The following is a 288,358-nucleotide window of genomic DNA, read 5'->3' as shown; positions in this document are numbered from 1 at the left end:
AAAAGACTGTCATCAGTACTAGTATCCTGTAATTGAAATAATCTCTTCCTACTCCTCTTTCCCTTCTGTCTTTGCCAGGCTTAGACCCTGGTCTCTAAATTTTCTCTCTCTCTTTTGAATCTCTCCTAAATGATCTACCCTCTAAAGTAGTGACTCTGGTGACTTTTTGTTTGGCTTGTGATTATTCTTCTTCCCTAGTCTGCCCTCTCTCTTACAGTCCCTTCCCTCCTTGTTTCCTTTTTGAGTTTAATATAGTTCTACACCAAATTTTATGTATGTATGAATTTGTTTGTTCACCCCTCCTGGGTGTGACTGAGATGAGTGAGGATCATGAGATGCCTGCTCTCCTACCACTTCCTTCATGTTTTCATGCTCTTTTCATTCACCCCAATTATGGTAAATACTAAGTTCCTCCACCTTCTTCCTCAATTATTAATAATTATAATAGCTAACACTTATATAGTGCTTTAAGGTTTGCAAAACATTTTATACATATTATCCCATTTGATACAACGATCCTGTGAGTTATTCTTCTCATTTTACAAATGAGGAAACTATGCCTGAGAAAAGTTAAGTGACTTAACCCTGGTTGTACAGCTATAATAAGTGAGGTAGGATTTAAATTCATGTCCTCTTGACTGCAAACTCAGTACTTTGCCTTATTATTTCCTAATGTATTCCTTCTTCTTCCTATTAAAATCAAGGAAACAAAACAAAAAAAAATTGACCTATGTTTGTATGTTTCTTAATTCAGTTTGGATCCCTGAAGACAGGATTCTGAAGGGTCATTAAACTCCTTTTCCTCTTAGAATATAAGTACTTTATGATCCTGAGCCCCTTTCATTTGCTCAAATGCTCAACACTTCTAGATTTCTCTCTTTTTAAAAAAATTCTTACCTTCTACCTTAGTAAACTCTAAGACAGAAGGGCAAGGGCTAGGTAAACAAGGTTAAGTGACTTGTCCAGGGTCACACAGCTAGGAAGTGTCTGAGGCCAGACTTGAACCCAAGTTCTCCCAACTCCAGGCAAAGCTCTCTATCCACTGAGCTACCTAGCTGCCCCTTTCTAGTATTCTCTTGACTCCCTTTTGTTTGTATTGAAAAGTTTCTAATCAATTCTACTTATCTAGATTATATTCTATTAAACAGTGTATTCTACTCCTAGTCTAGTCTATTCTAATCTATTCAAGGTACATTTTTTCTTCTGTAGATTAATACACAGTTTTTCTGGGTAAGTTATTTTTAATCATAAAACATTTTTTCCTTTCAGATTATATATTCCAAAATTTCTTTCCTCCCTATAATTTCAACATAGTCTTATGTAATCTCAATTGTGACTCCTTGGTATCTGAATTCTTTCTTTCTGACTACTTAAAGCAATTTTTTTCCTAAACCTGAAAACTTTCAAATTTGGGTATAATATTCTTGAGCGTCTTCATTTTGGGGTTTCTTTCCAGTGGTGATCATTCTTTTCTTTCTTATTTTGTTCTCTAGTCCCAGCAGATCTGGGCAATTTAAAAAAATGATTTGTGATTTTCAAGGAATCTAATGACTCAGATTATCTCTCTTCATCTGTTTTATAGGTCATTTGTTTTTGATACTAGACATATTAAGTTTTCTTCTTTTTTTAATCTTTGGATTTTGTTCTAATATTTCTTGCTGTCTCCTGAGTCACTGAGTTCTGATTGTTCCATTCTTTTTTCAGAGAGCTCATTACTTGGGTAAAGTTTTCTACCTTCTCTTAAGATATTTATTCTCTCTCCAATTTTTACTGTAAATTCCTCTGATAAAGTTCTCATTTCTCAAATATAAAAGGAATTGAGCCAGATTTGGAAAAATTAAAGGCAATCTCCAATTGATAAATAGTAAAGGGTTATGAACAGGCAGTTTTCAAAGAAAGAAATCAAAGTTATTGATAGTTATATGAAAGGATACTCTAAATCACTAATAATTAAAGAAATGAACATTTAAATAATTCTGAGGTACCGCTCATCAGATTGGCTAAGATGACAGAAAAAGAAAATGGCAAAGTCTGGAGGGCATGTGAGAAAATAAATTCACTAACACATTATTGGTGAAGCTGTGAATGAGTCAAACAATTCTGGATAAAAATTTGAAACCATGTCCAAAAGGCTTTAAAACTATACATACTCTGAATTAACAATTACTAACACTGGATCTATGCCCCAAGGAGGTCAAAGAAAGTGAAAAAGGACCCGTACATACAAAAATGTTCATAGAAGCTCTTTTTGTGGTGGCAAAGAATTGAAAATTGAGGAGATGCCACAGCAAGATAGAGGAAGCATTGGTATGTATATTGAAGTCTAATATATCCAAGAAGGAGTTGGGATAGAAAGACTAAGCTAGGTAGTGAACTCATTGAGGAAGAAGAGAAAATGGTTTGGGTGATAAATAACAGAATACCACTCTAGCTGATGCTGATCTCTCAACTGTTGTCACTTACTCACTATCCAAAATGTTCTAGGAGGGTTTGACCAAAGGGTCAGCTACCAATGGCTCTTAATCTGGCTGTAAATCATATTCTAGACCTCTCATTTCTTAGCCAGAGCCTAAATTTAGCTCCCTAAATTCACCTCATCCATGTTTGGTGCAACATGAAACATTTTAAATATCACAAAAGATTTAGCCCTACAACTAAGTTCATGGCAATGTGCTTGAGGCACATTCAAGAAACTGTAAAATGACTAGAAATGCCATGAGTCAATATCTGTTTTTCAATGTATTAACATGGAATGATACAATAAATACAGATAATAAAAATGGTATCTAACTCTTTAAAAGAAAAGGCAGGGGACAGCTAGGTGACACAATGGACTGAGAGCCAGGGTCCAAACCAGAAGGTCCTGGGTTCAAATCTGGCCTCAGATACTTCCTAGCTATGTGACCCTGGGCAAGTCACTCAACCCCATTTACCTAACCCTTAATGCTCTCCTGTCTTAAAATTTAGTAAGGTAAGGGCTTTTTAAAAGGAGAGGACCAAACAACTGCTTCTTGGTAAATACTTTGTAAAAAATATATAACAAATGTTTTATAAAAAAAAGAGTCAAATGCAAATAAATACATAAGAGCTAGAAGTATTTTTATTTGATTTTTTGTTTTTTATATTTAAAATACATTTATATTTTATTCATATATATTTTTAAATACTTAAAATAAAATATAAATTTATTTATTAAAGCATTATAGAGTGCTTTAAAATTTACAAAGAGCTTTACAAATATTATCTCACTTTATTCTCACAATAATCTGGGAGGTGAGTGCCATTATTTTCACCTCCATTTTACAAAAGAGAACACTAAGGCAGTTAGATTGACTTGCATGGGATCGATCAGTAAGTATATGACTATGATATGAATTTAGGTCTCCCTGACTCTATCCACTCCACCACCTAGTGGTCAGCATACCGCATGGCATCCATAACATGCTGACCATGAAAAAAATCCACCTATTCTTCAATCATCCCCTTCCTTATTTTCAGGGAACAGGATAATAATGGTTTACAGGTAAATCAGGCAGAATTCGACTCGAATCTAGATCTCCAGCCTTCAAGTAGTTGTTTTTTTGTCTTTTGTTTTATGCTGCCATTTCCATTCTTTTCATACTAAATAGTGTTTATTTAATGCCTTTGGGTTCAAAAGACATGAACACGCCGAATCCCAACAACCCTGCGAGGTAGGCAGTAAAAGTATTGCTATCCTCATTTTATATCTAAGTTTGCTTCCCGGTTTTGTTTTTTCTTGCTTTCTAGATCCGTGGAGAAGGGGAGAGAATCCAGAACTTCATGAAAATAAATAAGCTTGAATTTTAAATTTCAAAATATATCCTCATTTTCAAATGATGAATCAGTCTCAGAGAGGGGAGGTGAGTTGCCCAAGGACATAAGCTAGTAGGTAGCAAAACCAGTACCAGCACTTGGGCCTTTGACTCGATTTCCAGGAATCCATTTACTAAAAGTGGTGGAGTCAGAGCTCCAGCTAAGCTCTTTAGACCCTGAGGCCCTTCTGTATCGGTTAAGATGGAAGGTAAGGGTTTTTTTAAAAAGAAAACTTTTAGAAGCAGGATTCAAACACAGGTCCTAGTCCGGCATGCTATCTTTATAGCACACCATTTTACCTTCATGAAACCTCTTATCATTATTATGTTCTGTCCTCCAGCAGAATGTCAGAATCTTGAAAATTATCATTTGGATTTTAAACCCAGTACAAAGCATATTGCTTCATATATAGTATGTGCTTAATCTTTGTTGGCCTGAGGGCTATTTCGAAAAATGTTAATCAATTCTCTCTCCAACACAATCAAGTAAAACTCAGAGGGGGAAAGTGAAATCCTTCCACTCTCACTTTCAGATTGGCAGAAAGCCCTTAATACTCAGACTATTCGCAAAATAGTTGCTAGATCCACTGTACTGTAGGCAAAATCAAGCGCCTGCCTAGAGATGGAAATCAGCAGGATAACTTGGGCCTCGACCTGCTCCGATGGAGCTTTCCTGTCTTCTCCAAGCACTGCACTCACTGCCTGAGAGTTAAGTGTGGAGCCACTCTGCCTGCCTTGGCCTTACTCACCTGAATCTCTCAGGTAAAGAAGTTGTAGAGAAAGGAAAACCAGTAATAACACAGCAAGGTTTATATAGTTCAAGTCCTTAAAAAATGTTAAGCTTTCATATTCTTAATTTTGGCTGCCTAGGAACGTGTCCCACAAATTGCAACTGTTCCTCTGCCTCCTACATTTTACCTAATGTATTGTTTTCAAGGAACCAACAAACAACCCCATTAAATGAGTCTATTTCTAGATTCCAAATTAGCAGGGCCAATTCTGTCCAGTACATTAGACAGCTAATTGTTTCCTTTGTCTTAGATCACAGGTCCCAGGAGAAAATTAGCTTGCTGCCACACAAAAGATTTCCACCATTTATTTCCACAACCCATATGTTACATAATATACATCTCCCACTGGGAGCTAGCACTTTCTGAGTCACACGGCATCAGGAGGATATTGGGCACAGCACATATCAATCCGGCTGGTCAGCCAACAGGACCACACGCCTGGACTAGTCCCGCCATCGATGCCCACACTGAGCATTGCAGCACTTATAGAAAGTAGTCATAGGTTCGTCGGCAGATCGAGTCTGAAGCTGCATGAAGTAAGCTCGTGGATGTTCACACTTGGGACAAGGTTCTGCAGAGGAAAGAAAAATGAGCCATCAACCTTAACTTAAATTTCTATTACTCTTTCTATTATAAAAAAATGCTATTGACCCATTGTTAAACAAGGGTCTTTGAGGTATTTTTTCTGTTATCACTCTGCAATCCGGAGCAAAAAATCTACAGGGGGCTTAGCTCAGCTGCTGACACTGCCTTGGTGTGTTTCTGCTCCATTCTATGCCCAAACAAGAAACTAACTGGCTCTCAGTGAAAGGCTCCACATACCATGGGGTAAAGGTGGGCAGCCTCTGAGGTTAGAGACTTTGCTAGAGGTCCAAATCCCACCCAAGGACCATCTTTCTTCCTCAGCCTTATATAAATAAAAGCACCAAAGAAAATCAAGGGAATAAAACTGGCTTTTCCCCCACCATTTGCTGAAAAGAAACCTAGAAAAAGGGCTGTGTGAAAAGCCAAATGAAAGCCCCATAGAACTCAGACACAACTGAAGAACAAAGAAAGCAAACACCTCAATTCCAGAGCACTGCTCCAAGTTCCTACTTGGGCTGCCATGGAGATGATATCCTAGAGGGCCCATGGCTTCATTACAAAGGAAGGATTGGGGAGAAGCTACATACAGTGTCCCAAAAGACTTAATGTAGCTTAAAGCATCGAACAGCACATTCCAATTCTCCTAAAAGTGCTGCATGACAGGTATTTTTATAAGTAGTGTGATTCACAATTCATTTGTTTTGAGAATTTTTTCAATATTCCTTTAAGAAGAGAGGTCTCCAGAAATATCTGTGCTTTCAAACTTTAGGTAGGCATTAAAATTTTGTAAACAAATTCTAGCAATGTTTTTTGCTTTTTTTTTAATCTAAAGAGTTGTTTTTTTTTTAAAGAAAAATATTAACAAATGAGATTGTGCTTGACCTCCCCAGTCTGATATACAGTGAGGTTATCATTCTCTCTCTTCTTCCTCTTCTATCTCCCTTCTGACCTGATTTCTTTCTCTTATGTGATAGTTAATACACTAGAGACATTGCTTCTGGCAGAAAAGATGGAGGAGTAAGGAACACTCTGAGCTCACCCAAACTCACCTCCAAACAACCATAAAAGAAAAAAAAATGCCTCAAGAAGAATTTTGGAGTAACAGAATCAACAGGATTTCAGCCAGAGAAAATACAAAGGGACACAGCAGGAAGGACCTGTCTTCCTGGGGTTAAGAGATGAGAGCAGTGGAATCAGCAGCAGGAAGAGTGGCCAGTGCAAGCACATGCCAAGGAACTTGAGGACTGACCACAATGCAAGCATATCCAGGAGAACCCTCAGCAGAAGGAACAATCCCAGTGCTCAAGACACCAAGGGAAACTAGCAGTTAAGGAGCAAAATCCAGCTAAATTTGGTACTTGGCACCCAGGGGAATAGTACTCCCTCTCTACCCTAGAAGTAGAGCTGAGTCTCGACATATAGGCAAGATCATGAAAAAAAGTCCCACAAAAAGAGTAAAAGAAAGAAAAAGCCTGAGCCTGAAAAGCTATTTCAGCAATAGGGAAGACGAAAATGTAAGCTCAGAAGAGGAGAGCATGCCAAAACAAATGTGTGAATCCTTGAAGGCAAATGTGAAAGGATATCAGGTCCCAAATGAACTCCTGGGCTGATGGGGATATTATTGGAGTGTAGACACTAAATGATAACTCTAGTACAACTATCAATAATATGGAATTAGGTCTTGAGCAATAATACATGTAAAACCCAGTGGAATTATGTGTGGGCTAAGGGGGGGGGGGATTAGAGGGCCTTGGGGGAGAGGGAAAGAACATGAAATATGTAATTAGGGGAAAATATTCAAAATAAAAACTTAAAAAATAAAAAAATAAAAATAAAAATTAAGGTTGTTGATAATGGACTTCTCTACTAGCAGCAATGCAAGGATCCAGAGCAATACTGAGGGACTTATGAGAAAGAAAACTAGCCACATTCAGAGAAAGAACTGTGGGAGGAGAAACACAGAAGAAAAACAACTGCTTGAACACATGGGCTGATGGGGATATTATTGGGGATGTAGACACTAAATGATAACTCTAGTCCAACTATCAATAATATGGAATTAGGTCTTAATCAATGATACATGTAAAACCCAGTGGAATTGTGCATCAGCTAAGGAGGGTTAGTGGGGTTTGGGGGAGAAGGAAAGAACATGAAACATGTAACTATGGGAAAATATTCAAAATAAAAATTTTTTTAAAAAAGGAAAAAAATTAAGGTTGTTGGATAGAGCCTGTGTCCTTGTGGCATAAAAATCCAAATGTTATAAAAAAAAATAAACATCTTTATTAAACAACTTGGGTTATTTCACCATCAGATCAGATTTGAATGTTTATGGGTTGAGAAATTGTTAAGCATTCCTGTTGGTCTTGATTGCTCGTTAACAGTTAAAAGATGACTACAAAGTTTCTAGAGCCTTATGGGTTCTCAATAAAAGAGGGAGATTTCTAGTTAGTCTTATGTATATACACTATGTGAAAGTCAAAGTTTTGATCAGCTTCCTTCTGTTGTCTTATTGAATAAAATAAAATAGATGAGACTTTAGAATTAAAATAAAAATAGAGGAAGCCATTAGGTGACTCAGTGGATTGAGTCAGGTCTAGAGACAGGAAGTCCCAGATTCAAATCTGGCCTCAGACACTTCCAGCTATGTGACCCTGCGCAAGTCACTTAAGCCCCATTGCCTAGCCCTTACTACTCTTCTGCTTTTAGTTAATACACAGTATTGATTCTAAGTCGGAATAGAAGGGTTTAAGCAAAAAAACTACTTAATTTTAAAATATTACAAGTAAAAATTCAAGTGAACTCAGGCACAACTAAGAACTACCTGGGAGTCCACCTGCCAAGAAAACCCCAGGAACTATAAGAACACAACTACAAAACACTTTTCACAGATAGTTAACATATTATACAAGATTACTTGTGGGAGAAGGTGGAAGAGAATTTAGATTGCAAATTATCAGAAAACAAATGTTAAAAATTGTTTCTATGTAAAATTGGGGGAAAATATGATAAAATATTACTGAGAAAAAAGTGATAAAGTTAATATATAAGTAAAGACTATTTTTCATTTGTTAAATTAAAGTAAATTCTATATTCCCTTGCTTGAGTGTCTAATGGAAAATTAGATGGTACAATGGATAGTGTCAGGCCTGGAGTCAGGAAAATTCATTTTCTTGAGTTCGAATCCAGGCTTAGAACCTGGGCAAGTCACTTAAACCTATTTCCTCATCTATAAAATGAGCTAGAGAAGAAAATGGCAAAATACTCCAATATCTTTGCCAAGAAAAGCCAAATGGGGCCACAGTCAGATAGAACTAAAACAAATAAACAACAATGTTAAATCTTCATTTTAAAAGTGGATAAGAGGCACATTTTCTTTGAGAAGAATGATATTAAAAAAAAAAAGAAATGCTGTGAGTAATGTGCTTTGTAAACTCTAAAAGTATTATAGAAATAGCTCTTACAAAAAAATTTAAGCATTACATTAAAAGTCTTTCACCCTTGTTATACAGGGAACTATTTTGAGTATATGATGTGAAGGGAAGTGGTCAGCAGTCTCATGTCACTGGTACAACTGCTTTTCATACCCTTGGCAAGGCCTAGAGAAATGGGGCCCTGATTCTTACCTGCAGTAGAGTCAACATTCTCCCAGGCAGCAGCTCCCCCAAGCACATCATCCACTTCCTTCAGTTTTGGATACTTCCGATTCGTTACCTAGCAAACCGCAACACCACATCAAAACCCCAGAAGACAGAATGACATCCATCTCTCCCACCCAGGCTCCAACAAGATCATTTAACTCTACACACGGTTCAAAAAACTATTAACAAGAGGGGGCAGCTGGGTAGCTCAGTGGATTGAGAGCCAGGCCTAGAGACGGGAGGTCCTAGGTTCAAATCCGGCCTCAGACACTTCCCAGCTGTGTGACCCTGGGCAAGTCACTTGACCCCCATTGCCCACCCTTACCACTCTTCCACCTATGAGCTAATACACAGAAGTTAAGGGTTTAAAACAAACAAAAAAAAAAAATTTAAAAAAAAAAAACTATTAACAAGAGGGTATCTGGGTGGCTCATTGGATTGAGAGCCAGGCCTAGAGACAGGAGGTCCTGGATTCAAGTCTGGCCTCAGACACTTCCTAGCTGTGTGATTCTGGGCAAGTCACTTAACCCCCATTGCTCAGTCTTTACCACTCTTCTGCCTTGGAACCAATACACGGTATTGATTCTAAGATGGAAGATAAGGGTTTAAAAAAAAAAACTATTGACAAGAGTCAATGAGCAAATAAATGGAAATTTATCAACCAAAGCAGATATTTGAGGAGAGACTACAGAATGGGAGAAAAGTTGTTTAGATGTCAATAAGGGTACTCCAAGGAAATTAGTCTAGGAAGATTAAAGATAATCAAAACCAAGTAACAAATGACATATAACAGAAAAAAGACCAAAATGAAAGTCAGATCACCAGGGTCTAAATCAAGGTCCCAAATTAGATATGTAATCTTGAGCAAGTCATTTTCTTTTACACATCTGTAAAATTATGATAAAATTATGAGATAGGACTAGGTAACCTATAAGGTCCCTCTTGGCTCTAATAGTCTATGAGATAAATGAATAACAACAATGGTGAAAAGACAACTGTGAACAACTTAAGAACACTGATCAACACCTTGATCAACCATAATTCCAAAGGACTTGTGTTAAAACAGGTTACCCACCTCCAGATAGAGAGGTGATCAGCTGAGTTGGGCATGTATTTTTTGGACATGGCTAACACAGAAATCTGTTTTGCTTGACTATACATGTCTGTAACAGGGTTCACCTCCTCCTTGCTCTCTCAATGGGGAAGGAAGGGGGACACAGGAAGAAGAAAATGCTAAGCTGAAAATAAATTGAATTTTTTTTTAAAGCATGGATGGTATTGAGAAATGGAGTGTCTTGTGCACTGAACACCAAAAAAGGCCAAAAGCACTGGATCAAAAAGTATATAGTGGAGGAAGGAAAGAAATAATGTAAAGATAGAATCCATGGGTCTTGGCAACAAACTGAACATGGAGGTTGAGAGTCAGATAAGGATGACCTGGATTATAACTTGAAGGATGATGGTATCTTCAGCAGTAAAAGAGAAATTAGGAATAAGGGAGTACTGGGAAATGGATGGGGCAGATAACTGATTCATAATGAGACATGTTGAGGATAAAATGTTTATAAGATATTCAGTTTGAAATGTACAGAAGGCAGTTGAAGATACAAAACTGAAAATTAGTAAGGTTAGGGAATCATCTGCATAGAGATGATAACTGAATCCATGGAAGCTAACAAGATCACTAAGGGGAAATAGTATAATAAAGAAGAGTAAAGGGCCTGTACAGAGCCTTAAGAAAGCCCATGATTAGCAAGCACTGCCTACATAAAGATGCAAAAAATGAGACTGGGGAGTAATCAAACAGTAGAAAAACCACAAGAGGGCAGTGTCACAAAAATCTTGTAAGAAAAAGAGTACCAGGAAGAAAAGAGTGATTAAAAAATATCAAAGACCACAGAAGTCAGAAAGGATGAGAATTGAGAAAAGGCCATTAGATTTGGCAAATAAAAGATAACTAGTAACTTTGGAGACAGCAACTTTGATTGAAAGATGAGATCAGAAGTAAAACTCTAGAGAGTTAAAAGAGGGTCAGGAGAAGTATTGGCATATATTGTAGATAGTCTTCTCCAAGAGTTTAGCCATAAAAGAGGAAAGATATAAAACAATAGTTAGCAGGGATGGAAGGATCAAGGAAGCGTTTTTGAGGAAGGGGGAGGCATAGGCATATTTGTAGGCAGGAGAAAAGCAGCCATCTAAGATGGAGAAATTGAAGATTAGTATAAGAGTCAGGATGATAGAGGAGAACAATCTTGGAAAAGATGAGACTGACTTGGTGAGAAGGCCACCTCTTCTCATGAGACAGGAATGAAGTAGTGGCAAAAAAAACAGTCTAGGCCTCAATTTTTTTTCAATGAAAGATGAAGCAAGGTTCTCAGCTAAGCAGGTGGAAGAAGAGGGAGCAATGGTTGTTTTGAGGAGGGATGAAAAAGTTAAGAAAAGCTACCGTGGACTTGAAAGAAAGAATTGTGGGACTAGAAACACAGAAGAAAAGGTATGATTTATCACTTGTTTATATGGGTATAGAATTTGGGGTTTTGGTTTTTAAAAGATTACTCTCTTACAAAAATGAATAATATGGAAATAGGTATTGAATGATAATACATGTATAAACCGGTGGAATTGCTTGTTGGCTCTGGGAGAAAGGGAAGGAAACGGGGAGGAAAAGAATATGAATCTTGTAACCATGGAAAAATACTTTAAAATAAATTAATTAATTTTTTTAAAAAGCTACTGTGGAGAATGAATCAACTAAGGAGGTGTAAAAGGACTGACTGACTTCAGTGAGGACTCAATTAAGATTAGGAAACATAAATTTGTAATAGACCTAGTCAGCACAGTTTTGTAATTTTATCCAGCTTTGTTCAGTAGCATATGAAGAGAAGCAATGGTAATTTGGGTGATAGGGATAATCTAGGGCTTGACAGGTCAATGAGAGAAAAGGATAAATCAGAGTCAAACTGGTTCACTGGTCAAAATTCAGAAGGCAAGAGTGATAGGTGGGAAAGAATTGCAAAGTGGAGGGCTTGGAAATCAAGGTAAGTTTGAAAAACAGAATATGAGGGGTTATAAAATGGACAAACCTATAATCTATGAGTTTCTCTTCTCATTACCTTACCCATTTAACAGATTTTTTACCTTTAACAACAATGCAAGAAAAATTTAAAAACAGTATCCCCTTAAAGTCAATTATAAGTTTCACTCTGTAACACAAGTGATTTTCAGACTAAGGAGAGAATTTTCCGACATTAAAAATATGTATATTTTAATAAAGTCATTAAAAGGTGTTTTATTCCGGCACTTAGCACAATGCTTGGTACACAGTAGCCATCGTAATAAATTTTTATTGATTGGTCACCCTAACTTGCATAGCTTTACTTCCAGCTCTACTTAGGACAGTCTATTTTCTTTGTACGACCTCACAGCTCCCACTTGATATCTCACACACTACTCTTTATACCTCCCACTTGGTCCCTCCAAGTTTCCTTCTCCCCTCTCAACCATCTCTTCTACTCCACAGATGATTTTCCTCTTTCATTTAGGCTCAAAGGGCCATAGACTCAGAACTGAAAGGGGCCTTAGAGGCCATCTAATCCAATTCCCTCCTTTTACAGAAAGAAACATTTAGATTCAGAGAAATTGAGTGATTTTTCCAGTCATACAACTAGTTGAGGTCTTTCGGGGTCCCAAGTCCAACGTTCTATATCCTCTAGACCACGCTTTTCACATATTTCACCTATAAACGTAAGCGTGCATCCACACGCACCACCGCACCTTTTCGTGTACTTTCATAACAGAAACACATACACACCCCTTTCCTTTCCTCCCCAACAGATCAGCCCATACCTTCCGGGTGATGTTGTGTACGTAAGGGCACGTGTTGCAAGCGAAGCGGTGGCAGCGCTGTCCCTCCTCCACGATCAGCCCGTTCCCGCAGCCAGGACAGAAGAGGAGCATCTTTACAGCGGCCCATCAACTTCCGCAGCAGGCGACAATTCCACCTCACTAAATCGCGACAGCCCAATCCTCTGCTCCCACCAATGGCTGTTCCCCAACCGCACCCTGAAGCTCCGCCCCTCACTCCCACCAATGGAAATTCCTCATCGTCTCTGTCGGCAAATCCCTCCACTAGTTAGCCCGGCCTCTCTCCTCTCATTTATGGCTATCTCCTATGAAGCCCCGCCTCTCTCTTCCCCGTCTGCTTCTCGTCTCTAGTCAGCCTCGCCATCGAAGCCACGCCCCTCTCTTTTGACCAATAGCCGTTTCCCAGCGGCCCCTGCAGCATCCCGCTTTTCTATTTCCCAGAGGCCGTTTTGAGAAGGCTTACTCAGAAGTTTCCTGCTGAAGGCATGGAGGCGGACGACTGGGATAATGGGGAGAAGCTGCAGGTCGTTAAGGAAGAGGTGGAAGCAGAGAGCAGCGGCGGCGGTGGAGAAGAAGAAGATGACGAAGAGGAGGCGCTGCCTCACGCCGAGGTGGTAGACGTATTTCAAGAGGGACTCGCCATGATCGTTCAGGATCCTCTGCTCTGTGACCTGCCTATCCAAGTACGGGAAGGAAAGGGTCGCTGGGACCCAGGCCCAAACCCTCGCAGCTTTCTTCCCTGACCTAGTATAGTAATATGTGAAAACTACCAGATGCGAATTAAAATGTCTGTTAACGTTTACTAAGTGCCTGCTACCTGCCAGGCGTTGTGCTAAGCCATCAAGATAAAAAACTGAAGCTTACAGTCTAATCCGGGGAAGTTGGGAGAGGAGGGAGGTTCCGTATGATAAAGCCAAAAGACTCTAAAAATGAGTACAGCCAAGTAGAAAATTAGAATCTGATCCTTTTAGCTTGTGAAGTCTGTGTAGTTGAGGAAATATGAGGGGCGGTTAGGGGGGGAATGGGCATTTGCACTGTGTGGATCAGACAAGGCAGTAGCTACCAGTGGCTTCTACTCAACTCATTTCCATTTTGGCAGAATAGCACAGTGGAGTCAAAAACCTGTGTTACTCGGGCAGCTAGGTAGGTTTGGTGTATTGAGAGCCAAGTCTAGAGATTGGAGGTCCTGGCCTCAGACACTTCCCAGGCAAGGCATGACCCCATTGCCTAGCCATTACTGCCCTTCAGCTTTGGAAACCAGTATAAGTATTATTATAAGATAGAAGGTAAAAGGCTTTTCAAAACAAAACTTGTTACCGTCTTGGTCCTAGACCTTAAAACAAGTTCTGTAAAATATAATCCTCTTAACCTTTCTGAACTTATTTCCTCTGAAATGAAGATAATGAACCTGTCTACCTATCCGGCTTGCTGGGAAGAAGGCCCTTTGTAAACCTTAAAGAGAAAGGGCATCACTTTCCAGATGGTCTTACAAAGCCTTTTCTAGGTCTAAGTCTAATGATCCTTTTTCTCTAAGTAATTAGTATTGTGTTCCAGGTCACGTTGGAGGAGATAAATTCTCAGATAGCCCTGGAATATGGCCAAGCAATGACTGTCAGAGTGTGCAAAGTGGATGGAGAAGTGATGCGTAAGAACTTTTTAGTCATCCTTTTTCCTCTTTTTGACTACCCTGGAGATAGTTATCATTCATATTTGGCTATTGTAACCATTTGTGAGACTTGCTATTGAGGTGGTAAAACATAGTCAGAATGTACTGACCCTGGAGAGAGGAAGGAACTTGCCCCAAAGTCTCTCCTAAAATGCTGAAGTGTTTTAAATCGGGTCCAAGTCCTAAGATTTCTGCCTACCAGTCTCTCTGAATTACAATTCCTTTCCTTCCTGAAGAGCCCCACCCTATCATAGGCAGTTGGGTTAAAGCTAAGTTGGGTGGACAGAGCTAATTGCCCATTAGGAACTTCTATACACTTTGTACCTATATTTCAGCTGTTGTCGTGGTGCAAAATGCTACAACCCTGGACTTGAAGAAGGCTATTCAAAGATACGTGCAGCTCAAACAGGAGAGAGAGGGGGGCATACAGCATATCAGCTGGTGAGTTGTTAAAGATTTATCATCTCTTTTCCTACCCTTAGCTTGAATAGAAGTAGAGGTTTTGGCAAGGAAGTAGATATCAGATCAACCTCAGAAAGCATAATTAGAAAGCCCAACTATAAAAGCTACATTGTAAGATGATGTGCTCTCCATCTCTAGGAGAATCCAAGCTCAATGACTCATCCACCTGGGAGCCCAAAAGATAAGATACTTGCATTGGGGAGGACATTGGACTGTCTGACCTCTTACCAGTCCTACTAGGCTTTGAGAATTAATTTTTGAACAGCAAACTAGGATTTGGGATTTATAATCCTGGTCGTGCCACTAAATCACAGTGTAAGGTTGGGAAGATTGCTTTCTCTCTCTAGTTTCTCCATGTGTAAAATGAGGATTGAACTCAAAGGTCCTATTTTACTTCCTGGATCTGGAGAAGGGATTCCACCAGGTGGGAGTTTGACCTGGACAATCTCTAAGATTACTTTCACCTGAAATTCTTGATCTCTAGAAGTACTTAAGGAGAGAGTGCTTTGGGTATATTAATAAAGATAGGCTCCTAAAGAATCCTTTTGAAACTAGATTCACTAGCTCTAGAATCTCTAGGAAAGGGCTGATGCTTATTCATTTATTCAGGATCTCTTTCCCCTTTGACAGATTTTGATGTTTAGTTGTTTTTTAGTTGTTTCTGATTTTTCATGACCCCTTTTGGGGTTTTCTTGGCAAAGACACTGGAATGGTTTGCTATTTCTTTAGCTCATTTTACAGATGAGGAACGGAAGCAAACAGGGTTAAGTAATAGGGTCCTAAAGCTATGAAGTGTCTGAGGTCAGATTTGAAATCTAGAAGATGGATTTTCCTGACTGCACACTCAGCACTTTAATCACTGTGCCACTTTTCTAATAATAGGAATACTTAAATAGCCTTACTCCTCAGAAGGAAACTATAGTCTGCCGAGAACCCTTGGGATCTAGCTTTGATAACAGGCATTGTGTTTACCTTTGCATTGAATTCTAATGTTTAATTTCACTATCTCTTTTAAATTCTTGGTGAGATCTTCAGGTCATATATATGGAGAACATACCATCTCACTTTTGCTGGGGAGAAGCTAACTGAAGATGGGAAGAAGCTCCGAGAGTAAGTAGCCCATTTCATTTATGCTGCAGGAAATTCTAGAGATCCTGTACCTGTAGACCAGCATTGCCTAAATGATTGCAGACATTCAAGATGCTCATTTAATTCTTAAAGGACTGACAACATGTTCTTCCCACTCAACACTCCCAGAATAGTATTCTGAACATAGGTATGAGGGGACATGTACAACAACACAGGGATCTCCATGTGCTTGATAAATTTTGAATTGATGAATGGCTTCGTTTTTTAGAAAGTTAAGCTGTCAGCAGCTTTCCTAAAAGGTTAGCTTGACCATGGTTTTGATATCAAATAGGAAGAGAAGAAGAGAGCAGGCAGACAAAGGTAAAAATGTACCAAGGTTTAAAGGCCGCCTTGTTGTTCTGTTGTCTGACTCTTTGTGACTTCATGGACCATACATACCTTCTATGAGATTTTCTTGGCAAGGATACTGGATTGGTTTGCCATTTGACTATTAGAAGGAAAACACACATTAGAAATGTGATCCTTGTTAGTCCAAAGTTAGCCTTTAACCAGTCATGCAAATAACTCCGGACCAAAAGGAGTTGGGCTGAAGGAAGGTGATAACATCATCTGAAGTTAAAGAGATGGACTTTGATACTTTGTATCATCTTTCTACCTCATGTTAGTGAGTTAAATGTAGAAAGAGCTCAAAAATATTTTTAGAAGGGAAGAAGTAGGTTTTTGAATCCAATACATCCAAGTTATTTTACCCCAGGGTTCAAGATCTCTCACTGAGCAATAAGGTTAGGGTTTTTATTGCTCATCTGAGTATCAGCTCCCTAGCCTCAGTCTACCATCCTGTCTTTGTCCTTTGTGTCAGAGCAAGGCCCTAGACAAAACCCCAAGCCAGCATAAAGGAATCACGGTGGTGTCTGATTCCAGAGTAGTAACCAGTATTCTCTTTCAGGTACGGCATCCGAAACAGAGATGAGGTCTCCTTTATCAAGAAGCTGAGGAACAAATGAGGTAATGCTTAAAAAAAGACTTTGTAAATAGGAGCAGGTGGGTCTTTGTATCCTAAGGATCAGGATAGGTTTGAACTTACAGCATTTACTTCAGTTCCTTTAGGTTCATGCCAATGTTAAACTCTTTCCTAACCCTGCCACAATGATCTGCCTCTCTGTATACTAGCTCAAGGGCCCAGAATTAGTTTCCTTCTTGACTAATGTCCCCTAATTTGGGGCTTATGAGTTTGTAGTCATTCCAATAGCTAATTGGGCCAGGAGATTAGGACTGGGCAGTGGTCTTGGTCTGTGTGACAGTCACCCTTTTTGTACTATTTCCAGTCTTCTGAAGAAAGAAGGATGCGGGAGGCTGCCAGAATAGATCATCTTCTCATTCCGGTGATTTGTGGCATGGGTAGAGGGTGGCAAAAAAGCATTCAACTTAGAAATTTTGAGGCCTTTTTTTTCTTTTAGTTAGTAGAGAAGTTGAGGATTCATTTAGCCTAACTTCTTCATTTTACAGGTGAGGAAACTAGGCAGAAGAGAGATTGAGACTTGGCCTGGGGTCAGACAGCTAGTTAATAAAAGAGCTGGGGTCTCTAGTCCCTTGCTTTTTCTGCCACAGCATAAGACCTGGGTGTTGGCTTAGCATTTATCACCCACACATATGTTAAAATCCTAACATTGGGTGTCCCATTTTTGTTTTCCACACTAAGCCTTGTGACTGTTTAACTATCTGAATGCTTGGATTCTTCATTTGTCAGATTGAGTTAATTAACTTTATAAAACAACCCAAAGTCATTGTAAAGAACATGCTTTGTAAATTATACGGTACTATAGAAATATAGGTATAATCATGAAGTCGATGGCATTGATTGCTATTCACAAGGCCTGTTTAGCATCACATTGTTCCTTGGCCACAGATTTTGCTTCTAACTGTGGCCAGCTTCTACATGTGTGCTGTTTGTTATCAAAGATGAGAAGAGGAAAAAGCATGGCTCACCCAGTGCATGTCATCTCCACTGCTGGAGATGGCAGCTGGTCAATGACATAGCATATAAGTGGCATTGTTAGCACTCAGGAAGCCTATAAACTTCCTTTGGAGCTTTTCTTCAAAGGACCTTAAAAACCTCCAAGTAAACCCAGGCTGATTAACATCGAATATTCATACATACACTCTCACACTTTTACTTCCCACACTAGTCAGTTTGGGTCTTTGAGGGCAGGTTCTCAAATGACTGTTCTTCAGCTACCCCCTTCCTCTAGTAATGACTATTGTTTTCAAACTTTTAGAAGATAGAAGGCCTATTAAGGCCTATGCCCAGCTCTCTTCCTAATCCAATCCAGTTTAAGGGAAGTGGGTCCTTATGTAATACTGTCACATTCCTATGATTTTACCAATTCAGAATTGCCTGATTGAAAGGTTCCTTGTTTTATAGGGATCAGCAGTCCAAATCCAGGAGTGAGATCTTTTCATCCAGCCCTAAGCATGACTGGAAAGGGAAGGGATAACAACAATGGGCTAGCTCTCAAGGAGCAGAAGACTTGAAACTTGGTGCTTTGGGTATGACCCACCTACTGGGCCTAGCACCCTCTGAATGTTTTCATTATATTTGCCACCTTTATCCCCTCTGTGTATTTTTTTTTCTTTTCAAACCCTTATCTTCTGTCTTAGTATCAACTGGATAAGACAATAGTAGCAAGGGCTAGGCAATCAAGTAACTTGCCTACAGTTAGGAAGTGTCTGAGATTAAATATGAATTCAGCTCCTCCCAACTCCAGGCCTGGCACTTGTTACCCAGTTGCCCCTCTTCTATACTTGTTACATTCAAATTCTATGGATCCTTATTTTGAGTAAAAGGAAGGGAAGTGGGGCTACGGTTTCTATAAAACATATTTCTACTGATGAAAGGCACTTGAGTCCTTTTGTTCTCTTGTATTCAGAAGCATTTTTTCTCATGCTAGTGACTAGGGCCCCTTTTTTCCTGACCTGACAAAGCTTCCCCTTGCCCACTCCCATCATGTTCCTACCTTCCTTTAAAATTCTTCAACTCCCTTGTGAATTGATCCAACCATTCTGGATGACAATTTGGAACTATGCCCAAAGGGTGCTAAAAGACTGCCTGCCCTTTGATCCAGCCATACCATTGCTGGGTTTATACCCCAAAGAGATCATAGGGAAAAAGATTTGTACAAAAATATAGTCGCGTTCTTTGTGGTGGCAAAAATTGGAAAATGAGGGGATGCCCTTCAAATGGGAATGGCTGAACAAATTGTGGTATCTGTTGGTAATGGAATACTATTGTGCTCAAAGAAATAATGAACTGGAGGAATTCCATGGGAACTGGAATGACCTCCAGTAATTGATGCAGAGTGAAAGGAGCAGAACCAGGAGAACATTGTACACAGAGACTGATACACTGTGGTACAATTGAACATAACAGACTTCTCTACTAGCAGCAATGCAATGATCCAGGACAATTCTTAGGGACTTATGAGAAAGAACACTATCCACATTCAGAGGAAGAACTCTGGGAGTAGAACAACTGCCTGATCATATGGTTTGATGGGGATATGATTGGGGATGTTGACTCTAAATGATCACCCTAGTGCATATATCAACAATATGGAAATAGGTCTTGATCAATGACATTTGTAAAACCCAGTGGAGTTGCACATTAGCTACAGGAGTGGGCAGGGGAAGGGGAGGGAAAGAACATGAATCTTGTAACCATGTAAAAATATTCTGAATTAAATAAAATTTTCCAAATTAAAAAAAAAATTCTTCCAACTCTTAAAAATAATCATTTTGCCCTCTCCCCTACCCTAGTTTTATTGACTTCTTGCAAAGTTCTTCTGAACTTCTGAAAAAGTTCATTTTTGTGGCTCCATACTATCATAATGTCCCTGGTACCTATGGCTACTATTTTCTGATTGCCTTTGAAGGAGTTCCCCCTTACCCCACTGAGGTTGACAGCCTAGAAAGGAGAAAGAGACAAGTACAAGCTGAGTTAATGGCAGCTAAAACGCTCCCGTTCCATTTATTGGCCACATGTGGTGGTCGTCGGCTGGGCTAGTTAAAAAGGTAGTTATGGACACTAGTGTAATAAAAACCTGGAGGCATAAAAGGGGTTCAACAAAACTGAACAAGGCACAATCATTCTGTTTTCAGGAAACATGTGAGTCACGGTGAGATGAGGCAGGGCCAGGCTGGACTGCTGAGTGCAGTCTGGGAGGTAGGCAAGATTAGCCAGTGGGATGAGACCGAGTCTGTCCCCACCTGGGGGAAAGGGAGACACAGCTCCCAGCTCCAGTCCAGCACCATTGTCCTCCCAAGTTTCACCTCCCATGGCCCTGGATCAGTGGAGCTGAGCATCCAATTCATATTTCTCGCAAAACTTGTCTGTGAAGGGGATGCATGTGAGGAACTCGCACCACTCACAGCGGATTGGGTAGAAGTAAAAGAGGATCACTAGGCCAGAGAGGAGCCCCAGGAAGATGATCTGGAAGATGATGATCTGGCACCTCTTTCGATACAGGTCAAACTTGCCGAAGCTGATGTAGGGCAAGAAGGCAAAGGAAAGGAAGAAGCCACTGATGAAGCCAGAGATGTGGGCAAAATTGTCGATCCATGGCAGGAGGCCAAAGGTGAAGAGGAATAGCACCACAGCCAGAAGCTTGAAGAAGGCTCGCCAAGGCCGAGCCAGGATCTGCCAACTCTGGAACAGCTCCACAAACAGGCAGGCAAGGATGCCAAACTGGGAGCCAGCAGGGCCAACCTGCAAGAAGGAAAATGAAGAAGAGAAGGGGGAGCTGCTGGGGTAGGCCACTAGGGGAAGAAATGGGGCCAAGACCAAAAATGAAAAGATGGGGTAAGGGAGAGGGACTAGAACAGATTGGGCTCAGAGGTGTTTGCTAAAGCCTTGCCTCTTTCTAGAGTACCTTTAGACCCGAACTCTCCCAGTCTGCTCACTTTCCCATCACCTCCTACAAGAAGTCTTTCCTCTGTGGATTGTTTCCTATTTGTCCTAGATAGTTTGTTTATACATAGTAGCTTACATATTGTATCCCCAATTAGACCATGAGTTCTGCTTTAGCTCAATGCTAAGCATATTGCCTGGAACACAGTAAACCCTTTATTTACTGACTGACTAACCACAATTTTCAAAGGATCCAAGGATCTAACATGGTTCAAGTGGCTTGATTGGAAGGTTCTAAATTCTCTTGAATAAACCTGAAATGTTCCACTTTAAAAGATTAATTTGGAATGCAATTTGTAAAATCATTCTAACAAGAACAGACCTTTTCTAGTCAGCCTTTTGTATCTCTTACAATCTTGAATAAGCTTATAAATCCAATCTTATGGAAAAGGAGTGAGTTAGTGGTGGGGCCAGGACTGGAACCCCATAAATCCTGTCTTTTAAGTTTTGTGAATAAGTTTATTGAAATGATTTTTGTCTTTATATTAGTCTTTTATGGATATTATTCCCACCTGCCCTCTTCTCTCATATACACATACACACCACTTAATCCATGAGACTTTCCCTTGTATCTAAGAAAAGCATTTAAGTAAATAATGAAGTGTTCCCATCTAATAGCAAGTACCATTTCATTCCCATAGTCCCCAACTAGCCAAAAGCAAATCTCTTTCCTGGGGCCAAGATTTCCATCATACATTTAAGAGTTTACAAGTTCCATGAGGGTAGTGATTTCGTTAAGTGCTTTTCTGGAATTCTCCCCTACTGTGTCTGGTCCCATACTAGGGACAAAGTGGTTCGACATTTCTCATTTGCAAAAATTCTTTTTAGGTACATTTTCAGAAATGTGTCTGCTGTAGAAAATGAGGGTCAACCACATAATGCTGCCTCTAACCTTCAAAGGAGTCTTCAAGTACCTAGAATGTGCTCACTTAAGCTCTGCAGGATATGAAGAAAAGGAGATAGGCCCAGTACTTGACTACTTTACAGTCATGTTAGGAAAATAAGATTCAAAAACAATACAAGAAAAAGTTGGTTTCAAGGACCACAGCGAAAGAACTCTTAGGGTCTTCAGAGGATTCTTAGAACAGAACTGTGGTCTATCGGGACGCAAAAGAAATCCCACTGATCTAGTATACTCCCCTCCCTCTAAAGATGAGAAAATGACAACCAGAAAGGCAAAGCATTACTCAGTAAGCCAAGCTGAAAGAAGGTCTGTGAAATCAGATAGATCCTAACAACACCCAGACTGACTGACATGTATGTGCCTCTTGGGAACGCCTTAGAGCCTTACCTCAGCCCGGTAGGGCAAGAAGATAGCACTGGCCAGGTTGCCTGTGATGCCACTCAGAAGGTAGATGATGGAGATACGGTGCCACCCAGCTAGCTTCTCCAGGTCCCTAAGAATCGTCATTTGGAAGCAGACAGATACCAGGCAGTGCAAGATCCTGTTAAGGAAAGGGGAGCAGAATACTTAGAACTATATACATTCATTTTCCCTTACAAACCCTAGAGTTCACCCCATCTAGATCGTTATGGTCCATATGTTGTCCTCTCCATTAGAAGGCATTTTTCTATTTGTAAATGGGGCACTTTGCACACAATAGTCATTTAATTATTAATGCTTTTTCCCCCCATCAGCCTCGGGTAAACCTGGAATTGCCATGATTTCATTATTGTATCAGATGCAGTCTTTCACGGAAAAAGGATCTTAACTTTCCCCACCTCCATGCCTAACCCCAGTTCCTGCCAAAATTGGACAGTGAGGATGAGGAAACCCAGGAGGCAACAGGTCCAGCAGCCTGGTCATCACATTCAACCTTTTACCCCAGAAAAGCCCCTAGGTCCCACCCCAGGAGGGTAGTCACTTACCCAGCATGTAGGAAAAGAGAGAGCCAGAGGCGATAGAACTGGTCAGGAACCTCAGGGTTTAGGAAGGGCAGAAGGCCACAGACGTCATCCATGCAGTGCACCTGCATAGACAGTGGCCCATCAGTATCCCCAGGGAAAAGGCTTGGAATCCTTTTGCCAATACTGTCCCCCCACCCACCCAAACACACACTGTTCAGACACTTGGCCTTTTTATTATTATTCCTAAAGGAACTTGAATGAAAAGATTCTCCCTGTCTCCACCCCCATACCTGGGAGCACAAGGTGGCCTCCTCGTGGAAATAGCCCCTCATGAAGTCACAGTATTCTCGAGAAGTGATTTCACACCTTAGAGGGAGGAAAATTCAGACAGGGTAGCAGCTGGCTTCGGGTCACCCCAAAGGTCCTCTTTAATCTGGTCTCCTCCTCCCCGGCTTGTTACTGTCTCAGGTCATCAAAACTTATCATCAGTGTGGCAATCCAGTTAAGTCTCCGTTATCTAGCCAGTGGATGGATTCAGGCCTTTCCCATATGTCCCAGCACCCTGGGCACCAGTCCCTGAGAGGCCTGGTTGGGGAGGCAGGGGCTAGTCCTCTCTCACCTTCCTTTGGTACCAATGCAGCAAGGCCTCCCGGTGATGGCACAGTCCATGTGGGGGTGGTTGGTGTGGTTCCCAGCACTGTTTTTGGTGCAGATCTGGGTTATAAACGGGTTAGGAGAGAAAGGAAAGTCATTCCCTCCCCATATGGATGAGGAAGGGCAGGACTGGTCCAGTAAGGCATCCTGTGGTTTGCTCCCCCTTCCTACAGCCCACAGTGCCCAGGGCACTGAGTATCACCAAAAGAAGCCCAAGCTCTCAGCCCAGAGGCCTAGGTTCTCATTCTATTTCCATACTTACTGCTCCTTACACCCATCTCTTTTCCCCCTCTGAGTCTCAGTATCCTCAGTAAAATGGAGACCATAAACCTTGACCCAGGCTTTGGTAATGGTATGGCTTTAGGAGAGCTTGTTAGATGACTATAAGGGCGCATGTTAAGTTAAGCATGGGAGCTGGAGTCCTGGAAAAAATGGATCTGAAGTCAGAAGCCTTGGGTTTAAAATCCCAGCCTTGCTATTTATTGCCTTGGTAGCCTTAGGCAAGTGCTCTTTGGACTTTTCTATAGATGTAAACTGAGAGGGTTGGATGAAGGCTTCTCTAAGATCCTCTCCCTCTTATGATCTTCCACAATGTGTTTTCTAACTCTGGTATTCCTAAGGTGAGCTCTCTCTCCCAGTTTTTGCCAGGCACAAACAGTGAAGCTGGGCTGAGAAGGATAGGAATATATAAATTACAAGGATTGATGTTCTTCTATGTGATGTCTTTATAAAGTAGGGTTTAAGCCACTCCCACCGCCCTGTGGGGATGGAGAACTGCCTGTAGGCCCCTGGGCACCTGCCTGGCTTCTTCTTCAACTAGCCAGCCCCGAATCCACAGATTCAGGCAGAATAAGTACACTTGGCCTAGGTCTGATTGTCCCTGAGAGCGCCAGTATCACAGGATCCCAGGGTTAGGGGATAGTTGGGTCTCCAGAGTTGAAGGTGCCTATTACTTCCCTCCCACCCATGAAGGTATCCCACTTACCGGCCACTTAGTGATGTCATCTGGCCATTCATGTGGGTCCTCAGAGGATGGCTCATCACATACCCTGTAATGCCGTAGCTGGTCAGACCCTCTGCCATTGGGCCCTCATCTTCCCAGGCCTCCCCATGCCAACCCAAATATTTGCAGCCCCAAGTTGGAACAATTTAAAGTCCCCCAAATCTGAGCATTTCTGATCCTATTACATGCTCATCCCCTTCCCGTTCCACCCTTCAACAGGGTTAGGCCATTCGAATCAAAGATCTCAAATCTAGCATGCTATGGGTCTCTAGCCCAGGGCAAGGGATTGGGAATGGCAGAGCCTTTTTGGGAAGGCCCCACCATGGCGACCTACCTGGGGTCCTGGTGGCAGACAGACCCAAACTGCCTCTTGTTCCCAGCCAGGTTTGCAGTGCTGGGGTGAACAGGCCACTTCACCCACACGGCCAATGTGGACTGGAGAGAAAGAGAGTGGGTAGAGTCAGCCTCACAAGAAAGTTCTGGGTAAAGGGCAGGGAATAGGGAGTTAAAAAAGAAAAGGGCTGGCCTAATCCCTGGGGAAATGTGTTTTCTAAAGTAAGACTTTCATAAGAAATAACAAATACAAAGACTTCAAAGAAATGAGAAGACATAAGAAATGATGCAAAGTAAAAAGAGCTAATCCATCATGCAGACTACTATACAGATAAGGACGACACCAAGTTCATGTTAAACACACCAGAATAGTCAAAAAAGAATCATAAAAACGAGAAGGGTGATGTGGATACTACTAAGCTAGCAAGTTCTGATGGAAAGGAGGACTTGGAATCAAGAGACCTGGGTTCAAATCCCATCTCAGACACTTACTAGTTGTATGATCATGGGCAAGTCACAACCTCTCAGAGCCTCAGTTTCCCCATCTGTAAAGTGGGGATAATAATACTTGCACTACCTACCCCACAGGGCTGGGGTGAAGACAGCAATTGGCAAAGTTCTATGGAAACACAGGTTATCATCAGCACACACTTTGGGGGCTGGGGTTAAATCACTAACAAGCTCACAGACATGGATGATGAAGGGAAACAAACACCATGACTTTAGTGCAAGTGTGGTGCAAAGCTTCTGGGATCTCCCACCTACCTCTTCCATCTGTCTCCCCCACCCCCCCACACACACACACACATTCAGGGTTAGGGACAATGTTGGGGCACAGAGCAGGTGTGGAGGCAGAAACACATTAAAATGTCATCATCTTCTCCAGGATGACGAGTCAGAGGGGAACTCAGAACTGAAGCGGGGTGATCATGGAGGGCTAGGCTTGTCTCATCACAGCTAGGCAGGACAGGACAAATGAGGAAAGTGGGGCTCGGGAGTTCAGTGACTTGCCAGGACTATTGACTCCAGATCCAATGTTCTCTCTCCTCCAATGGAGCTTCTCCTAGAGCATCCCACCCAGAAGTCCCTGGAAACTGGGGGTAAGGCTGGGGCTTGAGTGAGAGCTGAGCTTATCTCAATGACACGCGAACGCCAAACCAGGCTCCACAACTGCACCCCCAGAGAGGGAAGCAAGAGACTTGGCTCAAGTAGGTAAGAGCCTTCCTAAGACCCTTCCCTTCTGGTTCCCTCATCTGTACGATGAAGCAGGGGATGAAATGATCTCTGAGGTCCCCGGTGTTCCCGGAGTCACTAGGATCAGGGAAAAAGAGGGGGCGCCCAGGGAAGGAGGCAGGTACTCACGGAGCACTCCTCCTCAGAAGTCTGCACACAGCCTGATCGGTCATTTCGTACACAGCAGGCCGAGTGCTTCTCTCGCTCGCGAGTGGCCTGGATGAAATTGTGCACCTGCTGGTCCTGCCGCATGCATGGAGAGAACTTGGCCCCGAGGTGGATGAGCGCCTCCTGTGTGAGTGAGTCACAGTTTAGAGTGGGGAGAGTCACCATCAGGTGTGGACAGACACCCCTTTCCTAGCCCCAAGCCCTCTCTGGATCACAGAATTCGTAGACAGAAGGGATCTTGGGGGATCATAAAATCCCTCATTTGATGTGAGAAGAAATGGAGGCCCAGGGAAAGGCTTATTCAGGTCACCTAAAGGGTAGAAGCAGCAGAGATGGGGGCCTCCAACCCTCATCCTCTGATTCCCCATCAAGTGCCCCTTCCACACTATACCACAAAAACTTACTGAACTTGGGCCGATCCAGAAGTTCTCCTGCTGCACATACTTAACATTCTCATAAACTCCTCTGTTCCGCAAGACCTGTTGGGAAAGCGCAGGCGTTGAAGGGAATGGGACCGAATTGAGATTGGGCGGAGAAGCCCAGGCCACGGGCAGCAGGGAGCACCATGGAGGCAGGGAGGGGGCAGGCCCCAGAGAGACCATTTCCAGAGCCATGGTTCAGAGCTCGGAGGGAGCCTAGGGAGCCCCTGGCCTTAGCCCCCCATCCTTTTACAGAGAAGGGAGCCCAAGGCCAGGGAACAAAACACCAGGGGCACACGGACGCTGCAAGGCAGAGAGCGAGATTGGAGCCAGGCTCCTCCTGTGTGCTATACTCTAGCTGCCGCTGCCTCGGCCAGTGCGGGTGGGAGTGGGAGGAGAGGATTTCAGGGCCATCGAATCTTCACTCTGGGACATTCTCCACTCCATGCCTGATCCAGCACAGCCACAGGCTTTTGCCCAGGGAATAAAGGCAGGGATGAAGTTGGGGGAAGAGAGGATTCTCCAGGTATTTGGGCACAACGGCCAAATGCTCTGCTAGAGACCTGAGGCCCCAGGAGGGAAGGGACTGGGTCCAAGGGGAGGTCCAAAGACCAGCCAGGGTACTGACCAGAAACAAGTGAGGTTATCCCAACTCCCACCTTGCCCTGAGCGGGCTTAAGTGACCCACGGTAGAAGCCGGAGCCGCTGGGGAAAGGAAGCGCATGGGGGGAGCTCTGGGCTGAGGCCCACGGCTACGGCTACGCCACCCCGGCTCCCTGGGGTCCTCACCGAGTCCACCGTCTCGTGCTGAGAGAAGCCGACGGGGGCAATGCCGTAGATGCACACGGCCAGGATGGTGATGAGCGAGTGCACGAAGGTCAGCCAGTAGGTAAAGAAGGGCCTGGAGACGGAACGAGGGGCTCAGGACTGTGCCGGGCCACCCTGAGGAGGCGGTGCTGGGCACCATACACAGAGGGGCCTTCCCTTCTCAAGCAGACCTGCTCCCCAACCCTAGGGACATAGAAACTAAAATGGGGGTACGGGTCAGAGGGCAAAGTTCAAGCCTCGACTGATTCAATGGCCGATTTCCCAAGCAACATTTCCACAACTGCAAAATGAAGTTGCTCATAGCATTTAGAGCTGGAAAGGACTCATCTAGAACATCCCCTTCATGTAACAGTTAAGAGAGGGAAAGTGCTTTGCCCAAGTCCTGCAGGGCCAGAATTCACACCCGCATCCTGACTCCAAACCCAAAGCCCTGTTAGACCGCAATGTCTACGCAATGATCTCTTTAGAATCCCATCCAGCTCTCAAGCCGAGGGGTCCATGCATGAGCCCCACAGGAAGGCTTTGTAAAATCTGGTATAATGGATAGGGTGATGGACCTGGAATCAGGTGTGGGATTCAAATCCTGCCTCTGTCACTAGCTGTGTGATCATGGACAAGTCACTTTCCCTCTGTGGGTCTGTTTCCTCATCTGTAAAATGGGGATAAGTAATGCCTAAAAAACACCCACTTCAACAGGTTAGTATGAATGTCACGTAAGATACTGGATAGAAAGCACTTTTCAAACCTCAAGGCCCTCCATAAGGATTGCTATTGCTATTTAGGAAGCCTCAGTACCAGACCGATCTTTCCCATAAATCTGGGTGTTCATATCATGAATTTGCTTCGAGCACTCAGCCTCCCAATCACCCTAACCTTTCAACCCTCGGTGCCCACTCCCTTCCTGGTCACTTCGACCCCAGCATCCAAACCCCGTTCCCCTGCCACTCCCCACCTGTGGTCATCCATGTCCTCAATCTGCCGCTTAACGTAGCTGTCTATGCGCTTCCGATAGGTGCGATTGGTGAGCCGACCCACCATGCCCAGTCCGTAGGGCCTCTTCTCCTTGGCAAAGAGCTTCCTGACTGGCACAGCGATGCGCTGACCTCGCCGTGGCCCCGCCACACTCACCACCTCCTGCCGCAGCCGCACCTTGGGCTGGGAAGCCACGGCGGCCCCCTCCTTCTGCTTCCGCCACCCCCGCTCCAGAGGTCTGCAAAGACACGGCCAGGCTCAGCCAGGGCCCAGCCCCGCTGCCCAGAGGCTCGGCACCTTCTAGGGCCCACCTCCAAGAGCAGATGCAGACTGGGACGTGCAAATGACAGGCAATCGCCAAAGAAGTTCCCCAGAAAGCTCGTCTGGGGATAAAACTGATTCAAGGGGAAATCTCAATCAATAAACATTTATCAAGTGCCTACGCTGTGCAAGGCAAACTTACAGATCACAGAACCTAAAAGGAATGAACAGACTCCCCTGGTCTCTAAAGCTGGGAGGCCCTCAGGTCCTTTCTCTACCCTCTGACTCCGTCCAAAGGGGTTATTCTGCCTCTCCTGGAAGACTTCCAGAGCTATAAAATTCCCTGCCACCACCCCTGCCCTTCAAAAAGCCCGTTTTTGGACAGCTCTTTTGAATTCCTTTTACCAAGCCTAAACATGCCCTATGAATGACTTGATAAGCTACTTCTTCATTTGTGTCATAAGGACAGGAGGACAATGAGGTCCAGAGATGGGAGATGGTTTGCTCAAGGCCACACAGGGAAGGGCAGAGCTAGGGTTTAAACGGGGATGTTCCTGACTCCCCCTCCAGGATCCTTTGTACTCTCCCCTGCTGGGCTCTCTATCTAAGGAGAAGTGGCTCCAGGGCATCAGAGAGCCTGGGGGGGAGCCCAGCCTTTTGTCTAAGATTCCCCCTCACCCCAAACTCAGGGGCCCCTGCCACCAGGAGCCCCCTCTGCACCCCAGGGGAGAGGCTCACAGCATCAAGTGGCTCCTTTCCAGCTCGCTCCTGTCCAGAGCGCCCCCCGTGAGGTCCGCCTGCTCCGGAGGCTTCTCTTCCCACTCTTTGAGGGCGGCTTCTGAAGGGGATTCAAACACCTCGTCTGGATAGGTGGACAGCTCCTCGTGGAGGACTCCTTCCTGAGCAAATGGGGTGGTGGGGAGGGTGTTCATGGCAGGAGCAGAGGGAGGGCCAGGGGGAAGAAGACACGAGGAACAAAGCTCGGAGGTGCCGGATTAGGGCCCCCGGGATGAACGGGAGATGAAGTGGGAGAAACAAATGGCAGAGGCCGGGAGAGAGGCCAAGAGACGGCCACGTGGGAGATTCTGGGAAAGATGGGCAGGTGGGCAGAGGGACGCCATGCTCAGGGCCCCAGCCTTCAGGGCAAAGGTGGCTCTTCCCTTACCCGAGCAAAGAAGGACGTGTCCAGCTCCTCGGGGAAGTCCACAGTGTCTTCCTCCAGGAAGCTGGCGGGTGTGAAGCTTCGTCGTTGGGCCCTGCGCAGAGTGCTCTCCCTCACAGAGCGGCCCTGCAGGGAGAAGAGCAACTGTGGGCCAGGCCAGGCCTCGTGTCTTCTTGAGAACCCCCACAGCCCCCCTCGTAGGCACAGGCATTCATGCACCCCACACACACAGGCACATGCACGCCCTGTAGCCAAGGACCGGCAGACCAGGCACTCCCCACGAGGGTCCCAGCCCGCTCACCTTCACGAGGGCCGCCGCTGCCCGGAAGCTCATCTTGGCCACAGATTCCCTCTTCCGCCTCCTGGGAAGGCGATTGAAGCCAGAGCGGGAGCTGGTGAAGGAGCAGAGGGAGGTGGCCCCGGGCGTGATGGGCGTGTGGGGGATGCTGTAGCCGTCCGTGTCATCTGCCACGCGGAACGCCCGGCCTCGGGCCAGAGGGTCGATGATCTGCAACCGGAGACAGGGCCTGGTCAGATGTGGGAGAGGACAGTGGAGGGAGGTGCGGAGAACCAGCCCAGAGCATTGGGGCCGCCCAGACATACACCTCGGCCTGGCCCCTGGGCACACACAGGAGGCTAAGCTGGTCTCCGCACTGCCTCCGAGTCCTTGCTGGAGGCCACAGGCCTTCGAGCACCCCAAAGGGCCAGTGGTGGTGAGGGATGAGCTGAGACGATGGCCTGTGGGAGAAGAAGGCCATTTTGTCCAATCTCCTGACCAAAATTAGCCCCCCTTCCAAAACCACTGGCAAGGAGTCTTCCAAGCTCTGCTAAAGGACCTACAATGAAAGGAAAAACAGATACGTGGCCCCCAAAACACTACTTCCAGATAACTCTAACCATAAGGAAGCTATTTTGTTAGACTGAGCCAAAAATCTCTCTCCTTCAAATTCCACCCAAACTGGCCTCTAATGGAGTGTCTCCAGCAGTGAGCTCCCTATCTAACTGAGGCGGCTCTGTTAAACTAATCTTTTTTTTTTAAACCCTTACCTTCCATCTTGGAATCAATACTGTGTATTGGTCCTAAGGCAGAAGAGTGGTAAGGGCTAGGCAATGGGGGTTAAGTGACTTGCCCAGGGTCACACAGCTGGGATGTGTCTGAGACCAGACTGGAACCCAGGACCTCCCATCTCTGGGCTTGGCTCTCCATCCACTGAGTCACCCAGCTGGCCCCTAAAAGACTATTTTTTTAAAAACCCTAACCTTAAATCAGAAGGTCAAGGCAAATAGTTAAGTGACTCATCCAGGGTCACACAGCAAGGAAGCATCCAAGGCCAGATCTGAAGCCCAGATCTCCCATCTCCAGGCCTGAGCCACCCAGCTGCCCCACTGTTAGACTACGATGATGATAATCATTCTTGGGCTACACACACGTCAGTATTCTGTTCATAGATTATGCTCTCTAGTTTAACAGACACACGCACGTCCAAGCTCACCCACCACGGCAAGTTCTGAGCGAGGAGGATGCCTCAGTCCACTCTCTTCCTCTCCCCCATTCCCAGGCCCAGCCAGGCTCTGCCCACAGAGGCAAGTCTGTCTTTCTACTGTGGTGACAGACTGACAGACTGACCTTGTGGGCCAGATGCCGGCGGAGACCTCCTGAGCCATTCTGGGATGGATCGGTGAATGGAGCTCGACGGGACCCCAGTCCCCAGCTCCTGCTCCGTGTGTGTGCCCGCATGGACCTGTCTATAAGGATGCTTACACAAGTGATACTACGTACATACACGAAAACGGGGAAGATTGGCATCACTACGTCCTCATGGCAACGGCCACTGGGATCGCCACCATCCCCTGCGGGGAGGCTGCGGAACAACAGCATGCCATCACCTCAACTCCTTTTCAGACAGAAAGAATTCTGAATTGTCCACCTCAGATTTCCCTGCTCTCTGCAGCCTCTTCTCTGAGGCTCAGGAGGCAGGCGTGAGTAAGGATCAGGCAGGAAGAGAAGGTGGCTTTTTAAATGCATGGGTGTGGGGCAGCGAGGTGGACAGAACACTAGGCCTGGAGCCAAGAGGACACAAGCCTGGGATACTTCCTAGCTGCAGGACCCTGGGTGAGTCACTTGACTCCAACCTTTAAGGCCCAGCCTTTACGGCTCCACACTTCGTATCAATTCTAAGACAGAAGGTAAGGGTTAAAAAAAAAAAGTATGGGTTTCAAGAGAGCTAGGTAGCACCGTCGGTACAGCACCAGGCCTCGTTAGCATCAAGGACCCACGTTCGAACCTGGCCTCAGACATTTCCTAGGCAATGTGGCCCTGAGTAAGTCACCTGACCCCAGTGTCCCAGCCCTTATCACGATTCTGTCTTAGAATCGATACTAGTACAGAAAGTAGGAATCTTTTAAAAATATTAAATGTATGGGTTTCAAAAAGTAAGACTCCTCCTAGGAGAGGGCCCAATATGGCGTAAGTGGAAGGGAACTGTTGGTTGATGTAGCATTTCTCTGATAAAAAATCTTTTAACTATACTACCTTAATAATATCCTCATTAATATTAAAATGAAAGTGGGTCAATAGTAAATAGCAGAGTCAGGATCGGGATGACCCCAGATCCAGCTCTCTCCACGCCTCCCCAAATGATTACTATTTCCATCTCATAGACAAGGAGACTCGGACTGAGGCTCGGGGCCCGGCTCCTTTCGTTTGCCTGGGAAGCCAGGGCAGCCCCCAGAGGAGAGCATCCCTTCCAGGATGCCGCCCGCCTGGGCCCTGCGAGGCTCCCCCCGCTCACCTTCTGCATGCCCAGCTGGCAGGGCCCCACGTAGAGCGGGGGAGGCGTCTCGGTGCTGGTGAGAGAGATGTTGTCCTGGCTCGGGAGGTCCATCTCTCGGATCACTTGGGGCTTCAGCTTCCCGTAGCGCTGGCTGCAGTGACGGATGCTCTTGCGTTGCCATTTCTGGTTGGCGTCGCTGTCCTTGCTCACCCCGAACCAGTCAGCTGTGCCCCTGTGAGACGGGCGAGAGGGGTTATCAAAGGGAAGAGAGGCCCCACGCCCCATCCAGAAAATGGGGGCCTTCAACTCTGGGGTCACGTCCTGATGTGGGGGGCTTCCTCTTGGACACGGTCCGCTCTTCTCTCTTCTCCTCCCTACCCCCTGGTCCTACCCTGTATGTTCCCCACAGGCCCCCCTCCCTCGGCGCCTTGGTGACTCCCGCATACATGAGCCATATCTCACACCTTCCTCCCCCAGGGCTCCACAATGTTTTCCCCAGGTTTCTTAGCCCAACCCCAACCTCTGCCCTTCTTCTTCCTATTTTCTTGATTGCAGCTTTCTCTGTATCTAGTAAGATATATAGTATATGTATATGTATATAGTAAGAATCAACTGGGGTTCTTTCTCCCAGCCTTGCTTGGCTTGGGATGGTCCAAAGTGTGCCCTGTCTGACTGTCCATTTCCTGCCCCATCCCCCACTCCCCACCCCACTGCCTAGTCCCACGACGTAGCCCACACTCCTCCTCTGCTGCCTGGGATTTGGGAAGGAAGCATGAACTTCCCAGGCTTTTACCTTTCTCTCCAATCGTTCCTGGTCAGGGGAGAGGAAAGACAGGGGGCTAGAGAGCCTTGGGGTGCACCCCCGCTCCCTGCATGACTCAGGACAAGCTTCCCCCACTTCCCCACCATCACTTGGGGCAAAAGGCTACAAATCCTTGGCATTTTCCTAACAGGTTTTAGAAGTCTCTGCCTTTAATTTGATGATCTTCACCACAATCCTGGGGTAGGGTGGTGAAGGATGATTATACCCATTGGACACAGGAGAGCTTACGGGGTTTGCCTAGGTTCCACAAAGAATTACAGAAAGAGCCAGGATCGGAACTGGGCCCTGACATCCAGGGCAGGGAGAGCCCTTTCTACTCCGCAAAAGGCACAGAAGATGCCCGTTCTGTGGGAGCCCGGCCCCAGGCAGAGCTCAGATGGCAGAGCGGTCGGGCTCCAACGGAGGCACCGAGGCTAGCTGGAAAGCCTTTGGAAAGAGGGCCATGGCAAGGAAAGAACAGGGCAGGGGGAGGGCGATTCAGTGCACTCAGACATTCACTGAGCAATTCGCAGATGGTATGAAAGCGGCATGCAAAGTAGTGGTCATCCCTGGCGGAGGGAAAGGCCGCTCGCACTCCCCAGGGCTCCCGGCACGTGTCCGGCGGGTCACACGGGATCCTATGCACTGCAGTCTCCACAGCACACACATACAGATACGCACACACGTGCAAGGGGCCAGGACGGCCCAGAGTGAGTGCAGAGATCACACGCACACACATGCGCCCGCTTGCCCTCCCTCCAGATACCTGAACAGGGAGCGAGAGAGCGACTGGCGCTTTCGCAGGGGCCGGCGGGAGGCCTGGTGGCCCAGGATGGGCAGGGTGTGGATTCGTTCAAAGTGAACTTGTCGGCTGCTGCGTGGGAGGGGTGGGAAGGAGGGAGGAGGAGAAAGGTGAGGAAGGACCCCGCAAAAGGTAGAGAGAAACAGAAGAAGGCAGGGAGGAGTGGGAGAGAGAAAGCATTAAGAGAGAGGAGGGAGAGAGGGAAAGAGAAGGAAACAGAGAGGGAGAAGAAGAACAGCATGAACTGGAGAAGAGGCTTGAGAAATCCAGATAGCCAGGGCTTGGTGGAAAAGAAAGAGCAGGAGAGCTGGGGAGGGAAGAGCAGTAGAGACAGAAGTCCCAGAAAGCTGGGGAAGGGCAGAAGAGAGAAGCAGAGAAGTGGCACATAGGAACAGCTAGCAAAAGAGAGAGAAGGAAAGGAAGGCAGGGAATAGAAACTGGGGGGAATATGAAGACTCAGAGGGAGGAAGGGAGCAGACAGCCCTAAAGATATGGCACAGAGTCCAAGTGATGTCCCTAGATGGAGGAGGAATATGGCTGGCATTGAGCCTCCCTGAACAGCCTCCTGGGAATGTGGGGCTCTGAGATCTGGAGCCAACAAGGACACTTCACAAGGCTGATTGGCCATCAAATGATAAAACCTTGAGATCTGGGTGGATGCATGAACAGAACAAGATGGTAGACAAGGAATTGCTGCCAAGTGGGAATGGTGGGGTCAGAAAGACTGGCTTCATTTCACTATCTTTTAGGGCAATTCTAAACTTTTTTGTATACAAATAGTCCTTTGGAGAATCTGAGGGACTCCTTCTAAGAATAATATTTTTAAAGGCACAAATTAAAACATATAGGATTACAAAGGAAACAAATTATATTGAACGTTATCAAAATAGTAAATAAAAATTGAAGCCTAAGAACCCTGGCTCCAAGCACTTAGTCACTAAAAAAAGCAGGCTCCAGGCTGCCTGTCCCTTGCCCTTCTCCTGAGAGCCTGACATACCCTGACAATCCCTCCTGGTGTGCAAGGAACAGATACAGAAAGATCCTCCAGGCTCCAGGCCCCTTGCTTCCCTCAGTACCCATTCACCTTCCTCACTCTCCCAAGAAGCAGGGGAGGCCAGGGGCTCTCACTGACTTGTTTGTCTCTCTAGGGGACGGCTCCTCTGCCCTGGGTCTTCTAGCAGATCCCCTCTTCCTGCTACTCTGTCCTGTCCCCATCTATCCCACCCAGGCTTTCTGAATCCAAATGGAGTGCACAGGGCCCATGACCAGGGCCCAGCTGGGATTCCGAGGACATGTGAAGCTGTTAGCAAGTTTCCCATTCCTGGAAGAGCAGCTGGAGGACACCCAAGAGTTAAGTTCCCTTCTCTTGGGGGTGACCAGAGGATCTCCAACTCAGATGGTGTCCAGTTCAGTAGAAGGACTAGCATCAGAACCCAGAACCCATTCTCCATCTCCAAATCCAGTTCTTTCCAAAGTGCCATGCAGCCTCTCTAGGCAGGAAGGCCAAAGGGCTGTGTGTTTGGGGATCCCGGTTGCAGTTCTCAGGGGCCCTGGGGACAAGAGACCATTACCTGCGGATGGTCTGGGTAATAGACATCTGTCTCTGCAAGGCTGGACGCCGGGTTGGTTCATGGGGAGATGGCACTCGGGCACTCTCGGCCGGCATGCTGACACTCCGAAGAAAGGCTTGGCGTTTCAGAGGCTTGGAAGGAAAGAGGATGAAGGAGGTTACTGCTGGCCCACCACCCATCCTGCCATTCCCAGGACATTTCTAAGCCTCCCCGTGATTCCTGGGAGGCTCCGGGGAGCCAAGGAGAGAGATGAGCCCTCCCTTGAGATACCCCCAGCAAGGCTGCGTGGTCCCTGTTGGTACCTAGGACTTGGAGGGCCTCAGTTGGGTGGGTAAGCGGGTCCCTATTTATTAGGGTTAGAGCAGATTCCTTCTCGGCCCTGTACCAGGGGTCTTACCGGCACAAAGATGGGCTCCTCAGTGGCTGGGGCTGGGGCCGGGGCTGGGGCCGGGGCCGGGGCCAGGCCTGGGCCTGGGACTGGGGTCGAAGCTGGGATGTCCAGTTTTAGCCATGGTGGCTTCTTTCGTTGTAAGCTGCTAGAGCTGTCCCTCCGAGCCTCAGTCATTGTCCCAGCTCAGGCGGCAGGCGGGCCTAGGCACGGAGATAGGGAATGGAGACAGAAACCTGGTTCAAGGGCTGGACAGAAGGAAGGCGAGTCTGATGTGAGCACTGGGGCAAACCCGGCTCCCGTGGATGCTTCTACTGGCTGGGATTCCCAACAGCACCAGGCATGCTTGGGAAGCCTTAGGAAGCATTTTCCCAGATATTACCACAATACACAACTATATGAAGGAAAACAGAGGCATAAAAGGAACCAATCTTATCCATCCCGGCTCAATTATCCAACAGAATGTCCTGGCATTCCCACTGTGGGGCCACTTCAACTTAGCTCTATATTTCCTAGATGCCGCCAGAGGGAGCCACATCCCTAAGAATTTTGCAGGAGTCAGGCCTCTAGGAAACGATCTCTCCAGGGCTACAATTCCCAAAGGTGGCTTGAGGCTACGGCCAGAGCACCAGCCCCTGGGAGGATGCCCTCAGACCCTCTGAAACCTAACGGCTTTGGCCCTGAAGTGAGCCATCCCAGAAAGTGGGACCATCACAACATCGAAGGAGTCTTGGAATATAGAACATAGACTCTTAAACCTGGAAGACCTTGGAATGCAGAACGTTACGTTAGAGCACAGAACGTCAAAGCTAAAGGGGTCCTGAAGCAAAGAGCACAGAATGGGAGAGCTGGAAGAGATCTTTGAGAACATCTACTCCCAATCCTTTTGTTTATATATGGAGAAACTGAGGAAGAGATAGGGGCAGTCATCTACCAAAGGCAGTGAAAGAAGCAGGGCCAGAACCCAAGGCACCTGGATTCTCCTACATACAACTTGGAAAAGCACAGGATTGGCACAGTGTTTGATTGTCCAACTTCTGGTGCCATTAAAGAGGATATATCTGTCTGCCCTGTGGCATGAGACCTGGCCCCACTCACCTCTTAGAAAGAAGGCTCTCAAGCTGAACCTCCCAGCCAAGCTTCTCATTCATCAGCATTCCCTACCCTGCCTCATGCCCAGACGCCAACACAGACTCCTAAGCCCAGGGCAAGGGCCCCTCCATGTCTATTAGCTCTGGAAATTCAGCTGGGGCAGAAAGGCTTAGCAGCTTTGGAAGGAGAAGGGTCAGAAGCATGAAGGGCTCAGCCATGGGACAAAGAGCCCTTTGACAATCAATGGAAGGAGGGTACTAAGCAGGGAGAGAGACAGGCTGGAAAGATGAATGTGGGGGATGCTCAGCTCATCCAGGGTCCCTGACCCCATTGGGGATGAAGCCAAGAAACAACAGGATCTTAAAGCTGGAAGTCACCACAAAGACCATCTACCCCCATCCCTCCTTATCCTTACAGAAGAGAAAGCCGAGACCCAAAGAGGGTAAAGTATCTCTTATCCATAGTCACCCTGTCAGAATGTTGGAGGGCCAGGACCAGAACCCAAGTAAAGTTTCAGCACATCTCTCAGTGTGAGTACAGAAGAACTGACCCTGGCCTGGGTCTAGAGAGTGTCTCAGGTTTTTTGGGAGTCTGATCCTTGCCCTCAAAAAAGCCAAGAATAATTTTGGAATTACCAGACAGATGCTAGTAGCCCATTTTATAAAGGCCTGGAAAATACAGGCTGACATCATTGCCTTGGTTTTCCCATCCAAACCCTAAAGCACAATGGGCTCTCAGAGCAGGAAGCAAGGCAACTTCAGAATAAAGCATCGCTCTCCAGGCTGACTGAGCTCCCAGCAGTATCCAAGAGGGCCACCGTCCAGGACTATAAAGAGGTTCCATAAAGGTTTAGATAAACAAATCCCTAGATGACAAATCCCAAGCAGATTAGAAGGATCCATATTCCTCGAAACCTACGCATATTCCATCATTCTCTGAGAACTGTACTAACTACTCCCCTTCTGCCGCTGAGGTGACTGTGAGTTCCATTTCCACCTGACACTGACTACACACATGTGACCATAGGCAAAGCACTTAACCTAAGTCTCAGTTTCCTTTGCTATAAAATGAAGATAATATGCAGAGGATCCCATACTTTTTTGGCCTACCGCCCCCTTTCCAGAAAAAATATTACTAAGTGCCCCTGGAAATTATTTTTTTTTTAATTTTAATAGCAATTAATAGGAAAGATAAATGTACCTGTGGCCATCACCACTCCCCTGGATCACTGCAGCACCCACCAGAGGGCGGTGGCGCCCACTTTGGGAATCACTGATCTATAGTGTCTAAAACAGTTATGAGGATCAGAGAAGATCCTATATGTAAAGTGTTTTGCAAATATTAAAGAAGTATATAAATGCCCATTCTTATTACCATTATTTTATTCCCGACCAATCACCTCCTCCAAATTAATCTTGGCTCTTGAATATCTACAAAATGGACAGGGTGGATCTCCCAACTCTGATGTGCTCTGTAGGAAAGGCCCTTCAAGCTGTCATGCTAAGATCTCACAGGAGATTCCTCAATCTATATTTCTTACAACTTTGAAAGGCATACGAACGTTCTTTAATTCAATGACCCAATCACAGATCCAGAACACTTGAGATGAAAGATGTCACCTCACAGAGAGGTGACAGACTCAGGGTTTAGACTGAGACATATTTTTAGGCATGACCAATGTGGGAAATTGTTTTACTTGGCTATGCATATTTGTTCAAAAAGTGGTTTTTTTTCTTTTTTGATAGTGGGGGAAGATGAAGTGGAAAGGAAAGAAGGTATATTTTAATTAACTAAAAAAATTAAATTTAAAAGAGTCATAATTATTCACTAAAAAAAGAAACTATTTCCATATTATTCATATTTGTAATAGAGTAATCTTTTAAAACCAAAACCACCAATCATATATCCACAGAACCACGAATTATTCACTGATCTTGAGCACACCCCAAACTTCTCAGATAAGTCTGTATTCTCCCCTAAACCATATCTCAATGTTCTCCTGTTAGAACAAGGGGGAATCAGGGGACCCAGATCACAGAAATGTAACCTAAACAAGAGTTCAGCTACAAGAATGACTGAGTTAAGGTCCATCCTCTCTACCTCTCTTCTCTTGGAGCTGCATCCCCAGGTCACCAAAAAGCCAAGAGGCAGGAGGCCAAAAAAGATACTGACAATGGCAGCCCTGGGGTACAGAATTGAGGACATTTTGGGGGACTGTAAATCAGGCAAGGATTCCCTTTCATTAACACCTCATAGTGGTCCATATGGTTTCCTTTTAAGGGGAGGAAGGCAGGAAGAAAGGGGGGGAGGCAGGAAGGAAGGAAGGAAGGAAGGAAATGAGGAAGGCAAGAAAGAAGGAAGACAGGAAGGCAAGAAGGGAGGAAGGGAGGAAGGAAGGAAGGAAGGAAGGCAGGGAGGAAAGAAGGAAGGAAGGGAGGGGGGCAGAAAAGGAGGGAGAAAGGAAGAGAGGCAGGAAGGCAGGGAGGAAGGAAGAGGGGGAAGGAAGGGAAGAAAAGAAAATTGGGAAAGAAAGCAAGAAAGGAAAGGGCGAAACTAGGGAGGAGAAAGGAAAAGTGATAGAGAAAGAGAAGAATATCAGAAAGGTCATAGACACTAAAAAATCATAGGTAGGTAGGAACCTTACCGCTCAAGTGTCCAATTGTTTTCCAGATGGGAAAACCAAGGGGTGCCCCAACCTCAGCACTTCCTACCTGGCCCCATGGAAACCTGCTAACAGGGAAGCAATTGAGAGTGGATCCAACTCCACTGGACATCCCTAAGAGTCTTCATCCCCTGTGTTCTGCAAGGCTGTTAGACCTTCCCTGGAAATCAAAACAGTCCATTATCCTGAAGAAATCCATCTGATATCAGTGCTTCTGACTCTGGTGTTGGGTTTTACTCCCAATTCTCACTAAAGAGCTGTATTTCCTCGGGCAAGTAACTTACTCTCTCAGAGTCTGTTTCCTCCTAGAAGAAAAATGAGTTTAGGCTAGATCTCAAAAGCTCTCATCCAATTCTACCTTTCTTCCACCTATTCCTTCTCTGCCCTGGTTATGATCCCAAATCCAAAATGGCTATTTTACTTTTAGATTCTCTGCCCTCTTCCCCAAAAGACTCTTAAGACTTCTCTGGTTCATAGGGCTCTGCCATCGAATGAGACTGTGACCAGGAAACTACAAGTGAGGAGGCCTGGGTTCAGGTCCTGACTGGCTCTATGGCCTTGGGTAATTACTTCTCATCTTGGAATCTCAGAATGCATGCAAGATGAAGGCAATGGCCTAACAATGTGAGAATTTATTTCCTGGGCTGAAAGGGGAAAGTGGGGGAGGGACTGGCATTCCCCTCCTTCCATTCCCCCAGATCTCTAGCAAGCCAAGAATGAGGCTGGCCCTTAGTGAGTAACCTGGGTGTGGGAGGTCACTCAGGGAGAGCAGCTCAGATGACCAAACGTCCCATCCCTCCCTGCCTGTCCGTCTGCCTCGAGGTTTGCCCAGGACTGCAGCTCTGCAGAAAGGAATAGGGAAAGATCTCTGTTACAACTCATTTGTGTCTGGCCTCTCCACTCAACCCCTAGAGCAAAAAGGAGTCCAAGGTCTGTCCCCTTAGCTGGTCCTTGTCCTCAGCCCCCTCCTCCTTTTTTCCTGTGAATTCTGGGAACCAGGGAACATCTACTCCTCTACCCCAGCCCAGCATATTTCCAGAGCAGAGCAGAGCAGAGCTCATATTTGGGGGAAAGGGAGACGCCTCTCAGGAAGAGACATCAAGATTCTCCACACCCACAAGGCCAACTGCACCAGGGGCCTCGGGAATCCAGGCAAACCCTACCCTGCACATACATGGCTGCCCCCAACCAACTTCTTTTTGCAATAGCCAAGTTAGAGATAGGGGCAGGAACAGGGGAAAGAGGCAGGAAGGAGAGGAAGAAAGGAAAGAATAAGGAAAGAGGGGAAAAGGAAGGGGGTTGGAGAGGAGACGAGAGGGAAGGGGGAAAGAGAAGAAGAGGGAGAGAGATGGGGAAGAGGAAAGGGAAAGAAACATGAAAAAGAGGAAGAGAAGGAGATGGAGAAGGAGGGTTGGTGAAGTAGAGGGAGAGGGGAAGAAAAAGAAAAAGAAAGCAAGGAGAGAGAAGGATCAGAAGAGGAGAAAGAGAGGGAGAAGGGGAAGGGTAGGAAGAGAAGGAGAAGGAGGGGGGAGAAGGGGTGAGGGAGAAAGCAAGGGAGAGGGGAGAAGAGCAGAAAGAAGAGGGACTGACATGCAATCTCACTGGTACAGGGAACTAACTCCTAGGCTGGTGTCTCTCTGCAACTTCAAGGTGGTCTTAGGTGCCAAAATAGTGAGAAGAGTTTGTCCAAGATCAGTCACACAGTTAGTACATGTCAGAAGCAGGAGGTCTTCCCTTCTCTAAGGAGCTTTTTATCCACTTCTAGCTCAGCAGCATTGTTCCTTCCGTCCCTCTCTTGAGTAATTCTTCTCATGACAAATGCATTCATGAAACAGTTTGTGGAGTTGAAGGGTCAGCCTGGGACTAGGTTTCCACACTGGTCTAGTCCCCATCTTGGGTTTCTCTAGCCCTACATCAGTCCCTTACAAGTACAAATTAAACTGAAGTGTTTTGGGGTTTTTTTGTTTTGTTTTGTTTTAAGAAAAGCTTTGATACAAAATTAGCACAACTAGGATATGAAGGGAAGTGGTCAATTAGGGAAAAATCTTTACATCAAAAATCTCTGTAAGGCAGCTGGGTGGCTTGGTGTATTGAGAGTCAGGCCTAGAGATGGGAGGTTCTAAGTTCAAATCAGACCTCAGACATCTCAGCTATGAGATCCTGGGCAAGTCACTTAACCCCAGTTGACTAGCCCTTATCACTCCTGCCTTGGAATCAATACTTAGTATTGATTCTGAGACAGAAGATAAGGGTTGTTTGGGGTTTGTTTTTTTTAAGGTATATAAGGAACTAATAAAACCAAAACTATTCCCTAATAGTTTTCAAAGGTCAACGGATATGAACAATTTTTTTGAAAAATTGTGATCTATTACTAACAACCACATAAAAGACTCCTCTAAATCGATAACAAAAGAAATGCTAATCAAAACATTTCTGAAGTCTCTGCTCAAATCCAACAAACAGGCAAAAAGGGCAATAGTCAGTGGTGGAGGAGTTGTGGAAATATAAGCATGCAGCTACAGCTATAAATTGCTCCAACCATTCTGGAAAGCATCTTGGAATTTTGCTAAGAAGGTGACTCAATCATGAACTGATCCAACCATTCTGGAGGGCAATTTGGAACTATGCCCAAAGGGTCATAAAATCATGCATACCCTTTGATCCTTTAATACCGCTACTGGGTCTTTATCCCAAAGAGATCATAAAAATGGGGAAAGGACCTATTTGTACAAAAATACTGAGAGCAGCTCTTTTTGTGGTGGCAAAGAATCAGAAATTAAGGGGATGTCCATCAATTGGGGAATGGCTGAACAAATCGTGGTACGTTTGGTGATTGAATACTATTGTGCTATTAGAAATCATAAGCAAGATGATGTCAGAAAAAAAGCTGGAAAGATCTACACGAACTGATGCAGAGCAAAATACACAGAACTGAGAGAACATTGTACACAGTAACAGCAATATTGTATGACGATCATCAACTGTGAAGGACTTGCCTTGCTCTCAGCAATGCAATGATCTGGGACAATTCTGAAAGACTTATGACGGGGAACTGTTGGAGTCAGATGCAGATCAAAGCACACTATCTTTCACTTCAGTTAATTTACAGTTTTATTTTGGGGTTTTGATTTTAAGAGTGCTCTTACAACAATGACCAAATTGGAAGTGTGTTTTGCATGATATTACATGTATGACCCAGACCAAATTGCTTATCGTTTCCAAGAGGGAGGAGAGAAGAGAGGAAGAGAAATGGTTTGGATCTTACAATTTTGGAAAATGTATGTTGAAAATCATTATTACATGTAATTAGGAAAATAAAATATCTTTGAATTTAAAAAACAAGTGACTCAAATATCATTATCATTTTGACCTAGAGATTCCCCTGCTAAACATACAGCAGGAGATTAATAATAAAAAGAAAAATCCCATGTACACCAAAATGATCACAGCAGCATCTTCTGCAGTAACAGAGATAAAGTGCAAAGACAGACCCAGAAGAACAATAAACAACAATGTAATGGAAAAAAAAAAAAAGAGGGGGCAGCTGGGTAGCTCAGTGGATTGAGAGCCAGGCCTAGAGACGGGAGGTCCTAGGTTCAAATCCAGCCTCAGACACTTCCCAGCTGTGTGACCCTGGGCAAGTCACTTGACCCCCATTGCCTACCCTTACCACTCTTCCACCTATAAGTCAATGCACAGAAGTTAAAGGTTTAAAAAATAAAATTAAAATAAAAAACCAATTATCCAAAATTCCAAAAATTAAATAAAATTTTAAAAAAATAAAATTTATAAAAAAAAACAAGAACAAAAATCTGAATTCAGTGGACATTTATGCCAATCTTGGCCCCTCGAAAAAGAGATGAGAATGAACCTCCGTTGTAGGAGTGAAGGGCTATGAGTGCAAAACACCACATATCATGTCATATTGGATTGATGTGATGATTAGTTATACTTTCTTTTTCATACTTTTTTTGAAAGGGTAGTTGGTGAGAGGGAAAGAAAGGAAAATTATGTTGGGGCATGAGACGTTAACAAAAAAATGTTTAACAAAAAAAATTATCTAATTTAACTCTTATTTTTATAAATGAGGAAAAGCTTATAATATAAGATGAAATAAATTGGCCAAACTCGAACAGCTAGTCAGGTATCTCACTTAAGGTGAACACAGGTCACCCTGGCTCCCTCCCAGTATGGCAATCTTATATCGTTTATATCAGATTCTATTCCTATTTATCAACCTATCCAACAGTGGGAGACTCAGGATAAGAACTCTATCCAAGCCCTCAGGCCTTTGCTTGTAACAACCAACCAACCAACAACAACAAAAAACCTGTTAGACAAAGGCAGTCAGCACAAAGTCTTGGTCTGACAATGCCACGTAAAATTCTCCTTCTGTAGGCCCCCACTTCTTTGCTTCAGCCGCAGGGGTCCAGAGTACAAATGTGAGGGGAATTAGGGACTTAATTCCTGGCACCCTGGTTTGTGGATCCCTGGACTCCCAGAAAAGAACTAGAGTTAAAGCCCCCAGTTTGGTACCCAGGAGTGTGGAGGCACCTGGGGACCCTGGATTATTCTTATAGTTATCCAGGCTTTATTTAACAGTTTTTCTTTCGTCACAAGGGATGTATCATTGTGTGGTTGTGGGGGGAGGAGCGGCAATCCTGACATGACTCCTGATGTAAAAATAAAAGGCATCTCTCGGACTTTTTTTAGGATGCTTCCGGTCTGCCCAGGGTGTACCCAGGATGTTTAGCCGTTAGGGAGGCAGGAAGAAAATAATAATAGCTCAAAATTCCATAGTGCTTTCCTCAAAGTATTAACTCTCTCTTACAGATGAGTTGACTGAAACAAGGAGAGATTCAGGGACAGGCAAATAAATAGCAGGACTCGGACTGAGCAAAGGTCTCCTGGACCGAGGGTCACCCAGGGTCCAAATCCACCGCCCTTTCCTTTACCCCAATGACAGTTTGTCCTTTTGCATACACTGTAGACTTGAATGTGTTCCACATATCCCATCGGCTGTCAAACTGCCATTTCTCTGTCTCCCATATCCTTCTCCGGAGTCTCTCCAGGAATATTACCATAACCTCCCCTCCCTCCAAACCCTTCTGCATCCAGCTGCCTAAGGGATTCCTCAAGTTCTCTGCCACTTCTCATATCCTCTGGGAGCCACTGTGCTCAGCGATCAAGGCCTTGCCCAGCTCAGTGTTAGCCTATTCTCCTGCCATCATTTCAGAGTACTCTTCTTCCTTGCACTCCAAGCCCAGCCACATGGTCCTATCTTCGGTCTTGGGGTCTTTTCACCCGCTCTCCCTGATGGTCTCTAGACCCAGGCTAATTCCCATTGCCTTCCCATTGTTACCCATGAAGTCTGCCTGGATTGGGAAAGCCCCTCTATCCCTACACCCAAGGAGGCAGGCAAGAAAATGAAAGAAGTGCCACCTCCCAACCCCCTTCTTGGCCCAGACTCTTCCTTTCATAAAAAAGAAATCCCCAGGGTTTCCCCTCACTGAGGGAGGATCCAGAGAAAGCACTGATTTTTGAGTCTTCGGTAGGCCACTTACTGATAGAAAAGTCATTTAACCTCTCTGGCCTCAGTTTCCCCATCCATAAAATGGGAAAAATACTATTACCGATGCAGCTAAAAATTTCCTATAAACCGTGAAACAGTATGCCCTTAAGTAATTAACAAAACTGATTTTATTTTTGCTATATTTTCAGCATTGGTCTCCTTTCTTTTCCTACTACATATTATCACTTTTGTGGATTCTTAGAGGGTAGTGGATATTAGAGAACCGGTGTCGGGTTGGCGTCAGGAAAACCTGAGTTCAAAACCTGCTGCAGGCATTTAATGGATCTGTGGCACAGGATAAACCTCTCTGAGCCTCACTTTTCTCATCTGTTAAGTGGGGATGATAATAGCTCCTACCTCCCAATATTATTAGGAAAATCCAGCGAGAGAATGTATATAGAGCATCAAGTCAGGTAGTAGTAGTAGTAACAGCAGTGGCAGCAGCAGTAGTAGTGGTAGTCAAGTCCCTTATTACCAACCACTTGTAATAATGTAATGCCTCCTAACAGATCTTTCCACTCTTTACTTTGCATATTTCTAATCATGTCATACCTCTGATCAAAAATCTTCCCTCTGTCAATGATACATGTAAAATCCAGTGGAGTTCCTTGTTGGCTATTGAGGGGAGGGAGGAAGAGAGGAAGGAAAGAATACAAATCATGTAACCATGGAAAAATATTCTAAATTGAATAAATGAATGAATTTTTAGAATAAATCTTTCCCCTATTCAAACAACTACAGTGGTCCCCCATGACCAAATGGGACTTTTAAAACCCTTTATAACACGGTTCCCCCCTCCCTCTCCAGTCTTCTTTCACCCCATTCCCATGTCCTCCATGCTGTTATCCAGTGACAATGGTCCTTTGCTGTTCCTCCCAAGCCATTTCCCTGGCTGCCCCCTCCTCCAGGCCTGGAATTCTCTCCCTCCTTTCCTTCAAATCCCAGCTAAAAATCCCGCATTCTAAGTCCTTTCCAGTCATCCTTAATCTTCCTGCCTTCCCTCTGAGATTATCTCCAGTTTATCCTTGTCTTTATCTCATTTGCACCCATTTGTTTGCATGTTGTCTCCTCATCAGAGCAAGGAATGTTTGGTGCCTTTCTTAGTATCCCCCCAGCTTAGATGAGGGCTGGATACATAGTAAGTGCTTAATAAATGCTAACATCTAAAACCATCCTATCTTTCCAGTCTTTTCTAACAGCAATCCTCATCCTCTCACCAACCCTGTGTTCTGGCCCAGCCGGATGGTTCTCCACACACAGCCTGCCTTTTCCCACCACTGAATCCTAGATCCTCCCTCCATCCCACCTACTGAATTCCTATTCATCCTAGCCATTCTTCTTCTTAATACAAGTGCCCTCCAGGGAGCCTTCCCTGATCTCCTCTGTGGGTTAAGGACCTTCCCCAAATCAGAACTTCACCTACCACTTTATTTGCACCTCATTTCACATCGCTGTAACAGTCATCTTTGTCTTTCCATAGCCCCTCCTCTTGTACCCTGGGATCTCCACAGGCAGTCTGTGATCCCCCAAAAGACACTTCCCCACTCCCCCCTCTGGCCCCTGACCTGCTTAAATTTTCCTCAGCCTTCAGGGCTCTCTGACCAAAATGCCTTCTCTAACCCTCCCAGTGGAGCCAGATTTCCCCATCCTCTAAATTCCTTAGAGCACCTGCAGAACAAGCTCCTTCCACTCCAAGCCTCCTCCTCTTCTTCCTCCTCCTCCACCCAATCACTCCTCCCCTCCCACCACCCTCTCCATAGACATGGATGCAGAAGCATCTCTGGGTCTCTCTCCTCTGCCTATCTGTCTTCTCCCTCTGTCTTCTCTGTCTCCTCTCTCTGACTGCCTAGGTCTCTCTGTCTTTCACACATATATCTTGATGCAGGGCAGGCAGGGCATGCACACTCCTGAGCCTGACATCAACCCTGAGTGGGAGCTGCAGCCGCCAGAGGCAGGACCCAAGCCTCACCCACCTCCCACCCTCAGGAACAAAACCAGGGACTGGCTACAGCGTCTTCATCTCCTTTTACTCACAGATCAGTCTCTCTGGGCTTGGATTGCTCCCTCTCTACCCTCCCTTGGCTCTTTTTGGATCCTCTGGAGATAGGAAGGGAGGCTTTTCAGTTTCTTCTCTCCCTCCAGAAAAATCTTTCCTCCATGTGCCCAGGACCTCCCATCTTCTCTTCTCCAGGAAAAAATGCCAATTCCTCAGGCCTTGAATTGTGACTCTTCTCTGAACCCTTCCCAAGAAGCAAGACTCTCTTCCATGGAAATCAGTCCCAACCAGCCCTCTTATCTCTCCCACATCGTCTCCACAGGAGGATGCTCTCAGTCAGAAGTAGGGGGCTGGATAAGAACAATAACAATTACAACTAGCACAGCTTTGATATCTCTTACCTATAAAACTGTGCATACCCTTTGTCCCAGCCCTACCACTAGTAGATCTGTCTCCCAAAGAGGTCAAAGAAAGGGGAAGAGATCTAATTGTACAAAAATATTTATAGCTGCTCCTTTTTGTGGTGGCAAAGAATTGGAAACTGAGGCAATAGCCATCCATCAGGGAATGTCTGAATAAGCTGTATATGATTGTAATGGAATACTCTTGTGCCATAAGAAATGATGAATAGAAAGGTTTCAGAAAAGCCTGGAAGGATTTATATGGAACCGATGCAAAGTAAAGTGAGCAGAACCAGGAGAACATTGTACATAATAACAGCAATATTGTAATGATCATCAACTGGGAAAGACTTAACAGACAGACAGAAATCTTTAACTTAATTAAAGATAATAAAACTATTATCAGCAATGCAAGAATCCAAGACAGCTCCAAAGGACTCATAATGAAAAATGCTATCCACCACCGGAGAAGGAACGAACAAAATACAGATGAAAGCATGCCAGTTCGGTTCTTACTTGATTTCCTTCGTGTGTTTTTCCTTGTATATGCAATATGTCTTCTTCCACAACATGATAAATATGGCAATATGTATTGCATGATAACACACCTATAATCTATATCAGACTGTTTGCCATCTCCAGGAGGAAGGAGGAGAATGAGGAAGGGAGAAATTTGGATTGCAAACTGTCAGAAATAAATGTTTAAAACTGTTTTTACATGTAATTGGTGGAAAATAAAATAAAATATAACTGCGAGGTTAGGGAGAGACTTACACAGCACTTATTATGTGCCAGGTACTGTGCCAAGTGCTTCACAAATATTATCTCATTTGACTCTCATAAGCCTGGGAGGTAGGTGCTACTATTATTCCCATGGATATGACCTGGGTACAACTAAAGTTATTAGGTCTTTTTCCCCAAACTTAGCAAGAACAAAGGAACAGGGGTGGGGGTGAGGGGGAGTGCTCTGTACCTAAAGCACCGAACTCATTTTAGAATTATCCTCCAACTCACTAAATCAAATCAACAAATATTTATTAAATCACGTGGAAGGCCCTATCCTAAACCCTGGCTGCCATCCAAGTTTTAGGGTCATCTTGGACTGTGAACTCAGGCAACACAGTGGATCCCTTCTGCCCTTCCTTCTTCCAAGAGTCTGATTTGGTACCTGCAGAAGACCTGGGTTAAATCCTAATTCCATCCATTTACTAGCAGTGTGGCCCTTTGGTATATGCCACATAATCAGAGGCTACAATGTAAAGAATCACAGAATCTGAGAGTTGGAAGGAACTTCCATTGCTATCTACCCTATAAAATATTGCTACCTACCCTGCTACTGAAAAATAATTCAGCCTCTGCTTGACCAACTCCAAAAAGAAGAGACCAACCCTCTGCCAAGCAGTCACTCATTTTTGGACTGCTACGATTGTCATTATATTTTTCTTGACATTGAGTCTAAATTGGTCTCTCTGGGCTAACTTGGGTCCTGGCTTACAGGATCACAGATTTAGAGGTGAAAAGGAGCTTAGAGGCCATGGATGAGCAAAATGATTCAGAGAAAAGTCAAAATAATTTTGGGGAAGGATTTGAACTTGAATCTTCTTCCAAGTTCAGCACTCTATCCACTCTGCCAACTAGCTGCCTCCTAACTATGTTTTCCTTTGTTGGGCGGTGGGGTGGAAGGTGGGTCCTGAGGGGCTCTTACTTGTAGCACCAAGAGGGAATAGCACCCGGGTGGGAGTTTGACTGGGATACTTCATCTGCAGCAAGTGTTCTAAAGTGAGTTCAGAGGGGGCAGCTGGGTAGCTCAGTGGATTGAGAGTCAGGCCTAGAGAGAGGGTTTGGACATTTCATCTGGGGGGTCTAAAATTGTTGTTGTTCAGACTCTTGGTGACCCCATTTGGGGCTTTCTTGGCAAAGGTATTGCGGTGGTCTGCCATTTCCTTCTCTGATCCATTTGACAGATGAAGAAATTGAGGACAATATGGTCAAGTGACTTACTCAGAGTGACACACTATTAAGTGTCTGAGGCCAGCTCTGAACTTGGGAAAATGAATCTTCCTAATTTCAGGCCTGGTACTCTACCCACTGTACCACCTAGCTGCCCAAGATATTATCTAACATGACCATGTCACTGATTGGAGTTCCTCTTCTTTGCAAGTGGTCTAGCTCCTGGGTGAGTTATCAACTTGGTGACCTGAGGGGCACCTGGGTGGCTCAGTGAACAGAGCCAGGCCTGGACATGGGAGGTCCTGGGTTCAAATAGGGCTTTAGACACTTCCTCACTGTGTGATCCTGGGCAAGTCGCTTAGCCCCAATTTCCTAGTCTTCGCCACTCTCCTGCCTTAAAACTGATATCAATTCTAAGACTAAAGGTAAGAGTTGAAAAAAAAAAACTGGGGACCTGGAATGCCAGTCTGATGCCACCTCTTCCAACTCCATCCCTCCAGCCACAGCTTATGGGTCCCTAGGATGATGGCAGCAGGAGTATTTAGGGCCACAGATGAAGGCAAGTTTTCTAGATCATCTAGTTCAACAATTGAGCTGTCTTCCCTTTGCTGAAGTGAAAAGAATGTCCGTTTTAGATATTCGGTAGACTTTGACGTCAAGTCCCAAATCTGACAATTATAAGCCAAGGAACTTCAGGTGGGTCGTCCGGCGCCCCCTTTACCTGAGCTACCTCAGGGGTAAAAAGAGGCCATTCCTTACACAATCTACCTCCCAGTTTGTAGTTAGGAGGGATTCCCCAAGGCTTCTTCCTTGGGGGACAAAACATTCATTCCTCCAAAGGGGGAGAATGTGAGGGGGAACAGGAGCCAGGTTAGGCAGGAAGTAGGTCAGTTTCTGGAATTCTGCAGCTGATATCAATAACTTCCCTTTTTTCCATAGATGAGAAGTAAAACTGACCCATATAATAATAAGTCAGGGGGGCAGCTGGATGGCCCAATGGATAGAGAGCCAGGCCTGGGAGATGAGAGGTCCTGGGTTCTAATCTAGCCTCAAACACTTTCTACCTATGTGACCCTGAACAAGTCAATTAACCCCCATTGCCTGGCCCTTACCATTCTTCTGCCTTAGAACCAATACAAGGTATTGATCCTAATATGGAAGGTAAAGGGGTTTTTTTTTGTTTTTTTATTTTTTGTTTTTTTAATTTTTTAAACCCTTAACTTCTGTGTATTGGCTCCTTGGTGGAAGATTGGTAAGGGTGGGCAATGGGGGTCAAGTGACTTGCCCAGGGTCACACAGCTGGGAAGTGTCTGAGGCCAGATTTGAACCTAGGACCTCCCGTCTCTAGGCCTGACTCTCAATCCACTGAGCTACCCAGCTGCCCCAGGTAAAGGTTTTTTAAATAAATGATGAATTGTACACATAAAGTAAAACATTGTGGAACAATCCAATGTAATGGACTTTGCTACTAGTAGCAATGCGACAAGCCAGGACACTCCTGAAGGACTTATGGGAAAGAATGCTATCCACATTAAGAAAAAAAAACTATGGGAGTAGAAATGCAAAAGAAGAACATACCAAAATCACTTATCACATGTATATATGAGTATGTGATTTGGAGTTTAGGTCTTAAAAAATCATTTTATAGAAAAAATGAATAATAAGGAAATAGGTATCAAGTGACAACATTTGTACAATCCAGTGGAATTGCTTGTTGCCTCTGGAAGGGAGGAGGGAAGAGGAAAGGGAAAGAAAGTGAATCATGGAAATATGGAAAAAATATTCTAAAAAATAAATGAATAAAAATTTTTTTAATTAAATAAATGATGAGTCTCAGAGAGATTTCAAGGATCTCAGGAGGTAACAGAGGTTTGGAAACTGAATAGTATTTCACAAAGACATATAATCTTTAATCTAATATTAATAATAACATTTATATAATGCTTACTATGTGCCAAGAATTATGCTAGTGCTTTACAATTATTATCTCATTTGATCCTTACAATAACCTGGGAGGTAGGTGCTATTATTCTACAGATGAGGAAATGGAGGCAAACAGAGGTTGAGTGGCTTTACTGGGATCACAAAACTAGAAGTGTCTAAGGCCAGATTTGATCTCAGATCTTCCAGACCAGAGGCCTGGAGTTTCATCCACTTGCTATTCAACCAGCCCCATGAATATGGGCACCACTGTGAATATTTAACCCTATGAATAGACTAGCTTAAAATAAAGTCCACTCCCCCCTCTGACCTTTCAGTTCAGGGGGCACCCAGGCAGTATCATGGACTCCACAGATGGCCAGAATTGGCTCCTAAATAGATGTGAAGAAAACAATTCCTATGCATAGCATGGATCTGACAAACTGTCCTTCTTGCTCTTAGCCACACATGGTACTCATCTCTCCTCTCCATGTCTTTGCACTAGCTTTTCCTAATACCTGGAATGTTCTCCTTCCTTACCTCCCTGTCAGAGAATTCCCTACATCCTTCAAGACTCAAGTACCCCCTTCTACATGAAATCTTTCCTGATTCCCCCTAAACTGTAAGAGTCCCCCGCCTCCTTCAAAACTACCCAGTCTTTATTTTACATTCTCTATACCCTTAAATGTGTAGATGTAGTCTCTACCAATATAACATAAACTGTGCGAAAATAAGGTGTATCCCCAGTGCCCTAGCACAGTGCCAGAAACATAGCTAATTTGACCAGTCGATAAAAAGGGACTTTGTAGGTTGGCCTAACTAAATCTGTCTCCTCCCATTTTACAGATGGAAAACTGAGACTCCCAAATAGAAACGACCTTCCCAATGTCATAGGGAAGGGCCACCCAAATGTCTATTCCTAACCCTGCTGAAGCACCACAGCTTTGACTTCTTCCCCTTCCAGAACCAACTATGCTACCCATGGAGCTCTGATCCAAGGGAGGTAGCGCTCCCTAGTTTCCTCTTCTGATAAATTAAATTAGTTTTCCTTTTCTATGCAAGGGGAGAGATTCTTCAGATTCTACTCAATCAAGGGGCCCTGGGACCCAGCAGCAACAGCATGGAATTTTAGGTTCCTTGGGGCAAGGCCTGTGAGGTGGTATCCCAAAGGACGCTAGGAGACCCACCCCTGCCCTAGGGCTGGGGCTTTGAGGAAAAGGCACCACAGCATCCCCAACACCAAAAGGGGCAATCCCAGGACATAAAACTTCAGAAGGAAAAGAGAATCTCAGATCCAGTCCCCCTCCTCCTTGGGCAGAGGAAAAGAGGCATGTGGGGGTTGTGGAGGAAGGAACTCCAAAAAGGTTTGCTCCTGGAGAAACTCTTTCCTCACTGCCTGATGAGAGTGAACCAGTCCAGAATGTGCCAGTTCCCCCTGGCCCTGCCAGCCCTGTGCCCAAGCCCAGAATTCCTCCTGGCCAGGACTGCCTCCTCCCAGAGACATGCCAAGACTTGTTCTCGGGTCACCTGAACAGGGATTCCCCATCAGGGCAGCAGGCTTCCAAGCCTGCCCAGATCAGGGCACTCGGAGGTCAGTCTCTCTCATTCCAAGGTAAATGGGGAAAAGATTGGGGAGCCCAGACTCAAGCCTCTGCACCCATGTTCACTGGCCATCAGACAAGTGAGCCCCAGTGATATTCCTGCCTCTTTCTGCATCAGCAGGAGAGATGGGATCCAGGAAGAGTTCTAGGAGGATGTTACCACCACTCTGAGCCAGAATATAGACCGGAGGGATGGATGGAGAGAAGGTCCGAGGGCAGCCTCAGTAGCGTGATCCCCACCCATTCCCTATCAGGGCCCCAAACCCCTTTATTCCCTCCAATCCACTCCAGGATCAGCCATAAGAACAATCATCACAACTGTACCCCCTCCTCCTCCTCAGACACCAAAGAGGCTGGATAACAAGCATCCCTCAGCACTGCTGCCCTCACAGAGAGATTTCAAGGATCTTGGGGTGGGGGGGGAGTGGCAGCAGCCAAAGGGCTTTGGAAACAACAGCATTTTACAAATGTTGGGTGGACGTTAACAATAGTAGTCATGACAGTGATGAAAGAAGCCTCGGTGCTTCAAAGACAGGGGATGTCCCTTCTCTTTTCCCCCTTGCTCTCTGAAAACCTGAGCTCTCTTGGGAAGTGGCCTGAGGAATGGGGGCTTTGGGGAAGGAGTATTGGGGATCAGAGAGAAGGGAGGGCTGGGGTGGCAACAGAGCTATTCTTCAACAGCCAGTTTCCCAACCACTGATGAAAAGGAAGAGTCAGAGAACCCTGCCTGAGTCTATGAGGAAACTATACATCGACAAACATTTATTAAGCACCTCTTGCAGGCCAGGAACGGTGGCAAAAGCTGGGAATATAAAAAGAGGCAAAAGACAGTCCTGGCCCTCAAGGAGCTCACAGTCTAACTAAAATAAAACCTCACTCCAGCTTCTTCATTCCTTCTCCTTTATGGTTCAAATGAAGGATGCTTCTTCCTGGCACCCTTTCCAGCTTACTCACCAGCTAGCCAATAGCAGCATCCCCCACCTCACCCCTTCCCCATCATCCCACCCACTTTTTTTTCCCTTTAAACCCTTACTTTTTGCCTTAGAATCAGTTCCAAAGCAGAAGAGCATTAAGGGTTAGGCAACTGGGTTTAAGGGACTTGTCCAGGATCACACAACTAGGAAGTGTCTGAGACCAGATTCGAATCCAGTACCTCCTGTCTCTGGGCCTGGTTCTCTATCCACTATGCCACCTAGTTGCCTCCTTCCTACCCATTATTTCCCTACTCAGTGTGCTTTGTTGATTTTAGAAGGAAAGACCCAGTTAAATGCAACATACTATATTCTAAGGTCTCTTGCAACTGTTATCTGTGTTCAGAAGTCCCCTCTGAAGACTTGGATGGTCTGAGTCCATTGGTTCTTTCTCTTCTTCGCTCTCCACGACCACATCACACAGAGCTGGTCTGATTCAAGAGAGCCCTTACTAAACCCTGGCATCCAAGGGTGCCCAGCAGGCCTCTACCATTTAATCAGAATGAAGACTACGCCAAAATCACTTCTCTGGGGGAATGCAGCTGGTTCTGGGGAGCACAGACTGAGTCTACTCGCCTAGGAGGCCAAAAGGACTTCCTTCCGAGAAGTGGAATGTCCTCTTGATCAAGGTCAATCAGGTAAAAGTCCCAAATAAATAAATAAGATAAAAGCCCCCAAGAGAAAAGGGAACATGCTAAACGAGACAACTGGAGTAACCGATGAACATATATGTTGGTATTTTTGATGATATAGCTATATAATATATACCATAATGTTATAACTATTTCTTTCTGAGGAATCCAGGGGTTTCACCAGACTGTCAAAAGGGGTGTTCATCTTCCATGACACCCAAAAGGCTAAGAATTTCTGACTTAGATTTACCTGAGGTTTGCTTCCACTAAAGTGGTGCCCTGGTAAGAGGTTCCGACTGCCCTGGTCTACCTCAATATCTACCATATAGCCCCTCACATCTGTGGCCCATCCAGAACCCATCTGTTCCTTGTATGGCAATTGTATGGTTTCATTCCTTGAACCAGGCCAAAGCAGAGACCTTGGATGATGATGAAGGGCAAACTTTCTCACATTAATATGTCCCCTAAATCCCCTTGAAGCCTCCTACTGAATAAACCCCTGAGCTCCCTGGGCCCACCTCTAAGGAATCCATACAAGGAGAGTTATGCAGGGACTCTGACCATATACTCCCTACCCAAGCATATGGGCATACAGTATCCCATTAATGAGATCAGACAATAACTTATCCCAAGAGCAGACAATTAACTCAGAATCACAGAATTTAAGAGTTGGAAGAGACTTCAATGGCTATTCAGTCCAACTCACTACAGATAAAAGTATCTCCAATAAAGGGTAGGTTCCCTGCCCACACCAAAAAATTTCCCTTCCTTCATGGATGGTTCAAAAGCCTCCTCCTCCAAGAAGCATTCCCTGACTGGGTCAAAAGAGACCCTTGGATTTCTGGTCAGGGCCCAGATTGGCCAGTGTTCCTTTCCTCCAGTGGATTATACATATGATCTAGCAGGACACAATTGTTCTGTTGGGAGCTGCTGCTGCTGTGTTTGAGACAAAACACATAAATAATAAATAACAGCATTCTCTCCTTCAGGCATAAGATTACAGTTGCCAATGCCAGTCCTTAGAGACAAAAGACACCCAGAAATTCAAGACAGTGTACAGAAGAACCCTTCTGTTATCAGAGAAAGGTACTAGGGGATAAAATACAACACTGAGGACAGCAGCCTGGGGAGTCAGGAAACTTGGGCTCTGCTTCCAGGAAGGCTGTTCACTCCCTGGGTGACACTGACCAAGTCCCTTCTTTGGATCTGTTTCTCTAAATTTCCTTCCACCCTCGCATCAGATGTTCTGAGGTGCCTTTTAGCTCTGGCAAAAGACTGTCTGAGGGCTGGTCCAGCGCTGACATATCTTCTAAGGAAACTATCACCTCTGACATTCTATGAATTAAGGGACCAACAGGATATTTTCGAGGAGCCCTTCCAACTCTGACATTTTGTGTTTTCAGTTCCCTTTCTCCTCGAGGGCTCAGTGTTCTAAGATGTTCTGCTTAAAGGACCTAAATGAACAGTATAAGAGGAAAACAGGGAAACCCTGGTGAACAGATCTACAAATTTATCTAATCTAATCTAATCTAAAGCTGGGTCCTTACTGCTCTCTTACTGAACACCGCAGCTTTTCCAGACATTCTGTTCTCCTCTTAAGCATCCCACACCATCCCATCCTAAACTCTGCTAAAGACCTCCCTTCATACACTACTGGAAAAAAAAAAAAAAAAAAAACGGTACAGCCATCATCTCACAGTCTTCTGACATCAGCCCCCACGATCCCCTCCAGTCGCTGATGATAGATAAGTGGTTCTTCACCTTCCCAAGGCCAACTTTATATCCTCATTCCCTCCCCACCTTCTCCAGCTGATTGCCCCAACCTTTGTTCCCAGCTCTCTTAATCTTTAATCTCTTTCTGACTACTGGTTCCTTCCCTTCTAGGCCCTAGTCTTTCCCATCCTTAAAAAATCCTCACTAGATCCTACTGATGATAAAAAAAATTTATAGAGTTATAAAATTTACATTTATATGTTATATAAAATACATATTAATATTATAGTGAGTTTCAAGCACAAGTTTGCCAGAAACATTTTATTTAATTGAACATTCATCTAAAATCCAAAATTTCTATCTTGGAGAGAGAAATGTCTAAATTGTCATAGTCCCTTGCATTGTTCCTTGGTCTTGGATGTGTCACTCCCTTCAATATGCCTTAAGGTAATATTTATAGGAATGTTAATCAACAAAAAGATCAAGTTAAAATACAGTCTGAGGTTAACATATCAGAAGAGATGACTATCAATAGTCTCCGTCCCATACCTTCTAGATCACTCCCTGACACAATTTCCATCTCCCAGCCTTTGCATTGGCTTTCCCATATATCTGGAATACTCTCCCTCTTAACCTTCACCTAGCAGAATTCCTTATGACTCATTTAAATGCTGCTACCTTCTGTAGGAGGCTTTTCCCAGTATTCCCCACCCCCATTCCTAATCATGCATAAGAACCAACCCTGAACCCTATCTATCTGATAAATAGGTCACCTCTCCTTTTAGAATGCAAGCTCCTTGAGGCTGGGGATTGATTTTGCTTCTTTCTTCCTCAATACTTAGCACAATGCCCAGACACAGAGTAGGAGCTTAATAAATCCTGGACACAAATTTAGTCTCAGACATTTCCTAGATTGTGTGACCCTGGGCAAGTCAATTGACCCCCATTGCCTAGCCTTAACCACTCTTCTGCCTTGGAAGATAGTATTAATTGTAAGATGGATGGTAAGGGTCTTAAAAATAAATAAATAAATAAATACTTAGTGACTTGCAAATCTTTATATAAGATATATCTCCCCCACCAAAAGATAGGCATTCCTAGAGAGCAGAGACCCTTTGTTTTTACTTTTGTACCTTCAAGGCCTAGCACAGTATCTTATATATAGAACATAATAAATAATGTGTTAAATTGTGTTGCAGTCTACAGAGAGAAATCATGATATAGTGGAAAAAAACACTCATTTGGCGTTAGAAGACTTGGACTTGAATTCTAGTCCCAATATTTACTAATTGTATGACCAAACACAAGTCGTTTAATCTTTCTGAATATCAGTTTCCTCATTTATAAAAATAAAATCAAAGGATCACAGATTTAGAAATGGAAAAGACCTTGGAGGATAATAATGAAAAAGAGAGAAAGAATATTTATAAAACTTCTATCATTTCTAACACAATATATACATATACATATATTTATATATTTCATAGTTATGAAAAAATCACTTAGATAAAACTTAAAATACTACAGAATTATAATCGATTGTTATTCCAAAATTTAAAAGATTATAAATTCCTTGAGGACAAGGACTGTCATTTGTATTTCCAGCTGCCTGGTACAAACTAGACAAATAATAACTTGTTTGGGAATGGATGGATGGCCAATACCCCTTACTGGCTAAGAGGATAAGATGCTGGCCTAAGCAAAGTCACCTGGAGGCTTTTAAAAAAGGTTCCCCATCTTGTCAGCCAAGAAATTGCCCTATGGTGAAACAAAAAAAGCCAATTACTAATGATCTATCGGGCAAGGCAGCAGCAAGAAGAATAGGGAGAACAGTTGGATAATGGAAATCTATGGAGAAACCAAAACATTCATTTGACTGAATCAATGGCTTTGATCTTTTCCCAGGAGTCAAAAAAGATGAACATAAGTAAGCCTGCTATCTAACCCCACTCTCCCAGTATATGTAGATGGAGAGAAGAACAAATTCCAAAACCTAAAAGAAAAAAAGTAGGCCCTCTGAGGGGCTAAATAATCTACACCCTGGTTCATGAATTAAGACTCATGGAGTCAATAGAAAGCCAGGCCTGGAGATGGAAGTCCTGGGTTCAAATTTGGCCTCAGACACTTAAGTGCTGTATAACCATGGGCAAGTCACTTAACCCCCACTGCTGGGCCTTTGCCACTCTTCAAGGCAAGACACAAAGTAAGGTTTAAAAAAATAAAATAAAAGATGAGGAAACAGAGACTGACTTAAGTTGATGCATCAAGGTTCAATGGCTGTTCCAATGTTACATATACTTAATCTGAACTTGAGAGAGATAAGTCCTGGCAGTCTTACAGGACTCAAAAAGTGATGCACAGATAGCCTGGATGGTCTTAACATCCACTTAGAGACCCAGAGTGCCACCAGAGAAATATCATGGAACTCCATCCACCAAGCTGCCTAAGGAAGTGCCAACAACATTCCCAGGACAGAAATGGGGCAGGTCAAAGCTTCCCTACCAATTAGCAATGGGGGGCTGCTGTGAGTGACCAGTGTGCTTCCAATTTAGGAAAGATAGGGAGATCTAGTCTGAAAACAAATAAACAAACATAGAAGCTCCTAGAGAAAACTCAGCAAGGGGGTAGGGAGAAGGAGGAGAATGCCTGATAGTGACTACAGGGACAGAAGGCTTTCCAAATTTATTATATTGATTGCCATATTAATCTAAATAGAGGCCATCTCCTGCTCACCATGAGGATGATCGATTTGAAGCAAAAAAAAAAAATACAATATAATAAGTAAATGACAAAAATAACACTGGCCTTACTCAGGCCTTACTCAGATTTTTTATAGGCTCAGTTCATGAGGAAAGTATGCCATATATAAAGGACAATGCAATAGAAGGGAGGAGGGGGCTAAGTGGCTCAGTGGATAGAGTCCTGGACCAGAAGTCGCAAAGAACTGAGTTCAAATCAGATCTCAGACTTAAGTGCTATGTGTCTCCGGGCAAGTCACTTAACCTCAGTTTGCCTTCCCTGGAGAAAGAAATGGCAAACCACTCCAGTATATATGCCAAGAAACCCCCCTGGACAGAATGATCCACAGGGTCATGACTGAACAACAATAATGATTCAGAGGAGTTGCTTTACACAGACGTGAAGCTGAAAGTTGGCCCAATAACCCCCAACAAAGTAAGTAGCCGCAGGCAAAGGCCCTCCTTGCTCTCATGGGCCTCTCCTTCCTCATCTGTGGAATGGGGAGGGTTGCAAGCTGTAACTTGAAAACCAGAGAGACATGTACACACACCCCTCATACACACACACAAAATAAAACCAGACACACAAACAAAAAGCCACCACACAGGTATCCACATCTGGCCTCCACCAGAAAACAATATGGCATTCTAGACTCTAGGACAGCTTTGGACTCACAGGGTTCTGGCCCAGTCCCTGCAGAGTCAGTCACCAGGCAAGCAAGCAAGTGTCCCTGAATACATCTGGGAGGTAGACAGAGAGCAGGGACTGCAGCCAGGGAAGGCTGGAGGGATAGGAGAAGCAGAAGGGCTAGGGGGAGGTTCAGTCCTGAGAAATACAACAAGGGACACCCCTTCTCATCTGAATCCCAGGGCCAGAGCCATGGCTTTGCCCTTGATCATAGAACTGGGGAGCAGAAAGATCAGGCCCTGGGAAAAGACCTGGCCCTAGAAAGGAAATGGCAAGGGAAGGGGAGTCAAAGAGAATTCACCTCTGCTCGGCCCCCAGGAGCTCCCAGGCTGCTGTAAGGCTGTCGTCCCAGGCTCCAGCTGGGCCCCAAACCTGAAAAGCCAGTTTCATCCTTGAATCCTCTCCCTGCTCCAAGACAGTCTGAGCAAGGAAGGCTGAAGGGAGGGAAGGGAGGAGGGGGTTCCCAGCACATGGGTGTGGTGCAGCTTTCCCTCCCCCTCCTGATTTTCCCCTTCCCCAATATATGAGCCAGGTAGATCTCAGGCACTCCTCTCCAAAATTAGCCTCCCCTCTGAAGCTTATACAGAAAAAAAGAAACTGCACCTGTCCAGGACAAACCATTCTTGGAGCCAAAGACATCTAACTTTAGTAAAAAATTGGGGGCGTTTACACCCTCCCCTCGTAAAACCCTACAGAAAGATTCAAGGTTCCAGGGATTCCATCCACAGGCCCTGAAGGATCAGAGCATCAAGGCATCAGACACAAATTTCCTGTATTTGACCTGTATTTGTCTCCTTTACATTTCCATAATCAGCTAAAACCATTCTTCCAGAACTCTCTCCCTCCCCCACCCCACACACACACCAGCGCTGAAAGAACCTCCTACTTTACTGCCCCTCCAAATCCCTGTCCTTGATTCCCATGCCCTAGTCTCAATCCCCTTCCTAGGAGGAAGCTCTTGAACTTCTCTGGACAATGACCACATGCCTCTGGTACAACAGGGGATGTGCTCAGTCACAGAACTTAGAGATCTGACTCCCCTGTGACTAAATCACAAGTTACCCAAGTAAGTCAGGGCAACCCTCTTTGGGTCTCCCTTCCTTCAGCTGTAAGATAATGGGGGTAACCCAGTTGGCTTTGAGGATCCTTCCAGCTCTGAATTTGTCCAGGGATTCTTACTCTGGACTCTGGTCTTTTTGATAATTGTCTTCCTTAGCAATCCTATGCATTTTATACATGGAAATACATCATGCTGAGAAAGGGTCCATAGGCTTCACTAAAGTGCCAAGGCAGTTCATGACACAAAAAAATGTTTAAGAACTCCTGGTCTAATCCAATCCCATCATTTTACAGGGTAGGAAACTGAGGTCCAAAAAGGTAAAGACCCTTGAACACAATCATACATTTATAAATGACAGAGGCAGCAGTTGAACCCAGGACCTCTGAATTTCCAATGAGCCACAATGCCTCTGGCCCCCCACCACCACCTCTCCCACCCTAAAGTCCCCTTCTGAGTTCTGATGTTTCCTTGATTCTTATTCTACTCCTACTCTTCCCCCAAGAGAGGGTAAGGGAAAAGGACCCCTAAGAGTTTGGCCGAGAACTGAGGACATCCCAGGCCACAAGGGGGTGCCCATGGCAGGGGAGAAAGCCTTCCAGAGGCACTGGTATGAATCAGGTATGGGGCAATGTGGATCGAATGTCAGGCCCTAAGTGTGTGTGTTTACATGTTTATATTTACTCTAAAAATGATTAGCTGCATACAGGGGTATTGTGGGTAGGAAGAAGGAAGATAGCCAGTATGAACTGAGAGAAGATTACCACGTGTAGGGGTAGGAGCATGTCACTGTCCCCAAACTAGTTATTCCTGTGAGAGGGGGGAGGGGATGGAGAAGGAGGGTCAGTTCCTAATCCCAGCTTCCTTCTGAGTCACTGCGCAATTTTCCCTCTCCCGGACAGTTTCAATGAGTAGAATAAGCTCTGCTGTGTGTAGGGATGAGAAGAGAGGTATTAGAGATGGGTAAAAAGGCCAAGGAAGGAATCCTCAGCTCCAACTCTAACTACTTTTGTTTTTGGAAAGGGACCAGGTGAGAATTTATTAAGAAGTAATTATTGGGAAGAAGTTGAATTTATTTCATTCCATTTACTTATTCATTTAATATAATTAATTTATTGGTAAGTAATTATTGGTAGGAAGTTGAATTTATTTCATTCCATTTATTTATTGGTAAGTAATTATTGGGAAGAAGTTGAATTTATTTCATTCCATTTACTTATTCATTTAGTATAATTAATTTCTTGGTTAAGTAATGTATTAGGGCGTGAAGGAAAGTAGTACAGATTCTAGGCTTGTAGTCAGTTGGCCCTCCTCCTATATTCTAAGTCCCTTTTTACTGTCCTGCTCTAGGTAACTAACAGAAAAGGGACAAGGATGGAAAAGGGAAGGAGGTCCACTAGCTTATCTCTTTCCAGCCAGAAGCAAATAGGCACACAGAGAAGCAAGCCTTCCAGATTTCTCCCTACTGTCCACCCAGGGGCTCCTGGCTGGTCATTCAGCTGTTCCGGGGGATGGCTGGAGCTGGAGTCTCCATGTCCGGCCTGTTAGTGACTCCAGCCCACTGTCTGGCTGAGGGCCAGCTCAGGGGGATGTGCTAATCCTGCCTGGGGCTATTTTTACAAAACTCCCGTCCCCAGGAGGAATTCAGAGGAGGAAGAAACTTGCTTTTCTGGACCCCTGGCTCCAGTTTCTTCAGCTGCCCCTTCCCCAATGACCAGCCACTGAAACTTGCTTCTCAGGACCCCTGGCTCCAGTTTCCCAAGCTGCTCCCTCTCCAATGACCGGAGCCATTCCAAGCTTCTTGGCATCAGCCATCACACAAGGCCACACATTCTCTGCTGCAGCCACCCCTCCCTACCTCACCAGCCCGGCACCAATCTGCATCCCTAGGACAAGCCCTGCTCACTCCCACAACACTCCTCCCCACCCCCAACAGGGCCCAGGGCCAGGGTCCCAAGGGCTAGTGGCTAGGGGTACCTTAAACTTGGACTCATCTACTAAAGTGGTTCTCCCTTCTCTATTGGCTCCTAAAGATTCAGATGGAAACTAAAGTCGGACTCGCAAGTCCACTGCTTTTCCGTGTGCTTGTCAGTGTCTGAGTTTGTCTCCGCCCGTGTGTGTGTCAGTGTGTGTTAGTTTAAACAAAAGGTCTACTTGGTGATTAGCCTGGGAGGGGCAGAAGGCGGCTAGCCTGGACCCCTCTCCCCACCGTCCCTCTTATCCCGACTTTCCCAGTCGCAGCGGACCTGCGAGGATTTTCCAGTAGATGAGTGCCCAGTAGGGTTTTCCGGCATAAGTCTCCCCACCCCCTGTCCGGCCCATAGAGAGCCCTCTCAAGACACCCCAAACCCCTTATCTATCGAGAGGGTCTGATTATTGCGCTTGTTCTTCCACTCCAAGGCTATTCACTCCAGAACAGTCTGAAAGTGTCACTCCCAACGCCACCCACCCACCCAGCTGGACGCACGTGCTACCTAAAGTGGGGGCTAGAGGAGGACAGGGGCAGAGGTGAGGGGTGCTGCAGGTGATAGGAGCCTGAGCGACCCAAGGAGCCCGCCTCTCCCATCATCCTCCAGAAGCCAGAGGGTGCGCTGCTCCCCAAGGGACCTCCGAGGAGCCGATCGGTAGGGAGCCAAACAGCTCCCAGATGGGTCCCGCTCTGTTCCGAGGATGGATCAGCAGCAGCCCCGCGTCCTGCAGACTGCGGACTACAGACCCACCCGGGAAGAAGGCGGGAGCGGGGAGGAGTCGGAAAGAGAAGGCTAACTCCAGGAAAACCGGCTGGTTCTGATCCGGCCGAGCCCAGTGACAGCAACAGGGCTCTCAGCCCGCCCCATGCCAGGCTCCGGTCCGGAGCTCCCAGGGCCGGGCTGGCCCGTGGCTCCCCGCACCAGTGCGTCCCTCCCTCCCTCTCCTCGCTGGATCCCTCGTCCACTCACCAGCCCGCAGCCACCGCGGCTGCCACCGCCTCCAGCAGTCCGATCCCGGGGGCGGGCAGAGCCAAGTGGACAGTGCGCAAGGGGACCGTCTGGACTCTGAGTAATAGCCCGGGCCCCACACTCGGGCCGGCGGGCAGGGCTGAGAGGGGCAGGGCAGACGGCCAGAGCCGGCGCGGGGCTGCGGCCGGGGAAGGTGTGTCCCGCTCCAAGTTTGCCAGAGTCCCGGCGCCTGCCTGCTTCCCTCTCCGCCTCTCCTCGCCACTTCTCCAATTCTCCACTTCCCCGCCTCTCCTCCCGTCTGCTCTCCTCTCCGCCCGCCCGCCCGGCCGAGAATGCCATGGAGCGAGGGGCACGTAAATGAGAGGAGGGATCATGGGACAGAGGGAGGGAGCAAGACGGGAGGGGGCCCGAGCGGGGGCCGGGGGCAGGGCTGCGCGCCTGCCCGCCCGCTAGGAGAGCGCGCTGCGCGCGGCCATATGGGCTCAGTCATTCACGGCGCGCTCTGAGTCAGGGCTCTGGAATGCACGCGGGGCGAGCTCATCTGCCACACGGAGCCGAGCGGAAGCTGTTCCCTCCCACCGGCTGCAACCCAGACCAGTTCCAGGCCGGCTTCCCTGCTCCCCGACCCCGGGCCTTCACCTCGACCTCAGGCCGCTGCCTCTCACCCCAACCCCGCAAAGTTGGACCCCAGTACTCTACCTCTCAACTCTGCGGGGAAAACCCCAAGACCGTGTCCCACTCCTGGAGGGAGGTGACCCCCCCCACTCCAATATAAAGGTCTCACAGCTGGAGGCGGGATTTCAAAGCAGTCCAGTCCAACCCCTCCCCCCCTCCCCCCACCCCGGCCAAACTGGCGGGCCTGCCCTTGGGCCGCCACCACACCCCAGCCACAACTCTGCTCCTTGGGTCTTGACCTCATCCTTTTCCCCCAGCTGCCCCAGGGGGTGGGCCTCTCTGGGAAGTCACGGACTTTGCTTAGGTACCAAAGAACCTGGCAACGAAATGAAGGAATTGAAGTCAGGAAGCTCAGGCTCCACACCCTGCCTCTGAACCCGCACTTACCAACAACATTATTCCAGGCAGATCACTTAACCTCAGCTTTCCCATCTGAAAAATGGGGATAAGAACTCATAGTAATTTACTCAAATGAGATAATGTTAAGTAAAATATTTAAATTGTCGATTTTCAAACACTAAGATGCTCATTGTGGTTAGATGTAGGAGGTTGGGGGTAGGGAGGGTGGGCAATTTAGCCAAGTTCAGTCATTTCAGGTCTAGTCTACTTACTGACAGGCTCAGGACCAGCTTTAATTACATCCTAGACTATTTAGCTTGACTCAAAAAGTTTCCCCATCCCCCAGGGCCCAGACTATCTCCTGACCCAAACTCCAGATTGATCCCTAATCTTGACTTCAAACTGAACCCCTAGTGGAAGCCCCAGACTTACTCCTAACTAACCTTGGCTACCCTCCTCTAGGATCCATCCTTACCCAGAGATGAGGGTGATGGCAGCTTGTCAAAGAAAATGTCTATTTGGTAGCCGTGCATTTATGTAGCATGTTAAGATTTACAAAACATTTTCCTTTTACTGATCTCTCCCTCTAAGGCCTTCCCCTCCTCTGATCTGCCCCACAGAGGGGTCCCAAGTTTGGAATTTTGGAAACTTGCAATCTTTACCAAAGCTTCAGGTTCTGAAAAATTGATTCAGTCAACTTAACCACCCAAAGGCACAGCCTTTGAACTGGTCCAGCCTTGAGAAATGACTGGTTGGATTCAATGAAGTTAAAATTCCTTACTGGGACAGGAACTCTAGGCTCAGATAGTGGTGTGGCAAAGGCTGAGAGATTTACAGAAGAGCAAGGCCATTCTGGCCAGCTCTAGTCCCTGTTTGCCAGCCCTTGGCAGACCACTTCTGGGTGACTTCCATCCATCCTTCCAGGATGAAACGGACAGGCATAAATCTGCAGAGGGGAAGGCTTCCTTGATCTCTTTTAACCAGAGTCACATGAGTGACCTTGGAAGAGGCCACCCCTTTTCTCAACTCCCCTCAAGTCTGTTGCTCTCTTCCCACTCCCTTGGGCCATCCATTGTTCCCTGCCAGTGCCAGGAGCAGCCTGTCCCAGACATAGGTCTCAGACAGATAACAAGACCAGAAGGCAGACCTCACTTTATACAGAGATTTGATCTGAACAATTACATAGAAAATAGAATCATATTTTATATGCACCAGAGGGATAACGCACAGGATAATGGAAAGAGCCCTGAATTTGAAGTCCATTGATCAAGTCTTAGCTCTAAACACTGTATTTATTCACTGAGATCTTGGGTAAGTTGTCCCTAGAAGCTGTTATTTCCTACTATGTAAAACCTTCTGGACCATCTTTGGGAGTGAGCTATTAAAAGGGAAGAGTTTAGTTAAGCTAGACTGAATATAAATATGAGCCATTAATATAGAAAAGAACCAATCTGGAATCCTTCCTTTAAGTCAGTGATTCTCAAAGTGGGCGCTACCGCCTCCTGGTGGGTGCTGCAGCAATCCAGAGAGGTGGTGATGGCCACAGGTGCATTTATCTTTCCTATTAATTGCTATTAAAATTTTTAAAAAATTAATTTCCAGGGGGCTAAGTAATATTTTTTCTGGAAAGGGGGCAGTATGCCAAAAAAGTTTGGGAACCACTGCTTTAAGTGAACTAACCTCCTAACTTATCCTTTTATATATCCATAGGTTTCTTCTATAGCAGGGGTCGGCAACCTTTTTGGCCGTGAGAGCCATTAACGCCACATTTTTTTAAAATGTAATTTCGTGAGAGCCGTACAGTGCTCACAGTGCGCGCTACTGTAACAGTGACTGAAAAAAAATTGACTTTATGGCTCCTGCAGAAAGAGCCATATCTGGCCCTCAAAAGAGCCAGATATGGCTCAAGAGCCATACGTTGCCGATCCCTGTTCTATAGGGATGGCTCAAAGTGAAGTACATGTCCTAGCTAGACCTAAGCATCTGAGCCTGGGATAGTCCTGGCTACCATTCACATGAAACTGTGGTACCCCTCCAAAAGCCAGAAAGACTGCCTCTCCAAGGCCACAGAGACAGTATATCTACTCATAAGGGAGAATATCTCCACATGCCACAGAGAAATCTCTAGGCACTTCAAAGACATTTTCACAAACCAGGGACTATCTCTAGATTCCACAGAGATAGTGTTTCTATGCAATATATAAATATTATGTAAATCAAAGCAATGAGCCCCAGAATTCAGGCTCTAGATCTCTCATTGATTTCTTTTTAGACCCTTACCTTCTGTTTTAGAAGCAATACTGTGTATTGCTTCTAAGGCAGAAGAAAGGTAAAGACCAGGCAATTGGGGTTAAATGACTTGCCCAGGGTCACACAGATAAGGAGCATCTGAAGCCAGATTTGAAACCAGGACCTTCCACCTCCAGCCCTGGTCCTCTATCCACTGAGCCACCCAGCTGCCCTGGCAGATGGACTCCCTCACTGACTTCTTAATACAGTTATTTAGAAGTAGACTAAAGTTCCAAATCACCCCCAGCAAACTCCTTAGGAATGCTGGGTTGACATAGAGACAGACATATGGACAGTCATCTGGTCCTCCTGCCAGGACAAGTGCTGGTCCTCACTGAAGCTGGCAGCTTAATTAACCCCGTCTATAAGACTGCAGAAGGTTAGCCCTTTATTACTTCCCCATGACTCTGGCTTCCTGGAAGACCCCTGGCCTTGTTAGCTGGGGTGTTAGAGCCCCCACAAGAACTTCATTCACTTCTTCTTCATCTCTTGGCTCTACCTTAATGACCATGGGGGAAAGTGATTTGAGCAAGACAGGGTGTGGGGCCTGGGAAGTCATCAAGCCTCTCAGGAGAAAATTAGCTCATCTCTACCCCACCCAGCCTAATTCACATTAAAGTGCCATTCAATGGTGGTGACCACAGAAGCTCTGAACCCACTGAGACAGGAGTGGTAGAGGGTAGGATTTTGTTGGGTTTCGTTTCCTGGAAGAAGAGGGGAGTCCTTATTATCAAAGTTCTCCCTCTTTCCTAGAATCACAGAACCTAAAGTTAGCAGAGATGTTGAAACAGAAAAATGTCAGCCAGCACTAGAAGGAAACAGTGGAATAATGATAGGCAAAACTAATAGAGAATATTGTGGTTTATAGAATGTTTTACATACACTTTATGGCAAAAGGTACTAGATTTGGAGTCCGGGTTTGAATCTGATCTTATCCATGACCACTTTTTTTATCTAAGGAAGTAAGTGCCTTATCCTCTCTGGGATTCAGTTTCCTTATCTATAAAATGAAGTTAGAGGAAATAACTAAGGCCCCCTTTCTAGTTCTATGCCTTATGATCTCATTTGATCCTCTTAACAACTCTGGGAGAAGCTAGTGCAAGGGTTATTATCTCCATCTTAAGAATGAAGAATAGAAATGATAAAACCTCTCAGAATACAGAATGCTCTAAGGCAGTGATGTCAAACTCTGGCAAGAGTGAAACCTGCATCAGATTAAAATGTAATTGGGGAATGTTTAACAAAATAAATAAAAATATAATACAATATGGGTAATGTGGTTTTTCGAGTCAGTATGCAGCCTGCAGGAGTCTGTTTCCTGAGACTAGCACCCCTGCTGGAAGGTGAGCTGAGCAAGTCAGAGATGGAAGGAACATGGAACATGTTATAAGAACATGGCCTCTTAGAACACAGGCCACAGGAATGATTTGCCTAAGTTCACGTAACAGCTGGTAACCAAAGCTGGTAACCAGAGCCCAGGTCTCTTGACTCTCAGTTCAGTCCTCTTAATCCAGTCTGTACCACAATGTCTCTGTATCCTCTCAGCCTCATGGCATTAGATTCCAAACCTAGGCTCTTTTTCTTCAAAGTTTTATTGATATCTTTTCTTAAAATTCTTATATTCTATCTTAGAATCAATACTAAGTATCAGTTTCAAGGTAGACAAGCAGCAAAAGCTAGCGTTAAGATTAAAATTTTCTTGAGAGACTGATTTTGGGATAAAAACACACGTTTATTGATTATATCAGGTTTGTTGGTTAGGCCAGCAACATAACTGATGATAAAGCGATATATAAGTCTCTATGGCTCTCTCATGACCAGGGAACACCTGAGCTGGGTCAGACAGCTTAATGAATAGATTTTTAGAAGCTCATTGTTCAGCCTCTCCCTTGAACATCCCAAGACATCTTTAATTGGTGATAACTAATTAAGAGGTGCTCCATTAGCCTATTCACCCCTCCCCATTCCCATAGGTGGGCAGGTCTCACCCACAGGAAAAGAACCCCTCTCCCCTTCATTTATTAACCAAATTATGTAATATATATACATATGTATATATATATTTTTTAAAACCCTTACCTTCTGTCTTGGAATCAATACTGTGAATGGGTTCCAAGGCAGAAGAGTGGTAAGGGCTAGGCAATGGGGGTCAAATGGCTTGCCCAGGGTCACACAGCTAGGAAGTGTCTGAGGTCAGATTTGAACCCAGGACCTCCCGTCTCTAGGCCTGACTCTCAAATCACTGAGCTACCCAGCTGCCCCCCAAATTATATTTTTAAAGGAAAATATTACTTGGGATTCCCAAGGATGGATAAAATGTAAAAAGCAGCTGACTAGATGGTATCCCTGATCCAAACACAGGAATACATAGTAATTCTCCCTAATGTATAGGAATTAATACACTATGTGAAAAATAAATTCTCACACTGGGCAATTGGGGTTAAGTTACTTGCCTGGGATCACATAGCTAGGAAATGTCTGTGATCAAATTTTAACCCAGGACCTCCCATCTCTAGGTCTGGTTCTCTATACACTGAGCCACCTAACAGCCCCTGATCCCTATTGTTTTTTAGGTCACAGCCATTACTGAATAGACCCCTAACCCTCTCTTCTATAGGAACATTCTCCTGTAGCAAAGAAAGAACAATTCAGTAAAACCAGTCTGCAGAATCCCCCTTCCAGTCACCTACTTCTCCCACAATCAAGCAAAAAGCATTCATTAAGCCCCTATTCCATGCCAGACACTGTGGTTGGCGCTGGAGATAGACAAAAAAGAAACAACCTTTCTGGTCACTTACGTTCTTTAGGGAAGACCAAAGGAAGAAGCATTTCCTCAGCTCCTCTCCCGGGTTAGCCTTGATTATTCATCAGTATCTTTTTTTTTTTTTTAACTCTTGTCTTCTATGTTAGAATTGATACTAAGTATTGATTCCAAGACAGAAAAGCGATAAGGACTAGGGAGTTGGGGTTAAATGACTTGCCCAACGTCACATAGCTAGGAAGTATCTGAGGCCACATTTGAATCCATGACCTCCCATCTCCAGGCCTGATTCTATTCACTGAGCCACTTAGCTGCCCCTCAAATATCTTCCTTAGACTTATTCCCCACCCCCCTCCCCAGGCCAAGGCTACATGTTCTCTCTCCAACTTAAAATATAAGCAAAGTGGTGTGGCTCAATGGCATTAAATTCCTGGGAGAAATCCAGGCCTCAGTTTCCTTCACTAAAATGAAGGAGATGGACTAAATGAGCTCAAAGATTTCTTGATAGCTATATGGTTCTACAAACCTGGAAGACAGCATTATACTTCCTCCCTCTAGAACAGGGGCCGGCAACCTTTTTGGCCGTGAGAGCCATAAATGCCACATTTTTTAAAATGTAATTTCATGAGAGCCGTACAGTGCTCACAGTGCGCTCCTGTAACAGCACCTGAAAAAAAATTGACTTTATAGCTCCTGCCTCAAAAGAGGCAGATATGGCTCCAGAGCCATACGTTGCCGACCCCTGCTCTAGCACCTGTTCCAGAGCCTGCTAAGAATACTCTCTGCTGGTTCCTCTCCTAAGCTAACTCTAATCCCTCTTATAGCCATTCAAACACTTTTATTCTATTTTTTTTTTTAGGCTATTACCTCCTATCTTAGAATCCATACTGTGTATTGGTTCTAATGCTGAAAAGTGGTAAGGACTAGGCAATAGGGGTTAAATGACTTGCTCAGGGTCACACAGCTAGGAAGTGTCTGAGGACCTCCCATTTCTAGGCCTGACTCTCAATGACTTCATTCTTAATAAAAGAAAAGCCAATTCACTCTGTCAGAAAGGCCTTCTGGTCCCATTCCTTTAATTTTCCCTTAGCCATTCAACTTTTTCTTTTTAAACTGAGAGGCAAAAGCAAGATATGGTAGATAGCTTTGAAATCAGAAAGACCCAGGGTCAAGTGCTGCCTCTGACTGGTCCTGACTGTGTGACCCTGGGCAAGTCACACTATAAGCAGCTTACTAAGCCTATAATTTGCAGAAAACTGATGACCTGCATTAGTAAAAAAGTTTCTTCATTAGAGACTTCCTTAAACCAAGGAAATCAGAGGCTCAGTCCCTATCCTTATTCAGTTTTCATTACTTTACTCTTATATTTTTATATAAATGTACCAATACAAATATATCACCAATAGGCATGAAAAATTAAGTGGGAATTTGGGGGGAGTTTTGCAGAAGCCACAGATGCCTCTATAAGGCCAGCAGATGACACAGAAACTCAGAAATGCATAAATATAGTATTGTATAATATTGACATATTTTATCTTTTAACACCATGAATGCACACAATTTCTTTTTAAAAGTTAAAATAAATAAAAAGTTAAAGTTTGCAAAAAGAATGCAAAAGTCAACAGATAATGCACAAAGGCTAGAAAGGTAGAGATATCTTTAAAAGTTTAGTAACTCATAAATACATATAAAGTACAGTAAACATCTCATAAGAGAAAAAGAAAACATTTAGACTTCTTGGATACAAAGGGAGAGTACAAAAACGTTTATGAGGATTTTCCAGATCATCTGTGCTCCTAACCCTCTGGATGTGGAAGGGATCCCCATACACAGGGATGCTTTTGCCTCAGTACAAAATAAATGGTGTCCCTGCCGCCTCCTCATTTCCTTCCATGGTCTTCCTTTTCCAGTTGAAACATGGATACAGATGGGCTGCTAGAATCCTTTGGGAAGGAGGACCCAGAACCACTGGAGAAGACAGACAGACGGAAGCTGTGGCCAGATCCAGGACAGAAGACCAATGATTCTTCTCAAAGCTCTTGTAAATCCCAGTTTAGAGAAGCTCTCTTCTAGCCCAGCCCACTCTGGGCCTCCCTAAAGGCACTGGAGGCATCTGCTTTAGAGAACACCCACACAAGTCATTCCCTACTCCTCTCCCCCATTGCCTTTGCCCTTGCCCTTTCCTAGAGGGACAAAATGAATTGTCCCTGCCCGGAGGCTGGTGATTTGTTCTCCCCAGAGGGGAATTTCCCAGACTTCCTTTCTCTTGACTAGGCCTAGTGAGTACTCCAGGAGTCAGCAGCACTGACCCACCCCTAGAAAGTCCCTTCCAGCTGGAAGAACTACCCTTTATCTAACTCTTGGGCTCCAGTTCTCTGAGGCAGGGGAGACAGGAAAAGGGGAAAGGAAGGTGAAGAAGGGGGTAAAAGCTGGAACAAATCTTAGTTTCATTTTGTGCTCTCTCCCAGTCTCTCTCTCTCTCTCTCTCTCATCTCTCTCTCTCTCTCTCTCATCTCTCTCTCTCTCTCATCTCTGTCTCTTTCTCATCTCCGTTTCTCTCTTGGCTGCCTCTCTTATCTCTCTGTCTCTCTCTACCTCTCTCTCTGTTTCTCTCTAGTCTGTTTCTGCCTGTTTCTGTCCCCCCTCTCTTGTCTGTCTGTCTCTCCCTCCTCTCTATCTCTCTCTTGTCTCTGTCTGTTTCTTGTCTCTCTTTCTGTCTCTGTCATTCTTGTCTGTCTGTGTCTCTCTTTTGTCTCTGTTTCTGTCTATGTCTCTCTCATCTGTCTCTCTCTTATCTCTCCCTCCCACTCTCTGTCTCTATGTGTGTCTCTCTTGTCTGTTTCTGTCTGTCTCCCTCTCTGTCTCTCTTTTGTCTGTCTCTGTCTCTCTCTCCTCTCTGTTTCTCTCTCTGTCTCTCTTGTCTGTCTCTGTCTCTCTCTCCTCTCTTTCTCTCTCTCTCTCTGTCTTTCTCTTCTCTATCTGTTTCTGTCTCCCTCTCCCTCTCTCATCTGTTTCTGTCTCTCTCCCTCTCCCTTTCTCTGTCTCTCTCAACTGTCTGCTTCTGCCTCTGTTTCTGTTCCTCTCTCTGTGTGTCTGTCTCTGTCTCTGTCTCTTGTCTCTGTTTCTGTCTCTCTCTCCCTCAGTTGGTCTCTCTGTCTCTCCACCCCCTCTTCTATTTGTAGGTCTGTATTTGGGGGTGGGGGTAGAGGGAGGTAGAGAGAAAGATGAAGGGAGGGAAGAGACTGCCTCTTTCAGGGAGGAGTGGAGTGGAGAGACTATGGCTAAAGGAGCCCCCAGTTTAATGAGTCAAGCTCTTCTGCTCCCTGTCCCTCCCCCCTCCCGCCAAGGTTCCCCACCCTGGTTGAGCTCTTGCTACCACTTCCCTTGTGGGAAGGCAGCAGGATTTGAATGTTTTAGAGGATTGGGTGGGTCTCCTCCCCATCCTGCCCCATTCTATACCCCTGGAAAAAAAAATCTCCCCATAGCTTCATAGCTTGACCATGATGCTTGAAATTCCATCATGGGCAATTCATTCTTCTGGATTAAGACTCCTTATTCTCCCTATCACACAAACTTCAGTCCTTCCCTCCCCAATTCATTTCCCCCAGAATCCTTCAGGAAAAGTAGGAGAGAGACTGGGAGTGTGATTTCAGGATCCTTCAATCTTTCCATGAGAGATGGGGGGGTGGGGGGGGGGAAGAAGAGGGCTCTGAAAACATAGTAAATACTGGGAGGGGGTAACCCATAAAGTTCTTATCAGCCATTAACACCTCGAGGAAGGGAGTTTCTCAGGCTCTAGCTATCTAGAACCCCTGGGGATGGGAGGGAAGGGTGTGACAAAGCTGAGTTCCTAGAGGGGTTTAAACCCGAAGAAGAGTCCTGGAAACAAAGGTATTACTTTGTTCTCTGCCCTACATCTGGACTCAAGCATGTCCGGCAGGAGGTAGGACACCTACCTTTTCCCTGAGGTAGTGAATCGGCCAGTTCCATTTTCCCTGTTGTCTGCAAAGAGCAGTAGAGGGAGATGGGAATATAGAGGTCCTGAGCCAGAATGCAACTCATTCATTTCCTTCCACCCACTCTCCCCTGGACCTGTGGGAGATGGAGGGAGAGGAGATGAGGTCTCTTCCCTCCAACAGAAATCCACCCACTGTCTCCAGTCAGTTTTCCCCTTTATCCTTAGACCAAAAAGTAAAAAGATTCCAAGAAGTTACACCTCTGAGTATCTTTCCCTTGCCTCTCCCAACAACTTCCATGTTCATCTCCAAAAAAATCATGTGTGCCCCTTTCCAAGACAGGTAAACTGAAACCAGAGAGGAACTGATCAACCTAATCATAGGGACTAGCCTGTGCTAGGGTTGAGGGGAACAAATGAACCCCACCTTCCATCTGACAGCACCCAGAGGAAAGAGAAAGAGAGAACAGGGAGAAAGAATCTGAAACCAGATACATTAGTTATATGACCCTGGATAAGTCATCTTACCCCTTGAGTGCTCAGTTTCCTTCTTTGCAAGATAGAGTTAAGACTCTATGATCTCTCAAGTCTCTCTGAGCCCTGACATTCATGCTCTTTGTCCTAAGATACCCTCTAGTCCTAATGTTCTATGAGTCTATGAATTAGAGAACAATACCAGACAACTTTATATATAATTAAGAACTGTACTGAATAAAATATAGGGTTCAGAAATAAGTCCTTTGGGCTAGTGGAGAAGGGAGCAGTGTGGCTTGTAGTATCCTATGATCAAAGAATATTAAAGCTGAAAGGAACCTTAGAGATAATTTAGCATAATAAAAGCAGAGGAGAAAATTGAGGGCCAAGAAAGGGAAGTGATTTGCCCAAGGTAAGCCAAGGAGTTAGAGGTAGAGCTGGGGCTTTGTGTTTCTCTTCTATATCCTACTAAATCTTAGAAAAGGCTCCTTGAAGAATTATTGGACTTAAACAATCAGAGATAGTAGAGGCAGAAGAGGAAAGCAGTTCAAGTAGGGTGGAAGACAGCATAAACAAAGACAGAGAGGTGAGGATGAATTTGGTATGTCTATGAGACTCCAGCTTGGTGGGAGTGGAAGGCTGGGGCATGGGAAAAAGGAGAGATAATGTCCCCAGATGCCCTCCAGGTCCCTGCCAGAGGGCTCCTTCTCCCATCTCATACCATTGCCAGCTTGGTCATTCTGAGCTCCCAGGGGAGACACCCATGTTTGATGCCTCAAATTCTTGGTCCCCTGCCAATGTCCTCATCATCCAGTCAGAGCTAAAACAGGGCTCTGGACCAGCCTGGAGGGGTGGCACTCAGACGGACTGGCAGCTGGTGGGCTGGCATTGCTGTCCCCCGGGTAGTCTGGATGGGGTTGGGCAGAGGCATCTGTCGGACAGGCTGACACTCATGGCCAGCCTGCTAAGGATTCATATCTCTCACAGCTATACAGATACATAGTAAAGCTAGTACTTGAACTCAGGCCTTTGACTCTAGAGCCAGTGTTTTTTCCATTGTGCCATCCTATCTCTGACACTCCCCCAGCTCCTGCCCCTCTCACATATCTCTCTGATGCTTTGTCAGACTCTTTCCTGTTTCCCAGACCCCCTCCTCACCCTCTAGTCTCAACTGAATAAAGTTCCACCTATGGGCCCCAGCCCCCACGTAGTACAATGGAAAGAGCCCTGGCTCAGAATTAGAAGACCTAGATTCAAGTCCTGGTTCTGCCATTAACTTCCATACCTTCAACTCAGTGAAGGGCTGCCTAAATTCCCTTCCAACTCTGACAGCATATGTTCTAAAGTCCCTTCCAACGCTACCAATTCTGGGCTCTAAGGCCGCATCCAGGTTACAGATTCTGTATTCTGTGGGCCTAGGATTCTCTTTTCTGGGCAGGCTCTAGGAGCCTGGGACAGCTCCTTCCCTAACTCCAAAGGTCCCTGGGGAAGGGAGCCAGACATCTCCTTTGGAAACAAAGTGAATTCTGGTTCTTTCTTCCTTTCCTCTAAGACTGTCCAGATGGTATTGAGCCTTCAGCTCCATCTAAGTCCCCTCAGCAAATGACACATGCAAGCATGGATGAACTTTGCGAGCCTGAACTGCACACATGTGCCCTCACACATAGACGCATGTGCTCGCTGTATTCCTTTTGCCAATCCCACAACTTCAGCTTTCTGGTTCTACTTTCTCACTCCCTTTCCCTTACCAGAAACCCTCAGGAGACCTGAAGCCAGAGCCTCCACTCTGTTCTCTGAGCCTTCCTACAACCATACAGCTAGCTCCCAGGAATAGAAGGGCCCTGAGAGCAAGGGACAGATTTCCTTAGTCAGAGGTGAGGTTTTTATCTACCTGCCTCTCAATGAGACCAAGTGATTTAATCCAATAAACATTTATTAGGCACCTTACTTTGGATACCATTTTATGTTTGGCATGAGGGAGTCAAAGACAAAAAATTGGCAATTCCAACCCTCAAAAAAACTTACAACCTCTTGTGGGGACTATGACTATGCTCTCCCCCTTCCAGATCTCCCAACTTCTATGGAGGGCACCACCTCCTCCCAGTCACCTGGGAACCCTTCTTGATTCTTCCTTCTCCCTTAAACCCCATCTCCAATTGGTGTTTTCTAGGCTCGCTCATTTTACTTCTGTGATATCTATCAAATCCTTCCCCCCACTTTTTTTTTAACCCTTACCTTCTGTCTTAGAACCAATACTGCTATCAGTTCTAAGGCAGACGAGCAGTAAGGCCTAAGGAATGAGGTTAAGAGATTTTCAAGGGGTCACAAGCTAGGACTTCCCCTTCTTTTCCCTCTTGTAGTTATTACCCTAGTTCAGGCTCCTGTGACCTCTCATTTGGACTACTTTAAGATCACAGGGTAATAAAGTCCTCCTCTTTCTCCTACTGAGCATTCAGATATTTCCTTCCTTTTTTTTCCAGTGGATGATGTAGGAGCCCTGGGCCAGTTATAGGACTTAGTGCTGAGAGCTCCCTGACTATAGCTGAGTTGAAAGAGCTAATGACCCCCACACAAGGTGCAATGATTTCCAGGAAAAGGCTATTTCCAGCAGTGGGCTTTCTTAGAGTGCTCCAGTTGATAAGATATAATCTCAGCAAAGGATAGAGAAGAATGACCTTCTCTACTCTAATAATATTGGCACTGACCACTGGTGCCTTTGTGGAACAGATTACCTGGACTTTTACCAATGCCCTGGGTACATTTACTTCTCGTGTGTTTTTCCTCTTTACCAACGACCTGGTGACTATTAAACGGTCTGGAGAAAGTCCAGCAATGGTATCTTCCTTTAGCAAGTGATATTTCCTATAGTGGCAGCAGTTGATGGAGATAATTCAGCCACCACTAAAAAAGAGGCTCAAGGTTAAGTGTTTGATAGTTAAAAGATGAAATGGGAACTACTAAATGTAGCAGGATTTGTCAAACTATGTTATACTTTGATGAAGCAAGACAAACTTTTTTTTTTAAACCCTTACCTTCCACCTTAGAATCAATACTATGTATTGGTGCCAAGGCAAAAGAGTGGTAAGGGCTAGGCAATGGAGGTTAAGTGACTTGCCCAGGGTCACACAGCTAGGAAGTGTCTGAGGCCAGATTTGAACCTCGGACCTGACTCTATTCCACTGAGCTACCCAGCTGCCCCCCCTCTTAATCTCTTCTTCTTCTTCTTTTTTTTTTCCAAACATTAATTTCTTCTTAATGCTTCCTAGAGATATCTTCCAGTCTCATCACTGGACTAAAATAGCTCTCTCCAAAGTTATTGATGATCTTTGCATCTCCAAATCTAATGGTCTTTTTTCATTCCTTGTTTCTCTTGACCTCTCTGCATCCTTTCACATTGTTAGTCACCTTCTTTTGCTTCTCTCTTCTCTCTTCTCTCTGTTTTTGTGACACTTTTGCTTCTCTTTCTATCTATCTTGTATACTCCTTGGTCTCTTTTGCTGGATCTTCATCCAGGTCATGCTAACCTTAACTGTCCCACCAGGCTCTCTCCCATTCCTTCTTCTCTTCTCCCTCTATCCTGTTTCATTTGGTATTCTATTTCACTTGGTGATCTCAACAGTTCTGAGATGGATTATCTCTATGCAGATGATTTTCAGATATACTATGCAGCCCTGGCCTCTGGTCTCACATCTAAAACTGCCCATTGAACACCTCGAACTAGATGTCCCATAGACATCTTTTAAAAAATTAGCCAAAAAAACTTTACCTTCTGTCTTAGAATTAGTGTTAAGTATCAATTCTGAAAGAGAAGAGCTGTAAGGGCTAGGCAATCGAGATTAAGTGACTCGACCAGGGACACACATCGAGGAAGTGTCTGAGGCCAGATTTGATCCCAAGTCTTCCTGACTCCAGGCCTGGTGCCCTATCCACTGGGCTACCTAGCTGCCCCTCCCATAGACATCTTAAACTCAATTTGTCTAAAACTGAATTCATTATCCTTTCCCCTAAGCCCTCCCCTCTTCTGATCTTTCCTCCAACTCACCAAGGCTTATGACCTCGCTCTCATTCTTTCCTCCCCCATCCAATCAGTTGACAAGTCTTCTTATGTCCACTTTTGTAACATCTCTAGTATATGCCCTTTCTCTCCTCTGATGCCACCCTCACCCTGATGCCTTCCTTCATCACTTAAATATACTTTTGGCTAATCTCCCTGGCTCAGATCTCTCCATACTCCACTCTCCATTTAGCTGTCCAATTGATTTTCCTAAAGCATAGGTCTGCCCATGTCCTACCATCCCACCCTTATATTTAACAAATTCAGGTGGGTCCCTATTACTTCTGGGATACTCTTTGGAAATTTCAATCTCCTTAAACAAGTCTTTAAAATGTCCATAGAATTTTCCCTCTCTCCCAGGAAGCCCTTAATTAATCTGGCCCATTCTGAGCTTTCCAGTCTTCTTACCTCTTATTCCCTTCAAGGCAGTGACACAGGCCTCCTTGCTGCTCCTAGCACAAGACACTCTATCTCCTAACTGTGCATCTTCCCTCTGCCTGGAATGCTCAGACTGTTCATCTCTGCCTCCAGATTTCCCTGGTTTCCTTCAAGTCCCAGCCAAAATCCCACCTTTTATAAGAAACTTTTCCCTATTCTCCTTGCTGCTAGTGCTTTCCATCTCAGATGATCTACAGTCTGTCCTGTATAGATCTTGTTTGTACATAGTTTTTTGCAAATTGTCTTCCCTTTTAGAACATGAGCTCCTCAAGAGCAGGGACTGGTTTTTGTTTTTCTTAGTATCCCCAGACTTTATCCCAGTGACTGACATACAGAAATCACTTAATAAATGCTTAATGACTTGATGAGCTCTAAGTTCTGGCCAAAATGTACTCCTACATGATCCCAGACTCAAAATGTCATCTTCTACCTCCCTCCCTTCAGTCATACTAGGCACCCACTTTCTTCCCCCCTAATCCATGACTGGAATGAGTTCCCTCCTTATCACTGTGTCCTCTGAGAAGCCTCCTAGTCTTCCTTTCTTCATGTGTCAGCTCCCATACTACTTCCTTCCGGAAGCCCTCTTTGCTGCCTCCATTTGGTAGTGCTTTCTTATTCCTCTTCAAATTATGTTTGTTTGTTTGTTTGTTTTTTTTAAACCCTTGTACTTCCGTATATTGTCTCATAGGTGGAAGATTGGTAAGAGTGGGCAATGGGGGTCAAGTGACTTGCCCAGGGTCACACAGCTGGGAAGTGGCTGAGGCCGGGTTTGAACCTAGGACCTCCTGTCTCTAGGCCTGACTCTCACTCCACTGAGCTACCCAGCTGCCCCTGTTTGTTTGTTTTTTTAATAAACCCTTACCTTTTGTCTTAGGACTGATAAATATAGGATCCAAGGCAGAAGAGCAGTAAGGGCTAAGCAATTTGGGTTAAATGACTTGTCCAGGGTCACACAGGTAGGAAGTATCTGAGGTCAAATTTCAACCCAGGACCTCCTGCCTCCAGGGCTGGCTCTCTATCCACTGGGACACCTGGCTCCTCAAATTATCTTATATTTATCTGTATAAAAACCTTATCTCCCAGTAAAATGTAAGCTCCTTGAGACTAGGGATTGTTTTAGTTTTGTCTTCACATGCCCATTATCTACCTTATCCTCTTCATCTATGGAGAATTGGTAAGGCCATTCCTTCTATAGATTCGGATGGATAATTCCTCTATAATTTGTCTTAAAATGTGACACAGTGTTAAACCTGGTTACTGCATTGGTTGGTTTTGTAACCACTTTCTTTGTTACAAGGAAGGGTTCTTCTGTTTTTCTCTTCCCACAGTTCTTCCTCTGAGTGTGGCTAGTTTTCTTTCTCATAAGTCCCTCAGCCTTGCTCTGATCCTTACATTGCTGCTAGTAGAGAAGGGAGGAAAAACACAGAAGAAAAACAACTGTTTGAATGCATGGGCTGATGGGGATATTATTGGGGGTGTAGATGCTAAATGATAACTCTAGTCCAACTATCAATAATATGGAATTAGGTCTTGATCAATGATATATGTAAAGCCCAGTGGAATCGTGCCGACGCACAAGGGGGGTTAGGGGGAGAGGGAAAGAACATGAAATATGTAACTAGGGGAAAATATTCAAAAGAAAAAAAAAGAAATTAATCACTCAAGTAAAAAAAAACAACAAGGAAGGGTTCAAGGGAGTGAAAAAAGGATGTTTGAGGGGAAACGATTTTGGCGTGTTTTTTTTTAAAGCAATAACAAAACAAAACAAAACCCCACAGTCTTAGAGTGATTGGAGGCCCTAAAAGGCTAGCTAATTTGCTTATGGCCACAAAGCTAATCATGATTTAGAAGTACCAAGGTCTTCCTGACTCCAGGAACAGCCTTCAATCCATTACTCCAGGCTGGTTTTTTTCTGCCTTGCTCCTAGTAGGGGCTTCATAAATGTCTGTTGATTTCAGTTGATCTGAAAAGTGTAGCCCATGACCCAGCTCTCCTCTTCTCCCTACCACAAAGACCAGGGTAAATCCTAAAGTCTTCCCCAAGAGAGTCATTCTCTCACAGAAGCTTCCCGTCACCAATTCTTCCCATAGAAACATTTTAGGTTTTTTTCCCTCTACTTTGATTTGTCCTAAACAGGGAAAAAGCCAAAAAATCAGAGGACCAAGAGTGGCATCACTTTCCACAATAAATCAGAAGGATGGCACCTAGACAAGAATCCATCCTCCTGAGCCATACAGGCCAACCATTTTTTTTTTAAACCCTTACCTTCCACCTTAGAATCACTACCATGTATTGGATCCAAGGCAGAGGAGCAGTAAGGGCTAGGCAATGGGGGCTAAGTGACTTGTCCAGGGTCATACAGCTAGGAAGTATCTGAGGTCAGATTTGAACCCAGAACCTGCTGGCTCTCAATTTACTGAACCACCCAGCTGCTCCCTGCCAGCCAACCATTTTGAAAGAAGTCCCAGATACTGGAAACAAAAATGGAGTTATCTCTTTAGGTGTTCTTTTAACAAGGTGCCAATACACATGTCCATAGTCTATAGAGGGAAAGATGCTAGCTCAAAGCAATTGAGGGAAAGCTCCCTGGGTCAAATCCCTTTATAGATACCAATAAGTAAGCTAGAAGATAGAATGGGATAGAATCAAACTGAAATCTGAAGTGCTTTGGAGAAATTTAAGGAGAAAGAAAACAATTGATTCCCAACAAGAATTCAATTCTTATTCATTCAGTGATTTCCATGTGAATATTAGCTTTAGAAGAGGTAAAACCTTCTCATCTGACAAATGAGAAAATTGAAGCCAGAGGAGGGGAAATGACTTGTTCAAGGTCACATAGTCAACACATGACACAGTGGAGCCTCAAAGTCCTATCTTCTAACTATAAGGAACAGGATCCCTTTTACATCATGGAAGACAATGGAAAAGTTGAGTCAATAAGCTTTTATTAAATACTGAATTACTTCATTAAATTATTAAATTTTTTAAATGTATACCATGCATTGTGCTAAAAAAAATAGTAAAGAAGGGGAAAAAACACCTGAACCCTCTAAAAAGCAAGGAATTCTGTCTGGTTGGGCTACTAATATCAGTCAGAAGAAACCATCAAATATCAAAACAGGTGATACAAACTATACTTGATCAGAGAAAGAAGAGATAAACTGCTAACTCCCCTTTCTAACTCACAATTGTCCAATGAAATAAAAAAGACAACTATTATTTCCATTTTCCAGCTGAGGAAACTAAGGCTCCAGTACATTACAAGTCATATATCCAATAACTGTCAGAGCCAGTACTCAAACCTAGGCATCCAGATGCCAAGTCCTGGGCACTTTCTAGGTTCCCACACCAGCTCTCATTTATACCCCACAGCCTTTGGTTGGTTATTAGTGGCTATAGTCAAGGAAAGCTTCCTGGAAGAGGTGGGCCTTGAGCTGGAAATTCCTAAAGGAGATTTTAACCTCAGGGCAAGTAGAGGTCACTGGCCCAGGCCACTGGGATGGGCCCAGGACCATCCCAAATTCTAGACATAACTGTGGCTATTTGAGGAGGCCAGGGGTTGAAGCCCTGAGCTCATGCTGCTATTTGAGGATGCTATTTGCTCCCAGTGGCTCCAGACCCCACGGGATGCAGAGTTGTTTCTCTAATAGCACCTAGAGAGATTGTGGTTCCAGAACCTGGGATATCTCTCTTCCCCAGAACCCTGGAGTGTTGGAAACTATAGGGGTAAGGGAAAAGTGAAGAGATCAGAGAGATAAGAAGAAAAGAAGGATGGAGAGAGTGGAGGAAAGTAGGGAAGAGTAGGGAAAACAGTAAGATAAGGAGAGGGAATGAATAAAGAGGATGGAAGGATGGACTCTGGACACCCTGGATTTAGAATCTGCCACTTACTAAGTGCATGACTTTGATCAAGCTATTGCTCCATTTCTCCGTTTCCTCATCTGAAATGAGAGGGTTGGGCTAGATGATCTCCATATCTTCTGGATCTGATATTCTAAGAGGTGGAAAAGAGAGGGGAAGAAGGGAAGGAGAGAAGGAGGAAAGTTGAAAGAATGAGGATGGAGAACCAATTAATTTTTTAAAAACCCTTACCTTTTGTCTTAGAATCAATGCTAAGTGTTGGTTCCAAGTCAGAAGATTGATAAGAACTAGGCAATCAGGGTTAAGTGATTTGCCCAAAGTCACATAGCTAGGAAGTATCTGAAGTCAGATTTGAACCCCGAAATTCCCATCTTTAGTCCTGCTTCTTTATCCACTGAGCCACCTAGCTGCCTCCATTAATTTTTTAGTTGACTCGTTAGGGTTCTAGATGAACCATGATATCACCTAAAAAATGCATAGTTTTATCGCCTCTTTACCTATATTTAGACTCAATTACTTTTTCTAATCTCCTTACTAATAGAGATTTGCAGTTTCATTTACAATCTTCCTTTGCTATTCTAGTTTGCACATAGAAATACTCATTTTATTGATGTTAGTTAAGCTTAATAATTATTTTATATTATTCATTTTTGTAACAGAGTAATCTTTTAAAACCAAAATCCCAAACCATATACCCATATAAACAAGTGGTAAATCGTATGTTTCCTTCTGCATTTCTACTCCCACCGTTCTTTCTCTGGATCAATAATTATTTTAAAAAGGGAGGGTACAGGAGAGGGGAGAGGGGGAAGATGAAGAGAGGATGGAGGAGTGGTTGGGGAGGGTGACGAAAAGGAGGACACAGTGCCACATCTTCTTCAGTACTTGGTACATTATTGGTGCTCACTACATAACCTATCAGCAGAGGCAATACAGAAAACAAGCCAGAGACCTGGGGGAAATAGCAAGCAAGCCACAAACTTTGTGGAAGGTACTTAAAATAAATGCTGTGGCTGGGCAGCTAGGTGGCTCAGTGGATAGAGAGCCAGTCCTGGAGAGGGTCCTTCCCCCCCTGCTTATTATGCCTTCTCTGGTAGAGAGCACAATCAGGGAGAGGGCAAGTAGAGCTGGGTAGTCTTTTTGGAGAAACAGGTTGACAGTGCAGATAGTGTGCACCCTAACTTTGGAATAGGGAAGATCTGAGTTAAAATCCCACCTCTGACATTCACTGACTGTGTGCCTGAGGGTAAATTACTTCCCCTAACCTTTCTCAACTTTAGTTTCTTCATCTGCAAAATGGGGATTCTAATGGCTGGGAAGGCCTTGGGGGGGGGGGGTAGAAACCTCTTGGGGAGGAAAATGAGGTTCAGAGAGATGATGTTAGAAGCTCCAGGTCACATAGCACAGCAGGACTCCAAAACAAAGGACCCCATGGTAAGCTTGCTGCCTCTCCTCTCTCATTCTGGGAAAGTGCTCCTTTTATTCACTCCCAGGAAAGCTAAAGTCTGCTCCCTGAAATGCACCCTTCCCCCTCCACAATCCTGCTTCCAAGTCCACAGGATTGGGCATGGCCACCACTGGACAACTGAGCTGGGTGCCTGGAGCATCCAGCCCCAGGTCTGCTTTGATTCCTCTAGTCCCACTGCCCCACCTGCTACATGCATCCTGACAAAGAGCAGGGCTATGTGAGCAGGGTCGCAGGTCAGGATGCTGAGACATGGCCCACCTTGCAACCCAAGTGAAAGGAAGGCCAGTAACTAAGGATCTTGGGCCAGGGAAGGTGAAGGGCAGAAGCAGGAGATCTTGGGAAGGTCTGGGCGGGAAGGGGAGAGAGATGGGTGGAGAACAAGGAGAAGAGTAAGTCTCTGAGAGGAGAAAAGGCAAGGAGGGGTTGTTCTGGGTTGGGGGGATAGTTTGCATAGAGGAGGGAAGGGAAGTGGGTCAGAATTAGAGGAAGAGGTGCTCTGGCTAGGATAGGGGCTGATGATTAAGGCTGGAAGAGAAGAAACAAACTGAACTGGGGAGAGATGTCTAGGGAAGATGTGAGCAGGGCCTGATCAGGGGAGGGAGTAAAAGAGGCTTGGTAAGGACTGGGGCTGGTCAGATTTAGAAGTCAGCATGGGAGTCTAGTGGAAGAAAGAGGAGACGTGCAAGGAAGGATCTTAAAGGTATCTGGGGCCTGTTAAGAGTCTAGGCAGGGATTCTTCACCTTTTGGGGGTTCTGGTCTTCTTTGGTAGTCTGGTGAAGCTTAGAGACCTCTCCTCAGAAGGTTGTTTTTAAAATAGATAAAATAAAATAGGATTACAAAAGAAGCCAATCACACTGAAATATAATTAACAAAATATTTTTTTTAAAAACAAGTTCACAAACACCAGGTAAAGAACCCCAGATAGAAAAAGTTAGGGGAGACTGGTCAGAGTTGAAGAAGGAAAGCAAAGGAGTCTGGGGTAAGAGAGAATCACTGGTGAGAGGGAAAAGGGTCCTGGGGGAAACACTGGGCAGGGCATAAGTCACTCTGGGCAGTTTGCACCAAAAACAGCTTTTCTGTTTGCCAATGTGTAGGAAGGAAGAGGCTGTGAATGCCTCTTTGTGATGACTCTGGCACCAACAGAGGCCCTGTGAGGGCAATGAGAATGTGCCCATTGAGAGGGGAGCTGCCCGCTGGCCAGGGGGCTACAGTCCTTTCCTGTGGGCCCTTCATTCCCCCTGGAGACAGGGACCCAATCTCAACAGCCCCTTTCTTCTTACCACTACTCCTCCCTCTGGGGCCCAAGCACCCAAAGGGAACAGTCCATACTGCTGAGGGGCCATCCCACGACTTTCCTGAACTCTCTAAGACCGGGGAGGTGGGCAGGAGAGGAGAGGTGGGTCTATGGCTTTTTAACAGGTTCCTGGGACCCAGACCAGATTGTTAGCTTTTTGAAGGCAGGGAACTTACCCTCTCTTCTCTTCTGTTGCCTGCATCTTAGTTTAGACCCCAAGCAGTGAGTTATGAACACAATAGGTCCTTAGTAAAGGCCAAATGAAATAATAATAATTCACATTTTTATAGCATTTTGTTAAATGCTTTCCACATAGCAATCATGCAAAGTAAATAGTACAAATATTATTATGAGAGGCAGTGTAATAAATGGAGAGCTGAATTTAGAGATGGGAGAAAGCTAGATTAGAATCCCCTTCTAAGGCCTAGTAGCTCATCACTGGCTAGGCAAACCCCTTAGCTTTCTAAGCTTCCAATACAAAACCAAATGAACATCCACCTGCTATTTACACTACCTGCCAAAAAAGGGCTGCTGTGAGGAAAGTGCTCTGAAAGATTCAAATGTGAAAAATGTGAGTTCATGTTAGACCCATTTTACAAAGGAGAAAACAAAGGCTCAAAGAAGTGACCTGCAAGGACATCACCTAATAATGGAAATACCCAGAATAATAAAAATCACTCACATTTCTACACAAAGCAATTTTCTTGCTAGCACTAGAAAATGGGATTGAAGGCCCCAAAACTAGAAAACAGCAGAGCTAAGGCTTCCACCCATGTGTTTTCAACACCAAGCTAGGATAATTGCTGGAAGATTCTTTGCTCTCAGACTCCAAATTCCAACACCACCTTTCCAAAGCCCAAAGTTCCTTGGCCAAAACCTTGGGCTCTTATCCCTTCCTTTTCTTTTTTTCCTAGTTATCTTGTTCTCTTGATCATTTCTTGTCCTACTTAAATAGGGAGCTGGGAGGACCCCCAGAGAAAAGAGGGCCCACGGTTTCATTGGCTGCTCCTCTTCCTCATCTTGTAGCTTCAACATCAGTCAGAGACTAGGGCCATATTGCTGTGAACTCATTGACTGGTGAGGTTTTTCTGTCTGCTTTAGAGAGGCCTTTCTTCTCTTCTCCTGGGATATATTTCAGCCATGTCCCTCTCCCTCCCTTTCCCAATCACTAAATCTCTACAGTGGTCTCAAGACTTCCAGATCCAGCTCAGCATCTCGAAGGAGTTTCATGGTAAATATTTTCTCTTGGGTTCCTTGAGATGCTCAGGCCTCATTCTCAATGAGAACTAGAACCTAGTTACATCCTCCAGAACCTATCCCTGGTTCTTCCACTATTCCCTCTCCTTGAAGGTCCAATTCCTCCATCACAAACCAGGAGCTAGGATATACTGAAGGCATGGCAATATGACCTCGTGGGGCAATGAGATGGAACAGTGGCTAGAGCACTAGGCCTGGAGACAGGAGGTCCTGGGTTCAAATCTAGCCTCAGATACAATCTAGCTGTGTGACTCTGGGTAAATCATTTGACCCTAATTGTGTAGATTGTATCATTTTTCTTTCTTAAAATTGATACTTAGTGTTTATTCTAAGACCAAATGTAAGGGTTAAAAAAAATAATTTCAGTCAGGCCTCTCAATTATTGTTTGTTTGAGCTTACAGAATTTTAAAGTTAGAAAGGACTTTAGGGGGGGCAGCTGGGTAGTTCAGTGGATTGAGAGCTAGGCCTAGAGTTAGGAGGTCCTAGGTTCAAATCTGACCTCAGACACTTCCCAGCTGTGTGACCCTGGGCAAGTCACTTAACCCCTATTGCCTAGCCCTTACCACTCTTCTGCCTTGGAACCAATACACATTATTGATTCCAAGACAGAAGGTAAGGGTTTTTTTTTTTAAAGGAATTTAGGACATAGAACATAGAATGATTGTCTTAGATTATCTAATCCAATCCTCTTCTTTTACAGAGGAGAAACTGAGATCCAATAACTAATCATCACAAGGTTATTTACTGCCAGAATTGAACCAAGAAATCATGATTCCTTGAGTTTGCAGTGATCCTGATCCTGACTTTGACTCTCACTTTTGAACTGAATTCTACCTTGATGCTTCCCCTAGCCCTCCATCTAGACCTGACTGGTCCTGATGCAGATCCTGACACTGGCTTTTATCTTAATCTTAAATCTTAGTTTAACTTTGACCCTGACTCTGGTCTTGATGATGGTTCTGTCCCTGACCTTTGTTTTCATTTTAACTTTTACTTTGACCCTGACCCTTTTGCCTTGAATCCATTCCTGAACTGACTTCAGTCTTGACCTTGATGCTGACTTTGACCCTGAATCTGAAGCTGATTCTAATTTTAACTTTTTGACTCTTCTCCTAATTCTGGAGGTCTAAAGAGCTCCATCTTCTTGGGTTTTCCCAAGACCAACTATCTCTGATATATTGTCATATTCCCCCTTGCTGTTTCTTATTTCCTCTGGGCTCTGCCTCCAGCATCCTTCCCCTCAGCTGTCCTGAGCTGAAGAAGCAGGCAATGTTTGATCATTCCCCAGTCCTTTGTCCTCAGGGAATTTCTTCTTAAATTTCCAATCCAGAAACCTTTTCTCCACCAACATCTACCTCCTCCTCTTTCTCATTTACCAGAATATTTCCTCCCTGCCCTTCTCTGTTGTCCACTCTCATTCTCTTCTTCACCTTCCTCTCTCCTCCTTAGTTCCTTTGGGCTCTGGCTGACCCTCTTCTCCCCTGAGTCTTCTTGGCAGAGGGCTCCCTCCTCAGTTTTCAGACTGGACACCAGAAAAGGGCCTGAACTAGTTTCCTCCCTCTCCCAGGAGAACAGTGGGAATATCTAATATATCCAGCCAAGGCTCAGGCTCCAAACCACAGACCAGGAAACGGGATGGTGGAGGATTGGTGGGGAGGATAGGGGAGAGAGAGAAGCACAAGCCAGATGTTGTGCAAGTCTCTGTAAATCACCCCTGGCAGAAAACATCTGGAGAAGTAGGTCAGTCTAAAGCCATACACAGAAGCATTTGGGCCAGTTTCCTGACATTAGAATCACCAACCCAACCCCCGCTCTCCCTCCATACAGACATACCCCCAAAACACATATGCATACACTTCTACTTTACAAATTAAGGGCAGAGCAGCTGGATTACCTCACTGGACATCCTCACAGCATCCATGTGATGTAGCCCAAAAAGGTCAGAAGATCTGGATCAGGATGTGTGACCTTAGGCAAGTCACTTAAATCCTAAGGCTGTTCTTTCTTAGTATGACGGGGAGAACAATATGGTACTACCTACTTCACAGGGTCACTAAGGAAAATGTTTTGTCAGTCTTAAAGTATATTAGAAAAGTGAGCTGCTATCATCATTATTATTGCTTTTTTGGATATTACTTCATAATGCTAATTTGGGGGGAAGGAGTGGGAGCAGAATTTCATCTCTTCTTTCTTTCTAAACCTGGCCCAATTCTCTGGGTCCTTCACCCTGGGGAAAGCAGGATATGGATGCTCTAGCTTTGTATATGCAAATAATAAATCCAGCTATTTGGGCAATTGTTGATTCTTCTGGTTCCTTCTCTTCTAGGTCCTACATTCTTTCCTCTTGGTTTCTTTTCTCCTTACCAAAATCACTACTTTGGCTGGGAAAAAGACCCATCATTGCCCTATCCCTCCTGCCCGAGGGTCATAGAATGGTGATCTGAAGGAACTTGGACAAAACCCTTGAGATATAGTGAAATCTGAAAGGAAAGACTTGAGGTAGGCAGGAAGCAGTCCTACTGCTGCCCGTTTAGGGCAGAGAGAGGGAGCAGTTGTATCGTGAGACCCTAGACACTGACTTTGGGGATACTGGACTTGCTCTGGGTATGGGAGATGGGGGTGTTAAGAAGTAGCATCTCATCACAATTGAGACGGAAAGAAATAGCCTTGGATGTTGAGTAACCCCAGACTGGGAGTGCCTGTCCCTGTGGTGATTACAACTTTAGGGCAAATTGAACCACATCCCATACCTTCCAAATCTCTAGAAAAAGGAACTGGGGGGATGGTTTAGCCTGGAGAAGAGAAGACTTAGAGGTAACATATGAAAGAAGGATTAGACATGTTCTGCTTTGTTACAAAAAGGTGGAAATGGGATCACTGAATAGTTTGGGATCGACATAAGGAAAAATGTCCTAACAATCAGAGCTGGCAAACAATGAAATGGGATTCATTAGGAAGTAGTGAGTTCCTTATCAGAGGAGGTACTTAAGCACAGGTTGGATGAGCGATTAGATAGAGGAAATTTACAATTAAAGTGGGAATTGAATTAGATGATCTCTGAAGTGCCTTCTAACTCTGAAACTGTATGGTTAAGGGCAATGCCCAGACCACCTATCAGACTCCCCAAACCTTTAACAGTCCCGAGAGCATCCTCATTCTCCAGCTAAAAGAAGCATGGTCTGAGTGAGAGAGGAATTCACAGAGGGATGGGCATAAAGCCACAAGATTTGGCAGTCTCAGCCCATTCGGGATCTAGGGTGGGGTAGGGAGATGGAGAGCTCCCTAGAAGAAAGGACAACTAGACTTCATTCAGTCATTTCCTAGAACCCCTGGGGAAAATCAAGAATTTGGATATAAGACTATGGCTCTCCTCCTCACCCACACTGGTCCTATAAACCCCCTAGTCCTTACCCTGGGCTCCCTGCCAGAGCCTGATCTTAAAGGGGTCAAAGGTCTTGCTTTTCACATTATTTTAGCTTCCTGTGGTAGTGACAAACAATTTCTTCTCAGGAAGCTTTTTATAGTTGGTTTCTAATAAGCAGCCCTAATTTTACAGGAACTTTAAACATTTACAATTGCATAGAAAATCTCAAAAAAAAAATTTGCCAGTCTAAACTACTTAGTATCATATTCATGTTTTCTGTGACTGTGCCAACCTATCTCTCCAGTCCTATCTCTCCCTATTCTCCTCCAAAGTCTCTGCTCCAGACAGCAGGGCTCCTTGTCAATCCTCCTACATAGCCCATGCCTTCCTGTTTCTGTAACTTTGTACCTAATTTCCCTTAACAGCATGGTATTAGGAAAAGAGCTGTGGAGATAGAGAACCTGGGTTTGAATTCCAGCTATACCACATACACAACCTGAATGACTACAAGCAAATTCATCATGTTAGATGACACAGTTAAGATCTAGAAAAATACTGGGACACATGGAATAAAATCATATTTAGTAGCTACAGCTACATGTCAAAAAATTATACACAGAAAAAAGAGAACATATAAACCGAGATATTTTGGCTTTTCATGATAGTAAAGAATTGAAAACTAAGTAGATACCCACTGATTGAGGCTGGTTAAACAAAATATGGCACATGAATATAATATGCTGTAAGAAATGATGAATATAATGAATACAGAGAAACCCTGAAGGATCCACATCTCCTCAGACATTTCCTACCTACTAGGATTTCATTAGATTTCATTGGCTTCTCCATCATGCCCCTAGTAAACTTATCACTGGGAAATTTCATTGCAAGATCCAATCAGCCTTGTTACTCACACCTCAGCAATATCTTCTGCCCTTCTGAATGGGGAATGGAGCCACAAACTCCTCCTTTAAGAAGGGAGAGGACAGATATATCTTCATTGCCCACTAGTTGCATGGATTTTGGAAAAGATTTGACTTCTCTATCCCTCTCCAGCTCTGAGTACCTTGTTTCTACTCTCCCTTACAGCTTTCTTTTGTGTGTCCCCCGCCTCTCCCCGCCTCTCCCCCCTCCCCCCCCCCCCCGTTAGATTGTAAGCTTCTGGAGAGCAGGAACTGACTTTATGACAAAGTTGGAGAGACTGTGGGAAGAAGGGACTTTAATTCATTGTTAGTGTAGCTGAAAATTGGTCCAGTCATTCTGGAAAACAATTGAAAACTATGCCCATAAAATCATTAAATGGGATACATACCCTTTGATCCAGAGACACCACTAACTTCTAGGTTTTTATCTCATAGAGATCAAAGAAAAAGAGGGAAAAGATCTATAGGTACAAAAATATTTTTGCAGGTTTGGGGGTGGGGCTTTCATCATTAATTTGGCGAATTATTGTATTATAAGAAATAATGAAGAGAGGCTTTCAGAGAAACCCTGGAAAATTTATATGAACTGATCCACAATGAAGTGAGCAGAAAGAGATTAATTCTTATAATATAATCTAAAGACAAATGCTGAAATACTTAAGAATTTTAATCAATGCAATGACCACCCATGACTCCAGAATACTGCTCATGAAGCAGGATTTCCATCCCCTGAAAAGAGGTCAAAATGCATTATGAAGCAATGGCCTATGTGGGAATTTGTTTTGCTTAACTATACGTATTTATTATGAGTTTTGTTTTTCTTGTTCTTTTCAATGAGGTAGAGGAGCAGGTGGGACAAAGGAAAGGGTAAGGATAGGATTTTCTCCCCAAAATGAAAAGAGAACAGAAGGAAGGCCAGAAGGAATTACAGACAAGGACAATTTTGAAAGTCACATGTTGAATTTATTAGATGCTTAAAAAATAAAAGCAAACTCTTCATAATAGAAATTTGTAGTTTCATGTAAAAGCTCTTCATGTTGACAGTGTATATAGAAATGTTCATTTTATTTTATATTTATCAAATTCAGAATAAAATTTTTTTTTATGTTTTAAAGATTACATTGAGTAAGAATACTCTCCACTTGGGATCAAAAAATCAATTTCCTAATTACAAGCCTGAGGAATCAGCTAAAAAAGCTAAGGAGATGATAGGCCATACAAAGGACTTAGAGTGTCTATAAAAGGAGAAGTAGGGCCATGGGAGCCCCCACAACATATGGAGTATTATGTTTGGTTCCTAGAGTCACATTTTAGAAAGGGCATTGACAAGAGAAAGATATTCCAGAGAAAGATCACTAGGGACAATACTATGTCCCACTGATCAGTTGAAAGAAATGGGAATGTTTAGCCTGTAAAAGAAAATGCTTAGAGGAGGCATGATGTCTATCTTCAAGTATTTAAAGAGATCCTTTGTGAAAGAGGAATTAGGTTTGTTCTGCTTGGCCTCTAGGCAGAAATAGGAGCAATGAATGGGTGGAAGTAGCAGAAAGGCAGATTTAGACTTAGAACATGGAAAAAATTTCTAACAATTAGTTATTAAGAAATAGAATATTCCTTCCCTTCTCACTATTGCACTCAATTAGTCTAAAAAAGGAAAAAATAGAATAGACTTCCTTTGGAGATAACTGGTTCTCTTTTATATAATAGGATAATCAGGGGAGCTCCCCTGATTTTCTAAACTGGGATACTTCCTATGAAATTGGGCCTGCACCCTGTCCCCCTTTGGTAGGCTTCATGCTCAGGACATGAGCTTACATGTCCAGAGGCTTCTGGTTGGTCTCCATCATCCCCATCACTTGAGGCTGTATCAAAAATGAATGGCGAAAATTGGGAACTCTAATACACTGCTGGTAGAGTTGTGAATTGGTCCAACCATTCTGGAATGCAATTTGGAAGTATGTGCAAAGGGTTTTAAATGAATGTCTGCCCTTTGTCCCAGCCATACCACAGCTGGGTTTATATCCCAAAGAGATCATAGGGAAAAAGACTTGTACAAAAATATTTATAGCCGCACTCTTCGTAGTGGCAAAAAATTGGAAAATGAGGGGGTGTCCATTGGTTGGGTAATGGCTGAACAAATTATGGTATATGTTGGCGATAGAATATTATTGTGCTGAAGGGAATAAAGAAATGGAGGACTTCCATGTGAACTGTAAGTAACTATAAGACCTCCAGGAATTGATGCAGAGTGAAAGGAGCAGAACCAGGAGAACATCGTACACAGAGACTGATACATTATGGCACAATCAAACGTAATGGACTTTTCTACCAGTAGCAATGCAATGACCCAGGACAATCCAGAGGAACTTGTGAGAAAGAATGCTATCCACATCCAGAGAAAGAACTGTGGAACCAGAAATGTATTAGAAAAATACATGATTGATTACATGCGATAGGGATCTGATGTAAAGGATCACTCTACTGCAAATATGAATAACATAGAAATATGTTTTGAACAATACATGTATAACCCAGTGGAACTGCTTGTTGGCTTTGGGAGAGGGGAGGAGAGAATGGGGAAGGGGGTTTATGAATCATATAACCATGGAAAAATATTCTAAACAAAATTTAAAAATTAAAAAAAACTATTATTGGCGATTGAGCAAGAAGTTATCCACTCAATTAAGTTCTAAAGGTGAAACAAATTCCACTCTGGACCTCTGTCTTGTCTTTTGAGGCAGCTTGTTTGTTGAGACATGGCCAATTCTAGCCCTCTCTTAGACTTCTAATGATGAGGAGAGGGAATCTCCTTTGCCTTCTCTGACCCTCCTCATCTCCTCAGCAGCTCTGGTGGCTACACACAAATTGGGAAATGGATATTTATAGTCTTGGTGGTTACCTCATAAGTTCAAGAGCCTAGGAGGAGTTCCAGGGTGCTGATGGCAGCAGGAGGTGGGTATCGTCTGCAACTAAACTCTTCTCAGTAAAACTATTAGTCAGGGGGACGTGCTCTGCTCATCTGGCTGACCAGAAGATTCAGACTTTGAGTTGCTGTTCAGGCAGTGCAGACAGGGAAAAGTGAAATCTGTTCAGCAATCCTGCAAGTCTTTTGGGAGTCTTTATCTCTCAAGAGACTGAAAAAGAGGTGATAGGTAATATGATTTCTCTACCTGCTTATGGGTTCCTGTGAATCTTTGTACCTTTAAGTCTCCCAGAAGTCATTCCTATATACTAGGAGAAAATATATTAAGAATGATGGTGGAGAGGCAGCTGGGTAGCTGGGTAGCTCAGTGGATTGAGAGCCAATCCAGCCTCAGCCACTTCCCAGCTGTGTGACCCTGGGCAAGTCACTTGACCCCCATTGCCTACCCTTACTACTCTTCTGCCTTGGAACCAATATACAGTATTGATTCCAAGATGGAAGGTAAGGGTTTAAAAAAAAAAAAAAGAATGATGGGCTTCATCTTTTAAGTATTGGTCAGTGTGTTCCCATAGGTCATTTGTGGGAGGAAATTAATAGCCATCCTAAATATGATATCTTATTGTCCAGTGAGTAACTTTTTAAAGAGGGACCTAAATCTCTTTTGGTGGCACCTTAAATGTGACCTTTATCTAAGCTTTATTTAAGAGATTTTCCTTAGTTATACTCTGTGGAGGGGGTATGAGTCAAAGACTGAAAAACGATGTGCCTGAACCACTCCCTTTGGGCCAGGCTTCCCTAGGACTGATTTCAAGCTCCAAAGGAGTTCAGAAGTCAGGGTTTTTGTGGGAGCAGGTGGGCTAAAAGGTACTTTTACTAGAAGCCTACAAATAAGAGCTATAATATCACTTACTGGAGATATTGTACAATGAATGCTTGATCAGGAACTAGTTAGTTTGGTTGGACTAATCCTTTTTTTTCCTTTAAGAATATTGAGCTCCATCCTTCATATGAATCCTTTCCTGACCACTCCTTGGTTGGATGTTGATTGTTATCCTTAGTATTTGAAGAGGGCCAAAATGACTTGGATAATATCTTTTGACAAAACATAAATTGGATTTAACTGAGGCAGAGTTGTACAAAGTCATTGACCTCATTCTCTTCCAGAATCATCAAAGTCTAGTGACAAGACAAAAGTCAAGATGACTGGTGTGGCCCAGGGTGCAATGGTTGACCTTGGCTTCTTCAATGTCTGATCAAGTTCAGAGTATTCCATAGCACTTTCTTCTACTGCCTTCCTGGCCACTGGAACAAACTGTTCTCCTCTACCCTTTCCCCTGGGGAAGTCTTCACATGTCTGGGATAGACTCTCCCCTAATTCACCAATGGGTTTGAGGCTTGTTGGTTACCCTCAACCTGTTTTAGCCTATTTGCCAAGGTGGGTTTATCAGGGTGTAACCACTGGACATGCTACAGCTTCTTGGAGTCACAGATGAGATCTGGGTGGCAGACAGACACCAAAGAAGGAAAGCACCCATGAAAAAGACTCAGCAAGTCCTCACACCAGAGGTACAAGTCTTCCTTAAACACCCTGTACCACTCTTTATTTTTTTTACATGTCAATACTATTTTTAATTTTTTTTGACATTTCGCAATCCATGTTTTTCCCCTCCCATCTGTCCTCTCTCCCCAAAAAGGCAGGTAATGAGATATAAATTATACATATATTATCACACAATACATATTTCCATGTTATTCATGTTGTGAAATAAAACATATTGCATACATTAGAGAAAAATTAATTGAGGAAATAAAGTGAAGAAGAGAATGTTTTGATCTGCATTCAGACTCCAAGTCTGTTCCTGCTTTTATGGTGGATAGCCTTTTTCGTCATAAGTACACTGAAGTTGTCCTAGATCCTTACCTTGTTGATAATAGTTAAGTCATTTACAGTTCTGATCATCACAGATTATTGTTACTACTCTGTACGACATTTTCCTGGTTGTGTGTACTTCATTTTGCATCACTTTATATGTTTTTCCAAGGTTTTTTTTTATGATAATCTTGCTTTTCATTTCTTATGGCACAATAGTATTCCATTACAAGCATATTCTACAACTTGTTCAGTCATTCCCCAATTGATGGACATCCCTTCAATTTCCAGTTTTTTGCCACCACAGAAAGAGTTGCTATAAATATTTTTGTACAGGTAAGTTTTTTCCCCCTATCTTTAATCTTTTTGTGATACAGGCCTAGTTAGGGTATTGCTGGGTCAAAGAGTATATACAGTTTTATGGCCCTTTGGACATGCATACCACTCCTTATTGCTAGTACCTTTTTTCCCAAACTACTGTTCTTTGGATTTAACTATTTTGTATTTATTTTGATTCATTCTGCACAAGCTTATATATGTATTTGTCTTCCTCATTAGAATGTAAGCTCCTTGATAGTGGAGATTAAAACATTCTTTGTAGTTATATCCCTAATATTTTGCACATGTTTGGGACTTTAAAATATTGATTGATTGATTGGGAAATATCTAGTTCTAAGTCATAATTATCTAGCCTATTCTAGAGAACTATTTTTCTTCCTTTTTTTTTAACCCATACCTTCTGTCTTGGAATCAATACTGTGAATTGGTTCCAAGGCAGAAGAGTGGTATTGGGGGTCAAGAGACACAGCTGGGGAGTGTCTAAGGCCAGATTTGAACCTAGGACCTCCTGACTCTAGACCTGGCTCTCAATCTACTGAGCTACCCTGAGAACTATTTTTCTGAGCTACCCAGATGCCCCCCTATTTTTCCATTTTTTAAATTTAATTTTCCCCTAATTACATGTAAACAATATTTTAAAAAGAATTTTGAGTTTTAAATTATCTCCTTCTCTTTTCTACCATCTTGGCTCTGCCCCTATTTTTCTTTTCTTTAACCAATACTATTTAATTTTAATAACTACTGCTAGTTTGGATAAGGTAGAAGAAGATATAATAGGACAGACTATATGATATTTAATTATGTGACAAGCAACATGAAATAGTGATAATGGATAGAGAACTGGCCTCAGAGTAGGTTGTCCTGGGTTCAAATTCCTTCTCTGACATATAGTGACTCTGTGACCCTAGACAAGTCATTTAACCTCTCTGTGCCCTAGGCAACTCTCTATAAATTGCAAAATATTGGCAGATTTTCATTAATTGAGGGAGTTTTCTCTCTAGGAACTGCTTACATTGATGAAATCAAAGTACAGACACCACACACACACACACACACACACACACACACACACACACACACACACTAAAGCCTAGGGGGGAAATTCTCTGGTCTTCATTTCCCACTACTCTTGGACCCAGAGGACATTGCTCATTAGGAGAAATTCCCAGAACTTTATTTCCCATAAGATTGCATGTCCGGAGTAAAGAAGAGATTCTGATTGGTGTCAGATTCTTCTGAGAGGTGGGAGGTTTCAAAAGTTGAGAGACTAGCTAGTTTCCACAAATGCAAGAAAATAGAAGGAATAAGAGGAAGAAGTCTAAGGTAGAAGAAAATTAATTAATGAGAGAACAGGCTTTAAGAAGGTAAAATAGAAGAGGAAGGCAAAGCAAAATAAGAACTGGGGAGGGATAGGGTTGGGGTAAAAAGGAATTAGGATTGAAGAATAGTAGCAGAGGAAGGGAATTTTTTGTCTAGGGAGCTATGATTCCATACCAGAGGGTACAAGAAGACAATATGTGAGTTTGCTAGGTATAAGAGATGTAGAATCATTATGGCTCCTACCTGAAAAGGGTGCTATCATGGCATCCCAAGGATCTTACTAAAACTCAAGTTCAGTAATTCGATGTCAATTATTTTACCTCTTCCCAAGATGGTGGATGAGGTGATGCACAGTTGGAAGGTTGGACCTGCTATTGGAGCTTCTACTCATAAAGTATTTCAAGGGACTGCTAGATAAACATTTTACATTTTACCTTGTCTCTGTACTTTCTAAACTTGTGATGGTGAACTTATGGCACGAGTGCCAAAGGTGGCATGCAGAGACCTCTCTGTGGGCATGTGCGGGTCCCTGGCTTGGTTGGCTGAGAGCCTGGTCCCACCCCCCAAACACAAGGGGAGGGTATGGGACACTGGAGCCTCCCTGTGGACTTCAGCCCCTCTCCTAGCCCCACCCCTGGAACACAGGGGTAGGAGAGGGGGCATTGTACTCAATCAGGGGGCAGGGCATGCAATGGGTGTGGGCACAGGCATGCAGTCTGGGGAGATATGGCTTAGGGTCCCTAAAAAGTTCCAAAAGGTTCACCAGCACTGGTCTAAACTATTTTCTCAAGGTACAAGTCTTTTGGCAAGTAAGAAGAAGGCTTAAACTTTTCTTTCTCTCATTGGTATCCTCTCTGATGCAGAAACTCCTGACAGTCAACCCTTTAGAATTAGGAAATTTATTTTGTTTGTCATTATTTCCTCCCTAGTATTATCTTCTCCCTTAAACCTCATTCAATACTTGATTATCTACCTATTGAGTTTAGTGCATTTCTCCACTAAACTACATGCGATACTTTTGTCCATTTCACATTAGAGAAGGGTTCATCCGATGCCTCCTTCCTCCATGTTGTTGTTCTTCTCCCACACCCTAATGATCAGAAATAGCAAGTCCCACTCTCTCCTTCCTCCTTTCTATTCTAGGGTATTCCTCCTTTGGTCCTTCCTTCTCCTCCTCTTCTCTAAAGCCTCAGAGCAGAACCACTCCATCTCTCAGACTGTTTTTTTTATTTAGCTCCCAGCATCCCCCTTTGAAGATCATCTTGTTTTTTCTATTTTTTCTATCAGAATGTTAGCACTGCATCATGGATACAGCACCTTCCAAAAGGCCTGAACTAGGGTTGGTGCCAGTTAGGAAAGACAGGGAGCTAAACTGAAAAGATCTGGATTAGACGTGTCAGGAAGGGAAGAAGCAAAGATAGCTGTAAAACTGGGTCACTGGCTGGCTGGTTATGCTTTCAGCAGCAACAGGAAAGTTTGGAAGAGTTAGGGGTTTCTAGGGAAAGATAATGCAATGAGCTCTATTGCCATCAGTCATAACCCACCCATGCTTACTCCTCCTGAGGGCTTAACAGGATCCCTCCACCCAGAGCTTGCCCTCAATCGAATCTGCTACAACCACCAGGTGATCTAGGGAGAGAGTTTCCCAAAAAGGCACACAGCTGCCTGTAGGGAACAGGTGGGTGTTTATCATGGAGAGGCCCAACAAACACTCAGAAAGAGGGAAGTCTTTAGCTTGCACAGTGTGAGGGATGGGGGCAGATTTTTATTTTTGCTTTAATATGTCAATGGGTTGAGTGTGCGCAAAAGTGGCTGAATACCACCTCTCTCCCTTGCCCCAACTTCTCTTGGTAAGAAGTAGTTAGAAGGTGCATTGAATAGAGTCTGGCCTTGGAATCAGGAAGACCTGAATTCAAATTTGACCTCAATCATTCACTAGTTGTATGTAGGTAGTAGGCATTTAATAATTGCTTATTCCACCTCACCAGTTTCCTATATGTTAAAATATAATCAATATGTTATATCCCTGTTAGTGATGGTCTAAAAACTGTGATTTTAAAAAAAATCAAACCTTTCCTTCTGTCTTAGCATCAATACTGTGTATTGGTTCTAAGGCAGAAGAGCAGAAAGGGCTGGGCAATGGGAGTTAAGTGACTTGCCCAGGGTCACACCACTAGGAAGCATCTGAGGCCAGATTTGAACCTATGATTTCCTGTCTCTGGGCCTGACTCCCAATCCACTGAGCCACTCAGTTTCCCTGATGTGTGATTCTTAATACAGTACTCCCTGCCACCTTTCTACCATTCTGTCATCATCACTGCAGAAACAGAAAGGACAGTTTTCTCAACCCAGGACCATCATGCCACAAGAGGAAGACAGACTTTGTGGAGGATAGTATCATATCATATGAGAATTTTAGCTCCCCTTTTTCCCTTGGAAATTTAAGATATATATACACACACACACACACACACACACACACACACACACACAGAGACACACACACATATATAGATTAACAAATCAACACACACAAGCATTTCAATATACAAAAAAGAGCAAGAAAAAAAATCACATTTTAGCCTTAATATGCATACACAGAAACTCACTGATACCTATCCCAACCAGCCCATTTACAATGAAAAATCACTGTGCTTGGTTCTGATGAAAATATAAAGATAAATAAAAATAGGCCCCTTTCTTCATTCAGTTTATAATCTAATAGTCGAACAGAAATACTATAAGGACCTCATTTTCAGGACAGATTTCACAGATTCCCCCAGAGGAGAATATCTACATTATTAATACTTGTCGATGCAAAAAATATATCTTGATGAAAAAATACAATGAATTTAGCAAATGAATCTGGATTTTAATTGTCATTCCCAGCATCTATCTAGGTTAAAAAAAATAGCATGGAAGTAGACTAAAATCCCTTTGCTCCCCCTCTAAGTCTGAAACCTTAGTTTTATTCTCAAGTCTCAGATCTACTTTGAAAGAGAAAATCTTATCGGCCTATTACTAATTCTCACTTCTGAAACCATGTCCTGTTAGATCCACCTAAGACAGACAGCCTCCTTCTGGGAGAGATTAATGACCCATCTTTTACCCGAAGAGATTAGGGTTAGATCAGAAGGAAGAGGTCTCCGTAATCAATTTAGTCAGCTCACTAGGAAGAGGGAAGAGTCCTCGGGGAAACCCGTCATGGAGGGATGGGGTGATTTTAGGAAAAGACTCCAAAGTTCAGTTATTATTGTTCTGGATTGAAGAAGTAAAATGTTAACTTTTAGCATTTAATCCTGAGTTCTGTTAATAGTTTATCCCACTGTGAAGTCGAGAAATCCTTGTTCATGAATCCTATAAATAAGGAGTTCAAAATGACTCAGGTTGGGGATAAGTCTGGGGGCAGGAAGGGACAGTCTGAACATCTCTGTAGAATATTGATAGGTCACTTAAAATGGTTTCTCTCGGACTTTTACCCTCAATGCAAAGTATATTAATCATTTTCCTTGACAATTGTAATACATTTATAGTTCGTGGGAAAGATGATGAGTGGGTTCTGCTTGCAGGCTGTGTGCGTCTATCCCTATGCACACATGTGTGCCTATAGTGTGTGTGTGTGTGTGTGTGTGTGTGTGTGTAGACACACAGTGGTTATGTCCTGCAGGCAAACCCCCGCCCCCAGCCCCTCACTTGGCCTGGTGGGCACCAGCCATTCTTAATTAAACCGTTTAATTACAAGAATAAAGCAGGGTGATAGGGCTACACTGAGGGCCCCTGAGCCCCAGCCAGAGAAAGGAGGAAGTTTAGGTCCATGAGGCGCATGTCCCAGGAGGGGAGGAGGGAGATTCTCTCAGTAACCAGCTGGGCCAGCAGACACAGACGGGGGAAAAGGGAAAGGAGGAGCATTTATAGACGCCTACTACATGCCAGCCACTTCCCGAGCCCTTTCACAAATAAGCCTTCGCTTGGGCCTCTCCACCCCAGGGGGGAAAGGAAGGGAACAAACATTTAGACAGTGCCTTGGGTATGCGGGCCACTGTGCTAAGGGCTTGTAAAATAATCAGCTTATTTGACCCTCATCATGACCCGAGAAGGTAGGTGCTGTTATTATCCCAATTTTAAGTTGACCTAAGCCAGGAAGACCAAAAACAGAGAAAGAAAATTACAGACCAATTTCCTTAATGAACATGGATGCAAAAATCCTCTTTTACAGTTGAGGAAACTGCGGCAAACAGAAGTTAAGAGACTTGCTCAGGGTCACACAGGTAGGAAAGTGACTGGACAAGATTTGAATTCGGGTCTTCTTGACTCCAGGCCCAGTGTGCTATCCACTGCTCCAACCTGTCTCTTGAGAGGAAAGTAGTTCTAGCAGGAAAAGGAGAACCATACCCAAAGTGGATGCGCCATCGCTTCCCCGTTTCTCTTCCTCTCTTTATTCACCTTTTTGCCCCAATCTCAAATCTTAGGTCATGATTACAAGTCGTCCCCAATTCAGACTGCTGGCACTAAACGGCAAGTGTCCCAGTCCTGGCAGCGCCGGTGGAAACGCCATATTCCCACAAACACATTCCCTGTACGGATTTATGGATTTGGGAGTCTCTTGGAAGATGGGTCTGACCCGCGGGGCCTGGGAACGCACAGTGTGGGAGACGGAAGGGCACTGTGCTGCGATTTAGCTGAACCCCCTCCCGCGCTGTGCCGAGGAGGACACCTTCCTCATCCGAGACCTATCCTGGGCCCCAGCCTAGACCCAAGCCCCCAGCCACTTTCTCAGGGCTCTCTGCTTCTTCCTGGAGCCTCCATTTTTCCACCCGTGGAAAGAGGAGCTTGCAGAGCTGACCTGGTACAAACCACCCCACCCTGCCCCGAAAACTGGGCCCCACAGGAAGGCGCAATGAGGGGAATTGTTCCCAGCAGAATGGGGCTGCTGGAGGAGAGGAAGGAGAAGGAAACCCAGAACAGCAGAGGAGAGTATTTACAGCTTCCAGCACAGTTATATTTAGTGTGGGTGAATTTCTGACGCATTGTTTGGCTCTGGTTCTGCCCCTCTGCACCCCCCTTCCCCCATGCCCCCAGCCCGGGCCACTCTGTTGACACAGGAAGTCAAATAATCGTAGTCTAATGTTTTCTCCTGCCAGGTGTTCTCTTGCTGCTCCCCCTCCCTCCCTGCCCCCTAGGCCCCGAGTTCTCTACAGCCTCTCTGGCCTGTTGGCCTTGGGCCTCAAGGCTGGGGCCTGTTGGGTTAGCAGGAAGGTACACAAAAGTCCTAAGGTTCATAGGCTCATTGAACTGATAGCTGGAAAGAACCTTAAAGAATACCTTGTTTTACCTTGTTATTTAACCTAGAGGATTCCACCACCCAGAGTTTTTCTCCCCCAGGCCCCACTTCTTTTCTTCATGAAGAAAATATGGAATTTACACAGAGAGAGGGGTTTCTCCAGGAGGCTCAAGGGAACAGACTTCACACAAAACTGTTGCCCTGGAAGTGAGGGTATGGGAGACTAGGAAGAAAATGCTGAGCAACAGAGGAAAGCTTCAACTAAGGAGAAGATCCAAAATTTGGGGGTCACTAGATCAGGAATCATAGATTTAGAACCAGAAAGGGCCTTAGAGATCTGATCCTCTTGTTTTAAAGGTGAGAAAAATGAGGTCCCAAGAGGTAAATGACTTTCCTAAGATGACGCAGGTAAGTAGGCAGGTGGTGGCAGAACCAGTGTCCAGAACTGGGTGCTTCCCTTCTAACCACACTAAATGTGGGGTGGCAAACAATGAGTTAAAATCCAAATTTGACTCTACTTGACAGAGAATGCCATTTCCTGCCCTTGGTAGCAAGGACTGCATGTAGGCTGAGATTAGACTCTCTTGTCCTATCCTCTCCCACCATTAATTAAATTATTCAGCAGGAGGTCCAGCCACTTCCCTAACCAACAGTTGGGCCAAATGGGCATCCATGCCTGGCCTGAGATACCCCAGGCTATGCAGGCTGTTTCATCTTGCTGAGAAGTCGGGGTTTGGGTGCCTGGTCATTACAGAATTTCCACTGAGGGGAAGAAGGGGTGGGAGGAAGAAGCTGAGAGGAAGAGGATGCACAGAGCTTCCATAGTCATCCAGGTCCCATGTGCATTTTATTTACAAATACCCACAGGAACTCTGAAGTATTATCATAAAACTATGAAATCATAAAGCTGGATGAAGCCTTAGATATCAAAGATGATCCAATTGTTTTTTTATAATACTCTTGTTTATTTATTTATTGTTTAATAACACATTTCCACATAAGTTTTCTGAAGTTATACAATCCATATTGTCTCCTTCCCTTCTTTCCAATCCCTTCCAGAGTTGTCAAGCAATTCAATCTGGGTTTTACATGTATTAAGGTGATCACATTTTTAAAGGATGTCAGAATCACAACAGAACTAGAGGTTGTAACAGTTGTAATAAGAAAGAAAAATTACATGTATGAAGTGCTTTAAGTTCTACAAAGCACTTTAGATACACTGACTTGTTCAAACTTCAGGATCCCATAACTGCAGTAATTAGTAAACTCATTTTACAGATGAGTAAGCTGAGGCTGAGAGAAGTCAAATGACTTTTCCTATGGTCACATACATACTAAGTGTTGATCACATATTGACAAGAATATTTGATTCCAGGTGCCTCATTTTACCTATTATAATAACAACATTAGATAGCATTTATAGAGTGCCAGAATGGTTTGAAAAGTGCTTTACAAATATGATCTCATCCTCACAACTCTGGGAGGTAGGTGCTATTATTATCTCCATTTTACAGATAAGGAAACTGAGGCAGATAGTGGGTAAGTGATTTACCCAGGGCCACTGAGATTAGATTTCAACCCAGGTCTTCTTGACTTTAGGCCCAGTTCTCTGTCCCTTGGACCACCTAGTTATTTCATTATGACACTGCCTTATAAGAAGAAAAAGAAAATTCTATTAAAAGAAATAATTGGGGGCAGCTGGATAGCTTAGTGGATTGAGAGCCAAGCCTAGAGTGGGAGGTCCTGGGTTCAAATCTAGCCTCAGACACTTACTAGCTGTGTGGCCCTGGGCAAGTCACTTAACCCCCATTGCCTAGCCCTTACCACTCTTCTGCCTTGGAGCCAATACACAGTATTGATTCTAAAATGGAAGGTAAGGGTTTAAAAAATAATAATAAATAAATAAAATTCCTCCCCACCCCCCCCCCCCATTACAAACATGCCTTCATAGTAGCTACCTTTCATGTAACTATTAGTGTCTCTCTTTCCCCCATCCAGACCACGGCCCTTCCAGAGAGTCACTGAGTTCTAGTCTAAATAAGGCACTGACCAGCACACACGTTGCTTTCTGGAGGCCATCAAACAAATGCTCCATTAACCATGTGTCCTGGCGGGGCTTCTTTTTCTGGCATGACAGACTGGATGAATCTTAGAACATTATGACATAAAGGCAACAACTCATTTCTATAGTTTTTTTCTGTATTTCTGTATTTAGATTTTCTAATTTTTCTATTTCCTCACATCCATCCACTTTTCAGACTAGATCACTGAAGCTTGCAGAAGGTCAGAGTTAGAAGGGACCTTAGAGATCAACTAGTCCCAATCCCTCCTTTTTTCAGATGGGAAAACTGAGGCTTGGAGAGGGGAAACAACTGCTGGGTCATACAGCCTGCTACTAATGGAGCCAGGAGTTGACCTCCATTTTTCCTGAGTCCCATGTCTGCATCTCTTACTATAGGGCAATGTCACGATGCTTCTCCATGCTGCCTTGAGCTACCCCAGGGTCTTCGGTTGACTGTGTCCTGCCCCTGTTCAATTACCCGCAGCCACAACCCAAGGTCTGTCCTCCCACACTTTGCCCTGGGAATAGAAGGGGGAATGGCTAGCGGGGAGGAAGGTGGGAGTGGGAGGAAATGAGGTATAGTGGAGAGAATGAAGGAGGAAGAGAAGAAGCCTCTGGCTCTGACCAGGTCCCCTGAGTCTCTGTTTATAATCTTATTCTCTCTTTGGTTGCTCTATTATTAGTTTTTAACTCCCCTTTGACCAAAGACCCTTCTAAGTCTATCATCAGCCTTCATTCTTTGGTTCTATATCTCATGCTTAATCTCAACACTTACACTTGCCCCTGGCTAAACTAACTGATTATATATGTATGTATATCCCTATATGTATGTATATATACACATATAAATACATATTTTATTGACATATTTTATTTTTATACTACCCACATCTCTCAATATGCTTTCTTTTTTTAAGGGAAAAAAATCAGTTGAGTCAATCAGCCAACATACTCAAATACATCTGATGATATGTGCACCATTGCACACCCCCAGTTCCCAGCCCCCTCTACAAATCGAGGAGGGAAGTAAGTTTTCTCAATTCTTTTCCAGGGCTAAGTTGGATCACTACAGCAGCACCCCAATGTGTGGCCCCCTCCCCAGCATACACACTTGACTTTTTAAAGAGCAAAAATCACATCCTGTGAAGAATCTGGCCCTAAAAGCCCCTACCCAATCTTCTATTGTTCCCTTCTCCTCTTCCTCCTTCTCTCCCTCTCTTCCACAACTTGGTTCCCCAAACCTACTTAGAAAAGAATAAGAAGAAATTGTTCCTATTTTTATGATGCTTCAGAGACTCTTTTTGTGCTTTACCCAACTGATGTCCCCACCTATGGCGAGTGCCCTCTCTGGCCCCAGCTTGTCCAGCTTTCCTTCTTCAGCTTCATCGAATGCATATTAATTAGTTCTCTATCTTACTAGGGAAGGCCCCGTCCCTGGCAAAGACTTTCTTCTGACCAGGGATGGGATCAAGGTTCACAAAGGATTCTTTTAGCACTCAAAGCTGTCCTTCCTTCCCCCTGGTTGACTAGTAGCCCAGCCCCTTACACATTAAAAGGTACTTTTCCTACAATGCCCCGCGAGGTAGGCTGGCAGATATCTCTCCCTTTCTTTTCAGAGAACACTGGAGCTCAGGGAGGTCACGTGATTTGCTCGTGGTCAAACAATAAGTACCAGGTTGGGGTTCAAAACTAAACAGCCAGGGTGGAGCGCTGTATCAGCTAAAAACAAGAGACTGCTCTTGTTTGGTTTGTGTGCTCTCTCTCTCTGGACCCTCCAGAGGGTATCAAGTGACTTCCATAAGGGTATGGAGAGATGCGCGGTGCTCTTTCCCCATGGCCCATAGAGCAAGCAGGATCAATAGGTCCCTGCCTGCCCTTTGTGATTTGTGTTTTCTCTCCTGAAGATAATCTCCTGATCGATTATCAGTTTCAAAATGGACATGCCCAGTCTTCTGAACTCTTGAGGCCCCAAAAGTCCTTGGGTCCATCAGGTGAAACTGACTGGAGACCCAGGCAAAGGGAAGTTTCTTCTCTGGAGATGCCCCCTGGCTAGAGGATGTAAACCTACCAGAAGACATCTATCTTGAGGGGAACAGTGAAGAGTCGAGGTGAAATGGAGTATGCCTATTTGATAGTCACGCTACCTGATGAGGTTTAAAAATCAACACACTGGGAGAGACCATTAGTTGTAAGTTAAGTTACAGGATCCCGTCTTTAAGTCTTTCTCTTTCTTTTTTTTTAACCCTTACCTTCCATCTTGGAGTCAATACTATATATTGGCTCCAAGGCAGAAGAGTGGTAAGGGCTAGGCAATGGGGGTCAATTGACTTGCCCAGGGTCACACAGCTGACTTTAAGTCTTTCTTGACAATGCCTGCTTGTGTTTTAGGTTGGCATGAACAGGTGGCATTTCTGTTGTGTGTAGGAAATAGATACCTGTCCTATACCTGATTCACATTGAATATTGACTACCTTTCTAGTCTCTGCTTTGGGGAGACCCCAGAAATAAACCCAAATTTAAGCTATAAGTAATTTTTCCCCTGGGTTAAGGGCTTAGCAAGCCAAAGTATGTGAGAAAAGGGAGCATAACTCTTGTCATTATGGGTCAGGCTCCCTCAGGACAGAGTCAGATCCAGATCACTTGCATAGGTTCAGAGGACAAGGGCCCTTTAGGAAAAAAGGGAGTTTGCACAGTGTCACAGCCCCTGGGGCCTAGCAGTGATTTCTCAATGTCATAACAGATTGGAACCAGGTTTATAAAGGGCCTTAAAATCCTGGCTGAGGAGTTTGTATTTTATCCTTGAAGTAGCTAGGCAGCCAAACAGGGAAAGTTTTCCAGAAGGAGAGTGACATGACCAGAACTGTGACTTGGAAAGATTACTTTGGCAGCTGGGTAAAAAATGGATTGGGGAGGGGAAAGACTGGGAGCAGGAAAACCAATTAAGAGACTATAACAATGATCCTGGTAATAAGGGCCTAAATTATGTTGATGTGAATCTGGAGAAGGGGATGGGCATGTGAAAGATGTGGACACAAGACAATGAGAATCTGCAACTAAACGAAGGGTAAGGCGAGAAGAAGAGTCGAGGATAATTCTGAGGCTAGGAACATGGGGGACTGCAAGGACAGGTAACAGAAACAAGGAAACTTGAAAGTCATTCATTATATGGATGAAGAACTTGAAGCTCTAAGGTTTAGGGGGAAAATGATAAATTCTGTCTTAAATATGTCAAATTTAAGATACCAATAAAATTTCTAGGTGGAGATATATCAGAAATTATATTATAAGATAGAACCCAGGAGAGATTATTTAGTGCAACACTCTTTACAGAGGCAGGAAAATGATTTGCCCAAGGTTGCTAAATATTTCAAGGCCACACAGACACACAAACACATATATGTGTGAATATATGTGTATATGTGTATTTGTACATATGCATGTACACACATATATACACATTTTATAAACATACATGAATGATATATATGCATATATTTATATATGTTTATTTTATACACATATATAAACACATTTATATATGCACATATTGTTACATATACACACATATTTTTATATACACACACATTCAACTACCTAGGCAGGGGAATGAGGCTGAATTTGAAGTCAGAAGTCTAGTCTGACCTTTGCCAGTAATAAACTTGAAGACCTTCTGATTTGCACAGTTGAACAATAGAGTCAGCCTCAGAAACACGATGACTTGGGTTCAAGTCTCACCTCTGACACATGCTGGCTCTGTGAGCAGAGTCAGCTAAGTCACCTAACATTTTGGTGCTCTAGGCAACTCTCTAAGATTATAACTTGCAGAGAAGGTGCTAACCTGCCTGTCTAGGGACGGGGTATCTCCTTACTGGAAGTTCCCTTTACTAGTGATACCGCAGGTCTATTTCTGTCCTTAGCCTTCATTAGACTCTAATCCCTTCGAGAGGAGACTGTCTTGCCTCTTTTTGTATCCCCACTGCTGAACACAGGGCCTAGGGCTTGATTAGGACTTGTTATGGGACTCTAACCTTAGAGGAGCCTCCACATCAGTGACAAGGATGATACCTATACTCCCACCCTCCCAGGGTAATTCTGCACAAAAAGCTTTGCAAATGATGAAGCATTATAAAAATGTGAGCTATTACTACAGGAAAGGGAATGAGCCTTCCTTCGTGAGGAGAACATTTAGGGTTAAAAGTGTATGTACTTGGCCCCCAGGGGCCAAATCTTCTCCAGCTCTGTGCTTGTGTCAAATGAATACTACAGTTCTCTGGGAATAAAGCTACTAACTCCCAATGACTTTGCCTCAGCGGTCACTCTAGCTTAGAGAATCCCACACAGTACCACATCCTGTATGGTGGCAGCCGGAAGGCTGGGTTCTGTGGATGCCAGGAACTGGCCACTCTTATGTGCCCTGCCCACAGGGCAAGAAGGAGGAAGGCTGAGATGACCACTGGATGAGGTTGTGCATGACTGTGTCTGTCTGTAATTAGGTGCAGTCTGTCAGAGCAGTAAGATCCATAGAACTTTCCACTACTTGTAGTCCAGGGAGACAGAGTCAAAAGAATGATTCATTTAGAGCCTGAGGACCTGATCTCAAACCCCAATCCTGTCTTATTCCTTTTGTGACCTTGGGCAAATCACATAACTTTTCTTGTTCTTAGTTTCCTTAGCTCTAACCTGAGGAATTTGGCTTAGATGATCTTTAATGTCCCTTCCAGCTCTAATACTTTTATCTACATTATTAAAAGATTTTTTTTTAAATCAGAATCATTTTTTAGTTGTTGTTTTTTAAATCTGCAGAGGGATGGATGAGATGACTCTTAAGTTATTTTATATTCTGAATTATCTACAGAATGGTTCTTCTTAAACCTACAAAATCCCACAATCAAAAAATATCAGAGTTGGGAGTAAAATGTTCAGAGAGAAACGATACTATGAATTAATGGGAAAGCCTGGATTTTAAGCCAGGTCTTAGGGCTTCTGGTCCTTTTTCTTCTCTTTTCATATTGTCCCTATTGGTGAAGAGGGCATGGAAGAGATTTGTTCTTTTTGAGAACCCCAATTCTAGTGCTACTTATATCAGCTCTGCTGAGGCAGGGAAGGAGAAGGGTGTTTCCCCAGAGAAGCTGTGGATGGGGATGATTCTTGGATATGTCTCATAGCAAGTGGTTAAACAAAGGGGATCCTGGGAGGCAGGGTATCAAAGGGGAAAGAACACTGGATTTGGAGTTAAGTTTTTGGTTCAAGTTGTCACTGAGCTATGTGAGAGCCATGTGACCTCAGGTAGATAATCTCCTTATCTGTAAAATGAGGGGGTTTGAACAGACAATCCAAGTCCCCTCCAGTTCTAAATCCATGATTTAAATTCGAATCCCCTCACTCCAAATCTATCCACTCTCTCTCTAAATCTTTTTCACTCTTTCCCCAATAATCTGCCTGTGAACCATGGCTACCTCTTCCATAAAATAAGAGGGTTGGGCCAGATGAAGTCCAGGTCCTGATCATCTAGTCCAGTCCCCTCATCTCACCTGTAAGAAAAGTAAAGGCTAGATACCTAGTGCCAAAGTCACATAGCTGGTGGATAACAGAGCCAGGGCTTCAGATTCCAAAATTCAGGCTTCCTTCCAATATGCTATGGAGGAATCTTCTAGCTGTAACTCTTATGGTCTGGCTGGAGAGGAAGGGGAGAAGCTTAACCAAGGAAAGCTGTGGAAAGCCAATGGGATCATTCCTGGTCAGAGTTCCCTGCTGAAACCCTGGAGGAAGGCAAAGAAAAGAAGAATCCTCTCTAGGAGAGCCCTAGTCTTGATGTGAGGAGAGAAGGAGGGCACCAACTCACAGGAACTGGGTTCCTGGGCAGGAATAGGGAGGAGAGCAGCAAGTTGGCTGGAATTTTCTGCTCCAGACCATTCCTTCCTTCCTCTGACCATCTTCAGATGTCCCTCATCCAGGAGCCTACTTTCCTGTGGGGGCAGGTTCCTCCCACTCTGGAAGGAGATTTTTCTCCAGAGTTAAATACATTTACTTCCTGAGATCTAAGTGGGGGAAGAAAGGGGGAGGGGGCCTGCTTCTAAAGTAATTTCTCCTCTCTCAACTTCCTCTCTGCGGCTTGCTTTGATCCCTAGCAACAAGGGAAGACTCTCATTGCCAAAATTCTCCTGCCTCCTCCCCTCTTTAACATCTGGAGCTTGCAGGGGGTGGGGATTTCCTCTCATCCTACTCTGTCTGCTCCTCAGTCATGCCCCTGTGTAGAGTGTGGTAGCCTGAACACTGCCTTGGAATCACTCTCCAAATGTGAGTTTCTTAATCTATGAAATGGGCATATTAATAATAACACTTGTACCAACATCTTCACGAAGTAGGGAAAGTCCTCTACCTATAAAGCATAATAGAAATGTGAGTTGTTATTCTTCTCCTGACCATCACCAATAATAATAACAAGCATAACTCACATTTCTATAGCATTTTAAAGCTTTCAAAATGTTTTCTTCACAAGCATCCTGTGAAGTAGGCACTGAAAAGTATTAAGCTCATTTTATACATGAGGAAACTGAGGTCTAGAGAATTCAGGGTCCCTATTATGTTTTTACTATGTACAGGAATTGTACTAGCCAAAGACAAAAAGAAATAATCCTCACCCTCAAGGAGCTCACATTCTATCGGAGAAGAAAACACACATGTATAGATATAACAACAAAATGTAATTGAGTGGGGACCAGGAAAGATCTCATATAGGAGATGCCATTTGAGCTCAACTTTGATTGTAGCTCAGGCTTTAGAGAGTGGAAAGTAAAGAGGGTAGACATTCTGGGCACTGGGTGCAGTTTGTGGAGAGGCAGAGATAAGAGATGTTTTGTGGGACCTACAGCAAGTAGGCTAGTTTGGCTGGTCTGATAGAGTAGGTGAAGGGGAGCAACGTTTAATAAACCTGGGAAGATAGACTGCATTGTGAAAAGTCTTACATGGCCAAAACGAGTTGACTTGGGACAACAGGAAACAAATGGTGTTTTCTGAGCAGTCAAGGACCAAGGTCAGAGCTGTTTTAGCAATATCACTTTAACAACCATGTAGAAGATGGACTGGAAAGGGGAGGGACCTGAAATGGGGACTAACTGGAAGGTTCCTACAATAATCTAGACAAGTGGTGATGAGAGCTGGATTGAGTTGGTGTACAATTGACCAAACTTGGCAACTGACAGTATATGAAGAAGGGGATATAGTCAAACATGACTTTAAATAATATTGTGCACCTGGGTGACTGAAAGGAAAATGATGCCCCTGACAGGAACAGAAAGAGAAATTGGGAAAAGGGAAGGGTTTTGAGGGAAAGATTTTAGACAGGTAACTTTGAGATATCTATGGGAGATTCAGTTGGAAATATCTACCAGGTAGTTAGTGATGTGAGACTGGAGTTCAGGAAGACAGATTAGTAATTGTCAGAGGCAGCATTCGGATCTAGACTTTTCTCTACTCCAAGTCCAGTGCTTTTGTTACTATGCCACTCTGCTTTACTTCACAATTTTTACAACACTTTACACTCAAAAATAGCCTACAAACATCTCACTTGATACTCCCTATGGGGCAGATGGAACAAATATTATCCTCATTTTATATATGCAGAAACTAGGACCTAGAGAAGTCAAGGGACTTGCCTAAGGTTATATAACTAAAAATGGTGGAATTAGAATTCAAAAACTTGGTCTCATTCCAAATTCCAAGAAAACTTTTCTTTCCAAAGTCACAACATTTCAGAATAGCAGAGCTGTGAGGGACCTTGCAAATTCATCTAATTCTTTTGTTGTACAGATGAGAAAACGCAAGTCTAGAGGGGCTAACTGGCTTGCTCAAGGTCACAAAAGGAGTTCCTGGCAGAATCTTTATCAAGCACCCAATGCAACCTAATTCAATAAGTATTTATGAGTAGCTGATATGTACCCAGCATTCTCTGTTAATTGCATGTTGCAAGGTATCAAATAGCAAGTGCTACAATAAGAGTTATCTGTGTATAGATTGGATCCTTCCCTTTGGAGGCTTTGAAAAGAGAGGCCAGTGATGGGGACATGCAGACATGGGAGTGGAATCATCAAAGCAAAAACTGTAGAATCATATAATCCTAGATCTGGAAAAGACCCCAGAGGTTAATTAATCAGATCAGTTAAATAATCTACAAAATGACAAATATTTATTAAGTACCCATGCTTAGGTGCTGAGTAATTAAAAGTTTCCATAAGACAAGGGGCCTACCCTCATGGAGTTTACAGTCTAGCTAGGAGATAAGACACAAACATCTATAAAGCACAAAAGAAACCAGAGATGATGGAATCTACAACAATACAATATTTTGGTTTAACAGAACAGTGTGAAACAACAGGAGTGTCTTCTATAACCTCCCTGACAGGAAGTCATCTTAACTTGAACTTCTCCAGTGACAAGGAACTCACTGTAACCCATTTCACTTTGAGATGGTTCAGTATTGGCAAATTTTTCCTTTTGCTCAGCAAAAATCTTGAGGCTGAGGTGGGAAACTTACTCATCTAAAGTCATAGATACTAAGTGGCAGAGCAGAGAAATTATGAGATCATAGAATTTAGAGCTTAAGAGGAACCTAAATCCCTTTAACATCTATTCTAAAGCTATTTTCACTACACCATTTCTGTCAAAGGGTAATTCAATTCAATTCAGTTCAAAAAGCATTTATCAAGGCATACTAAGTACCAGACACTGTGCTAGGCCCTCTACCCTAAGATCTTCTTTGACTCACTGAGCAAGAGAATTGTCTTTTGGGAACTTTAGTGGTAACCTGTGCTTTTAGTTGGATTATTTTGATTTTTCTGAGGAGGTGGGCAACTCATTATTTACAAGGCCTCCCCCTGCTTTGTGTGGATGAAAGTTTATTTAGTTTGTAGAGCATCCCAAATCTTCCATTCAGTCAAGAAGTTTTCTGATTAGCTGAGAGAGAATCGATTGCTATGAAAGGGACCTATAAGCTCAACTCTAAATATGCAAGTGGGAGAATCTCAAACTGCAGAGTAAAGGATGCTAGGGCCATTTGAGGGTGGGATACTATAATAAGATTTGCCACCTAGAGAGGCTCATGGAACATTCTAGGCCTAGAAAGCTTTAGTTAAGGACTAAGTATAAAATTCTATTCAATTTGGGCTTTGGTAGTTTTCTTTTAGAAAAAAAAAGGTTTTATTGACATTTGGTTTTTTGGTCACTCTTTCTGAATGTATATGTGTTTCCATTCCCCTTTCCAGTGAGCCTTCCCTTGTAACAAAGAATAAAAAAAGGGAACACATTTAAATAAAACCAATCAAAATATCAGCCAAGTCTGACAGTATATCAATTTTCTTTTCTTTCTCTTTTTCCTTCAAACTTTTATCTTCTGTCTTAAAATTGATACTGAAAATTGGTTCTGAGGCAGAAGAGTGGCAACGGCTAAGCAACAAGGGACAAGTGACTTGCCCAGGAACCAAGGTCTTCCCACCTCCAGAATAATTTTCTTTTATATTTTATTCTATTCATATTATTATTTTATTAATATTTTAATGACCTTTCTCTAGTTTATGTCAATATAGTTTCTTTTTCTTTATGAATAGAACCAGAAAAATTAATTCCTGGGGGCAGCTGGGTAGCTCAGTGGAGTGAGAGTCAGGCCTAGAGATAGGAGGTCCTAGGTTCAAACCCGGCCTCAGCCACTTCCCAGCTGTGTGACCCTGGGCAAGTCACTTGACCCCCATTGCCCACCCTTACCAATCTTCCACCTATGAGACAATACACCGAAGTACAAGGGTTAAAAAAAAAAGAAAAGAAAAGAAAAATTAATTCCTGTGATCTGAGGTGTGTAGGGAATGGACTAGAGTGTAAAAGAAGAATGGTGGTAGCTTTAGGACTGGGTAACCAGATTCCAAGGCAAGTAGAAGTAGAAGGGTGGGAGGGGGGAAAAAATAGAGATTTTCAGAGAGCAGGCATCTGAACTTTGAGACCCAAATAGTTTAAAGGGCCAAGAGGGTCAAGAAGCCCAACATTAAGAATTCAGTAATCAGGGAAGTTTAGAAAATAAAGAAAGGCAAAAACTCTGGCCAAACATAAAAGTCCTTTGGATTGGTTCCACCAGGAGCAAGTGGTGCCCTGGAGAGCTGACTTCAAGTGAGTAAGACTTAAGGCTCTCAGAACAGGATCATTCACAGGCTTTGAAGAGGCAAGATTAGAAGTATGACTGAGAAACAGTCACTTTAGCTGGAGAGACCCTTCCATTCCTTGGGATGGTAGTGATGGAGTTATTGATACTCTTTGAGTACTAGCTTACTTACTGATCTTCACAAGGTGGACTCCACCTTCTAACTCTGAGTATTTTCATTACTAGCTGACTTCCAAAGTCTCAGCTAAAGGCCTTTTCCAAATCTTCTTTAATGCTAGTGCCTTCCCTCTGCTGGTTTATCAACTTATGCTTTAGATATCTTGTATGCTCATTGTTTTTTGCATTATCTCTTCCATTAGCTTGTGAACTCCTTGAGATCAGGGAATGCTTTCTGCCTTTTCTACTACCCCCAGTACTTAGGACAGTGCCTGGCATATAGTAGGTGATAAATAAATGATTGACAGATAGGTAGCAAAAACAACAAAAACTCCCTCAAAACCTCATGATAATGAGTCTTCCCTTTGTGGACTATCCTGGGTCTATTTCATCACACAGAGGAAGAAGCTAGAGAGCAAGGGGAGATGTCTAAAAAGGTAGTTAAGGCAGGCTCTGATCATTGAGGACAATGAAGGTCAGTTGGAGAGAGTTATGATATAATGGAAAAAGTGATAAATTGGAGGTTTTTCCTCACTTAGATTGGTAAAGAGAGCAAAAGATGAAAATGGTAAATGCTGAAGGGATTGTGGGAAGACAGTATACTAATGCATTGTTGCTGGGGCTGTAAAATGATCCAACTGTTCCAGAAATCAATTTGGAATTACATCATAAAGGTCATTTTGTAGTATAACATCTCCTTTCATCCAGAGATAGTACTACTAGACATATATTCCAAGAAAGTCAAAGACAGAGGAGAAATGACCCAAATTCACCCAAATTTCATAGCAACACTTTTCATAGTAACAAAAAGAAAAAAAGAAAAGAAAAACTGTGAAATAAAATGTGAGCCCATATAGTGGGGAATGGCTAAAGAAATTGTGGCCTGTGAATTTAGTGAAATATTATGTGCCTTAAAAAACAATGAATAAAAATAATTTAGAGAAATTTGGGAAGGCTGGTATGAATTAATGAGGGTGAAATAAGCAGAACAACAGCAACAAAAACTCCAACCATCTTACTGGCCACAAAAATGTAAAGGAGACTAACACTCAAAGATATCAGAATTCTAACAAATAAAATGACCAGTCTTGACTCTAGAGGACTTATGTTGAAATACATTTCCCTCCCCTCAGCAGAGGTGGTAGAAATTGGTGCAGAATGAGGCATATATTGTCAGATGTAGCTAACACATTAGTTTGGCTTAATTTTGGTTTTTTGATACAACTCTAGGGTATAAGTGTGTTATATATAGAAGGGTTTTATTAACAGGGAGGGGTTGTTATTGGAAAATAATAGTGGTATGGGAAAAAAAGAATCCAAAAACCATGTAAACATATAGACAAGTTTTAGAATTTTTATTGATATATTTTGTTATTAATTGCTTTCATTTCCAAATATATTCCTTCCCATTCCCCTACCCACTGTGCTATCCTTTCAATAATGAATATTTTTTAAAAAGAGAGAAAAAAGCAGTTCAACATAACCAACCAATACTTTCACAAATTCTAACAGTATATGCAATATTCTCCTCTCATATTCTCAACTCTGCAAAGAAGTGAATAGGTATATTTTCTCAGTTCTTCTTCAAGGTCAGGTTTTTGGTCATTATAATTTCAGTTTTCATGTTTCTATGTTTCTTTTCCACTTGCATTGTTACAGTCATTATGTAGATATACATACACACACTTATATATGTGTGTATATATATTTTTTAACAGTTCTTATTTCACTCTGCATCAGTTCATACAAATCTTCCAATGCTTCTGTGAAATCTTCATATTTATTGTATGTTTAAATACCATAATTGTTCAGTTATTCTTCAATTGATGGACATTTTCTTTTCTTTCTTTTTTTTTTTTTTAGCTCTTTGCTTCCAGAAAATATGTTACTATAAAAATTCTGGGGTCTGTTACCTTCTTTTCTCTCTTGTGACCTCCTTGTAGTATATGCCTAGAAGTGAGATCTCCAGGAAGAGATCTCTTAGTCATTTTTTAAAAAGCATAATTCCAAAATGCTTTCCAGAATCAGTGTCTCTAGCTTTCCATAACCTCTATTTCACTGGTCATTTCCCTTTTTTGTCATTTCCAATTAGCTATGTATGAGGTAAAATCTCAGAGTTATTTTGATTTTTTTCTCTTATTAGTGATTTGGAATCATTTTTTATACTTTGTGATTATTTTGAGAACTATTTTTTTTATATCTTTTGATCACCTGTCCATTAGATAGTGGCTCTTATTACATATTTCCATTAATTTTCTATTTATCTTAGATATTAGACTCTTAAAGACATATGTGGCAAAGATGTTTCCCCAGTTTATAACTCTTCTTTATCCTATCTGCATTGATTTTGTTTGTGTAAAAAACTTTCAAATTCATTTAACTGAAATTATCTGTTTTATCTACTGTGATTACCTTTTTCCATTATTTGGTTAAGAACTCTTCTCTTCTTAATAGTAAAATATTAGAAGTCAACCATATTAGATATATTTTACAACTAAGTCTAGGGGATAAATTCTTATAGGGATAGGGAGTCTACGTATATGGTACATTTCACACAATGTCTGATTTGACTGATTTGTTGGTTACTTTCACTGAAAGGCTTTTTCCTCCCTTCTTTTTTATTCTTTATTATAAAGAATGGCTCTTTAGGAGGAGGAAGGGCTATATTATGTAATAAAGTTGATATAAAAACCAAAGATATTAATAAAAAAATTTTAAAGAGCTCTTCCTTTAGTCACAGGTATAAAAGGTAGCTGATATTTTCTTCTAATATGTTTATGTCTTGACCTTTTGTATTCAGAATGTACATCCATTTTGAGAATATTGCGATGATATGTAGTTTATAGTATATGTAGGACTAAATCTTCCAAATTTTCCAGAAATTGTCAAATAATTGTCTTCCCAAATAATTTATATTCTTAGGTTTATCTAACATTGGATTAAGTTAAATTCTTCTTATTTTTTTTAATATTTCCCCTTAGTTACATATTTCATGTTCTTTCCCTCTCCCCCAAGCTCCCCAAAGCACAATTCCACTGGGTTTTACATGTTTTTTCAATAGTTTTTTTAATCTCTTTCCAATTGTTTAGATCCAGTTTTATTTGTGTGAAAAGTGTTTTGTAGTTATGTTCATATAATTCCTAAATTTGTCTTGGCAAGTAGATTCCCAGATATTTTATATTGTCTAGAATGATTTTAAATGGAGTTTCTCTTTCTAAATCTTGCTGCTGAATTTTAAGTTGTTTGGGTTTTTTTAGACCTTTACCTTCTGTCTTAGAATTGATACTAAGTATTGGTTCCAAGACAGAAAAGAGATAAGACTTGGGCAATTAGTGTGAAGTGACCCAAGGTCACATAGGTTGGAAGTGTCTGAGGTCACATTTGAACCCTGGATCTTCCAACTCCAGCCCTGGCTTTCTATCCACTGAGCCACCTAGTTGTCCCCAAATAGATTTAATGATTATTACATTTGAGTCTAATTTGAGATGTGTAAATATTACCTCTCTCATCATCCTTACTTTTTTTTATTATTTCCTTGAGATTCTAGACATTTTGTTCTTTCGAATAAACTTTGTTATTATTTATGTTATTATAAAGTATTTCATTAGTAATTTATTATAGTACTAAATATGCAAATAATGGTTATAAAGCTAATATATTGGTTCAGTCCAGATGGTCATTTATATATGTAGGTCAAATATATACATATACAATACATATATAGGCCAAATATATATGTATATTTGTTGTTCAGTTGTTTCAGTCATGTCCAATTCTGTGACCCCATTTGGGGTTTTCTTGGCAAAAACACTGGAGTGCTTTGCCATTTTCTTCTTCAGCTCATTTGACAGATGAGGAAACAGAGGTAAATAGAATTAAGTGACTTGCTCAGGGTCAAATAGCAAGCCAGTGAGATCATATTTGAATTCAGGAACATGAGTCTTTCTGACTCTAGGCCAAGCACTCTATCTGCCTAGTTATCCCCATATATGTATATACATATGTTAAATGAGCATTAGACCTAAAGATTTGGGTTCAAATCCCACAACACTTGCTAGCCATAATATATTATAGGCAAATCACTTAATCTCTCTGGACCTCATTTTCTCACTTTTTAATGTAGTATATAATAATGTACTACCACAGTTTTGTGAGTTGTTACCTAATGTGATATATTATTCATCAATACAGATCAAAAGGTTTAGGGAATATAGCACAGAACCAGGGATTTTGAATATAGAGTAAGTGGCTAATTGGTCATGTGAGATGTTTTGGAAAACTTAGGGAAGTGAGGAAATCCCAAACCCAAAATTCTCAGAGTTTTCCAGAGCATTCCCAGCAGCCTTGGTATTACTGATATATTACAATTTCCAGCATAATATTGGAGAATTCTTTAATTCCTTCCCTCAACAACATTCAGTTAATAAATCCTTACTGAATTTGAGAACCACTGTTAAAAACCATTCTCTGAAATCTCTGCTTTTGGGGCAGTGGATAGTGTCAGACTTAGATTGGGGAGGACCTGGGATCAAATCTGACCTGATACGTCCTAGCTGTGTAACCCTGGGCAAGTCATTTAAACCAGTTTGCCAACTTAGGAAAACTTATGTAGAAATTTGTTATTACATGTAATTGGTAAAAAATAAAATAAAAGGAGGCAGCTGGGTGGCTGATGGGAGGTCCTGGGTTCAAATTTGACTTCACACACTTCCCAGCTGTGTAACGCTGGTCAAGTCACTTAAACCCCATTCCATAGTCCTTACCTCTCTTCTGCCTTAGAACCAACACACAGTCTTGATTCTAAGACGGAAGGTAGTTTTAAAATAAATAAACCAATAAATCCTCAAAGAATATCTGCTCTATGAAAGAAACAATGTTTAGTACAGTTAAAAGCCTCTTTTAGGAGATTTCTTCCACAAGAATGCATCTCTGGTTTTATAGCTTCTCTTTATTCTAGCTGCATTGATTTTGTTTGTATAAAATTTTTTTTCAATTTCATTTAACTGAAATTATCTATTTTATATGTTGTGATTACTTTTATCCCTTATTTGGCTAAGAACTCTTCTCTTCTTAATAGTAAAATATGAGACAGAAAACAGATTAGATATATTTTACAACTAAGCCTAGGGGAGAAGTTCTTACAGAGATAGGGAATCTGTGCATGTAGAACATTTCATACTCTGTCTGACTTGATTGATTTGTTGGTTAGTTTCACTGAAAGGATTTTCTTTCCCTTCTTTTTTTATTTTTTATTATAAAGGATTGCTCAGTGGGAGGAGAAAAGGCTATAAAATACATCTATATGGATAATTTGATGTCACTTTGGAGACTTTTTTTTATATCTAATATTTTCCATCTTTTGCAAAAGTAAGACGAACTTATAACCTTCACATAGGTCACAAGAATCATAGGATGTCAGAGGCTTTAAAAAAAGATCTTAGGGATCCTTTAGGTCAGAATCTCCATTTCAGAGAGGAAAAATATGAAGACCTAGAATGTTAAGTGATTTGCGCAGGGCGACACAATGAGTGACAGTTCAAATACTTTATATAGGATTCTCCTGTAATATGGATGCTGATGACACAATATGTTGGGCTTTTTGACCATTCAATTCAATTCAACTCAATTCAACAAATGTAAATTAACCACTGGCTATGTATGTATAACAAAGTTATAAGTCAGATACTCACTGTCCTAGGTCCTGGGTGAGGGGAAAGTTAAAAAATCAATCAATCCCTGCCCTCAAGGAACTTCCATTTATTCCGTTGCTGGTATCTAACCCAACTGGAAGACAGGAAAGCAAGTGTTTGTATGGGTGCATGCGCGCGCATCATTTGTCCTCCTTCCTCCAAAAGGGCTTATTCTTTTGAAAATACCCAGACATTAGAAGTAATGAGTCTGCCCTCCTGAAGCTTATGATCTAAGACAAAGTGGTTTCTAAGTCCAGGATCAGTCACACACCAGTTCTGATACCTTGGATACTTTACTTCTCAGGGTTTCCATTTATAAACCCGGAGTGACCATCCCTGCACTGCCTTACCTCAGCGGGTTAAGGGAAAAGAATCCAGGAGTCTTCCAAGATCCTCCCCAAGCTGGAAGTGAGAGCTCCCCCAGACCCGCCTCTAGTCTTCCAAGGGGCGTGGCTTTGGGGAACGTCACTCCCACCCCAGAGGAAACCCGGATTCGATGCCGCGCAGCGATTGGTGGGACGTTGGGAGGCGGGGCTACGAGTCTCGCGCTCGGGTTCAGGTCCAGATCCGGATCCGGCTCCTGCTCTGGCTCCGGCTCTAGCTCCGCGTTCCCTAGAGGGGGACACCTCCTTCTCCTAATCCTTCTCCTCCTTCTCCTTCTTCCGGGGTAAGAGGCCCAGCCCCTAGAGACGAGACGACCTCCGCTAAGATTCTCCCTCGGCACTCCCCACATGTGGTCTTCTCCCTCCCATTCATGTGCTCCTTCTCTTTCCACCGCCACCCCCTCCCCCTTCCTTTTCATCCCTCCACCCCGTTTCCCTCTCCCCCACTTCACGCCATGCTCTTCCCTCCCCTGCATCCTAGGGCCTCCCAAAAGTCCGCGGCCTCTGCTTTCCCGCCCTTCCCCTACTTTCCCTTCTCTAATGGCTTCCGCTTTCCCCTCCACCCCAAGCAACTCCTTCCCCGTAGACCCACCCTCGCTTAGCAAACGCTGCCCAGGTTCTCGGCAATATTTCTTTTCATCTTTTCCAGCCAGCTTACTGGCTAGTTCCTCTCTTATCTTTCTTCGCACTGACCCCCTCTACCCAAAGTTTCTTCCCAGGAATTAGATCCCTTCCTTCAACTTTTTTTTTTCTATATTATTTCACTTTTTCTCCCCCTCCCCCACGTAGGTTTCTATAGAGAAATCCCCCCTCTCCCCATGCCTTCCCCACCAGGCTTTTCTTCTAGTCTAATGACTCATGATTATCCCTTCAATGGATTCCCCTCAAAGGAATTCTCTTACTTATCTAGATAGCATCTTGCTGTTTACAAAGAGACTTGGAGTCAAAAATCCACGTGATTTCTAAGCCCAGCTCTTCTATGAGACTCAATTTCTGCCTTTAGGTCAAGGGTTCTTGAACTTCTTGTGTGTCTTGGACCTCATTGGCAGTGTAGTGAAGTCTGTAGAGCCCTTTTCAGAATTATGTTTTTTAATGTATAAAATCAAATACCAAAATTACAAAGAAAACTAGGTTGACAAAGTTATAAATATTTTTTAAAAAACATTTTTAAAAAGTTCATGGACTCCCAAGTTAAAAACCACTGCTCTAAAAATGGAGGCAGTAATTCTTGAATCTTTTCCACAGTGGTTGTGTGTTAATAAAATGTTTTGTCATCTTAAAAGTTGTATAGAAAGGTGAATTATTGTTGCATTGTGTCAGATAAGGACAGAAGCCTAGAGAGCCACACATAGTTATAACAAATGCCTCTGACCCCACCATTAGCCTGATGATCTCTATCCTAAGTTCTCCAAGTGTCCATTTTTCCTACAGGTGCTGGCCAACAGTTGAATGCCTGCACTGTCTTCTCCAGCACTACCATGTGCCCTTGGCTTGCCTAGATCTCGGTCCTCTTCTTCCATCTTCCCATCCCTGCGTATTTAGCAAGTTTTCAAGATGGCTCAGGTGAGTGGGGTTAGAAAAAGCCTTGACCTAAATGCCTAAACCTTGTTAGAAGTCAAAAACTGAAACTTAGATTCCAGATCGAGACATAACCCTACGTGACTTTGGATAGAGAATTATATATTTGGACCTTGAAGACATTTTAGGGATGATTTAGTCCAAAATATCCTTCAAATGAAGAAAAATAGGCCCAAACGGATTTTTGACTTGCCCAGGTTTATATCATTATTAAGTAATAGTCTGGATTAGAACCCAAATCTCCTGACTAAATTCTCTGCTTCTGTAGCTGTGGGGTTCATTGGTACTATTTGTTTTCTCTTGTTTCTATTTTTCCTATGTAGATAATACAGCTGTTTCACATCAACTTTAGAATCACATTTAGAGTATGAAAAAACTTTGGAATATAGTTTAATAGTTAAAACAACTCATTTTGTAGAGAAAGAAACATGTCCAAAGAAGTGGTTTACTAGTCAGTAGGAAAGTATTCTGACTTTCACCCATACTGCAAAGGTAGCACAAAACATTGGTGGAATGTGCCTGGTAAACAACTAACTAGGCAAAAGTTTGTATAGTCAGTGCAACAAAGTATAGATTTAGCATGACCAGAGATGATCATTAATCTTTTCTTTTTCCCTTAAATTCCCTCTCCCACCCATAGGAAAGCCCAAGAATTGGACCTTTGGCATTCATTAAGAGAGACATGGCCTGATCCCAGAGCTGAGGCCTGCCAAATGATCATCTGCTCAAGGCATTTCCTTCTTCTAGGCCTCAGTTTTCTCCTCTGTAAAATGAGGGGATTAGACTAACTGATCTTTGAGATGAACTTCATTTCTAGTATATTATCAGTCTCTGACCCTAGGCTAGTAGTCATTAATTTATTCATTAATTCTTTGGTTCAACCTAAGAATGAATACTACAGGCATCTATTAAGGACCAAGTTGTTCAAACAGATAGATATTCTATAAATTTAAATAACATAAATGTAGACTCAGTTGAGGGGGAGATTATACCTTATTGGACTGAATAATAAAATTTTATTATAGTGTCGCATGTATAGCCTTTTTTATTTTTATCAAGCACTTCACAACAGCCTTGTGAGATAGATAGTATATACATTACCAGAATGGGTAGAATATAACAATATCTTTCAAAGGAAAAATAGCCAGATATACTGTTAAAAATAATGCCAATTTTGGCTTTACTTGAGTTTTATAGAAGCCAGACATTAGGATCAAAGTGCTACCTCTATTTAAAATGGCATTGTTGGGAAAAAGGAGGACCAGGAAGGAACTGTAACCTGTGTAGCCCAGAACTCAAGTCTGCATAGCCTTTGGGTTAATAAACTTGATTATAGGTGAACTTGACCATAGGTAAGGTAGGCATTTCAATTATTTTTATCCCCATTTTACTTACTGGGAAACTGAGAACCACTTTAGGCCCAGGTGACACTAATTAGGAGTTATCTAGATATGAACCTAGTAGTCTTGTACTTTTTATACTACTATATTATTTCCTGCTTATGTTTGAAGTGGCAGATGATGAATGGAATATAATCTCTGAAAGGTACTGCTTCCATTAATTAAATTATGGGCTAAGAACAGCCACATTATATCCTTTTATTAGTCTATCACTTGATCAACTCCTTTAGAGAAATTTGCATGTTCATAGCTGTTGGCCTGGCCTATATTTGGAAGGATGGCTCTGGAGATTATTTGGTGGGCTAGTTCACTCAGCACATCTACCTTTAGCTTGCATAGCTTTCTATGGGAGAGCACTAAACTTCACTGGTGCCACTGGGACATGTGAAATCTAGTCTGTCCAAAGGTTATTAATACTAATTTGGCATCTTTTTTTAACTTTCTATTTTCTGAACATGACTATAATGGGAAATGAGAAATAGGTTGGTGATGTTGAGGGTGTGGGAGAGACTTTGAATAGTCAATTTGTTGTACTGGAAAGCATGTTGGCTTGCAAGTCCAAAGCTCTGAATTCTAGTCTTGGTTCTTTCTCTTGTTAGATTTTGACCTCAAGCAAATCATTTAATCTCTGAGTCTCAATTTGTTTGTAAAAATGAAAAGTTTTAACTTAATGAACTTTAAGATAGAGACTACCTTTAATATTTGATTCTGTGTTCTAACATTTTTTTCCTTCTAAGTCTTCTTAACAGCTCTTACATTCTATGAATGTAAACTCTGAAAGTATATTATTTGATTTGTCTTTGTACCTTTCTATCTCCATTACGGAGCACAGTGCTTTGTTTATAGTTTATAGTTGAAACTTTATGCTTGAACTGAGTTGAGTTGAATTAAATTTTGTATTGGAATGATCTGTATTGGAATGATTCCAGGATCCCTTCCTGCTTTTAAGTGCGAATTAAAATTCTTACACTCAGACATGAACATTCAGCTTACCTCTCTGAGCCTCATTTTCTTTTTTGTAAAAAGGGAATAATAATGTCTGCACTGTCTCTTGGGGTGGTTGTGAAATGAGTGCTTTGCAAACCTGAAATAAATTGAGTTGTTGTTATTGTTATAATCTGGCATATCCCTTTCAGTGTTGGTATTTTAGTGTTTTATGACTATTTACCTTTGAGGATTCTTGGAGACCTAGAGATTCTTGGAGGTTGAGTTTTTTTTTTTAAACCCTCACCTTCCATCTTATAATCAATACTGTGTTTTGGTTCCAAGGCAGAAGAGAGGTAAGGGCTGAGCAATGAGGGTTAAATAACTTGCCCAGGGTTACATAACTAGGAAGTATCTGAGGCTAGATTTGAACCCAGGACCTCCCATCTCTAGGCCTGACTCAATCTGCTGAGTCACCTAGCCCCAGGGGTTAAGTCTTAATCCATCTGCCATAAAATATAGCTTAGTGCTCTGAAACTTTATTTCTATAGATCATGAATAAATGCTTTTGAAAGGGTTAAATTAACTTACTTTCCATTTTCTTGTCATTCTAGGCAAGTGACTTAGAATGTTTGTGTCATTAGTGTGCTACCTGTTATCGGATTTACCAGAGCATCTTCAGTGGTATGTTCCAGCTTAGCTCTCTCAGCAATGTTATTAGGAGGAATCTTATTATCCCTGGGAGTGCCCTAGTGATCAAAGAGCCCAACAAAGTGACAGCCTCTTAATGCATGCTCATTTGCGTATCATAAGTAGTTAGAATATAACTCACTCTAGAGCAATGTATGGTTTGATGTTCACAATAATCTGTCATTGGCATTGTAGTTATTTTCTTATTTTTCCAATAAGGAAAATAAGTGAAATTACTTACATTAACTGACTTGGTATTGCACTTTATGGTCTGCAAAGTGCTTTATATATATTAACTGATTTGGTCCTTCTCCAAGGATCTAGTACCTGGTATTGATGAGCCTAGAATTTTGACTAGGAGTCATAAAGACCTGGATTCAAATTCTGCCTCAGCCTTTTAGTTTATAAGCTGCATGACTAAGTCATTCATTCAACCTCTCAAACTCAGGTTCCTCATTTGTTCAGTGGAAGTTGTAAGAGCATCTATTTCATAGGTTGTGATATTCAAGTGAGATAATTATGTTAAAAAACACCACCACATGTGTACAAAAGACCAAATGACTAAATTCAGTGTTCTTTCTGAGTGCTGAGTTGGATTCAGGAAGATCTGGAATCAAATTTTGCCTCAGTTGCCTAGCTGTGTGACTCTTAAGCCATTCAACCCCTCTTAACCTCAGTTACCTTATTTATTAAATAGAGGTAGTAAGAGCACCTATCTCACATCATTGTAAGGATCAAGTGAGATAATATTTGTAAAAGACTTGTGAATCTTTAAGTGCTTTCTAACACCAGCTATTATTGTTATAGAGTGTAAAAGCTAAGAGACTTTAAAAGGGATATGCCAGAGCTAGAAAGGAACTTTAAGATCACATAACGTCTACCCAAGCCCGCAGCAATTTTTCCATTTTTTTTCCCAGTCCCATTAATGTGAAAATGCCCAGATACTAACCTTATGGCTCTCCATTTTAAGGTGTGTCAAGTTAGGATGACCTAACCTGAAAAATCTACTGTTTAGATTGTAGATCACTTTAGATTGTGAATCTTGGTAACTGTGCTGAGCTTTAATTGTAGGACTTGTATTCCTCATCATACATGCAACTTAAGCATTTGGGAGGTTTGCAAAGGAGTGGGAAGAAGGGACAGAAATGAATATATTTTTTTTTAATGTTGCAGATGGGGATTTCCATCTTTTCCATCTCCCTGCTTCCCCTTGTCTACCTAAATTTAAAGTAGTATAATAGGAGTTAGGCCTCTTGAAACTCCTACACTTTCTGAACCACTGGGTCCTGATTGCTCCTGTGCCTGGAGGTCTTCTGGACCTCACTGGAAACTTTACTGGGAAGCAGAAATGGCAGTGACATCATCTGTGGATTTTAAAACCTATGTGGACCAAGCATGTAGAGCTGCTGAAGAATTTGCCAATATCTACTATGACACCATTGATAAAAGAAGAAGAGTGCTTACTAGACTATACTTAGACAGCGCCACTTTGATTTGGAATGGAAATGCTGTTTCTGGACAAGATGCCTTGAATGAATTTTTTGAGATGTTGCCTTCCAGCGAGTTCCACATCAATGTGTTAGATTGCCAACCTGTTCATGAGCAAGCTACTCAGAGCCAAACAACCATCCTCGTGGTGGCCTGTGGGACTGTGAAGTTCGATGGAAATAAACAGCGCTATTTCCATCAGAACTTCCTGTTGACAGCACAGGTTACACCCAACAACACGGTATGGAAGATTGCAAGCGATTGCTTCCGCTTCCAGGATTGATCTACTTAGTCTTGGCAAAAAATAGACTCTTCTTTGGTCCAAATGTTTGAAATTTGTTCATTTTTCTTTCATTGTCCAGTTCATTGTAGAAATATGAAAATTTGCCAAAATTGATATATCTTTAAGAATATAGATCCCTAGCAGTTGTCTTTGAGAGCAATGGTTGTTTTTTTTTTTTTTTTTTTTTTTTGGTATGTAACATACATTTTAAATACTCTGACAATGAGTTCTGAGCTTGCTAATTTGTGAAAAGATGACTACGTCAAGAGGATTGATGTAATCCTGATTGATCTCTTTGTCCCCATAATGAACCATGAGCATCTTGTTAGCTCAACATAACACACTGGGAAATGATCTCTATAGTATATATAGTTAATTTAGAAATACCTGCCTCATTTCAGTAGACACTGAAAGGAATCTCAACTTGTGGACTGTCAAAATCAGAACAATAAAAACTGCTTATTTTTGCTTGTTGGCTTTTCATTCCTACTCTGATGTTCTGGAAATGTCTGTGTGGAAAAATGTTCACAATGGAGTTTTTTTAAGAAGGAAGAATATTAGTTTTTATTTATACATGGGTTTAAGGTTTAAAAGTACTAGTAAATACATCAATTATATCATTTAATCCACTCAACAACTCTTTGAAATAAATAGTGTAAAGTATTATTCACATTTTACAGAGGAGAAAATTTTACCAGAATCACACAGCTGACAAGAACCAGAGCTCTATTATTACACCATGATGCCTTTAGAGGCAACTAGGTGGTATGGTGGATAGAGCACTTGGCCTGAGTTCTAGTCTTATCCTTAAATGTATGAGTATGTAAGTCAGGTTCCTCAGCCATAAAATATGGATCAAAATAGTGCCTCTCCAGAGTTATTTCACATTTTTAAATGTTTTATTTAAAATTTAAATTATTTCATTATATACATTTAAATAAATGAATTTGAATGCCAAAAAAAAAAAGCATTTTGGACACCTTAATAGACCACTGTATTTGGAGCCACAAACTCTGGGTTTTTGACCTAGCTATGCTATTTATTAATGTGACTAAGTGACCAGGGACAAATCAGATTTCTTCTTTGAGCTCAGTTTCCTTATCTGTGAAACAATTGTAATACTTCTGCCCCTGGCAATGTTATAAGGAAAATGGCAAATTATGATGGAAATGTGAAGTTTTATGATAGCAGGAAGGTTTATTGAATCTCTCAATATAGTCTTGATGACAAAAAGAAAAGGAAATGTACTTATTCATTAAATTTTTATTGCTATCCTTTGTTTTTATATAACCTTTCTTTCCCAACCTATCCTTCCTCCTTCCCAAGCCAGAAAGCCATTCCCTATGATAAATTAAAAAGTGGAGGGAAAATCAGTATAGCAAAACTAGCACATCAGCCAAGTCTAATAGTAAATGCAGTGTCCCACTCCCATAGTTCCGAACATCTGCAAAGAAGGAAGGGAAATACATTGTCATATCTCTTATAATTACAGTATCAGTTCTTTGCATTCCATTTACATTGTTGTCATTGTAGTCATTAAAAAGTCTATGTTAAAATTTTCATTGCTATTTCTGTCTTCACCTTCATTTCCAGTTATATCTCCCCTTCCCTGTGCAACAAGCCATCCCTTGTAACAAAGGAAAAAGAAGAGAGAGAAGTAAAAAGCCGTTTAATGGAACCAACCAGTACATCAACCAAGTGTAATGCTATATTCGTTATTTCAAATCCATAATCCTCAATCTGAGAACAAAGTCCCCAGTCTAAGAATATACATATATATATATATATATATATATATATTTTTTTTTTTTTTTTTAAGAAGGCTTTGCAAAAGGGAATGCGCCTAGTTAGAACTTGTATTCCAAGTTATACTTATTCTTATCTACCTAATTTTCCAATCCTGCCTTGCCCATGAAACCATCCCTGTTAGGGCTCACATGTGGCATTTTTAGGTTTGTCAAACTCTTGTTTATAGCAGCCCTGTGAGGTAGGTAGCATAAGTTACTGTCCCCATTTTACAAATGAGGAAACATTTGAGACTTGTCTATTGTCACTTTGCTACAAAGTGTCAGAGCTGGCATTCAAACTCGGATTTCTCATTCCAAGTCTAAGCCACTCCACTAGAACATATTATCACTATTAATTAAAGTAGAAATTTATCTTCTTGATTCTTAGTGCCTTTGAACTGTGTATTTTGGACACTTTAAGGATCTTTGATTCCTTTAGGATGGATATTTCCTAATGTGATAAATCCTCTATGTGTTCAGTTGTCTTCATAAATTGAAGCAGTGTAAATAAAACTCATCATCCAGTGGCCAATCTTCTTAGCTTCAAAAAATATTAGGCACCTAGGTGCAAGATACTTTGCTAGTTACTAGTGATACAAAGACAAAATACCGACCCCATCCTCAAGGAGCTTTACTTTCTACTTGGGAAAGAGAACAGTCATTTATTATGCTTGCTATGTGCCAGGCACTGTGCTAAACACTTTACAAATGTTATTTCATTTGGGGGAAATAAGTATATACACATAAATGTATATGTATGCATGTACATGTGTGTATTATGCGTGCATACACACAGAGAAGATACCTTGAAAGAGTGCTGAGAATTAAGAAGGCCAAGAAAGTTGTTCTTTAGGGCTCTGAGGGGAGGACATCCCGTCTGTACCTTGAAGGAAGTCAAGAATTCTAAGGCAGAGGTGAGGAGAGAGTGCATTCCAAGCATGACATAGAGCTAGGAAATGGAATGAAAAGTTTGTGGAGAAGCTAGTAGCTCTCTGGAATTTAGAAGACATGATGGAGAATAATAGGAAATGAGTGCCAAGTAAAAGGCTTTAAGTGCTACTAGGTTGAGGACTTTGTGTGTACTCTGGAGACAATCAAGAACCACTGAAGATTTTTGAATAGGAGATTAACATGAAATAAGACCTGGACCTTAGGCAGATTATTTTGATAGTTCCATGGATGATAGATTGAAAAGCAAAAAGCTGGGAAACAGATCATTAGGCTAAAACAGGTAAGGGGCGAATGCTATGTGAGAGAAGACAAGGGGTTAGATAGAGAGATGTAGAGATAAAATTGATCAGATTTGGAGGATTTGAGGGAAGGGAAATGTCAGGAATAACTTAAGCATTCTGAACTTCAGTGACTGATGATGGTGCTCTCAAGGGAAATATGAAAGTTTGGAGGCAGTGATGGATATAGCCTAGGGGATCATAGATCTAGTTGTTAAGAAATCATTTGTGACCTTAGAATAATTTCAGAAGAGTGATTTTTTTTGGAAGTTAGATTGTACAGTACAAGCTGAAAAGAGAAGAGTTTGGCATTGAAAGGGACAAGAAACCCAGGTCACAAGACAACAGAACAGATCTAGGCATTAACTGAGCCTGGTATTAGAGAACTGACAGCAAAACATCCTTGCCACCTCCTCAGGGACAGTTGGCTGCAGCTATGGAAAGAGGTATATACATTGTCAGAAATGACCCGTATGTTCAAAAAAGACGGTCATAGATCTAGAGCTTGAGAGGACTTGAAGAGACACAATATGATCCAATCCCTCATTTTACCTGTGAAAAGGAACCTGAGACCCAGAAAAGGGAAGTCACTCTCCCAAAGCAGTCAGGGCCAAGGATACAAAACCAAGGCCTTAACTTCAAACTAGCACTTTTTGTACTATCACATAGCTTCTACCCTGGATTGATTTTTTATTTGACTTTATATAACATAGATTTTTTTTTAAAGTAATTTTTTTCCTAACTGCCAACTATTCTGCCTTGGAACCAATGTGTAGTATTGATTCTAAGACAGAAGGTAAGGTTTAAAAAAAATTAAAATCAAATTTAATCCTATTTCTGACACTTGCTGTGTGACACTAGGGAAGCCATTTAGTCTTGATAAGTCTCCATATTTATTTGTAAAACAAGGATAATATTACCTGCCTTCTTGAATTATTATAAAGATCAAATGTGATAACATATATAAAATTCAAAGCACATAATGAAATGACTTAAAAAATTTTGCAGAGGAGAAATGTGAGGCACTAAGAGTAAAAACTGATCACTCAGGGTCACATAATAAGTTAGTGACTGTGATATTACTAGATACTGGGTCTTCTGACTTTGAATCCAGTGTCTTAACCTTTTCCTCTACCCAACCACCCCCACATACTCTGTCTGATCATGCTTTTCTTTCTGCTACCCCTGGCATGAGAACCAGATTCAGTAATCTACATAGCTCTAGCCCTTCTATAAATACCTCAAGAAAACAAATTACAAAGCCAGGCATTTTCTTGGTGTCCACAGAATTAGAACAAAAAAATTGGATATTTTGAAGTATTATTTCTATCAAGTCTGTAGCTATTTTCATGTAAAATATAAAGATTACATGGTGAATTGGAAATAGTAGTGAATTTGGAATCTACAAACTTGAATTCTCCTGCTTTTTCTAGCCTCCTGACCATGGATGTCACTTACCTTTTCTGTTAAATAAAAAGGATGGAGTTGAAAAATCCAGGTTCTTTTTTAGCTCTTAAGAATCAATGGTCAGACACCAATACAACTATCAATAATATGGAAATAGATCTTGATAGATGACACATGTTAAAACCAGTGGAAATGGGGGGACGTTTGGAGGGGTGAAGGGGAAAGTAAGAACATGAATCATGTAACCATGGAAAATTTTTTCTAAAAATTAAAAAAAAAAGAAATATATATAGAAAAAAAAGAATCAATGGTCAGGGGCAGCTAGATGACTCAGTGTATTGAGAACCAGGTGGCTTAGAGATGGGAGGTCCTGTGTTTAAATCTGGCCTTAGATATGGCCTAGCCATGTAACCTTGGGCAAGTTGCTTAACCCCCATTTCCTAGATCTTGCCACTCTTCTGCCTTGGAACCAGTACATAGATCTGATTCTAAGATGGAAGGTAAGGGTTTAAAAAAAAAAAAAAAAGAATCAATGACTTATGATTTGTTTAAAGAAAGAAAAGAATATATATGTGGCTTCTAAGTTCAGGGGACCTTCTCCCCTGGACAGTTAAGATTAGGAAACTGATAAATCTGAGGAATGCCATGAACATTGTTGACCTGGTTTTCATCTAGGCATTTGCCAGTCTTTCCGGATATCGTTGTAGATAAGATGGAGAGATAGAGATGATAGTATGGTTAAGTTTGGAACTGGTTGACCCAAAGAGATGGTTAATGCATATTAGCTTGGGGCATGTCTCTTGGGGAGTGCCTTTCATTAACCATGTTCTGTTAAATATTTTTTTTATTAGTGACTTGTGTAGACAGCATGTTTTTGGAATTTGTTGATGAATGACAAAGTTTGGAGTAGTTATTCGATGGATGTTGGAATAGGGATACAGAGAAGTATCTTGACAGGCTAGGAAGAGGGACTAAACAAGACTCAATTTAATATGGACAAAAGTAAAAATTTTTTAAAAATCCATTACATAGTTACAGAATGAGGGAGTTATGACTAGACAACAGTTTATTTGTAAGAGACCTGGTGGTTTTTATGGATTTATGGACTCAGTAGTATGATGTGGTAGCTAAGAGAGCCAATGTGATTTTTTTTTAAACCCTTATCTTCTGTCTCTCTGTCTTAGAAATGATATTAAGTATTGGTTCCCAGGCAAGAGAATGGGTAAGGTGTAGGAAACCAGGATTAAGTGATTTGCTCAGGAAGTTTCTGAGGTCAGATTTGAACTCCTGGACCTCCAGGCCTGGCTTTCTGTCTACTAAGCCACCTAGCTGCCTTGAGCCAATGTGATCTTAGAATGCATCGAATCATAGAATTTAGAACGAGAAAGGTGAAAATGCTGTTTTGTCAGACTGCATCTAGAGTTCTGTGGCTAGTTCTGGAAGCCACATTTTAGGAGAGATTTAGAAAAACTCAAGTGTGTCCATAAACGTAGGTGATTAGGATGGCCACCTAAACCTAAAACTGTCTTTGCTCCCAACTTTCCTGTTTCTTTTGATGGCAGCAAATAATCTTCCTCACCACCTTGGCTTAAAACCTCAAAATCTTCTTTGCCTTTTTTTCTTCTCTCTACCATGCTCCCACTCAAGTAATTGCCAAGTTCTACTGATTCTACCTCTTTAGTTTTCATATCTGTCCCCTTATTCCTACTCACATAGTCCCCACTCTAGTTCAGGCCCTGAGTACTCTTCCTGATCTACTGTAGAAGCTGTTGTCCATGCCTCCTCATCTCTCTATACCATCATTCACACAGTTACTAAGATCATTTTCTTTGTGCACAGTTCTCTCCAGTTTGGAATGCTCTAGAGGGAATTTGACATATTTTCCCCAATTCTAGATTATAAACTTTATATATAAACTTTGTATTTTCCCCTCTTCTACTCTCACCTAGCACATTATTCTGCACAGAGTAGGCACTTAAAAAATGTTTGTTAATGTTTTTGTTTGTTGAATGAATTTGAGGTTTACCTGTGTATCAAACATAGGACCCTTGAGGTCTCTTCCAATTCTGAGATTTGTAAACATGGACTCTGGCCTTTTCTCCCTTGATTTTACCATTTCTTTCTCTTTCTTGATGAGGGTATCATCTCTGTGCTGATGACTCATTGGTTTATATATCCAGCCCTAGTTTTCTCCTGAGCTTGTTTCATTTGACAAATTGCCTCCTGGACATTTTGAACTAGTCTCATATGCATCTGAAGCCCCACAAATATGTGCAAAACTGAACTTATTAAAGTCCTCCCTCTCCCAATTCCCCTGGCTCTTGTAAATTTCCATTTTTTACTCCGATTTTACTTTTAATAAGAGAAGAGTTCCTAACCGAATAAGGAAAAAAGGTATTCACAACAGATAAAATAGACTTTATTGCATATTACTCCCTCAAACCCCCTTTGGGTCAGCCAAACTGGTCTTCCTTCTCATTTTTGGCACTCCATCTTCCTTTGTCCTGCCTTAGCACTGATTGCCATGCATGGTCTGTAATGGAATATACAGCTTCTTCACCTCTCTTCCAGACTTCCTTGTTTCCTTCAACTCACCTAGCTTCAGAGCCACCTCCTGTATGAGTCTTGTCCTGATTTCCCTTGTTGTGACTGTCTTCCCCCCAAATCACTCTCTTCTGATTTTGGAGCTCTTTGAAGGCACTATTTGAGTTTTTGTCTCTGTAATCCCCCAGTGCCCCACATAGTGTATAGAGATAGTTACTAAATGCATGTGATTTGACTGATTCATTCTCTTCCTAGAATTATAGTTATATCACTACAGGGAACCTTAGAGGTTATCAAGGCTGACCTTATTCCTTTTTCACAGAGAAGGAAATTTATCCAATGAAATGAAATGATTTGCCTATAGTCACACTGGTATTAGGCGGCAGAAACTGGGAGGCAGTCTAATTCTAAAGCTAAGAGTCTTCTATAACCCCATGTGAGAAAGACTTTGCTATTTGGTGATGTGGGTAGTAGTACTTCATCTTCATCAAACTTAAAGAAAGTCACTTTTCTGATATTTTTGCCATTTACCTTCCAAAATTTCTGTGACATAAGTCAGTATTAAAAACCAGGTTGGGTAAGTGGATAGAGCACAGGAGTCTGGAAGACCAGAGTTAAAATTTTGTCTCAGACATTTACTTAAGCTGTGACCTTGGACTTAATCTCTGTTTGCCTTTTTCCCCCTTAACTGTAAAACAGAGATAAAATAGAGATAATAGCACCTACATTCCAGAGGTGAAGATCAAATGAGATAATATTTGTAATGTACTTAATACATTGCCTGGCACATAGTAGGTTTTATATAAATGCCGTTATTATTTTTTTCTCCCAAAACCCTTACCTTCTGTCTTAAAGAGTAGTAAGGGCTAGGCAATTGAGTCGTAGGCAGTTGCCTAGAGTCACAAAGCTAGGAAGTGTCTGAAGCCAAATTTGAACTCCGGTCCTTCTGATTCCAGGCCTGGCTCTATTCACTGAACCAACTAGGTGCTCCTAAATGCTATAATTATTACCAAGAAAACAGGCTACTAGAAAGGAAATAATCACGTCTAACATTTATCCAGGTGTCTACATTTTATAATTTTACTCAATAACATCTGCATGATAGCATCCAAAGGTGACCCTGTATTCCTTAAGACTGTGCCAATGAGATATGTATTAGTTTGGACAAATACCAAGCTGGAAGGACTTCAGGGATGGGCTTGGTGATTGAGTCTGTGATCTGAAAACCAATATACCTAAGTTTGGAGAAGTTCCTTAATTCTTAAGTTGATTATTCGCAGGGGACTACAGTAATTTGTTAAACCTTTTGCTCTTACTACCACTAAGACACTGTTGGTATTGGAATTTGTATCTAAATGCACATAGTTAAAATCACATATGCTTGAAACACTGAAGCATACATTGTATTGCATTGCCTATTTATTCTGATAGAATAGATCACAACCTTCTTTACAGTTACATTCCAGCCATGCTTAACTAAGCAGATTGAGGAGGAAGGTATGCCTTGGTCTTTGTTTCTTTGAGTGATTCACAGCTTATCAATCATCAGTAATTCTTCCCTCTTGCAATACAGTTGAGAAGATAACACTTTTTTTCCTTTAGTTACCTTCAAATTGATGTCTCCCTGACAGGATTTTGGGGATATCTTAAATCTCTCTCATCCACAACCCATTTATAAGCTCTCTCTGGGCTCCTTTGGGTTAAAGCTTCCTTTTATAGTTGGCTATCTCTTCTATTTTATGTTGATTCCTATTTAACTTAAATTTCAGAGGTTCACGTTTATTTTTTACCTTGCTCCCAAATGCTAGCAGCTCCCTGCTTGGGGCACACAGTTCCCTTACGCACTGACTATGGGAAGCCATTTATTATAAAAGTTCTCATTTTTATACTGCTTTACAATTACCACAGAGATTGCCTCACAAAAACTAAGTTGAAATGAGGAAATAATTATTAAGTGCCATGTATCCAAGGTAAGATGCTACATTTTGTTGATAAAAAGATACAGATGAATCAGTCTCCGGGACTCAGACTTTTCATGCTACTGGGAGATAGATGTATGTACAAATTAATATGTTGCAAGGAAAAGTTTTAATAATCAGGGTAGGAAGGAGTCATATCAGAAACGCCTCATCTGAGTCTCAAAGGAAGAAAAGATACTGAGAAGCAGAATTCCAACTCAGCAAACATTTATTAAACCTGTCTGTATGCAAGACACTGTGCAAGGTTTTTAGGTATGGACCTGTGATTTCTTCAGTATGGGAATCTCCAAGTAGGGGAACTTCCCACTGATCACTAATAGTAATGAAAATAGCTCAGCAACTTTTTTGCTGGATTCAAAATTGATTTCAGATACTTCCTACCTCTGTGACCCTGGGCAAGTCACTTAATCCCAATTGCCTAGCTCTTACCACTTTTCTGCCTTGGAATCAAGAGTTAGTATCGATTCTAAGAAAGAAGGTATGTTTGTTTTTTTTTTTTTAATTTAAGTCTAAGTAACTTTTTGGGACACTTAGGTGTTAGCCTTCTGTTACACACAACACCATGATGACTTTCTGTCCACCAAGCCTCATTTGTAGTTTTGGGAGCTGATAGTCTTGACAAAGACAAAATCAAGATGATCCCTTCCTTTAAGGAGCTTAAATTTTGGTGTAGGAATGCTATAAGACAGCAGATTAAAAGTATATATAAAATAATGTCAAGAGGGAAAGCACTTATGAATGAGGGCAGAGGGGAAAGCTCCTGAGCAGAAGGCAGAGGTAGAAAATGGAGAGTTGAGTTCGGACTAGACATAGTTTGATAACTAGAGTTGTGAAGGGGAATGACAGTAAAGTCAAGTCAGTAAGCATTTCTTAAACATCTGCTCTATGCAGTCACTAGCAAAACAAAAAAAGACAAAAAGCAGCCCCTGCTCTACAAGCTCAGTCTGATGGGGAGAAAACACACAGACAGCTGGGTACAGATGAGATAATCTCAGAGTAAAGGCACTAAGATTAAGGAGGATTGGGAAGAGCCTTTTGCAGAAGACAAGGCTTTAGTTGACACATCACATGAAGCAAGCCAGTGAAACCAGGAGACAGAGATGAAGAGGGAAAGAGTTCCATTCATGACGATGGGGGGTGGGGAGGGAATAGCCATTGAAAATGTCCAGTCAGGAGCCGGAGTGCCTTGTTCAAGGAACAGCAAAGAGGCCAGTGTCATTGGATCTGGATACATATGAGAATCCTGGAAAGGTACGGAGTGGTATAAAAGGTTATAAAGGGGTTTAAAAGTCAATAGATTTTATATTTGATTCTGCCAGCATTTGGGAGTAAGGTAGAAGACAAATGTGAGAGGTAGATAGGTGGCTCAGTGGTCAGGCCTAGAGATGAGAAGTCCCAGGTTCAAATCGGGTCTCAGACACTTCCTAACTGTGTGACCTTGGGCAAATCACTTCACCCCACTTGTTTAACCCTTAGCTCTCTTTTGGTTTGGAACTGACACTTAATATTGATTCTAAGACATAAGGTATAGGTTTAATTTTTTTTTATTTAAAAAGGAGATAAATGTGAACCTCAGATTTATATTTGATTTATATTTTATATTTGATTAGTAGAAGTAATAAGGAACCACTGGAGATTTCATAGTCAGACCTGTGCTTAAGATCAGTTTGACAGCTGAATAAATCAATGGGAAGAGAAGAGACAGGGAGGCCAACCAGAAGGCTATTGCAATAGTTAGGTGTGAGGTGATGGGGCCTGACTGAGTATGGTAGCAACCTCAGAAAAGAGAAAGGGTATATGTGAGAGATGCTACCTAGGGTAGAAATAATAGGAATTGGCAACAAATTAGATATGAGAATGAGAGTGAGGAGTTGAGGATGACACCTAGGTTACAAGACTGGGTGGCTGGGAGGGTGGTGGTACCCTTGAAAATAATAGAGAGTTTAGGAAGAGGAGAGGGCTTGAAGGGGGGGTAGAGATAAAAAAAATTCCGTTTTGGAGATGTTGAATTTAAGTTTGAGATAGCCAATAAGCAGTTGGAAATGAGAGACTGGAGTTTGAGAGAAAAGTTAACCCTGGGCAAATAGATCTGAAAATTGTCTTCATAGAAATTATAATTAAATTCATGGAAGCTGATGAGATCACCAAGTTATAAATAGTCTAGAGAGGGAAGAGAAGAGGGCTCAGGATAGAGCCAAATATTCCATGGAGAATACCCATGATAAATCCTTCACTCTATTTCTTTCATGAGTTTTTTATTATATATGTGATATGTGTCTTCAGTCATGACACAGGGAATATGCAAATATTAAACACTGCTATAATCTATATCAAACTATTTACCACCTCAGGGAGGGGAGGGGAAAAGGAAGAAAGGAAGGGAGGAAGAAAAAGAATCTGAATAACAAAATGTCAGAAAACAATTGTCAAAATTTGTTTCTATATGAAAAAATTATTAACACTCAAAAAAAAAGAATACTCATGGTTACTGGGTGAGACCTGGATGAAAGTCTAGCAAAAGAACCCAAGAAGGAATGGTCAGATTGGGAAGAGAACTAAGAAAAAAACAGTGTTACAAAAACCTAGAGAAAAGAGAGTATCAAAATGAAGAGGGTGATTGACACTGTCAACTCCTACAGAGAGGTAAAAAAAGAATGAACTGAAAAGGCAAGTGGAAACCAGATTATGAAGGGCCTTTGATGCCAGTCTAAGGAGTCTGTATTTTATCTTAGATTTCTTTGAATAGGGAAGCAACATGATCAGTTCTGTGTCTTAGCCTATTTTATTTTTTGTTTTTGTTTTTGTTTTGTTTGTTTTTTAAACCCTTACCTTCCAATTTGGAGTCAATATTATGTATTGGCTCCAAGGCAGAAGAGTGGTAAGGGTAGGCAATGGGGGTCAAGTGACTTGCCCAGGGTCACACAGCTGGGAAGTGTCTGAGGCCAGATTTGAACCTAGAACCTCCCATCTCTAGGCCTGGCTCTCAATCCACTACCCAGCTGCCCCCGTCTTAGCTTATTTTAGCAGCTATGTAGAGGATAGATTCCAAAGGGAAGAGATTGGAAGTAGGGAAACCAGTTCAAAGGCTATTGTAGTAGTACAAATGAGAGAGAATGATTTGAATTAGGGTAATGGCTTTGTGAGTAGAGAAAAAGAGAAAAAAAGGATGTGAGAGATGTTGTAAAGGTAAAATTTGAAGGAGGCTTGGCTTTAGGGAGAAGATAGTGAATATGGATTTTTGGACAGGTTTCTTTTGACACATCTTGAGACAACCAGAAATTAGAAAATGATGCATGGCTAGCATTCAGGAGAAATATCTGGGTTGTGTACTTAACTTTATGGGAATGGATACGATTTCCAAGAGAGAATGTAGAGATGTGAAGAGGACCCAAGATAAAGTCCTATACTACACTCATGCTAAGGGGAGAGGGGATGGATGGTAATCAAGCAAAGGAGGTTAGAAAGCAGAGATCAGTCAGGTAAGAAGAAAATCATGAGAGAGCAGTATCATAGAAGCCAAGGGAGAAGATCCTGGAGGAAGGGATAATCAATAGTAACAAAAGCTATAGAGGAAAGATCAAGAAGTGGGGGACTTAAAAAAGACCTTAGGAGTTAGCATTTAGGGTGATTGGTTTAGACTAGAGTAATTTCAGTTAAATGGTGAGATTAGCAGCAAGACCATAAAGGATTTAGAAGTGAACTCTTGGTAAGAATATAGAGGCCATGAGTGTAGATGATGCTTTCTGGGAGCATCGGAGATTGTCTACACAAGTACGGGGTGTTCAGAAAAGATTAGTACCTCTAGTGTGAGGGCCTACTGATCCCTTTTCAGGGCTGTTTTCCCCCTTCGTGTCTACCTCTCATCCAGCTCTCACCTGTGGCTCCAAAAAGCTGTAGCATGCACAGGGGCCATACTCTTAAACCATCTCAGTAGGCAGGCTAAATGAGATTAAGGGTGACTGAGAGACTTCAAACCTAATCAGTGAATGGGAGGGAGGGTGGTCCACTCCAGACACATGAAGATTTCCCCTGTCAGAAGGGGTGGATGAGAACAGTTTATTCCAGTGGCCCATGAAAGCAGCTAAAGGAGGTGCTAAGGAGTATTTAGAGTTTAATTAGATATTGAAGAAGCCAAGGTCAATCCATTGCCTCCCATACCATCACTAGTCATCCTGACTTTTGTGTTGTTGCTGGTCTTTGATGACACTGGAAGAGATAGTGAGGCTGATGACTTTGTGAAACTGCCTCACTTAAATCCAGTGATGTATAAGTCAAGACATCGCCAGTGTTATCATTTTGGACCTCTTCAAATATGAAGGACAACAGCCAACCAACCAATCAGCCTATCATCTCTTCATTGCATGACCTTGGGCAAGTTTCTGAAACTCCATTTTGTTTGTAATAATAATGACTCATATAATACTCTACAACTTTTACAACAACCCTGAGATACACATTGTAAATTATCTTCCCAGAGAAGTTTAGTGACTGCTTGTGATCACAAGAAGCAGGTTTGATTCCTAATATAGTGCTTACCCCATTAGGTCATACTGCCTCATCTGACTCCCCTCATTCACCTTTTATGGTTGAGGAAATTGAGGCCCAAATACTTCATGTCAAGTACTTTTTTAAGTCCAGCTATGATGATTATGACTGTGATTATAATTCCTGTTTTATGGCTGGGGTGACAGATGATGGATCTGCTCATAATTACAAGGCTAGAAAGTAGCAGAGTTGGGATTTGAACTCAGATCCTCTGACTTCCATGGCAGTTTTCTTTCTGCTCTGCTATTTTTATGTCTTTAGGTGCCAAATATCCTTAGCCCTAGATGTTCCAGTTAGTGTTTCATAAATGGTTGTTGGATTGAATCAGAGAAGTTTAATCTTCCTAGAAAAGTGCTATTGAAATATGGAATGATAACAGTGATCATTTGACAGAGAGAATATGCTCCAAATGACATCATGGGGTTGGGATGCTTAGAACTCTAGGACTGTGGCACATCATCGAATGTTCATTCTGAACTTCTGTGGTCTTTTATGTTTAAAATGTAATGTTTTCACTTGATTTAAAATACTGGTTTCTATCAAAGCAAGCACTCCTGTAGCTCAAATGGCTTGAGAGTAGGTGTTTTTCCATTCCTTGAACATTCATCAGCCTTCTCTTCTCCTTTAATCTTCCCTTTTGATCGCAGCTCCGAGAATAAGTTTTGGTCCCAAAATAACTAAGATTGTCTGGTCAGATGTTTTAGGACATGTGGCAGCCAGATGGACTGTAGTGAAGTTTATTCTTTCAGAAAAGTAATGGCTTTTGCCATGGAAAACTCCATAGCATTTAACTCTTGCTCTTCTGTGGTGGTCCTCGGGCCCCTACCTCCTGCTGCTTTGAAAAACAATGCCAACTGATAGAACACTTTGTACTTTTCCCATAGCCACCCCTGTTTTCCAAAGGAGGCAATTGGTAAAGAGCACTCAGCTTTAAGTGAATTAGGTGTCTTTGGATAAATGATTTCCCTTCTCTGGACATCTGTTCAGATCTATAAAATGAGTGAGTTATACTAAACAGTTTCTTCTTTGCCTACATTCCAGTGTTGCCAGGAAACACAGAGAAGTGGAGGGACTAGAACTCATGTCTCTTAAGCTAGGGGCCTTTCCACTACACTAGAATGCCCCTCATTACTTATGGCAATTAAAAAAAAAAGATTTTATGTCATATGTTTGTTATATTATCATAGTTGTTGCCTTTATCCCTCCTTTTCTTCTTCCCAGAAAACCAGTTAAAAAAAAGTATTTTTAAGAAAAGAAAAGAGGAAAAAATCACCACAACCAAGAAATATATTGAAAACATTTGAAAAAAAATCTGTAATTTGTAACATTTGTGGCCCTCCCCTCTCCCTGAAAGAGTAGGTTGTAAGTATCCTCTCATATAGGTTTCTCTGAATTTATCATATTAATTATTTTTTACAATACAATAGTATTCTGTTACATTCATGTGTTGCAGTTTGTTTATTCATTCCCCAATTAGTGGGTACCCATTGTATCCCTCCTTTTTTTGTTACCACCATATATATTGTTCCCAATGTTTCAATACATATGGGACTTTTGTTTCTATCTTTGACCCTTTTAGGGTATATGCTTGGAAGTGGTATTGCTGGGTCAAAGGACATGGATAATTTAATGACTTACTTGGTTCCAAATAGTTTTCTACAACAGTTGGACCAGTTCTCAGTGACACAAATGGCATATGATTGTGCCTGTATCCTCACAACTTTTCTAATATTAACTATTTCTGTCTTTTATCATCTATGTGAAGTTAAGATTTTTCATGATTTATAATCATTTTATGTCACTGAGGATGTTATCTTTAAAGAGATAGATTTTGCAGGGTGAGAAGTTTAGCCCTATCCATTTTCAGCTCATTTTCATCTACTTTGTATGTCCAAAATATCTATATTGTTATACTCATTTAATGGAGCGTCTTTGCATTTGCGTGTCTTAGTCTAAGTAATATGTGTTTCTAGTTTGTTTTTCTAGTATTTAGTAGACTGATCTCATTCACATTTCTGAGACTTCCTCCGATAAGTGTGTTTAAAGTTTAGAGGCTTAATTCAATTAGCACAGATAAATGAATGAATGAAAAAAATATTTGTTTAGTGCTTATTATGTGCAAAGCAACATATAGATATAGATGGAAAAGCAAGATTGTCTTTGCTGTCAAGGATCTGACACTTTTATGAGGCAACTAGGTGGTATAGTGGATGGAGCACTGGACGTGGAGTCAGGAAGATCTGAGTTCAAATATGGCTAGTTGTGTGACTAGGAAAGTTTGTCTCTGTTTCCTCATCTGAAGGATGAAATATGTTATAGGAAAAATATGTTATAAAGGTAGAAGTAGCCAGACTTGATAGCAGATCAGATATGCAGGATGATTGCTTGAGAGAAATTGAGTGTAACTTTGGGAACCTGGGTGACCAGAAGGGTGGTGGTACCCTGACAATATTAGGGAAGCGTGGAAGTGAGAAAGTTTTGGAGGAAGTACTCTGGTTAGAAATGTTGAGGGGGGCAGCTGGGTAGCTCAGTGGATTGAGAGTCAGGCCTAAAGACAGGAGGTCCTAGGTTCAAATGTGGCCTCAGACACTTCCCAGCTGTGTGACCCTGGGCAAGTCACTTGACCCCCATTGCCTACCCTTACCATTCTTCTGCCTTGGAGTCAATGCACAGTATTGACTCCAGTACGGACGGTAAGGGTTTAAAAAAAAAAAAAAAGAAAAGTTGAGCTTGAAATGACTATAGGATATTAATTTTAAAATATCCAGAAGGCATCTCCATTGTAACTTTAGAAAGATTAGCTATAGTAGTAAGACAAAACAAAAAAAATTAGTGAATAAGCTAAGGAAAGAAGAAACAAAATTCTTGCTTTTTGCAGATATGATGGACAATTTAAAAAGTTTTAGAGAATCTCCTAAAACAGTGATTGAAATGATGACTTCAGCAAATTAGCAATATAAAAAAATAGGTATCTAGAAACACATTTTTCTTTATTTTTACCAACAAAACTCAACAGGAAGTGACAGAGAGATGAATTCCATTCTTAGTAACCACAGAATGTTAGACTCAAAAGAATGAAATATGACTATAATTATAAAAATACTCTTTATAAAAAAAAGACAGACCTAAATATTGGAGAGATGCTACTTGGTCATGGTTGAGCTGTGCCAACATAATGGAAATGATACTACTATCTAAATTAATTTACTTATTCAGTCCCATACTACCAAATAATTGTTTAAAACCCCAGTTCATCTGGAGAAACAAAAGGTTGAGTATCAGAGAAATTATGAAAAAGGTGGGGCAGGATTGGGGGATCTATGCCAGATCTGAGCTATACTACAATATCTAGGGCTCGGTGTCTGATAAAGCAAAATATATATATATATAAATGACTTAGGAAAGAGTTCCCTATTTGATTAAAAACTACTAGGAAATTAGAAAGTAGTCTGGCAATAATTAGTTGTAGACCAAAACCTTACACATATTTTAAAATACATTCTAATGGATATATATATACATATATATAACCTTAATATGAAAGAATATACTGTTAAAAAACCAGAAGAGAAGCAGATCATATACCTCAAACAGCTATGGGTAGGTCATGTATTAAAGGATTTGGCATCTAAGATATATAAGCAACAAACACATATGTTATAGATACTCATATAAATGTGTTATATAATACATATACATAAGCATGTATTTGGTATGTATATCCAAAAGCCATTCCATATTAAGGAATTGAGGCAACTAAGTGATATACTGGATAGAGTAGTGGGCTTGAAGCCAGGAAGACCTGAATTCAAATCCAGCCTCAGACACTTGCTAGCTGTGTAATACCAGATAAAACCTTCACCTCTGTATGCCTCACTTTCTTTAATTTAATTTAATGTTTTTTAAACCCTTACCTTCTGTCTTAGAACCAATACTGTATATTGGTTCTAAGGCAGAAGAGTGGTAAGGGCTAGGCAATGGGAGTTAAGTGACTTGCCCAGGGTCACACAGCTAGGAAGTGTCTGAGGCCAGAACTCCCGTTGCTCTCAATCCACTGAGCCACCCAGCTGCCCCCACTTTCTTTAATTTTAAAATAGGAATAATAGTAGCATCTACCTCTTAGGGTTGTTGAGAGGATCAAATGAGATAATATGTGTAAAGCACTTAGCACACAGTAGGCACTTAATAAATGTTTATTTCTTCTTTTCCATTAGATAAGTGGTCAAAGGATATGAACAGATAAAGAATTTCAAATGATTAATAATTACATGAAAAAATCACATAAAATATGCTCCAAATCACTAAGTAATAAGAAAAATGTAAATCAAAGCAACCCTCAGGCTTTACCATATAGCCTGCAAATCGACAAAGATGATAGCATATGAGAATAGTGCATGTTGGAGGAATTGTGGGCAGATAGGCACACTGGTGTTGTTGGTGGAGCAATTAATTAGAAGGTTCACACCCTTTGACCCAAAGATCCCATTACTTATGCCCCAAAGAAGCCACTGATAAGAAGAAAGTCCTCATAAACAATAAAATATTTATGATAGCACTTTCTCTGATAGCAAAGAATTGGAAACAGTAGATGTCCATTAGTTGGAGAATGACTAAATAATTGTGATACATAAAAGTAATGGAATACTGTTGTGTGTTAAGAAATGATGAATGTGGGGACAGCTGGGTAGCTCAGTGGATTGAGAACCAGGCCTAGAGACAGGAGGTCCTAGGTTCAAATCTGGCCTCAGACACTTCCCAGCTGTGTGACCCAGGGCAAGTCACTTGACCCCCATTGCCTACCCTTACCACTTTTCTGCTTTGGAACTAATACACAGTATTGACTCCAAGATGGAAGGTAAGAGTTTAAAAAAAATTTTTTTTAAATGATGAATGTGATAAATATGGAAAAATGTGGAAGCATCTACATAAACTTATTGCATAGTATATTAAACCGAGCCAAATATACATGTGTACATATATATGTAAATACATATGTACAAACAGTAATCAAAGCAACATAAATGGAAAAAAACACAAAAAGTAAATCAAAAGTGAATGTTGCAAAATTATAAAGAATAATCTAGCTGGGGGCAGCTAGATGATCCAGTGGTTAGACATCTAGACCTGGAGATGGGAGGTACTGGATTCAAATTTGACCTCAGATACTTCCTAGCTGTGTGAACCTGGACAAGTCACCTACTCCATTGCCTAGCCCTTATCATTCTTCTGCCTTGAAACCAATTCATAGTATTTATTCTAAGACAAAAGATAAGGATTTTTTAAAATAAGTAAACAAAAATAAAAATGATGAAATTGGATATAATCTCTGATGTCCATTTCAGTTCTTTTCTGTAAAAGCAAGGGTGTCTGGTAGTGCCTTGCATCAGCAGCACATATGCTAAAGTTAGAATGTAACAGAGGTTAACATAGTACCTATGCAAGGATGAAATGCAAATTCACGAAGAATTCTTTATTATATTTTTTTATGAAAATAGGAGACAGAGAGAAAAGAGTACATGTGAGTATACTTGCATGTGACATAGTATTGGACTAGGTCAGATTTAGAAATCAGTCCAGCTTTCTTGTAAACCATCCAAGCTTCCCAGTTAACCCCTGTTCATAGTTCTCGGGAGGTCCTGTGTTTCTTCATATAGCTTCAGACACATTCACTGATAGAGTCACTGGATTCCAGTTTGTGTTTGTATTGTGTGATAATTATTGGCAGTACTAAAAATGTAGGATTCTTGCTCTGTGGGAGAAGCTGGGTAGATTTAGATTAACTTAATTTCTTTGAACTTGCTTCTTTCACTCCTTAAAATTGCTTTTTCCTCATAAGACGTAAGCCAGGGCTCTGTCCGTCTCCTGTCCATATAGCTAAAAAAGGTCATGCGAGCAATTTCTTGAAATAAGAGCTTGGAACATTTATATAGTATCAGTATGAAGAGTGTGAAAACATTGATGGATGCTTGTTGATTTTTCCACCCTTAAAGCAAAGTGATGATAACTCTTTGGAAAGTTTGTCTTTTTTTCCAAACTAACCCATGTCCTTTTGGCCTCCCATTTCAGAATGGTTTACAAGAAACAAAAGTTAAAAGCTCCATGTATTTTTTTTTTCAATGGGGCTTTTTAGGCCACAAAAGGACCAGAACCCATTTTAGAGTCTTCATTTATTGAATACTTGTGTACCTGAGAAAAATCACTAAATCTCTTTAGAAGATCTTGATTTCCACCCTTTTAATTGAAAGGCTTAATTAAGCTAGCTTGACTTCTAAGTCCCTTCTGATTCTGACATTCTGCTAAATCTTAACATATTATCTTCTGAAATCTCTTCTACCTCTGACATTCCTTGTTCTGTAAGTTTTTCCTAGTTCTAACATTCTGTATTCCAAGGGCTAATCCTTTCTAGTCTAAGAATCTTGTGATTTTTAATAGCCATTTCCCTTCCCTGAGGTGTATTATGGTTTAATTCATTTGTTTTCTTGTTTATCTTTTAGAGATTGTTCATTTGACATTTAGGCTGCTCTTACTAAAGCCTCCCAGAGTGAGAAGAGACAAGCTTTCAATGTTTAAAGAGTTTTATTTTTGTTTTCTTTTTCAATCCAGCTTTCTAGAACAATACTGGGGAAAAAACGAAGATTATCAGAGTCAAAGGCCAGCCAAAGTCAGCCCAAATTGGATTCCTCAGGGAATCACCCACTCACCACACCCAGGAATCCTGCTCCAGAATACAGTATCTATTTCACTGGCCAGAAAAGCCGCAGTTCCCGGTTGGGATGTGAGTTTTTTGACCAGCCTGCAATCACCCTGGCCCGGGCATTTCTTGGACAGGTAATTTACCTGTAGCTCTTTGACTTTAGGACAAACCTAGAACTTGTTGAATTAAGCTTTCAGTAATGTTTATTCAAATTCCACTTTGTGCAGTATGCTGGTTTCTGAAGGAGATACCAGGTTTGGATAAGACATTGTCTGACCTCTCATGGATCTTATAATTTAGAAAGGGGATTATACATGTGTACACAGATAAATATAACAAAGTAAAACATGATATATGCATAAAGGGAGTATAAACTTCTATCTTATCAGTCAAAGAAGAGATTACTTCCAACTGAGAGAATCAGGGAAGACTTCATGAAGAAGGTGACCTTAGATCAGAGCCTTGTAGTATGGATAAAGTGTAGGCCAGCAGAGGGGTGGGGGAGTGAGGGGAGTATTTCTTTTTCTCTTCTTTTTTAAAATTTAAAACGCTTACCTTCTGTATTGGAATCAATATAGTATATTGGTTTGAAGGTAGAAGAGCTAGTAAGGGCTATGGGGGTTAAGTGACTTGCCCAGGGTCATATAGCTAGGAAGTTGTCTGAGGTCAGATTTGAACCTAGGCCCTCCCAATTTTAGGGCTAGCTCTCAAACTACTGAGCCACCTAGCTGCTCCCAGGTAGAGTATTTCTGATAAGCAAAAGTTCAGTGGTGAGAAAATATGCACTTGGGGATTGAACAGACCAGTTTGTCTAGAACATAAATTTTACAAATGGGGATTCCTATGATATAAGGTTTGTGTCCTGTTATGGAGGCCTTTAGAATCAAAGTATCATAAATGTAGAGTTAGAAAGGACTTCAGAGACCATTTAATTAAATCTTTTTATTTTATAAATGTAGAGACTGAAGCACAGGGAGACCAAGTGAATTGGATGGGAGTGCCTAGGTATTCAGCTATATAAATTTGCAGATGTTCAGCATCTAGAAGCAAAAAGGAATTGGGTCTAGAGATTTAAATTGTTCTCTTACCTTCCTCTGACTTTACTCTTTGATACCAATCAAAATATAAAGCCATTGAACTATAGAGTGCTAGTGGTAAAAAGAACTATAGAACTTATCCAGTTGAAACCCTTTAGTTTTACTGATGAAGCAATGAAAGCCAAAGGAGAGAAAGGGACTTGACCACAGTCTACTTGGCTCAGTTGAGACTGATGTCAAGTAGAGCTTTCCTATGGATAGATGAGCAGAAATAGGAGTATGCTGGGTCCTGGTTCTGAAATTTACTAGCAACGTAATCTTTGGCAAATCATTTCCTCTCTCCTGAGTTTCAGTTTCAGTTTCCTTCTTTGTAAAATGAGGGGGCTAGATGGGGAGATTTGAACTTGTTTGTATATAATGGGGAAGGAGTCAGTAGAGAAGAAGAAAAAAAGATAATGAATAATGAGGCAAAGTCTGAGAGCAAGGGTAGCACAAATTGAGAGTTTAGCATTGTCATGGTGGAGATTATCCTCTGAGATTGGAGCAATGGTTGAGGGACTACTTGATATCCTTTGAGTTGGAGCAATGAGGAAGAGCTGCCTGGGAGAAGACCATCTTATTTTCTGAGATTGGAGCAATTGGGAAAGACCATTTTATCAGCTGAGATTGGAGCAATAGTAGAGGATCGCCTTATCTTCCGAGTTTGGAGCAGTGGGAGAGAGCTGCCTTTTCTTCTGAGATTGTCGAAGTAGATGGAGTCAGGGGAGTAGATGAAGACATAATCGTTTTTTGAGGTTGGGAAGATGGGGAGATGAAGGGACTAAAGACTGCTGGGTAGGATTTTCAATCTATTTAATAAAATAGAAGGTAATGCCATCTGTGTAAGAGAATGAAGTTGGGGTGGAGTCGAGAAAGAAACCCTGGTACAGCCTTTGTAGAGAGAGTGTGATAGGGAGTTAATTAGAAATAAGTAAAAGGTTTGTAGCAATATAGTGAGGGCCAATTTGAGGTTATGTAGAAGGTATTTGTAGTGGACTTAGTAGCATAACTTCCTCTAGCAGTGGCTTGGGAGAGTTTGAGAATCATAATGAGGGAAAAGAACCAACTGAGGTCAGGGAGAAACAATGGGAAAGTTAGTTCCGGTTCTGTGATCCTGTGACAGAAGATTCTGGGCAGAAAGAGGAATTTGTGTTTGATATTCTGTGGCACTTGGTCTAAGATGTGTTAGAAGGTCTGAGGCCCACTACAGCGGGTAGAGGTCATGGGAATTGACCCAGTTAATTAAGTAAGAGCCCAGGGTGGTGGTAGGGTCATCATTATTAAAGAATGAGGTCAGGGGTTAGGGTGGAGAGGAAGATCATGAGCCAAGTCATTTTGAAGAAGAACCTGGAGATGGTAACTGGATTTAGACAAGGTGGTATGATTGATTGGTATGAACTTCAGAGGCAAAGGTGTTGTTGAGTGATGGTGGCAAAAGGAAGGTCTGAAACTGGCAGAATACAAAAGCTTAGAAGTATAAACAAAGGAAAGAAAGATAATTTCCAAATGGGGTAGAGGGCAGGATAAAGTTGATATTCATAGAGGAGATGGCATTAGAGCTGGACCTTAAAGGAGGGCAGAATTTTAACAAATGGATAGGAGAGGGAGGGTCTTTTGGGCAGAAGTAACCATATCAGCAAAGTTGCTGCAGAAACAAGAAATTGAGGGATGTCTCTGGAAGATGATGAATAATTAATTCATCATGATTAGTTCTGTCCTTATTGGAGGCCATCTCAGGTAGCCTCTGCGGAGGGCTGATATAAGATTCCAAAGGTGATTTGGGGGGTCTATGGCTCTCCTTACTGTGTACCTCTCAAAGTATGGGACCAAGAACACTTAATATTGTAGAACTTGTGCATGATTTGGGGCCTGTAATATATAGAGATGGTCAGTGCCTTGGGTAGATAGAGAACTGAGTCTGGAGTTAGAAAGACCTCTCCATTCAAATCTGGTCTAAGACACTTATTAACTATGTTATTCTGGAGAAGTCACTTAACATATATTTGCCTCAATTTCCTCAACTGTAAAGTAGGGATGCTAATAATAGCACCCACCTCCCAGGGTTGTTGTGAAGAGCAAATGAGATATTTGGTAAGTGTCTGGTACATAATAGGGCTTAATAAAAGTTTTCAGTTTCTCTTTTCTTCTCCTTTTTTTCTTTCCCCCTTTTGCTTTTCCTTTCCTTTTCTGTTGCTTAAGGAATGGTCAGGGATGCTGCAGGTTCAATATTTTCAGCATTTAGTACTATTGTGACATGGCAGCCAAAAACCCTAATGCAACCTTTGGCTGCCTTAAGCCACAGATAGAGTCCAGAAGAGTGAGGTGATAATCTCATTACACTCACCTTGCCTATAGTGGTCAGAGTACCTAGGGAGTATTATATGCAGTTTTAGAAGATCAATAGGAGAACTGGTTGAAGGAACTAGAAATAAGAATAGAAAGTTTGGGAGCTGTGAGAGCCTTAGTATATTTGAAAGGGACTTGTTCTGCTTGGTCCCAGAGTGCAGAAAAAGAAGCAGCGGATAGAATTTGTACAGAGAACATTTCAACTGGGTGCAAAGAAAAACTTTCCTAATTAGTCCAACTGTCCTAATGAGGAATGGGCCGCTTTGGGAGGTTGGTAACATCCAGTTGGCAAATGGATGACCACTTGTTGGGGATGTTGTAGAGAATATTCCTGTAAGGTATGGTTTGCACTAGATGGTTCCCAGGGCCCTTCCAACTCTGAGATTCCATGATTCTATTTTCTTTTCACTTATCTATACAAGTTTCTTCCTGCCAGATAGTACCAGGAAGTCTGCCGCCATTCTCTCTCTTTAACAAAGAATGAAATGTGACCCAGTATCTTTGTTTGAACAGCCCCTTTCTTGGTTGTAAGGTGGACACTTTTCCCCTTTTGTGAATATTAATTGGGGTCTTAGAATATTGATTACACACGCTCATTAAGCACTTCCTATGTGATTACTGTGATTACTGCAGGAGACATAAAGTGAAAAACAATGAATAAGTTTTAATTTTGCTGGTAAAAATGTAATTTGCATACTAATAAATATGATACAAAATAGAAGGTAGAGTGCATGGTAGAAAGAGAGAAATCTCCAGGCATGGGGAACAGCCAGTATAAAGGTATAATGATAGGAGATCTCATGTGTAAGGAACAAGGACTGTGTTGGCATCTACATCTACAGTAGATAGATTGTAGGACTTGAAATCAAGAAGACTGAGTTTTAATCCTTCCAGAGACACTGACTAGCTGTGTGGCCCTACGGAAGTCACTTAACATCTCTGTCTCAGTTTTCTTATCTGTAAAATGGGGGCAATAATAGCACCTACTTCACAAGGTGGGCGTCTAGATGTTGCAGTGGTAGAGTGTAGGTCTGGAGCCAGGAAGACTCATCTTCTGAATTCTAATCTGGCCTCAGACCTTTAGTAGTTGTGTGTCCCTGGGTAAATCATTTAACCTTGTTTGCCTCATCTGTAAAAATAAGCTGGAGATCCATTATCTGTCAAGAAAACCCCAAATGGAACTATAAAGAGTCAGACATGACCTAAACAAATGAACAACAACAAACAATAACTTCATTGGGTTGTTGTAAGGATTGAGTGAATTAACATGTGTAAAGTGCTTTGTAAGCCTTAAAGTATTATATAAATACTAGTCATTGTTATTTTTACTATTATTAATAAGATGGAATATAGGACCCAAGTTATTAAGGACTGTAAACACTAAACAGAGGACCTTCTGCTTGTTCCTAGAGGCAATGGGGAGCCATTAGAATTTACTGAGTGGGGGATTGACAGGTTAGACCTGCACCTTAGGAAGATCCTTTATGCTAGGTCTTGAAAGAAGAGAAGAATTTCAGTAGGAAAAAGCATGGAGTGTTATAAGGGAATTAATCTAGTAGATTATAAAGTTGTTGTAATAAGGGAATAGGCTAGAGGTAATAGGGAAATTAAGGCAAGGTAAGGTTGTAATAGAGGATAAGGCAAGGTAAGGGACTAAAGGTAGTGTGGATGGGATAAGGCTCTGTGGATAGGGGTTTGTGGATTCCTAAGGCAGTAAAGTGGATAAGGAAGGTACAATGGTGAAGGTGGTAAATTGAGGTGGTAGGAGAAGTAAGGGAATGACTGAGTTTAGGGAATATAAACACGGAGGTATAAAGAGTTGCAAGGGAGAGGATGAGATATTTTGGGCAAGCAGTTACAGCCTGGGAGACACAGTCTGGGAAACAGGTTTGAGACAGAGACACTAAAGGGAAACAGATTGAGCCTTTCAAGTAGGAAGGGCACTTCTACAGACAAAGGTTAGGGCCAGCCATGAATGGCTTGAAACTGACTAGAGGGCTTTCTAGTCAGTTTCTCAGGTTCACAAAGGAAAAGCTCAGAGGAAGTATTGAGATTATACTTCCTCCAAAATGAAAGCCTCCAATTCCCTTCAGGACCCAGAGACAATATTATTCCTTTCTCCCCTTCTCCTTCTCTTATCAATCAACTAATGAATTAGCCAAAGGTTTGATTAAGTGACAAACAGGGTTTATTGAGTTTTAGGGTTGATTGGAAGGGATGGAGGTATACAAGGTAACTCTTAACAGCCGCCTAGAGAAAGCTTCAGGTGGGGGAGGGAGACAGGAATGTGAGACTGAGAAAGGACCTGCCTAACTCAGCCTCAAGAGGTTTTTTTGTAGCCTGTAGGGTTAGGAAAGTTGGATACAATGATTCAAGAGATAATTTGTAACAAGGGTAAGCCCTATTTGACTATGGGGAAACTAAATCTACCGAGTTTGAAAGCTAACACCCAGATCCACCCTCCTTTCAAAACCCCAAGAAATTTAGGAAGGGAAAATGATGATTGGGAATAGTGGAGGTTAGGGAGATCCAAAGGAAATAGTTAAGCTAACAAATTTTAAGAGAAAACTGCAGAATATAGGCCAGGTTTCAGTCCAAAGATAGAGCTCATTTGACCCTCCTACTCTCATCGAGTCTCTAGGGTCAACTGTCTAACCTCAGGATTCTAAACCCTTTTCAACTGTCAGAAACTCTGCAGTAAGGCTTTGCAGGGCTAATATGCACCCTTTTGCACTACAGGAGGAAGTACAGGATGAAGACAGGGTCACTAATCAGGAATGTAAAATTTGTAGAGTAATTTGAAGTCAAGTGTGGGTTAGAGTCAGACTGGAGAGGACCTTCAGTACCAGGTGAGAGTTTTGTCTTTTATCCTAAAGGAAACAGGGAACCTTTGAAGTTTTGAGCAGTAGACTCAGCCTGGGTCATTAAGAAAATTTTGGTGGTTGGATCTAGGATGAATTGAAGAGAGGAGAGACTAGAAGCAAGGAAAGGAGTTAGCCTTCCCATTCTGACCCCTGAGGACCCAGGATGCCTGCCTGGATTTTAGTAACGTCTCTGCCACTAACTTACTAGACTACACTGGACAAAGTGGTTTGGAAGAACTGAAGTTCAGTGATTTTCTTTTCTTTCTCTCTTTTCTCCCTCTTTCTTTTTGATGGGTATCTCTTTGGGGGACACACATTCATAAAGCAGAATTGTTCTTGAAGTACCCAAATTAAGTCACAGGTACCTTAGGGCTTGTGAAACCTAAATAATTAACAGCTTTGAAGAATAGCTTTCCAGGAAAATGAGGAGGTTGGAGATGGTGTCAGCAAACAGCTGTTGAAGGACTTTTAGCTAGTCCCATTGCCTGCAGGTCTCTTCTCCACATTTGAGGAAAAACATTTGGGTGAAGTTGTAGCCCCAAAGTAAGTACCAGGATGGTACAGATGACCCCAGAGATCTCCCCAGGTTCCTTTCCTGGCTACTTAACTGAAGGAAGTGGGGGATGTGAATTCTGGCAGAGCCGCACATTTCAGTCCCCTCACACAGAGCATGTCCAGGAAGCAAGGATTGATGGGAACCCTGGAGTAGAGGGGGCCTGTGGAGAGGGTGCTACACAGCCTCAGAAAAGACTCCATGCTCTGGAATACAGTAATAACAGCTCTTATTTAGGTAATATCTCAGTCTTGCATTCAATCTTAACAACAACTTTATGTGGTTAGTGATATCATTTTACAGCTGAGGAAACTGAGATTGACCTTATGTATTTGGTGATATCCTCATTTTATAGAAGGTGTAACTTATTAAAGGTCCCATAGTTGGCAAGATATGGAATGAGAGGAGCTCAAGACAACTTTTGCTTTTTTGATTAACTTTATGCTGTGTTCCCTCTCAGCTTTGGTTATGATTAGTTACTATATTGTACAGGAGGGACTGCTTTCAATGATCCCTCATTTTCCTCCTACAGTTGGTTTTTGTCTTGTGAACATGAGCCCCCTTCCTCACCTTTTGCACTTTTCTTCTCACCCAGCCCTGATATTTTGACCAGGGGGTACCTTGGGGAATAGCCTTTCTGAATATCTGATGTGACAACCCCTAGATTGTCTCAGCTACCCCCAAGAGGTAGGAAGAGGGCTTGGCGCCTTAATGTTGAGGCTTAGGATGGGTTTTGGAGCCAGTTTAGTAACAACAGAGGGAGCTAAAGGTGACAGCACCATGTGGCACTTTTGGAATAGAGCTAAATTTTGGGGATTTTGAGTCCAAAGCAACTGAAATTGGTTTCCGAAGCTTTGGGAAACTTCCAGTTAGCATAATTTTGAGAGTAATGTGTTTGGGACAATGCATTAATGACAGAAACAGAGAGAATGTGTGTGTGCCTCTAATAGGAGTTTTCATGCCAATTTGAGGGTCCTGAGGTGGGTTGATTTGGAGGGGGAACAAAGCTGTTGTTGAGTCAAGTGTTCTAAGTGTTTCTGAGAAGTGCCAAAGGTCAGAGGTCTTCAGTAGAAACCGCAGTGGCAATAGAAATCTGGCCAATGTTTTCACCTAACGAACATGGCACTATATAAAGGACAAATCCTTTGGACCAGACAGTCTCATAAGAGCCATGTTGGTGGAGTGTCTAGGTGGCACAGTGGCTAGAGCACCAGGCCTGGAGTCTGGAGGATCTGGATTAAAATCTCGCCTTAGACACTTCCAAGCTGTGTGACCCTGGGCAGGTCCTTAACCCCTGTTTGCCTTGCCTTTGCCACTCTGTCTTAGAGTTGTTAATAGGACAGAAAGGAAGGATTAAAAAAAAAAAAAAGAATCAGGTGGACTAGAGAATAATTTTTAGCTAGGGATCAGCATGATGTAATGGGAAAAGGTCTGGATTTAGAGACAGAGGAGCTGAGTAAAAGCTCTTGGTCATTATCCTGATCAATGTCACTGAATAAATGTTGGCTAAATGAATGGAGGTGTGAATGAACATTATCATTTTGGCTCAGCATAAGGAAACACTCCTGGCAGGTTCTCCCTCATGCCAGGTCTGAAGACAAAATGTGGGTGAACAACTGTAAGGAATATTATAAGGAAGTTCATGATTTGAGCTTGGGAATGTTTATCCTGGAGATCTGTAAAATGGGGATAATATGCTTTCTCTGTCTCCTTCTCAGGTTGCTTTGAGGAGGATACTTTGGGAACTTTGAAGCCTGGTATGAACTTGTGCACTAGGTTGTGACTGGGCCCTCGGCCGCTAGTGTTGAACTTGACAAAGAGGCGCTGCCTGTTTTCCTCCTGCAATCACCTCATGAGCCTGTCAGGGGAAGACCTCCCAGAGCTCTCAGATACACTTCCTGCAATTTCACTTTAGGGGATTTTCTTTCTCTTCCGGCAGTTTCAGTTTTGTTAGTAAAAAGACCCTCTCTTGCTGTTTTCAGTAGAGGTTGTTGGTGTTGGATCCTGGCTGAGGGAGGGAGGAAGGGGGCACAGCCAGGCCGGGCTCTTGGGCAGACAGGCTGAGCTGGCCAGGGAGGACGGCCCACATGACTGAGAAGAGGCCAGGACGGAGAGCAGTGGGCACCTCGCAGACATTCAGATTTGGTGGCTTTTCCTGCCAAGCTGCTCATGAGGAGAGGGGGCGGGAGGAGCTTCCTCAGGACAGAATTCTGGAAACGGGAAATTGGTGAGAAGAGCTGGTTGCTGCTCTTCTTACTCCTGCTCTCGTTATTGCTAAACCAGGCTTCTGGCAGCATCCTCCTGACCAACCTCTCTCCTCCCTTTTTGGGCTCTCCCTTCCAGTCGGTTCTGCACATGCTTCCAGATACACCTCCCCTCCCAGTAAGAACAACAGCTCACATTTCTCTAGTCTAGTGCATTGCAGTATGCCCCATGCTCTTCTCCCAGCAGCCGTGGGAAACAAGTGCACTTACTGAGTGGGCCACATTTACCATATTGGTCAATAGTATGCCACAGGAGGTTGAACCAAAAAACCTCTAAGTTCCCTTAGAAACTTCTGGTTCTGTGTCTCTTAGTTTCCCTGAGGCTCAATTTTCTCATCTCTAAAATGGGAATCATAATAATCATCATATTACTTATTACACAGGATTATTATGAGAAATTGTTGTTTGGTCATTTCACTCATGTCTGGCTCTTTGTGACTCCATGTCAAAGACTTTGGAGTGGTTTGCCATTTTTCTTCTTCAGCTCATTTGACAAATGAGGAAACTGAGGCAGACAGGGTTAAGTGACTTGCCCAAGGTCATATAGCTAGTGTCTAAGGCCAGACTTGAATTTGGGAAGATGTCTTTCTGGCTCTGGGCCTATTCTCTAACCATTTTACCACCTAGCTGCTTCATGAAGTGTTTCATAGACCTTAAAGCTCCATATGAAGAAGCGATCCTTTTATTCCTTGTGAATTGATTCTCTATTCCAGTGGCATCAAATGCAAATAGCAACAGAGCCACTAAGCCCTACAGAAGGATCCCTGCAAGCAGCATATTGACTTAGAAAACCATATATTAATATTATCAATGCTATATTGTATTTTTACTTAATTTGTTGAATATTTCCCAATTACATTTTAACATTACTGGAGGCCAGTGGTCAGTATTGGCATCTTTGCTCAGTACATATAAGTCCTTTTCTTTTTTCTTTGATCTCTTTGGCGTGTAGACCTAGTAGCAATAGTTCTGGATCAGAGGTTAAACACAGTTTGTTTTCATGTATTTATATTTATACACAGTTTGATAGCTTTTTTACTGTAGTTCCAAATTGCTTTCCAGAATGATTGGATCAGTTCACAGCTCTACCAGCAGTACATTAGTATGTTTATTTTCCCACATCCAGAATTTGTTATTGTCCTTTTCTGTCTTCTTAACCAATCTGACAAGAGTGAGGTAGTACCTCAGAGCTGTTTTAATTCACATTTCTCTAGTTATTAGTAATTTAAAGCATTTTTATATGAATATTGATAATTTTGCTTTCTTCCTCTGAAAACTTCTGCAATGATCCCTCCTTTTCCTCCTCTGATTGGTTTTTGCCTTTGTGAACATGAGCCCCCTTCCTCATCTTTTGTGTTCTTTTCCTTCTCACCTTGCCCTGGTGTTTTGACCAGGGTTTACTTTGGGGAATAGCTTGTCTAAATATCTGATCTGGCAACCTCTAGATTGTCCTCTTTACCTCTGAGAGGTAGGAAGAGGGATTAGTGCCTTTATGTTGAGGCTTAGGATAGATTTTTGGGGCCATTTTAGTAACAATAGAGGGAGCTAAAGGAAATCACCCTCAGTGACAGCACCATGTGGTGCTTATGGACTAGAGCTAAATTTGAGGGCTTTTGAGTCCAACGCAACTGAAATTGGTGTCTGAAGCTTTTGGAAACCTCCAGTTAGCATAATTTTGAGAGTAATGTGTTGGGTAGAATGCATTAACTGGAGAGAGAGAGAGAGAGAGAGAGAGAGAGAGAGAGAATGAGAATGAATGAGAGTGTGTGTGTGTGTGTGTGTGTGTGTGTGTGTGTGTGTGTGTGTGTGCAGTGCATGTGCCCATGCCATGCAAAGAAGTAAGGGGAAGATGTCTTTTTGGGGCCAATCTTGGTCACTGACTTTGCAACATCCAATTCTGATTATTTTGTTGTCCTTTTTTTTTTTACGTTGTTGTATTCATTTGTCGAAGTGGAATCTAAGAGACCCCAAACTTGTGGCCTGGTGGGATCTGATGAAGCCCAAGTTTTAGGAATAGCTTTTAAGTTGGAGACCCCCAAAGCTTGTGCTTGTTCCCTGTTCCCTGTTCCCATGAGAATCTACCCAGAAGGGAATCTCAGGCTAGCAGTTGCAGACTGAATAATGGACCCTAGGGTAAAAGCTAAGTGATTCTTTTGCCTTAGAAGCTTCTCCCATTGTACCACGTATCTAACTTAGAACCTTCAGCTTATAAGACTGACACTTAGCATTTACCCTAGAGTCCATTATTCAGTTTGCAACTGCTAGCCTGAGATTCCCTTCTGGGTAGATTCTCATGGGAACAGGGAACAGGGAACAAGCACAAGCTTTGGGGGTCTCCAACTTACAAGCTATTCCTAAAACTTGGGCTTCATCAGATCCCACCAGGCCACAATTTGGGGGTCTCTTAGATTCCACGTCGACAATTATATATTTTCAAATGGCACCTGGTGCATCATAGGCACTTAATAAATGCTTTTTGGTTCAGTGATCTAATTTTGTCATAATGACTGCGCCTCCACAGAGGTACTTAGTCCCTATTTGTCAACGAAGGCCTGTTCTCTGCCCTTGGACCCTCAGATAGAGTGGGAAGAGCCTTGGAGTTTGAGCCTGGCTCAGTCATTAACTAGCTAGCAGTGGCCTTGGGCAGTCTGACTTACTCCTGGCTCTTCTTTGGCCTTCATTTTCCCCCCTTTGCCCAAGGGGGGTGTTCTCTTCTGACTAGATTGCCATCACTACTGAGGGAAAGCTGTAGAGTTTCTATGGGGAGTCCTTGGAAACCGTTGATTCCTCTTGCTCATGGTGAGATTCACAGTGTTTCTCACAAATGGTCAGTGTTTGGTTCTAAGTGGATTTTGCATCCAGTTCTAAGGCCTCTCAGGCTGGTTCTGAAAGCCCCCTCACTGACTTTGATTGTGCTGGTCTCAGACAGCAATGAACAGTCTTTCTGTGGCCAGAAACTTCTCAGGCTTTTCTGAATGATAATCCCAATTCATTGAATGCATTTTGTATTCCAGCAGCCCTGGCCTTCCTTGCCAGTACATTTCTGATGCTAATGATATTATAATGGTTCTCCCCTAGGTGCTTCCTCTGTCAGACTGGGCCCCTTTCCATGGCTCTCCGCCAGAATGGTCTTTAACTCCTATAAGCTGCCCATTGCTTTCCTGCCTTGTGGAGAGCTGAATGACTGCCCAAGTGGTCTGTGGTTCAAAGTTCTCTGGGCTCCATTATCCCTCCCCATCCCCCACTATTGCTTCTTAGTGGAAAGAGAGCCCAATTGTGTTTGAGGGTCACTTTGATCAGCCTGGGAGTGTGTTTTGTTGACTAAGCTATTTTTGGTCTCCCTGTTTTGAATAATGACCATTTTCCACCTGCAGGAAGGGTGTTTTATTTACAAATGAACAATCATTCCCAATCTCTGGGGAGAGCAGTCCCTCTACATCTGTCAGGTTCTATCTAGAGGGAAGCAATTTGGCCAGTTTGGGTTCCAAGAGATGATTTTCTGTGAGTTGGAAACAAAGCCAATCTTCCTGCTTGGAACTTAAGCTGTGGTTTTCAGAAAGCCAGGGATGCTTTGCCTATGTAGAGGGGACTTTGGAGGCAGCTGCAAACTTTTATTTGTGACTTCCAGTACATGTGTCCCATTCTGAATGAGCAGGAGAGCTTGCAAGACTTGGGCATTTCCTTTAGAAACTCGGGGCAAAAACCCCTGGGTGATTGGTACAGAATGCGCTGTCAGATTCTCCATTCTTCCCTGACTACCACCCTCCCCACCCACCCCCAGCATTGGTTTTCTATACTTTGACTTCCTTTGAGAAGTTCACTTGGATAATAATCTACATGGAAAAATCTCATGCTGAAGCCAATCTGGAGGTAAGTAAGCAGAGCCCAGCAATTTTATCTGTTGTTTCAAAAAAGGAATATGTTGGTTTTAAAAAAGGAACCAGTCAATAAATATTTATTAAGTACCCACTGTATGCCAGACACTGGGGAATATTTATCTATTCTTTTTTAAAATTGCTGCCTTTCATTTTTTTTTACCTCATAGTTTCCCAGAATCAGTTTTACCCTTCCCTGTACAACTCCAGCCTTCTTGTCATGGAAAGAAATAGTTAAGCAAAACTAATATAGCCACTGAATGTCATAGTATATGTATATGTAACATCTAATTCTCAGAAGTGCCCTGTCTCTAATGAGAAGAGCATCCATCTGTCCTCTGGAACCAAAATTGGTCATTGCTCATAACCCGAGTTTAGCTTCCTTTAAGCATCGTTTTCATTTTTATTACTGTCATCATTTTACAAAGGTTTTTTTTCCCTGATTCTGCTTTCTTTACTATGCCTCAGTTCCTTTAAGCTTTGCCATGTGTCTCTGAATCCTTCATAGCTATCATTTCTTCAGTACAATAATATTCTGCTTTTCTCATCAGCCCCTGTTCCTTTCTAATCAGAAACCAGACCCCAGAACAGAGGTGTCACATACATGGTGGCTGGTGGGCATGGCACAGTACTCCTTATTACTGCCAGAAGTGGATTAAAATGTAATTGGGAAACATTTAACAAAATAAGCAAGAATGCAGTAAAGCATAAACATTGCATTTTCAAACTAAGCCTGGATGCATCGGCAGGGATTCTTATGTATAGATTAGTGTTCCCTGTTTCTGCTTGAGTTTGACACCACCGCCCTGGAGGACTTAACTCTTTCATTTACTGATTTCCTGCCGTAGGATCCTGCTATCTTGATTGACCCATGCTTTGTTATCCACTCTATCTTGTCTGGGTCCCTATCAACCCACATGTCACCCGCCATCTTCCCCAAGCTGTCCAATTCTGGAATCATAATCAACTCAGCTCTGTCTCTGTTCCTGGAAATGTGTCATTCTGTATCTCTAAAGCTCCATTCACTATTCCTGTAACTTTCCAGACCAAAATATCCCTCCCTGGTCACACAAACCCCCACCTCCCACTCTTCTCTCTCTCTATTAGAATGGAAGTTTCTTGAGAGGAGGGAGTGTGTTCTCATGTTTATGTTTTTGTATCCTCTGCTGTGCTTGGCACATAATAACACTTGAATGCTTTTTCATTCATTCATTCATTTATTCATTTATTCATATGCCAGTTTGTTTAGCTAGGTCTTAATGGTAGTCCACTTTCTGTTTTTTGGTTTTTTGGCAACTCAGAATGTGCTGTCTGTTACTTATTCTTTCTGATGCGTGTATTAACAACCAACTGTGTACAGAGGCACTGGGAGAAATCAAAAGTTTTTGTAGGATGTAGCCCACACGTGGAACTTCCAGTCTCACAGGGGGATAAGTCACCAATGCAGATAACTATAATACGCAACATTATATGAAAATGTATTTAGGAAGAAGGTTATTATTAATATTAACTTCATGTAGGTAATGACATTTGAGTTAGACTTTAAAGAATGGGTTAGAATTCTTGGTAACTTAGGGGATTGAGGACATTTACAGGATAGAGAATATTATAAGTAAAGGCTTGGAGTTGAAGAGGTACAGGTTATGTCTGAAGGACAGTGCAGTCATAGGATCATGGGAAGAAACCTTAGTGGTTAACTAATGCAACCCCACAGGGCAGCTAGATAGCACCATGGATAGAGTGCCAGGCCTATAGGCAGGAAGACTCATCCTTTTTCATTCAAATCTGACCTCAGACACTTCCTAGCTGTGTGACCTTTGGCAAGTCACTTAACCCTGTTTACCTACCAATTATGATGGCTTTATACATCACAAATAAGACCAAGAATAAAAATGCTCTTTTACCATGTTTTTGGGCCTACCCACTCTAGTTGTCTTAAGGGTTTTGGTGTGGAAAATAAATATACATCAGATCATGCCTCAGTCATATGGGTGATGAAAACCCAAGCCTAAGAGTCAAGAGTCCTGAGCCTAGTCCATAATAGGTCTTAGTAAATGCTGTCTGATTGATTGATTGATTGATTGACCCAGTTCTAAGTCTGTCATTGATGGTAACATTGGATAATTCACTGGGGCTTCTTTTCTCCACTTACCAAGTGGGACCACCCTGTTTCCATTTGAAAAGGACATGAACCCTGTAGTCCTAGCTACTTAGGAGGCTGAGGCTGGGGGATCGCTTGAGCCCAGGAGTTCTGGGCTTCTGAGTGCTATGCTGATCGGGTGTCTGCACTAACTTTGGCTTCAATAAGGTGACCCCTGGGAACGGGGGACCACCAGGTTGCCCCAGCCCAGGTCAGAAAAGGACATGAAAAGGTTTTCATGCTTTGAATTTGTGTTGTTTAAATAAGTTCTGGGGTTCCATTTAGAGGTATTTTGGGGCTCATTTGAGCCTTAAGATATGTAGATATATGACAAACTTCCTGTGGATGTTTTGGGAACTTTGGAAACTACATTTCCCATGATTCCTCTTGTAAAAATGGAGGCAGACAGGAAGTGTGATGATGTAAGAGAAGGATATAAGACTCTTGGCCTCATTGGAGGCAGGCTCTCTTTGCTACCTGAGCTTGTTCTCTGGGGGATGTAGAAAAGATTAGGTAAGGTACTGAATGTAATGGCTGAGGCGGCAATTTGAAATTTTTACAGGTGCTTGGTCGATTTTATTCTACCAACATGGCCTTAATTAAAATATTAGTCATCCTCATAATATCAGCCTTTATCATTTTTAAAAATAACAAATTCTTTGTAGAAAGAGCCCTCAGGCCCTTAGTAAGAGCATTGATGATGATGATGATATTGCATTTTACAGTTGACAAAAGCACTTTCCTCACATCAGTCTTGTGAGCCTGGGAATACAAGTATCACATTAGGTCCATCTTACTGAGAAGAAAAAAGAGGCTTCTAAAGGTGAGGTAATGTTAGGGTCCTGCTAAGAAATGGTAATTAATGTTGGAGCTCGGAGATGGAAGAACCCTCGGAGGCCAATTAAATCAATACTACTTCAACAAGACCCCTTCTGTAGCACAGTGGAACCCAGCACTCATCCAGCCTCCTCTTGGACATGTCTGAGGCAGGCAGTGGGCCTGGGCCACCTTTGAATAGCCTCTCTTCAACCCAGGCAAAATGAATTTGCTTCCTTTGCGTTATGAGACTTTTCTTCTTCAGGCTAAATATCTTAGTTCCTTCAGCTGAGCCCCAGGTGACATGATATTGAGGTTCTTCTCCGTCCCCAGTACTCTTGAGCTTATTGATTTCCTTCTAAAATATGGTCATTGATTGATAACTGTGTCAGATGGAGTCTGACCAGTGTGACATACCTCCTTCTCTCATTACGAGAGAGATTGTTACCCATCCGCGATCACATAGCTAGTAAAGTGCCAAAGGTGGGATTGAAATCCTTATTCCAAGTTCATTGTTCTTTGCTCTCTCCACTGAACTATACTGCCCCTAATGAGGAGTCTTGCTTAGGTCTATACCATATTGCTTCTCTTTGATGAAGATCACATTCAGTTTCTTGGATATCATTTTGCATTCTTGACTCCTGTTGAACTTTTAGGCCCTAAGCCTTCTGACTTTGAGACCCTCATCTCATTGCCCACAGCCAGCTAAGAAGAGCTCTAGTCCCTTAGCTCAATTCTTACATGTGTTTTAGAAACTAAAGCTGGCTCTGGAATGGAATGAAGTCACACCTCTGCTCCTAGACTGTCAGAACCAGAATTTTCCTTGTTCTTTCTGCCTCCTTCAAAGTACATCCTCTTCATCAAGCCAAGCAATGGCATAGTGTCAAAGGACCTCGAGCTTGGAGTCAGAGGCCCTGGGTTTAAATTCTGGCTGTGCTGCTTCTTACTTGTCTGACCTCCTGACCTTCTCTCTGGGAGTCTGTTTTGTTTTTTGCAAAATTAGGTGGATGGACAAGATTATTGTTAAGTCCCTTCTAGGCCGAAATCTCATGATCCTGAAACCATAGTCAGAAATGGCAATTGACCTCAAATGACCATCTTTTCAGCCATCCAGGGATCCCACGACTGTTATTTTCTTACTAGAGGTTGTGATCACAAATGACTTTTGGACTGCAGCTGTGACCTGTCAGGGCTCTGGTAACTCCATTAGGAGACTAGGATGACCCTGGCTCTGGCTTCAGAATGCAGTCATCTGAGCACAGTTAAGTGCAGTCCCTTTGTATAGTCATCCCAAACCACTTGGGTTGGTTTTATAATGGAAAGGTTAGAATGAGTCTAATTAAGGAAATAGGAAGGCTTGGGCCACATGTTAGTATAAAGAAACTAAATGGTGAGGCAAACGCTATCTGGAAAAGAGTTTAGTTAGCTACTTGGAAAGTTCCTTTTATTTGAGGGCCATGTTGAATTGTTCTCCCTGGTGTACCTCCCACATTTGGAGTGCTTAGCACATCCCTGTTCCACGCTGACTGCCCAGCCTCTCTTCAGGGCTCTGCTGACATTACCTCAGATAGCTTTTCTTTTTTCCTCTGGGCTGATCGTTGGGGTCAGCAATGCCCTGGGACTTTTTTCCCTTGTATGAGGAGTCGAACAGATAAGAGCTTCATCCTGGTCATGCCTTTCTCTGCAATTTTGTGTTGGGCTTTGGTTGGGAACCAATTAAGAAATGTTCAAAGGTGCAGAAATGAGACGGAGCTGATGATGAGTGTGGATGCTCCTCACCCTCTGACTCATTCAGTCTGGGGGAGGAAGCAAAGAGTCAGGAAGGACATGTATGGGATTTTTGAGGGATTAGTTACTATGGAAGAGGTCTGAACTTAGCAGGTTTAGAACTCGGGTCTCCTAATTCTTAAGTCTAAGGCCTTCAGTGTTCCTCCATGATGCCCCAGATGGTGGTGTGCCAGAAGCAATGGGAGAATACCTGGTGGGAGGAGGGCAGCCCATGCTTAATGGTACAGGGCCTGGCCTGTTATTTTTAGTAATAACTTAATAATTTGATCCTTTCCTCTCCTGTCCTTCCCAAGTTGGGCTCATTCATCTAAGAACTCTGCAATTCACTTTTCAGGTATTGGTCCGGAGACTACCTGATGGCACTGAAGTTCGAGGCCGAGTGGTTGAAACAGAGGCATACTTGGGAGCTGACGATGAGGCAGCACACTCAAGGGGGGGCAGACAGACACCTCGAAACAAAGGCATGTTCATGAAGCCAGGGACACTGTATGTGTACATCATCTATGGAATGTACTTCTGCATGAATGTCTCTAGCCAAGGTGAGTAAGGCCAGACATTGTGATGGAGCCCAGGCCCAGGTCCTCCATAGTGTCATCCAGGTGGCTGCATGAGGCAGGGAAGACTCTTTGAGTTTCCAAAGGAGACAAACTTCTATGAAACCAGCTTCTCTTCTAAGCCAGCACTTCAAAATTCTTTCCTTTAGCCTTTAATTCTGCTAGCAAAGTAGCATGATTCTTTTTGTTTATTTTTTATTTAAAAAATTTTATTGTCATGCAAAATACACTTCCATATTGGTCATTTATTGTAAGAACACATGTTATCTCCATTTTACATTTTATGCTTTTCCTTCCCTATTAGAGGGATTACTAAAGGATTATTAAAAAGGAAGGGAAAAAAGTTCAGCAAAACTTAACAACATATTGAAAAAGTCTCGTGTTATATCCAGTGTTCTACCTTGCTGGTTCTCCACCTCTGCAGAGATTCATGGGGAAGTGTGTTCTTATCTGAAAGGCAGCAAGCAAACTGGATTTGGGGGGCCATGGCCACAGTCCAAGCTCTTGTTCTTTACTACCTGTATGATATTGGGATGATCCTTTTCTCATCTAGAATAAAATGAAGGGGCCTGGATCTAATGGTCTCAAAGGCCCTTTCCAAGTATAAATCCCAGGACCTTAGGATCCTTTGACTGCTCCTTCCTTTTTTCACTATATGACATTTCCCTTTCCCACCTGCTGTCTTCTAAGAAAAGACATAGAGAAATAAAGAAGAAATAGATTTTTTTTTTAAACCCTTGTACTTTCGGTGTATTGTCTCATAGGTGGAAGAGTGGTAAGGGTGGGCAATGGGGGTCAAGTGACCTGCCCAGGGTCACACAGCTGGGAAGTGGCTGAGGCCGGGTTTGAACCTAGGACCTCCTGTCTCTAGGCCTGACTCTGACTCCACTGAGCTACCCAGCTGCCCCTAAGAAATAGATTTTTAAAAATTCAAGCTAAGGAGGAAGAAGAGAGTCCTACAGTTGGATGGGCACAGATGGGACTTCCATCACTGAGATTGCTTTTCAGAGCTTCTTGGACCTTCCCACAGGCACCTGGAGCACTGTGGCTGTCAGAATCATTGAGGCTATTGAGGCTTCGATCCAAGGGCTAGGCCTCTGGGGAAGGCCATTGCCATGATAGGCCTTGGGAGGGTTAGCACCCAAGAACTCCTTGAGGTATGTGTCTTAGCTTTATAAATACTAATTGATTAATCAGCTAGTAAATAACCAAGAGGGAAAGGGGAAGCCCAGTTGCTCTGAACAGTATGGTGAGGTGCTTACCTAAGAAATCTTGGAACAGTAACTAACAGTTATTTTAATATGACCATTTTAATTCTTCCCCTTTACTCCCTACCCCAAGAAGTGGATTGTCCTGTTTCCTCTGCAAGACAGTTCTGTCTCAGGCTTTCTTGAAGGGGCTGGCATTCTCTCTGCATTGGGAATAATTCAGCCTCAGCTCCTTTGCTTTTCTCCTCGATCTTGTTACTTGAACAAGAGGAAGGGAGTTTTACTCCAGAATTTTAAGGACAAAATTCAGATAGTTTGGAAAGCCAGAAGGAGTATGCCAGATTAAGAATGCCAGTAATAATAGCAGCTTCAGATCAAGGAGTTTTCCCTTGGTCCATTGGTGTGCCTAGACTTGTATGATTTACTACAGAAGAGATGGAAAAAGAGCCCTTGCTATCTAGCAGCATACTTTCTTGGTGGAGAATATGATGGAGCAATGAGCATAGGCTCTGCCCTAGGGCTTGGAGATACAAATTCCATCAAGCAAGATAGTCTCTGCCCTCAAGGAGCTTACATTCTAATAGGGAAGGATACCATATTTAGGGAAGGGATTGCCAGGGAGCGGGAAGGGTGAGTAGTATTATAAGGAAAATGACATTTTATTTCTAGGAATAATAAAGTTGATTTAATTACTATTCTCAGAGCTAGAGCTTGGCAAGGTGTGTGTTTTGGAATGGCATGGAAATGCCTGAGACATGGCTGAATGCTCACCAGTCAGAGCCCAGAATCACAAGGACCAGGAGGAAAAGGAGGAGTCAGAAAAGGAAGGTGCTAGAGATGCAAGGAAACTGCTGGAAAGTGGCAAAAAAAATGAAATAAGCATTTATTAAACACTGTTCCAGATACTGGACTAAATGCAGGGTATACAAAATAGAAAAGGAATATAATTCTTGCCCTCAGGAAAGGTAGCATATTTAAGGGAGTGGTGGGCAGGGAGGGGTGATTTGGTCTAACTAGTCTTTGGGATGTTGACTGGAGCCATTGATCGACTGGTTGCATACATATATCTAGCAATACCTAATTACTAGCTGGAGAGGAGGGAAGGATGAATGTAGGCTACAGTGGTTGAAGAAAGTTTCTTCTGGGAAGAGGTAGGCCTTGGAAATAATTATATTAGTTCTGAGGCACTGGGCCTCTTCCCACACAGACCTTTCCCAAAATTAGAGCCTTGTCCACCTTGGGAGAGTGACCAAGGCCTAGTATGCCCCTCCTGGAGGAGCAGGCCAAGACTAGCACGCAATGCTCCTGGTCTTTCTCCCTGACAATATCATTCCAAGGAGACAGAGCATTCACTTCATTTGCCACCCAAACTATCATATCTATGTTTAGCAAACTCCTACCACCTGTTACTTTCCTGTCCTATTAATTTCCACCTGCCTAGGAGTAAACTATCCCCATTCTCCAGCTCTCATCTCATCATCCCATCCTCACCTACCTTGCTCCACCCAAATCTCACTCCAACTCTGCCCTTTACCTTCCTTTTTTTGTTTCCATTGTTATTTTCTGTTTCTTGCATGGCCAGAGTTATCCTAACTATTCCTCCTCCTCTCTCTTTCATTCCCAGAGAGCCATCTGATATGACAAAATGGATAAAGAGGGAAAAAAGGTAGCACAAGTGATCACTACATAGAAAAATTCTGAAAACACATGGAATGTTGTGACACCTGTAGACCTGCCACCTCCATCTTCTCATATCTCTTCATTCGAGCCTTACTTGATCTTTATAATTTTATTACTTTTAGTTTTGATTTTCTGGTGTGTCATTGTTCTTTCTATTTACATTGTTATAATTGCTGTATATATTGTGTTCTTGGCTCTGCTCACTTCACTCTACCTCAGTTCATATAGATCTTACCTTGTTTTTCTGTATTCACTACACACATCATTTCTTACAGTTTAGTGATATTCCAGTACATTCACATGCCACCATTTGTTCATCCTTTCCCCAATTGCTATCAGCCCCTATTTTTATTGTGCCCTCTGGAATTCCTGCTTCATTAGGAACAAACTTCCTTTCCTTCTGGATCTCTTCCCTTACTACTCCTTCCATATACTTGCCTTCACTGAAACTGGGCTTCTCTGAGATAACACTGAATCCTTGGCTGTCATATCTGGCACTGGTTGTGTCTTCTACCATCCTCCAACCCTGAGATGTGCTGGTCCTGCAGTAGAAATCAGAGCACCCCTTGCTCCCTGCTGCCACTTTGGGGCCCATTCTTTGCCATCATCATTCAGCAATTTTTCTCCTTTGAAGTTCATTCTGTTAAACTTTCACCCTATGTAACCCATGAAATAATCCCTACTCTGAAGAAACTTACATTCTAAGGGGAAGAAAACTTGAACATATATAAGCATATTCAGAATAAACTGAGAATAATTACAAGTTAGTTAAATATAAGGTAGCTAGAGAGGAAAGACATTAGCAATTGAGAGGATCAGGAAAGACTTTGTTTGGAATTTGGTGCTTGGGCTGAATCTTGAAGGAAGTAAGGGATTCTCCCAGGTGGAGGTGAGGAGGGAATGCATTTCCAAATATGGAGGACTAGGACAAAAGCATGGAGACAGTTCATGGATGGCTACTTGTGAAGTACAAAGAGAAGGTCAAGGCTGACCAATAGGGTGCAGGCTAAAGGAGCACCATATAATAAAGTTGGAGAGGGAGGGTGGGACCATACTATAAGTTTACATTTGATCATAGAAGCAGTGGAAGCCACTGGAATTCATTCAGAGCTGAGCTTTAGGAAAAAGCTGTGTGGAGGATGGATTCATGTGGTGAGAGACTTCAGGAAGGGAGACCAATTAGGAAGCCATTGCCATGGTCCCAGCTAGATGAGAGAATTGAAGGGATTAGAACAGCAAATGGGTCCCAGTGGGAATGGAGGCAATTAAAGGAACCACACTGACACCGTTTTGTGACTGTTTTGGAGTTAGCTCAGTTGCTTTTCTGTTCAGGTATGGGTCTACTCCAAATTTTGTCTTGTGAGAAAACTTTATTAAGGTGTGAGAATTGGGAGAAAACCATATTACATTGTTTGAACCTAGCCTTGCAACACTGGGAAACTGAACTACCTGTACCCCTGTTTAGACACCCTTCACTAAGGACCTAGCTTATGTTGACCAGAAATGCAGTTAGATTCTTTTTATTTTTTTTTTAAACCCTTATTTTCCATCTTGGAGTCAATACTGTGTATTGGCTCCAAGGCAGAAGAGTGGTAAGGGTAGGCAATGAGGGTCAAGTGACTTGCCCAGGGTCACACAACTGGGAAGTGTCTGAGGCCAGACTTGAACCCAGGACCTCCCATCTCTAGGCCTGGCTCTTAATCCACTGAGCCACCCAGCTGCCCCTGCAGTTAGATTCTAAGATTGATGCAAGGAGTTTTCTCACAATTATACATCTTAAGCAACCCATATGCCATATCTGAAAATCTGATTAATCAGTTATTGTGTCCATGCTCTTTGATCGTTTTCAGCTATTTTAAGGGAGTAGATTACCTCTTTTTCTGAATTCAGAGAACTGCACTCGTTCACTCTCCCCCTCCCAGCTTGGAAAGTCTAAGTCTTTCTTCCAATTAGAAATCAAATTACCTAATGTTGTATTATTTCCTTTTAATTAATTGACCTTATTTGATTAATTGGATTTAATGTATAAAAGTCTGTTTCCCCCTGTATTCAGGGTCCAGGCCTAAGCTGAGGAGATCTGGTCCCAGTTTGCTGAACAATTGGCCTACATTGCTTAGATCCAAATGCTCAGCAGCCTGAACATTGGTTTCTTCAGTCGTTTCATCTTTCGTTCACCACAGAGAGGTGATGAGGAACTGAACTAAGGTGGTGAATATTTGAGTGAGGAAAAAGGAGAGATATAAGAAAAAGAGATATGAGGTGATTAAAAAATGACAGTGCAGCTGGGTAGCTCAGTGGAGTGAGAGTCAGGCCTAGAGACAGGAGGTCCTAGGTTCAAATATGACCTCAGACACTTCCCAGCTGTGTGACCCTGGGCAAGTCACTTGACCCCCATTGCCCACCCTTACCAATCTTCCAACTATGAGACAATACACCGAAGTACAAGGGTTTAAAAAAAAAATGACAGTATTTGGCAAAGGATAATATATGTAGGTTAAAGGATAGTGAAGGGTTAGGATGACATTGGGATTATAAACCTGGGAAACTGCAAGAATGTACTTTTGATAGAAATTGGGAAGTTTGGTAGAACAATTTGGTTAGAGGATAGGATGAGTTCTATTTTGTACATGTCTCATGTACGTGTAACAGAGATGTCTCTGGGATAAACATTGGAGATATCTAATAGGCAACTGGTGATTTGAGACTGAAGCTCAGGAGAGAGACTGGGACTAGATAGATATATAGATCTTCATAGAGCTGATAAACCCATTAGGGCTAATGAGGAATATTTAGAAAGAAGGGGGCCTAGACATAGCCTTAGATTATACAGTTATAGAGTAGGATATGGATAATGAGTTATCAAAGGAGACTGAGAAGTGGTAAGAAGAGAACCATAAAAGAACAGTGTCATTAAAAACTCAGAGGGGAGAGTATCCAAGAAAAGAGGGTAGTCAACAGGGTGGGAGGCTTCAGCAAAGTTAAGAAGAATGAGGGGGCAGCTGGATAGCTCAGTGGATTGAGAGCCAGGCCTAGAGATGGGAGGTCCTGGGTTCAAATCTGGCCTCAGACATGTCCCAGCTGTGTGACCCTGGGCAAGTCACTTAACCCCCATTGCCTAACCCTTACTACTCTTCTGCCTTGAAACCAATACACAGTATTGACTCCAAGACAGAAGGTAAGGGTTTAAAAAAAAAAAAAGAAGAAGGTCTGAAAAAAAAACCCTATAGATTTGTTGATTATAACTTTGGAGAGTGCTATTTCAGTCCAGTGAGGAGATCAGAAGTCAGATTGTAGAGTTCAAGGAGAGAAGAAGAAATGGGGGCAAAGTGTGTAAATGGCTTTTTGGAATTTGGCTGAGAATGGGAAGAGATATATAGGTTTACAGCTTGAGGGGACAGTAGGGGATTCATGAGGATATTATTAGGGATTGGGGAGACTTGGATGTGTTTGTAGGCAGCAGAAAAGGAAATCAGTAGATAGGAGGAGATTGATGATTAGAAAGGGAAAGAGCATGATTGTTGGAGGAGATGGGAAAGGAATGTGATCAAGAGCAATATAGAGGAGCTGGGCTTAACAAGGAGAAGGGCCATTTCATTATAAGAGACTGGATAAAAGGAGAGATTAAAAGATAATGTCAGAGGGATGTGAGATGAGAAGAAAGAGGGAAGAAGTGAATGGCCTCAATTTTCTTGGTAAAGAAACTCAACTGGGAAAAAAACTCAACTGGGAAAATTGGGGAGGGGGAAGTATTGGAGGGTTGAGAAGAGAAGGTTTGGAATAACTTTAGTGGAAGTGAGAAAGGAAATTAGTAAGGAATAAAAGAATCACCTTATTGCAGTAAAGCCCAGGTGCATTAGATAAAAAATCTGGAGTGTAAACCAAGTCAGTAAGGTTCTGTGATTTCTCCAGCTATTTCCAGCAGTGAATGATTTGGTTCATAGTGGGAGTAGAGTTGGAACTTTGCATGGGATGAGCAGAACAGTATATACAGCTGATAGCATTGATTGACATTGGCAAGAGAGCAAAGTAAAGGTAGAGCAAGAGCAGTGGCCTGAGGAGTGGAGTGACTGGAGGTTCTGAAGAGGATAAAGAAGAGTTTTAGGAGGTATGAGGCCTAAAGAGAAAGGGAATGAAAGGAGGTTATGGCCAGATTGAGGAATGTCAGTTTTTAATGAAAGGAATGGAAGGCCATGCAGGCTGGCCTTAGAGGAATACCTGCTGGCAATTTTTGGAAGTTGACAGTGAAAAGGAGAAAGATGTGATGGCATCTGTAGTGAACCATCAGGCCCCAGAAATAAATGTGCATGCAGAATCAATAATATCTGTGTCCAGGGTCATTTTGTGTCGTGATATCTCAGAAGAGAAGAGCAGGCTAGTCATCAAGGGCACAAGTGGTACAAATAACCATAGCAAAGAGGAGGGTGATTTTATCCTCAGAAAAAGAGAGGGTAAAAAAGTATTCTGAAAAGAAAAGTTCATAAAGTCATCGATTTTAGAGCTGGAAGGGTGATAGTCTCATTGGTTCCCTACCTTTTTGGAGGATGAGAATTGTTTTTAAATGGGGAAATTTTTTTTTATTTTGTTAATATATCCCCACTTGTTAGATGTTACACTAGCATCAGGGGAAATTGATGACAAGAAGTTTCTCTGAATTCAATAATAATTTTGTTTTATTTAATCATAAGACCATCTCATTTGTTTGAGAAACAGTAATGTATATGTGTGTGTGTGTGTGTGTGTGTGTGTGTGTGTGTGTGTGTGTGTCTGAGAACCAGCCTTTTGCTTATTTATTATACTGTCGTGCTGTATATTTTATTGTAGTTAAATCTAGATGAAAACGAGTATTTCATGGATTCCAAGATCCTTTTGTTAACTCTGCATGATTTATCTTTCCATCCTTCCACTCCCACTGGGGTCCTTATCCCAAATGGGAACCATTGATGTAGAACATTTTCTTTAATTTACAGATGAAGAAACAGGCTCAGAGAGATTAGATGATTTGTAGAGACACGTAGGTAGTGAGTGGCCCAAACAGGACTCTGGGCCAGATCCTCTGACTGCAGGTACAGTGTTCTTTCTGTTTCTTTTCACCTCACCACATTGCCTCAGAGGGAAATCATATCAAGTAATTTCATCTCCTAACAAATAGCAGCTGTTCTTTTGAGTCCTTGGTAAAAAATAAGGAGGTGATAATCTGCAGCAGGAAAGAACACTAGACATCGGGTCAGACAGCCTGGGTGGAAACCCCAATTTTGTCACTTTCTGCTTTTTTTGATATGTAAGTCAGTTTACTCCTCAGTTTCCTCCTCCAGAAAAATGGAGCCAGTAATTTCTGCCCCCTTCTCTCCACTCCCCCGCCCCCCAGGATTATAATGAGGATCAAATGAGATAATGAATGGAAAGTATAAATGTGTTTTGGTTCTCCCTTAAGGGAATGAGCGTGAAGAAGTAAAGAGAATTGGAATCTGGAGACTGGAAAAGTTTATACATGAGATTCTGCTAGCCCCTAATTTTGTCTTCTGTTTGGGAAAGAAAACACCCAGTTTTCTCTTTGGGGATCAGAATAAAAGAGCACAATCTTTGAGAGGAAAGAAAGTTGTCTTGTCAGCATTTTGGCTCCCCCAGCACCTGTGTGTTGGGCGATGTTCACAAACTCTCTGTGTGGTCTGGGCGCTTCAAACCCTCAAACCCGCAGGAATGAGACAGCCAAAGATGTGCTGGCCCCACAGCCCTTCAGAGAGCACAATGGGTTTCTTAAAGGCGCTTTCAGTTACACTGACTCTTCCCAAAGCTATTTCCCGGAGATGGCTGAGGGCCTTTTGTCAGACACATGTTATAAACTTTCTCCTCACGCATGGGCCCTGCCCAGGGACAGGCCTGGGTTCTTATTCAGGCCCCAGTTTTTTACTTCTTCCCCTTCAGAGCCCCTTTACTTTTTTTCACTTTAATAGTTCCTAATTATTGATTCAGATTTTGGGGATCCTTTTCTCTGCCCCTGGTTTCTAGCTTTCACCCTCTAGTTTTCTCAGTTCACCATTTCTCTCTTCTTATTCTTCTCCTTCAGAGTCTCTGAAGTCCCTCCTCCCTTCTCTTGGTCCCCTCTTTCCTAGCCCGGGTGGGTAGAGACTCTCAGTCACCCCTGCCAAAGACTCATATTTCAAGGCCTCCCCAGACAGCCCACCTACACAGTTTTTTTCTTCTGTTCTGGAGCTAATCTTTAGCTCTGGACACTATTTCAGCCCAAATTAATATACTATAACTATGATAATGCCTATTCTTTCATATCTTTATAATATTTTGCAATTTATGCAAGTGTACATTATGATTTCTGGTACCTGACCATTTATATGGCACTTTGAAATACATTTTTATTTGAGCCTTAAAACAACTTTATAATATGGGCAAGGCAGGGATTATTATTCTCCTTTTATAGAGAAGGAAACCAAGTTCCAGAGAAATGGAAAGTTATTTATCCCAAAGCTAGTGAGTCATGCAGCCAGGACTCCTCAAGAGCTCTTTCTTAATTATTTTAAAAATGAACTCTTATCCTCTATCTTAGAAACAATAACAACTATCAAGTATTGGTTCCAAGGAGAAGCTCCATAAGGGCTAGGCAGTTGGGTTTAATGACTTGCCCAGGGTCACACAGTCAGGAAGTATCTGAGATCAGATTTGAACCTAAGTCTTGCTGGCCTGGAACTCTATCCACTAAGCCACTTCGCTTCCATAAGAAGTCTTTCCAGGGGGCAGCTGGGTAGCTCAGCAGATTGAGAGCCAGGCCTAGAAACAGAAGTCCTGGGTTCAAATCTGGCCTCAGACACTTCCCAGCTGTGTGACCCTGGGCAAGTCACTTGACCCCCATTGCCTATCCTTACCACTCTTCTGCCTTGGAGCCAATACTGTGTAGCCAATACTGGCTCCAAGACAGAAGGTAAGAGTTTAATTAAAAAAAAAAAAAAAGAGTTCTTTCCATTAGGCGGTTCTGCTTCCTTCCCATCAGAAGGGAGTGACTGTCAGGGAGTTTTTAAGTGCCTATGTTCTAGGCACTGGGCTAAGCACTGATCAGAAAACTTTATGCCAATCTAAAAACAACTGTACAAACAATATTTAGGAACAGAGGGAAGGCCTTTGGATTAAGGGGAATCAGAAAAGGCTTCTCACAGAAGATGGGATTTTAGCCAGGACTCGAAGGCATCCAGAAAGCCAGGAGGTAGAACTGAGGAAGGAAAGAGTTCTAGGCACTGGGCTCAGCCGGTGAAACCGCTGCAGTTGGAGTCATCTTGTATAAAGCCCAGAGAGGAGCCCCTGCCACTGGGTCAGAGTCTGTGGTAGGAGGGAAGGTGTAAGAGGGCCGGGTCATGAAAGGCTTTGAATGCCAAACAGAGCATTTTGTATTTGATCCTGGAGGTCTTTGGAGTCAATGCAGTGAATTGAATTTTGATTGTTTAGTCGTTTTCAGCTGTGTCCAGCTCTTCCTGACCCGATTTGGGGGTTTCTTGGCAAAAAAGGAGCATTTGGGGTAGATGAGGAAACAGAGGCCAACAGGATTAAGTGACTGGCCCAGAGTCACAGCTAGGCAGTGGCAGAGGCCAGATTTGAACTCAGGAAGGTGAGTCTCCCTGATTCCAGACCTGGTGCTCTGGGCACTATGGTGCCACCTGCCTGGGGAGGGGAGTGTCAGAGCTGAGTGGAGCCGGTCCTGTGTGCCCCCTCTTTGGAGTGGCTGCTCTGGTTCCTGGGTGTCTGCCCTCCCTGTTGGAGCCCTGGCTTTCCCATTGAGCCGAGGCCCACATCGTAAGTGTCTTCTTACGATGGCCACATCGTAAGTGTCTTCTTACCAGGGGGGTCCTGGGTTCAAATCTGGCCTCAGACACTTCCCAGCTGTGTGACCCTGGGCAAGTCACTTAACCCCCATTGCCTACCCTTACCACTCTTCTGCCTTGGAACCAATCCACAGTATTGATTCTAAGATGGAAGGTAAGGGTTAAAAAATCACGGGATGGGAGTTGTGTCATCTGAGAATGGCCTCGGAGGGTGCACGCTGACACGCTCAGCCCATGCCGGCTGCTTCTCCCTTTCTAGCTCCTCTGGAGTCAGGGCCCCGCTCACTCTCCGCTCTGCTGGCTTCTGTACAAGCTGTGCGACTGGGCAAATCCTGGCACTTCTCTGACCCTCCATTTCCTCACCTGTAGAACGAGGATAACAATATTTGCGTGATGTCCCTCCTATGAAAAAAGGGTTTTGTAAACTACAAAACGCCACCAGAATAGGAGTGGCTGTTACTGTGGAAGGTTTTTAACTGCCCCGTGACTTGGGAGCAGCGAGGTGGGCAGCAGAGTGGATAGAGCTCCAGCCTGGAGTTGGAGGGTCCTGGGTTCAGACACATGCTCGCTGTGTGACCCTGGGTGAGTCACATAACCCCTGTTGCCTAGCTCTCACCACTCTTAGAAGGGACACGAAGACAGAAGGTAAGTTTTCAAAAAGACAGAAGGCTTGAAGTAAGTGCCGGGTGGCCTTAGCAAAGAGATCTCCCTTGGCTTCATGAGGCCTCCAGTTCCCCATCTGTCCAGCGCGTAGGTCCACCCCTGCTTCCAGGGTATTTGCTGAGGGTCGGGCAGGAGCGAGAACCCTTCCGATCTTTCGGGAGAGTGTCACCGAGTGTCTAACAGGGATAACGCGCCATGACTGATTCTTCTGCTTGAGCTTGGCTGGGCCGAAGTACAGGGCTGTGCTTGGAAACAGCCCTACCAGCAGGGGCAGCCTTTGGCTCACTCACATTAGAGTCACGTCACAGAGGGGGGCCTGCACTGAGCACTTCCCCGGGCAGCCTTGAGGGCCCACCAGGGATTGCTGCTGCTCTTCCTCCAGGGCCAGGTGCACAGTGGCTCCATGAAATGGGTCCCTTCCCTAGAGGCAGGCCCAGGAAGGACACTTTGCTCTCCTGAGAAGCCTCAGTTTTCCCATTTTCATTGGCTCATTTTCCGAAAAGGACGGTGGGAGTCTGTAGCAGAACAGTGGCGGGGTCAGAACCCCAGATCCTCGGCCTAACGGGGTCTGGCAGCCAGCAAACCAGACAGACACAGAAGGTTTGGCGTTGCCGGGGCAAAGACTGGTTCTGGAAGTTCTGGCTATGCAACTAGGTGGGAAGCGCAGGGGGACGGTGAGACGGCGGGCAGGGAAAGGAATGAGCTGGACGTGTCCGGTGCCCGGCAGCACTGCAGCGGTGGAGCCTCTCCTAATGCCTAGCTGCTGGCGTTCTCTCTCCATATTCCTTGTGTTTACTGGGCCATACGGCGTGGGCAGAAAGACTAGCGCCTCGTGTTCGGGCTGCCGGAGCCCTTTTCAGGGCTGCTTTCTTCCTGGGGTGCCCCCCGCCCCCCAGCTGTCTTGGCTGGCGTCAGTGAGTTAGGGGGTGGCAGAATGGGTGGTTTTGATGGCCAGAAGGTGGCAGAAGCGGGCACTGAGGTGTGCCTAGAGCTTGGTTAGACACGGAAGAAGCCAAGGCCATCCACTGCTGGTCGTCTGACTTTTGTCATGCTACCGGGCTCCACAGCTTGGAAGAGAGAGTGAGGCTGAGGACTTTGAGCAGCTCTGCCTCACTGAAATCTCATTTATTTATGAGTCAAAAGATATCAGCAGGCTTGTCATTCTAGGCCTCCATGAGTGAAAAGGAGAGCAGCCATTTACCTGTGTGAGCATACGTGTATTCCTCTCATAGAGGGCTGTTTTATTTTGTTCTTCAGATCCTCAGAGCACCGAGCCTTCCGCCTGAGAGCGGTAATGACTGAACCCCTTAGACTTGAAGGAGGGAGCCATTGAAGGTGTTTGCATTGGGGGAAGAGGATCAAAGTGGTTCATTAGGATGGATTAGCTAGCGAGAGTAGAATGGAGATCAGTTAGGAAGCTAGAATGGTAGTCCAGGCAGGAAGTACATGAGGGTTTAATAATAAAGAAGATTGGATGAGACCCTTTAGAGGTAAATGTAAAATCTTACTTCTAAAAAAACTCAGTTTATGGATAGCAAAGACAAGTTTTTCATAAGCTGGAGGGCACCTGGGGGGCAACCCTAATGGTGACGATTTGTTTGCAGGAACTAGAGGTGATCCCAGAGCAGTTATCTTCATGTATTTAGAGCTTTTCTTTATTCTGCTGGACTCCAGAAGGCAAATCTAGGAGCACTGAGTTGATTTTGGAAAGCGATATATTTAGATTTGATATAAGGAGAAAATTCCTCACAATTGGAGCTATTCAAAAGTAGTACTGGCTGCCTTAGGAAATTCCCTTTTGGAGGTCTTCAGGGAAAATCTGGGGAGGCCACTTGTCAGGAATGTAATAGAGAGGAATATGGCATAAGGAGATTTGAGAAAATTAGCTATAAGAAAGGAATTGTGATTCTTGGATTTGGGAATTTGAGAGAATGTTTGTAGTGCCATTAACAAAGGCAGGAAAATTGATGGGCTATTGGGGAATGTGTTTTGGAAGAGCTCACTGCAGGGACATAAAGCAGATTTGGCCTACTTGCATAATACTGGGCAAGACCTCATTTCTCTGGACCTCTATTTCTGCCTTCTCTTCCTCTAGTAGGTCCCCTACTTGATAGGATGAGACACAGTGATGATGAAAAGAAAACTGGCCAAGCACTCTTAAGGGTCTATAGAGGGCCAAACAATGAACATATCCTGTAGCCAGGAAATGTCCCCCATGGAGAGATACATGGCCCCAGCCAGGGGGTGGGAGGTGGAGGTGAGGTGCTATTGTTACCTTAAGCCTGGCTTTCCTCAGCCACGGGGCCAGGCACTGCCCTCTGATGCCCTGCCACCTCCAGACACACTTGGATGTGAACAAGCAGTTGAGGAACTGCCGAAGTATTTGCAGAGGAGCTAGAATTTCAAGGCTTTGTTGGCCTTGATCATATCTTTACATTCTTTGAAAACCGGCTGCTGAGGGGGTGTTTGCAGACACATCCGGGCCAAGATTGCCAGCTTCTACACTCTCCAGTCTGTACCAGGAAGGATTCCCTCACTTTCCCCAACAGTTTTGAGCTCTGCTGGATGTTTCAGTCTGATTTTTTCTGAACGAGTAAAAGGGAAGTATAGTCTACTCTGTGGCAGAGGCACCAGGCCCTCACAGGAGTCCAGTGCTGGGGAAGGAGGCAAGAAGGGCAGTGAGTCACAGGGGTGGAGGGGCAGGAATATCCTGTTCTCAGGCAGCTCAAATTTGTCAGCCAGAGGCTGGATTGATCATGAAAGCTCAGTTGAACTCGGCCTGCCCGATTGTCCCCAGGGGCTGTGTCCCCGGTCAGGAGACTCTCTGCCTGTCTAGGGAGCCAAGGGGGAGGGTGGTTGTAAGAACCGAAGTTTATGGGAGAGTATGAATAGAGGTTCTGGTTTAGTAGAAAAAAGATATTTTGACATTGCAGTGTTTTTCCCACCATTAACCCCTCACTAAAGGCTTGGCCTTTACAGGTTGGAGTCTGCATTTTTCTACTTCCATTTGTAACCCTTTAGTTAGTTCTTAACCAGTGAACAAATCTAGAGGGATGCCCTGGAAGCAACAGGAAGGGTCCCTCAGGGCAGAGGCGTGAAGGAGTCTGGGGCAGATTGACCAAGGAGGGAGTTAGGGCTGTGGGGGCAGAGGAAGTGAGGAGGTAGTCTAAACTATGTTCCAGATAAGGCCCATCCCTTCAGAGGGTGAGAATGAAGGAGTTCCCATCGTAGCCCCATCAGTGCTGGTGCTCCCATGACACTATCTCGGACTGCATGAAGATTTATATTGCTGGCCTTACCAGCCCTACCATATTATCCTAATTTTATACATGAGGAAACTGGGGCTCCATGAGGGGAAGCCATTTAGGATCATAGGATTTGAAACTAGAAGAGGAAAGCCCAGAGAGGAGTCTGGAGCTCAAATTCAGCCCCAAGCTTTCTGACTCCCAACAGGCCTTTTACTTTTCTACCTGAGATTTATTTTCTGATCACTTAAGTGTCAAAATGACTTGAGCAGCTATATATATATATATATATATATATATATATATATTTACATTTTTAAACCCATATATATATGTATATATATATATATTTTTTTACATTTTTAAACCCTTAACTTCTGTGTATTGGCTCCTAGGTGGAAGAGTGGTAAGGGTGGGCAATGGGGGTCAAGTGACTTGCCCAGGGTCACAGCTGGGAAGTGTCTGAGGCCAGATTTGAACCTAGGACCTCCCATCTCTAGGCCTGACTCTCAATCCACTGAGCTGCCCCCTTAAGGAATATTCTTAAGAGATCCTCTTACCCCATGCCACAACAAAAATACCCTGCCGTTTTGGACTTGGTTCACATGAATGCCCAGTGCTTGACACCAAAGGGCCACATACAATCCCAAAAACCCTGGTTAAATTCCAAGGCACTAGGGAAATGGCACGTGCTTCTGTTTCTTATGGAGACACACTTGTGTAGAATTCCCTTCATGTAGTGTATTTTGGAAAGGTACCAGGGAGAAGATCCTTCTTTTTTCGTTCTTCACTCTGGTGGCATTCTTCTGATTTGATCAGCTCCTCTGACTCGGTCCAGTCAGGATAGACATTAGATGACACGTGGGTGAGACACAGACTGGGAAGCTTCTGGCCATCACTTTCCCCAACAAACAGTGCTGTTGGGCTCCAGGTAGCTTTATTCACTGGGAAAATAATCTGGGGTTGGTGAGCTCCAGGGCCAGCCCTGTAAGCTCAGGGCTGGAGGCTGAGCGAGGCCTTGGCAAAGGAGTAAGTACGCCCGAGATCAGCCCTGCTGGCCTCACAGATGGTTCAGATAAAGCCTGTGGGAGGCTGACTATAAAGGAGGTATTATGCCTAAAACTTATTTGGAGACTGGATTTTTCCAAAATTTGACCTGCCCCAATTTGGAGGGAGGCCTTTTCTGCCTTTATTACTACAATACTGGTGTGGGGTTACAGAATCGGGTGTTTTGCACTAGATAAGATCCTATCAATCTCACTACCCTCCACCCCTCATTTTATTGATGAGGAAAATAAAACCCAGAGAGAAATAGAGATTCGTACTATCCAGGTCACACACATATCAGAGCCAATATATCAGCCCATTTTATGACAGAGACTAATGTTAAGCCTCTCTCTCCTTTCTGTCCCTCTTGGCAAGCCTTAATCTCTTGACCAGGAGGAGTATGTCCCAGATTTGGGTATACAGAGTTATTTGCACTAAAAATAGTTTTTTCCTTAAAAGAATAACGGGACCTGGTTTTCCTTATGTTATGACTCACTCTTCTGTTTCCATGAGCATAGGTGGAGGATGCAGAGGAGGAAAGATCAGAAGTACCCAAGCAGATCTCCCTCTCATGATTGACGGCTGACAGTATTGAAATAAAAACTTACAAACTAATTAGCAAGGCTAAAAAGTATATTTCACTGCTTTCAGAAAATAGAATCACAAGTCATTGCTCTAGCCAGATTAGTTTCCAGCCAGCATTTCCATCCTTATCTAAGGATAACACAGTTCTGACCCTGCCCTGTGTCACCTTGATTCACTAGCAGAAACTCTTCAAAAATCCTTTTCATCCCCTTAATTCAAGGCTTTGCTTACTGTCTACAGGTGAAGGGGCTTGCATCCTTCTTCGTTCCCTCGAGCCAGTGGAAGGCCTGGAGATGATGCGGCAGCTTCGAAATGCCCACCGTAAAGGAGCTGCCAGGGCCCTCAAGGACCGGGAACTTTGCAATGGCCCCTCTAAGCTATGTCAAGCCCTGGCCATTGACAAGAGCTTTGACCAGAAGGACCTGGCAGAAGAGAAAACCATTTGGCTGGAGGAGGGCCCTGAAAGGCCAGGGGAACATACTGTGGTGGCAGCAGCCCGGATTGGTATCAACTATGCTGGGGAGTGGGCCCAAAAGCCACTCAGATTCTATATCCAAGGCAACCCTTATGTCAGTGTGGTAGATCGGAAAGTTGAACAGGAAATGCAGGCCAGTGGCTAGGGCCCAGCTAGGGAAGCTGAGCTGCTGCTGCTGCTGGTGTCAACATGGTTTGGCTAGGCTACAGCAAAGATTTTTAGGAGTTTAGAAAATAAATTCTTGATTCAACAAAACAATATTAGGTGAGTCATGTACATATTAGTGCCTTATTTTTTTTAGTTTGGTGTTTTAGGGCAGGAATGTTAGCAGCTTTCATGGAGAGTGTGGCTCTTGCCCCTCTGGCTTTGAAGTTATGGGTTAGAGGTACCTAACTCTCTCCTTTTAAAGCAATTTGACTTTCTAATTTCAGACTTCTGTGGCCTTGCATAAACAGCAGGATGGTAGCCCTGGGCTTCTGAAGATACCACCAGAGCCATGGTCTTCCTTTTCTCTTTAGCCCTGATGCTGCCACCTGCAGCCAAGATATCCTGGTAGGCCTCATCCAGGAATCTGCCCTGGGGACCAAAGTGAATCTTCCTAGGGAGCCTGGAGCAGGCATTGAATTGTTTTCAATGCTGCTGACCCAGGAATAACCTAGCTAGCTTCCAGCTGATGCAAAAACCATCTAATATCAAGAAACCCCAGTGTCACTGCCTAGTTAAGCATTTTACCATAATGGCACAGAAAGTATACTTATTCCATGGACAGAGTCTGGGAGAGGCTCTGAAAAAAAAAAAAAAAAAGATCTGATTGGCTGTGAATCTCATCAGGGGTGGATGCCACAGCATGGAGAGAAACTCATGTTTTCCCATTACCTTAGCACTGCTACTTACTGGTCTTCTGGCCACCTGCAGTCCCTTGCCATCAATTCTTTCAGGCTATATCTGTATGGGAGGGTCCCAAAGGGTTAAACCAGATTTTTTATAATGGCTTTTATGGTGGGGGGAGGGGACTGGATCAAGGGATTGTGTCTCCCTTTAGGGGCAGGGTGTGCTCCTTGGAGAAGCTGAATGATAATTCTAAGGGACAGAGGGAAGGCATGAGACAGAGCAGCTAGGAAGTTGACTCCTGGCCCTTTCGCTCCTCTATAACATCTTCAATAGTCCATTAGCTCTGAGACTGAACCACAGTTGGGTTGGGGAGATTAGCCTTTAAAAGAAACTTAAAAAAAAAAACAAAACACATGCTACTTAAGCAGGGAAAGGAAGGCCTCTTAGCTTCTCCCAACCCACCAACCAGTGATGATAAAGGATAGTGATGGGTCCAGGAATGACTGGCAATCTAAGAAGAAGGGCTGATGGCTAGAGGGAGTTCCCATGCCACCATCTAGCAGCAAGCTCAAGCTAAGCTGGAGCCTACAGTTGATTCCAGATTAGGAAGCCAGCATGTGAGTTAAGATCGTGTTATTTAGGACATTTTCCTCAAGCTAATTGAGTCACCAAATATCTCTTCTCCACCTATATCTAGAATTCAAGGTCCAAATAAGTAAGACCTTTAGATTCCACTAATAACCGTATCCTTAGGAACCCACATAGGCACTGCTGCTTCTTAAAAGGAGGTTAAATAACGGGAAGATCCAGCTTGGAGCTTGAGGGGAAACCAGCTATGGTTCCAAGAGTCACCCTTTTTTGTGGAATGCCTCCCCCTCTTCTCTAGCCCTTGGTGGTTCAAAGAATTCTCCAGGGTGAGTGCTCCTCTGAGCATGAAATACTTCTCATTTTAGAAGTGACTGGAAAACTGAAATAATTGGGTCCTCGTGGTTGGTGACCACCAGCACACTTCGGAACTTGTCAAAGAGCATCAGCAGTTGGGATCGTCGCATGTTTTCATTGTACATAATTTCTTCCAAGTGATGACGACCCCGAAAATAATGTAAAAGCCTAAGAGGAAAGAAGAAATTAATAAATGCACCTCAAAAGGTCCTTGACAGTACTTTACATCTGTGAGGCCCTTCCCAGATCTGAGAATCATAGCTATAAAGCTGGAAGATACCTCAAAAGCCATCTTATCCAAACCACTCATTTTACCAGTGAAGAAATTGAGACAGTGAGGGTAAGCCACTTGTCCATGGTCACAAAGGTAATAAACATCAGAGGCAGGATTTAAATACAGGTCCCTTGACTTAAGAGCCAACACCCTATCTATAGTATTATAGGGTTATTTGCTGGCCTTGTCAACAGATGGTTCATACCCTTATTCCAGGCCACCTCTGATGGCCTCAAATGTAAAAAAGACAACTTTTGTAAAGCTTGTAATTTCTCTCATTTGGTTCTTACAATCACCTTCTCAGGTTGACATGTCAGGGATAATAACTGAATCTTATTTTTGGACTAGACTTGTGATTTCAATGGCATAGGGAACTCCTCCCAGTGAGTAAATTCTCCACCAATATACAGATAAGCAACTTTAGAGAGTTTCCTCAGACACTAAAAAGAAAAGTACTGTGCCCAGGATCTCCAGCCTGGATGAATCAGAAATCAGGACTTAAATCCAGATCTTCCTGGATGAGTCTGGCTTTCCTACCACTATATCATGCTGGCATTTATATAGTGTTTTATATAAAGTCTGAAAATATTTACAATACAAGGATGATTATCTCCATCTGAAAGCTAAGGAAATCAAGGTACAGAAAAACTGGGACACTAATGCACTGATGTTGCAGTTGCGAACTGATCAAAATATTCTGGAGAACAATGTGGAAGTATGTCAAAAGGGCAACAAAACCATGCATACCCTTTGACCCATCAATGCTACCAACTAGGTCTGTATCCCAAAGAAATTTTTTTAAAAGAAAAAACTACGTATTAAAAATATTTATAGCAGCTCTTTTTGTGATGGCATAGAATTGGAAATTGAGATGTCCATCAACTGGGGAATGGTAAGACCTAGGGTCACCAATCTGACCCTTGCTACTCTTCTCTCTTAGAAATGATACTTAGACAGAAGGTAAGAGTTTTTAAAAAATGAGGGAATGGATGAAAAAGTTGTGGTATGAATACTGTTGTGCCATAAGAAATGATGAGCAGAATAGTTTTAGAAAATCCTAGAATGACTTATATGAACTGATGCAAAGTGAAGTGAGCAGAACCAAGAAAACACTGTACATAGTAACAGCAATACTGAATATTGATCAACTGAATGACTTGGCTATTCTCAGCAATACAATTCTCCAAGATTGTTCTTGAAGGACTTATGAGGAAAAATGCTATTCATTTCCAGAAAGAACTGATGAAGTCTGAATGCAGATTGAAGCATACTTTTGAATCTTTTTCTTTTGGTCTGTGTTTTTTTTTAACAACATGGCTAATATGAAACTATGTTTTGCATGACTATATGTATATATCAAATTTCTTGCTTTCTCAGGGCAGGGAGGAGAGAATCTGGAACTCGAGATTTTAGAAAATAAATGTTAAAAATCATTTTTGTGTGTAATTGGAAAAAATATGGAAAAAGAAAAAGAAAAAGCACAGAAAAGTTAAAAAGGTTGCCCAAGATCATATAGTTGGTAAACAGTGATATAAAGACAAACTCAGGTCTTTCACGGGTCTCTTTCCATCTCACTTTCTATTTTAGCCTCCTGCTTCATTTTATGTCTAATGTCTAGCATAATGATAACTTGTATGTTTTTCTCCCTCACACACTCAGTTCACACAAAGGCTAAGAGAAGGTGGTTAAACATCAAGAAGCAGAGGTAGAGATGCACACATCCCTCTTCCTTCAGCCAATAGAGGATGGTGGGATTGGTGTCCAGCATAGAGCTGGGCACCTCTGATAAAGGGTTGCCTTTTGGGGATCTTATGACTTTTGAGATTTTTAGGCCCAATCCCTTGTCTCCCTCTCCGAAATGGAAGTGCCAGCATTTTCTCCAGACAGCTAATGCAGCCAAGGAATATTACTGGCTATTTCTGCAATATTTCCCAATTACCCCAAGTGGTCCTGGGGGTTGGAGCTAAGCTGGCTTTGGACAAGAAGGACCTCTGTTCTTCAGTAAGTGGGGTGGTGTGTATTCAGGAGTCTTTCATGGGGAAAAGTTGACACCATGAGCCTTTTTTGCTCTCATAGTTTCTGTGCTCCCCTCCCACTTGCCCTGAGCTATTCAGAGGGGGGCACTTTGGGACTGTCCATTCATACTCATTCAGATTCCTCAGCAAGACAAGCACAGCTCAAACAGCATACAGGGCAGTCTCAGAATAACGTCTATTCAAGTACCACTCAGACTGAAGGAGAGAGGAATACTTGAGCTAAAGAGCTTCACTGGAGCAGGCACAGAGTGAGAAGAAAGTGTGAGCTGGAAGAAAACCCCTCACAGTTGGAAGGAGATTTCTATCTGATTCCCTGACTGGTCCTGGACAGTCCTCCTCACCCACAACCAAAGCTACACGGCAGAGATGATCTGGCTTAGGAAGGAGCTGCTATCTCCCTAAACTGTTTTCCCTAAAGTGACTGCTGGGCCCACTAGACCTGACTAAGCAGAAAGAAAGTAGGATCACAAAGTGACACACAGACTTGGAAGGGGCTTCATCTCATTCCATCTAGTCCCACCTCCTTTACTTTACAGATGAGAACACCAAAGTACATGCTCACAAAGTAAAAGTAGCCGGAAGTAATAATCAAACCCAAGTCCTTTTCCATTAGTACACATGTTCACCACATGGTTTCCCTCTGTCATTTCCACACCTGTGGGTCCCCGTCTCCTTTAATTGGTAGTTACTCACTAGCATGAAATAGGGACAGGGCACTTGTGCAGGGAATGACCAATGGGAAATTAATTTACCAATGCAGGCTAGCATCACCTCTGCAATTTAGTTTTACAGGGTCCTAGAATACTGGAGTTCAGTGACTAACCCTGAGTCACTCAGCCAGGATGTCAGAAGCAAGACTTGAACTCAGTCCTCAGAACTTCTTGGCTTGGTCTCAATTATAGAGATAATGACCATTTGAACAGCATTCTCATAGGTTTTCTCATTTGGTTAGCCATGCCACCTCTTACTGTTTTGGCATGAATGATCCTAAATGGATAGTATATAGCTAGAGGGATTGGGCTGGCAGTCCTTCCTACCTTGCCAAAAAAAAAAACTATTCACTAAATACCTTGTTTTTGATATATAATGTAATTTTTCCAAAGAACTTTCTAAATTTATCATCCCTTATTTCTGTCTGCCAAACATGCTTGGACTCGCCCACTTCCATTATTCCATTTTATCCTGAATTTGGGTGGGCAGAGGGGCCCATAGCTGGCACAGTGGACAGAATACCAGGCCTGGAATCAGGAAGACATACTTCCTAGCTGTGTGACATGGGCAAGCCACTTAACCATGTTTGCCTCAGTTCATCATCTGGAAAATGAGCCAGAGAAGGAAATAGCAAATCTCTCTAGTATCTTTGCCAAGAAAACCCCAAATGGGGTCATAAAAAGTCAGATACAACTGAAAAAAGTGTGAACAACAGGGAGGGAAGATTTGTCTTAAAAATGAGAAAAATGAAAGGCAGTTGGGTAGCTCAGTAGATTTAGAGCCTAGAGAAGGGAGGTCCTAGGTTCAAGTCTGGACTCAGACACGTCCTAGCAGTATGACCCTGGGCAAGTCACTTAACCTCCACTGCCTAGCCCTTACAATTCTTCTGCCTTAGAACCAATACCCAGTATTGGTATAGAAGGTAAGATTTGTTGTTGTTGTTGTTTTATTGAGGAAAATGAGTGCCAGAGAAATGAAGTGATTTTGCCCAAGGTTATATAGCAAGTGAGTAGCAAAATCCATACCAGGCCTCCTTTTTCTTTGTTCAATGCAGTGTTTTTTTCCCACTGGCTCACACCGACATTGGTTCATAGGCACATAGCTAGAAAGTCAGGCAGAGGTGCTTAGAAGAAACAATGCTCTTCTATGTGTTATTTGGTGGGGGTGGGGGGTTTCTAGTCCCTTCCTAGGTTCTCAACCAAATTGCTTTTACAGAGGATCTCAGAATCCACTCTGCTGTAGGTGCGTGCAGGAGAATACAAACACACCTCACTTGATACAGCAGTTACGTACATGAGAAACTGAGGGCAAATCAGAATTTTACTAGCCAGCAGCAGCAGGGAAACAATGCACTTGAAGTGACTTAGTTCTAAGACAGGCTATCATAGCAATCCAGTGAAATGGTACTGTAAACCTAAAGCTAATTCCCTTTTTTATAGAAATGAAATCCTCAAAACTGCTGGAAATGAGGCACTGATGTATTTGTCCTCTGAGGGAAACAGTTGCTCATTACTCTGCCATTCACCTATTGGGGAAAGACTAAATGGTAATTAGCAGGATCTGGACTTAATTAACAGCCTGCACCTTGAGTTAACTTGTGAAGAAACAGACCTTCCTGCAAGATTTCAAAACCAATTCTAGGTAACAGCTGGACTTTATTATTTTTAAAGTTTAATGAAACTAATTTTTCAATTTAATCATCAAAGGTTTTGCTCAAGAAAAGTCACTGAATGTTAGAACTAGAATTATCTTTAGAAATAATCTAGTCCAGGGGGCAGCTGGATAGCTCAGTGGATTGAGAGTCAGGCTAGAGACAGGAGGCCCTGGGTTCAAACCTGGCCTCAGAGACTTCCTAGCTGTGTGACCCTGGGCAAGTCACTTAACCCCCATTGCCTAACCCTTACCGCTCTTCTGCCTAGGAACCAATACACAGTATTGATTCTAAGGTGGAAGGTAAGGGTTTAAAAAAATCTAGCCCAACCCCCACTGCACTGCTTTGATTGTCCCTTCTATTCAGACCATCTGCCCAAATCTGTTGCCGCTCGCCCTGGTACAGGGCCCTACACAGACTACCTGCTTAACAGACAGATTCTGGAATCTGACTGAATTATAAGCCAGTCCTGAAACTCCACATGTCCAAAGCCACGGTCTTGCTGACTTCATTATTTCTGACTCCTATTGTTGGGATAGCTTTGATCTTTCACTTTCTTACCGTGTCCAAACTCTTATCAATTCTGTCTCCAAGCTCTCTCACTACTGCTGCTTCTTCTCTATTCCCATTGCTACCAGGCAGAGCGGGCAGGACACTGGACTTGGGAGTCAGAAGGAACAGAGTTCAGATCTTTAATCAGACACTTACTAGCTGTGTGACCCTGAGCAAGTTACTTAATTACACTGGGGTTCAGTTTCCCTATCTGTAAAATGGGGTGGGGGTGGGGGGAAACTCAGTGACCACTGAGGTCCCCTTTGAGCTCTAAATCTCTGAAGCTGTTACCACCTACTATACCTGCCGGAATCGTAGCAATAACCATCTAACATGTTTTTCTACCCTCCTTTTTCCTCAACTCCAGGTCAGCTCCATACTGCTTACAGGTCAAACTTCCAGTCATAGATTTGGTCATGTCACGGATCTGCCCAAAAGTCTTTGAACTCCTGAGTGTCTAATGAGTAAAGTTCCACCTGCTTGGTTACACCAAAGCTCCCACCTGGCAAACATACGGAGGTCTTCAGGGTTTTGAGCAGCAGGGACGTTGAGGATGGCTTCCCTCTCATGCTCTGACAAGCTGGCCAACAGATTCTCCGTCATCCTCTTATTCAGTGGAGAGTCTCCACTGGGGAGCAGCTCAGCGCTGGAGTTCTCCATGCTGGGGCTGGTGAGGGTCATGTCATCACTGCTGGCTGTAGGGAAGAACATGTGGTCAGGCGATAGAGCCGTACACTTTGCTGTGATAGGACTACGTGAGGCCAAGGCCTCTCTCAGAACTAGGACAAAAGGACGTGCCCCTTTCCTTATTCCTCTTGGCAGCATGTGTACTCTCTTCAGGATTCTGAACAGACCCTGTCTTGTTATCAGGAGCACCCAGAAGATGCCACATCCTGCCAGGCCCAGGTTAGCTCCCCATCTCCATGAAAGGCCAATTCTTTAGTGTTCTTGCTTTTGCTATTTCCTCATTGCTTAGTTCCCCTAAAAGCCAGCTGTTTTAGCCAGCCATCTGATCTGGAGTTAGCAATTCTAGTATGTCCACAAGGAATTCCGATAGAGGGGATGATACAGATACATGTGTATATGAGTAGTCAGTAGTACAGAAGGGAGGCAAGTAATAAGGACAGCAGAGGCCAAGGTGAGGTCGCTCAAGGAACATTTGACTTAGAGGAAGTGGGTCACAGGTTATAGACCTGCATTTTAATTCTATTTTAGGATTTTCTGAAGTCCCTATGAATTCTTGAAGCATAGTGCAGGCTGACAAAAGATAATGGAAAGAGCATTGGATTTAGAGGTAGAGAACTTGGGTTCAGATCCTGGTTCTACTAGTAACAATCTGTGTGATCTCTTGCAAGTTATTTAATCTCTTGGGGGGTCTCAGTTTCTTTGCCTGTAAAATGGGGGGGGGGGTAGTCCAGATGATTTCTAAGGTCCCTTTCGGCTTTAAACCTATGATCCTAAGAATCACAGATAGGCCCTAGAATAGAAACAAGTCAACACTAGGGCATAGAAACATGGCAAATAAATGCAAAAGAGCAGAAATAATAAATGTAACCTTCTCAGATCATAATGCAATAAAAATAATAATAAGGGCACATGGACAGGCAAACCAAAAACTAATTGGAAATTAAATAATGATTCTTCCAAATCAGTTAGTTAAAGAAGAAATCATAGAAACAATTAATAATTTCATTGAAGAGAATGATAATGATGAGACATCCTACCAAAATCTGTGGGATACAGCTAAAGCAATACTCAGGGAAATTTATATCATTGAGTGCATATAATAACAAATTAGAGAAGGCAAAGATTAATGAACTGGGCATGCAAATCAAAAAACTAGAAAGGGAACAAATTAAAAATCCCCAGCTTAAAAACTAAATTAGAGATTGTAAAAATCAAAGGAGAAATCAATAAAGTTGAAAGTAAAAGAACTATTGAATTAATAAATAAGGCTAGAAGCTGGTACTTTGACAAAATAAATAAAACTGACAAAGTACTGGTCAATCTAATTTAAAAAAGGAAAGAAGAAAACCAAATTACCAGTATCAAAGATGAAAAGGGAGACCTCACCTCTGATGAAGAGGAAATCAAGGCAATCATTAAAAACTATATTGCCCAATTATATGGCAATAAATATAGCAATCTAGGTGATACAGATAAATATTTACAAAAATATAAATTGCCTAAATTAACAGCAGAAGAAATAGAATACTTAAATAATCCCATATCAGAAAAAGAAATTGAACAAGCCATCAAATAACTCCCTAAGAAAAAAATTCCCAGGACCAGATGGATTCACATGTGAATTCTATCAAACCTTCAAAGAACAACTAATTCTAATACTATACAAACTATTTGACATAATAAACAAAGAAGGAGTTCTACCAAACTCCTTCTATGACACAAATATGGTACTGATCCCAAAGCCAGGTAGGTCAAAAACAGAGAAAGAAAACTATAGACCAATCTCCCTAATGAACATAGATGCAAAAATCTTAAACAGAATACTAGCAAAAAGACTCCAAGGGGGCAGCTGGGTAGCTCAGTGGATTGAGAGCCAAGCCTAGAGATGGGAGGTCCTAGGTTCAAATCTGACCTCAGACACTTCCCAGCTGTGTGACCCTGGGCAAGTCATTTGACCTCTTTTGCCTAACCTTACCACTTTTCTGCCTTGGAGGCAATACAAAGTATTGCCTCCAAGATGGAAGGTAAGGGTTAAAAAAAAAAAAAGACTCCAGCAAGGATTATTCATTATGATCAGGTGGGATTTATACCAGGAATGCAAGGATGGTTCAACATTAGGAAAACCATCCACATAATTAACCATATCAACAAGCAAACCAACAAAAACCACATAATTATCTCAATAGATGCTGAAAAAGCTTTTGACAAAATACAACACCCATTCCTACTGAAAACACTAGAAAGTTTAGGAATAGAAGGGCCTTTTTCCTAAAAATAATAAATGGTATATATCTTAAAACCAACAACAAACATCATCTGCAATGGGGATAAATTAGAAGCCTTCCCAATAAGATCAGGAGTGAAACAAGGATGCCCATTGTCACCTCTATTATTTAACATTAAACACTAGCAGTAGCAATCAGAGAAGAAAAAGAGATCGAAGGTACTAAAATAAGCAATGAGGAGGCCAAGATATCACTCTTTGCAGATGATATGATGGTCTACTTTAAAAAATCCAAGAGATTCAACTAAAAAGTTAGTGGAAATAATCAACAACTTTAGCAAAGTTGCAGGATACAAAATAAACGCACATAAATCATCAGCATTTCTATATATTTCCAACACATTGAAGCAGGAAGAGTTAGAAAGAGAAATTCCATTTAAAATCACCATAGACAATATAAAATACTTAGGAATCTATCTGCCAAGACAAACACAGGAATTATATGAACACAACTACAAAACCCTTTCCACCCAATTAAAACTAGATCTGCACAATTGGAAAAACATTGATTGCTCATGGGTAGGACGAGCTAACATAATAAAAATGACCATCCTACCCAAATTAATTTACCTATTTAGTGCTATACCTATCAAACTACCAAAAAACTTTTTTTACTGAATTAGAAAAAGCAATAACAAAGTTCATTTGGAAGAACAAAAGACCAAGAATATCAAGGGAAATAATGAAAAAAAATATGAAGGAAGGTGGTCTAGCAGTACTAGATCTTAAACTGTACTACAAAACAGTAGTCATCAAAATGGTGTGGTACTGGCTAAGGGACAGAAAGGAGGATCAGTGGAATAGACTAGGGGTAAGCGACCTCAGCAAGACAGTTTTCAATAAACCTAAAGAACCTAGCTTTGGGGACAAAAACCCACTATTTGACAAAAACTGCTGGGAAAATTGGAAAACAATATAGGAGAGATTGGGCCTAGATCAACATCTCACACCCTATATCAAGATAAACTCAGAATGGGTGAATGACTTGAATATAAAGAAGGAAACTATAGGTAAATTGGGTGAGCACAGAACAGTATACTTGTCAGATCTATGGGAAGGGAAAGATTTTAAAACCAAGCAAGAGTTAGAAAAAAATCACAAAATGTAAAATAAATAATTTTGACTACATTAAACTAAAAAGTTTTTGTGCAGACAAAACCAATGCTACCAAAATTAGAAGGGAAACAACAAATTGGGGAAAAATCTTTATGACAGAAAACTCAGATAAAGGTATAATCACTCAAATATACAAGGAGCTAAATCAATTGTACAAAAAATCAAGCCATCTCCCAATTGATAAATAAGCAAGGGATGAATAGGCAATTCTCAGATAAAGAAATCAAAACTATCAATAAGCACATGAGAAAGTGTTCTAAATCTCTAATAATTAGAGAAATGCAAATCAGAACAACTCTGAAGTATCACCTCACACCTAGCAGATTGGCTAAAATGACAGCAAGGAAGAGTAATGAATGCTGGACAGGATGTGGCAAAATTGGAACATTAATGCATTGCTGGTGGAGTTGTAAACTGATCCAACCATTCTGGATGGCAATTTGGAGCTATGCTCAAAGGGCTTTTGCCTTTTGATCCAGCCATAGCACTGCTTGGATTATACCCCAAAGAGATAATAAGGAAAAAGACTTGTACTTTTGTTGCTCTTTGTAGTGGCAAAAAAATTGGAAAATGAGAGAATGTCCTTAGATTGAGGAATGGCTGAACAAATTGTGGTATCTGTTGGTGATGGAATACTATTGTGCTCAAAGGAATAAAGAACTGGAGGAATTCCATGTGAACTGGAATGACCTCCAGGAATTGATGCAGAGTAAAAGGAGCAGATCCAGGAGAACATTGTACACAGAGACTGATACACTGTGGTACAATCGAACATAACGAACTTCTCTACTAGAAGCAATGCAAGGATCCAGAGCAAGGCTGAGGGACTTATGAGAAAGAAAACTAGCCACATTCAGAGGAAGAACTGTGGGAAGAGAAACACAGAAGAAAAACAACTGCTTGAACACATGGACTGTTGGGGATATTATTGGGGATGAAGACACTAAACGATAACTCTAGTCCAACTATCAATAATATGAAATTTGGTCTTGATCAATGATACATGTGAAAACCAGTGGAATTGTGTGTTGGCTAAGGGTGGTAAGGGGAGTTTGGAGGAGAGGGAAAGAACATGAAATATGTAACTAGGAGAAAATATTCAAAAGAAAAATAAAAAAGAAATGAAAAATAAATTTAAAAAAAAGTCTTAACCATGCAATAGCAGGATTGAGAAATAAGGGGACGTTTTCCCATTTTTAGAGATAAGAAAAAGGAAAACAAGGGAATTCTGGTGTAAGGAGTTCAGAGCTTTCTTTTGGAGACTTGGTTTCCACTCTAGAAGCTCTGACTAATTTTGTAAAAAATATTCCAAATTGAAACATCCGAGTGTTGTCCTTCCAAGTAGCTCCGTTGGGAAACATACACTTAGTCGAAAAGATGGCTGCTATTGCTCACAACTTTGGAGAAATCCTATTTGGGAACTACCCTTAGAGCCTAGTGAACATTGAAATTGAAATCATCTTCGATGAAAGCACATCTTCAACTTTTCTAGGGGAGAGATTGGAAACAGCTGGATATTTTTTAGAGCCAAGTCAGGCAAATACAGAGATTGTGCCGGCAAATACAGGTTTGGGATTTGTTTGATTTAAAGAAGTATGAATCTAATGTAATAAAAATGACCTGGTGTGTCTCCTAAATGGCCTTAAAAAAATTTTTTTTAAACCCTTACCTTCTGCCTTAGAATTGATAGGACTGAACAACTGGGGTTAAGTGACTTGCCCAGGGTCACACAGCTAGGAAGTATTTGATGCCAGATTTGAATCTAGGTCCTCTATCTCCTGAACCGCCTAGCTGCTCTTTACTTATTTTCCAAGGTTTATTTATTTAACTAGTTGATTTAGAATATTTTTCCATGGTTCCATGATTCGTGTTCTTTCCCTCCCCTCCTCCCAGCCCCCTCTGGTAGCCAACAAGCAATTCCACTGGGTTTTACTATCATTGATCAAGACCTATATCCATATTATTAATATCTGCACAAGGGTGATTGTTTAGAGTCTACATCCCCAATCATATCCCCAACAACCACATGATCATAGCTGCCCTTTAAATGGACTTTAATTACAGCTTCTAAGAATTCTAAAAAACTCTAACATGGATGGAATTTCAGCACAGTTTATTGGAAAGGAATATAGTCATTGAGTTGTATGTGTTCTAATAAGTTGTTACAAAATCAGTCACAGCTTGAAGGAAAGGGTAGTTTGATTGGTATTTTTTTTGAGGACTTCTGGAGGTCAGTATCTCCTCAAACACCTCTGGGAAAGGTTTGACTCAACTGTCTTCTCTAGGAATGTGAAGAAAATCTGATGGCGAGTTCCTTGTTTTTCAGCTCTTGACTTAGCTATTTCCAAGACCCTAACTCAGACCATGAGACTGCTCAATGTAACCCTAGGATTCTGCTCTTCTAGCAGTCCAACAAGCTAACATAGAGGAGACATTGCTGGGCCTGAAGTCAGTAGACCTAAGGTCAAACCCAGGCCTTGATCCTCAGAGCTAAAAGACTACCGGTAAGTGACTTCATCCCTTTGACCCTTGGGTTTTGTCTGGAAAATAGGAATTAGCATTATCTGTACCACCTATTTAATAGAGTTATTCTGGGTGTTCTTTGAGATCAGTGCTTTGTGAATCTTGTAAGTCATAATCAATAGTTACAATATGTTCAGGATGGGCTCCAAGCTAAGACCAAAAAGGGAAGGATATAGTCTCAAACCACAAGAGTTTCAAATGAACTTCAGCAAAGAACTTGGAAGGATAGAGAAAATGCTAACTGATCAACTACGATGGAAAGCTGTAAATCCTCTCTTTAAAATTATTATGAGTCACTGGTTTGAAGGGATATAGGCAGTGACAGAGGAAAGGCCCCTTCCCAGCTCCCCCCCCCCCCCCCCCCGGCAGGAGTTTGTGATTCTCTCAGAGTCAGGATAAAATTGTGCTCCTTCAGCTAACTTATGGAAGATACCCAAGGAAGGAGAGGTCAATAAGAGGTGATTAAAATGAGAAAACTTGGAGCCCAAGTTCAGGCTGCCTAAGCAGCAGTTTGGCTTCACTCCCTTGGGAGCCCTGAGAATTGAGCAAAGGGCTGGGAGAGTATATATACAAAGGGGAATATTCCTCATGGGGTCTTGGGCTGTTCCTGAGAATGGAAAAACATTGCAGTGAGCCTGGAAGGAGTTCCTCAGACAAGGCCAGCAACTGCAAGTATCTGCTCCCTATTGGGTACACATGTGCACCTGCAAATCAAGTTGTCCAGTTATGCCAGCTAGGGACATGAGAAGTGGGGCCCTGGAGATCAGGGTACTCCTCACATCTTCCTAGGACTGGGGTTGTTAATAGGCTCCCCCCACTTTCTGAGGCCAAACCAGGGCAGCAAGAGAAGGATCCTACTTGGTGAGCCAAAGCTCAAGGCATTGGGTGTGCTGAGGCTTCTGCCTCCTACGCGGGCAGTGAAGGGGACGTCATCCTCTCGTGTTCGATTCTCTTCTTCGTTGGGGGGCACCATCAGGCAAACATATGTGTGTAGTTGGATCAGAAGCCTGTGCTGAAGCATCCAAATCACCATCTGGATGAGTTGTGTCTACAAAGACAGTAGGGGAATTTCACAAGGGAAAACATAAAAAGAAGGAAAAACCAGACACCAATGACAACAGTCAGGGCTAGAAAAATATAATAATACTTCTTGACACTCCAACACTGGGAGGTTATGGGCTACGAGAAGTTTTTGTTTGTTTGTTTTTTGTTGTTTTTTTTATTTTTGCTTTTTAAATCACATTAATTGCTGCCTCCAGCTATATGACCCCACATTTCTCCTGATGACTGGTTCAGAATCATCTTCTCAGCTAACAACCTCACCCCATACTTTACAGAGAAAGTGGAGACTATTTGCCAAGAGTTCCCTCTTCTCGCTTCTCTCAATCTCAGAACTCTCTGATGTCATCCTACAATCCCTCTCTCTTTAGTCTCTGATAAAGAGGTGATTATTCTCCTTACCAGGGTCAGCCTCTCTTCATGTTCCCTTGATCCCACTGCCTCCCTTCTTTAACAAATTGTCCTCACAACAATCATTCCTTTTCTAATCTTCAATCTATATGTACTGATTCTTTCCCTCCTTCCTTTGTATATATTCAAGTCTCCTCTTTCCTCTAAAAAACCTTACGAGGTCCTGTTACTTTCTCAGACTGTCACCTAATAGTAATTCTGTTATTACACAAAACTCCTAGAAAAAGATACCAAGGGGGCAGCTGGGTAGCTCAGTGGATTGAGAGCCAGGCCTAGAGACGGGAAGTCCTAGGTTCAAATCTGGCCTCAGACACTTCCCAACTGTGTGACCCTGGGCAAGTCACTCGACCTCCATTGCCTAGCCCTTACCACTCTTCTGTCTTGGAACCATTATACAGTATTGATTCCAAGATGGAAGGTAAGGGTTTAAAAAAAAAAAAAGAAGGGACCTGTGTTTTACTATTTATCAATCTTTTGGAACAAGAAAGCTCTAACAATTAAGGCCAGTACAGGCAGCACTTCCCACACCTATAAAGCTTTTACTGGTTCTGAGCAGGAGCTTCTATAAAAAGGTATTTGCCTCCCCTTAAAACCTCAAAGAGTAAATGTGTTCTAAGTCACGCTGGCAGAATAGTCCTCAGTACAGAGAAAGGTACAGACATCTTGTCCAATGCACTCCTGAGGATCAGTCTCTAAGTGACATTCTGTGTCAACAGCAATAAACATAGCCTGGACCATTCTCTAGGCTGATAGTGGCACTGAAAAACTCAGGGAGTTGCTACCAGTAATGCAGACTCATTCAAATCCAACCCAATGATACCCAATCATGGTAGAAATCTAGAGGTATTTATTCTGCCATTCACATCCTCTGTGAATACATGATAGCAAGTGTGAAGTGGTGCATGGGTTGGTATGCAGATGTGCAACTCTGGGAAGGAGATTCAATATAAGGGAGATTCAATAGCCAATTCAATCAGCTATTGAGATCTCAGAAGCAAAATGTAAAATAAAGTACGATTTTAAGTCACACAAAGGCTGTAAGTGGGGAAAGTTTTGTAAAAGCTGATAATGTCAAAAATCGGAGACATTTTTAAAGGTTCTTATCCTTGCTTTCTAGAAACCAAATCAGCCCTTCTTCACTCCTCACACTTCCCCTTACTGTCAATGTCATCGCAATGTGAAAACTTTCCTTTACAGCTTCAGAGAGGAAAAAGAAAGGCAAGCAATGATACTCTTTTTGTAATACTAAATGTGCCAGTGCCCCCCACCCCGGAAATACCCTATTTAATGAAAGAGTAGAAATGTTTTCTACCTACAAACAGTAGTGTTTCCAGCTATTTCATTTCCAGACTTACAGAGTATTCTCCCTGGAACTTCCCTGCTTCAACTTCTCTTCCATCCCTCCTAGCAATTCTTGCTCAGTGAATCTCATTCAGGCTCAGATAACATTTGGCTTTGTCACCATGGACCCACTTCACTACATTGACTAAGAGGAGAATAAAGTAGGAATAAGGAGAATCAAAGACATCTATAACTCCCTTCCCTCCTCCCCCAACTATGCTCCCCACATCCCATCTCTTGCTCTTAAATTGACTGCCTTAGGGTTCTACTCTCCATCCCAGTAAGTACTTGATACATAGTATTTAATAGATGCTTCTTCACTTATCCATCATGGAAGCCAGGACTAATAGCATAGGGAGTGATTCACAAAAAAATGAATATTTGCTATGCTCCTCTCTCAGTTTAAAAGTCTCACAACGGGAGCAGGAGCACAGACTGGAAGAGACTTCACTAGAAAGTATTTCTTAGGGCCAAAATATGACGGGCTCCTCTTGGACTTGGCACACTGGTCCTTCTCACCAGCCTTCTCTCTTAGATCCAGCTGAGCTCTAGGGCTCCACTCCAGTTACTAAAGGCTATGTGCACCCTGATGAGGGAAGCAGGATATAGAGTGCCAACAGCAATTCTCCATCTTTCACTGGAGCAGCCACAGCCTAGAGATTCAGAACCTTAGGCCCTAGCGAAAACAAAGCCCTCTTTGCTTCTGATATCAATGGAAAAACATCCCAGGTCCCAGGAAGGGGTTGAACTCAAGCTTTGTCCTCTCAGTTAAAGGTCAATATCATCTTGCCAGGGTAAGGTTTCCAGCTAAGAAAATCAGCTCATGTTAGCCTAGAAGGGGGCCCCCTTTGGTAGAGGGAAAAGAGAAGCCAAGAAACTCGTCTCACTCTCTAAATCAAGTAACCTCTCTTAGAAACTCCACAGTAGGGCACTGCTATACTCTGAGGGATTTTCAGAATGCTAATGACATGGGCAGAGCTTGCCTGGGATGTGGAGAATAAAGAGCTGAAATGAATCCATTTTCTGTCCCATGACTAACAATATGGACAACATATAAAGCCATCCCCACTTGAAATGCTAGAAAGAGGAAAATTACATAAAGAATAAATGGGGTAGGTAGGAGTTTTTAAAGGTTAACTTATTTAACCCCTGTCCCCAGGCCAACCCAAGGATTCTCTCCATGAACTTACTTCCTGCACTGGTGGAGCAAGAGGATTCTTGAATTCTGATAGGGAAACTGGCAATGAGAATTTGGCAAGAACAGACGGCAAATCGTGAGCAGGGAACTGCCGAGAAAACTGATCAGCCAGTGGAGAATATCTGTTGGAAACAAGAATATGAAACAATCATAACCCTCAGCCAGAAATGGACACAATAATACTCCAGATGTCCAAGAGAAGCCGAATACAGTGGGATTAGAACCTTCCTTGTTCTGAATATTATGCTTCTATTTGTTAATGCAGGCTAAGATCATATTAGCCTTGTATTCTTGGCACATTTACTTCACAAACTTTTCTCTTGTTACATTTTCTGGTCAAGGGCACAACCAGATGCTTTCTCTCCTTTCCCTTTCTCTCTCTCTCTCTCTCTCTCTCTCATAAAAAAAAAAAATCCTTACCTTCTATCTTAGAATCAATACTAAGTATCAATTCCAAGGCAGAAGAGCTGAAAGGGTTAAGCGATTGGGGTCAAATGACTTGTCCAGGGTCATACAGGCAGGAAATGTTAGATTTGAACCCAACTCCTCCCAATACCAGGTCTGGTATTCTATCCACTGTGCTACCTAGCTGTACCAAAAATATTAGTTATTACTATTTCAGTCATGCCCAATTCCCTGTGTCCCCATTTGGGGTTTTCTTAGCAAAGATAATGGAATGGTTTGCCATTTCCTTCTCTAGTTCATCAAGAGATGAGGAAACTGAGGTTAACAAGGTAAAGTGACTTCCCCAGGGTCACACAGCTAGGAACTGTCTGAGGCCATATTTGAACTCAGGAAGATGAGATTTCCTTACTCCAAACCTGGCACTCTATCCACTGCACTACCTAGCTGCCCTTGCAAGGTGCACTCTTTAGACAATAAGTGCCCTGGATGGAAACTGTGCATGAGGGAGAATCATTTCTTGGTGTGGAGATTGTCAGAGCCCAACCAAAGCATGTAGACTAGAAAAAAAGATTATTATGGTTTTTAACAATCTCATCATCAGGTTCTCTGAAGGTAAAGTGAGATAAAATCATATCCTACTCAAAAGTGCTCCCAAAATGGAAAGACCTACAGAAGAGGAGGAGCCCCTTTTCTTTAAGAGAGGTACAGTGGACTCCAGCTGTACATCTCTGATTTTTCTTGTCTTCCCTCTTCACTTCCAGCTAAATGTATTTTGCTGAGGCCCTCCTTGTGGGTCTTGGCTTCAGAAACACTACTGTCCTGTGCACAAGACTGATTCTCCTTTGCCAAATGGGATCACACAATCAATCATTAAGTGAGACTTGGAAGGGAGCTACACCTGAGCAGTTAAAGTAATCCAGCATATGGCCAACATCCATTTGAAGCCCTCCAATGAGAGGGAACTTTCCTTACCCACCTCTGACTCTCCCCAAACAGCCTATTCCACTCTTGGATGTTAATAAGGAAGTTTTTCTTCAGTTGGTAGTAGTTTTGCCTTCTAGGCCCAAGCTGAAAAAGTTTAATCTCTGTCTTATGTGAGAGTTCTTAGAATATGTGAAGACAATGTTAATATCTCCACCTTAGTTTTCTCTTTTCCAGATAAAATATCCACTATTTCTACAGCCCAACCTCATATAGGAGTTTTCATTCCATTTACCTTCATGCTCTCCACACATTCTAGATTATTAATATCTTCCCTAAAACTTGTTCTCAGTATTGCACACAATATTCAAAATATGGTCTGATAAGGGCAGATTACAGTGATCCCTCACCTATCCCGGAAGTTACGTTCCAGAGACCCCTGCGAAAGGTGAAAATCCGTGAAGCAGTGGCATTACATTTATTTTATTTATGTATATTTTAAGGCTTTATAAACCCTTCCCACTCTCCTATAAACCTTTTCCACACTCTTATTAACCTACAGTCACAATCAAGCGCCCAGAATACAAAACACAGCGCTGTGGTTGGTCACCTTTCATTCCATCAGCCAAGTGTACCACAATAAGTGTAACTCTGTGATACAGAATTTTATATATATATATACATATATATATATATATTTAACCTGTGATACAGTAAAGCCAAGATAAGTGAACCCTGATATAGCGAGGGACAACTGTATAATTAATGCTTCATGCTGGACCCCAGAATTTTCTGAGTGTTGCCTAAATCATGCTAGCTTTTTTAGCTGCTAATTCACATACTTATGGTCCACTAAAAAGTTACAAATGCATCCAGCCACATCTCTACCATCTATATGTGTGCAGTTAAACTCAAAGCCAATACTATGTTTATTCTTTTTTTTTTTTTAAACCCTTAACTTCTGCGTATTGGCTCCTTGGTGGAAGAGTGGTAAGGGTGGGCAATGGGGTCAAGTGACTTGCCCAGGGTCACACAGCTGGGAAGTGTCTGAGGCTGGATTTGAACCCAGGACCTCCCGTCTCTAGGCCTGACTCTCAATCCACTGAGCTACCCAGCTGCCCCCTACTATGTTTATTCTTTATAAATTTCTTATTATTATATTTGGTCCACTGTTCTTTTGAGAATTTGATTGCCATTGACACATTTTCCCCAGATTCATGTCATTTTCAAATCTGATATGCAAGTCCTCTCTTCATGCCCAAGGCATGCTGGGTAAGCTGGCCTGAATGAAGCAGCAAAGTACCCTGAGGGAGAGACTGGAGGTAGCATATGCCAGGGAAATCAAACCACCATCTTTCCTTAACCCTGATTGGAGGCAGCCCAGGAACCTGAACTCAAGAGCCTTGGGAATGGCAGTGTGCTCAAAGCCACTCAAAACCATGCTTCCAGCTTAGCTGCCAAGTGATAAAGGAGATAAACTGGGGGTAAACTCAGAGGAATATGGAGGATTGAGAAAGCCCCTAAAATATGGAGGATTGGGAAAGTCTTCCTATATAAGGTGGAATTTTAACTGGCATTTGAAGGAAATCAGGGAAGTAGAAGGCAGGAATAAGGAAGGAGAAACATTTCAGGCATGGGGCATAGCCAGAGAAAATGACTGGAATTGGGAGAGAGGATGTCTTGTTCAAGGAATAGCAAGGAGGCCAATGTTCCTGGATCATAGAGTATGTGTGGAAGTAGTATAAGGTATAAAAAAACCCTGGAAATGTTGGGGAGAGGGGCAGGTTATGAAAGGTTTTGAATGCTAAATGGAAGATTTTATATTTGATCCTGGAGGTAATAGGGAGCCACTGGAGTTTAATAAGTGGGGACCTGGTCAGACCTGCACTTCAGGAAGATCATTCTGACAACTGGGTGGATAGATTAGAATGTGGAGAGACTTGTAGCAGGAAGACAACTACTATCTCCATGCTATGTAACCTGAGTGGAGTGTAAGCTCCTTGGGAGAAAAGATTAATTTACTTTTTTTGTCTTTGTATCCCCATTGTCCAGCACAGTGCCTTGCATGGAATAGGTATTTAAAATCATTTATTGAACTGAACAGAAAAATGATCATTGGTACAGTGGATAGAGCCCAGGGCTCTAACAGGTTGGGGAGGCTTGAGTTCAAATGTGGCCTCAGACACCAGCTGTGTGATCCTGGATAAACCACATAGCCATTCTGGGCCTCAGTTTCCTCAATTGTAAAATGGGGACAATATTAATAGCCCTTACCTCTGAAGGTTGTTGTAAGGATCACATTAGATTTCTGTAAAGTGCTTAAGCACAATGCCTGGAATATAGTAGTTGCTTACTAAAATGTTTATTCTCCCCACTTCCACCTTTTTACCTCCCTCTTCATTCAATTTGGTTTCATCAAACACTCCAGCCCTACTCTGACTTAAGCTCCAGAAGCAAACAGGTGGCACCCTAGTTGGAAGATTAGCTAGGCCCAAGACAATATTAGGATGGCTACCAAATCTGACTGTAAGGCCATGGCCACCATCTGATACCAAGAGGGCATGTGGGGAGAAAACTCTTTTCTAGAACACACTGGGATTTATTCTTCACTCCCTATGGAAAGGAAATAGGAGAGAAGGACACACGTGCCCCATTGCTTTTTCTGACCACTGCCCTTTCTGTTGTTAGAAAAAAAGGTGGTGAGCTGGCCTGGCCTCCACCCAATGACTTTTCTCATGGTATGAATCAATCTTTGGTAGCTATCATACAACCAGCTCCTACTCACAGGCACACACTGGCATTGGGGGACAGCATATAGACGTTGTTCTCACACAGTGGGTAGATGATAATGGCCTTGCCCCAGTATACCAAGTGGGCCGCAAGCTGGAAAACCTGTAGAGAGAGGGAAACAGGAAAACTGTAAAGCAAATTGCAATCTAGGTCTCACTCTGGGTGAGAGGTGCTTGCTAGAAGTCCAGAATAGGTGATCATCTCAGCTTCCTCTCAGGGGTGATTATCACAGGTCTCTGAAGAGTCAACCTGTGGCACATAAGGATGAATCAGTTTCAAATGAAATAATGTATTTTCAAGGTTTGTTTCCTTTTTCATGCCAAGTTTTACATTTCTAACTTCCTACAAGGTCCCAATGGACAGAAACTGTGCAGACGGACAGTGCCTTCCCCTAACATGGAGCCCTGGATTTGTGTTTTAAACAGCTGAACTTGAAATCTGCTGTTTTGTATTATCATTTCCTGTGTAGTTCGGCACACTCCTATTTTTAAAGAGGGTCATATTTTTTCAATCAGAGGTCTCTGCTATCCTGGCCTCCTCTGAGGGAAAGGGTTGGTTTCCTTATGACAGGCCATTTGTCACCAAGGTTACACCGAAGCAGTGGGAGTCATGAGCCATGCAGTCCTTCCTGGGGATCCAGGCTTCACATGAAAACAGTATCAGGCCTCATCTGAGTTAATGCCGTAACTCTACTCAAAGTAGGTTTAGTAGAACACACAAGCACATGCCAACATTTGGAGAGTTACACACAAGCACATGCCAACATTTGGAGAGTTATGACATGCCACACAGTCATTAGTTTGAAATACCAGAGGACATGTGTTTAATTTTTTTAAACTGTTCATTTAAGTTATTTCTGTTTTAAGAGGATTTTTAAAAGAGAAATCTATGCTAGTCTTCAAGATAACTGAAAGACAGCCTAGGGTATTAACAAAAGCAAGATTGGGAATCCTTGTCCTAAAGAAAACCTGGCAAATGGTGCCAAGGTTGCTCCTTTTTGATGTGTGTGGAAAGAGACATGGGAGGGAGGTGGAGAAACTGGGAGGAAGGGCGAGAGGAGAGAGAGTAACTAGAAGGTGCTGGCTGTCTTTTTCAATATTCTCAATGAGCCAAGATTTCATTATATAGGCAACTCCTTCCAGTGATGAAGTCCAGAGCTTTCTATGCCTTAGCAGATGGTCATGAAAAAATTCATCACTTGATGACCAACCACTTGAAAAGAAGCCCCTTCAAACTTAGCCAAGCTGAGTCTCCTGGATGACAGTCCACTGGTGAGCCTTTGCTCAGCTAGTACAACCTTTGGGAACCCAAGGCCACTGTGCCATTATGAAGCTTCAACTTCTGTTGAGAAAAGTGCTGGTCAAGCACTCTCTTCTCTCCCTTCCTCCCAGTTTCTCCACCTAGATTCCATATCTCTCTCCACACACACATAATTACTAAGATCACTTAGTAATCTAGCAGTTCACTAATCATTCATCACTCTTAATAAAAATAATGAAGATAATGGTGTCAAAGCCTGAGAAAAGTTTCTCAGTAGCAGTGGGCCTTACCCTTGGTTTGGTTCCACTGGTGAAGAGTGAACATGATCATCTTAGCCTAGACCACACCTCTTGGTTCTTGACAAGTGGAAAAGGGATGTTAATAGAAGGGCTGAGAGTGCAGCCTGTACCTTAGCATTATTCACAGAAAAGTCTTAAGGAAGGCACTATGCCAAAGCCTAAAGGCAGCCAACCTGGGCATTGCAAATAGAACCTGAGTAAATAAAATCCCAAATGAGGAAAGTGACTGACTGAATCTCCCCAAGCTCTGCTCCTTTTTGATGTGCTTGTTGTACAGTATTTTCAAAGTTATATACTCCTTATCAGAGTCAGGAGGGCAAAGGAATGCCTTCCTTAATTCACAGGAAACAAAAGCATATATGCATAATAATACATGTGTAATTCAGATCAAATTGCTTGTCAGCTCCAGGAAAAGGGAGAGAAGGGAAGGAGGAAGACAATTTGGAACATATAACTTCAGAAAACTTACGTGGAAAATTGTTATTACATGTAATTGGTAAAAATAAATAAAAACAAAAAAGTAGCTGAGAAAGGGACCACAGGCTCGACCAGGCTGCCCAAAGAATCCACGACACCCCAAAAGGTGAAGGACTCCTTAACTAAACTGTCCCTGCATGGCCCAGAGACCAGACATCACACTGTACTGAATGGGTCACAAGTCTGCCTCAAGGGGGCATTCATAAATTCTGATGTTTGTGGTAACCAGATTTTGGTTTCATCTTTTCCCATAGAATAAGGACTCATGTAATTTCCTTAGTCTGTGTGAGCCCGCAAATAAAGTGAAAAGTCTCTCTGGCTGCCACTAACTTCAAGGAAGCAACAGAATCCATTTTTCTGAGAGATTTCAACTGAGAGAAGTCAGTGACTGCCCTCTAGTTGTAAACAATGGTCCATATCCAATGCAGGATCAGGGTTGGGGTTAGGGGCAATAAGGCTAGAGTGAAGTGCTAGAAAGCACATTTCTTTCCTACAAGGAGACCTTTATTTGGTCTCACCTATCTTTACAACTCATCCTTTTTCCCAAACCAGTTCTCTCCAAATTCTCTACTTTTTTTTTTTTTTAAACCCTTACCTTCCGTCTTGGAGTCAATACTGTGTATTGGCTCCAAGGCAGAAGAGTGGTAAGGGTAGGCAATAGGGATCAAGTGACTTGCCCACCTCCCGTCTCTAGGTCTGGTTCTCAATACATTGAGCTACCCAGCTGCCCCCAAAATTCTCTACTTTTTAACAATTATCCTCCCATATACATAGGCTCAATCCTGGAACACTGTTAAATTCATCTTCTTAAAGACAGCCCTTCTTCTGCCACTCTCTTGCTCAAAATCCTGCAATGGCTCTCCCTTGCATATGGGATAAAGAAGAAACTCCTAACACACAAGACTCTCTAGTTATCACTTTGCCCCACCCTACCTTCCCTGCATGATCCTTAACTCATAAAGAAATTTTATGTTCTAGCCCAGGGGTCTGAAACGTATGGCTTTCATCTGGCTCCACCTCCTGACCGGCCAGTCCGGGAAGAGCCCCAGGATGTGCCCCAGGGGGCCCTTCAGCCCCTGCCCCATATTCCAGTGCCTTCCACCTCCATCTTCCTCCTTCCACAGGTGTTTATGGCTCTCATGGCCAAAAAGGTTGCCAATCGTTGTTCTAGCCAAACTGACATATGCATTTGTGCTTTCCCAACTTCTCACCTCCTCAAACAACAATGTCCTTCTGTCCTGTCCCTACCTATTAAAACCTTGTCCAGGTCAACAAAACCTTCATAAGCCTGACCAGAAGTGATCTTCTGTCCAAAACACTTTATTTGAACCTGCCTTATGGACCTTAACACATTATACCTTGTACTGTAGTAATAGATGTATATTTTAACTTCCTTAATAGAATACACTCCATGAAGGGTGGGAATCATATTGTATATATCTTTATATTAGCCCCCAATTCTAGCAAAATGTTCTGCATATATAGGGCACCTAATCAATATTTGATGGATAAATGAATAAATGGTGGAGTGACTAATTGTTAAATAAACAGGGGTGGAAATATTCTTTTCTCTTTAAAAGAATTAACAATCATATCAATGATTGTTAGAAAGGAGAAGGGGAAATACAAACACATCAGCTCTACTGTACAGTGTATATCAATACTATGTATTGATTCTAAGGCAGAAGAATTGTAAGGGCTAGGCAATGGGGGTAAAGTGACTTGCCCAGCTTCATACAGCTAGGAAGTGTCTGAGGCCAGATTTGAACCAGGAACTCCCATCTATAGGCTTGACTCTCGTTCCACTGAACCACCCAGCTGTACCTTTCTGTGGCTTTCAATATCCAAGTTTCCCTTACCCTTACTGCCATGTAGATTCTATATTACCTCTTCACATCCTCCATCCTATTTGCCTGTTTCTAAATGTATTTCACAATTTCTACAGTTATCAAGATAGTTCTCTTTTTTATGTGCTAAGGAGCACCCACATGGTATAGTAGGAAGATGACTCCTAATCTCCTGACTCTCCTAGGTTCTAATGCCGGTTTCAAAACTCTTTAAGTTTGGGAGGTGCTCAAGGGTGGGAATGAAAATATGGAGAAGATAGAAAATTAGTTTCAGATTTTGAAGGATGTCATATGATAAGCAATTAAACTGATTCTGATTAGCCTGAGACAGCAGAATTAGGATTAATGATGGGAAATTATAGAGGGGCAGATTTTGGCTCATCATAAGGAATAATTTTCTAATAATTAGACCTATCTAGAAATGAAATGGGCTGCTTCACTAGGAAGTGAGTTCCTCTTCACTGGAAGCAATCTTCGTGAAATCAAGATAAATATTTTGAGATCTGATAGAGGGAATTCCTGCTTCAGGTATGTACTGGATTTAATAACCTCTGACCTCCATTCCAACTCTGAGATTCTATGATTCTGATTGAACAAAATATTAACTATCAAAAAAATAAAATATTGAATCCTTATAATAACCTTGGTATGTAGGTAACTATTATCATCTCCATTTTTTTAGTTGAGGAAACTTAAGGAAATAAGCATTTCTATAGTGTCTACTATGTGCCAGGCACAGTGCTAGGCACTTTTTTTTTTTAACCCTTACTTTCTGTCTTAGAGTCAATACTGTGTATTGACTCTAAGACAAAAGAGTGGTAAGGTTAGGCGATGGGGGTCAAGTGACTTGCTCAGGGTCACACAGCTGGGAAGTGTCTGAGGCCAAATTTGAATCTAGGACCTCCCATCTCTAGGCCTGGTTCTCAATCCACTGAGCCACCTATCTGCCCCTGTGCTAGGCACTTTATTTATTTTTGTTTTGGCCGTTTTCTCCTAGTTACATATTTCATATTCTTTCCCTCTTCCCCCAAACTCCCCTAACCCCCCTTAGCCAACTGTGCTAGGCACTTTAAAAATATTATTTTACTTAATTCTAATAACAACCCTGTGAGATAAGTGCTCTTATTATTGTCATTTTACTTTTGCAGAAACTGAGGCAAAGTAAAGTTTAAATAGCTTGCCTAAGATTACACAGCTAATATCTGAAGCCACATTTGAACCCAGGTCTTCTCGATTCCAAGTTCACTATGCCACTTAACTATCTGTGAGACGGAAGGCAGAGAATTATACTGTAAACAGCATGAACCTAGGAGTACGGAGACCTATGATATAGCCCCAGCTTTACTACTGACTAGCTGTGTGACATTGGATAATTCATGTCCCCTTTCTTGGCTTTGGTTTTCAAATTGATAAAGGGTGTTGGACTAATGGTCTCAAAGATCCTTTCAGCCTCAACATTCTAGGATTCTGAGAACCATCCAGAAAAAAAATAAGTGCTTCTGTCTCATATGTGTAGAAACTCAGCTGGAAAAAGGTTTCTCAGGGTGGTCCAAGAGTGTCTGACTAATGTGAGGAGAAACAGAAGACGGCAGCCAAGGAAAACTTTGGAAAATTTTGCTAACAGAACTTTTCAGAAGAGTAGTCTCAAAGGTAAGTGGTAGAAGTATCTTTACTTTAAAGTTAGTCAAAAGGACTATAACAAAATATTCCTACAGAAGGAGCCCAACATTTCTCATCTCTAGGTTTCCACTAGATATTGTGAAGTTTTAAAACTAAGTAGTGGAACCTTTTTCAGTGGATGTTGACTCAATCATACAGAACTTCGAGAATGCCAGGTCTGCATTTTGAGAAAGTTACTGCAGGCTCTTCACAGCAGAGGTGGTCTTAATTGTTTTAATCACTTACAAGGGCAAAGAAACAATTTAGAAGGCTTTCCTTATCTTCAAATCTCTCTCCCCTAGTCCACTACCAAATAATTTTATTCCAATCCTTTTACCTTCTAAGGTCTAAAACAAAATGATAAGTGATTTCCAAAGGACAAGAAATATCCAATTTAGGTGCTACACAAATGGCCCAATGCTTAGTTTTTTATCTTATTTCCTTAAAACTTGAAAAGATCCTAGTCTCCTGATTCCCATTCATCCCAATGCTTTTGATTTGTGACTTTCACTCTGAACAGCATTCCCATTTATCCACAAGTGAACCAAAATAGCAATGATCATCTTTGTAGAAGGGGATATGGTCCCCATTCCCTCAAATCCCTACTAAATTATTATCATCTTTTTTTAAAACCCTTACCTTCCATCTCAATCAATACCATTTATTGGTTGGTTCCAAGGCAGAAGAGTGGTAAATGCTAGGCAATGGGGGTTAAGTGACTTGCCCAGGATCACACAGGCCAGGGTCACACAGAGGAAGTGTCTGAGGCCAGATTTGAACTTAGGACCTTCTAACTTTGGGTCCAACTCTCCATCTACTGAGCCACCCAGGCCCCCATCCCTGTTGTATTTTAAAGTGCTTTTCCTTCCTCCTTGCCTTCCTCTTCTTGCTCCCCCCAACCCCCATCACGATCTGGTGCCTTCCACCTCCCACAGTGGATGTTGCCTCTTTCATATGTACATACCTGCAGCAGAGCCAGATCAGCATCCTGAGCGAGCTGCTGCAGATTCTTCACAGCAGAGGTGGTCTTAATCACTCTCACAAGGGCAGGGGAACAGTCTAGTGGGAGTTCATTGAGTAGGGACTTCTCATCATTGAGTAGCAATAAAGCATGATAAGGCCTGCCATAGGAGAAACCCTCATATTAACCAAAATCATTCCAATAACAGACAAGGCAATGAATTGCAATGGAGTATTGTCTGCTTCAGCACACGGCCTGCACAGCCTCAAGAAGTGGCATGGAGACAAATCTGAACTTGGTAGCTTCACTGCCTGTACCTAGTAAGACAGTTTCAGACTCAAATAGAAATAGGACTGCTAATCTGTATGTAAGGATCCTTGTGAGCTGCATATTGACTTAGTTTTAAAATGTCATATTATCTATGTTTAACTCCATTTTTATTTATTTTGTTGAATATTTCTCAATTACATTTTAATCTGGTTTGGGCTATACTCGAGAGGGTTGTGGGTGATGTCAGCCCACAGGCCTGTTTGACACCTGTGCCCTAGTGTATGATGCCAAGTCCAAACTGAAAATGCCAAAAGGCATTAAATAACTTAAGGGAACAAGCAGAGTGAATTAAATCAAATCTTGTGTCAGGAAAAATGGAAAAGAAGAGGTAAAAAATGTTTTGAATGCTTCTAAAATCAGTTGGAAATATTCCTGGGAAATATAATTCTCTACTATGGTTTAGGGAAAGGTACTAGACTGAAAATCTGAAAGCTTGGGGTTTAAGTTCTGCAAAATGGGGATTATAACCATAGAGTATGAGAAAAGTGCTTTGAAAACTTTTGAAATGTAAGCTAAGCTTTTTTATGTGAGAAACAGAAACCAAACTAGAGTCTAAAGTGAAGAGGTCTTAAGGAAAGAGAAAGATAATAATGCACATTCCCATAGTACTTTACTGCTGACAACTTTTCTCACAAGAATTATTGCCTATGGTTACACTATTATGAGAAGCAGCACTCCTGACACCAAGTCAAGTGCCCTTTTCAAGGACTCAAGATACCACCCTGACTCTTTGGTTCTCTGAGGAAGTTAAAGGCTGTAAGCTTTTATAACCTATTTCTTTGCTGAAAATGTGTCAATTCAGTAAAGAAGTCAATCAGAAACAAGAAAGGTTTTGAAAAGGCAGCCCCATGAAGACTAATTCAGCTTTCCAAAGACTTCAAAATAAACTGTTCAGCTTAGCCCTGGGCTGCAGCCCATTCGCCCAAGACCCGGCCTTCATGAGGTAAAACAAATGGCCACTGGGCCTCAGGATCAGATCACAGAAAAAGATCTAAACCCATCTTGGGTGCAGCAGAGACAGAGCAAAAGATTGAATATGTCAGCCATTCCTAGATACTGCCTAGTCTAAAATAAAAAGCCTATCATATTTTGACTATGACAAATGACAAAACCCTACTGCCCATTTCTGAAGTACAAAACAGGGGAATAAAAGCACCCAGCCTGTGGGTCCAATAGCTTTCAGAAGTAATGTGGTCAGCAAAACATTTGGACTAGAGGGCACAGAGCAATTCAGAAAGGACAATACTGATCATGGAATTACTAGAGAGAAGTGGAAGCACAAGCCCCTAGGAGAACAAGATTTAGTTACCGGATAGCTTTCAGGCTTCTTTCAATGGCTTCAGGAGGTATAAAATTTGTTGCAACATAATGGATTTTATGAGGCAGGCAGAAGCTCACTTCCAGCCAATTGTTGATGTGTAACCGTACCACACCAGTGGTACAGAGGCTGCAGAAAACAAAACATAACAATAAGTTACTTGTGGAGCCTGTGTCTTGCTGCACCAAACTGAATGTAGGTGGTCTGCCCCTTTTAGTAGGTCTTTCTTAAATGGTTTTTGACAAGAGATTTCCTTTTACATGTTCAGCACATTACAAAGACTCACTTTCTGATAGTTCACAAATTAAATCCCAACCTGAGTATTCTGTTTCTCATTCAACCTGCTCCTGCTTGTCAGAAGAAACATGAAAGTGGATATTAAACTGTTGCCTTACCACAGGAGGAAGGTTGTTATTCCTTGGAAAATGAAGGAAATATATGTTAGAAATCACTGACAGTTTTTATTTCTAGCCTTGGGATCAGGAGTTCAAAACCAATGTTGAAAAAAATCAACTGTAAGAATCTTTGATTATTATTATCCCTAAAGACCAATGAGAAGAATGAACACATGTTTGGCACAAAAGAATAATAAATTCAGTTACTGGGCTGCCTATCAACTGCTCATCAGAGCCTACTTTTTGCCTCACAAACCACAACTTCAGCATCTGTTCCATCACAGAATTTCAGAGTCAAAAGGAACTCAGTGGTCATCATATGGAACTCATACAAATAATCCCCTCTACAACATATCTGATGAGTATCTACCCAACCTTTGTCTGAAGACTTTCAGTAAAGGAAAGTCCCTACCTTCAGAGGCAATTGATGCCACTTTTGGGTAGCTTTAGTTGTTAGGAAATATGTCGTTATATAAAGTCTAAGTTTAAAGTTTACAACTTTGAGCTAAAGCTCCTAGTTCCACCCTCTGAGACCACACGGAATTGAGAATCCCTCTTCCAATCTCTCCTTCACATAGCAGCCCTTCAAATACTTAAAGATGGATAGTAAATACCCAGTACAGTAAGGAAAAGATGTGTTACACATGTTATAATGGATAAGGCTAAAAAACTTGCCAAAAGCTAAAAGTAGAAAAGACCTAAGCAAAAAATTAGCCTAGATTCTAGGTGGGAGAAAGGGGGACCTCAAGAGGAAGTACATTTTACCGGACAAGTTTCACATTCAGAATGTGTTATGTAAACTGTCATTTTAGGACACGAGGAGAAATGAGACAAGGAAGAGGAATATGGTCCCCTCTGTTGTAGAAATTAAAACATGAACTCTAATAACTACCTACAAGGAGAATGTTAATGAAGACAGCCACAAAGAAGGATCACAAGAATGTTAACATGAGTGGAACCTAAAATATGATAGTCAGAAAATGAACTCCAAGATGAATTACAAATGAACTGTAGAGACCAATAAAAGTTACTAAAACAGCAGAGCTTGGACTCAGACTAGGAATGGAATGATATAAATTATATTACAATAAATAATAATTGAGGCAGGATGTTTGAGTGGCATCTGAGCCTGAAGGAAAATGGGATGTGGCTTAATGTATATCAGGGCATATACCCAGGAAAGAACATCTGGTCATTGCATTCAGAACAGGCCCATTTCCTATACCTTTTAGTTGGAGCTATAGAAGGTCAATAAAATACTTAAGAAAAATCCAAGTTTCTTCCAAATTACTCCATGATTTTAGAAAGCCATTCTGAGAAGAAGGGGGAAAGGCAGATAAGGGGATGAGAGAGGAAGAGAGCGAGGTGAAGGGGCCAACAAAGAATCTGAGAATCTTGGAGTTGGATGAGATCTAAAAGGCTATCTAATCCCATCCTTATTCTTAGAATCCCCAAATGTGGTCCTCCATCCTTTGCCTGAAAAATATCATTACTTCTTATATAGCCCATTCTACTTTTGCATAGTTCTAATTGTTAGAAGTTAAACTAGAAAAATGAAAGGTCCTCTGTCTTGGATTCTGTGTCAACTTTATATGTGAACCCATTGAGAAATGAGCCATCTCTAATTTCACTAGCTGATACTGGATACTGGAGGATTGTTTTGCAAGGCCTTAATAGGTTTTTTTTTTAGTTCCACACAAAGGGAGCAAAACACTAGTAGCAAGACCAGTACAAAGATGCTTTCATATGCATAACAGAGATGTTAGAGCTGGAGGAGTCCTTAGAACTCATTCATCCATTTTAGTTAGGAGAAGTTAGGAGAAGAGGTAAGATGGGAATCTTTGTCTCCAAACTCTTATCCCAGTGCTCTTTCTACTATACCTCAACTCTTCACGAAAGTAGGAAAAAAGAGAGAACAAGAGCATAAAGACAGCATCATTGGAAACTTCCCTATGTGGGCTGCAATGCTACTGGTATCATGGCGTTTACCTTCTTCCTTGTTCTTAATCATTTCTATTGACTTCTATTACACCAATATGGGTTTTGGATATTTGTTATAATTGACTGACAACCAGTGCCCAGGACTGGCTCTATTCCTAACATATAACCACTGTAAGATGGCTTTTTTGTTTTCCAAAGAATTCTCCTATGTATTTCCAGGTTAGGATTTTAAGAACTTAAAAAAAAAGTGAACAATGTTCTTTTAGAAAGATTGCTAATAGATGAACTGATGCAGAGTGAAATAAGGAGAACTAGGAGAACGTTGTACACAGTAACAACAATATTAAGGATGATCAGCTGTGATAGACTTAGCTACTCTCAGCAACACAATGATCTAGGACAATTTTGAAGAACTTATGACAAAGAATGCTATCCAGCTTCAGAGAAAGAACTGTTGAGTCAGAATGGAGATCAAAGCATATGATTTTTCACTTTAGTTTATCTATGCTTTTGTTTGGGGGTTTTGGTTTTATGTGAGTATTCTCTTACCACAATGAATAATACAGAAATATGTTTTGCATGGTAATACATGTATAATCCAGGTCAAATTACTTACCATTTCTGAGAAGGGGGAGGGAGATGATATGGATCTTAGAACTTCAGAAAACTTATGCAGAATATTGTTATTACACGTAATTAGTAAAATAAAATACCTCTACAAAAAATATGTATTGCTAATGAAGAACTGATGAAGGATTACATGATCCATCTCCTAACAGATTGGTGGTGGATTCAAAATACAGAATGAGACTTTAGACAATGACAATGTGCGGATTTGTTTTGTTTGACTATGCATGTTTGTTACAAGGGCTTTGTTTTTCTTTTTTCTTTTAAATCAAAGTTGTGTGGAAGGGGAATAAATGCTAGCTGAAAAATAAGATAAAACAAAAAATACTTTTAAAGAACATTTCTAATGTTTTTGCCAGAGAATACTCAATAAGGATAACTAATTTGTTTGTAGAATATGTCTTACAGAGGGTCTTGGGAAAACTTTAACAATAAATTCTATATGGACGATTTCAGAGGAAACTTGGAAGACCTTTATGAACTGATACAGAGTGAAGTAAGCAAGAGAACAATTTGTACAATGACAAGAGAAAAACAATTTTGAAAGGCTTAAGAACTCTGATCAGAGCAAAAATAAACTATGTGTCCGTTCAAAAGAAAGAGGAAACATATGTGAGGAACTTAAAATTCAGAAAGAGATATGCATTTTAAGATATGGCTAACGGAGGATTCATTTTACTGGCCACTCTAGCTAGGTATTAGGGGGGGATGTTTTTCAGGTTGGTTTGTTTTTTAATTTGTGCAATGGGTGGGAAGGATAATAAGAGATTAATTTTAAAAGTACTTCTTACCTGAAAAATGAAAAAGCTCAGTAAGTTTTATGCTTTATGCATAATCATAAATTAAGCAACAGTAATTATGCCTGTATCTGTATTTATAGCTCCTCTCTAAATCCACTAGGGAAATGGAAAATTCCTCTATTAAGATTCTCTGCAACATCAACATCTCTAAAATATATACTAGGCTTATGACTAAATTATGTCAGCCCTGATAGTAGAAGGTAGTTATATTAGGAAACATTTCCTGTTCTGCACAGGTATTCAGGCCCAAATCTGGGAAAACAAAGACTCTGTCCTTTAGATCCTATTTCATTTCACTTGGAGGTCAAGTACAATTACTGCCTTGTCTATTTCCAAAACCTTAAATCTGAAGAAATGCTGTGCCAATAAATATGAAGTGGGTCCCCTGAATGTCAGCAGGAAACAAGACAGGTATGTTTTGGTAAAAGCACAGTTTCTTTTTTTGAATCATTAACTCAGATTCATTAAAGAAAGGATGCTTAGGATTCTAGTATTGCCAAAGACAATGATCTTTCCAGACAGAAGCACTCTGTGTGATCACTTGATTATAGATAAGAAAAGCCAGAGAATCAAGAACAATATATGGTATGGAAAAGCAGCATGATATAGGTGAAAGGACACCTGCTTTAAAAGTCTGAAACTCTATTAAAACTGAAAACTGTACTAAGATTTTTGGAACACCCAGTATTTAAATCCCACTTCTGTGGCTGTGTGACTATCCAGTCACTCAATTTTCTGTAGCCTCAACTGCCTCATCTACAAAAATTAATTAATACGAGCTACCTCACAGGAATAACGTAAAGATCAAATGAGATAACATATGCAGCATCTTTTTTTTTAAACCCTTTCCTTCTTTTTTTAGAATAAACACAAGTACTGGTTTCAAGGCAGAAGAGTGGTCAGGGCTAGGCAATTGGAGTTAAGTGATTTGCCCAGGAGTCACATAGCTAGAAAGTATTTGAGGCTAGATCTGAACCCAAGTCTTCTCAATTCCAAACTTGGTACTCTATACACCAAGCCACCTAGCTGCCCCTGCAGTATCCTTGTTAAATAAAAAAAGACTAATTAAATGTGAGTGGTTATATTATCTTTTACTCAAAACTCATATTTTCTACCTTCAATGCCAGCAGTCTCCCTAACTTCCTTCAACTAGGCCATATCAACAAGACTGGTAAGACCTTGTACTCAGTTTATGTATAAATGGAGATTTTGAACCTTGGACTTCATCCCCCATAAGTCCTTAGTTTTCCCAAAATCCCCTTTAATCTCTCCTGCACCTCCAGGTTTACGTGGTCACGTTATTATTTTATGGTGGGCTGTAATTCCTCCCTCTGCCGCTTTGGTGATTTGGAGCAGAGCAGGATAGGGAAAGGAGGTAACAGAATGCAGATCTTTTAAAATGACTCTCAGCATGGCACATGGCTTCATTTTTCTAATGGCTACCAATAAATCTTTTAAAACCATAATATTTTTAATTCTATCCCTTTATATCCATTTTATTTCTTACATTAAGTAACAGGTAAAAATAAGCCAATCTTTCTTCTCTTAGATAGGGGCTGCATAATTTGAAGGGGATTATAGGATAATAGATAATAGCTGGAAGGAATCTCTTCCAATTCAATTCTATATTCTATAGATGAAGAAACTGAAGCCCAATTCCAACCCAGATCCTATAAATTCAAATCAAGTACTTTTCCCACTGTGTTAAGTTGCTTCCCTGAAATACCAGCAAAAGGAGAAATAAAAGCATCTCCAAATCCTCTTTTTTGAAAGCTCCTTACAACATAACCATGAGGATTCTTTTTTCTAGATGTTTCTCTTTGGCCAATATTTATTTATCTCTTGCTTACAATTAAAGTGTAAATAAGAGTTTATATTTTCATAGCGTTTTATAGTTGACAAAGCACTTTCCTCACAACAACTCTACCACTTTAGGGATAAAAGTATTATTCACATTTTACAGATGAATAAAAAAAGACTCAAAAAGATTCAATGACTTTCCCATTAAAGGACTTTCATAAAAGTTCTGCCCAACGATTCATTATGGCATGGAGCTAATTCTGGGCTGTCAAAGGCCCACTGGGTCACACATCTAGAGAGAAAGGCTTCAAGTATTAACCTAGGGACTGATCTGCTGTCCAAGGACAAACCCTGCTAAAGTCAGACCAGAAGACCAACCATAGGATGATGAATTTTTCAGCCATGGAAACTCACAAAGACCATCTTCTAAGATATGTAGGCAAATCCACAATAATTAAATCATAGAACCTTGATGTAGTAACATGCTACAAAGTGGCAAAAGCTTCTCTGACTCTAAATCCAGGACACTTCCTACTATATCTACCATATTACCTCTCTGAAAAGCACAATAGCTTTTCACTCCAGTGTTCCTGATAACCAAAGCAAGCCATTTAGCTCATGGACATCATAAAGAGCTTAATTAAGTCAGTCCTCAATTTTTATGGAACCTCCTCTTTTTACTGAATCTCCTCCATCAGCATAATTAACCTGATACTTTTCCCCACAGAAGGAAAACAACCATCAGTGATCACACTGACCTAGGGTAAAAATGGAGTTATATGAAAGAAGGAACAGTTCTAATCTTAACACCTATATTCCCAAAGGACTGCATTAATAAAACCGAGTTCTTGCTATAGGGCCTGAGGGCCTAGGAGGAGAAACAGACTATTATGCTTTTTTCACAAAGTCCTTCAGTGGGTGAATGTGTAATAATAGGATTTAACAAGGTTCAAGAGTATGATGGGGAAATCCATGGGTTTCTCCCCTGGTTCCTATATTTAAATGCACTGATCTTGACTTCATTAAGGAATAAGTATTAATAAAACATGTCTGGAACTGAAAAAGTCATGCTTTAGGCTGTTTCTTAGCTTTCAGAAAGAACTCTTAACTTGTCTTTGGTTTAAGGTATTCCAGGATTGTGACTCTTGTTTTAAACTCTGAAAAATGGTTTTTGCTTCTTATGGAAACAAAGTAGAGAATAAGAAACCTGTTTAATAAGAACCATAAAAGTGGTCCAATTTAAACTGCTGTGATTCTGCTACTATGGTGATATTATAGAGCTGAAAAATTAAACAATGCTTTATTATCATCTTATCTTCCTGAAGAAACCCAAAAGAAAAATAAGCAAGCCAGTCAAGATTTTCCTATAATCATAGCCATCTCTCATTCTTCTCTTTCATTCTGTTAAAAAGTCAACGGAAGCTTCTTAAATGGAGGTGAAATCCTCTCTATTTAGAGATGTCTGATTTTAAACAAAATTTAAATACCCATCTGAAGTCTCCAGAATTAGGAGTCAAGGAAATTTCAAATTTTCGGTCTTACATTCTACAAACTATTTCAAAGAAGCCTTATCATTTCCTTTAAAGAGCCCAAAGCATACAGACATGCAAATACATGCAAAAAGGCAAACAAGTGATCTGGGAAGCAGCTTCATGTAATGGAAAGAACACAAAGGCCTTAAGATTTAGAAGAGAATGAAGTTTGACACCACTGACAAGCCCCTTAGTTTCTTTGTGGTTCAGTTTCCTCAGAGGGAAAATAATATCTATCATGAGTTTGGTGAGAGAAGACAATGAGATAATACATATAAAATGCTTCATAAACTTTGAAGTATTATATGTGTCAGCTATGATCACTTACAAATAGATAGTACACACATATGCAAAAACATGTAAAGTGTCTCAAAAACATCAAAGCTTAAAACTGCAGTCTAAATTTTAGGATGTTGTCCCTTTCTCTGTGACTCCATGTCTCTCTCTCTATATACATACTTTTTTTTTTTTAAGGGGAGGAGGTTTAGTGTTTTTTGGTTACCCTAGCTATAAAAATGTATCAATTCATTTTTAGAATCTCACTTCACTGTTGTAAAAATGAAGTCACAAAGAACAATGGCAGAATTGAGTAAGCCTGAGGCTTGGAAAAAGGCCAGAAGAACTGGGTTTGAGTCTCAGTTCCACATTAAGTAAGTCACTATCTCAAAGAATCTCAAGTTCTTTAATTGTAAAAATAAGCCTAATAATACTTGTCCTACCTATCTCCTGAGTTGTTGTGAGGTAAGAACTTTGTAAACTAGAATCCAATAGAAATGTGATCAAGAATCCTCTTTGGGGAAGGGAATTACTGAAGTTTTCTACTTAGTTTCTATTAAATATCTGATTTGTCTTTTTTCCATGTACTCTAGCTATTTCTTCCAAGAAATCTGCACTGTGCAAAAAGATTTTGAACTAGAAGATAACAGCATACAAATATTGCCCTGAAAAGGAATGTACCCTAGAAGCTGGAGGCTTTATACTCCATCCAAAACACTGCTGAAATACCAATAAGAGTGTTGCTCCAGACCATAAAAAGAATGAGGAGAATGTAATTTTCAGCTCTCCTCTGGCTACTGAGAAGGTCCTTGAAATCCTTCATAGCAACAGGGTAAACAGCAAAACCTGACACTGAAGAGGGTCACAATGAAGAGGAAAAAGGAGAGGAAAGAAGAAAGATTTTTCTTTTTTTAACTAACATTTTAAATGCCTATTGACTTTGTTGAACAGGTCTTTATAACCTAAATGGGTTTGATCCCCAGTGTTTTATTTTCCATTCACTTTGGTATTAATGGCATTATCTGAAAAAGGCTTTGTAGGAAATAAACTGTAACTGCATGCCAAAGGCAGGAAGGGCCCCCTTGGAGTAGATCCAGACCTTGAAATAACTATGTAAGCATATTGAAAGCCTTTGGCCCCTAATGTGGTGACTTGGGATGGTTTGCAGGAAAACTCGGATCTTCCACAGATGATTTTGCCTTTGCCTGTGAGGCCCAGGAGCACTGGTCATCACAACACTATGTTGTCTGATCTGTTTTATGTATATAAAGATAAACATACAAATACATTTACATTCTTTAATACAAAGCCAGAACTTGTTGAGAAATTTAAAATGCCAAACTCATGGTCTAAGGTTGGCTTAACACATGATTTTCTTTCAGTCTTCCCTCTCTCCCAACTGTCTATCCCCTTCCTTCTGATCTCCTTATCTCTACCTTCCCTTCTAAAAATATAATGTTGAGCAAAGTCAGGTTGCTCAGACTACATATGCATTTCCTGCTCCATGATATTTGGCTCTAATTTTACAAGGATTAAAGAACAGACCACAACCTAAAAAAAGATTCAAAATCATAAAGTTATAGAATTCTAGAATTTGTGGGGAGCACAGAGATCATCTGAGGTAAGATCAGTCTTTACCTCAAAGCATAATTCTCCCAAGACATGCCTGATAGAGGGTCAATCAGATTCCAACTTAAAGTCCACCAAAGAGATGGGGAATTCACAGCCTCCCAAACTAGCACATTCCATCCAGACAATCACAAGTATGAAGGCAGCATGCCAAAGCACAGGATAAGGTTACCCAAGGCTCTGCATATAATGATATTTGAAAGCTTCCACTAGCTAACTCAAGCAGAGAGTAGAACTCTTTATTTTAAATCTACCAAATCATAAAACTTATTAACTTAGAGGATTTTTAAGTGAATTATTTTTCCAAATACCTTGGGATCTACATCATTATTATTCCCAATTTAAACAAATACAAGGACACTGAAGCCTACGGTGATGAAGCAATTGTAACATAGAGGAAATGAATAAGGAACTACCATTCTTGTCCATCTAGAAATCCAATAATAACTTATATTATATAACACTTAAAGGCTAAAGAAATGCTTTTGGAAGCAGGTAGGTGGGCTAAGTATCATTATTCCTCTTTTGCTCATGAGGAAGCTGAAGCTCAGGGAGGTAAGATGATTTGCTTCCCCTCACCCAGATAAGTATAAGAGAACAAATTCAAATCCAGCTTTTCTGACTCTGAGACTAGTGTTCTTTCCACAAAGCCAACTCTGGCCTTCTGTGTTATGAGCAAATGAGGTTTTCTCAGCTGTATTAATGAACTAATGAAATACAGGTGCTTAAAGAATCAGTGCCCTAAGAATATTTACCACCAGAGTGGAGAGCAGGAACAAGAGGGAGAGCAAGTATTCCTCCCTAGTGTAGCAGCCTCTGCTTTTCTCTCCATGCCACCCCAAAGAGAATGCAAAGGAATCACAGAATGCAGAACAGGAAGGAATGTGGGTGTTCACTTACTCTAGTCACTTCCATTTTACAGTTAAAGAAAATAAAAGGCCCAATGAGCTGAGACACCCAGACAGTGAGCATCATACTGCTCTTTTTAATGCATTAAGCTCACCAGAGATCCCCAGCAGAAAAATGTTCATCCCCAAGGCAGCTTTTTTATTATTCCTCATGCTCCTTTATTAGCAGCTTGAGCTCAGTTTTTCCCTTACAACTCTCAGATCTGATTGGCATTGAGGTCCAGGGAAATGCTATTAAATGCCAGACTAATGCTTCAAAATAGTCATCAAATTGTTAGCATAATTCAGGATCTGTACAACAAAAACTTTTATGCTTTCAACTGCATTTACTGAACACTGAGAATATATCATAAATATATATGTGATAAAACATGCATATATACACATGCTCTGAATACATACTGCATGTCCTGGTCCATGATATTTATTTCTAATTTTATAAGGATTAAAGAATAGACCATAACCTAAAGAAGATTCAAAGTCATAATTAGAATTCTAGAATTTGTGGGGAGCATAGAGATCATCTGAGATAAGATCAGTCCTTATCGCAAATAATAATTCCCCCAAGGCATCCCAGATAGATGATATATAAGCAGTATATATAAAATAGCACATATATAATAATGTATTATAGATCACATTATACGTCACTGTATATTATTATATGTTACATGAAATACGTATTATAAAATATATATATAATAGATGATACTACACATTCAAGAGTAGGCAGGTGGAGACTCAACAGAGAAAAAAACATAGTTTTGAGAACACAGAGGGTCTTTACTCTAATTGGGGGAATTAAAAGAGGTATCAACTACATAGTGAATGAGCCATGGATTTGGACATGTTCAAAACTAGACTCTGTTCTGAATCTTCTGTGTAACATCTAGGCAATCACAAGACTGTCCCTGAGCCTCAGTTTCCTCCTCTGTACAATACAGGAGTAGGACTGATGGTCTGTAAGTTCCGTTCCAGCTCTCCAGCACTGATTCTAAGATTCATGGTTTAACAGTTGACTAGGAAGCCAGAGCTTGCCGGTTGGTGAATTTTCACCTGTGGTTTCAAGGAGACCACCGCTAGATGGGGCTGTGCTACCGTAAGTGCTCTGGGTCACTCCAGAAACTCTAAATTTGGTCATCCTCTGGGCCACACCCTCTACAATCCACAGTAAACAGCTGACCCACAGAGGAATCCTCAGGAGGCTCAATCCCTTTAATTTTCCACTGTCAACATCAATTAGCCATGAGAAACACTTCCTCAGAAAGAAACAGGAAGTTAGAGTGCTTTTTAATTAGAGCCCTCTTCTAGGTGGCACAGACTTAGGACTACAAGGGGCTCTATAGATTAATAGGTAAACTGAGGCCCAGAGAGGTTGACGAGTGGGTAGGTGACAAGTTGGAAGCCCAAGAGCACCTAATGCCCTCTGCCTGTATACTGAAAGCTAATGCCCCTTCCTTCCTCCTCACTGTTATAGCAGGATCTCACCAAATGAGTAAATGCCGCATGAGTATAAAAAGCACTAATTAAGCATCTGCTATGTGTCAGATACTCTTGAGAGTGTTGGAAATAAAAAGGCAAAAGGGACAGCTGGGTGGCTCAATGTATCAACAGAGTGCTGGGCCTGAAGTCAGGAAGACTTGAGTTCAAATACAGCTTCAGATGCTTCCTAGCTGTGTGCCTCTGGGCAAGTCACTTCATCAGTGCCCACCACTGTTTCCTCAAATGGGGATAACAATACCTACCTCCCAGGGTTTTCATGGGGATCAAATGAGACAATAATTGTAAAATGCTTAGCACAGTGCCTGGTACATAGTTGGCACTATATAAATATTGGCTATTATTATTCAAAATAAGGAAAGAATTTCCAAACAAGAAAAGCTTCACCATGTCATGTGGTGGCCTGGCAGCACCAGCAGTCCTACAATAAAGACAATTTCCATGAACTGAAATATTTCCCTTCCTTCGAGCTTCAGTCAGTGACAACTTCCTCCATGAGACTTTCCCTGATCTGTCCCCACCTCACAGCTGGAAGTTTTCTATTCCTCTTTTGATCTCTCATAACTTATTTTCCCTAGATCCTTCCTAGGCACTGGTCCTATTCTATTATAGTTTTTGTCTGGGTTTTTTGAGGGTAGGATCTTCAAAATCTTTCCCCAGTGACAAAGTCAGCCTTGAACATAGTTTATACTGAATATCGAGCTGAATGCAAATTATTCTAAAGGCTCAATTGAACTGACAGTTTTTCTGAAGTTCACTGCTCAGGAGCAATTCCTTGTATGAGGAGTCAAAAATCTATCAATTAAACACACTTGGGGGACCTGAAATTGAAGTTTAGAGGGAGTTTCATTTAGGTTAATTAGCCTAATCTCCCACATCAACAAATACATCAAGGAGAGAGAAACCTCCTTTGTTTCAGGCCTCCATGCCTGAGAGAGTGGAGACACAGCTTCTAAGCAAGGAGGTACAAACATGCAGAGGCCATGTGCTTGTAGCACTGGAGGGCAATCAGACACTCCAGAGTCTTCTCCTGACTCTACCATTACTGTTTGATTTGGGGCAACTTAAGTTTTCCTCCATCTGTAAACAAGAGATAAGAATATCTCTCTGTTCCTTTCCTCCCTGGAAAGACACAAGAGTGAATAAGGTATTTACAGAGTATCCCAAATTCCCCAGAAGGCATCTGAAAATACCAGCTGTCATCAGTCTTTCTCTGAAATCCTTTTGCATTTATTATATTTCCAAAGGATAATAGGATCAAGAGCTATAAGAAAAAGCAAAGGGTATATGGACAAAGTACTTCATGCATAAGATCAAGAGCCATTTCTTTGCAGGAAGTGATCAAAAGATATGAACAAATCATTTTCAGAAGTAGAAATACAAATATCATCAACTATATCAAAAGTTCCAGATCCCTAAATAAGAGAAATGCAAGTTATGTTCCTCTAAGGTTTCACCTCCTGAAACTCCTTGAGGACAGAGACTGTTTTTGATTTTATCTTTGTATCCCCAGTGTCCAAAACAAAGTAAGCACTTAATAGATCCTTTTTGGCTTATTATTAAGTTGGCAAAACTAATAAAAGATAGAAATAATCAGTGTTGGAGGAGTTGAGGGAAGTCAGACACACAAATCCTCTGCTAGTGAAGCTGAAAACTGGCCCGACCATTCTATAAAACTATTTAGAATCGTGCAAGAAATATATCAATAAAAATTTAGTTCATAACCTTTGGTTTAGCCAACATGCTACTGAGCATAAATCCTACAGAGCCAATGACATAAACAAAGGCCTCATGTATACCAAAATATCCACAGCAGCATTTTTTGTTGTAAAAAACTAGAAACAAAATAGAAGCCCATCAACTGGGGATTAGCTAAACAGATTGTAGTAAATGGGCGAAATACTAGGCAGCAAGACATAATGAAAATGAGGAATTCAGAGACAAATGGGAATACTTGTATGAACTAATGCACAGAGAAGAACCTGGGAAACAATATGCCCAACAATAAGCCAAAAACAACACTAAATGACCTCATCAATTTCAATGAACTCGGATTAATTACAATGATCAATCTTGTGGTGAAGAACAGAAAATAAAAGAAACTTTACTCCTCTCAGTAGAGGGGTAAGAGATTACAGACTGGAAATGCTGGATATTCTTGGCAATCCTAGTTGCTAGTCAGTTTTGCATTCCTGTTTTTTCTTTTTATAAGGCAATGTCCCTAAGGGGCAGGTAATGATGGTGGAAAGACACATATCAGGAAATAATTGAGGCATAAATACAAAAGGTAACAATAAAATTTTTCTTTAAATTAAGGCTTGGTGGCACAAAGAGGAGCTCAATACCTATGGGTACTTTTCTGGTCATGCATCTGTACCCAGACCCTAAAGCTAAAAGTCATCTTAGAGTTCATTTAGTCCAATTACCTAGTTCATCAGTTGCTGCTGTTGCCAGGAGACCATAAGGTCACTGCTAACAATGTTCCAAACTGTTGCTGTAGGTCCCCCCTCAGAAAGAAATTAATGACAGAAGCAAGGAAAACCAGAGCTGCTTGTACTCATCTCTTTGCAGGGTATGTATGCATCAGTGGCCTCAAGGCACCTCAACATAGGAAAGGATGCCCTGATCTCAATTTCTGGTCCTCATCTGTAAAATTTGTGAAGTTTACAAAACTCCTTCATACTTACTATCTAATATGATCATCAGAGTAACCCCTACTCCAACTTAGGGTAACTCTGATGATCATATTAGATAGTAAGTATGAAGGAGTTTTGTAAATTTCACAAATATTAGTAACAAAAGAATATAATAATCACTCTGCCAGCTTCACTAGGCCCTCTTAGACATTCTATTTATATTCAGATAGTCATACTTATTAAACATCTTTCTTCCAATACCTTCAAAACATCATACAGACATTTTCCCTACCAAGTAAAGTTTAGTTATCTCTTTAAAACAGAAGGGAAAACTCAGACATGGAAATAAATTATTCTAGAAGATTGTCTTGTGCATCCTGCTGTGCAGGAAAGGTCTTGTATACCAAGATTAGTTCATTTGAGGATAAGCTGATGAGAAATCAGTACAACATAATTTTTTCCTAATCTTCCTATGAAATTCAGGAGAAATTTCTGGGGCAGTTATATTAAAACAGAATCAAAGACTACCAGGGCTGAAAGTAACCCTAGCGGTAACTTAGTACAACTGCCTCATTTTACAGATGAGGAAACTTTTTTCAAGTTGGCTGAAGCATACTGCTTACCTGTCATAAGCCTCCTTGAGGTCCCTGGCCAACTTACACTTCGGAAGAATATGATGAAACGGAGACTGTGGGCCTTCAATCAAAACAAATAAATGAGTAAAGTTTTCAAAGTAAAACAACTTTTATAAAGCAATATAGAAATACTTTTAAAAGGGAATCTTGATATTTGTATCCTTAATTCTCAATGATTTTGGATCATAGGGTTATAGATTTTAGAACTGGAAGAGACATAAGTATTTATCCTTTATTCCAATGACAACATTTAAGGATGAGGACTGAAATGGAGGTTCAGAGAGATGAAGTGACTCACTCTTGAGTCACAAAAGTAGGAATTAGCAAAGCCTAGATTAAATCCAACTTTCTCTGACTCCAAATTCAAGATACTTCCATTGTCCCATAATTAAAGAATTTTTAAAAATAATTTCTTCTAATAATAAGATAAGAAAAAAGAAACCCTCTCTACTGACCTATGTGATCACTTTGAAGCCTGAGTTAGGCAGAGACTAAAGCTCATCTGACCAGCATTTGTAAGTATTCTGTGTGGAAGATATGCATTTTACACCACGTAGCTGATAAATGCCCCCCAAATGAGGCATGTCACCAGAAGGGATACAACATAAAAGAAAACAGGGGGAATATACTAGTCACTCAGACTCCCAGGTGCAGTGGGAGCAGGGAATGAAACTAGCTCCCTTCCAGCCACCTTCCTGGATACCTTTTCTGGATAAAGTACCAGAGATCTTCAGAAAAGAAAGTACACAGGGGGCAGCTAGATGGCTCAGTAGACTGAGAGCCAGGCCTACAGATGGGAGGTTCTGGGTTCAGATCTGATCTCAGACACTTCCCAGATGTGTGACCCTGGGCAAGTCTCTTAATCCCCATTGCCTAACGGTTACCCTTACTGCTCTTCTGCCTTAGAACCAATACACAGTATTAATTCCAAGACAGAAGATATGGGTTTAAAAAAAAGAATTTTGATCTAATATAAAGTTTGACTCCATTAGCATGATGAGTCTGAATTCTATTCTATGTTTTCTTCTTAAGCAACTATAGTAAAAAGTCTGGTTTAAGGGATTTAATAGCAATGAAATAATTCCAGATGTTGCCCTCCCTTCCTTCCACCAAAGTTCTTTAGTCACTCTCCTCCAACAGAAGAGAAATATCAAGTATGACATCTTGACAGCCTGAGAGATTCATACCTTTACTTCGAGATGGACCCTATATGACTGAGTGATTTTATTAAAAAGAAAGCATACACAACTAAGAGACCATATTGGGTAACAGAAAGAACACTGCTCTGAGAATCAAAGGCCTGACTTTGAGGATTGCCTCTACCACTGCTGGGTCACATAGGACTTTTAGGGCAAGTCTTTAAGTCTCTAAGCTTTAGTTTTCCCAGTTTTAAAATGAGGTGATAATAATTACATTACTTCTTCTACAGGGGAGTTAAAAGAACTGACTGATGTAAGTATATGCAATCCATTATCTAAAATCTGAGTTATTTATTATAAGTGTAGCAAATTTTACTCATGGCCCTAAGCCAATATTTGAATAGATTATCTCCAAAGGGAAAAAAAAATACATCAAGTTTAAAAGTTTCCTGTTATCCAGTCCTCAGGAATCTTGGAGTCTTGACCTACTATTACCAGCAATATTAATTTAACATAGATTCCTAGAATATCAGTGTTGGAAAGGACTAAAGCAATCAAGGTAAAGAAATTAAGATCCAAAATAATTTTGTGACTTGTCCAAGGTCATGCAGTTATAAAGTAGCAAAGGTCTGACTTAAATCCAGGCCTAAACTCTAAGCCTAGTGATTTTCTCCACTGCACCACACTGCCTCAGATTTTAGGGAATATTTAATCTAGCCACTAAAAACCAATCCATCATATAAAGCTGACCTGCTCCTCTTTCTACCTACTACTTAAAATTTTTCCATGAGGGCTGATAGGACTGAGAAGGGCAGTGAGCCCAAGACTCACTGTCAGACATAGCAGATACTTCATCCTGAATGGCTAAGATCAGCTTGGCCTCCCTAGTCAGGTACTGGCAGCGCCTCTCTTCATGCTGAAGCACAATGGCAATTCGACGGGACAGATTATGCAGGCAGTTTATCACAGAAGGGTCTGCATTGGCCTGTAAGGTAAAACAGTCATTGATTAGGAATTTTATATACACAATGCATCTATAAATTAATATATGTATATATATAATGTATATATGTATAAATAATATGTATAAATGTGCGTGTATTATACATGTATACGAACACAACTATATCCTAGCAGCTAGGACCTAGCTGGAGTATGGTATTCAGGTCTAAACACTACGTTTTAGGAGAAACATTGACAAACTGAAGCATATGCAGAGGAGGGCAACCAGGCTGCTGCTGGGACTTAAAATCGTACAAAATGACACAAGGATCAATTGAAGGAATTGGGGGGGAATGCAATGTTATCCTAAAGCAGACATAAAGGGGACATGACTGAGGTCTTCCAATATTTCAAGAGTTCTCATGTGCGAAAGGGATTATTTATTTTGTTTGGACTTAGAGGGAGGAATTAGATCTGACGAGAGGGCTCAATATAAGGAGGAAGTTTTTAATTACTAGAGTTGCATCAAAATGGAATGGGTTTCCTTGGGAGGTCCTGGATTGTCTATTAGGAGAGATCTTCAAATGGAGACTGGCAAATCACTTATGAGGGATGTTGTAAAGAGTATTCCTGCTTCAGTTTGGGGTTGGATAAGATGGCCTCTAAGGTCCCTTTCAACCCTAAGCTTCTCTGTAGAGCTGCCTATGTGGGAAATTCTCTACACAACAGAAAATTACAAAATTACATTGCAACCTTTTTATAATGCTGGCACAAAGAAATAACATCCCTGAAAAAAGGCCTGATTGCCCTGTATGCTATGCTTTGATTTTTATTTTATATAGTTATGTTTGGAGGATATAATTTTGACCCATGATATATGTTAATTCAGATAATAATAGGATATATTATAAAAGGGATATATTGTATAATTGAATAGAAATTTTTCCTAAATGTTCATTTTCAATATTCTGCTTTTTCATTAAACTATATAGTAGAGGTGACCTTACCCTGCTTCAACCGAGTCTTAACAAGATATATTATGCCAACATGGTTTAGGAATACACCACATTTCCCACTGCAATGTGAGAAGCAGTTATGATAAAGTGGAAAGGGCACTGGGTTTTGGACTCTGAAGAGCCAGGTCCAAATCCTGACTCTGCTACTTACTAGTTGTGCAACCTAGAGCAAGACCCTTCACTTCTGAGCCTCAGTGTCCTCATCTGTAAAATGGAGGAAATGATGCTTGTACTATACCACAGGGTATTGTGAACATAAAATGAGATCATGTATATAAAGTGCTCGGTAAACCATAAAGCTCTCTCTATAGATCTACTACTACTATTATTATTAATTCTTATTTGTAATCCTTTTATTTTGCCTTTAAATGGTTAAGTTACAGGTATCTCTCAGTACTAAAAAATATTAGTAAAATCTATTTGTTTTCATTTGTGAAAACCTGAAAACTATCAGTCATGTACAGACCAGGGTGGGTCATGTGCCCCAGATCAGAATGGGTGGAGACAGCAGCTGTTAAATGTTTGTGGAGATGCTTAAAGGACCATCAAGCTCTAGAGTTAGTAGATAAACAAGAAAACCATGACTTAGGCTTTCTGAAGGCCAAGAATACTTGCTGAGTCATGGGGGGGAGCCCTCCCAGAATGAAGGGGGTGCAGAAGAGGGAGGATGGATCCTACTGATTGTAACATCTGGGGCCTTCTTTGCTCCCCAACAGGTGCTATTCCTGTTTATCTGTCACAAGTGGCCATGTGCAATCCCCAAGCACAGCAAATCCTTCTAAGTCAGGACTAAATATTAATACAATGAACCTAGCCATTCTCTTCCTTCACTGAAAGTTAGTCCCTTTTATATAACATTAGGGATGTCAGTGTTCCCAAAGAGCATCAACCCACCTATGAAAACAAGGAATTATCAGGCTTGTAAGATTTCAAAATCTCAAAACATTACAAGTCAGTCACCAGAAAAATTGTCAAGAATTATAACTAGCCACAGCAATTCATCCCCAAAGTACAGCATTAGAGTACCACATGACCACCTACATCCTTCAGTATAAAATAGATATTATTTAGGAGTAATTTGCTAGGCAGTTGGGGTAACACTGTCAAAAGTAACCCCGCTTTTCACATCTTTCTTCCTCATGTCATATGAATTAGCCTAAACAGTAACTATTCTTTGGTTTATGAACTTAGAAGACAAGAATTTGAAAGCTAACTCCAGCAACCTCAACATAAAATGAGCATTGGGAAGATTCTAGAAGAAACACCATAGCCAAAAGATCTGCACAGGAGAAATCGTACCTCTCATTTTCCTCTTTGAATAAGATACAAATAAAAACAATTCAGTTCTATAGCACTTTAAAGTATTACTAAGTGTTTTCCTCACAAAAATCTTATGAAGAGAGTAGTCGAACATAATCAACCACATTTGACAAATGAGGAAGATGAGGAATCAACCAAGAGCACCTGTAAGTAGGCGGACAGGAAGAGAACCAGGAGGGCACAATGAATGTGAGAGTATCAAGAAGGAGGGAATGTAAAGAAGTCATGAAGGGTGACATCTGAGGAAAAAAAACTAATGGTGAACTTGAAAAGAATAGTCTCAATAGAATGAGGATGGACAGAAGCCAGAAAGTGAAAAAGTAGAGACAATGATACTATGCTTTAATAAAAAGAGCACTGGACCTGGAGACAAGAGACCTGAGTTTGAATGTGGGTTCTATGTGACATGTGTTGGCTAGCTGCATAATTTTGGATAAATCACTTATCTTGTTAACTCAATCCTTATCTGGAGATAACAGCATTTACATCACCAGTCTCATAGGTTTGATGTAAGGAAAGTGCTCTCTACATACTTTAAACTACTACAGAGATGAGCTATCATTATTAGAAGCTTAATGGTAAGGATTGAATGCTTATCTCCTAGGTGTGGTAAGAGGCATCAAATTAAACACAAGGGCACATTTCCTATTCGTTTATGATCTATGGTATAGACTGATTTTTAAAGTAAAACACTGAGTCTCACATGAATGGGAGCTTCTTTTGATTATTACTAATTACAGAATCTTAGAACTAGAAAGGGCCCTTATAGAGATCATTGGTCCAGTCCCATCTTTAGGCAAATGAACATCTAAAACACCCTGAAGATAAGGCTGTTCAGTCCATTATTGAATTTTAATCTCTCATTCAGTTTGGCCTTAATGAAAAAGAAATCACAAATTCCCTCACACACAATAGTTTTGATATGATTATTTAAAAAATCACAAGGAATGTCTTACCCTTAATGCAAATACCACATTAAAGAGAATCATTGTAGGCATCTCTCTTTTTGGAGATGGATCTGTTTTGGATACCTGTGAAATGAACAGAAGTCTATTTAGTAAATGAAATTACTTTCAGGGAACAATGGAGAAAAGATAAAGCTGGAGATAATCTGATGATAAATGTACCACCTTAGAAAAAAGAAAAATGTCAAGACTACAGTAGAATAAGAAAGCTAGTGAGAGATCATTAGAAGTAGCCTTGCTGACTGTGACCATCCACTACCACTTATATTTGTTTGGTGAATCTCTAACAGGTTTGAGGTGGTACAGGAGAACCGAGTTTGGTCACAACCACCACTCTAACATAATGACAGAACTTTCTTGATTTTGGAGGTTGTACTGGAGAGATAATGAGTGCAACAAAATCAGATCAGTAAATGTGAGTGTTTTGCATTTCTATTGGTATTTTCAATATATTGAGAATTACACTATAAATGTACTACTCCTATTAACAAAAACAAGCCCTCCTGTTAGCTTAGTGCTCTATCATACCTTAGATTTGTATAACACTTTACTGTTTCTATAACATTTTTTTTTGTGCATTCTCTCATCCTTCTGAAGGATATTATCTCCATTATATAGATAGGATCAGAGAGGTTAAGGACTTTGCCCAAGATACTACAATTAATGCAATAGAACAAGGACCAGAAATTAATAGGCAAAAATGATAAAAGACAGAATTAGTCACACCAATAAACTGCTGGTGGAGTTGCAAACTGGTCCAACTATTCTCAAAAACTATTTGGAATTCTATAAGTCACTAAACTTAGTTCATATGCTTTGATTGAGCCATACAAAGCATAAATCCCAAAGATGAAAATAAGAAAATTCCCCAAAATAACAAAATATTAGTAGAAGTACTCTGTGGTAGAGCAAAAGTGGAAACAATGTGGAAGTCTACTGATTGAGAAATGGGTGAACACACTGTAATATATAAAGGTAATCGAATAGAAAAAAGTCAAAGAACCTAAGAAGATTATCTGAAATGAACTGGAAGGAGGGACTAATAAAACAATAAATACAGTGAGTACAATAATGTAAACAAAAATAACATTAAAATGCTGTGAAACCCAGATGAACTGCAAAGCCAATCTTGGATCCAAAGAAAGAGAAGAAAACACCTGATCATTCTCTGGAAAGAAATGGTTTACAAGCATAGAATGATCTATACACTATCTGAGGAACTTTGCTAATTTTTAGATTTTATATAATTTTTTCTTTTAACGAAGGGTGAGTTGATTGGATGGAGGAGACTGGGAAATGATTCTAATGTTTTAAAACAACATATAAATAAAATTTATTAGTTGAGGGAAAATTTTTGAAACTGTGCCAACACAAAATAAACACATGAATAAAATCTGAGTTCACTAGATCTTAAAAAAAATTTTAAACTATATCATGACAAAATATGTAAATAAAATCTGAATTCACTGTATCTTTTTTAAACATATAAATGAATTTTCTGGATCAATTTTGCTTATTTCAGTTATTCCTAACATATAACTGAATGCTCACTATATATCATTCATAGTTTACAGATATAGAAAAAAGAAAGAAGGATGAAAGAGTAAGCCAAGATAATCCTTCAGGAAGGCAGGGATGGTAGAGTAGAAAAATTAATGGTATAATAATAAGAACTGGATTCAAATCATCTTCATGATACTTTAAACATAGCTGATATTTGATAAATGTTTCCTGAATTGAACAGGTCCTTTACTGTTACCTTTTCTACTGCTCATTCCCAATTTGTACCTCCACTCCAACCCTTTATCTTTGCAGTTCCTCAGTATTAACCACCACTTGTACCTATACAGAACAATCACTGTGATGAACCAGAGGGGCCACTTGGCATCTGACAGACAGATTTATTCTAGGAATGGCCAACTTAAGAGATATAAAATGGTCATTTTTATGAGCAAATGTTACCACAAGATGGAAGAAGAGCTCTAGCAGGGCCTTAGAAGGCTTTTATCACACATTGCCAGACATAAGCAATGAAGCTTTTTGCCACAAAAAAACAACTATAAACAAAAAACACCTTTCAGTTTTTTTAAGTCATCATATAGCTCATTCCCTTAGCAGAATTTCAGAAAAAAAAATTTTTTTTTGACTAGATGGAGAAATGTGAAACTTGGCAATCATTCATTTACTTCTGCACAATTTCTAATATGAGGTGGCCAATCAGAAGCATAGAATGTAAGAACTAGAAGGACTCTTAAAAATCACAGTCCAAGGAGTTTTAACCATTTTTGTGTCCTGGACCCCTGGCTGGCAGTCTAGTGAGACCTATGGGCCCAGCTTCAGAAAAATGGTTTTAAATGCATGAAATAAAATACATAGGATTATCAGAGGAACCAATTATATTAAGAGCCCAAAATTAAAATAACAAACAAACAAAAAAACAGGTTCAAGGACCTCAGAACTCCTGATCTAGTCTAGCTCCTTCATTACATAAATAGGGAAAAACTAGGGCCCAGAGGGAGATTGTGACTTGGCCAAAGACACAATTATTAGTGGCAATAGGGGACTAAGACTCTGAGTCCAATAAATGCCCAGTCTCTTAACTTTACCCAATTCACATACTTCTTAAATAAAAGCAGAGCAGGAGAAAAATGGGATTAAAATAATCAGACTGAAGATGATCCCCAGAGGTAGAAATTGTGTTTATTAAATGACTTCTGCTAGGTTAAACTTTTTAACTTCTCCAGGGCCTTACACAGTACTTTATAAACAGTGATTAATAAATATCTGTTAAAATGAATTAATAATGAACTGTTTGATTTTTACAACTATATTGATTTTCAGTGCTAAAAACAAATATGATTTATTTTTAGTTCCTTGCACATCGGATTCTGACTTTTAATTTGCAGGTTGGGTTACAACAATATTTTTGTAATATATCACATTTAAATTCTTTTCACTGCTCATAGAAGTATTCTCTCTTAATAATAAGAGAAATCTAAATGAAAACAAATGATGTTCCACTTCACAATCAACAAACTGGCAAATATGACAAAATATGAAAATAGCAAATGCCAGAGGGGCTGTGGAAAGATAGATACATGAATACTTTGTCAATGAAGCTATGAATTGGCATAACCTTTCCAGAAAACAATTTGGAATGCTAGTAAAGTGATTAAAATACTATTCTTTGACTTGGGGCATTCACTGCTTGGATTCACTCCAAGAAGGTCAATGATAAAAAGAAAGGTCCCAAACACACCAAAATATTTAAAACAGCACTTTTTGTTGGTAGTAAAGAATCAGAAACAAAGTTAAGTGCCCATTACGTGGGGTGATCAAATTATGATTTATGGATATTATGGAATATTACTGTGATGTGAGAAATATGAAGAAGGATGCACAGAAGCATCCAAAGACATAAAAACTGATAAAGTGAGCAGAACTTAGGTAACAAAGACTATAACAGTGTAAATGGAAAGAACAAAAAAATCAAAACTGAATTTTGCGAAATTATGATCAAATTTAGCCTCAGAAATATGAGAATGCACCTTCTTCCATGGTATGGAACACTGTGAACTTGGCTGCTGTCTTTGTTAAGTTTACTGAATTTTTTTCCCCCTCCTTTCAATTTCTCCTTATAAGGGAAGGCTCTCAGAGAAAGGGAGAAGGGAGAGATATTAGGAAATAAAGCTGATGTAGAAACAAACTATGCCAATGAAACTAGTTTGTTTGTTTGTTTTAAAGCATTTTTTTCTCAAGTAAACTGGACCTGAGAGGTCAGGAGACCTAGACTCGAGTTCTGTTTTTTTGTATGTTCTTTGTTATGGCACTTACCCTTTGTGTGCTTGAGATTCCTCATCTGTAAAGTAAGGGATTACATTACCATTCACTGAGATATTTCTAAATAACCAGAAGAAGAGTGATCTAGCTACATAAAACCCCCTCTCAAGATTCTGTGTGCTGCTGACCATACCTGTCCCAGGGCATGCTGCAGAAGTGTGGGGTGACCCACAAATCGCACATTATCAATCTTCAGCTCAAATTTCTGACCACACATGTCAGACTTAGTTGCCAAGATCGTTGCCAGAATAACATCTGAAAATCTTTAAAAAAAAAAAAAGTAAAATGGAAAACAATTACAATAGAAATTAATAGCACCATAACCCCAAAACTTCCAAAGGGAAGAAGCAGATAATATTAACCTGGAGCTTCATTTAGGTTTAATTTTGTTAGAGTTCCAATTAAGTTGCCCAATTGTGAACCTTATTGATTTCCAACAATTCACCTTTTACAAAATATTTCCCTAGATTACATATTTCAGATCACCACAATTAGATGAAAGGCATCAAGGAGCAAAGATTGTAGGCACATGCTGCCATTCTGTGACATGCTCTGTGAAATATAGGAGAGAAATATAAGTTGCAGTTTGCTTTTTATAAAAGATTTTTTAAAAAGTAGTTGAGGTAGCCACTGTTTTTGCTAAAGCTACATGTTAATATATGTACTAAGCGATTATGGACTGACGCAGCCTTTTGCTCAAGCAAATGAAGAACAGGTATTAGCCTCAGTGGGACTGTCACAAATAAAGAAAAAAATTATACCTGGAATCCTTCTTCTTCCCACCCCCCACAACAAATGCTCAACTAAATCATTAATAAAGCTCAGCATTCCTGAATGAAAAGTAGAACTTAATTCTTTGCTAATCAACACTATAAACATTTTACTATTAGTTTCATTTTTCTTCACAAATGGTAGTATTTTAATTTTACTGTTATTATTTTATAAGAAAGAACATATGCACATATGTGTCAATGCATACATATGTAGATATGTATATATTTATCTTAATGTATATAATTTTGTCTTATTATGTATGTCACTCACCCCCAGATCCCTCATGCAAGGATTACAGATAACAGTATCTCTGAGAGAAATGAGGGTGGCCTATGGGTGTGTCTATTACATTCTTTTATCTCTTATAGCCCAGACCTCTAAAAACAACCTAGGTCTTAGAAATAGGAATACATCTTTGCATATGAAAAAGTGTAAAAAATAATATTCCTGTTGGCAAAAACCTCTAGTTTAGGCAAGTTAAAATCTTAAAAACTGGTTTTATTAAAAGATTCAGTATATTCCTGTTTCTCTTGAAATACTATGGTCATACTGTTTTAGGGAAGTCAAATGCAATATAGAAAAGACTTCAGGTTCATGTGGTCCAATTCCCAGCCCTCAGCATCTGAATACTCAGAAATAAATTACATATAGTCTCTTTTTAAAGATCACCAAAGACAGATATTCTACAATACCTTTGGTGAAATGTTCATTTTTAATCATTGAGGGAGTATAGTTTTATAGATTTGGAGCTGAAAAGGATCTTATAATTCATCTAATACAAGACTCTAATTTTACATGTGAGAAATTTGAGGCCAGAGAGGTTAAATGAATTGCCTAAGGCCATACAGGTAAGAAATAAATCAACTTGAACCTAGTCCTTCTGACTCTAACCTAGAACAATGTACTGTCTCAGAACTGTCTCGAAAAGCTGTTTTGCCTGCATTTCTTGCTGAACACTAAGCAAGTAATAGTTTTGTAGCAGAAAAATCAATCTTTTGGTATTTATTGAAGAGCTAACACTATGATTTTCCCTTTTGCTTTGGAAAATGAGTTTCTATTTAGGCTTAACTACCTCTATGGGTCAAATATTTTACAATAAAAAGGATTCTCAAAGACTCTTACTTTAAGAAAACCTCTATACAATCTGGACAATTCTCAATGGGCATATAATGGACTTCACCCATATTCAGTAGAATATATGAACCTCCCTACAGATGAATAATATGCTAAAAAAAATGAAGCAAGCAGAACAATTGTTCCAAAAGTCTTTTCAAATCTAGGTTGGTCTTGTACTGGTCTGCAGCAGAGCAGGCCTAAAAAGTTTTCAAAGACTTTTAGAAGACTAGATTGATTCTGAAGCACCATAAGCTTAGATTCCCTGATGGTAGACCTAAAGCTATCGGAGTGATCCTGAACCAAATCAATTCCTCACTGGGTTCACCTGAAATTGGAATAACCTGACACATGGAATTACGTACTAATATTGGTTCCTTTCACAGTCAGTGACTAGAGATACATCTTCCACTTAAAAATACTAAGTCTGGGGTCAGCTAGGTGATTCAGTGGATCTCTATCCACTCTTGTAAACAGGAAGTCATGGGTTCAAATTTGACCTCAGATACTTCCTAGCTATGTAGCCTGGGCCAGTCACTTACTCCCACTTGCCTAATCCTTACCATTCTTTTGCCTTAGAGCTGATACTTAGTATTGATTCTAAGATGGAAGATAAGGTTCTAAAAAAAATACTAAGTCTTTGGATATATTTTTTAAAAAGTGCCATTTTGGCTTCTTGAGAGTACTCAACCATCCTGTACAAATCTACTACCTTGGATATAGGATAGTGCCTGGCACCTAATAAGCATTAATAGATGCTTATTGACTGACTCTTGCAGGTGCTAGATATTGTCCAGGGCAAAATAACAATAACAACAATCATCTGAATAGGCCTTGCAGTTTACAAAGCAACAACCTGCGAGGGCGAGGCAGATGGCATTATTATTATCTTCTCCATTTCATAGGTGAGGAATTAAGGTCCAAAGGTTAAAAAACTTGTCCAGAGGGTTAAAGAAAGGTGTTATGTGCTAAAAAGGACCACAGATGGGTCTACTTTTCAGCCTCATCATGATATATAGCAAAGGAAAAGGTAGGATTTAGGTACTAGAAACTGTCAAATATTAATCTTGTTCAAATAGTAGTTTCTCTTTTTCCTCTACCACCAGGTGGCTAGAGGGAGATAGAGGGAGAGGCTAATAAAATAAACTCCACTTCATTCGATGAAGTTCACCATTTTTTTCTTGTGCTAATTAGATATAATTTTCCAAGAAGAATTCAGGTTTTGAATGTGGAGAGACACTAGACTACAAATTCTTAGCTTTCTATAAAGACTATTTATTACCTTCCACCCTTAAACGGACAACTAAAACCAGCTTCTCTTCAGCAAACTGATTCAGTTTATTCTCTTATTTCCAAAAGTTAAAAATGAACCAAATGTGGTTGTGAGAAAATATTCTAAGCTATTAAGAGTCATGCCATACTTCCTCCAGGTCCACTTCTATAAATCCAACATTGTGTCTAGGAGGTACAAGCAATGTATTCAAGAAGCCTAAGAAAGGATGCTTTCCCCAGAGTCTAGCTGCTGGAAGCAAAGGGTCTAGAAGGGGGCACTACTCTTTTTAATGTAGACAAGATGAGCCATTTTCAAGACCCTATTTTAAATAATACTGGCTTAGATGGGACTCTGGTTTAAATGGGGCTCTCTAGATTAAACACAGTGTGGAAGAACTGAAGAGTTTGGTGTTCTAAGGGAATTCTTTCTACTTCTATTGTCATAACTTAAAGAAAAGGAGGACCTTATAATGAATCCTTAAAAATCACCAAGTCAGATAAATTTGGTTCAGTAGTACATATTTGCCCCTATAAATTATTTGAAGACTTAGTATGTTTCTCTAAATATAATAAAATTCACAATTTAATTAACATTCCTATTATTCAGAATTAAGCAATTTTGGCAAATTTCTGTAAGTGAATAACTAAACAAAAAGCAGCTAGATGACTATAATTAATAAAATACATATCTTTTAATATTACAGGAACCATTTCCACTATTTAAATGAAAAGGGTTATGGTGCACTAGTGCAAAAATACTATGTGCAAAAAAACAAAAAAGAATTGTGAAATTAACTAGAAATTCAGGCAAAATATCCAAAGGAGGAACAAAATAACCTGCCTGATCACTTATAGTCCTACTAATTGATCCTGGCATCCTAATTTAGTTTGACATCTCAGGGAGCAAAGAGAAAAATGAGAATATGAGAACAAAGATGCCACCATGAGCAGTGAACTAGTCTAATAGTGCCACCTCAATACCTTGTAAATCAGGTGACTGTAGCTTTCCAAGTTCATCACCTCAAGCTCCTAGAAAGTAAACAGGACTATGTAGTAAGAGGGACCCCCCCAGGGGGTAAAAGGAATGAAGATGATCATTTATGAAATCATATAATCCATTTCTATTTGAAGAGAAACTGGTTATAAGTACTAAGAGGAGAAAATCTTTATCTCTTTTTGGTACTTCTAGCAGTAGCCATGACTTAATTAAACCCCACTTAATTCCCAGAAGCTGGTGAGAAAGTGTACCTCTAAAATGTGCCTGGAGAAATCAGGAGGGAAACTAACTAGTAAAATGTACTCTTCTGGGCATGTGTATATAGAAACAATCTCTGATCCTTTTTCATAACAATTATGTTGACAATAAAACCTGATGCCCATATTCATCCAAACTTTGTCAGAAAGGTTTGGTTAAGAGTTTGAATGTGGTATTAAAGCTAAGCCCTGTCCAGAGAATCTTTCTTGGTATTCACTTGGACTCTCTTGGAAAAACACAATAGCTCAACACCTCAGAGCTCAGAAGGGAAAAGAGTCTGAGTTGGAGGAAAGCAGAGAAATGTTAGCAGGCCCTTGGTAATTTCTATGGGGAGACTGAGCACTGAGCATCATCAGAGTGATGGCTGCTGTCGTCGTTTCGTTAGTTCATTGATCAACACAAATGAAAATAAGAAATTAAGCATAATTATAAAGAGAAGAAAAAGCATGAGTTGAGGCAAAAAGACAGTATAGAATGTTTTGGTCTTACCCTGCAACCAATTGTTCATCAGTTAGAGGACATTGCTCGCTGAAATGGGAATATGACCATCAACACCAAACAAAAATACAACAGAAAAATAAACCATGAAAAATAACATGAGATTGTTTTGGCTTTTCTAAAGACAGTATTAAAATTGGAAGACGTACCAAATTGTTAGGGGTTAATTGCTATAAAGCAAAGATAATCAGCTGTTGAGGGAAGAAACTCGAATAATTTTTTTAAAAGAGCATTACCAGGGCAGCTGGGTAGCTCAGTGGATTGAGAGCCAGGCCTAGAGACGGGAGGTCCTAGGTTCAAATCCGGCCTCAGACACTTCCCAGCTGTGTGACTCTGGGCAAGTCACTTGACCCCCATTGCCTACCCTTACCACTCTTCCACCTATAAGTCAATACACAGAAGTTAAGGGTTTAAAAAAAAAAAAAAGAGCATTACCTATATTCAACAACAAGGCATACATATATGTCTTCCTTTGGAGAATTCTGTAACTATATCCCCCACTCATCCACCCATCCAAAAAGTCCCAGTTTTCATATTTGAGTGGTGATAACTGAGAAGGATAAGAGTATAGAATTAGTTCCAATTCTTCAAAGAGCTTGATCTCTTCACTAAAATATAGCAACCACACACAATATCTGCCTTTCAATATCAGCTTCCTTCCTTGAAGCTCTTCACTACTTATAAACCATTTATAGTCCATTAGATATCTTTTTTTTTTAATTTTCATTTATGTATTTTTTCATGGTTACCTGATTCATGTACTTTCCCTCCCCTTTTCCCCTTCCCCCTCCCAGAGCCAACAAGCAATTCCACTAAGTTATACATGCTTTATCACTCAATACCTATTTCCATATTAATTATTTTTCTAATAATCTTTTAAAAACCAAAACCCAATATCCAATACCCATTTAACAAGTGAAAAACATTAGATATCTTTTTAAAGTTACTTAAGGAAGATACTCCAAAGCCTCAGCTTCAAGAAATATCTGTTATTACAAACAAGGAATATCCAATAGAAAACATGTCTAACAAAATTCTGAGGATTATGTATCTCTGTATTTTAATATTCTGAATATGTCAATGAGTAAAAACTTATAAATAATTGTAGTTGGCATTTATATAGTTTACAAATAACTTTATATACATATATTTTTTTTCATTTGAAGATCATGATAATCCTGGGAGGTAGAGTATATTACACCCATTTTACCCATAAAGAACCTAAAACTCAAAGAGATGAAGATCAAGTTACTTTACCTCTCTGGCATTAGTCCTAAATCTGCAAAATGAGGGTGTTCAATTAGATAACTCTAAGATCTTATCTAATTCTAACAGCCTAGAATTGGAGGAATGGGTAGTAGGGATTTAGATCTGTGAGTCCATTAGTCTAGGAAAATCTGTTTAAAGATCTATATGAAAAAGTAAGACTGAACCACAAACTTTTTTTTCTTCTGTATTTTCTTTCATAATATGACTAATATGGAAATGTTTTGCAAGACTACCATATATAATCTATATTAAATTTCTTTGCCTTCTTAATGAAGGGATAAGGGAAGGAAGGTGGGAGAGAATTTGGAACTCAGAATTTTAAAAAATAATTGATAAAAATTATTTTTACTCCTCTCTTCTCCTCTCCTCTCCTTTCCTTTTTTCTTTCCTCTCCTCCCCTCACTTTTCCTCTCCTTCCCTTCTCTCCTCTTCTCCCCTCACCTAAGTTTATACAGGAAAAAAATTTTTTTTATTGTTTTTACATGTAATTGGGGGAAAATATTTTTAAAAGACTGAACTACAAAAGGTAGAGGAAACAAACTCCTTCTATTATTGATGACTATAAAGCCCTGAACAAATCATTTAACCTCAGTATTCCAAGGAACTTTCCAAGACTATGAGTTGTGGAACAGGTATCAATCTGCAACATTCTAGAATCAGTCTGTAATTCTCCATCTCTCCCCTATTAAGGGACAAAGCAGAAATCTGAATCCATAACTTCTTGTTCCAAATATAATGTTCTCCACATCAAAAAGCTGCTTCCTCTGGGAAGGCACCACCTCAAAAAATGAAGAATCCACTGCAGAAAGATGATCTGCAAAACTCAATAGTAGTGTCTGGAACCCAATGGATTTGCAATAAATGTGTACCAAATGAATGAATCAACCAGGCAATCCCCAAACTAAATAAACAAACAAACAGGGTGAGAGTTTGAGATAGTATAGCTTTACTGACTATAATAATTTGTCCCTAGGTACATGAAGTCTCCCACTTTCAGCTCGTATTCAGATTAGTTAAGAGGGGGGGGGAAGCCTGAAAGCTCTCAAAGTTTTTGCTGACATTGGACTGCTGAACTCTGGATATAGAAAATTAAAATCAAAGTGAAACTTTTATTATTACCATTATACACTATACATTTATATATACTATATATTATACATTATACACTATCATATTATAACAAATAAGATTGCTTTGGTTCAGTCTTATGTTTCACAGAGATCTTTTAACTGAAAAACCACAACAACAATGGACTTGAAGATAAAGTGCTATGCACACCATGGAAAAGAAATGTATAATCTAAGGACCTCTGATTTCAGAAGTCCTTACACTTTATCTCATTAGACCTCACAGCAGCACAAGAGGAAGGGTGTGACATAAAACAGTGGAATCACCAATTCCAAAGTATTCAAAGAAACATCCAATCTGAGAAAGAAATATCCCTAAAATCACAAATTACGGACAGAAATAGAATCAGAATCTAGATCTCTGATATGACTACATGTGGTTTATCAAATCATAGGATCACTGAGTTAAGAGTTGGAAAGGACCTTGGAAGCCATCTAGTCTAATCCTACAGATGAAGAAACTGAGGCCCAGAGAATTTAAGTAACTTGCCTAAGATCACAAAGCTATTCATAGCAGAAATCTTGACTCCAAATTTATCATGTCTAAAAAGTCAACAAAAATCACCTTACAGGCTGACAAATGCAATAGGTTTTTCCAACATGGTCATTCACTAGAAAAATGCCAAACTTTCAGGCATGTTGTTGCAGAGTTCCTCCAGATGGCTCTCTCTTTCAAAACTGTTAGGCTCTTCCTTATAAATATTTACTTTTTGTTTCCGAATGCATTTAGAAAGTATTTTGACAAGGAAGAGTAATGAAAATTATCTTGAGAACTAAATCAATTTGGCTGGCAGGACATTGTGAAATTAGAGAAAAACATTGTGGTTTTTTTCTTGTATAGGCTTTTTTAGAATTGGACCCCATTTAGAGATATGAGTGTCTCAAACCCCCCCCCAGGAGATCAGAGCTGAGCCCCTTGACCTATTTCTGCTTTCCATCTAACTTGTTTCTTTTGGAGAGGGGTTTCATTAGTGTGGAGAGCTACTGGTGTGAAAACCACATCAACAGATGAAGCCAGGAAACCTCTAACTCTCATTCTTCGCAAACTGCCCGTGGCACTAAACTAAAGTTGAGTGAGTTGTTCAGTCACATATCTCTATCTAAGGTAGGACTTGAACTCAAGTCTTCCCAATTCCAAAGCTTTATCCACTATGCCATGTTGACTTTCCATACTTATGGCCACATGAATGAGAAATATTATCATTTTCAAAAAGGGAGAAGTTATGTTAGATGTTGGAGCACAGCATTTCTACATTGTCTCAAATTTTTATAGTTCTTTCAGAAGGAATAGATACCTTCAAAAAAAAAAAAAGCTGGAAAGCATCCATTTTAGTCTTAGATTGTTTCCTAGAAAGAACTTCACAGTTCAAACCTGTGCTAAAAGTAATAAAGTTAACCTTGATGACAATCTTTCTCATTCCTTGATTTAATCTGGCTATGGAAATTACTATCATAAAGAATTTCTAGTTTTTAATATTTCTCTAAAAAATAAAATACATAGATGGCACTCTAAGAGTTTTTCTTAAGTGAAAGAGCAGAATGGGCCACTGGTCTATACCTCTTTAACTGCATACGGATTGACAAATGTGTGAAGGCAGTTTCATCTGTCATATATTGTGGCAAATAATGCAAATGAATTGAACAAATATTTATTAAGTGTCTACTATGCATAAGGCATTATGCTAGGTACTAAGGATGCAAAGACAAATGCTAAATACTGTCCTTTACCTCAAGAAGGTCTATGCTAGGGGCAACTAGGTGGCTCAGTATATAAAGAGCCTGGCTTGAAGACAGGAGGTGCTGAGTTCAAATCTCGCCTCAGACGCTTCCTAGCTACATAGAAAACATAGCATAACCCTGGCCAAGCCACTTAGACCTTACTATTCTTCAGTCTCAGAACTGATACTTAGTATCAATTCTAAGACAGAAGGTAAGGGTTAAAAAAAAATGTATATTCTAAGGTGTAACATTTTCTCTTGGACCTTCTCACAATGCTCTGTTTTGCAACTTATTATACCTTTCATTTAACTATAATATACAACACTACATGATACATTCGTGCTTAACCTCCTTACTCCATAGAAGTCCATTAGGACAGGGACAGTTTCTTATCAAAACTTTGTATCTCTAGAGCCCCACACTTAGTGTTCCATATACAATATGTGCTTAATAGAGCTTTGCTGAAAGAACATTCTAAGAGACAGTTCAGTGCACTCCCTGGACACGGCTCATTAGCTCTCACTGCGACAGACGCACCCTGTCAACACACGATCCCATGAACTGCCCTGGCAAAAATAAATAAATAATGGTCCGGCAGCCAGCCTTTCAGTAAACAGTCTTCTCAAGCCAAGGCTGGTAAGCTCCATGAAGGCAGGGAGTGCAGCACTCTTCTCTAGCTCCAGCACCCCCTCTAGATTCTAGAACATTAATTAGAAAATAATCTGTGGCCATGTCCATTCTTGAAGCCCTTTTAATTTGTGAAGGAAGAGCCTCGGCTCCTCTGGCAAAGGCTTTAGTAACCCAAGGTAATGCTACATCACAATGAGGCGGCAAGGAAGACAAATAGAGGGCTTACGAGTAAGGGGGTGACTACTTCCGGTTTACAAACAGTCTTAACTGGGCAGTGAGAAGAACTGCCAGAAGTCAACCCATCACAGAACAAAGAACATCAGTCCCATATCTCCAACCACCTATGGGACACGGCCACCAACCATCTCAAATTCATCAAGTCTAAAATAGAAGAGTCCAAACAGGAAGTGATCAATTCTTGCAATAAATTCACCTTTCTCCAAGCTGCTTCTTTGTAGTGAGGATACCGCTACACTGCCAGGCAAACAGATGCATAAACTTGTAGATACCTTTTCCTCTCCCCTCTCCTTCACCTCTTATCTAGTTATCAAGTCTTGGAAATACATAGGCCACCCCTCTCTCAACTGTGGGACTCTTTCCATTCCTCTGGCCAGTACCCCAAATCAAGTCTTCATGATCTTTCACCCAAACCATTCCAACAGCTCCATAACTGGTCTCCCCCCTTCCAGGCTCTCCTACTTCCAATCTACCTTTCACACAGCTTCTAAAACAATCTTTCTAAGGCACAGGCCTCTCCATGCTGCTCCCTTGCTCCAAACCTGTCACTGGTCCCCAATTACCTCTATATACAAACTCCTCAGGTGAGAAGCTAAGACCATCCACAACCTATTTCCAACCAAGTTTTCAAATCTTATTTCAAATTATACCCCTTCATAAACTCCATATTCTAGGCAAACAAGTCTACTAGCTATTCTCAAAAATCAATACTCCACTTTCCACTTTAGTGCATTATCTCTTAGAATTCTTATTTTCTATCAAGTGCCACCTCCTTTTAGAAGACTTCTTTCATGCCCCCTCAATGTTAATATTCCTATCCTCAAATTCTCTTGTATACACTGAGTTATATATATGTTGTATCCCCCAATGGAATATAAGCTCTTTGAAGGAGACTTTTTTTTTTCCTTTATATCATCAGTTCCCAGGAAAGAGCCTTAAATATAGTGGGTACCTACAAAAGAATCAGGATGGGATGTGATGGGTGAAACTGTGTGCTTTTATGCCACCTCATGTTTTTTCATCTCCTGCCTTTTCTGAAAGGTTAAGAAGGTTCCCTTACCTGGAGTCCCCATCTTGGTCATCTGTATTGTCTCCTGTGTTGTTAACAGCATATCGGCTACGTGGCTTATCTGTAGCAAAAGGAAATAATACATTAAACATGATAAGTTAGGGGTCAGGGCTAGCACAGATAAATGAACTCCACGGATAATCTCTAAACTTCTACTTTAATCACTGGTTTCCATCCTTTTCCCCAGTGTGATATAATGGGGAAAATACTAGATATGGAGTCAAAAGAGTCGATTCCTGGTTCTACAACTTAATGGCAAATCACAATCTCTTTGGGCCTTAGTTTCTTCACCCATAAAATGGGGATAATGATTCTTGTATTACTTACCTCACAAATTTGTTATAAGAAAATTATTTTGTAACTCTAAAACATTAAAGAAATATAGGAAAGGTTATATTAACAAACTGTTGACCCTTGGCAGCTGATTTCCATTTCCACTTCCAAGATGCAGGCAAAGGTGTTTTTTGAAAAAAGCAATGAATTTAATGAGTGTGAAGAGCAAGAGAGAAAAGAAGGCTACATCAGGATGGTTAAACTCTGAGAAGTCCTGCCTATTCAATGATTCCTTCCCTACCTCCTTCAGCTCATAATGACCTCCCTCTACTCAGACTTCTTATGGAACTTTTAAATCTACCATGCAATTCAGTATTTAATTGTATATTTACAACAATGTATGTATTACATATACAACACTGATGTATAAATAATATGATGTCCCCAACTAGACTGAAAACTCCCTGAGGGCAGGAGCCATGTTCTATATATATATATATATTTTTTTTTTAAACCCTTACAATACAATACTGTGTATTGGCTCCAAGGCAGAAGAATGGTAAGGGCTAGGCAACTAGGGTTAAGTGACTTGCCCAGGATCACACAGCTAGTAAGTGTATGAGGTCAACATTTGAACCCAGGCCCTCTTGACTCCAGGCCTGCCACTCTATCCACTGTGCTATCTCACTGCCCCTGACTTATTACACTTTTAGACAGAAGCCAGATATAAATACATAGATAAGGGACTTCTCTGTTTGACTAGCTTGTAACCTATATTCAAATCAGAGATCTCAAAGTTCTGTTTTTATCTTGTGCCTCTCTGGCTGGGGTTGGAGTAGATAGTGCTACTTTTACGTTCTTGACAAAATTGAGGAAGCTTACCTTTATAAAAATGAGAGATAATGGGTATAGAAAATTGCACTGAGTCGATGTGTAGTTAGTTTTGCTAAAGTACTTGCTTGGTTTTTTTTTAAACCTTAACCTTCTGTCTTGGAATTGATACAAGGATCCAGTTCCAAGTCAGAAGAGCAGTAAGGCTAGGAAGTTGGGATTAAGTAACTTGCCCAGCATCACATTGTCTGAGGTCATATTTTAATCTAGGACCTCCTATCTCTAGGCCTGACTTTTATCCACCTAGTTGTTCCCTAAACTACTTTTCCTTTTCTTTTTAAAAACTCTGACCTTCCATCTTAGACTTAATATTGTGTATTGGTTCCAAGGCAAAAGAATGGTAAGGACAAGGCAATGGGGTATAAGTGACTTGCTCAGAGTCACACAGGTAGGAAACACCTAAGGCCACATTTGAACCCAGTACCTCCCAACTCCATGCCTAGCTCTCTAATACTGAACTACTGACCTGCCCTCTCCCTAAACTACTTTAAAAAAAAATCATTCTTTCTTCTATAAAATGGCCGTCTGGGTAGGAGTATTATTTGAGTGGGGAGGGAAATATGTGGAAAAAGTGATGTAAAAACAAAAAGTTCAAATAAAAACTGTTTTTAACATATGGCTAAACTGGTATAGTTAAGTAAGCAATGAAATAAACTTAATAAGGGCTCCTAAATACAGTGCTTAGTCCTATGTAAGCCATACCATCTTATAATTCATATATCCCAAGGAATAAGTGGCACAGAAGAACAAGAATGTTTTCAAATCCTGATTTCCAACCCATGTGACTCTGACCAAGTTGCTTTCCCTCTCTTGGCCTCAGCTTTTTCATCTGTATAATTGAGGGGTTTGTACTGGATGGCATTTAGATCCCTTTCAACTTTAAATCTCTAAACCTAAGAACTGATGGCCAGAACTAGAGGCACAGCACATCAGGTGAATCCCCTATGGTAGATTTATGGAAGGACATGGCCAAGAACTTCACAGTTTAAGCAGCCAGAGATGAATTATGATCTGCTTGTGGGATAAAGCACCCATATCAATGAGATTACAGATTCACAAAGTATCAAAACATAGGAGTAGCTCCAGGAAGAAATGGCATGTTGAAAAGGGAAGTTGAATAAAATGTTTTTCCATAGCAGAAAGTACAGATGATTATGAAAATTTTGACAATTTCAGAGAATCATATTAATTTTTAACCTCAACCAAAGTAAAAATATAAAAATCAACTATTGATACTTTTTTCAAAATATGGTTTCTTACACAAAAAATGGGGACAGTTAAGAGGTAAAGTGGATAGAGTGTCAGGCCTGAAGTCAGGAAGACTCATCTACCTAAGTTTAAATCCTGCCTCAGACACTAGCTGTATGACTCCCAGTCATTTAATTCTGTTTGCCTCAGTTTCTTCAACTATAAAACGAGCTGGAAAAAGAAATGGCAAACTACTCTAGTATCTTTACTAAGAGGATCCCAAATGGGGTCGAAAAGAGTCAGATACAACTGAAACAACTGAACAGAGAAAAAAAATAGACCTCAGAGACCAACATCTAGACCAGATGTATAAAACACCCAACCTGCCACCTGCAATACTCCTGTGTGGCCTTAACCATTTAAAATGTAATTGGGAAATACATGTTTTAAACCCGTACCTTTGCATCAGTTCCAAGATAGAACGGTGACAAGAGTTAGGCAATGGGGTTAAGTGACTTGCCAGGGTCGCACAGCTAGGAAATGTCTGAGGCTACATTTGAATTGACTCCAGGCATGACACTCTATTCACTGTGCTACCTAGATGCTCTGTACTAGGAAAATATTTAACAAATAAAAAACATAAATACAATAGAACATAAATAATGTTAATCTGTACTTTTCTAGGTATCTTTAAGTATGGTTTAGTGGTCCCCTTTTCTATTTAAGTTTGATGCCACTAGTCTAGACTATATAGTTTTAGACCCTCTAATATTATATTTGAGGAAATTGAACCACTTGGGATTAAATGATATTCCCAAAGTCACATATGTTGTGTCAGGGTTGACTTACACACAAGCTCTCTGACTCCATTGTAGCCAGTGTACTTTCCACTATACCACTCTTATCAAAATGTAGTTTTGATACTTGAACCAATTTGGAAATTTTTCATTTTCAAAACTTTCCAAAACATGATTTACAAATTACTCATGCACAATCGTCTGTAAAATAAGCATGAAATTAATATAGAAAGGAAGCTCATAAAGTGCTTGCTTTCATCATTTGGAACACCAGGCTCTACGATATCTGATCATTAAACAAACTGCCCCTCATATTTGTGGAATATGAAGAAAAATAAAAATATTTTCTTAAATAAGAAGAATCACCTATAAGGTAATTTTAAAGGTCAATAAACGTTTGTTGGAAAATTTTTCAAACAGAAAACAATTTGTTTAAAATGTTTTCATCACTTTGTGGTTTAGGTTTGTATAGCATATCTTTAACCTTTAAAAATAAGAGGCAACGAGATAAGAGCTTCACTTAAAGGAAAAAATATGATCCCAAGGCCATAATGATATGAATCTTCTAAGATCTTTGTAATTTTTCATTTTTTTTTATTCCCTGCACAGAGCATGGCAACCTTGGTGGAATCACAAAAAAGCAAAATATTTTTGTTTTCACCCCAAATGAGCTCACTTTTCAGTCTATACAAACCATTGAGATTTTCAGTGCTCAAGGGAAAGGATGAGGAGAGTAGAGAAATCTAACAGTCAGCCTTTAGTCACTGTCACCACTCTTCCCTCCAACCTTAAAGAGGCAGCTACTTGTCCCCAGGAATCCCATACCATGCTGCCAACACTGGCTCACTTACTTGTCTGGGATGCAGGGTGTTCCTGGTTTCTCTGAAATGGGTACCTGAATAGTAACTTATTGCCCCTGCTCCCTGAACTGACCAGGATCACACTGATGGGGCTGGTGTTCTCCCCCATCCTGGACGGGGTGGGGAGAACTGGAAAGTGGGAAAACCAGGGTTAGGGGAAGTAAGAAGCTGGGGATTTGAAGGACCTGAAGGGTGTGTTCTGGGGCTGGAGTGTTATAAAGTTGGCCGAGGGACGGTTGAGACCTTGGGGTGATTGCAATCAGGCCTCTTTGGAGCTAGGGATTTGGGAGAGAGGGATAGAGCTTGACGGTGATGAAAGGAGGAGGCTCAGGGCTTAGGGGCAAGCTGGGGTTGGGCCTCGATCTCTGAGGCTGACAGCTCAAAAAGAAGTGAGAAGGATCCGGGCTTGAAGGATACAGAAGAAGGGAGGCCTGGGGGACGTGGAGTGGGGCTTCTGGGAATGCAGAGGGAATTGGGCCGGGCTGAAGGGCAGAGATGGCCTAAGGGAGCTGGAGAGGGGCTCGGTGTAAAGGAGGAATTCGGAGGGGATGGGAAGTAACAGAGCTGATCTTGAAAGACGTAATCTCCGCCCGGGAGCCAGAGGGGAGGGAGCCCCCAGGGCCTGCGGAGGCGGAAACGTCAACTCGCCCACACCGGGTACGGGAGAGTCACATCCGGAATGCCTTCCCTCATCCAACCAAACTCGCGAGGCTTCCGTAGGCCTCGAGTAGTTGCCGTAGCAACGCCGCTCCTTCAGTCCGGAGACGCCGATTCTCGCGCTTGCGCCGTGACTTGTCGGCCAGAATCCGCCCACTCTGCCGGAAGTGGAAGCCGGAAGCCGGTTGCAAAGGGCTGGCTTTGATTATGGTTGTAGCCGAGGTTCCCTCCAAAGACTCTTGCATCTGTCTGCCTGCCCTTCAGTGAAACCCTCTGCTCCCTAAGAAAATGCGTCCACCCACCCCTACCACAGCAAGATTCCAGCTAACTCCCTACCAAGACCCCATGATGGAATAGAAAAGAGCACTGTTGGCGTCCTGGCCTCGAATCCCGGTCCAATTCCTTGCTTTCTGTGTGACCTTGGGCTTCCCCTCCCTGGGTTTGGACCAAATAGCATCCAAGTGGAGTTGCTTAAAGAGCCACTAAGGCTTGCCAATCTAGGCATTTGTTAAGGAGTGTGCTAGGAAATGCAAAAGACATTCCCTGCCCTCAAGGAACTTCCTGTCTTACAGAGGAGACCACATGCAAACTCCCTTTAAATAAGCTATAGACAGAAGATATTAGAGGTAATCATTAAGGCTAGGCTTTACCCTTGAGAGGGATCTGGAAAAGCTTCTTGCAAAAGATGGAATTTTTTTTGCTGTGACAGGAAGGAAGCCAGGGATCCCGTGTTTGAAATGGTGAAAAATTCAGTGCGACAAATATTAAGCACCTAGCTGAAATAAGGAATTAAAAGACTTGGATTGGTATTGTTGAATTGAAAACAACACAGAACTATTAGTCAGAAAAGCCACTCTTTAATTAAGGTCAGAGGTAAGAGGGCTGAATGGGCCTCTACTCAAGAGCTGAGGCTACAGCCTTATGCTGAGTCCCACGATTGAACTCCGAATGCTCTGGGCCCTGACCTCTGGGAGTGCCACCTGGCTAAATGACTACTCCAAGGAACAAAAGAATTTGGGGAACCTATATACCATTTTTGGGAGATCCAGGGGCAGGGAAAGATGATTCACATGACCATACTGACAGGATACAATCAAGCTTGGGAAAAGAATCATAACCAGAGGCTAGGGTGTAAGGGAATGGGCTACTTACATGGATACTAAAGGATTGTCTCTGACTACCTAAGACAAAAGGATATTTAGCCTTTACCTTAGGGTCAATTATTCAGTCTGAAATTGCTAGCCTGAGATTCCCTTCAGGGTGGATTCTCAAGGGAACAAAGAACAAGCACAAGCTTTGGGGGTCTCCAATTTACAAGCTATTCCTAAAACTTGGGGTTCATTAGATCCCAACAGGCCACAAGTTTGGGGTCTCTAGATTCCATGTCAACAGTATCTTAGCTGTGCCACTTAATTATCTCTAGTCTGGCAAACCACTTCCTCTCTAGGACTTTGGTTTCATTCAAAAGAAGAGATTTTCTTTCTCCAGTTTTAAGTCCTCTGTCAGCTTGCTATAATGTACTGGAGAAAAAATGTTGAATTTTGAGCCAGGAGACTGGTTTTAAATCCTCAGTCTTACTTGATAGTTGTGATTAAGTGTCAGTCATGCCTCCTGGAGCATCAAGTTTGCTCCCCAATAAAATGAGGGTTTTAAACTAAGTGACCTCTTAAGTCCCTTCCCGCTCAAAATGTATGTAGGTGGGACTAGTGGATACAGTCAAATGCTAAGTACCCTTTTTATCTTAGTTGTTTCTTCCATTGTATTAAAGTCCTCTCTGAGGTAGCCTAGCCCTAGGCTGGACCCTTTTCTTCTGTATTCATTGTAATAGACCTCTCCCTGATACCTCAGTGTATATTTCCTGTATCTAGTTTCCCAAAAGGTATATAAGATCCCCAAGTTCTATTATTCTTTGGAGAATCATCTCTAGTATTGATCCTCCCAGAGATACTATCCCCAGAACCCCAGGGTCCTGAATCTGTGTAGTATTTTGGCACCAGACTTTGTGTAGTGGCTGTTTATTATGGACCTCTCTCTTTACTGATTAAAGACTTGTTTTGCCAACTACTTTCATAGTTCTATGTTTTTCCAAGTTGATAGTTCCAAGGTAAAAGAGTGAAAAGTCTATCTGGGAATTGCCCTAAGCAGGAGTCCCAGGCTGGTGGTTTTAGATTGGTGAGGCAAACCTATGACACACATGTCAGCACTGACATGAATAGTCATTTTTGATGACACAGGGCCACAGACAGAGAAGTATGGGGCCGCATGCCAAGCATTCGCTGTAGTGTAGTATAGACACTCTGCACTATAGATGACAATTGTACCTATATTAATTTACCTATTTAGGTTTATTAAATAGTTATATATTACAATTATACATTTTGTTATTTAAACTATAAATATTGCGAAATTATGGTTTTTTTCTTGAAGTGACACATCAAGGAATTATGCTCCTTTTTTTAGCAAATTTTGACACACCAAGCTCAAAAGGTTGTCCATCACTGTTTTAGAGATCAAATCTTAAGTACCCTTTTGTCTTGGAAGACTCTCCTATTGTATCTTTGTATTTGGATTATTGAAGCTTCTTCCAGAGGTCAAGCTTTATGGCTTGACTGATCCTCTTATCAGCCCCTCCTAGATAATCCAGCACTGAACTACTCTTCTTGTATTTGTCTCTAACTTCCAGATCATTTCTTTTTTTTTTTTTTTTTCTTTAAACCCTTACCTTCCTTCTGGGAGTCAATACTGTGTATTAGCTCCCAGACAGAAGAGTGGTAAGGGCTAGGCAATGGGGGTTAAGTGACTTGCCCAGGGTCACACAGCTGGGAAGCCTCTGAGCACAGATTTGAAGGTAGGACCTCCCCTCTCTAGGCCTGACTTTTAATCCACTGAGCTACCCAGCTGCCCCCTGTGATCATTTCTTTAAAATATTGATCTGCTTGGATGTTTCCATTGTGAAGCAATTCTCCAATTTCTTTTGAAGATTTAATTAGCTTAAATGTGTTCATTGTAGAACCATTATTTTCTTGAATGTATTCATTGTAAAACCATTATAAAGCTATTCAACACTGTCTCCAATTATTGTAAAATATTATAATCCCTTCTAGGAGACTTGATTGCATCAGGATTCCCCTATAAGTAAGGGATTTTTCTCTGAATTTTTGGACATTTGTTTTGGGTCAACAACTTGAGGCAGTTCCCCACATTTTCTCTGTAATCCCTTGGGGACATCTTTCTTGGGTCCATGACTTGAAACAGTGCCCTTCCCACCCCATTTCTCTCTCAATAAAGCATTATATTTTAAATTATTAATTTTCCTAGCCACATATTATTTATTTGTTTGTTTGCTTGTTTATTTTTTTAAAGATTTAAATATTTTATTTTTTTAGAAAAATTTCCCATGGTTACATGTTTCATGTTTTTTACTTTCCCCTTCACCCCCTTTTTGCCCCCCCCATCATATATTTTTAATAAGTGATAAAAGAGGGTGAACTTTGAAATATCCAAGGTCCCCTCAATTTCCACTCCACACAGTAATGACCTTTACTACCTCAGAATTCATATAGTATTTTGTACCTTTCTCATGTGCTTATGTCATTTTGCATTATGGTTATATCTTAGCTAAATGTTTCATCTTTTACAAAGCCTATCACAGTGAATGCCTAGTAATTCTGATTTTTTTAAAAAGTGTAAACGCATTATGCTGTGCTGCAAGAGATAGGGATATCAGACATAACATCTTACATTCTAACTCAATAGTTATCTAATATGTAGACATGCAATTTAAGAAGACAGGAATCACTTCCAACTAGAAAAATTAAGAAATATCTCAGGGAATAGCTGAAACCTGATCTGAGCTTTGAAGGAAAGGATTTTAAGTAGGGGGCAGAGATATAGAAGCCAAGAGGTAGGAAAGAGCAAAATAAATTAGGGAACATCTAATAATCCAATATGGCCAAAATATAGAGGTTATAAAAGAAAATTGGAGACAAACCATGAAAGGCTTTTAATACCAAAGTAAGGAATATGTAAACTAATGGTTTTCAAAGTATAGTCAGGTAACCCTGAGATCCTTTCAGAGAATCTTCAAGATCAAAACTATTTTCATAATAATAGTTGTCAACATGGAATCTAGAAACTCCAAACTTATAGCCTAGTACAGTGAAGGGCAACTTTTTGAGCTTGGTATGTCAAAATGAACTCTGCGTGGGTGTTAGTGTGCAGCTCTGTGTGGAGGCCTAATATTGCACTGAACTCCTTTCCTTGATTAAATAGTTTTTCTGACTATTTAATAGTTTTGTGTTTTTTCCCAGTCAACATAGTAAAACATTAATTTCTAATATGGCAGATACTGATAGGTATAACTCACATAAAATCTTTTTGTGTTATGGAGTTACAACTGGGTGTTATGGGGTACAATGGTGAAATGGGTTCAGGAAGGATACCTTTTGCAAGAATGCAAGATGCTGAAACTTAGCTTAAAAGTAAAAATGTAGCAATCCCAGGTATACATTAATCGTGATATTATTTTAAGAAGTATTCAAAAACTTAACTCTTATACTGCTAATGATTGATCTCTGTAATCTTGAGTCAAATTGCCAAATCCCTAGCCCTTCCCTAAGGCTACACCCCAGAAGAGAGTCAGTTATCTCAGTCTCCTTACTTTTCCTTCAATGATCAATTAACATAGGTATCAAACATCTGTAGATGCCTTAGGCCATATCAGAACTGGATCCTGATCTTAGCTCTACTTATTGTTTTAGGCAGTCTGCATTTTATGATGATTACCTCATAATGTTAATGTATCAGGCCACTGGTCTCTCCCCTTCCTCCCATACTGTTGTAACCCCAATAAAAGTGACAAGACATCAGTTGGCAAGAGAGCTCTTAACCATCAGAGCTCCTAACCATGAAGCTCTTGACCATCAGAGCTTACTTGCTGTCTGTCTACCTTATGCCAAAACTTTCTGTGTCTGTGTATCTTTATTCTCACCTTATGTTCTCTTTCCATTAATCCTTAACCCGTAACCCATTTTCACTCAGTCCTTGGTTCCCCTTTCTAAGTGTCCAACCCACTAGGAATCTTCGTGAAGCTGCTGGACGGCTTCAAAAAAGAAAGATTTATTAGTAAATAGGATTAATGGCCAGCAAGACAGTATGAGTGGTACATCCCTGGGGGGTTGCTCCCAGAATGCCTTGGTTCAGGGGTTTTTATACCCTTTACAATAGTAAGTACATGATATTATGTCACGGTGTGTATGTGACTCTAGAGTGGTAAACACTTAGGTATTCGGTGGGGTGTGGGGTCTGCCTGGAGACCCTCATGGTTTGGGGAACAGATGGATGCCTGAGATCCAGCCCGATGGTATCAAGGTGTAGCCTGGAGGTGTGCCTCTATGTCCATCTCACCCTAAAGGAAGATCCAAGGATGATGGTAAACTCAGGGTCTTATAGACCTTGGCTTAGTCACAAGGACAGAAAGGAGCAAGGGAATTTCCCTGTTTACAGTTTGCCTGAGTTAAGGGGTACAGTGTCCATGGCACCTGTGTACAATGTTCATGTCATCTCCCTTCCATGCCCATGCCATCTCGGTGTCCTCAATAATGTTTAAGAGTATAAAGGTGGGGGCAGCTGGATAGCTCAGTGGTTTGAGAGCCAGGTCTAGAGACAAGAGGTCCTGGGTTCAAATTTGCCCTCAGAGGCTTCCTACCTGTGTGACCCTGGACAAGTCACTTGACCTCCATTGCCTAGCCCTTACCACTTTTCTGCCTTGGAACCAATACTATGTATTGATTCTAAGATGGAAGGAAAGGGTTTAAATTAAAAAGAAAGAAAGAAAGAAAGAAAGAAAGAAAGAAAGAAAGAAAGAAAAAAAAGAGTATAAAGGTGTCCTGAAACCAAAAAGTTTGAGAATTGCTACTGTAGATAATGGAAAGTCACATGGGTTTTTGAAAAGAATATTTTCAGTACTATATGTTAAAATTACTCTGAACCTACCTATGAAAGATGGTTAGAAAAGAAATTAGAAATAAGGAGATCACTATGATAAGTCAGGTGATAGTAACAATTGGCATTTATATAGTGTTTTAAAGTTTTCAGAACACTTTACATGAATTATCATTGCATATGGCAAACCACTCTGGTATCTTTGCTATAACAATCCCAAATGGAGTCTTGAAGAGACTTGACTTTTAACAACTGAACAACAAATACATTATTACATTGATAACACATCAAGTGAATGTTAGGGCCTGACCTAGGGTGATAGTACAGAGATTGAAAAGAGATAAGTAAGGGAGATCTGGAAGGCAGAATGAATGGGACTTGGCAATTGATTGGATTTGGGAGAGAGGCAGAAGGAAGAATCAAAAATGTTAAGCAAAAAGTCAATTAGTGGAGTCTCCTGGTGCATCAAAGGATAACAAAAAGAGTCCTGGACTATGAGCTATGGGGGCTCTGTAAAAGTGCCAAAACTGACTTCAACACCCATGTGACTTCCAGCAAGGCAAATCCTTTCTCTGTACTATTTGAGGAATGAGAACATTGGGCCAAATGATCCTCTTAGCTCAGGAGTGCTTTGTGGTTCTATGGCAGAAAGTCTTGGGCATGGGCCAAGAGGAATTATATAATAACCCCTTCAATCCGTAACTTTTTAAAGGACAGTTTGAATTCCCTGGACAAGAAGTGAATTTCCCTTGTTCTACATCTTCAGTAGCCTACTTTGAAAACTGGAAAACAGTGGTCATATTCCCCACCCCACCCCAGACTTCTCCAGGCTAAGCATCCCCATTTCCTCTAAATGATCCAAGTATGGCAAGATTTTGAGACCCTTTACAATTTTGGTTGCCCTTCTCTATGCACACTCCAGCTTCTCAGTGTCCTAAAATGTAGTACTTAGAATGGAACATGATCCTCCAGAGGTGGTCTTATCATATGACCCGAACACTATACTTCTCTTAATTCTAGCATTTATATAGTGCTTTAAGTTTTGCAAAGCACTTTTATATACCTCATTTGAGCCTCACAACAACCACATTTTACAGATAGAGTTGCTGAGAACAAGTGAGATTAAGTGATTTGCCCAGGGTCAAACAGTAAATGTCTGAAGTAGGATTTGAACTCAAGTCTTCCTGTCTCAAAGTCTAGACTACTATCTACTATACCACAAAGCTGTCTCTTTTATTACAGTATAGGATTGCATCTCCATTTGTTCCGTCTTTTCAAGTCTAAAAATCATTCTCCTTGGCAGAAAACAAAACAAAACACAGGAGACTCCATTATTTTTCCCTTTCTGGATAACTGGGACAATATTTACATATTGTCACATATGCATGTATAATATTAAAGAATATACATTATCATCTACTTTGTTACTATATCCTAAGGATAAAGGGACTTTTCCATTTGACTTGCAGCTGAAAATGATATACTGAATGTTCTAAAAGTCTTAAGGAAGTTTTAATTTTCACTAGCTTAAAACTATACCAAGGGGCAATAGAAAGAGAACCAGGCTTGGAGATGGGAGGTCCTATGTTCAAATTTGACCTTAAAAAAAAAAACAAAACACTTAAACTAAGACTTTTGGGACATATTCTGTATTGTTTTCCCCATTAGAGTGTGACCTCCTTAAGAGCAGGGGATATTATGTTTTTCTATTTGTATCCTCAGTGTTTAGCATAGTCCTTTGCACATAACAAACATTTAATAAATGCTTTTTCATTCATTCATTCATTCATTCATTCATTCATTTATATTTGCCCTTAGGGGCAGCTGGGTAGCTCAGTGGAGTGAGAGTCAGGCCTAGAGACAGGAGGTCCTAGGTTCAAACCCGGCCTCAGCCACTTCCCAGCTGTGTGACCCTGGGCAAGTCACTTGACCCCCATTGCCCACCCTTACCACTCTTCCACCTATGAGACAATACACCAAAGTACAAGGGTTAAAAAATAAGATAAAATAAAATAAAAAAATATTTGCCCTTAATTAACTCTTCTTCCATTCAGAGATCCCTGAAATTGACTCAGCAATCATAAGTCATCAGTGTTTCTTTTTTAATGGTTTTGGGGTTGGTTTTTTTTTTGAGAATTCCTGGGTCTGGAGTGGTTTGTTTGTTTGTTTAATGTAATTGTCATTTCCCAATACTATACACATACACATTCCAGAATTCTGCCTTGTAGCAATGAAAAATAATTGAGTAAAACAACCTGACAAGCTAACCAGGTCTGACATTTAATACTATATTTCACAACTATAATCTACTACCTCTTAGTCAAGATGTAGGGAGATAGGTGATATACACATATATCATATATATAAACATATATAAAGATCAAAAGTACTTGGGTGTCAAAATTGATCATGTATTTATCTGAATTCTGATACCTTTTAGTGTCACTCTCCTTTACACTATTGTGGTCATTTTATATTTTGTTCTCTTGATTCTGTGCAATTTTTAGTTCATAGATCTTTCCAAATTTTTCATAGTTTTTCATATTTATAATTTCTTAGAGCAAAATAAAATTCCATATCATTCATATACCACAATGTTCAACCATTCCTAAATCAACAGGCCACAATTTATGGTTTTTTGCTACTTTACAAAGTGTTGCTATGAGACGTTTCCTTCTGTCTTTGACCTCCTTGAGGTATATTCCCAGGAGTTGTATATCTGGGTCAAAGGATATAAAAATTTTAATTACTTTTCTAGCATAGTTCCAAATTGTTTTCTAGAATGCTTGGGATAATTCTTAGCTCTATCAAGTGTCTTTCTCCAAAAAGAAAATGAAATTTAGTATTTCTATCTTCTCTTTGTTTCATTCACCCAGAGCAAATTTCCCTTTTTTGAAGGGATCTTAGAATATAGAATGTTAGAAGAGGAGGTGGTTTAAAACATAAAATGTTAGAACTAAAGGGTCTTTGGAATATATAATGTCAGAGGTAGAAGGGACATTTAGAGATCATCTAGTACAACCATTTCATTTTATTAGAAAGGAAGAAGACTAGCTCTTGTGGCATCTTTACAGATGATTTATTGACTCTATTGGCCATTTTAATGGAGTTCTAGAGGGCCATGCACATAGTTCTTGTCTTGCATGTATTAGGCACTTGGTATTAAATTGAATTATTTTTTGTGGTATGCCTTAAATAAGATGTGGTTACTATTACTATGTTCATGGTTCTGATTTCCTTGACAATTTATAGTTTATAGAGCTCTTTTCCCATCCCACTGTCAAGGATAATCACCCCTAATTTGTATAATATTGTATTAAATTGAATTAGACTAAACCTGAACCTATATTGCTGTTAACTCTGAAACCCAGAGAACAGTTTGACTATACGGGAGATAGAAGAGCATGTGGGTGGGGTAGCAGTGTAGCTCTTATCTCTTCTGCCATTGGACTGAGGATGGGCGATAGCAACCAGAGGAGGCAATGTGACCATGGAAGGCTTAGGTCAGGAATGATTAAGGAGCAGCCACACTATCTAAGAGCAACACCCTGACTACCTGTACCCTGGACTTTAGCATTAAAATGCTTTCACTAACACATTTATTCTCCCCCTGAAATTTTGGAGTTAAAAAAAAAAAAAGAATTACTCATATGTGGATAGGTATGTTTGTTATGTGTGTTTACACACACATATTTTTACAGCTTTAAAATCCAACAAAAAGGCATGTTTATGTACACATGTGTGAACATATGTGCATATATGTATATGTGTGTATACGCACACATAAACACTTCTTTAGAATCCAAGAAAAAGGCCAAAATATTTCTACAAAAGTATTTTAAAATGTCAGGAAGCCTGGATTCTAGAATCACATCTGTTATTAATTCACTGTGTACCCCTCAGCAAGTCATAAAATGACTTTAGTTATAATATATGCCATATCTTATATATAATAACATGTATATTATACTATATGTTATGTATATAACAAGTATATTCTATATAACAAGGTATAATAATCCTTGTTACTATCTACTTTGCAGGATTGTGGTATGCCTTAAATAAGATGTGGTTACTATTACTAGTTCATAGTTCTAACTTCTTTGACAATTTACAGTTTACAGAGAACTTTCCTGACCCTGCTGTCAAGTAATAATTACCCCAAATTTATAGATAAACAGGCACAAAAAGGAGAAATGACTTACCCACAGTTACACAGGTGGCAGTTAGTAGACTTAGGACCCTGAACTCAGGACTCCTGATGCCAAGTGTAGGGCATTTTCCATGATAACATACTGATATCTCAAACTTATTGAAAGCTAGAATGGGGAATTTACCTAGAATCAATAGAAAAGCTGAGATGCTCCAAAGGAAACCAAAACAGCCATGACTGAATGGGGAGTATATGTGTACATATATGAAAACTGTGAATAACTCTTATATGAAGCCCTAGGTTCAAAGGATAATAAATGTAAAGCTTGAAGAGATTTTAGAGACCACTGATTCCAACTCTCTCATTTCGTAGGTGAGGAAATTGAGGCACTAGGGAGCATTGCTTCTAGATTTCTAAAACTTATCAAATCGGAATGAAATTCCCTAATTATTCAGTGAAGGAGTAAGACAATGTGTACCTGCAATACAGTGGACACTACTCCATGGACCCTGCTTTAAGGAGACAAAGGTCATTGGATCTAGAGCCTCTGAATGCATCTCTGAAGACTTACCTTTTGGAAATCTGCCCAAACAAGACAGAGAGGGTAGTATCCCACCTTAGAGGGGAATGTGAGCTTTATTATTATTATTAATATATTATTTTATATTATCCTATCTGTTATTATATTTTCCACTTGGGATAAATCCCCATAGAAATGTGTTTCTCAGCAGTTAGAAAGTTAGAAAACTATTGCCTGTAGCAAGTGATTCTAAAGGACCCCTAATGCCTAGAAAATTGAAGGTTATTAAAGAAATCTCCATGAGTAGCATCTTCCATGGTAACTCCCTAAACTTCCACCATCCTCTGTCCCTTCCACATATAACACCATCACCAATCCTACTAACAACCTAGTTGCCTTCCTTTGAACATATTCCAGTTTGTCAACATCCTTCCTAAAATGTGGTTCCCAGGAATAAATATTCTAACTGTGGTATGACTGTGGCCAAATACTGCACATTCATTGTCTCTATTGTTTAAAATACTATTCCTTCATGAGAACAGCCTAAGATCATATTAGCTTTAGGGCTGTCATGCCATTTAATTCACCTGTTCCACCTCTTTCCCCAGTCAGTGATGAACCCTTCACATTCTGGCTTTAGATCTCATCATTTAATTAGATCTCATCATTTAACTGTCTCTAAATGCTTTCTTTTTTATTCCTGGCAATTCCTTAATTTTATAATCCAATGACCTCTTCTTTCTTTGTCCTCATCTTTCCAGTCCTCATCTTTCTTTGCCTTAATGCAACATTTAAAATGTCTATTCATATAGTTGGAGGCGGATACTTATCCATTGGGCCAGATACTTCTGTCCTCTCTTGGTTTTCATGACAAAGTTCTTTCTTATTTATCCTCTTGTTGATCTTACTGGTCTCTTTCAGTCTCCATTACTGGACCATCACCTATGTCCTTCCTTTTTTTTTTTTTTAATTTTTTAAGTAATATTAAAAAAAACTTTTATTCCAACAATTCAGGCAGAAAATATACTTTACTCACCCCACTTATAATCTCATCTTCCATCCATGGTAAACCCCTTTGAAAAATATTAGATTAAGACAACTTCCCTTGTACCAGTCCAATTCTGTTTCTTCAAGCATCCATAGGAGAAAAACTAATATGTCCTTCCATTTGATCCTAAAGGTGTCTTTCAAAGCTCTGCCCTGAGATCTCTTATCTCTCTTTGTCACCTCATCAGTTCTTATCAATTCAGTTATCATCTCTTTGTAGATGACTAATGTATCTTTGTGTTCAGCTCTAATCTTCCCTTAGTTCTAGTCTAAAGTCACTAACTTGCCTTTTAGTTAACTCTCCTTATATGTTTCAAAGATATGGGATTCATTATCTTCTCCCTAAACTATCCTTCCTCCTAGTTTTCCTGTCTTTGAAAAGGAAACCATCATCCTTCTAGTCACCCAGTTTTTCAACTTCAGGGTCATCCTGAACTCTTTGTATGTCCTCATCTTTCCTTTTCCTTTTCCACAATTCTAATTCAAGGTTCTCATCGTCTCTCACCTAGACTATTACAATAGCCTCCTAATTCATGTTTTGGTTCTCATTTCTCCCTTTCCAGTGTGTCCTCCCTCCATAAAACTGTCAAAATGACCTTTCAAAAATAAAAATCTAGATCAAGAAAAGGAAAAAGGAACTATTTACACAACAGATATGTTTATATAGCAACTCTTTTTGTGGTGGCAAAGAATTGGAAATTGAGGGGATTTCCATTAATTGGGAAATGGCTAAGCAAGTTGTGGTAATATGATAGTGATGGAATGCTATTGTGCTATGAAAATGAATACAATAGAGTATTTCTGTCATGTAAGAAATGATGATTCTGAAGGATGCACAGAGCATGGGGAGACATAAAAACTGATATGAAATGAGCAGAACTAGGTAACAAAGACTATAACAATGTAAATGGAAAGAACCACAAAAAATAAAAACTGAAAGCTGTGGAATTATGATCAACTTTAACCTTGGAAATATGAGAATGGAGGATGGCTTCAGAATAACCTAGGAAAACTTATATGAACTGCTGCAAAGTGAAGGGAGCAGAGCCAGGAAAACATTGTACAGTCACAGCAAAATGGTACAATGATAAACTATACATAACTTAGAAGTTCTCAGGAATAAAATGATCCAAGAGAGTTCCAAAGGTCTCATGATAAAAAATGCTATCCACCTCCAGAGAAAGAACTGATGGAATCAATGCAAATCAAATCATGCTATTTTTCACTTCATTTTCTTCATGGATTTTTTTTTGCTATGTGTCTTCTTCCATAACATGATCATACATGTTAGGTTACATGTGTAACCTATATCAAATTGCTTATCATCTCAGGGAGGGAGGTAATGAAGGAAGGAGAAAATTTGGAACTCAAAATATTAGAAAACAAATGTTAAAATTTGTTTTATATAATTGAGAAAAAATATTACAGAACTTAAAAAAAATCTAACTATCATTCTCTCTCTCCCAACCCCACTCAAGAATCTTTAATGGCTCTCCATTCCCTATAAGATAAAATACAAACTTCTTAGCTTGGCATTTAAAGTTCTTTCTCCGGGGCAGCTAGTTGGCATAGTGGATTGAGCACCAGACCTGGAGTCAGAAAGACTCATCTTTCTGAGTTCAAATCCAGTCTCAGAAATTTACTAGCTGTGTGACTCGGGGCAAATCACTTAACCCCCATTGCCCAGTCCTTACTGCTCTTCTGCTTGAGAGCCAATACACAGTCAGAAAGTAAAATGAGCTGGAGAAGAAAATAATAAACCACTGCAATATCCTTGCCAAGAAAACTCCAAAAGGGGTCACAAAGAGTTAGTCACAACTGAAATGAATGAACAACAAAATAAATAAATTTATATTAAGGGGCAGCTAGGTGGCTCAGTGTATAAGTGATTCCCAAAGTGGGTGCCACCACTCCCTGGTGGGTGCTGCAGCGATCCAGTAGGGTGGTGATGGCCACAGGTGCATTTATCTTTCCTATTAATTGCTATTAAAATTTTTTAAAAATTAATTTCCAGGGGCACTAAGTAATTTTTTTCTGGAAAGGCCAAAAAAGTTTGGGAACCACTGGTGTATAGAGTTCCTGACCTGAAACAGGAATATCTGGGTTCAAATCTAATCTCATATACTTCCTAGATGTGCAACTTTGGGCAAGTCACTTAACTCCTGTTTACTAGCCTTTGCCCTTCTGATTTGAGTTGTTACTAAGACAGAAAATAAGAGTTTAAAAAAAAAAAAAGAAAGAAGTCCTTCCCAATCTGGCTTCAGCTCACTTTTCCAGGCTTATTTCACCTCATTACCTTTCACACTCTCAACATTTCAGCCAAACTAAGCTACTTGCTATTTCTTAAACTTTACTTTTCATCTCTCTATGCCTTTGCTCAGCCTGACACTGCCAACAAGTGATAATGATATAGTCCCTTTTGACAAGCTGACACTGACATAGTCTGGACTTTCTTCTCCTTTTTAACCCCTTGGAATCCCTAGTTTCAAAGCCCATCTCATGTGCTATAGAAAGAAAGCCTTTCCTGATCTTCTTGTTCATTGGTTCTCTCTCTTTTCTTATTAGATAGATAGACAGACAGTACAATGTAATATTGAAAGCAGAGATGATTTTTCCCTTTTCTTTTTCTTTTTTTTTAAAACCCTTACCTTCCATCTTAGAGTCAATACTGTGTATTGCCTTCAAGGCAGAAGAGTGGTAAGGGTAGGCAATGGGGGTCAAGTGACTTGCCCAGGGTCACACAGCTGGGAAGTGACTGAGGCCACATTTGAACCTAGGACCTCCTGTCTCTAGGTCTGGCTCTCAATCCACTGTGCTACCCAGCTGCCCCCTCCCTTTTCTTGATATCCTTAGAATCTAGCGCGGTGCCTTACACATGATAGGTTATTAATAAATTCATGCTTATTGAATTACATTGAGTTCACAGTTCACTAAAATAACCATATCTTTCAGATGAGTTATCATGCCATTCTTTCCTTCCTTTCTTCTTTCATTGATTCTATCACTCATTTATTCAAATTAAAAGCTTTTTTTTTTTTTTTTTTTTTGTCAAAACACTATGTTAGCCACTAGGGGAGATAAAAAGTTTAGTTAAAATAGTCCCTGCCCTCTTGAAGTTTTGTTTAGTTGAGAGATATGATAAAAACACTAAAATGTACAACACTATATATTAAGTGCCCTAAGGGAGTTACCAAAATATTATGTTGAGTCTGAGAGAGAAAGTCATTACTGATCAGAGCATCAGAAAAGATTATAAAAGAAATGTCATTTGAACCAGATTTGGAGGATGGGTAAGAATTCAGCAGGACAGCTAGGTGGCACAGTGGATAGAGCATCAGACTTGGAGTCAGGAAAACCTGAGTTCAAATCTGGCCTCAGACACCTACTTACTGTGTGACCCTCGGCAAACCAGATCTACACTGAATAAATTGAAGATAATCAACAGAGGGAAGTTACTAGAATTAATGGGGATCAGGAAAGGCTTCTTGTAGCAAGGATTTTAGCTAAGACTTAAAGGAAAGTAGGGAAGTCAGGAGGTGGAGATGAGGATGGGGAGGGATTCAGGTATGGAAGAGCAGACAGTAAAAAATGCCCAGAATTAGAAGACAGAATGTTTTGTGTGAGAAACAGCAAGGAGGTCAGTATTACTGGATTTCAGAGTGCATTGGGTAAGTTGCAAGAAGACTGGAAAGAAGGTCCATCTAGATGTGGAGATGAGGACTTGCAGTAGAGTGGTGGCAGTGTTAGAGAAGGGAAGGTAGTGTAGCTTTGGGGTCTCCAACTTACAAGCTAGTACTAAAACTTGGAGTTCATCAGATCCCACCAGGCCACAAGTTTGGGGTCTCTAGATTCCACATCGACAAGAGAATGAAGATAAAGTCAACTGGCCTCAGCAACAAATTAGAGGGGTTACAAGACAATAAGGAATCAAGGATGATACCTAGCTGGCTAGTGTAAAGATGAAAATTAATATTCAATAACTAAGTATTATATTTTATAAAGTTTTATTAATAATAAACTAACAAAAAACTAGAATGAAAAGGTGCTAAACTAACTTCAGCTGAGCTCATGAAGAAGAGAGAGGGAGGAGCTATAGAACTTATTAAAAAAAGACCATTCAAATGTGGAGGCACAGGAGAGATTAAAGGGAATTTTGGGATATACTAAGGGACTTCTGAGGGATGAAATCCAAAGTTCAAAATCTTCATTTATACACTAGCATGGGTAACTGAGAAGACAGAGGCATTCTCAACACTAATATGGAAGTTTGAAGGGGAAAGAAATACAAAGGGAAACATAATGAGTTCAGTTTGGGAAATGATGAGTTTGAGATATAGAAATTTGGAGATGCAAATCTGGAAGTAAGGAAAGAGGAAGGTCAGGAAAAGTCAATTTGAAAACTATCAGCATAGAGATGGTAACTGAATGCATGGAAGCTGAAGAGATCACCAAGCACAACAGTATAGAGGGAGAAGAGACAAGGGTCAGGGACAGAGCCTTGGGGGACAGCCATCATTGGCAGGAGTGACTTGGATAAAAATTCATGAAAGGACACTTAGCAGGAGTAGTCAAATAGGTAGGAGGAGAACCAGGAGAGAGCAGTATCAGGAAAACCTAAAGAAAAAGGGAATGTCAAGGTGAAATTAGGTAGTTGATAATGTGGAAGGCTGCAGAGAGGCTGATAATTGAGAAAAAGCTGTCCAATTTTGCAATTAAGAAATCATTGGTAACTTTGGAGAGATCAGTTTCTGTTGAATGATGAGTTCAGAAGCCAGGCTGTAGAGTGAAGAGAGAAAGAAGAAAGGAAAAGAAACAGAAGCACTTATATTGTAAAAAGCCTTCTCAAGGAGGTTAGCCACAAAAGAAAAAAGAATAGAGACGGAATGTTTGCCAATGGAAATGGGTCAAGTAAGGGTTTTTCTTTTGAGGATGGGGGATTCAGAATCACTGAGACAGAAAGGGTTTTGATTCGGTGAAAGTTTGTTAATCACTGAGGAAGGAATTCAGGCAGATTATCAACATTCCTAGTCATAGACAGGGAGAAAAAGTTCCTGGTCAGCTACCAGCACTAACACTTCTCTCCACATCTCAGTCATGCAATGTTCTGATCTGTGCTATAGGGATGGAGAGGGAGGGAGGTTCATTCTAGACACAGAATGATGTGGACAGAGGCTCAGAGACTGGAGACTTCCTGGTGAGTTCAGGAACAAAGAGCAAATAAAACAGTTCGGCTGGAGCCTAGAGCACATGGAGAGGAGTAACATAAGATAAGATTGGAATGGTAGGGTAGCATATGATTGTGGAGGACTTTGAATGAATGGCAAATGAGTCTGAACTTTATTCAAGAGGTAATAGAGTGTCATGACCAGATCTGTGCCAAAGGAAGAGCCTTCTGGCATCAGCATGAAAGAGAGATTTAAAGGGAGAAAGAATGGAACTGATTTTTTTCAACCTAAGTATAGAATAGCCTGAGCCTTCTACTGGTAGCTGTTAAATATAACAAGACCTAACGGAAGACCTCCAATTCGTAGGGTTGACCCCTCTGGAGAGGTTATGGAAAACCAAAAGCACAGAATGCAATAGCATGATTGGATCGCCATTTATACTGATGGAAGGAATATCCACTTTTATGAGCTCACAATTAAAGTGTAAGTGTTGTACTTTAAGCAGCATATTCTGTTGTGGCTAAATAGAGGTAAAATGATAAATCTTGGTGGGCAGATGACTTTTTGAAACTCAGTCAATAGTTTTACATCCTCTTCATCACATCCAAAAGATCTTTGGCCCATCAGTTGGGAACTACTGATCTAGCCCACACTTTTCCACTTTGCAAGGATAGCCTATCACTTGAAAACCCTATCATCTTGTTTTTATTAAAAATGTGGATAATACTTGACATTCTCTAGTGCTGTGATACCTCTCCCATTCTCCAAGACTTTTCATCCAAATGGGGATAATAATAGCTCTAACTCACAGGGTTGTTGTGAGGATCAAATGAAATTATATAGCAAAGTATTTTGCAAACCTTAAAGTGTAATATAAATGATAATAATTATTATTATAATTATTAATATCTCTGGATTTTTTTCATGTCACAAACTCTGAGATAAAATGGTCACTCCTTCCAACGTGTCTGCCTCAGAAGCCAGTTCATCCTTGATCAGAATCACATCCAAAAGGGTAGTCCTGTCATGGCTTCCTCCACCTTCTGAAGTTTTGTGCTTTTTTTTTTAATCCTTACCTGTCTCAGAATCAGTTCTAAGGCAGAAGAGAGACAAGGGCTAGGAAATCAGGGCTAAGTGACTTGCCCAGGGTCACACACTAAGAAGTGTCTGAGACCACAACTTTTGAAGTTTTAATGAAACTGTTATGAAGGCAACTCAAGAATTTACCAGTTCTATAGAGCCCTAGACTCGAGTCCTAGCTCTAGAAATTAAATAGCTCTGTGGTCCTAACCAGCTTAACAGTCTCATTTTCCTTTTCTGAAAAAGGGGAATTACCTATCATGTGGAATTTATCTCATCATCTTTTCAGCTTTAACATTCTTTTGTTCAACGATTGAATGTCACTGGGCAAGTAAGTTGCCATGAAATAGAAGCTGAGAGGACAGAACATTGATTAGGCTCAATGATAGACAGGTGACATCAGAGAGCATCAGACAGTTGGGGTAAGGGAGCTGACAATAGGGGGTTATTGTCTTCCAAAAGCACAACCAGATAAGTGTGGAGTGAAAAACTTGATCTATTTCCTAAACTTTTTAAGGACTTGTCCTGCTTAAAACATTTGGGACTAGGCTGGTAGCCTTCATTCTCTTACTCTCCTGATCCTACTTGTCCTATTCTACCCAATTAAAAAACCTCCCCATTTCCTCCATAAACTTCTCCCTTAGCACTATAGTCCACAGTGGTCTCTACAGTCAGAGGATCAAAAATACATAGGTTATTTGAATAAGAATGGAACTTAAAGATCATTTCTTCTATTTCCCTCTTTGGAGCTCAGAGTGGAGAGATGGCTTTTTCAAGACTACTCAGATAGTAAATGATGACTCCAGGACCAGAATCTAGATCTCCTAATTTGAAGCTTAGTCCTCCTTCCACTCAGACATCTTGCAACTATCTAAGATAGACAAGAACCAATGTTCTTCTCATTTTTAAGATAAGGAAACTTGAGGCACAAAGTAAAGGACAAATACCCAATACATCAGCGGTAACCCTAGAGTGAATGGTCCATACTTAGCTAGAAAAACATGTGCTTTTCGGCTTCTCATTTGTTCTCAGTAAAGAAAGGAACACGGGACTAAGCAAGCTCTGGCCTGGTGCCCCTGTGCCAGGGAGTCTGAGATCTTCTTGCCCAATACAGTACATATAAAACAGAATCCTTACATCAGAGCTAGAAGGGACATTAAAACAAAGAAGGCTAAAACTGGAAGGAACCTTAAACATAGACTGCTATAGCCAGAAGAGAATTTGACAATTGTCTAGTCCAGTGATGGGCAAACTACAGCTTGGCAGGCCAGATTGTGGTGGGGGGAAGGCTGAAATGTTCTATCCCGCCACACGACATTATTCCTAATCTGACGAATACAATGAGTAGGATACAATACAATGAAACTTTGAAAGAGTTGCCTTAGAAACAGACTGACAGAAGAACATTTCCTTTCCTTTGGCCCCCTCTTTAAAAGTTTGCCCATCACTGGGCTAGTCTAATATGCTCATTTTACAATCGAAGGAACTGAGACTTAGGAAGGCTAAGTGATTTGCCCAAAATCATTGCTTCTAAATCTGTGAAAACACTTTGAAAATGTAAGTGCTCCAAATGCCAGGAATTATTATAACCATTGTTTCTATTAGTATCAGTCCAATTGCAAAAGAATTTATATAACTCATATTTAAATATCCATAAATATATATATAAACACAACTTAACTTTATTTTTAAATGTAAATGTCATAATATATGAGATACAAGTATATAAGTAAATATATAAATATAAATAAAAATAAATTTATTAAATAGCATTTTATTTTCATTATTTCACTTGTAGGGCAACCTGTCCTTCACACTAATGTCTGATCTTTCTTCTAGTTCATAGATCTGGCCATGTCACTCCTCAGTTCATAACTCTCCAACAGTTTTCTATTGCCATCTGAGTCAAGTCCAAACTTGAGCCTGGCATTAAACGCCCTCCACCATCTGACACCATCCTACCTTTTGAACCTTTTCTCACACGTGTTCCAGGCTCCAACCAAACTAGGATATTTTTCATTGCCCATGAACGTTGTTGTTCAGTCATTCAGTCATGACACTTTTTGTGATCCCGTGAAGCATACTGTCCATGAGGTTTTCTTGGCAAAGATGTTGGAGTGGTTTGTTCTTTCCTTCTCCAGCAATGCATCACCTTTAGCAGAACTCTCCACTAATGACCTGTCCATCTTGGATAGCCCTGCATGACATAGCTCATAGCCCTTCTGCTACAACAAGTCAATGATCCAAGAGAGGTTTCCCCATAAATATCCCCTCACAATTTCTTCTTTGCCTTTACTCATACTGTTTCCCTGTACCCTCTCCACCATCTGTAGCTTCAAATTCCTATCCACCTTTTAAAGTTCAATTTGAATGCCATGAGTCATGTATCTTTCCTTTTTTTAATTTAAAAAATTGAAAAAAAAGTTTTTTCCATGATTCCATGATTCATTTTCTTTCCCTCTCCTTTTCCCTCTGCTCCCCACCCCCACAGCCAAAAAGCAATTCCACTGGGTTATGCAAATGTTATCAATTGATATTTATTTCCATATTATTCATTTTTGCAACAGAGCAATCTTTTGAAACCAAAACCGAAATCATGTACTCATGTAAACAAGTGATAAGTCATATGTTTTTCTTCTATTACGTATCTTTCTCCAAACCCCTGAGTGAATAAGAACCAGATGCCACTCTTGAATCTGCATCGGGTTAGGGAACTTATCACATGTATCTTAGTAGTATAGTTGTTATTGTATTGTCATATACCCCTAATAAACTACAAACTTTATGGAAGCAAGAATCATGTTTTATGAAAACTTTATATTTCCCCCTGCACTTAAGGCACAGTGCTCTATAGATAGTGGATAATTAGTAAACATTATAAAATGAATTCAATCATTATCCCTTTTTTAGCAGATGAAGAAACTGAGGCTTAGAGAGATGAAGTAATTTACCCAAGCTTAAATAGCTAATTGGGAATCAGAACTGGGATTCAGACACTGGTTTAAGTCCAGGAATCTTCCCAAGAGTTTCCTCTACACCACATCTCATCTTTTTCTCTTTTTTTAAATTTGGAAGCTTTTATTTAATTAATTGATTTGGAATATTTTTCCATGGTTACATGATTCATATTCTTTCCCTACCCTCCTTCCTCCCCACTCCCGTAGCCAATGAGCAATTCCACTGAGTTTTACATGTATCATCGATCAAGACCTAATTCCATATTATTAATATGTGTAATAGAGTGATCATTTAGAGTCTACATCCCCAATCATATCTCTATCAAACCATGTCATCAAGCAGTTGTTTTTCTTCTGTGTTTCTGCTCCCACAGTTCTTCCTCTGAATGTGGATAATGTTCTTTCTCATAAGTCCCACATCCTTGTTCTGGATCCTTACATTGCTGCTAGTATAGAAATCCATTTCATTCCATTGTGCCACAACGTATCACACTCTGTGTATAATGTTCTCCTGGTTCTGCTCCTTTCACTCTGCATCAATTCCTGGAAGTCCTTCCAGTTCACATGGAATTCCTCCAGTTCATTATTCCTTTGAGCACAATAGTATTCCATCACCAACATACCATAATTTGTTCAGCGATTCCCCAATGGAAGGGCATCCCCTAATTTTCCAATTTTTTGCCACCACAAAGAGTGTGGCTATAAATATTTTGGTACAAGACTTTTTCCTTATTATCTCCTTGGGGTACAAACACAGCAGTGGTATGGCTGGATCAAAAGGCAGGCAGTCTTTTAAAGCCCTTTAGGCATAGTTCCAAATAGCCATCCAGAATGGTTGGATCAATTCACAACTCCACCAGCAATGCATTAATGTCCCAATTTTGCTACATCCCCTCCAACGTTTATTACTTTCCTTTGCTGTCATGTTAGCCAATCTGCTAGGTGTGAGGTGGTACCTCAGAGTTGTTTTGATTTGCATTTCTCTAATTATAAGAGATTTAGAACACTTTTTCATTTGTTTATTGATAATTTTGATTTCTTTATCTGAAAATTGCCTATTCATGTCCCTTGCCCATTTATCAATTGGAGAATGGCTTGCTTTTTTTGTACAATTGATTTAGCTCCTTATAAACTTGAGTAATTAGACCTTTGTTATAAAGATTTTTTCCCAATTTGTTGCTTCCCTTCTAATTTTGATTGCATTAAACTAAAAAGGTTTTTTTCTCTTTTCTTTCTCTCTCCTCCTCCCCTTCCTTCTCTTTCTTCTCAGAGTCTACCAGCAGCCCCAAGAGCACTGTCTTCCTTCAAAGGTAAAATAGATCTTTGAGGCTTTCACTGTCAAGAGGCTATTAGAATAGCATTGACTGACTCCTCCCTGCCCACTTACAGGAAATTTGATTTGTGTATCATGGAGATGATTTGGGACTTTTTATTTAAAGACCTGAGTGGCTGAGACCAACAGAGGAGGCATGGCTCTCAGTCTGAAGATAAAGAACGAGACGACTTATTTTTATGTCTGTACCTAAAACATCATAAAGGGAAAATCAGGTTTTAGAATCTTACTATATTCTGAGCAAGTCAGGCCTGGATGCTATGGATTGTTGAGTTTAGTGCTTTGTGCCATAGTTTAGGAAAGTCAGCAATAAATTGGCACATGTCCTGCATAGGGTAACCATAATAGAGATGGGACTTGAAACCATGTCATATGATATGCACGTAAGAAAATTGGGAATCTTAGAGAAGAATTAGGAGGGACAAAGTACCTGATTTCATATTTCTAAAGGACTGTCAGGGGAAGGAGATTGATTTCCTCTTTTCTGTGTATCCACAGGTCAGAACTGAATCCAAACTAGAGTAGGGGAAGTTATAGTGAGTAAAATGTTATGCTGATATATGGAATAACTCCCTAACAGCTAGAGATGACTTAAAAATGGAAGAGGTTGACTTGGGAGATCATGAGTTTCCTGTCATTGGGAGCATTCATTCAAAGATTGAATGACCCATCACTGAGATAATAGAAAAGTTTCTACTATGAAATGGTAAGTTGGACTAGATGATTTCTAATATCTCACCACTTCTAAGATTCTGTGAATCTAATATAATTAAGTGTGAAATTGTATGTGGGCAAAGCCTAAGTTTTGTAGGGATTCAAAGGAAGGAGAGCAGTGTGATCTACAGGACCAGAAAGGACTTCTCAGAGAAGGGAGAATTTGAGCTGGATTCTCACCCTCATCTTTTTGTTTTCCTCCTTGATGATTTCCTTCCTAGGCCCTGAGGAGATTCTTCCTATGAGCATTCATCAAATACCAAAGATGAATCAAAGAGGCAACTCATGTTGGTGGATACAGAGCCAGTCTCAAAACCAAGAAGGTCAGAGTTAAGTCCTTCCTTGGTTCTTAAGTTGTACTAAGTCATGGTAGCTCTGTGACCCTCAGAAAGCCTTTTAACTTTAGTCTGTAAATCACAGAGAGTGAACCAACCTGCATATATGGGCATATGTATATTGGGAATTTTCTCACTTGAAGGGAAGCTCCCTATACCAATGAATCGCAGGTCTAGTCTGATTCCTATATGCCATTGAATCCTAGAATGCTCTAACTGGAAAGGGTCTGTAAGGGCTCCTATTCCAATCCCCTCCTTTTATAAAGGAGAAATCAGAAGTGAAAATATTAACTTGCCCAAGGTCACACAATTACAAAGGAAGGGTTAGGTCAGGTATAAATTGTTCAAATACTTAAATGTGCTTGTGATCTTGCCTAATTAACACACTTGACTGTATTTTTGGTCACTGGAGCATGGGCCCCTCAAGCTTCCATATCTGCTCCTTAGACCTTGTGTCCAGGGTTGCGGCCAACACCCCTCTTCTGGACCTTTGTTAAGATGGTAGAAAGCGATAGCCCCCTTTCATTCATGTCTCTTGCCTTTTCCCCCACAGGCTGTGGTCAGGCTACTGTCTCTGACAGAGATAAGATGACCCCACCTCTTTGGGCTGTCCCCCTACCCTTTCTAGCCAATGGCTAGGGGCAGCTGTGTAGCCCTGTTCTGGCCATAGTCCTATATAATGGGTCCCTGAAGAACAGATCATCACCCAGTTTTGTCCTGAGTTTCTACTGCAAGAACTCAAGCTCAACCCAAACCCAGCCACCATGTCTCTGACCAAGAGCGACAAGGCCATCATCCTCACCATCTGGAACAAGATCGCCACTCAGGCTGACTCCATTGGTACTGAGGCCTTGGAACGGTAAGAGGGGACCCCAGGGTTAGGGACCCCATACCTGTCACATTTATAATAACATCAGGGATTTGGGTTTCTTAGCCTTCCAACTAGCAGGGAATTCCAGGCAGTAAGTCTACTCCTATTTGCCTTTGGGCAAGGCTGAAGTTAGAAGAGCACTGTCCTTTCCAGGGTTTAGTATAAGGTTAAGATTAGTGGCACATTATCTGTGATTTTTCCATAAATGGGAAAACTGAAACCAAGTGATTTTAAGAAAGTTATAGACTAAGATGAGTTCCCTATCTATACCCCTAAGGTTGTGGATTGGACTAAATTGCCTCTGAAGGTTCTTCCACCTTTTGATACTACAAACAAATGGCACCAGGGACTGGGGGTGGTGGTGCAAGGGATGTGGATTGGGGGATAGTGAGGGGGAGTGAGAGGAGGATCATCAGCAAAGAAAAATGGGGGGGGGGGGAGTCTAAAGAAGTACTGACAGAATGGAGGAACAAGATCCAAGACTGGACTCAGCCCTGGAAATTAATCTGTCCGAGCGGAGAAAGTGGGGATAGCAAAGAGAAAGGGACAAAGAAAAGAAAGTAATTTTTTTTAAAGGAGGCAGAGAGAAGATTAGGCAGAAAATAAGGAAGCAAAGAAAAGGGAAAAATTAGAAGGGAAGGAGATGGGATGGGAGGGGAGAAGAGTTGGTCAGTGGTGATGTTATTTGAAGAGGTTACCAAAAGAAATTGAATAAAGCAATAACCTATTTTTTACCCAGTCCATAAGAAGGTATTTGGCCCCTGCTCCAGTGGAACCTGCTTGTACCTATAATTGGGCTGAGCTTTGCATTTCCCCATCCTGACCACAGCTCTTCTGGGTGCACAATGAAGAGCTGAGCAGGATGGAGAACATGGACCCACTTGGAGGGGTGGGGTGTCCTCTGCAGCCTCAACACCCTTCTGCCAGACTTAGCTAAGACTCTTTCCTTTCTTCTCCCAGGCTCTTCACCAGCTACCCCCAGACCAAGACCTACTTTCCCCACTTTGATCTGCACTCTGGCTCAGCCCAGCTGCATGCCCATGGCTCCAAGGTGGTCAGTGCTATTGGAGATGCTGTCAAGCACATTGACAACATTTCAAGTGCCCTGTCCAAGCTCAGCGAACTCCATGCCTACATCCTAAGAGTGGACCCTGTGAACTTCAAGGTGAGGATTTGGGATTGGGAAGGGCAGTGGAGTTTGATATCCTCAAGGAGTAGGGGCCCTGTCCCTTGGGGTACTTCCCCAATTTCTTATTCCCCTCATGTCTCATCCTTCCTCTCCCCAAATAATATGTATTTCTCATTCCATCCCCTGATATGTTGTCCTTTGCTCTCCCAAAGTTTCAGCTCCCTCACTAATTCCAGTCCTATTGTCTCACCTTCTTCTCTTCCCTGGCAGTTCCTATCTCACACCTTCCTGGTCACTGTGGCTGCTCGATTCCCAGCTGACTTCACCGCTGAAGCCCATGCTGCCTGGGACAAATTCCTGTCCATCGTGGCTTCAGTCCTGACTGAGAAGTACAGATGAGCCCCCTGGACCTAGAGTCCTGAGAGGACATTGGGAGCAATATGGTCACCAACCTCCTACCCTGGTCCAGACACCCTTCCCTCCTGGTGTCTTCTTCCCTACAGACCTGTCCTCTAAAACCTTCAAATAAATGGATAAACTACATCTTTTGTTTCCCTGGTTATTACTCTTGGTTATTATGATCTTCACTTCTATGGCCCTTGGCATAGATCCAATAAATAAATGGGAAGGGGATGGCCAGAATAACAAACATTTTTTTAAAATATAAAAATATTTCATTTTCCCAATTACATGTAATAACAATTTTCAATATACATTTTCCAAAATTATAAGATCCAAATTGTCTCCTTCCTTTCCACTGTTATGCCTCCTACCTGGGAGCCCTGGGAAAAGATACCATCCTCAACACCATCCCAGTGCCAAGAGAGGTCCAAGGCTCAGGGTAAAGCTCTAGTTGACAGAGCAGATTCATTCAGCCCATCTTTCCTGAAGCCCTGTCATAGGCTCAAGCCATTGCTACACATATAGGGAAATATGGAAGAGTGTGGCCCCTTAGACACATGGCTCTATAACACAGTGTAGCTCCTTGACCACAGAAAGCTAGGTGACACAGTGGATAGAGAACCAGACCTGAAGTCCTAAAGACCTGAGTTCAAATCCAGCCTCAGAAGCTTACTAGCTGGGTGACCCTCAGTCATTTAACTCCATTTGCCTCAGTTTACTTATCTGTAAAATGAGCTAGAGAATGAATTGGTAAACTACTCCAGAATCTTTACCAAGAAAACTCCAAATGGGGTCATAAGAGATCAGACTGAAACAACTGAACATCCTTGGCTCCAGGGAGAAGTAGGCATATTATAGAAACCAGTTGTACATTTATATCCACAAGACCTCCCAACACTCTTTCCCTACCCTCATTCTCTTCAGGCTCTTGAGCCACATTTTTCACTTCACTTGCCTATACCAGAGGCCACGTTCTGGAAGAATTTCCACCCCAGTTCCTTCTTCCCCTCCTGATTATTGAATAACTCTCTTGAAATGTTATTTCAAGAATCCTCAAGCTCTGCTTCTCTTCATAGTCTTCTCTCTGGGCACTTCCCTCCATAATTCCTTACCAAATGTCCTCCCCCATCAAATCAACTATGTTGTTTCTGGATAGGGCATGTCAATGTAGTTCCCTATAGCCCCATTTACCATCCCAGTAACTTTCTAATGCAAGTTCCATTCCCTAGTTATCATTCTTCTCTGTGTGTCATTTCTGACATTAGAATATATGCTCTTTGAACCAGCAATGTCACTGCTGGGTCTGAATCCAAAAAAAATTTTTTTAAATGGGAAAGGACCTATTTGTGCAAAAATATTTAAAACAGCTCTTTTTGTGGAGGCAAAGAATTGGAAACTGAGGGGATGCCCATCAATTGGGGAATGGCTGAACAAATTGTTGTGTATTATGGTGATGGAATACTGGTGTGTGCTATAAGAAATGATAAGCAAAGCAATTTCAGAAACACCTGGGAAGACTTACATAAACTCATACAAAGTGAAATGAGTAGAACCAGATATTTTGGAAGGCAAGGGAACTGGGTCTATAACCAAGAATCAACTACCCAGCAAAACTGACTGTATTCTTTCACGAGAAAGTATGGTCATTTGATAAAATAGAAGATTACTAAGCATTCCTGGAAAAAAAAAAACAGACCTAAACAAAAATGTTGGTGCCCAAATACAGAATTCAAGAGAAACATAAAAAGGTAAATAAGAAAGATAAAAAAAAATTAAGGGCTTCAATAAGGTATGTAAACTTGATATCTGTAACTATTAAAAAATGTTATCATTGCCCAATTACATGGCAATAAATATGACAATCTAATGGGGGCAGCTGGGCTGCTCAGTGGATTGGGAGTCAAGCCTAGAGACAGGAGGTCATAGGTTCAAATTTGGCCTCATTCACTTCCCAGCTGTGTGACCCTGGGCAAGTCACTTGACCACCATTGCCTAGCCCTTACCATTCTTCTGCCTTGGAGCCAATACACAGCATTGACTCCAAGATGGAAGGTAAGGGTTTAAAAAAAATGTTATCATTATCATAGTAGCTAGAAGTATACATAGAGAGTGCAGTGGTGAACTATTTAAGATAATATGTCAAAAATATTTTTAAAAAGGGGTAAAAAAAGAGGATAATACTAAGAGAAATAGGAAAAGAGGTAAAATGGGGGTAAAATATATCACATAAAGAGAGGGAGGAGATTAATGAATTGGGCATGCAATTTAAAAAGCTAGAAAAAGAACAAATTAAAAAATTCCCAGATAAAAAAAATTTCCTAAATTGGAAATCCAAAATATCAAAGGAGAAATTAATAAAATTAAAAGTAAAAAAAAAAAACTATTGAACTAATAAATAAGACCAGGAGCTATTACTTTGAAAAAAACAAATAAAATAGACAAAGTACTGCTTAATCTAATAAAAGGAGAAAGAAAGAAAGAAAGAAAGAAAGAAAGAAAGAAAGAAAGAAAGAAAGAAAGGAAGAAAGAAAGAAAGAAAAGAGAATCAAATTAACAGTATCAAAAATGAAAAGGATGATCTCACCTCCAATGAAGAGGAAATTAAGGTAATTATTAAAAACTATTTGCCCAGGGGCAGCTGGGTAACTCAGTGGAGTGAGAGTCAGGCCTAGAGACAAGAGGTCCTAGGTTCAAACCCGGCCTCAGCCACTTCCCAGCTGTGTGACCCTGGGCAAGTCACTTGACCCCCATTGCCCACCCTTACCACTCTTCCACCTATGAGACAATACACCAAAGTACAAGGGTTTAAAAAAAAACACTATTTGCCCAATTACATGGCAATAAATATGACAATCTAAGTGAAATGGGTGAATATTTACAAAAATATAAATTGCCTAGATTAACAAAAGAGGAAATAGAGTGCTTAAATAATCCCATCTCAGAAAAAGAAATTGAACAAGTCATCAAGGAACTCCCTAAGAAAAAATCCCCAGAGCCTGATGGATTTACAAGTGAATTCTATCAAACTTTTAAAGAACAACTAATCCCAATACTATACAAACTATTTGACAAAATAAGCAAAGGAGTCTTACTAAATTCTTTTTATGACACAAATATGGTAATGATTCCAAAATCAAGTAGACCAAAACCAGAGAAAGAAAATTATAGGCCAATCTCTTCAATGAACATATATGCAAAAATCTTTTAAAAAAATACTAGCAAAAAGACTACAGCAAGTTATCACAAGAATTATTCACTATGATCAGGCAGGATTTATGTCAAGAATGCAAAGATGGTTTAATATTATGAAAACCATCCACATAATTGACCATATCAATAACCAAACCAACAGAAATCACATGATTATCTCAATAGATACAGAAAAAGTCTTTGACAAAATACAACACCCATTCCTATTGAAAACACTAGAAGGTATAGGAATAGCTGGGTCCTTACTCAGAATAATAAACAATATATATTAAAAACCATCAGCAAGTATCATCTGCAATGGGGACAAGTTAGAAGCTTTCCCAATAAGATCAGGAGTGAAGCAAGGATGCCCATTAACACCTTTATTATTTAATATTGTATTAGAAACAATAATGGAGCAGAACTGGATCTTAAACTATACTATAAAGCAGTGGTCATCAAAACAATATGGTACTGGCTAAGAGACAGAAGGGAAGATCAATGGAATAGAGTTGGGGTAAATGTCCTCAGCCAGATAATATACAATAAATCCAAAGATCCCAGCTTTTGGGCCAAGAACACATTATTTGACAAAAACTCTGGGAAAATTGGGAAACCGCATAGGAGAGATTAGGTTTAGATCAACATCTCATGTCCTACACCAAGATAAATTCAGAATGAGTGAATGACTTAAATATAAAGAAGGAAACTATAAATAAATTAGGTAAACATAGAATAGTATACTTATCAGATCTATGGGAAAGGAAAGAATTTAAGACCAAACAAGAGATAGAGATTACAAAATGTAAAATGAATACTTTTGATTACATTAAATTAAAAAGGTTTTGTACAAACAAAACCAATGCAACCAAAATTAGAAGGGAAGCAACAAATTGGGAAAAAATATTCATAACAAAAACCTCCGACAAAGGTTACTCAAATTTATAAGGAGCTAAATCAATTGTACAAAAAAAGCAAGCCATTCCCCAATTGATAAATGGGTAAGGGACATGAATAGGCAATTTTCAGATAAAGAAATCAAAATTATCAATAAACACATGAAAAAGTGTTCTATATCCCTTCTGATTACTGAAATGCAAATCAAAACAACTCTGAGGTACCACCTTACACCTAGCAGGTTGGCTAGTATGACAGCAAAGGAAAGTAATAAATGTTGGAGGGGATGTGACAAAATTGGGACACTAATACATTGCTGTTGGAGTTGTAAATTGATCCAACCATTCTGGATGGCAATTTGGAACTATGCCCTAAGGGTTTTTGTTTTTTTTTTAAACCCTTACCTTCTGTCTTGGAGTACAGGCAGAAGAGGCAATGGCGGTCAAGTGACTTGCCCAGGGTCACACAGCTAAGGAAGTGTCTGAGGCCAGATTTGAACCTAGGACCTCCCATCTCTAGGCCTGACTCTCAATCCACTGAGCTACCCAGCTGCCCCCCCGCAAAGGGTTTTAAAAGACTGCCTGCCCTTTGATCCAGTCATACCACTACTGGGTTTGTACTCCAAAGAGACAATAAGGAAAGACTTGTACAAAAATATAACCACACTCTTTGTGGTGGCAAAAAAAATGGAAAATGAGGGGATGCTCTTCGATTGAGGAATGGCTGAACAAATTGTGGTCTCTGATGGTGATGGAATATTATTGTGCTGAAAAGAATAATGAACTGGAGGAATTCCATGTGAACTGGAAAGACCTCTAGGAATTGATGCAGAGCAAAAAGAGCAGAACCAGGAGAACATTGTACACAGAGAGTGATACCTTGTGGCACAATCGAATGGAATGGACTTCTCTACTAACAGCAATGCAATGATCCAAGGCAATGTTTGTACAAAAATATTTATAGTCACACTTTTTATAGTGGCAAAAAACTGGAAAATGAGGGGAGTATCCATTGATTGGGGAATGGCTGAATAAATCGTGGTATCTGATGGTGATGGCATACTATTGTGCTGAAAGGAATGATGAACTGGAGGAATTCCATGTGAACTAGAAAGATCTCCATAAAGTGATACAGAATGAAATGAGCATCATACACAAAGACTGAAACATTGTGGGATGATCATACATAATAGATTTTGCTACTGATAGCAATGCAATGATCCAGGACAATCCGGGGGACTTATGAGAAAGAACGCTATCCATATCCAGAGAAAGAACTGTGGAAGAAGAAATGCAGAAGAAAAACATAGGACTGATCATGGTTCAATGGGGATATGATTGGGATTTTGATGTTTAAAGATCATTCTACTGCAAATATGAATAACGTGGAAATAGGTTTTGAACAATGATACATGTATAACCCAGTGGAATTGCTTGTCAGTTCTGGGAGAGGGAGAGGAAAGAGGGGAAGGAAAAATCATAAATCATGGAAAAATGGAAAAATATTCTAAATAAATAAATTAATTTTTTAAAAAAGAAATGAACAGAACCAGGAGAATATTGTACACAGTAACATCTACATTGTTTTTGTTTGTTTGTTTGTTTTTTTAAACCCTTAACTTCTGTGCATTGGCTCCTAGGTGGAAGAGTGGTAAGGGTGGGCAATGGGGGTCAAGTGACTTGCCCAGGGTCACACAGCTGGGAAGTGTCTGAGGCCAGATTTGAACCTAGGACCTCCCATCTCTAAGCCTGACTCTCAATCCACTGAGCTACCCAGCTCCCCCTAACATCTATATTGTATAATGATCAACTGTAGCTACTCTCAGCAATACGATGATCCAAGACAATTCCAAAGGAGTCATGAGGAAAAATGCTAGGCACCTTCAGAGAAAGAACTGATGGAGCCTAAATGCAGATTGAAGTATACTGTTTTTCACTTTATTATCTTTATGAGCTTTTAAAATTACATATGTCTTCTTATACATGATTAATATGGAAATATATTTTGCATGATCATACATGTATAACCTAGATCAAGTTACTTGCTACCTCAAATTGGGGTAAGGAAGGAGAGAATTTGGAACTCAAAACTTTAGAAAGCAAATGTTAAAAATTGTCTTTACATGTAATTGAGGGAAAGTAAAATATTATCTAAAATAAAAAGTATATAATTTATTAAGGTCAAGTACTACCTTTGCTATATTTGTATCCCTAATGCTTAGCACCAAATTTGGCACATAGTAAACACTTAATAAATGTTTTTTTCATTCATTTGTTTGTTCATTCAGCTTCATGGGCTCTAACCAAACCTACCCAAAATTTCTATGTTCATGTCCAACCTTTCTCCCACTGAATTTCAAACACAGGCAAACAGGACTCTGAGTTGATAACTGAACAAGAGTCAGATAAAGAACCCACGTCTAGCATAGAGAACAGTTCTCTTAGGTCCCAAAGCAGACATGCCCTTTTCTCTTTTCTCTCCTTTGCTCTCTGTCTCCCTTTCCCTCATCTCCTTTATTTTCCTTCTCATCCTTCTCTTCCACTCTATTCCTTCTCTCTTCCTTTATCTCTTCTTTCTCCCTTTTTTCTCTCTTTCTCTCTCACCTTTCCTATTCTCATTTTCTCCTCATTCTATTCATGTTATCTTTTTTGGTCTCTTCTTTCTCTCTTTCTCTTTCATTTCTTCTCTCTTTATGACTTTTCTCTATCTCCCTCCTTCTCCTCCTCTTCTACCTTTTCATTATCATCTACTTCTTCCTTTTCTCCCCATCCACCCTCTCTCTTTTCAATTAAAAAAATATTACTTATTTCTATGTACTAGGCACTAAGAGTATTACAAATATAAAAATAATAGCCTCTGTCCTTAATGAGCTTACAATATATCAGGGAATGTAATCATACAACATTCACACAAAAAATATTACAGAAGATAGAATGAAATAGGGGCAAAGAAACAAACCTACATAAATCATCAGCATTTCTATATATTTCCAACAAAACTTAGCAGCAAGAGTTAGGAAGAGAAACTCCATTTAAAATCACTCTAAACAATATAAAATACTTGGGAATATATTTGCCAAAACAAATGTAGGAATTATATGAATACAATTACAAAACACTTTTCACACATATAAAATTAAATCTAAACAACTAGAAAAATATTAATTGCTCAGGAGCAGGCTGAGCTAATATAATAAAAAAGGCAATCCTATCTAAATTAATTTACTTATTCAGTGCCATACCTGTCAAACTATCAAAAAAACTATTTTATGAAACTAGAAAAAATCATCCAAAAGGTCAAGAATATTAAGAGAATTAATGAAAAAAAAATATGAAGGATGGTGGGCTAGCAATACCAGATCTTAAACTGCAGTAATCATCAAAACAATCTGGTATTGGCTTAGAAATAGAAATAGAAGGGTGGATTAATGGAATAGACTAGGGTAAATGACCTCAGCAATTTAATGTTTGATAAGCCCAAAGATCCCAGAAAACTGGAGAACATTATGGCAAAAATTAGGTTTAGATCAGTATCTCACATCCTATATCAAGATATGGTCAAAACGAGTATATGATTAAAACATAAAGAGTGGCATTATAAGTAAATTAAGGGAACATAGAATAGTTTACTTGTCAGGTCTATGGAGAAGGGAAGAATTTATGACCAAAGGAGAGCGAAGACTACAAGATGTGAAGTGAATAATTTTAATTAAATTAAATTAAAAGGTTTTTTTGTACAAACAAAACCAATTCAACTAAGATTAGAAGGAAAACAAGAAACTGGAGAAAAATTTTATAACAAATTTCTCTGATAAAGGTATAATTTCCCAAATATATAAAAAAACTAAGTCAAATTTATAAAAATCTAAGGTATTCTCCAATTGGTAAATGGTCAAAGGATATGAATAGGCAGTTTTCAGATGAAGAAATCAAAACTATCAATAATCACATGAAAAAGTATTCTAAATCCTTCCTGATTAGAGAAATGCAAATTAAAACAACTCTGAGGTACACCTATCAGATTGGCCAATATGACAGTAAGGAAAATAATAAATGTTGGAGACAATGTAGCAAAATTGGGACACTATATGCATTGCTGGTAGAGTTGTGAATTGATTTGAACATTCTGGAGGGCAATTTGGAATTATGGCCAAAGGGTTATAAAAGAATGCATACCTTTTGATCCAATAATACCGCTATTAAGTCTGTATACCAAAGAGATTTTTTAAAATGAGAAAGGACCTGTTTGTACAAAGATATTTATAGCTGTGTTTTATGTGGTGGTAAAGAATTGGAAACTAAAGAATGTCCCTCAATTGGGGAATTGCTGAAAATTGCCTAGATGATGATGACGAAATACTATTGTGCTGTAAGAAATGATGAATAGGATGATTTCAGAATGAGCTGGAAAGTCCTATGTGAAATGATACAGAGTGAAATAAGCAGAACCAAGAGAACATTATAAACAGTAACTGAAATATTGTGGGATGATCAAATGTAATAGACTTTGCTACTTATAGCAATACAATGATTCAGGATAATTCTGAGGGACTTAGGAAAAGAATGCTATCCACCTCTAGAAAAAGAACTATTGAGTCAAAATGCAGATGAAAACATATGATTTATCACTTGTTTGTATGGGTATATGATTTGGGGTTTTGATTTTATAAGATTATCCACTTACAAAAATGAATAATGTGGAAATGTTTTGTATGATAATACATGTATAACCCAGATTGAATGGCTTGTCAACTCCAGCAGCAGGAAGGGAAAAAGGGAGGGAGACAACATAAATCATAGAATTTTGGAAAATTTATGCATAAATTTATTAAAAAATAAAATAAAGATCAACCTGGAGAAATAAATAAATAAATGAAATAGGGGCAAAGGAGAGATCTAGGGAAAAAAATGCTCCAGGAAAATGTGAATAGAAATATCACAATTCTGTGAAAGAGTTCAGGGAAGGCTTCTTAGAAGAGATAGTACTCATAGTGAACATTTAAAGAGAAGGACTCCAAAAGGTAGAATTGAAACAAGAATATATTCTATGCAATGGAGGTCTGCCTGAGCAAACACATAGAGATGGGAAAGGGCAGGAGGAGATTAGGGATCAGTTAGTAGATGTGTTTAGTTAGAATATTGAAAGCTGGGGACAGCTGGATAGCTCAGTGGATTGAGAGTCAGGCCTAGAGAAGGGAGGTCCTAGGTTCAAATCCAGCCTCAGACACTTCCCAGCTATGTGACCCTGGGCAAGTCACTTGACCCCCATTGCCCACCCATACCACTCTTCCACCTAGGAGCCAATACACAAAAAAATTAAGGGTTTAAAAAAAAAGAATATTGAAAGCTGAAGGGGATTGGTATAAAATAAAATTGAAAAGGAAGGTTGGAGCCAGATTGTTGAAAGTTTTAAATTTATTTTCCCTTTCCCTCTTGCCCTGTTTCTTTTTTATATCTTCCTTGTCCTTTTCTGTCTCTTTAAAAATCTTTTTCCATTTTTCTCTCCCCACGCTTTCTCTCTTTCTCTCCTCTCCTCCCCTGTTTCTACTTCTTTTAACATCAATCCATTAATCAGTCCATTTATGGGGCTTTACTAAAGCTGTACTATAACTTCATGCTTTGGCTATACTCTATTGAATAGAGATAAAGAAAATACCACAAATGTCTTGCTAACAGAGAGCTCAAAATCTGGTTGGAAAGACAAGACTCACATATGTTATAAACTGTGCAAGTAATACATAAGCTCAGGGACAGGGGTTTAAATGAGGGTACCAATGAGTGCCGGGGTTATCAGGAAGAGCTTTGTGAAGGAGATGGAGAATTTGAGTTGAACCTCCTCCCTCTTCATTTTCCTTTCTCCTCATCCTCCTTTCTCCTATATCCAAAGCCCCCAAAGGCATCCTTTGGTACAGATATATACTGTTAATGGACTAACTCATGTACGAACATCATATAACATGTCATGGACTAACAAAATGTGAATCTTCAAGGGGGTGTCTTAGAAATCCTCTAGAGTCATGGGATTTAGAACTGAAAGACCCTTAAAAATCATCAGTGAATAGGTCAATCTCCTCACTGAGGCTCAAGGAAGTAAAGGGATTGGACCACCAGTAATAAATAGTAGAGCTGGTACTTGAACCTTCTCATTCCATATCTAATGCTCTTTCCACTCCAGTGATGCTTCCCAAGTCTAGCTCACCCTTATTTTACAGAGGAGTAAACTGAGATTCAGAGAAGAGAAGGGAATTGCTTAGGCTTGAATAATATTAGCAACAGAGCCAGAACTCTGTCTCTT

At 41.2% G+C, this 288,358-nt stretch overlaps 7 protein-coding genes and 1 non-coding gene across 13 annotated transcripts; 5 read left to right on the top strand and 3 right to left on the bottom strand.

Annotated features, from left to right (window-relative positions):
* Positions 1–4,913: 4,913 nt before the first annotated feature.
* On the bottom strand, positions 4,914–12,870 carry POLR3K (RNA polymerase III subunit K). The gene is made up of 3 exons (XM_044657151.1): positions 12,697–12,870; positions 8,836–8,923; positions 4,914–5,195 (listed from the first exon to the last, which is right to left on the bottom strand). The coding sequence occupies exons 1-3, from the start codon at positions 12,805–12,807 to the stop codon at positions 5,068–5,070; spliced, it is 327 nt and encodes a 108-aa protein (XP_044513086.1). The 5' UTR covers positions 12,808–12,870; the 3' UTR covers positions 4,914–5,067.
* Positions 12,871–13,159: 289 nt separating this feature from the next.
* On the top strand, positions 13,160–20,525 carry SNRNP25 (small nuclear ribonucleoprotein U11/U12 subunit 25). 3 transcript variants are annotated; one of them, XM_044657747.1, is made up of 6 exons: positions 13,160–13,397; positions 14,269–14,359; positions 14,716–14,821; positions 15,878–15,952; positions 16,878–16,936; positions 20,454–20,525. In XM_044657747.1, exons 1-5 carry the CDS (start codon positions 13,200–13,202, stop codon positions 16,933–16,935), a joined length of 528 nt encoding a protein of 175 aa, XP_044513682.1. In that variant the 5' UTR covers positions 13,160–13,199; the 3' UTR covers position 16,936; positions 20,454–20,525. The 3 variants fall into 3 exon arrangements, with proteins under 3 accessions (XP_044513682.1, XP_044513673.1, XP_044513688.1); XM_044657738.1 differs by lacking the exon at positions 20,454–20,525 and adding an exon at positions 18,354–18,590; XM_044657753.1 differs by lacking the exon at positions 20,454–20,525 and adding an exon at positions 17,257–17,291.
* Positions 20,010–64,321, bottom strand: RHBDF1 (rhomboid 5 homolog 1). Its single transcript, XM_044657727.1, has 18 exons — positions 64,045–64,321; positions 36,122–36,315; positions 35,725–35,855; positions 32,568–32,781; positions 30,077–30,283; positions 29,779–29,901; positions 29,352–29,512; positions 28,333–28,590; positions 27,342–27,453; positions 26,538–26,612; positions 26,095–26,256; positions 24,734–24,834; positions 24,382–24,445; positions 23,362–23,456; positions 23,033–23,108; positions 22,764–22,864; positions 22,186–22,339; positions 20,010–20,693 (listed from the first exon to the last, which is right to left on the bottom strand). The coding sequence occupies exons 2-18, from the start codon at positions 36,287–36,289 to the stop codon at positions 20,274–20,276; spliced, it is 2,622 nt and encodes an 873-aa protein (XP_044513662.1). The 5' UTR covers positions 36,290–36,315; positions 64,045–64,321; the 3' UTR covers positions 20,010–20,273.
* A 58,523-nt stretch (positions 64,322–122,844) lies between these two features.
* Positions 122,845–127,738, top strand: LOC123231457 (NTF2-related export protein 2-like). The gene is given in 2 exon segments (XM_044657717.1): positions 122,845–122,929; positions 127,132–127,738. A coding segment is annotated over 1 exon segment (432 nt). The 5' UTR covers positions 122,845–122,929; positions 127,132–127,306.
* Positions 122,868–183,067, top strand: MPG (N-methylpurine DNA glycosylase). Its single transcript, XM_044657707.1, has 4 exons — positions 122,868–122,929; positions 147,824–148,048; positions 165,971–166,175; positions 182,682–183,067. Exons 1-4 carry the CDS (start codon positions 122,921–122,923, stop codon positions 183,059–183,061), a joined length of 819 nt encoding a protein of 272 aa, XP_044513642.1. The 5' UTR covers positions 122,868–122,920; the 3' UTR covers positions 183,062–183,067.
* Positions 146,594–146,698, top strand: LOC123232770. Its single transcript, XR_006505278.1, has one exon. It is a non-coding gene; the product is annotated as a U6 spliceosomal RNA (small nuclear RNA).
* Positions 183,068–184,682: 1,615 nt separating the features above from the next.
* On the bottom strand, positions 184,683–251,781 carry NPRL3 (NPR3 like, GATOR1 complex subunit). 4 transcript variants are annotated; one of them, XM_044657683.1, is made up of 15 exons: positions 251,664–251,781; positions 247,655–247,724; positions 241,604–241,642; positions 236,834–236,963; positions 232,852–232,926; positions 229,445–229,602; positions 227,921–227,925; positions 227,467–227,539; positions 212,791–212,928; positions 211,155–211,311; positions 204,644–204,750; positions 200,525–200,654; positions 197,382–197,571; positions 190,416–190,608; positions 184,683–184,857 (listed from the first exon to the last, which is right to left on the bottom strand). In XM_044657683.1, the coding sequence occupies exons 1-15, from the start codon at positions 251,779–251,781 to the stop codon at positions 184,692–184,694; spliced, it is 1,749 nt and encodes a 582-aa protein (XP_044513618.1). In that variant the 3' UTR covers positions 184,683–184,691. The 4 variants fall into 4 exon arrangements, with proteins under 4 accessions (XP_044513618.1, XP_044513610.1, XP_044513624.1 ...); XM_044657675.1 differs by lacking the exon at positions 227,921–227,925 and having other exon boundaries at positions 229,449–229,602; XM_044657689.1 differs by lacking the exon at positions 241,604–241,642.
* Positions 251,782–276,340: 24,559 nt separating this feature from the next.
* LOC123230953 (hemoglobin subunit zeta-like) lies at positions 276,341–277,975 on the top strand. Its single transcript, XM_044657150.1, has 3 exons — positions 276,341–276,435; positions 277,408–277,612; positions 277,847–277,975. Exons 1-3 carry the CDS (start codon positions 276,341–276,343, stop codon positions 277,973–277,975), a joined length of 429 nt encoding a protein of 142 aa, XP_044513085.1.
* The last annotated feature ends 10,383 nt before the right edge of the window (positions 277,976–288,358 follow it).

The sequence above is a fragment of the Gracilinanus agilis genome, chromosome 1 (assembly GCF_016433145.1).
Source record: "Gracilinanus agilis isolate LMUSP501 chromosome 1, AgileGrace, whole genome shotgun sequence".
NCBI lineage: Eukaryota > Metazoa > Chordata > Mammalia > Didelphimorphia > Didelphidae > Gracilinanus > Gracilinanus agilis.
This window is presented reverse-complemented; position numbering and strand designations above follow the sequence as displayed.

Bases quoted from the DNA above. Each gene is read 5' to 3' on its own strand.
- LOC123230953 (XM_044657150.1), top strand. From the start codon at position 276,341: ATGTCTCTGACCAAGAGCGACAAGGCCATCATCCTCACCATCTGGAAC. The intron at 276,436-277,407 runs GTAAGAGGGGAC...TTCTTCTCCCAG, and splicing joins GGTACTGAGGCCTTGGAACG to GCTCTTCACCAGCTACCCCC. The intron at 277,613-277,846 runs GTGAGGATTTGG...CTTCCCTGGCAG, and splicing joins TGGACCCTGTGAACTTCAAG to TTCCTATCTCACACCTTCCT.
- SNRNP25 (XM_044657747.1), top strand. From the start codon at position 13,200: ATGGAGGCGGACGACTGGGATAATGGGGAGAAGCTGCAGGTCGTTAAG. The intron at 14,360-14,715 runs GTAAGAACTTTT...CCTATATTTCAG, and splicing joins AGTGGATGGAGAAGTGATGC to CTGTTGTCGTGGTGCAAAAT. The intron at 15,953-16,877 runs GTAAGTAGCCCA...ATTCTCTTTCAG, and splicing joins GATGGGAAGAAGCTCCGAGA to GTACGGCATCCGAAACAGAG.
- NPRL3 (XM_044657683.1), bottom strand. From the start codon at position 251,781: ATGGGGGAGAACACCAGCCCCATCAGTGTGATCCTGGTCAGTTCAGGG. The intron at 232,927-236,833 runs GTATGGTCAGCA...TTCATTTCACAG, and splicing joins TGCAGCATGCCCTGGGACAG to GTATCCAAAACAGATCCATC. The intron at 212,929-227,466 runs GTAAGCAGTATG...TGTTTTCTGCAG, and splicing joins CTCAAGGAGGCTTATGACAG to CCTCTGTACCACTGGTGTGG.
- MPG (XM_044657707.1), top strand. The intron at 148,049-165,970 runs GTAATTTACCTG...TTCACTTTTCAG, and splicing joins CCCGGGCATTTCTTGGACAG to GTATTGGTCCGGAGACTACC. The intron at 166,176-182,681 runs GTGAGTAAGGCC...TACTGTCTACAG, and splicing joins CATGAATGTCTCTAGCCAAG to GTGAAGGGGCTTGCATCCTT.
- POLR3K (XM_044657151.1), bottom strand. From the start codon at position 12,807: ATGCTCCTCTTCTGTCCTGGCTGCGGGAACGGGCTGATCGTGGAGGAG. The intron at 8,924-12,696 runs GTATGGGCTGAT...GCGGTTTGCTAG, and splicing joins TACACAACATCACCCGGAAG to GTAACGAATCGGAAGTATCC. The intron at 5,196-8,835 runs GTAAGAATCAGG...TTTCCTCTGCAG, and splicing joins GAATGTTGACTCTACTGCAG to AACCTTGTCCCAAGTGTGAA.
- RHBDF1 (XM_044657727.1), bottom strand. From the start codon at position 36,289: ATGACTGAGGCTCGGAGGGACAGCTCTAGCAGCTTACAACGAAAGAAG. The intron at 29,902-30,076 runs GTGAGCGGGCTG...TTCTCCCTGCAG, and splicing joins CAGCGGCGGCCCTCGTGAAG to GGCCGCTCTGTGAGGGAGAG. The intron at 26,613-27,341 runs GTGAGGACCCCA...CTTTCCCAACAG, and splicing joins AGCACGAGACGGTGGACTCG to GTCTTGCGGAACAGAGGAGT.